This window comes from Morchella importuna (genome assembly GCF_003444635.1).
Source record: "Morchella importuna strain M04M26 chromosome Unknown Morimp01GS036, whole genome shotgun sequence".
Taxonomy (NCBI): Eukaryota; Fungi; Ascomycota; class Pezizomycetes; order Pezizales; family Morchellaceae; genus Morchella; species Morchella importuna.
Genome location: NW_025763433.1, coordinates 287,578 through 563,767, shown reverse-complemented (window position 1 = coordinate 563,767; position 276,190 = coordinate 287,578). Strand labels below are relative to the sequence as shown.

The following is a 276,190-nucleotide window of genomic DNA, read 5'->3' as shown; positions in this document are numbered from 1 at the left end:
CTAACCCTAACTAACCCTAACTAACCCTAACTAACCCTAACTAACCCTAACTAACCCTAACTAACCCTAACTAACCCTAACCCTAACTAACCCTAACTAACCCTAACTAACCCTAACTAACCCTAACTAACCCTAACTAACCCTAACTAACCCTAACCCTAACTAACCCTAACTAACCCTAACTAACCCTAACTAACCCTAACTAACCCTAACTAACTGTCGGCACTATCTTGCAGTTCTTCTTCGAGACCTCCCGTTCCACTCCTACCTAACTAACCCTAACTAACCCTAACTAACCCTAACTAACCCTAACTAACCCTAACTAACCCTAACTAACCCTAACTAATCCTAGGTGGCTGACCACTTTTGTTTAACTGCTCCTAAAGTGGTCTTTCTATTGTGCTGGCATTGATGTCTCCCTCCCCTCAATTTAGCTTTGTTTTGTTGCAGTTTTGTAAAAATTTACGTTTCCGGCTTGTTACTTGAGTTAGTGTACAATATGGTGCCTACTTGCTATTGATACAGGGTAATTTAGTACACAATCTGGCACCAAGTAGATGTCAATTAAATCTCCGTTGTACAGCTATTTGGGACTCGATCTAGCCATTGCTTTGGTTCCTACATCGGTTTTCGTAAAGTTATCTAAATCTAATAGTAGATGCAAGCAGAAGGTGGTAATCAAAGTAGCAGGTAAGGTACCAACAGCTGAGGTATGAATGGGGAATCCTCACAGTATATTCTGTAAAATTTGATATCATTCGCCACTGACCAAGGAATCAGAACTAGGTTACGGCATATATTGTATTTCAGATCACCCAAATAAGCAAAGCATGATTGGTCATCTCAGAGATTGGTTAACCATGGTAGGTGAAAACCACAGGGAGCATGGAGAGCCCAGATTAGTGGGATTAGTGCACCGTTGACAGCTTATTATATATGACTCCATTGTTTTTTACTGATCTGGATTTGTTGGCGGAGAGGTGGTGGTGCAAGCCCAGGCTATGAAGGTGTAGGCTGTGGAGGTGAGAGTTATACCTGAGAAAGTAGTGAAACCTTGCAAACCTGTATGTATTGCAGGTGCAAACTTGCTTTCGGTCAGGATGCAATGCATCCATAGAGGTAAAACAAAAGCTTCATGACGCTTGTTCTAGGAGGCAAAAGCAAATCAACCGTACGTCCCTATATATCAGAGGAGAAGTGGGTGAAGGGGACTGTACAGCACGTAGAACTGCATACTATAGGGGTCTCCGTGTTTTTGGGGACGGGGGGCTAACCTTAACCCTAAGTTCATCCCATCAGAAATGAGTATAATACAGATATAGGTAAATCTGTATCTATGTGCCGATGCAGGCAGGAGGTAGGCATCGATGCAGCGGTCAAGGTAGATGGCGAGGAAGGTGTGGGTGGATTGTGGAGTATCACTTGGCCTCTCCCGCCGGTCTCTGCTGCCAGAGGTAAATACCTGCAATTGCGGGCTGAGTCGGAGCTTGATTCCATGCAGCTGCCGGCAGTGCTACAGGCCATGTCGGCGGAAGGGGGGGTGTCTCCATTTGGTGGAAGGGGCTGGCAATCAGCTGCCGTGTGGTGCCCTATTTGCTGCAGAATAGCAGTCTATGTGGATTCCTATTCGCTGCAGGGTCACTGGAGAGCCGCTGACTGTCTGGAGCCCTATTCTCTGAAGCATTGCTGCCTATTAGGTGCATGCTCTGGTCCAGAATCGCTGCAAGATCACTACCTATTGGGAGCCCTATACGCTGCAGGTTCGCTGCCTATTTTGGGCATGCTTCGGTGCATGGTTTGGTCCAGAATCGCTGCAGGATCACTGCCTATTGGGAGCCCTATTCGCTGCAGAACAACTGCAGAATCGCTGCCTATTAGGAGCTTTATACGTTGCAGGATCGCTGCCTATTTGGAGCCCTATACGCTGCAGGATCGCGGCCTATTTTGGGCATGCTTCGGTGCATGGTTAGGTCCAGAATCGCTGCAGGATCACTGCCTATTGGGAGCCCTATTCGCTGCAGAATGACTGCAGAATCGCTGCCTATTTTGGGCATGCTTTGGTGCATGGTTTGGTCCAGAATCGCTGCAGGATCACTGCCTATTGGGAGCCCTATTCGCTGCAGAATAACTGCAGAATCGCTGCCTATTTAGAGCTTTATACGCTGCAGGATCGCTGCCTATTGGGAGCCCTACTCGCTACAGAATAACTGCAGAATCGCTGCCTATTTGGAGCTTTATACGCTGCAGGATCGATGCCTATTTGGAGCCCTATACGCTGCAGGATCGCTGCCTATTTTGGGCATGCTTTGGTGCATGGTTTGGTCCAGAATCGCTGCCAATTCGCTACCTATTTGGAGCCTATTTGGAACATGCTTTGGAGCATGCTTTGATCTAGAGTTGACGCAGAATCACTGACGATTCGCTGCCTATTTGGTATGAAGTGGTCAATAGCATGTCAAGTAGCTACCATACGGCAGGTCTGTCAGCGTCACTGTCAATCCAATACCTGCCGTACTGTAGGTGAGAGGCGTCAATAGCATGTCCAATACCCGCCGTACGACAGGTCTGTCAGCGTCACTGGCATGTCAAATACCTGCTGTACGGCAGGTCTCTCAGCGTCACTGGCATGTCAAATACCTGCCGTAAGGTAGGTCTGTCAGCGTCACTGGCATGTCAAATACCCGCTGTACAGGAGGTCTGTCAGCGTCACTGGCATGTCACATGCCCGCCGTACGGCAGGTCTGTCAGCGTCAGTGGCATGTCACATACCCGCCGCACGGCAGGTCTGTCAGCGTCACTGGCACGTCAAATACCCGCCGCACGGCAGGTCTGTCAGCGTCACTGGCATGTCATATACCTGCCGTATGGTAGGTCTGTCAGCATCAATAGAATGTCACATACCTGCCGTACCGCAGGTCTGTCAACGTCACTGGCATGTCAAATACCCGCTGTACAGGAGGTCTGTCAGCGTCACTGGCACGTCACATGCCCGCCGTACGGCAGATCTGTCAGCGTCAGTGGCATGTCATATACCTGCCGTATGGTAGGTCTGTCAGCATCAATAGAATGTCACATACCTGCCGTACCGCAGGTCTGTCAACGTCACTGGCATGTCAAATACCCGCCGCACGGCAGGTCTGTCAGCGTCACTGGCATGTCAAATACCTGCCGTATGGCAGGTCTGTCAGCGTCAATAGAATGTCACATACCCGCCGTACGGTAGGTCTGTCAGCGTCACTGGCACGTCACATGCCCGCCGTACGGCAGATCTGTCAGCGTCAGTGGCATGTCATATACCAGCCGTATGGTAGGTCTGTCAGCATCAATAGAATGTCACATACCTGCCGTACCGCAGGTCTGTCAACGTCACTGGCATGTCAAATACCCGCCACACGGCAGGTCTGTCAGCGTCACTGGCATGTCAAATACCCGCCGCACGGCAGGTCTGTCAGCGTCACTGGCATGTCAAATACCTGCCGTACGGTAGGTCTGTCAGCGTCACCGGCATGTCAAATACCTGCCGTACGGTAGGTCTGTCAGCGTCACCGGCATGTCAAATACCTGCCGTACGGTAGGTCTGTCAGCGTCAGTGTCAATACAATACCTGCCGTACGGTAGCTGAGAGGCGTCAATAGCTTGTCAAATAGCTGCTGTACAGCGCGACTGACAAGGTTTGCCCATACAACATTTGACCCTAACCTGGCCCTAACCCGAAGCTGACCCCACCAGAAAGAGGTATAATGAAGGGGGAATCCTCACAGTATATTCTGTAAAATTTGATATCATTCGCCACTGACCAAGGAATCAGAACTAGGTTACGGCATATATCGTATTTCAGATCACCAGAATAAACAAAGCATGATTGGTCATCTCAGAGATTGGTTAACCATGGTAGGTGGAAACGACAGGGAGCACGGAGAGCCCAGATTAGTGGGATTAGTGCACCGTTGACAGCTAATTATATATGACTCCATTGTTTTTTACTGATCTGGATTTGTTGGCGGAGAGGTGGTGGTGCAAGCCCAGGCTATGAATGTGTAGGCTGTGGAGGTGAGAGTTATACTTGAGAAAGTAGTGAAACCTTGCAAATTTGTATGTATTGCAGGTACAAACCTGCTTTCGGTCAGGACGCAATGCATCCATACAGGTAAAACAAACGCCTCACGACGCTTGTTCTAGGAGGCAAAAGCAAGTCAACAGTACGTTCCCTATATATCAAAGGAGAAGTGGGTGAAGGGGACTGTACAGCACGTAGAACTGCATACTATAGGGGTCTCCGTGTTTTTGGAGATGGGGGGGGCTAACCTTAACCCTAAGTTCACCCCATCAGAAATGAGTATAATCTTTGTTGGGTCATGATATCTGCAAGTAGGAGGTGGTCGAAGCAGTTAAAAGCTCCTTGTATGTTGTTTGTGAGAAGAGTTGGTCTGTCTGGGGTGGTTCCTGTAGTGCGTTTGATCAGGAAGTTGTGTTGGATGGGCGTGAAGGTGCGGAGTAAGGCATCGATCGCTGAGATTGTTAGTCTGCCTCCGAATTGGTCTTTACTGAGGGTTTCCAGGATAGTTCCGGCGGTGCATAGTCTTGTTGCCACTATCTTTTCCAGTCCTTTGCTAAAGCATTGTAATAGAGAGATTGGTCGGTAGGCTTTGGCCGAGGAATAGTCGGCTTTTCCTGGTTTCGGGATTGGTATGCATTTTGCCACTTTCCATCGATCCGGTTGGACCCCATGTCGGAGCATGGCTGAGAACATGGCTTGGAAGAGTTGGGTGTTTGCCTTGATTGTTGCTTGTATGAATGGATATGGGATATTGTCAGGGCCAGTGGCCGAGTGTGTTGGGCATGATCTGATTGCGGGTGTAATTTCTTCTGGGGTTACTTCCTGAAAGTCTTCACTAAGGTCAAAACAGGGGGGTCTGATTTGGGGTGGGGGGTTGTTGGGGGACGTCCTATCTGTGGGGAAGAGTTGGGCTCTTAGAGCTTGGCACTTCCCCGCAAACGTTTCTTCACGTTGTATAGTTGGGATTGTAATGTCCCTCCTTTCCCCCGTGTTGACTAGTTTCCAGATGGCACTTCCCTTGGCCTCCATGAATTCTTTCTCCCTTTGTTCCGTTTTGACTTTGCGGACCGCTGCGGCCCATTTCTGCTTATTTTCCTGAAGGATCCTCTGTCCTCATCCCTTTGGGTGTTTCTGGCTTTTCTTTCTAGTATGTTGAGTGTTGAATTAAGTTCCTTCAACTCTAGGGTCCACCACTTCTTGGATTTGGGGTGTCCCTGGCTCCATGGGGTGACTTGATTTATTATATTGTCTATGTGTTCAAGGATGAAGTCGACCGATTATTTTGTGTAGTTCTGGCTTTTCCATGATTTGGGGGGAAAGTGGAGGCCTCAGATATTTTCTTCTAGTTTTTCCCAGTTTGTTCGGCGCCATAGTCTCCTGGGGATTTGGGGGGGTTTCTCTATTTGTAGTTGCAGAATGGTTTTCCCGTGATCGGAACCTGCTCCATATCGGTCAATGTTACAACGGATATCGTGGTCCAATATTGGTCCTTTGACTAATGTCAGGTCAATAATGGTTGGTCTGTTTTTGTTCCTGAAGAAGTGTATGAATTCGCCTAGTTCGTTGAGTAGGGATAGCTTTTGTCGATCAATCCACTTTTACAGCTTCTTGAATCTGTGTTTATCTGTTCTGATGCTGTTGGTATAGTCGTGGGATCTGTGTCCGTACCAGAGTTGGTGGTGGCTGTTGAAGTCTCCCATGACAAGGCACTTTTGGATTGTAGTTATTTGTCGGGAGATTTCTGCAAAGGGTCCACTCCGTCCTGGTGAATATATGTTAAAAATTTGTGTTTTTTGGTTTTGGATTTCTACCGTGACGGAGACGATGAAGTTGTTGTGGGTGTAGTGATGTTTCGGTTTCAGGTTGGCGTATTTCCTGACGTATGTGGCGGCTTTGGTGCCTTTGTTCCTGGCTGTGAATAGGTAGAAAATAGGGGATTCCGGTGGGTAACCGTTTTTGTTATTCTATGGTTCTTGTAACAAAAGAAAGAGTATGTTATGGTCTTGTTCTGCTTCCTCCACTACTGACTTTGTTGTAAGCTCATTTTTCGAGCAGTTCAGTTGCTGTCCGATAGCCATGGTCCTTCTGTTGTAACTCATTGGGAGTTATCCATGCCTGCTTCTTCTTGTGGTGGGTTTTAGGCCGGGATAATTATGGGTATTGGTAGCGGGCTTGAGTTTGTGTCTGGTCCGAGCATGTTTGTGATTCGCACGTTGGTTCGTTCTGGGCAGTTGGCATCTGTTGCTTTATGGGGGGCCTTGCAATGGTAGCATCGGATGGGTGTGTGCGAGCATCTGAGGCCTCCGGCGCATTCTGTGCATGGGTGGTCCTTGGTTTGGTTTTCCTCAGCGCAGTGTCCGCATCTTCCGTTGGTGTGGGGGCATCGTTCTTGCCTGTGGCCGTATTCAAGACATTTGGCGCATTGGGTTTCTGAGTTTGCTGGGGTCCGAAGTTCTCTTTGGTGAATTGTCCGGGAAGGGCAATGATCATGAAGGAGTGGGATTTTCCGATTCTGGCTTCTGGTCTTGATAGCCATCTCGGGATTTGTGCCAATTCGAAGGTGTTACCGTAGTTGTTTCTTTAGCTTTCCCTCTTGGTTGTTGAGCGCGATTGGGGTTGTTGGCGGGTGTGGTGGGGCGGCGGTGGTGGTGACTGCGGCATCTCCTCCTTCGGCAGCTATTTAGTTGTTGGGCCTGTTGTTGGAGGGGTTGGTGAGCTGATGTTGGAGGCGGTGGAGTTTTTCGGATGTTTTGTGCTGATTCTTTGTCATTTCAAACATTTGTTTGGCCAGGGCGTCGACTGTGTGTTTGAGGGATTCGTTGTGGGTGGATAAAACTTCGTTGGTAGCTTTTAAGCCCTTGTTGATTTGCTCAGTTGTTTAGTTGATGGGTTCGAGTGCTACAGTGAGGGCATTTCTAACTACCCAGGAGATATAGTTCAGGTCCATTCTGGCATGGGTTTCTTGGGGAACGATGCTGGAGTGGATGTAGTCATATTTTCGAGCGTATGGTTCGTTGTATTGAGTATATTCGGCGAAGATGTAGAACGGTTCATTGCCGAGTTGTGTCTGTTCTACCGTGGTGGATTGCATTTGTTGGGTTGATTGGGTGTCAGGGAAGCGGGGGGATGCTGGTGTTCCTGGTGGGGGGGCTCCCGCAAACCAGGAGCTCAGGGAGGCTTGTTGGGATATCACTGGTGTTCCGTATCGAGTTGGGTTGGGAAAGACTTCTGATAGAGTTCTCTTCCTGCCCCCGATATTTGGTGGGTTGGGTAGGTTTGGTGAGGCTAGGTTGTTGTTTTCCGCTGTGGTCACAAGGCTTAAGCGAGGGTTGAGGGTAGAGAGTTCACAACTCAGGAACTAGAGCGTGAATAACTTCGCGTACGAACAGATGTGCGATAAGATACCAATAGATTACGCGGTATATTGACATACAGGATCGCGCTCGAGTAAAAGTTCTATCGAGAATGCAGGCCAAAGGTAATGTTTGATCGAAAGTTTTAGTGTTGCGTGGGTAAGATACAAAGTTTGCGTGAAGATATAAGGAAAGGAAGGAAAACATAAAAAGGCACGAGACAACGCCCCTTTATATATCCAACTCCTAGTCCGTTGATGACTAATACTCCGCATAATGGAAACCGAAAGAACATAACAGAAACCCTATTACAAATCCTAGTTCAACTGCGCAATACTTCTTCTTCACGATCCAATATATCGCCTTAGCCAAAATATAATATTGCCGTTACAGACTACGCCCCCCTCTAAGGCCTACCTCCTGGTAGGGTTAGGTTTCCGTGGATAACATTTGTGGAATCGTCGAAGTTTATGAGGCGTATGCTCAAGATCCGATAGCGGTTGCCAAGAGGCTTCATCATATCCTGTATATCGTACCAGATACTCAAATCTTCCCCTTCGTTTCCTAGAATCTAAAATATCTTCGACTTCCCATTCTTCCTCCCCTTCGATATCAACCGGAGGTGGTGGTGACTGCTGCTGTCAATTTAACAGATTACCTGCTTCAGGCGAGAATAACGAAACGTGGAATACTGGATGGACCTTCATGGAACGGAGAAGTTCTAATTTATAAGCATAGCGGTTGACGATTCGCTTAATGTTGTAAGGTACAATACATTTCCAATCAATTTCTTGGAGGGTTGCTTTGTCAGAATGTGGCGTATCGATAAGAAAATTTTATCTCTTATACTATAATGAGGGCCGGGAGAACGATTCAAGTTGGCCGATTCTTCTTGTATTCTTTGCGCTCGGAACATTTCACTTTTCAGAAACTCCACCATGTCCTTCATTTCCCTTGCAATCCTGTTGGCCTGATCTTCCACCATCGTTCTATCATTTTCCAAGGGGCCAAAAGTCATCGTTGGATTTCTTCCCGAATTGGCATAGAAGGGAGAGACCTTTGTTGTTTCCGAAGCATGATGGTTAGTTGCAAACTCGGCCATTGCCAATAGTCGGGCCCAATCGTCTTGTTGATAAGAGACATAACTTAGAAGATACTGTTCCATTACCGCATTGATCCTTTCAGTTTGTCCATCAGTTTGAGGGTGGAATGTGATGGAGAATCGAGGAGATATTTCCAGGCGTTTGCAAAGCGATTCCCAAAATTCCGCGACAAATTGTGTTCCTCTATGGGACACAACAGTATCAGGTAGTCCATGTAGCTTCCAAACATTATCAATATATAGTCTCGCTACTTCTTTCGAACCTACCTCTCTAGTCGTTGGTATTAAATGTCGCATTTTGGTTAGTCTATCAACAACAGCTAGGATCGCATTGTATCCATCACTCTCAGGGAGGTCAGTGACAAAATCCATCGAGACATCCGTCCATAGTCCATCGGGTATTGGCATTGGGCGAAGTACTCCGTAAGGTGCATTGCGTGGTGCCCTGCTACGGACACACACATTGCAATTCCTGACATATTGATCGATATCCTTTTGAATTTGTGGCCAATAATACTCCCGATTTAAGAGTTCCAAAATCTTTGCTCTACCCGGATGGCCTGCTGATGGTTTATCATGATGTTCTTTTAAGAGCCTCAGCCGGAGGTCATTGTCGTTGGGTACGTAGAGTGTGCCTCGATAAAGTAGCCGACTGTCGTTGTCTTCCGTACATTCGGTAAGTGAAATTTTATTTGAATAGCAAATGTCACTCCGAAGCATAACGAGGATTTCGTTTGGGAAACTATCGACTTGGTAAGCTTTTGAAAATAACTCCTCCACAGTAGTCATTCCTTCAGCGGATTTATTTGATAAAGAACCCACGAACAAACTTAGTTTTGTATCTACATTTTTTCGCTTCAGAACCACTTGGCTCTGATGCGTGAACCATTCATTCCCGTCTTTAGGTAGGTAACCTGACCTTCTAGTCAATGCATCTGGTTACGCTCCTTGTTTTCCCGGTCGAAATTGTATAACGAAATCGAAAAGTGAAAGGAATTCGGACCAACGAGCTTGTCGGCGATTTAACAATTTTATCGTCATGAAATATTTCAGGATCCGATGATCGCTGAAAACTTTAATGGGGAATTGTGCTCCCTCCAGATAAGGTCGAAATTCTTCAAAACATCGCACGATCGCCTGAAGTTCTTTGTCATAAATTTCATAGTTACATTTCGCAGACGAATGTTTCTTGGAAAAGAAAGCGACCGGATGTAAAACTCCTTCATAATCACATTGCGATAGAATTCCTGCTGACACGTAGTCGGATGCAATGGTTTCCACCACAATCTTTCGATCCGAATCGAAATGAACAAGGATAGATGCCGTTGTGAATATCTTTTTTAAAGTCTGAAACGCTTCCTCCCTCTCATCCGTCCATTCGAATTTAATATTTTTCTTCGTTATAGCTGTAAGTGGGGCAACAACTCTGGAATATCCTAAAATAAACCGTCGATAAAAATTTGCAAATCCAAAAAATACTTGAAAGTCATGGAGATTCGTCGGCGTAGACCATTCTAAAAGATCGATAAGTTTCTTTGGATCCATCTTATTGCCATTCGGGGTAATGATTAAGCCAAGGTATTTCGTTTCTTGAACCATAAATTCGCATTTTTCGGGTTTGAGATGAACATGATTTTCATCAAGTACCTTTAGAACCCTTTGAATCTGATCTTTGTGTTCTGTAAGGGACTCAGAGTAGATGAGAATATCATCTAAATAGGCCATTCCAAATTGATCGAGATAGGGATACAGGATGTCGTTGATTCAATGTTGGAATGTAACAGGAGCATTGGCTAATCCAAAGGGCATTACTGTATATTCAAAATGTCCATATCGAGTCCGGAATGCCGTTTTCCATTCGTCTCCCTCCGTTATCCTGATCTGGTTATATCCCCAGCGTAAATCCAACTTGGTATAACATTTTGCTTTCGACAATTTGGCCAAGGTTTTCATCAATAACCCAATGGATAATGATTCTTAATTGTAATTGCATTAAGGCCCCTATAGTCGACACATAAACGGAGAGTTCCATCGGCTTTCTTGACGAATAGTATGGGCGCTCCTGCTGGCAATTCGCTATGTCGGATAATCCCCTTGGGTGGATTTTCCTGAAGGTAATCCCAGAGTGCCTTCAACTCAATTTGGGTAGGGCATATATCGGTCCCCACGGTGGTTGCTTGCCTTCTTCTAGTACTATTTTCATATCATGGGACGGTCGATGTAGTGGAAGAGCTGAAGCATCATATTCTTCAAACATGTGGATATAGTGATGGAACTCTCTCGGTATCACTTGTTCACTATTGGTGGTAGATTTTTCAGTTGCTGAAACGATAACTGTATGGGTTTCCGGTAGGGGAATTGATATACCATGAACTGTAATTGCAGTTCCACTGAGCGAACAATGTTGACAGCAGCTTCAAGAGTCACAAATAAGGAAATTTTCCTTTGGTCGAATCGTAACGTCATGGCGCCGCATCCAATGTATCCCCATCACAATCGGATAATGTCCTAACTTTGTCACAAAACATGCCGCAGTCTCTCGTTGGCCATGAATGTCTAGTGAGACATCAATAGTATGGGTAATTTTTCGTGACTCGATAGGTCTGCCGTCTATAACATCTACGTGGCGGGGTATTTTGAGGGGTGTCATGGTGAGATTGTTGTGGCGTGCAAAAGATTCATCAATGAAAGCGTTTCCTGATGCTCCGGTATCAATAGGGGCGTAGGTGGGTACGAAAGTATTTTTATTCTGTGAAATAGAACGAGTTACTACAAGTTGATTCCCATCCATTTCCTCCTCCTCTGATACCGAAAAACCAGAAATATACATCCTAGAAAAATCCTTAAATGGCCCCTGTGCTAAGCAACTTAGTGGAGGGACAGATATTTTGCCGACTCATTATCGCTTCCATCATTTTCCTCCACTCTGAATGCCGCTCCACTCATCACCGGTCTCCTTGGTTGATTTCCAGTTGCCCTCGCTTGGGGACAATCTCTAACCATGTGTCCAACACTTCCGCAATAGAAACATCGGTCCTCAGCCAAGCGGACGTTTCTTTCGGTAGAGGTGGGGCGACGACGTCCCCCAGACAAATCCATCGGTACATCACCTCCCGGCGGAACGAGGGATGGTTCTCATTAATAGGTGCATTGACAACCGGGGCAGCAGCACGGGGAGCAGGAGCATTATTCACTGGTGGGGGACGAGGGGCCGCAGCAGCAACAGCATTCCAAGGCTTTTTACTTCCTCGCTTAGCTTCTGCCGCTCGTCGGCGATTATCCAACCGTTGCAAGAGCGTCGCACATGCATCTACCATCGCAGGAGTCTCATGATATATCATTGATTCGTCGAGTTCTCCATTAATACCTTCCATTAAAGCCTCAATCCGAGAGACTTCATCCATCCCTAACTCGGGAGCATACTGTTGAAATTCGGCGAAATAATCAGCAAAGGTTCAATTTCGTTGGCGGATGTTCCTAAGGTTCTTCCTAGCTGTGCGCATCTAAAATTTCATAAAACCATAACATGGAAGGCAAAGCAATGCCTTCTTCTCCGACGTATTGTAAAAACTGATTAGCGGCAACGCCCTTCAATCAACTGAATGCATAGGATAGTTTAGACTGTAGTTTGGCAAAGCGGTCGGCATATCCCAATAGCTTAATCCTCATCTGTTGCTTGAATAGGTGTAATCTTTCTCGATCTCGATCTCCCCTAAACACCTCAGGATCTGGGAGCTTTTCCGACCGTTGGGTAGTAGCCGTGACAAGTGGTACTGGAGGCACAGGTGAGGTATCATCGCCACCAATCGGTTCTTCATTAGGGGCAACCACTTCAACAGCAACCCGTTGAGTTCGAGCAGCAGCAAGATCTCGTTCGAACATCTCTCTTGCATTTCCAGCCTCTCTTTCCACCTCCTGTAAGTCCGTTGCATACTGAGCAATACCATGTTGGGCCCATTGAAGAAGTGCATAAGCTTCTATCCCGACATTATTATCGACCTGTTGGTGTTCTTGAAAGAAGTTTTGAAGGGCATCGCTTAGTTGCTGATAATCGACAGGGACGAGTTCCGACATTGTAGACTATAGTGTTGTATTGGTTGGCGATAGAGGACGCAATCTAGTGTAATGGGGGTCTATATGCATAGGGACTATAGTGCTAAGGAATCCAACCGAGGCGAAGACGTAGCAGTAGGTATTCAAGACTATGGACTATGGGGCGGCTCTTCCTGGTGTGATAAACCAGTTGAACCCTATCGCGAGACGTAGAACAAAAGTAGTATTTGTGGAGTAAGTACAAAATAGATAGATAGATAGATTTGGAAAGGAAGGAAAACATGAAAAGGCATGAGACAACGCCCCTTTATATATCCAACTCCTAGTCCATTGATGACTAATACTCTGCGTAATGGAAACCGAAAAAACATAACAGAAACCCCATTACAAATCCTAGTTCAACTGTGCAATACCTCCTCTTCACGATACAATATATCGCTTTAGCCAAAATATAATATTGCCGTTACAGCAGGGTATCTAGGGTGAGGGTAGGAGCTGACGAGGAAGGACTGCGATGAGAATCTGAGATAGGTTTTGGTTTGAGTGAGGGTCAAGGGGGTCAGCGAAGTAACATTGCCATAGTATTCTTTTAACGAAGAGAAAGGATAGTATTGAAGAGTAATGAATAGTGTATATATAGAAAATGTTGCGTGAAATAGAAAAAGGAAAAAAGTAACAAGATGCAAGGACGGCACCTCCTAATATACCCAAGGAACTCCAGTGATGATAAATCCAATATGACTAATACCCTTGTGATGGCAAGCAGCCCATAGAAACTCGTACAATGTTTCTGACTAATCCAACCCCTCGTAACCTAACTTATTGATCAATCGATCTATGAAAACCAGCACCACACTCCTAGGTTCCCTCTTCATTGACAGACCCGCCCTCTATGCACCCCCGAGGTGTACAGCTACTCACTCTTGCCGTCTGCCTTTGGAGAGGATATGCAGTTGATGGCAGACTACTGGCATAGTCATGAAAGTTGGGGTTGCAACATGCATGCTCTCTTTGGTTACTTTGTTCTTTTGTGTTATCTGGAACTTTTTTCCTTCTTTCTCAGCTGGGGGGTTCTCTAGTCATCAACCTTGTATGAGGAGTGTAATTGGTAGCATACCATAGTTCCTATAACGGGGGACCTGGCATTGTGGATGGGTCTTTACGCCATAGTCTATGACTGCATGCAGTAATTGTACCTAGAAACAATTTATATGATATAAAAATAAAAAAAAATAAAAAAATAGACTCAAAAAGTAAAAGGATAGTGGATAGGTAGTACATGATGATTAGGAATAACGGAGTGCGGAAAGAAAGACAGAACTAATCCTAGTAGCGTAATCGCACATGTGGCCTGTGTTATGAACCCCGAATCATTTCCCACCACTATCGCCTACAGAATTGGCGATTGGCCACTACCTCGTGCCTTAGTTATATTTTATATCGGAAACGTTATTTAATGAAATATAATATAGAGCGCATACAGACACGCGCACAGGCCGTGCAACGTAAAGCGTAAGGAATCGGCTTAATAACTAGTGGATATTCATCAACATCACCTTATTCGGCCTATAGGTCTGCTGTATATGGACACTATCGCCGGGAATACAGCCTTGTCAAAAAGATCGAGGCAATATCAAGAAAATAGTCGGTTTGGCAACAGGCCAAGATAGATATCGCTGGGATTTGCAGAGCGCATATATACTCATTGTCATATGCTCGACGGTGACAATTAGACGGCTCCAGACCGAAGTAATCCATCGCATCGTGCATCTTCCAGAGCTGCGATCGGCATGTGGTGAAGAGGGTAGCGGTGTCTATCAAAGCTATCATGGGATTACTGTACCTTCGGGTAGCCTTTTTGTTGGCTGCGTGCCAACGCGCTTTGTCTGGGTTTGTTGTCACGGAAATAAAAGGTGTTCTGGCTCTGCTACTCCAATTGGAGTGACATTCGACCATGGCTTTGAATTGTGAGGGATTGTTTGGCAGATACGGATTTCCGGAGTTAAACCCAGCCATCGTGTACTGACTCACAGAGGTCTCATCATAGACTCGATATAAGATTGGCGGCAGGTCCGTCACGCATGACACCGGTGGAGGGAGAAAGCTAGAAGATATCAGTTACTAGTAGCGCAGAATACGGGAACCGGGACACCTTTACCACGCAGGACTTTGCACCCAGGTTGCCTGTTCCTGTAACATCTGTCCCTGTGACATCTGTTCTTTGTATTCCAAATACATTCCTTCATGTGTCCATACGCTCTTTGTGTCCCACTTATATGACTCCTGTTGAAGTTCTCCTTGTGATAATAGATACTGAAGCATCCTCGCTCTGCGGTCCTCCTCAGTATATCCCCCAATCACCCCTTGCCACTGTATATTCGCGTTCGGTGCCGCCGATGTCAACACTAGCGGTGGTTCGGTAACACGCCCCTGTTCCCTAATAGGCTTCTCCTGCTGTTCGGTCCCTCTCTCCTTTTGGGCTTCCTCAACCTCATCTTGAGACTGCGATATTTCCAGTTTCTGCCGTTCGCCTTCTTTCCTTCTTTCCTTCTCCACTTCATCTTTACGCCTCTCTTCCTCTTCCCGCATATCCTGAATCCTTTTCGCTTCTGAGATTATTTGCTCCTCCTTCTGTCTCTGTTCTTCTTTCCGCCTCTCCTCCATTCTTCTCTCTTCTGTAATTCTTCTCACTTCCGCAATTTTTCTCTCCACCGCAATTATTTTCCCTTCCGCAATTCTTATCTCTTCCGCAATTCTTCTCTCTTCCGCAATTCTTCTCTCTTCCGCAATTCTTCTCTCTTCCGCAAATCTTATCACTTCCGCAATTCTTCTCTCCTCCGCAATTCTTCTCTCTTCCTCAATTCTTCTCTCTTCCTCAATTCTTCTCTCTTCCGCAATCCGTTGCTCCTCGATCTTTCTCTCTTGCTGCTTCAGCCTCTCCTCTTCCTCCAAGCGCATTTTCTCCTTCCACTCTTCCTCCTTAAACCGCCGCTCTTCTATATTCGCTTGCTCCCTTTGCCTCTCTTCATCTTTCCGCTGGTTCGCATTCTGACTGTGTAAACTGCTAGCGATGTGGTAGGTTTTGAGATGTGTCTTCAAAGTTATTTCGCATACATCGCATTCCCAAGGGGTAACATCCTTTACCGGTGGCTGATACTTCGGTGTAGCATGATTCTGTCCTATCTTTCGCGCGTTCTCCGTCCTGTGCTCGCTAACCTTTCTCTGTTCCTCCTCTTGTTTCTTTTGTTGTGTTTGCTCCTTGAATATCTTCTCTTCGAGTCTTTCTTTCTCAACTCTCCGCAATTCTTCCTCTTTCTCTTGGTTGAGAAGTCCTTCTAACCGTTGTTTCTCTTGCCTTTTCTCCTGTAGCTTCCTAAGCCTGTCCAGCTCCGCCAATTTCTTCTCCTTTCTATCCTCCTGCATCACTTTCTGCTCTATCCGCCTATCGTTCGAAGGGTGTATATTGCTCTCGGGGTGTGCGCCTTTCAGCGCGGCGTGCATTTTCCAGTTGCAAAGAAGACATTCACAAATGCCTGCCCTACCTCCACCTTGCGCGGGGACGGTCGTTGGGACCTCGAACACCTTCTCTTCGAGTCTTTTTTTCTCAACTCTCCGCCCTTCCTCTTCTTTCTCTTGGTTGACCAGAGCTTCTAACCGTTGTTTCTCTTGCCTTTTCTCCTGCAGCTCCCTGAGCCTGTCCAGCGCCGCCAATTTCTTCTCCTTTCTATCCTCCTGCATCGCTTCCTGCTCTATTCGCCCCTGCCCTCGCTCGAATCCTTGCTTCCTTGATATGTCGTTCTGAAGGTGTACATAACTCTCGAGGTGTGCCCCTTTCAGCGCGGCGTGCATTGTCCGATTGCAAAGAAGACATTCCCAAAGACCTGCGCTACCTCCACCTTGCGCGGGGACGGTCATTGGGACATTGAGGGGGTCGGGGAGAGGGCCTTCCCCTTGTGTTTTGGGGTGGGTCGAAGGTGTAGAGCGGCGAGGGCTGTAAAGAGGTTCTGAGCGGGCGTGGCGCGCATCACTGGCACCAGAGCGAGGTACCCCATATGTCGGGTAATTGAAGCAACTGTAGTCCATGAGTTGGGTATGGGAATTATGGGATGGGCGTTTGTTTTGTCCGTTCCTTGGAGGTTCTATAAACACTGTTGATGCGCATCCTGCCTATCAGTCTCGGCCGAAGGAGCTCCGCGAACGTAACGAACTACGAACCTTAGAGAAATAACCTTGCATGCTTGGTCGAAGAGACTTGTCACTAGAAAGATCCGCGCTTAAGGTGAGGACGAGGAGGAGGAGGAGGAGGAGGAGGCTCTGTAGCTTCGTCGGTTTTCCAAACGCCCGTAAACGCGGTACCCACTCTGAGAATCACCCGCGTATTCCAATGGTTCCATATGCTGGGACCTAAGACATCACAGCTTTGCTGGAACAACACACGAATTCTTGGAATGCTGGATGCCTTAAAGCTTAGTAAGCTTGCTACTCACCTAGAGTTACTAGACAGAAAGAGTCATCTCCACCCAACACCCTACTAGAAGAGTCTTTGTTAACTGAAATCTAATTGCAAGTAATACCGGGGGAGGTACCGCTAAAACCCGAAGAGCTCCGTCCAGGGGTTACTGGGCGAGTGATTGGTTGAATGGCATCGATCTGCATCTCTGGAAGCTAGCCAATCTTTCGAGTTATGGCGGTAGTCAGATATGATAGGTATTGTGGTTAAATTGGGGTTTGTTTGCGCCGGGGGGGTGGTCTTTTGAGCAAAAAAACAAAACGTGTTTTCAATTGAACAAACCAGGATTTTGAGTGTGTTCCTGGCACCCGCCATTAGACCCAACTCACTGAAATTCGTAAACCTATCAGAGCCTCAGAGTTTTGAAAAGCCAGAAATTAAAATGATCATTCTGTAGTGATTCTCTATCTTAAATTTCTGGGGGTGCGACGTTTGGGGTAAGGGCGGTTTTGGGACCGGATTGCGTAGGTTTATCACGACCGGCACCTAATTAGTTGAGAGAACATATTCTATCATATAGGACCTAATCACCGCCCTGGTATACTTGAAAATCAGAGTCATACCTTCACGCCCTATGCGCGCCGTATAACCGAGGGTATCCAAATAGTTTGTCTAACCTTGTGCTTTACCTTATAATAATTGTTTATTATTCATTTAGGGCCCGTTCGGACAACCCAATAATCTATGCTGTTCGTGCAATTGAATAATCCAACATTCAGAACTCCTGATTATCCCAATAACCCGCCAAGAAAACAATCACCTTCGGAGGTAATTATTCCTACACAACACAGATATCCTGAGAGCTAACGTTATCCGGACATGTAGGTTATCCACTTATTATGAATATTATGATTATCTTTTCCGCTACCTGATAATCCAGTCTATCCAATAATCCGAAGAAATAATCTAAGGTTGTCCGAACGGGCCCTTAATTAACGTCGTTTACCATGCCATACGACTCTGATGGTTCCTTACATGCTAAGACCGCAGGGCGTTTATGTATTCTCACGGGCTCGAAGACGACAGTTATGTTGATAACGATCAATGCTGGTACGTACACCTAGATAGAAGACTACTCGTCAGGCGTGCCTGCAGGCTATAAAATGTCTAGTTGACCTGTTAAGGAAAATGGCTAGTGCTAAGCGATAATTCTGTAGCGTTTAAACTGATGATATTGTAAACCGGATTCCCTTGACTTGATGGTTGATGATACCCTCAAGTCTTCGCAGAATCAAGCCCTATTTATACATGTTGGAACCTATGCCAAGGCCCGCTTTCTAATACTAACTGACACAACGATAATAGAATAAGATACTGCTCCCGAAGATAACCCAGATAGAAAAGCGCCCCCGCATAGTCCCGTCCTCCATTCTAATTCCGACACGTAACCATGAACCTTGCAATTGCCAGTCATCGGGCTGTACCATACTATTATCCTAGACCTACTTCTCTAAGTAGAACAGCCTACAGCCGTAAGCCCCGCTTCCTATTCTATTCCGGGTGAGACACCCAATAGTAAGCGTGCCGTCATAACAGTATAGTACTAGTGTGGTAACACCACATGCCCCCACACTACCCGATACCTTTCTATGCTTGTCCCTCCGTTACCCGACCGTCCTCGCATCACAACCAGTCACTCGTATTCCTCCCTGTTCTAAACCTTTTAGAACAGTGTTCCGTAGTTCCTGTAACACTACTCCCCCTTCCTAGACGTCGCCCTCGACCGTTAAAACCCTTCTATGATAAAAACCCTGTGGGAAAAGTCATAGAGTAGGGAAAGGTATCGAGCTTAGTCTCGCCTGTTCCGTTGTCGTTTATGAGCCCGGTCATTATCGATCGCTGGGCCTTGACTTCGCGTATGGGGTCGTATGTTCGAGGTTGGCTGGAAGTTCTCGTCTGCCAATGCCTCCTGTGGCTCGGGTGTTGCCAGTCGTTTTCGTGTATTCTGTTTTCTGGTGGGATCCGGGTCCTCGCGATAGGGTCGCAACAGCATCTCGTGAAAAACGTCGTGAACCTTCCATTCTACCGGAAGTTCGAGACGGTAAGCCCGATTGCCCACCACTGCTGAAACTGTAAATGGCCCTGTGAACTTGTCTGACCACTTGGAGTATCCTCCTAGGTTCCGAGTGTCCAGCAAGACTTTCTGACCGATAGTGAACCGCTGTACTGCCGGTCCTGGCTTTGACGCCATCCTGTCGAAGGTCTTCTGTAGCGTATCTCTCGCTAACTCATGAGCCGTAATGATCTCATCCAATTAGTTGTTCCCGTTGGCGTCTAATCGTTCGATCTCCGCATCCGTAGGCCAATCCGTTCGAGGGTGGAAGCCATAATTGCAGTAGAACGGCGATTGCCCCGTCGACGTATGCTTCGCATTGTTGTAGGCGTATTCACAGATAGGTAACAGGTCCTTCCATTTCTTGCCTGTTCCTGCCGTATATGCCCGAATATAACCTTCCATGTGTTGGTTGGTCCGCTCTGTTTGGCCGTCGGTTTGGGGGTGGAATGAGGTGGAGAGTCTTCTACGAATCCCCAGTCTGTCCGTAATTGCCGCCCAGAATGCTGACACGAACTGCGTTCCTCTATCGGAGACGATGCTCCTAGGAAGCCCGTGGAAACGCCAGATGTCTTTGACAAATGCGTTGGCGGTCTGCTCCGCGTTGATCCCCGTCATTGGGATGAAGTGAGCCATCTTCGTAAAACGGTCCACGACTACCAATACGTTACGGAATCCTGATTTCTCCTTAGGTAATTCTATTACGAAGTCCATCGAGATATGAGTCCAAGGTGTGGTGGCCAACTCTAGGGGTTGAGGGAGTGACAAGTGTCTCCGACGTTGCTTGGCTCTCTGGCATACATCGCAAGTCTTGACGAAGTTGGCTACATCCGTGGACATTCCTGGCCACCAGTAGTTCCTATCAATCAACTCAAGGGTTTCATCCCTTCCTAGATGCCCCGCTACGGGTCGATCATGATGTTCCTCCATGACCTGCTTGACCGCGTAGCCCGGTACTACCCATCGACCATCGTGGGTGGGGTCATTCGAATCGGGACTCCATTCAGCGGCAGGCTCTACTTTTACGATAGCAGCCTCCGGTGGTCCAAAGATCTCCAGGTTTGAGTCAGGGAGGTGTTCATCCGGAACCATCCTCCGAACCCAGCGTCTTTCCTGTTCATACCAACCCTGTAGTGGCTGAGGCAGCTCTACGCTCGGTATGTCGTACCACTGATCCAACTGATTCCATTTTTCTTCGGGGTTGCCAATCACTTCAGACCCAGTTTCTACGCTGGTCCGTGATTTCCTGACAAATTGCTCTGCGCTGAGTAGCTGTTTTACGGGCTGCTCACGCATTACTCCCCCTTCCATTGCGAACTCCGGACGCCTTGTAAGTGCATCTGGCTTGCCGTTTTTTTCGCCTGGTCGGTAATGGATCTTGAAGCGAAAAGGTGCTATCTTCTCGGCCCATCTGGCTTGTCTTCTCGACAACTTCTTGGTCGTTGTGAAATACTGCAGGTTTTGGTGATCCGAATGTATCTGGATAGGAATGTCCGTTCCTTCCAGCCAATGTCTCCAAGTCAAGAGGGCAGAAACTATTGCGAGCATCTCCTTGTCGTAGATCTCATAGTTGACCTCTGCCTCGTTGAACTTGCGAGAGTGGTAAGCTACCGGATGTAGAATACCGTCCTCGAACACCTGAGAAAGTACTGCGGCCTCGGCCCAATCACTCGCATCAGTCTCCACGATTGCTTCGCGGTGTTCGTCATAGTGTCGGAGTATTGGAGCAGACGTAAATCTCCTTCTGAGCTCGTCGAACGCATCTTGCTGTTCCCTGCCCCATTTCCATACGGAACCTTTCTTCAGGAGATCGGTCATAGGTCTGCAAACCTCAGAGTATCGGTGGATAAACCGTCTTAGGAAATTGGCGAAACCGAGGAAGCATTGAAGTTCCTTGACCTTGGTTGGGGCTAACCAACCTTCGATCGCCTGGACTTTCTTTGGTGATACTCGGTTCCCTTTTCCTGATAGTATAAATCCCAGGAATTCTACCTCCTGTTGATACCATTCCGTTTTCTCGAGGTTTCCGTATAGATGGTGTCGTCGCAGTCGCTCCAAAACTTCTCGTACAAGAGTCGTATGCTCTTCTCTAGTCTTTGAATACATTAAGATGTCATCCAGGTAGACTACTACGCCTTGATCTAGAAGATCCTTGAATATGGTATTGACCATGACCTGAAACGACGCAGGAGCATTGGTCAAGCCGAAAGGCATTACCCTATATTCGAAAAGGCCGTATTTCGTTCGGAAAGCGGTTTTCCATTCTTCGCCCTTAGCAATCCTAATCAGATTATAGCCATTTTTCAGGTCTATCTTCGTGAAGTAGAGTGCTCCTTTCGTTGCGTCGGCCAGCTCGTTCATGAGTGGCAGTGGATAACGGTTCTTGATTGTGATTCCATTCAAACCACGAAAGTCGACACATAGCCGAAGCTTACCATTCGCTTTCGGAACGAACAGGACGGGTGCCGCTGCTGGGCTAGTGGAGGGGACTACTTTGCCGGAGGGCAAGTTCTCGTCCAAATACTCCCGGAGTGCCTTATCTTCAGGTGGGGAGAGCGAGTAGATTGGTCCCCACGGAGGCTGCTTTCCTTCCATAAGAGGAATGGTATGATCCCATTCAGAGTGATCAGGTAGTCGAGCGGCTCCTTCCTTGGAGAACACGTCGGCGTATTCCTGAAACCCCACCGGTATAGCACTAACGAGAGCCTCGTTTACCGATGCTCTTGCCCAAAAGGGGTGTTGCTCGATCGTCGTCTGCTTCTTGGGTGACGCCCTCAACAGCCTGATGACCAGCTCTTCTGGGTCTTGATCGTATATGTCCTCGACTGATACGAAACATCCATTGACTATACAGTTGTTACTATGGAAGCTAACACTGTTGCGTCCCCAATGGATGGTTGGTTGATGCTCCTTGAGCCATCGATGTGGTATGACGAGGTCCTCTCCTGCAAACGAGCCAACCTCACAGGTAATAGCCCTATCTAGATGGTTGCCGATGCGGAGGGAGAGAGGTTGGGTGGTGTGAGTGCCGGAGTTGGGCATAGGGGTACCATCGGCCTGTCTGATGATGAGAGGCTTTGGTCGAGGTTGAGTGGGTATTTTCGCACGGTGGATACAGTCCCAGGACATGATCCAGTCCTCAGTGCCACTATCTAGGAGTGCGTGGACTGTTGCGACATGTTTGGTACTAGTTGCGGGGTGATCCCAAGAGATCTCGATCTCGAGGCGGGTTTCTTGTGTGTCGGAAGACATGTTTATGTGTTGGTTTGGTAAGAGGTTTGTATTGGTTCTGGATGTGTGTTTTTTCGATGGTTTTTTCTTCGTTGAGCGCGGGGTGAGGGGGTTTATATAAAGAGTTCGAGTGTTTGATGAAGATCATGGTACAACACTTACGTACCAGGCGTTTCGGGGTGTAACCCCATCCTCAGAGTGTGTGTAAAGAGAATTGAATTTCCGCGCGTATAACAAACAAATATAAAAAATCCCGTGGCCAACCCATAAAAATAACCGTAATACATAAAACCCTTGTTCCCATAACCCAAAGTAGGAAGAAACCCGTAACGCAACATGAGATACCGAAAAATAGAAATACCCAATCAATTTTGATCCTCCAAAGTTGTAATTCTTGCCCTAAATGCCTCATTCTGGGGGCCCAATTTCCGCTTCTTTTCACCCTCCCTTCCGTGGTCCTTTCCTCCGGAAGGATAACGTTTCCTCTTCAGGTCGGTTAACCTGACCTTACTCGTCGCCATGCAATCTTTCGCGAAGTGGTTATCTCTACCACAACGGAAACACTTTCCTTCCTTTTGCCACTTCTCTTTTTCGTCCTTGGTGACACCTAAGTCATCCGAGGCCTTGGAGTTGTGTGCTGGCGCGGAGAAAGTTTTCCGAGGTGCGGGGTTGCGCGATTTTCGCCGTTCCGACTTCTCCTCACGAGGTTTCACGACATCTTTGCCACGTAAGATTTCTTTCCGGGCCTTTACCTCGTGATCCTTTCGTCCGACCTTCCTAACCCAAGCTAGCCATTCCGCGAAATCTTCTGGTTCCTCGATCGCATTCGAGAGGCGTTGTTCCAGCGAGGAGTTTATTCCTGTTAGGATCATGGATTTCATTACGATGGGTCCGACTTTCGCGTCCCATTCCAGATTCTGCATCTCGTTGATGTAGTCATCAATCATGCCAGTTTGACGGAGCTTATCCATCTTCTGCTTGGCCTGTTCCTGACTGGTCCGATTGCCGTATTGAATCCGTAATTCGTTTTTGAAATTCTCCCATGTCCCGATGCTGGGGTCAACCGATAGTCGCTCCACGAAGTTTCGCCAGAATTTTGCCGCGCTTCCGGTAAGTTCCAGGGATGCCCATAGGATCTTGGTCTGGTCGTCCCACCTGACCTTCCTCTGAAGTTCAATTAAGACTTCCATTTGGTCGATCCAGTGTCGTACGTCTTCGTCGGCTTTCCCGGAGAAGGGGATCTTTGCCTGTTTTGGCGTATCACCCAGGGTGGCGCGAGGGGGGTGCATGAGCTCTACCTCTTGCTGCCTATTACGGCGCCTCCGCTCCTCCCGTCTTCTCTGCCTTCGTTCGCGTGCGCGACGATCGTCCTCTGAATCGGAGGAGCTGGATGAGTCTGAGGGGGATGGGTCTCGTGGTCTTGCGCGGGTTCCGCCGTTGCCGTTATTGCCATTGCCTCCCCTGCCTCCTTGTTCACTTTGCTGGCTTCTTGCCTCGGAGCGAGGGGGTACGGGGGGTTGGCTCCCTGATCCTTCCGGTCTCTCTCCGGAATTGCTAGGGGGGTTCTGAGGGGGTTGGGGGGGTACTACGCCTCCGCCTCCTGAGCCTTCGGGGGCCGCTGCCGTTCTATTGGCGGCTACCCGCATCTGCTCAATAATCTCCTCCAGGTTCTTCTTTGTACCTGCGAACTGGTCTTCCATCGCAGCTTGTCTATCCCGTTCCATCCTCTCGAGGGCAGCCATAACTTCCGCGGGTATCTGCACAGGGCCATCTTTCGGGAGTTGTTGAACGAAGCTGGTCAGCGCATTTATGTGCTGATCCTGTCGCTCCTGCCTTTCCTGATGCGCCCTAGTAGCTTCCACGATTTGCCCAAGGACTTGGCCGAGGTTGCTGGTAGCGGCGGAGGATTCCGCTCGTAGCTGAGCCATGACCTGGTTGAGCTGATTGTCGCGCTCGGCTCTGTCGCCAGCGAACTTGGTGTGGAGGTCCTCGACGATCTTGTTGGTGTACTCCTGCTGCTGACGGGTGAGTTCCCTGAGGATAGGAATATCCCGCACGTGCATGCTGAGTTCCTCGATCCCGCGGCTGAGCTGTTGTACCACGGGGGCCCCTTGTCGCTGGACTTCTTGCCCAATAAGGTCGCCGAAAGGGTTCTCCACCCGGCGTTCCTCTACGTCCATATTGGTGTCCTCGTCGTCGTCCATTACCCGAGGCACCGAGGGCCTCTGAGTAGAGGATCTCTCTCTGATGGGGGTGACGTATGGGGAGAACTCCCGATGGTCTGCCTGCCGCCTCCTCGCCTGCCCATATGATTCTTCCTGCCTTGTCGATGCGAAGAGGGAGCCTATCGGCACATCTCTCTCTTTCCTGTGGCGCCTCTTCGCCTGGGTTTCCAATATACCTCGATCTCTCAAGGCGATTGAGCTCTCCATGTTGTAGTCTTCCTCCGACCGTTGCTGATGAGCCCTTGACATTGCTAAGTTGCTCGATTTTGAGCTGTGGATGCCTTCTGCACCAGGGTTGAGCAATGAACCAGGGGGCTGGATGAGCAAGTCCGAAAGACCGTTGGGAGAGAGTGATCTTGATCGGGAAGAGTTCTGGGTAGTTGAGGATTTCGGGATCGTGTTCCTCGAAGGTAGCGGTGGTCCCTGCTTCTGCGAAGAAACCTGTATAGTAGAGGTATCCGCAGTATAGATGTTCGGCGCTTCCTCTTCGAACGATGAAGGAGGTAGCGCAAAGGTAGTTGTTGATGGCTGCTGTTGCCACTCGGGGGTGCATATAGTACCTTGGTCTTTTCTAATAGACTAAGCGCTTATTCTTCTACTGAGAGCACGGTGACTATCCGCCACTAAGCAAAATACTCAGAGTATTGGTTTAAGCGAGTAGTTGTCTTATCGAGACTTTGGTAGGGTATGCGATAGGTAAAGAGTAAAGTTAGGGATAAGGCACAATATAGTGTTAAGGAAAATGGCTAGTGCTAAGCGATAATTCTGTAGCGTTTAAACTGATGATATTGTAAACCGGATTCCCTTGACTTGATGGTTGATGATACCCTCAAGTCTTCGCAGAATCAAGCCCTATTTATACATGTTGGAACCTATGCCAAGGCCCGCTTCCTAATGCTAACTGACACAACGATAATAGAATAAGATACTGCTCCCGAAGATAACCCAGATAGAAAAGCGCCCCCGCATAGTCCCGTCCTCCATTCTAATTCCGACACGTAACCATGAACCTTGCAATTGCCAGTCATCGGGCTGTACCATACTATTATCCTAGACCTACTTCTCTAAGTAGAACAGCCTACAGCCGTAAGCCCCGCTTCCTATTCTATTCCGGGTGAGACACCCAATAGTAAGCGTGCCGTCATAACAGTATAGTACTAGTGTGGTAACACCACATGCCCCCACACTACCCGATACCTTTCTATGCTTGTCCTTCCGTTACCCGACCGTCCTCGCATCACAACCCGTCACTCGTATTCCTCCCTGTTCTAAACCTTTTAGAACAGTGTTCCGTAGTTCCTGTAACATGACCTGGCCCGTAGTATGGGGTATATATATCGGAGCTGTTGGCGTTTAATTGCAAATAGTTCAAGCGTTCATCGTTGTTTAGAAAGGTGCAACATATATCACCAGGCGCTCATGGTACTGAAACGTGACTTTTTTGGAGGCCAGGATTCATTATACACACTGCTAGGAAAGATCCACGGATATCCGCTAAGAACTTGGTACGCCTTTGCCAGCTATCAATATACTTCGCCGTGTTCCAGCATTACCCAACGTTACACAACTCATGCAGCGTTTGATATGGCCTGGAATAACTTATCCCTTCGTCTAGCGCAAAATGTTGCCAACCAAAAAAGAGAAAATATTCTATGTATAGCCTTATCAACAGATCCTGTTATCCCTCTTACCAAATAATACATCTCCCATAGAAATGTCGTTCTTGTATTACTAGGGGTGTGCCAACTCGCGTCGCGAGCTGTTAACGTTGGATTATGAGTATTAAATATATATGAATATTAAAAGTATTCGATGGAGGGAACTCCTTCCACCCCTACCCCCCTTCCAACTCAATACCTCCCCCTCTCACTCCACACCGCTGCCCTCCACCACATCTCCACATGCTACTCTTCCACCTATTCCACCTCGTCCACCTCATCTACCTCGTCCACCTCCTTCACTTCCTCCTCCCAACACTCCCAGACATATCATATCATATCATTAAATTGGTTATATTATAATTATGCATAGACCTTTTTAAATAAATAAAATTATACAGAGATCTTTTTAAATATCAGGGCGTGAACCGTAGAGCTTCGTTGCTCACTGGCAATGTCGGGTGGACTGGTTGCCATGCAGGAGTCAATGGCAACGGCTCTTGACCAATCAGATGGCAGAGAGTTTCGAAAAATCGTTAATCCAGTACATAATAGAAATAGATAGGGTGGGCAGCATCGCCAAACCAAGTGCAATCTAGCTTGTTTTTTCGTTTACTAGCCACTCAATTTCTTCTTTTAATCCTTTCTACTATTGTCCGTACTAGTTTTTGTACTATTCACTCTATTTTTTTGTCCTGTAGTATTTAAGTGGCCGAGTCCGGCTCCCAGAATAAATCAAGAAACTCTACGCCCAATCGTACAGCATAAGCTAGGGATACAATGTATATATCACTACGGAACTCCTGGGGTACGTTGACCATTGCAATATCGCCTATACTCTCCTCTCGAACGGTATGCGCAACTAGATACTTCAAGATTGTGGTAAAAGGGAAGGTTACTACCAATGAGATCCGGCTTATGAAGGAAAGCCGGAGGACATCATACTAACATCACAGCAGCGGAATTAATACAGCTCCCGGAAAGAAAGAAGGTGAAGATTCTAGCACAACTCATCTAGTGAACTTAGTTTAAAACCATACATATATGAGCATATATAGACATACGAAAAAAGCGATAAGCCAACCACCAGCTGAGACAACATCTAAGGTTCTGTCCGCATATGTACGTGCATTTGTTTGAGAGCAGGCTAAGCTAATTCATGCTGGCTAAAAAGAATCAGGCAACCCACTCGACGGCGTACTCCGAGACACAATTAAGCACCACGCTATACATATATGTCAAGTCCTCTTGAAGAGGCGGACCCAATCATGCATCCCATATATGTTGCCTAAATAAAACGGGCCGTCCCGTAGCCGCTATGTAAGCCGGTGGGCGGGTAGGTTTGAGTATGGAGACCAGCATAAGATTGGGTTTCTGAATTCGTTAAATCCTTATGAAATCTCTCAGGATATCCCCATTCTTCTCCAGCATTCCTTAATTCGCTATTTACACAAACTACGATCTCAATATTATACAACTCTGTATCTAAACTACTCACCCGCCGCTCTCGACAAAGCCAAATGGCCAAAGCAAAGACTTTCACACCACCCCATGAAAGAGAAGCCGATTGCTACAAAGTACACGATATTTTATGTACCCCTGATGCAAAGAAAGCATTCGGAAATGATCGCTGGTTCTCAGCATCTTCAACCGCAGACGTCTTTGATATGCGGGGGGCCTACGGAGGTAAAAAATGCTGAATTCAAAAATATTTGAAGTGTTTACATTAATAATATGGAAGTGATGCGGCACAACCTCGGTGATAGGCAGATTTTTGATATGCTAGAGGCTTGTTTACCCTATCCAACTACCACATAATGCTTAGAGTTTGTTAAACTTATACTCCATGTGATGGATAGGAGGCATACGCAGACACGGAAGCGACGCCAGAGGATATGGTGCATACTCGAATACTGTAACTACTCTTGTCCACCATAAATTTAATACTAGGATCTCACAGTATAATATAGATTTATCGATGAGGCCCAGGAAGACCTAGACCGTCTTCAGTGCACTTCCGAGCTTCTACAGGCCATATTTCAAACATACTGCATCTCATCTCGGGTAGCGAGGCTTTTGGAGCGGCAGCACATGCCTGGCCGCGTTGTGCAGTATGATTCCATCACCCAGAAACCCATCCACCACCGTGAGAGCCCCAGTCTTGTGGGCCATTGCCCGAGAGAATCTTGAAATACTAATCATCTTGAAACCTGTAGAGTTTTGGTACTCGGCTATCCTCCGTTCCGGTGAAAGCATCACGTGCTTGGACTCATCCAAATCAGTATTAGGCTGGAAGCGTCTCTGTGTCTGGGTGGGCCGCAACTTATCTGCTGGAACCACGATCATGCTGGTGCTGAGGTGTCCCAAAGATATGAAAACCGAGCTTATAGACGGTTTCAGTGATAAAGGAGAACTTGTGATGCGTCAGCCGATGTTGCTTAATGCATTCTTTGCGCAAAATTCCTTGCAGAAAGCAGATAAGTTCACAGAGACCTGGGCCGATCCTATATATGAGTGGGTAATGAGTCCTGTGATGCCCAGGCATATTTTCTATGCTGCCACCTAATGGATGACTCTAACCTTGCATTATTAAATAGGAGAGGAAAGTGGATGAAAATGGCACTACATCCGACTTCACAGCTCGGACTCGGGTTTTCCTAACACTCGCACGCCAGATCACCCAAGTAGCTACCGACTACGATATTCTCGGTCCTGCTCTCCATCACCTCAAGACTGAGCACGAATGGATCGCCGCTCAGTCTGACGATCGTCACTTGGAAACGGGAGACTCGACGGCTGATGTAGACAACACCGGCTTCAAAGATGTTTGGGACGTCTATCTCTCCGAGCTTCAGCTTCTCAAATCATATGCAGAGCTATACAAGACTAGAACACAACTCGCCATTAATGAGGTATATCTCCTATGTTGAATAGTCATGCATATATATATATATCCGTCCTTGCTGATATAACCACTGGTAGTGTTTTGCGTTGATCAACCAGCGAGACGCCGAGATAAATATTAAGATGGCCAAAGAGAGTACGAAGATTGCACGATCAAGCCATGAAGATGGACAGTCACTTCGTACAATACAGATCCTCACGATGATCTTCCTTCCGGCTTCATTATTTAGCGTAAGGCTTCTAGATTTATCAACAGCGGGTTCCTTGATATATACTAACTTTCACTCTCGTTTTTATATCAGGGCATCTTCGGTATGGGGTTTTTCAATACTGACACCGATGACAACGGAAATATCAGGTTCTCCGTTAGTAGCAACTGGTGGTGGTATCCGGCGCTGACTATACCGATGACGGCGGCGACAATGCTCACTGTGGTTGGACGGAAATTGGGCGAGAAATGGAAAAAAGATAAACTTGCACGTGGTCGTTTTGAGAACCCAGGGGTTGGCTGCTGATATTTGAAGCCATATCACCCTAGGCCTGGCGCTTCATTCAAATACACACATGCGGTGTCGGCAGCTTTAGAGCCACTATTACAATATCGTTCAGTAAGTATATAAACAGTAGAGACAACTAAATCATCGAGCGTAGCTTAGAGTGCCCATATTTAAAATAAGTACTTAAATAAACAAATTCTTTGAAACCATCAGATAAATCCTTGACAATCTCAGAGAATATATAAGTCTCAACTAACCCCCGGATCGTGATGACGCCGGTTAGAGCACATGACAGCACAAAGTAATTTGGAACTAACACTCGTTATATTTGGAAATAGTTGGGCTGAACCCCCCACCCCCCCCCCCCCCCAGTCAATCCAATCTCGACTAATACCCAACATGCATATTTATATCCCATGAATATATTAAATGTATATACCTGACCCCGGTCAACATCCCACGTCTAACTCTCTCTTCCCACATATAATATCTCCCTCATCATGCGCCATCAACAGGTTCACAAGTATTTGATTGGAGACCGAGTCCCTCTACGAAGTCGCTCCTGTTCTTTAGTATCGAAAGAAACGTCTTATGATTACGCACAACCTTACTCGCTACCAGCTCCGCTTCCGCCAAATGGTCCAAGTCAAACGTGCTTAAAACCTCCGCGCGAGCGGGATCCGAGCAAAGGAATTTGTCGATCGAAGGCAGCTGCTTGTTCATACTTGAGCTCGCTGGCACAGCATCTGGTCTCCAGTATTAAGTCTTGAAACTATTTGTATGAGGTTTCCGCTGCTTTGAGAGGAGAGCCAAAAACCATGCCTCTCGCATAGATATCTACGTTGTATTCCAGCAGACAACTCACCATCTCACACTCTCCTCGAAATGCTGCAGTGATGAGGGGAGATCCCAGCTAGCGCACCGCTGGTGGTGTTTGGGCCTACATTGTTTTTAAGAAGCGATACAAACCAGGTATCCCCAAAGCGTGCTGCGTTAGAGAGCACTGTATCGTCTTCTCGATCTTGAATAGGGTTTCGTAATTGCTCTTCAGGATCCCGGAGGCACCCCCCACCGAAATAGCTCAAATGCCGTTCCATCTCTGATTCGACCAACCCTAGCGTCAACATGTGCCCCCTTAAGGATCAGATGATTGATAACAGGTAACATCTGTTTCCTGACGATATGATAGAATTTTTTCGCCAAGATATAACGAGCAAGAGCCGTTTGGAGAGCCGTTCCATATTTACCGCCCTCGGAATTAACATCAACCTCCCCAGAAAACACCAAGACAAGCTCCAAATCCCCGGACGCTACCGGTGCCTGCAGGAGGGTATGAAAAAACTGACCGACACAATGAATACCAGCACCGATCGATATCAGCTTTTCTGTCAAATCCTTTCTCCCTAAAATACCACAAGCTGGAGAAGAGATGCAGCGTAGCCACCGCTGTACTGAATATCGATATTGTTTTTTATCCAAAATTTCTCAGTCATCTGACCTCCCCAGGGCGTATCTTTTCTTGGTTGAGTAGTTGCTGCAATGAGCTGTACCCGGGGGTGCCGGAAAGTGATGCAACGTTTGACCTAGCAATGCGGAAAGGCACTCAGAATTTCGATTTTTAACTCAACACAATACTTAAACAAGATAGATATTTTAGTCATATACATGATACATGAGTCTCTAGAATAGAGTCTGCATGTTTTTTCAAGTCATTGACTTGGGGTATTTAGCCTGCAAAATTAGAAGAACAACTTGTGACAAGAGACAGTAATAAAAGGAGAAGCAATGGCTATTCATATTTACTTTTACCATAACTAGTATCTCCAGCTTCTAAATTACCATGGGTTCGCTCTAGATTCTGTTAGCTAGTTTGGTTGTTGAGGAATATAGACTATTTGATCGTTGCATCACTTTCCGGCACCCCCGGGTACATCTTATACTCAACTGTAAATGGCAACAGCAGATTCCAAAATGCTTCCTCCTCTGCAATCTCGAGCGCAACCGCCATCTTCATCAACATTGTAGCTTTGTTCTCTTGATCGCTCCTGTAACTGTAGACTTCCGCGTCGACAACGGGCAGAATATCATTCTAGTGTGGTCCATGAGTGAGCCGGCATATAAGCTCGAGCTGGCTCGGCTCGTGAGAGGCAGAGGCTCGCAAGGCTCGAGCTTTGGTGACAGGCTCATAAATTGGCTCGAGCCGGTAGTCAATGATGAAAAAAACAGGTTATTCTTACACTAAGTGTAGTAAAATGGCAGATATAAGCTTCATTTCATGGAGTAATACCGCGAGAAAGGATTTATTATTTAACTCAGCATTCTAGTGAGCATAAATCCCCTCCTGGCTTCCTTGATGGCTTCTAGAGCCTAGTTCAGAGCGAGTAAACTGAGCTTGAGATCAAGCTCGAGCCTAAGCTCGAGCCTTAGGGAAAACGGCTCAAGCTGGCTCAGGCTCGCTGGAGGGTGGGGCTCGCTGAGCTCGAGCCGGGTCGGCTCATGGACCTCACTATATCATTCTGGTCTTGATCATGATATATTTACTTGTATACATCCAACATACTTACACCAATTCCCACGCAAATTACAAAAGGCACCTGTCCAGACTCTAAACCAGCAACACAACCCATCGATGGAGCATAACGGGTCTCCACCAGTGAATGTCGGATTCCAACAACGCCTTAATAAGAGGCACCTACGCTCAGCAGATATTGTTTGTCGCCCGTTCCTAATTTCCGTTTGTACCTCTCGACAGCCTCCTGAAAGATGAAGCTTGCATCCTTCGTTGGGTGTATGACTGTCGTCTTGGTGGGAACCCTAACCATGACTGTACCGTTGACGTTGGGATCGGGTACAATTGCTGCCGATAATATTGATGTCCAAGCACGTCGACGAGGGAAGGACGATCAGCGACCGAATCAAACATACATCTTCCCTTGTGAACACATGTACTAGGTGCAAGTATATATTTACCGGTAAACGTCTGTCGGGATGGGATGCGCGGTCACTGCGGAAGTACTGTTAACGTTAGCTATAGGCGGCTGGGAATGACTATACTAGTAGTACTGGCAGTCGCGGGAGAAACACTGCGCGCTTTTGATCCTCCTAGTGTTCTGAGGCCACCGAGCTTTCGTCTTAGCCCTTTCACAATCGAGTCGGTTCGCGATGACATTTTGTGATAAATTGAGTCTGCCGTTCTCTCGAGATTGATGATGATACGATGTACATATATACATATATAGACACCCCATATGTAGGTACATCCAAGTACCGAGTGATATCCCATGCAAATTAGTGATATCTGACATATATGGAGATCTGCAGATACATATATGAAACGATCTTGTTTATATAGCCCGACCTACTACAGAATCGTCACCAATAGTACATGTACATCTAGTATCCCTTACACCGTCAGGCTAATCTCAATTGCGTTATTCAACCAGATGTGGAAGCGTTGATATTAAATAGTGGGTTGATAAAAGTTCTCGTGGTTTTGCACAAGGATGGGGCATGAAGCGGAGGAGATAGTTATATGTTGAAAAAGCTGAAGATTGATATAAAATACTTATTAGACATAAATTTCAGTTATCCACTTTGTGGGTTAAAGTTTCTGGCATTTCACCTGGTTGCTATGCGAAAATCACGAGAAGCTTTCTCAACCCACAATACTAACAACTATAAGAACACCTGGCTCCTCACGATTTCACACTAGGCGCTGGTTCTGATCATTTCATCTAACTCTTGATAGATCCTGCCGTGGTACGGCATGTTAGTCCTCCTGCTGTAGTGTTCGTAATTTCGTACATGGTTCACGGTGAATCATCAGGAGCCTGTCATATACGCATATCCTGTGATGTTTCATGAGCCATAATGACTACAGAGGTTAGTGGCAAGTCACCGCTTTTCCTATGAAAAGAGAAAATGGAAATGCATTGTAACCCAATTCTCCCCCACTCGAGAGCACTCGCGCCTCCGACCATACATTTCCAGCACTGCAGACCACGTAACCTAAGATAGAGAAACGTTTATCCCTCACATAAGGGCTACATATGTTCCACCGGCCGAGTACATGGTAGTATCTTTCCATGAGTTCAGATTCCAAGTCATACCCTTCGAAGAAACATCTGTCCCCATCAACTCGAGTCTAAGACCCCCATCGCATCCCGCATCCAAGCTATTAATTCCTAGAACAACCCTTGGTGTGGTCGAAAACATATCCGCTGCGAATTCTACCGGGCCGGACGTATTTGGCCTTGGATTGTCCCATGAGCGTACATCCATTGTGCTGAAGCTGCCGCTGCAGATATCTGCCTTTTCCCTAGGATAGGCGATCCAGCTAGCCGCGGCGGCAAACAACTCGCTATCGCCCCATGTTTCGATGTGAATCGTGAATCCTGTGGTGGTGACATCTGATGCGAATGATTTGACACGCCAATTCTTTTCCGGATGCATATTGAAGGCGCTCAACCAGACAACCACCTCAGGTGGTTCATCGTATGGTCTCACAAACGAGATTCGACGCTCGTGGGTTGCCTCTGAAGTGCTCCAAGGATGGTCTTCAAGGGTGCTATACCGCCCGCATTGGAAGTCTTGATGATCTGGTTCAATTTCAAGCCAGATGCAACCGCCCGAGTTCACCGGATTGCCATCAATGTTGACATCGAAACTGTCGTTTTCAAGGTTGCTTATGAAGGCCGAGATCCGCGTGGTATCCCCGATGGCGACGTCGAGAGCGTACAGTCCGATCGCCATACTCGGGGGTGCTTTATATGACTTGGCAAACGTGACTTGCTTGGACGTTTTCTCAACTGGGACGGTGTCAGGCCTCACGTTCTTGGTATTGAAACTACTAATCACGGGGTTCTGTGTGGATCTTGGCCGAGAGGAAGTCGCTATCGCAGTATCAGTATCAGTATTACTACTAGCTGATCTCGTATCACAACGTGATGGAGTATATATGCATAGTGTCTTACGTCTGCTTTCCAAGGCGTCCGCAAGTTCATCGTTTGCCGCCTTCGCCTTCAACAACTCATTCTTCGTGTTTGAAAGATCCCTAGTAAGGATCACCAGTCCTTTCTTTGCTTCAGTTAAACTCTTGTAGGCTTCCAGCAGCCCCTTCTTGATTTTCGCGGTCTCATTCTTCAGTTGGTTGTTTGTTGAAATCAGAGATGCGTTCTGGCTCTGGAGCTTACTCACGGCAGTAGTAGAGGCTGATCTGGTGCCGTTCGGTGAGTTTGGTGGCCGTGGCGATAGGTTCGTGACGATTCGGCCTGGGCCGGTAAGTGGTCGCAAGAGATCGCTGGAGGTGAGAGGTTTCGACACCTGTGCCCCGGTAACTAGGGCTGCGATATTCTCAAGGCTCTTCACAGCGGATTCAAGGGCATCAGCCATGACGAAGAATTGTTCAATGCAGTAGATCAACTAACGAGACTGTGTTGACTAGAGTGATGATTGAACGAGTAGCTTTTTGGAGGGGGGAAGGTTGTCTGTAGCATGTATCTAGGTCCAATTTATCTGCGCCAACAGAGGGGAGAATAGAATGTCCTACAATTGCAATTGAACGGATTCACATGATACTCGGACTATGGTTCCGGCCCAAAGAAAGTCGGGTCGCCACTAAGAGTTACCTATTCGTAAACTTTACAGAAGATCCCTCTAGCATGAGTGTAATTATTGGCAGCACACCTCCGATCAATTTATACGCCACCCGTAGGGATTAATAATTTATAAAGTGGCGCGAATTACTAGGATACCCCATCCAGACAATGAATTACAAGAGCATTGTTCCCCGCATTTAACCATGTTCCCAACCACAGTACTCCGATTGCGTGCATGAGAAGACAAGGGCCCCCGACAAGATCTTTTGAAATCACGGGATTAGGTATCTCTTATCATAAGTCACGTGTAGAACCACCAGCCTGTAGGCCTGCATACATGGTAAGGAATCAAAATACCAGAAGGGGTACTTATATAATTATGTGTACAGAATTTAGCATACTCTACATTTTCCTTCGAAACGGCCACTACCAGCTTTCGGTAACATGGCTAAGCGCCTTTCAATGCCGTTGAAATTTCGCAACTGCAACAGCTACTTGTCAGTACTACTTCTATCTGCGCTACCGAAAAGAGTTGTGGGTGATTTCTAGGGAGTCATGATCAGCGACCAAGCCGGTGTACGTGTGGGTTAAGTTTTCCCGGAATTAATCGAACCTATCTTCAATGTAAAGCAATACCGGTTGCGAAGAGTTTACGAATTAAACCTTTTATCGGGTGCGTGTTGTAGTTCATAAATATTTGTTTTCTTAGGATATTACAAGTACATAATGGAGTACTTGGATCAGGGACAACGATTTCTGAGAGGTGCTTGCTCGTGTGGTCGACTAGGCGGCTTAAGTCAAAAACGAGGAAAAGCAAAGCTTAATTCGTTATAACAGCACTCAATTTAACCCGACTTCTTAATACTCCGGTGTAGCACAAGCTGCTTGAGCTTTAGGGGTTAACTAACCTATATTAGTCCTCGCATAAAGGCGGTCTTCTAGATCTCTTCATAGGAAGAAATACTACTTGGGTTAAGGTTTTTTTTTTACTTATAACAGCTTTAAACTAGAAAAATCTTGAGCTAATTTTTCAAGTCGGCCAGGCTACAGAAGATAAAGAAACAAAACTATATACCATAGAACTATTCTTATATATAAGTGATATACGAATGCGTAATTTTGGTTTTGTAACGGGGGCTTCCTTCCAATACCAACCGTAGACCCTGAACCCAAGAAATGTGAAAAAACAAATACGAACGCGAAGGAGGTTTAATTGTCCGGGAGTAGAATAGTATAGAGGAATGATAAAGCCAGAAGACTTGATGTAACGGCGTCTTGGCATTGTCGTCGGATATTGTTTTGTGGCGTGAAGAGGGGCACCTGCTATCATTGCGGTACTGTACTTGCTTTAATTAGTTATTTTAAATACGAAATAGGACCCTTATATATATGTAGAGAGAGACGGACACCACAGGCGGGCTTCGTGGCTGATGGTCTGTGACCGCAACTGTGAACTACATGTATTGCTGCAGTACTCACCCTAAGACCTGCCACAGTTTTGACTTTTTCTTTATATATTAAAACATGTCTGAATAGCCCTAACTAGTACTATGGGGGTAGTCATAGAGACCTTCGCCAAAAAGGTTTACAGAGTATTACCGCCTCTGAAGCTCAGGCAACAGCCACTATGTATCATTAATAACATCGAGATCTACATATGTATATATTTGCTTATTATTAAGCTCCCCGATGACTTATGCAGCAATTAAATTAAATCTTTCCCCCCCCCTCAACTCATGATCTCATAGCAACTGGACATGGCTGTGCACTCGGTGCTGTGATATACTCTCTTTCCGTGCTCAGTGAGATCACATACAAATATTTATCGGGTGTAGAGGCGCTATTACCGGTCAGTAGGGATTTTTACCTACAACTATCAAAAACTTGAAACCTCACCACCGAGGTAAAAACAAAAGAAAAGAGAAAAGATTGAACAGATATAATAAAGCTGAAAGTATATTATATTTCGTTATTATATGGCTTTAAATGACGGTCTTACAGGGTGTTGAAGTGTTTGGCGAAGTGGCCCGTAAATGCCCCCGTACCTAACCCTTAGTCTCGGCTGAGGATCGTATTCTCCAATCTTAGTAGCCCCCAGCACAAATACTGACCACGTCCATTATTAGCAGGCACTACTCTATATGTGCCTGCTGATCATGGAGACCTTAATTGTAAACTTAAGCTCAAACATACAGCCAAGTCCTAGAACCTCTACGTACCCCCACTGCCCAGGGATACATACATGTATGTAGAGTTGTACATACTTATACGGGATGATGCAATTCCAGGCACTAGGATATATATATAGAGTATACAAGTAGTTTCCGGCCTTCGGCCGGTACTATATGTATATCAATCAGTCTAATATACAGGCAAGCTGCTTTGCGGCTTATTTCTCTATTTACCTAGCAGGCAAAGTACATCATTATATCTAGATCTGCTCTGGTCAATATGTGCCTTTTCTGATATCCCCAACATATCAACGGATAGGTCAGACAATTTCTCCAGTTAAAACTACAGGTATATCCCTTTAACAGCCACCAATCCGCTAAAATAGAACTACTAATCGATTCCCAGAATCAGTAGAAACCTTATTAACACTCTAACAACACTCAGCACAATTAATACCCTATGTTAATATCCAACACAACATGTTTCAAGTGAAACAAAAATATCTCTCAATGAACCAATCAGAAGACTATAAAAGCACATTACATATAATTATATACTTATTAGATATGCTTGTCGGAAGCATGCAGTCGACTGTGGATGCTCAAATTGCTTACTACATACTTATCGATAACATGCAATAACTTCACGCAAGCTATGATGTAGGTCCATGTTGTAAGTAACACGGAAGAGTCAGATTTCTCGCGGTGTACTTGTATGTACAGCCGCCTCTCGTTATAGTGATGGGGTCGGGACCGAAAAACGGTATCCTTATATCGAGGTTATCACTATACAGAATGAGGGTTAGGTTTTTTTGGGATCGAGGCTGGAAAGAAAAATAGTCTAAATTGACAGCGATTCTTAGGGTATAGACATGTCACTGTTTAAGTACATGTACAGTCTCGTTTGTATTTTAGTCTTGTTTCCAGGCGTTTTGTCACGTAAAATGCCTGAAAATGCTGGCCCTCCCCCCTTTCTGGGTTGCTCGCCACACCCAAATTTACTCTTGTTATAAGGATACCCATACAAATCACTAAATACCTAGTGATATCCTTATATAAAAAAATCACTAAACCCCATACTAGAAAATTGGGACCGGCAGGTGTCATCCTTATAACGCGAATATCACTATATGCAGTATCACTATAACGAGAGGCGGCTGTACCTGCATCTACGGCTCATTACATCATTATAAAGTACGTACCCCGTCACCTCGTCTAACCCTTTAATTCTGGACTCAATATACCCCCAGGTGCAGCTGATCAGGTGCACTCTTTCATATAGCTAACATTTCTTCATACAACTACATACATATGTATGTACTTACATGTAATTATAATATGTGTTCATAGATACAAGTACTTACAAGTATATTCCACCGCCGATACGTCCATTCTCCACCAAATCAATGATAAACAAACCCAGAATACTCACAACGGCGTTTGGTATGTAATGCCAGCCCCAGGATGATGGCACACTTTCCACACTTTGTATGTATTCACTTATCCAGTTGAACTCATGAAGGCGACCCATCGCTTGTTCTCACAGGTACATATATACATGTTTTCTTGTGATGTGATGTATGTTACAGTACTTTAATTACACATACACCGATGCAGTACTCTGAATTACGGCTCCCAACGTGTTTCTGTGACTGGCCAGAATGTAACAGAGCACTACACTAGCGGGACCAAGTGACCTCGTAACATATATTTGTGGGAACCACGAGGCCCATACCATTCGGAGTACTAGCCAGGATAACCGAAACAACATTTATTTGCTATTTTTCTACGCTCTCTCAAACATCACCAAACACCCGGAAATCCTCTCTCTCTTTCTCCCTGACCACAACTACTCGTCTCTACCCATTACATCCTACAGTGCTGACTGGATATATTTAAAAGAATCCCGTCGGCTCAGCCATTCTTGGCATCAACGCCAAAGGCATCGTGGTTGTAACCGTCACCGTGCATTGGGCTGCACTGGTAGTAGTCGATGATGTTGTCGCCGAGATCTGGTAGTTCACATTGTTCCCAGGATCATAGTAACTTTACAATTACAGTGTTGTCAGCAAACATATTGTCTACAACTTCATGCAACAGGGGGTGAAAGAAGGACGCATTGGGAGAACTTACGAAGTACCACTAACGTCGTACTTGACGTAGAACTGGGTTGCGCCCACCGCAGTTCCAGAGAAGGTCCACACCTCATAGCCGTCAGATGCTGGGCCACTGCTGTAGGTGGCCGCGAAGGCCTGAGAGCTTGTCCACGTGCTACCGACGGCGTAGACAACAGTTACGACCTTGGTGTAGGCGAGGTTTTGGATCTGGTATCATATTGTCAATTTCTGCAAGAATGCATGCGTTGATTGACCAGGTGGTATACGCACCTTGATGGAACCAGCAAGGACATTGTTGGTGAAGGTGTAGCTAGTGACAGAGACCTGAGTTGCACGCTTCTCAAGATGCGCTGCTGGGGAGGAGGTTGCCGCGCATGTGTAGGAAAGAAGTAGCGCGCTGAGGAGCGTAAAGAGGGCGTGGAACTTCATGATGGCCGAAAATGAAAGTTGCAATCGATCTTAATCAGAGGGGGGGGAGATCAGGGAGAGAGGGCGGCAGTGTAGGTTGTAGCAAAAAGAGATCTCCAGAGGTCTTTATCTACCCACGCCTTTGGGGCGGGAAACATCGTGAGGATAAACCTTCATCATGTTCAGCCCCGGGCCCATCTCGCTTGGTTCTTTTGGAAATTCCCCATGCGCTTCTTTTACACGTGCGAATAACAATGCAATCTAAATTAGAGTAAACCAGGCTACCCCAGCTTACGCCTATGCAATGCCCCGCCTCTACCCCTAATTGCGCAAATACTCCACATTAAACTAGAGGACAAGACATGGACCGGCATCGGCACCCAGGAACAGGAACGCTGCCACCACCGTCCGGGATGCCGCTGAGTCTCCGGCGAGGGGAATGGTTTAAAGACGGCGGTATTTCCGGGAAGACTCCCGTTGGTGAGCAAGACTCGCCCAAGGACTCAGCAGGACGGCCGAGAGACTGCAGGGATGGGTGTCGGATGTCGGAGGGATATGGTTATTCTAATATTTGTACCACTCGACCCACGCCATTAGCTTTCTTCCCCGGAATGAGAGGGCGGGGGTGGGGTTTCTACTATTTGGGCCTTAATTTGGTGGTAGTGATACTGGTTTCAGGGATCATTGGCTAATATTCCTAGTTTATTCTAATTGTTCCAGGCGTGCTTACTACTACAACCTGGTCCCGATTAGGCCATTGGTGCAACCGGGACATGATTTACACCATTTGCTCCCCCATCAAAGGCACCACTTTCGACCGTTACCGAATGATGTTGGTTCTACAACCTGAACACTCTGATATTAGCCCCAAAAATTCTTCACGATTCACCACTAGCCACCCCCAGCAACGGAAGTCAAACGGCCGGCCGGTTAATTGTTGTTCCTTTTCACAAGTGTTCAGGGCAGACTCGCTATAGGCCGGCCGGAAATGAGGAAATACCTCGGTCAGTACTGCTGATGATGCATTACGGGATTGCGAGCTGGGGACTGGGCTGAAGAGATCAGGGTGCAATTAATTAATTGCACTCCCCCATGTTGCCCTGGGCAATCCACGTTGTGTGGGGTTAACCTTTGCAGGGAAAAAGAAAAAACTCCCCAAGTCCTCCCCCCTGTCGTTTCAGTGCTTGGATACCGAATTTGAAATGATCATTTCAGAGCCAAAAAGATGCAGATATATAAAGTCAATCATCTATACCTCTCATCGTATCTATTCCTCATCATCATCACGGTGAACATTCCTTAAGCCTCAGGTCGCATATCTCAGCAGATCAGTCAGTCCACTGTCAACATGGTTAACCTCCGCAACACCTTTGCGTGCCTTCTCGGCGCCCTTCTCGCTCCTTCAGTCGTTCTCGCAGCGGACAGTGAAGCATGGAAGACAAGATCCATCTACTTTGTTTGTTCCCCAATCGCCAACCAATAGCTACAGCTATGCGTCCACAGGGTCAATGACTAACCAGCATGATTTAGGTTCTTACGGACAGATTTGCCAAGACCTCCAGTTCCAGCACCACCGCCTGCAGCAGTCTGAGCTCTTACTGCGGCGGTACCTGGAAGGGGATGGAGCAGAGACTCGACTACATCAAGGGACTCGGATTTGATGCCATCTGGATCACTCCTATCGTTGCCAGTAATTCAAACCCCCTCCTCTCCGCACCCCCGGTAATAATAATATACAAATTAGATATGATTCTAACCACAATCCGCTGCACTTAGACACTGATGGCGGATACCACGGCTACTGGGCAAAGGACCTCTACTCGGTCAACACCAACTATGGTTCTGCCGCTGACCTGACCTCACTGATCACGGCTGCGCACAACAAGGGGATGTACATCATGGTTGACATTGTCGCCAACCACATGGGTGCTGGAGACGTCACCACATTCAACCCCTTCAACAACGATGGCTACTACCACACAAACTGTGACATCACCGATTACAGCAACCAAGCCAATGTCGAGTACTGCCGTATCGCCGGTCTCCCTGATATCAAGACTGAGGACTCCAATGTGCGCTCAATCTTCCAGTCATGGATCAAGAACTTGGTCTCGACCTACCAGATCGATGGGCTCCGTCTTGACACCGTCAAGCACGTCGAGAAGGACTTTTGGTCAGGATTCACCAGCGCTGCTGGTGTCTTCAGCATCGGGGAAGTCTACCAGGGTGACCCCGCATATGTAGGACCTTACCAGAACTACATGTCCTCGCTCGTCAACTTCCCCATGTACTATGTCATCACAGATGCCTACGCCCGCAAGGCCAGCTTCCAGCCCCTCGTCGACCAGCACAACAGCGTCAGTAACAACTTCGCCCGTCCCGAGCTTCTCGGAATGTTCATCGACAACCACGATGTGCAGCGCTTCCTGAGTATCAACTCTGACTGGACTCTCCTCAAGAACGCCCTTGCCTTCACCATGCTTTCCCGTGGTATCCCCATTCTCTATGGTGGTACCGAGCAGGCATACACTGGTGGAAACGACCCAGCGAACCGTGAGGATCTCTGGAGGAGTGGATACAGCACCACCCACGACTTGTACACCTTCACCGCGAAGCTCATGGCCGCGAAGAAGGCTGCTGGTGGTCTTGGAGCGAACGATCACGTCCATCTGTATGTTACTGCAAACGCATACGCTTTCAGCCGTGCCGGCGGGAAAGTCGTTGTTTTGACCACCAACAACGGAAGTGGCACCAGCGGCCAGCACTGTTTCAACACCGGCGTCGCCAGCGGAACTGTCTTCACCAGTGCTTTGGGAACTGCGACTTACACTGCTGGCTCCAGCGGAAACATTTGTGTCAACGTGTCGAATGGACAGCCGGAGGTTCTTGTCTCGTGAGTACCCTCGGTCCGAGTGAGAACAACAAGCACTAACAGTGTAGATAGGGGGGTTACTCTCACGACTACCACGACGGCGGCTTCGACACCGACAACGACGGCCGGTACCTGCGTTACTGTCACGGCAACCGTTTATCAGTAGTTTATAAAAAAAGAAAAATTCTGGCCAAAATGCGTTTGGGCAGATCGCAGAGATGGAATTGTTTATTGTTTGTGCTTGTTTTGTGTAATTAATATCATGGCAATTTATGTATCTCAATTACGAAACATAAGTCTCGAAATTTTTTCAATAGTTAGATAGGCTTATAATTAATGGAGTCTGATTAAGGGAGCACTGCTCTGGCGATAGAGAGTACCGCTGCCTGATCAATCCTTCCCCTTAGCCGCCCCAAATATTCTCTTTCTGTTCATCTCCGAGTCCTTAATGTATCCGTTTCTCTAGAAAGGCCAAGTCGAAATATTGGCAAGCTTCTAAATTAAGACTTATCAACTTAGTAAAAATGTTAAAGATATGAATATCGCTTTTTCTGGTTTACCGTGTCATTGCTTTATCTACCTCGAGTACAACAGCGCCAGACCTCGAGAACAGACAAGGATAGGGGTCAACGAGGGCGAGATGCCTCGAGAACACCCTCGAACCGAACCTCGAGCGTCCTCATGGACCACCCTAGTGCGCAAACCTTTTCTCCTGTTTGCTGTAGTGACAATTGCAACTGAGGTTCACAATCTCTTCTTGGCCTCTTGTCCCCCCAATTGCCTTCGGGATTGGGAATTAACATGGCCTCAAAACCGATTTCTCCGCTTAAAACTTTTTCCAAACGGGAACCACGGTTCCATCATTCTTGGGTGGGTTAGGGTTTCATTCGTGTGTAAGTAATTTTGTACATATCTAGTTTTTTCATCCAAGCCCAATGAAGGCTAAATGAACTTCACCCTCCTGAGCCTGACGTGTACTTCAGATCGTTGACCTTTAACTTAGGATATACTGCACTTAATGTCTCGCCTGAGCAATGGCGGGGGCTCTGTCCATTCAATGATTTGGCGTAGGCCAGTGGCATTATCTCGTTATTCAACCCTCCCCCCCCCCCCCCCGCGCCAAACCAACGATAAATCTTTTCGCTGAGCCATTGATAAACCCAGCCCGTTCATGAACGCTCACCATAACACAGTCTGTATGCTTCGCCACCCAGTTTCTTAAACCACCGCTAGTATTCCACGAAACCCTGATTGGGCAATCAATTCGTAATCTAAGGCAAGACGAGGATGAGAATGGCCCTTGGGCTTTGGGCTGGCTAGGCATGTCACTCAATGTCCGAATTGGGTCAGGCCTGTGGGTGTTTTGGGTTGAGTCGAAACATGAAACAGTAGGATCCGGGCCGGGCGGCACCTTTCGCTGGATGACGCCTCAAGTTTCAAGAGCCCAACCCGCCGGCCTATTTCCTCACTCTCCCTCGTCCGGCTGGGGCGGTCGAGTCCACCTGAAACATTGGCTGGTCTAATGAGAGGCATTCCGAACAACATTTTATCATTTATATCAAATATTTACCCCAACAAGAATGAAATTTCTCAATATTACACCGATATCAAAGGTCGACCTTCGTACTCTGAACTACGTTCACCGCTCTACACCGATGCCGGGCCACTTCTGCCGAATAATAACCCCGGCAGTGCTTTCCCTACATTCTTCGGCCATACCACTGCAAAGGGCCCATCTATGCTCGCTGACAAAACAAAAAGGTCGAGCACTCCGGCCACAATATCCATCACCCTTGCAGTCTTCAAACTTATCAATATCATGATTATTCCCACCCGTTATTCTTTCCTTGTTGATTGTATAATTGTACTACTCCGATCATTCATTACAGCCAGAATATGAACATAGTTCCTGATTCGTTTTAATTACGATGGGCCGACCGAGAATTTTCATCTCGCAAGGTCTTGATCCCCGACCTCCAAATACGGCCATACAGGCTAGACATTGTATTTGGAAACTGTCGACAGAATTAATACATATAGCACCTCGCGTTTAGATTCAATTAATGAATTAAAAAAAAAAAAAAAAAAAAAACCGCGTTTAGATTCGAATTTAGACATCAGTCACGTGGCCATATACTATTGAGGACAGATTGACTAAGCAGGTCTACATATTCCGGCGCCCACGATCATTGACAACAGGTAATGCTGATCGGCGCCTTGGCACGCCCAAACTCTTGGTGGTGGTAGATCACTAGATGCATATCTGTAAATTTTGGGGATTTTCAGGTGTGGTTCACATATTACTTCTTTGTGGGGGATAGTAGAATACGTGGACTATGAGGTAGCTTCTGATGGTCCTGATATAGTGGAAAGGGAGGATGCTAGGTGTAGAACAACGCCAAGAGTCAATAGTAAGCACATTTTAATCATTGACACTGAGTACAAATGGTGATGATGCGGTCGCCGTGTGCTTGAGTGTGTTTTAAGTGAATGTTCTGTTTACTTCTATTCCTCTCCAATTCACGGCGCTGTTCAATCTACGCTATTCAATCTCCCACTTTTACTTTTTTATTATATACAGGGCGCGCGGTAAAAGGTATGACGTATAAACAACGAGGCGAATGCCCACGCGAGGTTTCTACAATTTTGATTTGGCCCTGACCACAAACAAGAACAAAAAACTAAACGCGGACCAGTCAAGACAACCGAAATCAATGACCATTCCAGTCCATCCACTAGATACCAGAACCTGCGCATGATCAAACGACGTGTTGGTCTTGGAACTACTTTGTTGACCTAGGTATTGATAACACAGACATTGCTGACGTCGCAAATAAATTTTCATCTCGTTTGGGGGCCGGAGGGACACCGATATGTTAGAAAGTCTTGGGCTTTTGGCCTAGAATTCTAGGTGGCGGTGCCGGGACTGGTTTTCGTGGTGCCGACCCGGCTGTGGTTGGTCTCCAGGTTTCGTTTTTAGGGTGCATTGAGGCCGTCCCGCGGAGATTTTGTCTTTCGTGTCAAAATACACGTAGAAGCGAATGCGATATATCCCAGTCAAATTATTATTACATCCCATCTCTCAGCCCTTTCGCAATCCAAGCCGCCAGTTGCACGTTTACAGCGCACCGACGATCTTTTCCCATTCCCGAGTGACACCCCATGATCCAACCCCATACCCCAGTTCCAGGGCTCTCATATATAGTCCTCAGGAGTCCGTACCCGTCCCTAGCAGCACAAAGGCATCCTCGTAAGCTCTCCCCTGGGGCCAGCTTACTCCCCGCGGTCCACGTATCGGAGAGTTTCTTGCCGCCTCGTCCCCCGTGATTCGACCATGTATTCCATGAGTCGGCCATCACGTGTGCATTCTCGTTTCCGCACCCAAATATAGGGCCCGCATGTAATCTACCTTAAACTCAATCTCGCTGCAGGGGCAGCAGAGTCTCCAGATCCGCGTCCATTCGCGAGTCGAGCCATGTTTGTTCCCCCCAAGTCAGCTCAGTGCTGGGTCCGTTCTAAACCCGCGTGAACATGTACAAGGATATGTGCAATATTCGTGATACCTGTCTGCCCCGGGATCAGGCAAGGTGTGTGTTTCTGCGAGGGGCCCGTGGTTGGCCATAGCGTTGGGATCGATTTTAAACTTTGCCATGTCTCTCAAACATGTTTATGATTACATAAACACGTTGAAAATGGTAAGATGTCACATGACGGACTGATTTGTGGGTGTGAGAGAGGAACTGCAGATATGCTCGATATGCTCTATGGATGTTTGTCTCTCACCTCTATGTAGATCTGTCCCTTCCCCTACACCCCTACTACTCTACTCTCCACTCCCTCCACGCCCTCCCCGGTCGGTCGGCCGGCCGGTCTTTCGGTTGGGGCCAGTCCCCATTAAAATCAATATTATTATCACCCCAGGGCCCAGCTCGGAACCACAGCATCCGTGCATTTGCAAACGGGCTGCCTGGCTGCCTTCCCTGCGCGGGCCTTCTTCCTTGTGCCTTCGTCTCTACTCTATCCTACTGCATGACCATATCTATCCACATCCACCAATTCTCGAAGCCCGGTTGCCTTAACGCCGAAAAGGGCCATCAAGTCTCCATAATCATCACTCGACAAGGTCCTCTCGGACCAGCAACTGGTCATTGCAAAATAATACATACATCATCATCATCACCATATATACATCCCTATCCATATCTATCCCTCCATCTGCAGTCAAGATCCCACTCGTCCACTATGCGCTCAGCTCTGGTCTGGTCGCAATCGGAACGAAAAGTAAACGTTGCGAAGTGCATTTCATCATATCCCCCTAGCTATCGCTCTATTACTTTACTCTACTCTCCGTACCTACTGTACCCTGTGTTCTTAATTGCTGCCAGCTACCAAGCCCGGCATTATGAGGCTGATGTGTGTGTGTTATAATTATGCTGTACCCGCCGCGTTTCAAACTCGGCGCGGAAGCGTTCCCAATTGTTGAGTAGGCCTAGACAGCCAATGGGCATCGGGGTTTGGCTGTGGGGTAGGGTTGGCCAGGACAGCGCGTTTGTCAGGGTTAGGTGCAGTGGGGCCGAGGCATGGCAGGCAGGAGGGCATAGCTAGGCCAGCATGGCAAACAAACAAGTCTTTCTGCTCTACAGCCAACTAATTAACAGGGCTAGCATGCTGTAAACTAAGTAAATGACAGGATCACCCGGGCAGAAACGTGGTTGGCCGTTCTGGCAGTGGAAATAGAATTAGTTAGTAGGAATCGTTACTTGGATGGGCAGTTTGTTTGCGGGGCCTAGACTTGTTGTGGTAGGTGAGTACCTACTGTTGAGTGGAAAGGCCATCTGAGGTCCCTTCCCTCGGTGGTCTACTCGCTAGCCCTGTGTGGGGATGGATGTTCAAGACCTCGCTTGCTTCAACGCTCCACTCGCGCTTCAACGCTTGAATTCAGCCATCAAGCCTTTCCCGGTGCCAAGACGGACCTTTTTTTTTCTCGTGTGTATTTTCAATACCTGATTTGGCCCCTCCGTAGATACCATCACGGAGGGCAACAGACGGTGCTTGCTGTAGACTTACGGGTCCCGCATATTCTCACGGCATAACCTATGTACATCCTATATCTCGGAAAAAACAGCAACAATCGAATGATCTCTCAGCCCTGAATTCTCCACACAGTTTCTCCGAGGCATGACCGAGCATTCCCCGTATCAATCAGTCCCCACAAACGTTCCCCAGAGCCCCAAATCCCCAAATCCCCAAACCCCCAAATCCCCAAATCCCCAAACCCCACGCACCCCAGAATTAAGGAACGATAGAAACGATAGAAACAGACAGAAACCGGGTCACAGAAAAGCCCGAGGATTATCCGTACCGAGATCTCGGCCTATCCTCGGGTTATCCCCCCGAAAAGAGTTTAAGCACCTGGTCGGGGTTGTCGATTGGCAGCGGTCTGGGGAAATAGAGTATGCAGATCAATCAATCCCTCGTGCCTGAATGAGGTCCATGTCGTAGGTTTATGCATATTTTTCCCCGGCCGCGTCTAGTCGTTTGGCGCTGGTGGGGGGTCTTGGAACGGGATACTCACGGCTTCGCGGAGATCAATTGGCATCGACACTGTATGCCGCCGGTTCTCGTGAGTTTGTTCTGAGCGCCGTCGGTGTACTGAACTGGTACTGTATGTACATTGGTCTGATTGATGGTGGCTCTGTGGACATCATGCCTCCGTGTGATCAGGCCCTGCTGCTGCTGAACGGGAAGGTACACACGGGGCCATCGTGCTCTTCGAATTCCAAGTTATAACTGCACGCTCCCGCTCGACGAATATTTCCACACGACAGTAGCAGCCAGGACCCACAAGAGCTCCTAACACTATCGACGGCCTAGCTATCGTGCTCCAAAGTGAAGGTTTCTCTCTCGATCCAGCAATGAAGTACAGAATCTACACCCTCTCGCTGCTGTTTGCCGTTGCGGCAGGCACCACCGTCGTCCCCTCGCTGCACACACGCTCCCGGGACGTGGACGCCTGCCCTGGCTACAATGCAAAGAACATCAAGAAGACTGCAAACACCCTCACCGCCGACCTTCAGCTCGCGGGCAAGGGCTGCAACATCTACGGTGCAGATATTGCTGAGCTGCGTCTCGAGGTCACGTATGATGATGGTATGTTTATACCCACTTTAACTTAATTATTCCTGCCCTCCTTCTTCTTCCCCGGATTTCCACCCAGACTGATCGATCGTGACTGACGTTGTCGCGTTTCCCCCAGATTCGCGCATCCATGTCAAGATCCTTGACCCCCACAACCAACGCTACGAGGTGCCCGAGACCGCCTTCCCCCGCCCAACTAGCAAGTCCAACCAGCAGTCTTCCCGCTCGCACATCCGCTTCGACATCACACCCTCGCCCTTCTCCTTCGCCGTCGTGCGCAAGTCTAACGGCGAGACGCTCTTCGACACCAAGGATCACCCCCTCGTGTTCGAGAACCAGTACCTCCGTGTCAAGACGAGCCTCCCCGAAAAAGCAAACATCTATGGCCTGGGCGAGCACTCGGAGACGCTCCGATTGGACGAGCGCAACACGACGAGGACCATGTGGGCGCGCGACGCCTTTGGCATCCCCAAGGACTCGAACCTCTACGGCGTGCACCCCGTCTACATTGAGCACCGCACCACGGGTTCCCATGGTGTCTTCTTGCTCAACAGCAACGGCATGGACATCAAGCTGAGGGCGGACGAGGCTTCGGGCACAAGTCTCGAGTACAACGTCATCGGCGGTATCCTCGACTTTTACTTCTTTGCTGGCCCCTCGCCCGCTGATGTGTCGCGCCAGTATGCACAGGTGGCCGGGCTGCCGGCCATGACGCCGTACTGGAATCTCGGTGTAAGTGGTGGAATCTCTTTCCCTCTATGCCCTTCCCCCCTTTCCATGCATATTCCAGTTTCGTCATCTAGCGTGTATGTGTGTGGTCATTATGCTAACCAACGTTCGCACATGTAGTTCCATCAATGGTATGCTAGTGTGCTTCGATTTTGCTTTTTTTCAAATCCCCAATCCCCCCGACATTCCCCGTGCAGGCGGTCAATGTCTCAGATGGCGTCTTGATATAAAAATAGTAGCTGACCGTTGGTCTCAACCCTAACCCTAAAGTCGATGGGGGTACAGAGATGCCTTTGAGGTCGCCGAAGTGATTGCCAATTACAGCAAGGCCGAGATCCCGCTGGAGACCATGTGGACAGATATCGGTATGTGAAGCCTGCAGTGCTGTTAGATTCGGGGTGTTTGTGGTTGGTTGGTTAGTGCTTGTGGTGCTAATATTAATGATATCGTTTGTTGGCATGTAGACTACATGAGCAAAAGATGGATCTTTACGGTCGACGAGGGAAACTTCCCGCTCGAGAGCGTGAGGCAGATTGTGGACTACCTCCACGAGCATGATCAGCACTATATGATGATGGTGGACCCTGCCGTCGCGTACACGGACTATCCGACGTTCAATAGGGGCGTGGAGAGCGGCGTGTTCTTGAAGGAGGACAACGGGACCATCTACAAGGCGGTGGTCTGGCCTGGTGTCACTGCGTATCCGGACTTTGTGCGTCTCTCCCCCTCTCAATTCTCTATCTCTCTATCTTTGCACTGGGCCAGTTCTTAATATGAGGAAATGCACAGATGCACCCCAACGCTTCGGCTTGGTGGACAAACGAGTTCAAGCTGTTTTTCAACCCAGAGACTGGTATCGACATTGACGGTCTCTGGATTGACATGAACGAGCCTACCAACGTAAGCCAACAAGCTCCCTCCCCCCAACCCCGGCCAAAACACTTCCAGCAAAGCCTGCATCTCAACAATCAAGAACAAGAACAAAGAGCTAACACTGACAAATTCTCAATCAAGTTCTGCGACTATCCATGCGTTAGTCCTGAGCAGACGGCAATTGACCGGGGAATGCCCCCGGTAGCTCCTCCGGTCAGAGCTCCCCCGCGCGAGCTGCCAGGGTTCCCCTTCACTCAGCACAAAGAATCAAAGGTCAAGCGCCGGGACGTTGAGCAGGATCTGATTAATCCCCCGTACGCGATTGCAAATGACTGGCCAAACGGAATCTCAGACAGAACGGCAGATACTGACGTGAGTGCCTCTACTTGACTTGACTTACAAGCTCTTGATACAACTCAACTTCCAGTCCTGTTTGAAACCGCTGCTAATTGGTTTCCATTGTTCGGGGTACAATAGCTTGTTCACGCAAACGGAATAACAGAATATGACGCGCACAATCTCTATGGGAGCAGTAAGTCAATCCTCTGTCTCTCTTTTTTCTTCTTTCTTTTTATCACTCTTTCCCCAGACATGTCGAGAATTAAGACGAGACGAAACGGGAGAGTTATCCAATGAGTGAACCAGACTAACACCCCCTTTTTCGCTTTACTCAGTGATGAGTGTTGTTTCTCGCGAGGCCATGCTGGCTCGCCGCCCAGGGTTGAGGCCAGTGATCATCACTCGCAGCACCTTTGCTGGTGCTGGCGCCAAGGTTTGTAACACTCACAAATTCCGCAAATCCGCAAATCCGCAAATCCCCAAAAGACTCACAAAATGATTGTTCTCTTTTTTTTTTGTTCACTTGCGGTGACGCTAGTAATGATGGTGGTGGTGCGCCACGCCATGCCATGCCATGCAAAAAAAAAAATTTAATCTATTAATCTATTTTCGCCCCCTTCATTTACTAATTTGGGAATATTGACAGGTATTCAAATGGCTTGGTGACAACAATTCGTTCTGGGAAAACTAGTAAGTTTCAACACCCCGCCGTGCCAATCCCCTCTCCCCCACTCAACCCACCCCCCCAATCTACCCCCCGGCGAATCTGACATGGCGGAGGACGTCCGTGCCCACGAGAATATCAGAATTTTGAAAAGCTTCACATACTAAAATAAAGAAAAAATGAAACAGTCGTGATTCTATCGCCCATATGCTCGGGTTTGCCAGCATCTACCAAATGCCCATAGTTGGATCTGATGTACGTGAGATTCCATCCAGATCAGACAACCCTTTTTTTATTTTTATTTTTTTTAAATTCCTTTTTTTCTTCCTTTTCTTTTCCGCAGCAATTTCAATATGGGGTACATCCAATCTAACCCGGGAATGCACCCAACAGGTCTGTGGATTCGGCGGCAACACCACCGAGACGCTCTGCGCCCGCTGGGCCACCCTTGGCGCCTTCTACCCCTTCTACCGCAACCACAATGTCCAGGAGGCCACCGTCTCGCAGGAGTTCTACCGCTGGGAGTCGGTCGCCCAGGCCGCCCGCAAGGCCATTAGCATCCGCTACCGCCTGCTCGACTACATGTACACGGCGCTGCAGCTGCAGCACACCACGGGCACGCCAGCGCTGAACCCGCTCTTCTTTGCCTACCCCCAGGATGAAAAAACCTTTGGCGTGGACATGCAGTTCCTCTACGGCCCGTACATCCTCGTGTCGCCGGTCACGGCTGAGAACGCGACCTCCGTCGACATCTACCTGCCTAAGGACATCTTCTACGACTTCGAGACGCTCGCTCCCGTGCAGGGCGCCGGCCAGAACACCACTCTGGAGGACGTGGGCTTTGATTCGATCCCGCTGCACATCAGGGGTGGCGGCATCATCCCCCTGCGCTCCGAGAGCGCAATGACAACTACAGAGCTGCGCAAGAAGCACTTTGAGCTCGTCGTTGCGCCGGGGATGGACAACAGGGCCGAGGGATCGCTCTATCTCGACGACGGCGTCTCCATTGAGCAGGAGGCCACCGTCGATGTTTCGTTTACATACTTCCGAGGGGTGCTCAAGGCGACAGGGGACTTTGGCTTCGACAGCGGGATCAGCGTCAAGACGGTCAAGTTCCTGGGCATTGACAAGAAGCCGAGAAAGGTCACGGTCAATGATAGGGTGCTCGACGGGGGTGATGTCACGTACGACGCGGAGACAAAGGTCCTGGTGGTCGCTACAAGTTTACCCTTGACGGAGGGTTTCGTGATTAGGTTGTAAACTACATGGGGGCTGTAGGTACGCAAGTATGATAGATTGAATGATAGCTCATACTAGTAGAGGGTGGAAGGGGGGTGGTGGTTGTGGTGGGGTCGGAGAGAAAGGTTTGAGCGAGAAAGACTGTGAGGGTTGCAGTATCATTCATGTATGTAGTCTAGCAGCCAATGAGAGCCGTACACGAGAGTACATATAGTAAGGGAAACGGTCGTTCCGAATCTTTCCTGATTTTTTTCTTTTCTTTTCTTTTCCTTCCTTTCTCTCTGACCAACAAGCTTGGGGGATAAAAAAGACTTCAATTAGGAATTAGAATGGGAGTGGACCAATATATCTTTCTACTTTGGACCTGGTGCAGCGGCCGGGAATCTGATTTAAGAAAAGAAAATTTAGTTTCGCCGTGCAAGCGGTGAATAAAAAATAAAACCCAAAAAGCGACAAGACAGGATATGTTTATGTATGTATTACGCAGGGCACAGCTTGGTGGTTCGTTTGGTTCGTTGAATGTAGATCATGGTTGCATGGTGGTGGTAGGTGGATTAACGTTGGTAACTGGTTGGTTACATGTAGTCTCTGGGTTGATTGCCCAGCACAGCTCTCTTCCTGCAGCCCAGCCAGACCCTCCATTGAGAGAAGGACGTTCATCCAACACCGCCGCACCACCACCGAAACACAGAGCAGAGAGAGGGAAACTAGTTTTTTCCCATAGCACCATTCCTGATTGCCACTTTCCCAATCCAGATGTCATTGCATGGGCCGAGTGATATTTTGTGCATGAATATTACCAGTATCCCGACCCCGCACCAGTTGTTAGCTGTTGACTTTTGCTTACTAGTACCAGCTATCTCTATCTCTGCCCATCAGCAGCAGCACAACACATGAGCAAGCAAGCAAGCAACCAGCACAGCGCCGGCGCGGCGCCTGTTTGTGTATTCAACGAATATAATTATTCCGTAACCGCGACGCCGATATTATGTGCATTTCGTCTTGAAGACTAATCCGGGAACAACACCCGAATAATAGGGTAAGAAGATATGTAGCTATCTATTAATTCCATCACCCTCTCTATCTATCTATCTATACTACCTATCTATACCCCATCACATCACTGCGCGAAAGATATGTATATGGCCAGACTGGTATTTTACCTGAAGTATGTAGGTGGGGTAAGGGGAGGGAAACGTGCAATGCGATTGGGCCAACCAGATATAGGCACCGCACATGATGGCGCTTTTTCGTTTCTCGCTGGAGCAAGCAGAGAGGGATTTATGTATGCGCGCGCTGCATCAGGGCGGTGCAGTGCGGTGAAAGTGGCTCGAGGGAGGGAAGTGGAGGGGGGAGGGTACCGATACCGGTGGAGGGGTGCCTGGAGGTTAAGTAGAGTATGAGCGGTACCTAGGTTTGTAGAGTGTGAGTAGAGAAAGTAGGTGTAGTAGAGTGTTTTTTTCCATGTATGTAGCGCGAAAAGGTATGTAGATAGGGCACAGTGACTAAACCCGTTCTATCTATCACTACCTCTCAAAGCCAGGGCCCATGTCGTCGTCGTCGCGAAGGAGCCTCGACCCTTCAACACCCCACCCCCCCTTCACCTTGCTATGGCCCAAACTCAACGGACCAACCAACTAAACGTCAGCGCAGCGCATCCAATTTCGGGAAAATTTATAACTGGCTCCCTGCTGCTCCCCTCGCTACCAAAATAAAACCACGACCACCAGAAAAGTAAGGAATAAAAGTGAAAAAAGAAACTAGAAGTAAAGCCAGCCCAATTCTTTCATGTGATTCGATCACAGACGAGAGGTGTTGCCAGTTGCAGCGAGCGAGGGTCCTCTATCACACACACTCACTCACGTTCACGTCTCACACACACTTCACACACACCATACAAATCTCAGCACACACAGAACACAAGAAGAAAAGAAAAGAGCAGGAAGAGGAAAATATTTTCGCCGAGGTTACCGAAGTTTGTCCGAAATGCCGCATCCGCTCCGCTAAGCCGCGTCGGTTGCAGGTGATCGACCGGGGGTAAGAGCGAGAAGGAGGGGAGAAAGGGGGGGGGGGGGGTGGAGAGGGCAGCTTATTATTATCTAAGGTACCGCAATATTTGAGGGAAGAAAAGAAAAAAAGGCCATGTAGGTACCTACATACCTACCTCTCTTTGCACTCTCACGCCCAAATGGGGAATGGAGTGGTACGGTGCAATGTACAGCAGGTGCAGCTGTGGTATGGTACGCCATCAAGGTGCAATGGCGCAAGATAAAACGAAATCAGTGAAATGAAAGGCAAAAAAAAAAGAGAGAAAACCAGGCCCTGGGTGTAATTATAGATTATGTAGAAAGTGGGTTTGTTCAATGTTGGTTTAGTTTGTTCGTTTAAGATGTGGGAATCAGCCTATTGTTTCCCAGGGTCGCGGACGGGTGTGTGCTTTGCTGACTGATGAGCTGGTGTGGAGTACTGGTGGGCTTTGTGGAGGTTGTGGTGGAGGCGGAGGTGGAGAAGAGCTGCGCTGCTGGTTACTGATTGTGGTGTTGAGAGAGAAAGAGAAGAGTTGTGGTTAGCTAGGCAGTGTAGCTAGGTGGTGGTTGCGGTGGCCTAAGAGACGACGTACTCTACTACTCAACAGGACATGTATCTGTATCTATCAGCCCAATCAATTCTCTATCAAGATATATGGGCCAAACAGCGAGGGTTGGTCAGGGCGCGCCTACATACATTACATAGATAGACAGAGTAAACCTCTTTCAGTTCTTTCGGTTAATAATCCTAGTTTCCTTCTACAGCCCTCCCCTTCTCTTCCCTTCCGTTCCCTTGTCTTCCTTGTAGACTTTCCTAGCTTCTTCACTCTCACCCTCACTCACTCTCTCTCTCTCTCCGACTATCCCTCCCTCCCCCAGTTCCGAATTTCTTCTTCACCGTAGAGTACCTAGCTCATGGAGCAGCTAAGCAGAAACGAGGGCAACCGACGCACCGCACTCAGTGAACGAGTAACCAGGTGAGTTGAGTAAGTAAGTGAGTACACTCCCCCCCCCCCTTCCCTTCCACCTCCGCCCCCTCCCCCCCCCCCCCAGTTCATCCTTCCCTACATCATACCTTACCTGTATAGAATACTCACCGACAGCCGTCCCAACCAGTCTACGAACCGAATTCATCCCAATATATTCCAAAAGTCTTGGAGTATGTAAAGTCTCCCTCCTAAGGCCCAAGCAAGTGCGTTATGGAACCCAGAAGGCTTCCCCGAGTGGACTTATATATATCATCGACGCACGCAACACAACGCACATACATGCATAAGGTTGTGCTGTGAGCGTGTATGGGTTGTATATAGTGTATGTGTGTGTCTGTGTGAAACTAGGACTTGTTTAACATCCTCCGCCGTATGTATGTGTCTGAGTAGGGGGATCTGCCCACCGCTACCCCCCCGTCCCTTCATATTATCATATTAAAAATCTTAAGCCGCCAAATAAGAATTTAAGACCGGGCCCCTAGGATCAGCGCTATGCATCCCGCTTGCTTCTGCGTTTGCTTGATTGATGATATATGTGCTCGTTGCTCCTGAACCTATTTTTTTCTATACTATTCTTTTTTTTTTTTTTTTGCCTTCTCACGAGTAAGTTCCCCCCTTGGAGACAACACTCCAAAACGCAATATGCATCAAGAATTAGGAAGGGGTTAGCTCGAGCCAGATTTTCACTTTCAAAGTACGGACGGAGCAAAATACCATCAGGGAAGGGGGAGAAAAAAAAATCTGGTTCCAAGGATGATGATGAGCTGAGGGAATCATCTGTTCTTCCCCTACCTCTGTGGCCTTATTCTGTTTGGTCGTGGCGGGACGTATGTAGTGGTGGGGACCCAATAGCTGGGACTCACGTTGCGTAGAAAAATGGGTACGTTTTTTTCTTATTTCCTGCGAAAAAAATTGTACAAGCTATTGTTCCCGAATACTAGCTAGCTAGGTAGAGCTACAACAGCAGTAGAGACATTTTTGTATTTTATTTTTTTAGTATTTTTTCTTTTCTTTTCTTTGCTCTGCGAAAAAAAGCCACCGCCCCTTAAGCATTCTCTTCCTGGGGACTTCCATGCTCCCAATTTTCGTTCCTTTTTTCTTTTTCTAGCTGTATTCCGGTACCTGGGTGGGAACATGAGCGAGAATTCTGAAAGCCATCAAGCTGTGAGCCATACGTACATATGATAGAAAATAAAAAAAATAAAGAGCGACAAACTAGGCCTACAAAGGCTGCCCTCAGATTACTGCACTAACCGCTTTCTAAACCCACGGCCACCACCTTATCGAAGTGATACGAGACAGGCCATGGTCTCTCTGCACCTACATGCAGGAAGACATGGTGGGGCCCGTCGGCATCTCCCCTAGACGTATTGTGAACGCCAGACAGATTACGTACGGTTCGCAGAGAGAATGAGCGAGTGCTAGGCATTTTCTTGTCGAACCCAACCTTGCTTGCTTACCTACTTGTTAGCTACGTGCATGTTGTTCGATATATCATACCTCATTTAATTAATTACTAGCGCCTCGTCTAATGGATTCTTCGTGGATATATCTTGTGGACGACAGCCCGCCGAAACGAAAGAAAAAAGAATCATCAATCATCGATCCATCGTGTATTCTCAAGATCCACGCTACCACTACTATTGTCACTAGTACTATTGCTACTACTACTACTACTACTACTACTACTACTACTATCACTACTATCATTACCACTATCACTACTATCACTACCACCACTACTATCAACACTACTACCTGCCTATAACTCTCATCTAACTACATCATCATCATCAACGCCATCAAAGACTACATCATCAAAACTCCTACAACCATCATTACCACCGCAAATATGATTTCCCTCCACCACACCACAAGCTCAAGAATCGGCTCAAGGAAGTCCACAGCAACAAGACAGCGAGTCTCGCGCGCTTGCGACCGCTGCAACCAGTTGCGCACAAAATGCGACGGCCAGACACCCTGCGAACACTGTGTTGGTGAGTTGATTCGTAGCTTCAGGCCTAAAGAATACTTCAACTAACACAACCCAGTATTTGGCCTCGACTGTGAATACAAGCGCGAACAGAAGAAGAGAGGAAAGGCCTCAAACGCATTCCTCTCCCGCCAGAAGCAGCGCCCATCAATCAGCAGCAGCATCGACGGGCTCGAGACTCCCCTTCGCTCCCCTGCCATGATCAACACCTCCAGCTCCTCCTCCTCCGCCGATAGCAGTGTCGCGAGCTCACCAAACTCGCTCCCACCTTCACCACTCTTCAACATTGCCTCAGACGATGACAAGCTCGACCCCAGGCTACAATTCGTACGTTCTCCATGTTCATTAGACACCCCCGAAATTGTAATTAAGCTAACAGGCACCTTTTTGCAGATCAAGTCTGAAAACAGCGAAAGCTACTTCTCGTCAAACTTCTTCTACCACAAGTCGCCCGAAGCCCCCTCGGCGCATTTTGACGACACCCCCGACTCCTCGTTCATGCTACAGCCATGGGGGAACCGCTTCGCAGACACCTATGACCCACCCACACAGCACCCGTCGCCCACCACAACCGCGCCAACATCACCGTATGTGCCGCTGTGCGCAAGCTGCCATGTAAACCCCAGCTCGAGGCTATACCCGGCGTCGATGTTCTGGCTGCAAAATGGCGCATCAACCTGCTCATTCCCGTATCCGGCTGAGGATGAGGGTTTCGAGTTTGGTTCGTCTGAGGATGGGTCGAGGAAGGGGAGCCTATAGATTGGCGACCCAATCGATTCTCTTAAAACCTATTTTCTTTTATTTTTTTTACTTTTCCTATGTTACAACGGGTGGCTTATAAACATAATCTCTCTACACAGAGTACATTCCTTTACGAAAACTACATTTCTTTTGTCATTTTGATTTTTGAAAAAAGCAAAAACTACAGGAGTTTATTTGTTTACGGGATTGGGGCGATGGGGGGGATCCGGGAGAGATGGGGGGGGGGGGGTGGCGGCGCAATATACTCCACACACACAAAAAAAAACTCACAGCGACCACGGACGGCTCCTGCTGGCGGAAGTTGAAGGTTGGAAACGTTTCTTTTACAATGCTCTAGATGTACTACGGGATGGGATGGGATGAAAAAACGATTTTTGATGATCTGACGATGATGATAAAAAAAGGCTTTCTTTACTTATTTTTCTGATGTATATATTTTCCTTTCTTTTTTTCCCCTCCTTTTCTTCTTTATGAGATCTGGTTCTTGTTTTTCTTTTCTTTTTCTGTATCATATTTTCTTTTCTTTTTATCCGTTTCTGTTTCAATGTGTGTATCGGTAGCGCCTACTCTAGAGAATTCGAAAGAATAAAGAATACCACTTTTTTTTCGAAACCCACGGACTCAACTCTATTTCCAATCATCCCCATCGATTCCTAACCATCTACCTTACACAAACCAAACCTCTCGATAGATTGTCTCACAGATTGAGTGACTGATATTCCGCAGATCCCCTCGCACCATCAGATCAACCCCTCTGTTGATGCTTTGATATTCCTACAATAAGCTCAAGCTCATACTCAAAAAGGTTCGCCACTAGATCAGGTGGGTGAGACACAGATTGGCCTCCAAGGAATATTCCGTAAAGGAATGGAGGGGCTGTAGCTATGGTGGTGGAGATGGTGGAGTACCGTACCGGTACCGGTATACATACCGGTGGGGAAAAAACCGTACATACTCTTGGAACCCGTACCTACCTCATGCTCGAATCACCCCACGTCACTCGATTGCACATGTACAGAAACGAATGGAAACAAAAAAGAAAATTAAACAACGTGCATTATCGTCCGTCACCTCAGAAAAGAGCCGACTAGCTAGCTATCTAGATGGTAGGGCACCTACAGTTCAGTAGCCCTCTATTTTCCCCGGCTTGGAGCCACCACCAGAAATAAACCAAAAGGCATGTTTTTGCTCATGGTGGTTGAAAGCAAGTATAGTGCACGTGTGAGCAAAGTACATACATAAGCTGATCCACCACCAATCCAGATCCGAACACTGCTCAATTACCGCAAGGACCAATGATCTGAGCGAGGATGTACATACCCCCCCCCCTTTCCATCCTCATCCTCTTCCTCCAAGCTTCCCTCCACCAGCACCAGCACCCCCCGCCGGAGATAACTACAAAAATGCCCGAAAGAACCCGCCCCCAAAAGCTAGAAAATCTACCTATTCTACACACCCTCAGAAAAACCACCCGCCTCTTCCGTCCGAACCCATCATGTTAGCAGTAAGTATGCTGGAATTCAGGCCCACAGACGTAGGGCGGCCTTGCAAAATTACTATGCCAACAATGATATATCACCGAAACCACCCCCCCCCCTTCAAGTTCCTGCTTCTCCCGGATGTGGGACAGACCTGATGGAAGATAGTACATGTATCACGGAGTGTGAATCCACCACTAATGTACCATAAATCCCCCTCGAAACAATTGCCCTCGCATTGACCTCCCTGTTGTATGTATGATGATAATACGGTCCCTCCAAGGTCCATGTCGCCGTGCATATCAGCTCGACGCAAAAATATCCTCATGTAGATGTAGATGCAAAGTAAAGGCACGAAGGGGGTGACATTTCTTCCAGAGGATGAAAGCCGTTTCCCCGGCGTGGTGTTTGGATGAAGTCGATGAGCGCAGAGTGAAGAAGAAGCCCCACAAATGAAGATGAAGAACGAGAAGCTGATATTGCCCCAATAAGTCATGGTATCGCTTGAATTGGCACGTTTCCCTGGCCTAGTCACTCATCATCCTCCCCTAGGCGGTAACTCTAACCCTTTTTTGTCGCGCGCACGTTTCATTCGGGCTGGGTACATAATAAACTAAGATGTTTTTTTCCCGTCATGTTTATCTCTGCCTCATCCTTGACCCTTTTTTTCTCTGCCCCTCTCTCTACCCCTTCTCTTTTCGCGTTTATTGAAAATAATTTATACATACGGTACGCATAGGTAGGTAGCTGAGCCTGGCCACGCTGGCATGCAATTCTCTTTTCTCTATCCCATTCTTACCAACTCAAGCCCATTTTGCCGGAATTTGGTGTGATTCAATTAGTGATTTGCTGCAATTTTCCCCCCCCTGTTTCCTATTCCAGATGCTTACTTTACGGGCCTTCCATCTAATTTCATTCATCTCTTTTTTTTTTCATCCTCATGCGTTTTGTGACGAGACGAAATTAAGACGAGACGGCGGCCGTTTGGTTGCAATCAGGTATGGTACTACTCCTGCTAGATGCAACTGGGGAAAGGAGGAAGAAGGAGAAGGAGCAACGGGCCGCGGGCTTCTCCCGGGACTACTTTGGTCGCATACATAGCGGTAGAGCAGATAATCTCTTATCTCCCACCAACAAACCTCTTCCCTGGTTCGTCTGGTTCGCCTTTTCGTCTACCGACCTACATTATTTTTAGTCGTACACACGGACTTTCTATCCTGCAACCAGAAACCAAGCTTGTTCGAGGGACGTGAGTTATTCCAGCAATAGAGTACCTAAGGTACCCACTCCAAGAAAGGTATTGATGATGATGATGATGATGGGTTTGGTTGGTGATATCTGTAGGCCCTTTTTTTTATTATCTCTACTGCTGTCAATCAGTTCCACAATTTGTCAGTCAGGCTTTAATTTGATTTACTTGCTGCCCCCTTCTCTTCTCCATACGTACACCTGCGTACTCTTCTATCGGAAGAACATCAAGGTCCTCGCCAATCACACTGCGAGCTGATGTAAATGATTGTGCCTTGCACAAACGATTCGCCGCACAGACTTTGACTGCCTATGATCTTCAAAGAACAGATGCATGTGTAGTAAAGCACAGTTAATTGCTTGGCCTTAAGCAACCCATAGGTAGCATAGAGTGGTACACACCCACATAGAGAGGTAGGTACCTGAGCATGGTAGTGCACTGGGAGTGTGGGTGGATGGACAGATGGAATCCAGCGGTGAGTTTCAATTGCGACTAATGTCGTTTAAATTCGTATTCCTGGGGTTTGCATTGGCCTAGCAAGGTACGTGAAGCGAGAAATTTCGGAAGTTGAAGCTTCCTCTCGAGAAATAATGCCTGCTTACAATATTCTCTCAAACCCAAACCATAGATAAAAGTGAAGCCACTACTGCTTCTCGCTGTCCTGATAGCTGAATATTCGCGTTGATAAGCATTCCTTCAATCCTGCTGCTTGCTTGCTGCACATATTCTATCTGCCTCCTACCTTACCTAGCTGCTCTCTTCTCGCTCACCGCCCCGACATAAGTCTTCTCTTGGCCACGTCATGCACAGGAATCAGCCGTTGTATGCTGCCAAGGAAAGACCGCCGGGGGGTGGGGGATGCCAGGGAAAACAGCTGTCAGTCAGGGTTGGCCGAGTCCCTATCGACCCCGCAGCCCCGGGGCTGGCTTCAAGGATGAAGGAGGATTTGATGCATAGTCCCTCACTCGCTGTTTACCCCTCGGTGTGAATAGTAATTGACCTGTGATAGAGAAAGAGAGGCTCTGCGCCTCCTGTTCTATGGATGGATGTCAATCTTTCAATTGGTGAGGGGACAGGGATGGTGTGTAGAGGTGGCAGGGAATTTAGAGACAGAGGGGAGAGAGGATGTTGATTGGCGCTGCTATCGAGAGTGTCGTTAGCCACCTGTGTAACACACTCCTGTTAAACATCTGTACTCGTACTAGCCACTTTCAACCTCCAGTGTTTCGCGGGTGCCACAAAAGTACAGTACTGTATGCACAGCAGCAGCAGATTGAACGATTCAAGGTAGAGTAGAGTAAAATAGGGTGTATGCATGTATGTACCTTGGATATTTCGAGTACATCAAACGGAGAAACCCAGAGGGAGACCCCTAGCCTTGTACCTTGGATGTATTGATCCACCGGACTGCAAAAAAGGTTTCTGTGCAGCCAGGGATTGTAGAATGTACTGCTGTACGGGCTCGGACAACTGTAAGCAATGTCATCCATTCCAATTCAAAACTGAAAAAAATTCAATGATTCACAATGATGTACTTCGTACAGATAGCTGTCTCTCCTTGCTGTACGTGCAAATCCTCAGACTGCATGTACATATTACACTCAGATCAAAGGCAAAACGTCAGTAAAGATTATAAGGTAGAGCATGTAAGTAATGTAGCTTCTACATGTACATACATCATGTAGAGTACACATCCCTTTGCAAGTTTGAAGGACCCACGATCCTTCAATCCACGTCCAGATCGTACACCCACAGTCATCAGCATCCACCAAATGTACATCCAGCCGCCCGTAACCGCGAACCCGGTAACACTCCCCAGATGAGATAGATGTTGGCATGTAGGAGGAGTATCACTATGGAGGGAGGACAAGAAAAGTCCCCTTCTTCCTAGGCCTCCGGCTTCTTCCTCCCTCCGGATACCACCCTTTCCCTAGTCGCCACCCAAACCCAAGCCTGCCAACCCACCTAGACCACTTTTCGATCGTGAAACGGTCCCGTACCACCATCGCTTCGCTCGGTGTGGTGGGCATAATGCGATACGCCGGTGTATTTGAAATGTTAAATCGCCCCCTGCTCTGCTCTTCTCTAAAGCACGTATGTACGCCCTGTTATGTGCCTACGTCCTAGCTTGCCCTGCGAGCAGATCGCCGCCGAAAAAACAATAATTCACAGCCGTGTATCTAAGTAAAGTAAAGACTGTATGTAGGCACTCTAGAGTAGAGCAACTAGAGTGTTAGCACTCTACGGCAATTCCCAAGCGAGAATTTTTCATTCCCGTTTTTCACTTATTTTTTTTTTTCTCTTCCGTTCTTTAAACAGGAACTTTGGCCCTGGTTACATGATAGCCTCAGAACGAATTGTTCCGGCGTCTGTCTCGCTGCCCTCCCCGGGAACAAGAATCAACGTCTACCTGCTTTTTTGCGAGATATGAACACGTTACCTGCTAGCCATGCACATGGCATGTTGAATAGCCTAAGCTCAGTACAGTGCTCTAGAGTGCTCTGGCCACATCCACCATCTCCCGCAAGCACCGACGATAATTATAACATCTGCTTGATTTTAATCTGGGTTGTTTTTTTTTTTTTTTTTTTTTTTTTTTTAAATCATGTAGTTTTATTGATTCTAGGTACAAAACTCTGCATGCAGTCATAGACTATGGCATCAAAGCACCTCCCCCCGACTTGAAAAAGAACAGCGAAGCACAACCCCAGATGAACATAGGAGATAATAATCTGGGTTGTTTAAACCTGGGTTCTGTATAACAGGGTTAGGTGTAGGGCTAGGGTTCTGTCACTCGGTGGTGCGATCAAGGTGAGACATATCGATCGTGGGCGGTGAGATCCGGATTATTTGCACAATTGAGAGATTTCAATCTTGTATCGTTAACCTTTAGAGAGAAGAGTATGTGATTAGTATACTACCCTAGATCCTTTGATCGCATGATTCCAAAACATGTTTGATAGGGTATAGGATAGAACACCATATATTATTGTACCTACATTGTATGAGAAATTTAAGACTTGCTCGTAATGGGCATGGAAACCCAGTGGTGTACTGTATCTACGTTTATGTGTGTCTTAGTATCATGTGTGTGGTTCGCAAAGGTAATCAATCAAGCTTTGCAAACTGGCCGGAGCGATACAAGGATGGCAAAATCGCGAGAATCACACATGCACTCAGGAAGTGTCAAAGAAATGCAGGGTGCCGGTCAGAGATGCACTCTCGGACCATGACAGCATATATCGAGGAGTTGCTACATACTTGACTGCACCCTCATGATAATACATGTATAGCAAGTACAAGTATCATATCATAGCATAGCAATAGAGTACATGGCTGTACACTATTAATCAAGTTGTATTATCATAACCTGTATATACGTTATCTCACAGTTCACGGTATGATTCCTCAACAGCTTGTTTGCTGTACATTTAAATCATGCCGGCGATGCATTCGATTCGATGACAAGTAAGCGGACCGGAGAGCCAAGACGGTTCGGGAGGGATCTCGTTGCGAGCCAGCGTAAGAAACGGGTTTGAGGATCGAGGCCACAAGTAATTACACCATGTTCAGAAATCGTTGTTTTGATAAGTTGGCCAGAGAGCGATGGTAGCGATAATATCATACATGTACGTAGTATACATGATTACACATACAGCAACGATGCATAATATTGGTTTAATTCCACGATGGTGGTTTGGGACAGTGGGTTGTAATTTGGCCTGCCTCGGTGAGGCGGTCATATAGCGGGGTATGCTGTGGACCGAAATTAATTCCGGGGATTTTTTTCGGATCAGGGCGCTGGGTGTGTGCCAATGGATGAGGTCGGAAGTGAGGAGGGAAAAAACGGGTAGGAAAAAGAAATTTCTTATTGAAAGTTACGCAAATCACATGTATTGTACGTGTCTTATTGAGCAGATGGAAGAGCGATTATCAGTCAAATGCACATGTCTCAGCGATCTTCAGTTAACGAAATAAGAACTACTGGGCCCGAGACATATGTATTTATCGGCCTTGTCGTGTTACCGTACCGCGGTGAAACCTCGGCATCCCGGGGGCCACTGATGATGAAGGTCTAAGACAGTGTGAGCCGTCACTACGGACAACATCGCGGTGGTACAGGAAAAGTGGTGATCAATGATTCAACTAGCGAGAAATCGATCGAGGCAGAGGAGGGACGGAAACACAAGCTCTGTGCACTTCAAAAGGGGATTCCGCGACGGATGTCCAAAGAGAGACAGTTGGGCGATCAATATCTCGTTCTATCATCTTATTGCGTCAATCGCATATATATATTTGCGCACAACAAGCACGAGACACAGAAAGTGCACATCTCAATCTTATTGACCCGGAGAAGGTGGAACACGAGAGCTGAACGGGCGGATTTGAGAGGTGCAAGATCTTCGTTAAGTCCCGTTTTTCATTCGGTGGGTTTACACGTGTGACCATGACACGACCGAACGAGCGCTGTACAGATCAGGAGCCAAGGCAATATTTAAGACTGCATGTGAAGCAAAGATATAGTATTAAGGTATAGTTGGCCGTACGTGGTAAAGTATTATGCTTTGATAATTTTGGCCTATGAAGGATTTTTGTTTTTGTTTTCATGAGTAGAATAGGTTGGCGAGCCCTTAATACATGACATATAGGTATAGTAAACATGATCACATTCACCTCGCTCCACCGAGTCGTAGCCTTCATAGCCGAAAGTTACGGGCACTATTACTTTAACCTTTCTAATCGAAAGGCAGGCGCCTGTTGATCCTTTTCAGGTGCGCTTAAACTATAGCAATTCGACGACATTTATATATCTCGAGAACAAGACATCACCATTTCCACTGCACTCCACGCAGGCTTTATGTCCGATGGTCAAGAATCTAGCCGTGGACTACAATCGGCGTATACGTGCTTTTTCTCCTTGGTGGTTAAATCGATCAACCAATCAATTTCTACAGCATTCACAAATTATCACTCGGCTTTTGCTTTTTACTAGCGCGGTTAAGTTCGATTGATTGCTTGCTTGCTTAATTTCTTACTTGATTCGCACGGTAGAGCTCTCCGCTGTTGGTCCAATATGCATCCGATACTTGCCGTCAATGATCGTCTACTGCGCAGCAATTCTTGAATTCGCTCTTTTCAAACGGTATTTGTTCAGCTAGGTCATGATCATCAGGCCGATGTTACTGTGAATCCAATGCTGCAAGTTTTCCTGGGGTGCATTATTCCGCCAGGAGGGATACTGTGGGGAATGTAATATTAAGAGAGTGTTATGCGTGTATACAGTTATATATACATAACCTTGATTTTTTGACGGTATATATCGTTGGTTATTGCATATGAATTAAACAAAATCCTTTTTTTTTTGATTATTGCATAATTTCCAGCTAAACCTAAAACTCGTATAGATCAGAGTCAATCGCTAAAAATTCAGCACTCTTAAGATGTACTTAAGTATGATATAATAGTAGTTGCAATAAGCCCCCCCTCCAAGTGGTTCGAAATGATATATTTACTAGTTTACAGTTCATGCAGATGTAATGTACCGTATTTCTACCCCAGTCTTGTTGGTAGCATGCAGTGTAGATTATCTGATTAGATCCCGATGATCAACCCAGTCACGTGAAAGTGCCTAGCATGGACACAAAGAGCAATCAGAGCGAACAGCAAATAAAACAAATAAATAAATGCAAAATCCGAAAAATAAATTTCAGCAAAAAACGATTTAAAGCAGTTGCTTGACCAGTTATTCCGTTGCGGGGAATTGAACCCCGATCTAGTCGGTGAGAGCGACTGATGCTAACCATTACACCACAACGGATTGGCTGTGTTCAGGGTTTAGCCGATTTTATTCAAAGTGTAGTCCTCATCAGTATCAATGATATGTACCCAGGGTGTCGGAAAATGATGCACATTGGGTGATATCTCAACCACGAGAGAATTAATCTATACACAAGTCTATCTTATAGTTAATTTAAGTATATAGATTCCTTTCATAAGAAAAAATAAATAAAAAAGGTCTGTCATCGATACTTTTTGGTTTTTTTTAACACTGATTTTCGCTACTGGATAGTGACTTCTTGCTTGAAGAATGGCTATTTTGTATTCAATTAGCGCCAGATGAATTCTTAGCATTGTAGAGATGCCCTACACTCGAAATTAGAATTAGGGAGCATGTTGCGTTGCGCCAAAATATAGGTATTTGGGGTAATTAGCCTTTGTCAAACCAAAATGTACATCACTTTCCAACACCCTGGGTACATACAAGAATATTTTATTTCAAAAGATAATCGGGGGTTTAGGATCACCCTAGGTCCTTGCATAAATCATTGTTTAAATGATACAAGAGGAATATTCTAATGCCAAGAAAAGATGACATGGAAAGCTTGCCACAGATGGTGGGACAGGGGGCAATCGCGTTGCAAATCGAATGTATCTCCCCTGACCTGCGCATGTTCATGAGCACTAAACTCACATCACACCCCCTGTAAATTTATCTTTCACGCCTGAATGTCTTTATTGTGATCACTACGCTCTTAGGCTTTGTATGTATCTCGGAAGCGGGGATGTGTCGAGTTCAAGAGGGGCCCGGGATCTTTTTTTCTTTTGAGGGAAGTTTATTCACCGCTTACTTGTCATGATGGAGCACAGTTTAGTCATCGTTCAACTCTCTTCCAATCATGAATATAGCTATGGTTTGGTAGGTAATGTCGGCGGTTGGTCTCCAGACCTCGAACAAGCTCCTTACGGTATTATACCCCAAACTGGTTCATGGACAAAATTCATTTCGGGGTGTTCTATTTTGAGAGATGATAGAATCAGATATAAGTGATGAGCCGAAGTAGGTTCGTCCCACAATATTTATTATCACAAAGCTCCAAGTTAGGATCACAAAGTCTGTCAAATACTAACCCTGTCGAATACTAGGTCCAGTGGAGCCTAAACTTATATTAAACATGATAGGTCTATTTCGAACATATATACTGTCTTTGTTTTGAGTTTAGTTCTACTGATTCCTAGCTATTTGGGCTGGTTCGAACATTAATGATGAATTCTAGAGCAATTGTGACGTGAAGTAATAGGTATAATGTATTAGAAGGATAGGATTGGAAATAAGTCCCCACAATCATTCCCTGCAGAATTTCAAAGCTATGTCCCCTATATAGGCGCTCAAGTTTCGGAGGTGATTTTCTATACTTCACTTCATACATAGTAGCTGTAGGTAGTCATATTTATTTAGATTCAATTATACAAGTCCTCTGACCCAATTAACAACCAGCGCCGCTGACTACCCATAGACAGGGCGTCCCATCTATATGTTATATGTGAACGAAGTGATGTGTAGGATTAAAAGGTGTCTTTGAAATTTCGTGTTTCAAGGACGACGTTCTATATATAGATGTTTTGCAGATAGATCTACAAGCCTTTCAATTAGTTTAAATTCCATTACATGGCCACCGATGATGAAGCACGTTTCCGATCCTCGAACATTCATATTTGTGCATGTGAGAGGATCGTGGATGGAAGGGTTTGTGGTTCGATCAAAGCACCCCATTCGTTAGTAAGACCTTATATTTCCTGGAGGTGGGTGTCAATGATGAACGGTATAAGATGTAGTGTTTCTGTGCACCACGGGCAAGTCCCCCAATATTCCCACGGGACTTAAGAAAGTGGACTGTGGACAATAAGATTCATTCTCGCGCAAATGGCCACGCACCTCCCCCTTCATATCTGAGTAGGACTACAACTCCCATGAACCCTGGACATGTGAAAAAAAAACAATAAATTAACAGTACAGAGAATCTCTGATTTACTATTTGAGTACTTGTCACAGGATGGGCGTTTGTGGGTCGAAGATTTATGGCTAACTTAATCCACTCGAGGGTGCTTTTATATGGAATTTTAGTTCATGAATGGCCATATTGGGCTTGCTATCTATGAGCATTCGTGGTTGGGTACGGCGGCCGGACCAGAACCAATGTCTCGGTACTATGTCGCTAAGAGCGAAATTTCACTACTCCAAGAGTCATTCCAATGCTCTTTCACAACATATACAATAGCCGTAGGAAGTATTCGGACATACTTTAGAGTTGTAATGGTGGGAATATCACACTGGTGTATTCTTCGTTTAGAGTTATTTAGAACCCTAATTAGACTAATATTAATCCCAACTCTGACGTATACGAAATAGGCTAAAAATCATGACAGTTATTTAACATCGTGTAATGGAGAGACTGTCTCGTACCCAGCCAAACTCCTTGGCACCAATGTTCGTACCTCACGCAGCTTCTTCATAGTTAGTCTGGAACTAAACTACCCCCATATGACAATGCCAACAGTAAATTATTCAACTCCTCTCCGGCCGATGTCTTAAAAAATGTAGGCATTTCAGTGATCAGAAAGTGGGTATCAAAATATGTTTCCGGAATACCATGCCTTTTCTTACTTCTCATGTCGGAGTTGAAATTGCCTGCCCGGGTGCCTTTTGGTGCCTTTTCCGGAATTCAGATCTCAATTCCATATTTGCCAAAAATATAAAATAATTCACCGGGAAAAGACAGAAAACTCCATCTAAATACTCTCTTACTACTAATTGTAACCCGGAAAATACTATCTTATTCCAAACTATGTGTTTTTAAATCGGAGTTCTTAAAGAACCCCCAGAATTACATATATGTATTCACGGGTTGACACAGCGGAACCGCAACAAAAAAACCGAATCATCCAAATCCCCACCCAAATCTCACTCACACAATTAGGATCCCTTATAAACCAGACTACCTATGATGGAAGTGCACACCCGATTATTGACCAATCAGAATCATAGAAAGTCTGGGCACGAGACAGATGGAGAGAGGCTTGAAGTTACACTGGCAATGAAGTGAAATTTGGGAATATATGTTTGTAGATATCGGTGGGCACTGGCATGCACAATGTTACTCCCATGGTCGATAAGGACTGAAGATTTTAATCTTGGATTATGTATTCTCTCCCTATATATACTTTAATAGTCGTTTCTAATCGTATATCAATGTTTTGAAGGGGTAAAGCTTCTTGATAACTGCTTGATTCTTCAGGATCATGTAATATCACTCGATCTTATTACCCGCTCGAAAGGCTTCTTGCCTTATCTAAATTAACTCACAGATCAGTCAAACCTAGTCCACTGTCTACACACTCCGATGCGCTCTTGGTATCAATCTAAGACACCAATAACAAACAATTATGCTTATAATTGGATCGGGGCAAAGGAACCTATCTCCACATACATATCCGTTAATCCTAAGCATAATGCGTAAGCCTTGGCGACAACTTGGTGCGCCACAAACCCTAACCCTCATGTATGTACGAGTGATCAGATGTGAATCAGGCTCTATCAATGCACTAGAAATGATCAGCCCCGTTATCTCCGCGCCGAGTCCTTTGGAGGATTACAGAGATCTCAATAATATTCTTTCGCTCTATCCGAAGGCTGACAGGTAGCACATGAGGTTAAGCGACATTTGTCAGATACATGTATTCTAGCTAGACTAAGCACCTGGGGAACCACGGTGAAAGAAATGTAAACACAGGTGAGATCTAGGAAGTTCTAGAGTAGAGAAAATGTAGGAGCTCTGAACCAGAATTATGAGATAGCCGCCGTTATGATCTCGAGACCACACATCGTGATTTGCGCCCGTGCGCGCCGGAGCAGCTAGTGGCGGGCAAATCATTGACACGCGCCTGACGCAGGCACGATCGATGAAACACAAGCCTTCGGAATGGTGGACACGTCCGGAGAAAATCGAAAGATAGAACATCACGATTATTTATTCTGCTTCTGATTGTCCTACATGGTCCTTTCTTTTCTTTCACTAAAGTACAACCATACAACCAAATCAAACAAAGGCGCCGAAGGAGAAGTATCCCTCGAGCCTCGCCAAAGTAAAAACAGAACCCAATCAAATCAACATCCTCTCCAACCTGGAGCTGTACAACCTATGAAGCGCACCTAACGCCAGCCCGCAAACATAAAAAGATCCTCGCCAGAGCCTCCGAAATAAAAAAAGGCCCAATCAATTAATAAAATAAAAAAACTAAAGAAACCCCCATTCTTGATATGCGACTCTGACGTATTAACGTGAACTACGTGTTCTCCTGTGGCTGCCCTTTCCATCTGTGCCCCTCATCTTCTTCGTTCCCGCCGCCTCCCCATTCCACGAGTCAGCATCATCCTAGATCATTCCATGCATCTGTTTCCCTTGGACACACTAAACAACATACCTTGACTCCCGGTCTTCCAGTAATAGTGCCCTCAACCTTCATGGCCGCACCAATTAGCTTGTCACCAATACTTGGCTTTCTCTTGTGGTGAGTCGCAGGAGTTGGAGTCTTCTTCTTTGTCGGTGAAGATTTGGTGATCCTGCCAGTGGCAGTGACAGGCTTCTTGGGAGTCTTTGGAGGGGCGCGCGGGGCTTTGCGACCGGTGTTGGTAGGGGTGGTAGTCGCGCGGGTTGTGGAACGTGTGTTGTAGGCCATGGTAGCTGTGAATTATGTTTTGTTAAATATATGAGAGATTCTGTGAGACTTATAAGCTAACTGATCAAATGGAACGGTGAGGGAAGAGGAGTAAGAAGGGAGGAAAGCAAGACGGAGGGAGAGGGGTAGTGATACACTTTATATACACGGCCATAGGGGAAAAAACAAAGGAATAGTTCGTACATGATAGAATAGCAGGTCATAAACTGGGCACGACGAGAGAAAGAGATAGAATGATCCTAGGAGAGAGGTCAACGTCATCGAGAAAAAGTCACGCATGGTTATGGAGGGGAATCATCATGTGGGTTGTCATAAATGGATGGTTTCAAACGCTCCGTGTGTGACATGAGGTTAGAAATGCAGGGATAACATTATAACTGTGTGGGGAGCTAAGTGATACTAGCTGGTACCGGTAATTGCATGTCAGTAGATAAGTGCTTTTTCTATCATCTAGATCACTATCTCTACCGCCGTGAATGATACCTGGTAGGCAGGGAGGTATCTGGCACATACATGTATATCCCAATCTACTTAATCTGGGGCTCTATACATTTCGTGTTGCAGTTACAGCTTTTTGCGGCGCGCGAAACAGATAAATTTAGTTATTGTTATTTGACTGGATCCGGACCCTGAGCCAATGTGAACATTTAAGCGCCCGATCTTAGGTCATACATCAATACTTCACTTACTCAGTGATAATTACTTACATATGTATTCATACTCAATCACTCGTAATCATACAAGCTTGCCAACGCATTCAAATTTGTTGGGCTTGGCATGTATGAATTTCATTACTACCGATTTGCCAACTGTACGAAGCATGGAGTATTAACCTAATCCATCTGTATTTATCCCCGCTGGGCATGGTTCCCGATAAAATTACATATCTCTAGGAACATACATGAGGATGGTTTCCCTTCCTCTTGTCCTTTCTTAGTTCAAGAATCCACTATACTTCCTCATCATATATCCCATCACAAAGCCGTCTAGACCTACGTATATGGTGGATTTTTAGATTTCAAACTGTAGATTATATCCTCAGATGCCGTAATGTGCCTAAAAAAAAATCCGAGTGTCAATGACTTTCGAGTAGCATTAGTGAGGCAGGTAGATAGGTCGGTACTCACCCAACTTGAGTCGCTTCCAACTTCAACATAGCCAGATTTGCAGTTAGGATACCAAATACATCGAAGTTCATCTATCAGTCTATTCCATCCAGACTGTTCACCCAAAGTTAATCTCACTATCAGAGCTAGTATGGGATGCGTGCCCTATCACTTACACCTCTCGTGCCCACAAAATTGTCACACTCTAGAGCCATTGTTAACTGCAGAAACCATTTTATTGTCATTTCGGTCCTATTTCCAAACTTCTCCAACTGCGTTACAGGCCCGCCGTTGAATCCTATCAAATCAGTAAAAAAGAGATGAACTGGGAAAAGAAGTTTCATACTAGGTATATCCGACCAATACCATTCCCAACCCTTACTTGTTGACATTGGAAGTAGGCTTGAGATATTTCGTGCATCATAGAGCACGCTTGGATCTTCAGTTGATATGAAAGCGATTCTGCGTGAGCTTTGCGGGTTTCTGATAATATGTTCCTCCGCGGCCATGATATATTTCTTAAGCTCAACGAGACTCATTTCGATACTATGATCCATAGCTCTTAGTCAATATCCTATCTTACCCGAGTGCTCTGCTCGGAATCATACCCTTTATCCCCGTGCCTAACGTGCATACTCCAGGACCCAACCGGTAATGGCCACGGCATCCCCAATTTTATTCCGGTCATGGGGTGTTTCCCCTTCTGCAAAGTTACCCCTTTGTTCAACCCATCATCAACCCTCAATTCCTTGAGTCTTTCCATCGCAATTCTATTCGGCCGCATCGCAAACGCAGCGACCTGTCCTCGCCACCAGTACCGTACCGCATCATAGTTCATATCTGCAAATTGAGTTTTGAATACCTGCGCCAGGACGGGCGGGAGGCTGGCCGGGTGTGTGCGGTAATAAATTGCGGTGGCTTCGGGCTCCCACGGGAAATAGACTTTGTCAGTTGATGCGGCAACATCGGAAGGGGTGCAGCTGCTGAGGGGGTGAAAGATGTTGTCCAGCGTGCGTCCCGCCCCTGGAAGGGGGGAGAGGAAGTGTGCACCAGGCGGATCATGAGCGTCATAGACGAGGATTCGATTAGTACGGATTGCGAGGGCGAGGTTGTGAGCAATGGATTGGGCCAGGGCGCCGAGGCCAAAGGATTCATCGTTGGGAAATTTGCGGAAAACGAGGAAGGCCTTGCCCGTGCAATTCTCCGGGTGCTGGTGACGATGAATGTATCTTTGTGTGAATTTCGTGAGTGGTGCTAGACCCTGAAGTTACCTGATGGTTAGTGAATGATTGAGAAGACTAGATCATATTTGTGACTTTGTGTCCGAGCAATGAAGATATTTTCACACAGCATGTCTCCAGTTCGACTTCCTCAGCTATAGTTGACCGACTCAAAGAATACACGAATCTTTGGCTGATTAGATTACCATCCAGAAACTATGTAAACCAGCTTGCAGAGAAGAAAACGTCTGGGCACATATAATTTTGTGTGATCGTAATAGACACCGGCCCTGGCCGCTTTCACCTGGTTACTCAAAAAAATGGTACTCCATAATTGAATATTTATGTTGGGTATAAGTGTAAACGAGCTTTTGGCATCCATCCTTATCGAATAGAGAAGTTAAGTTGAATATTGAATCGGGGAAATGCACTAGCTTAATCCGATGCCGAGAGTACATATGTCCTTACCATGTGGTGTCCTTAATTCCTAGACGCCTGAATTTGTACTTTGATCCACTTTAAGACCCTCTCGGTTGGAGTTCTTATAGGGGAAAGAAAACTCCTGCATTTTGTGCAGGATATAGATATCGGGAAGAAAAAAACAAAAAACTAACCTCATCACTGTGTCCCTCAATATAACGACTCCAATCATCACTCGTCTTCAAGGTGTAGAAATTCTCCACCCTCGCTCTTTTATCTCTCTGTAAGTCGTCCGAGTACTTATAGAGCTCCTCCCGCATCATTGTTTTATCTTCTTCGCTCATCAATGTCTCATAGTCTTCCTTTGAGGGTACATTTGACCACATTCCTTCGTAGGGATCGTCTTTCCATCCTGTTCCGAAGACATGTTCTTTCGGATGATTTTCGTATGCCCATGGGTCACCGAGGAGCTTGTCGACCAGACAAGCGGGGGTCTTCTTTGCAGAGAATGGCAGGAAGTTATAGGTGCTTGAGAATGGTGATGAAGAGGAGAAGATGGTGAGTTGCACGGTGAGAGAGATGATGAAACAGAGACTCGCGAGAATTATAAGAGCCCAGAGGCTACGTGCCCTAATAGAGAGGTATGTCAGACAAACTTAAGGGCACAGGGGTGGGGCAACTAACGTTAGATAAGGTTTAAAGAGCATCTGGGTGACGTCTATTTCGCTACATAAAATATCATTAAAGAAGTTGAGGAGGTTCGAACTTGGAGGAGTGGATTAATCATGATTATGAGCGTATATAACGGAACAGTCATAGGTGTTCATATTCTCAGCTCCAAGTTCGGACCGTGATGCCATAGGGAAGTCACACAGGTTCACGGAGCGGGACAAAAAATGAGGTGAGGATTGGGTTTGTGGAACACCACATATGGAGCCAAGCTTAGACATAATGCGAGGCTTGAATTCGGATATCAGTATAGAATACATCCAACGGCTGATATATGGCTTCGTTCGGTATCGTGTTGATATTGCCGATCGGCTATGTTCAACTGATAATGAACCCTCCTGAAGCTATTTTATCCCAGTATAGACCCACTATCAAGACACACGCGAATCGACCCCAGGGGCGAAGAAGCAACTCAATCTCATCGATCCCTATCTAGCCCTGCGTTTATCATCTGACCATACCTTCGGCTCCGAGTGTAGTACAATCCATAAGGAAACTCAAGAGGGATATTAACCTACTTTTGCCTGAGTCTCTTGACAACCTAATCAAGAGGGAGTGCCTGCTTAGGAAGGAGTTAACGACGTTACCAATCGATCTTTAGTGAGATTCACACCAATTCTCCACAATCCGTATTTCGGCACGTCGTCGCTGTGAATGTTAAACCTTAGCGATGTTTCGTCTGACTGTGTTGCGCTCAAGAAGATGTTTACTCTACCAGACTGGAACATAGCTCTGGAGCGCATAAGGAGCGGGGAATTCCGCACAAAAACAACCACCATTTCCCTTTCGGTGCTAGGCCAGGGACACCAATGCATCGGCCGTTACACAGCAACCACAGTGAAAGAACAAGAAGCATTAGAATAGTCCTGTGGACAGGTTGCTCTGGTAGCTCAGGGGTTAGAGCATGCGATTGCAGATCGCAGGGTCGATCGTTCAAATCGGTCTCAGAGCTTCTTTTTTGCAAGAATACCACCTAGTAGAAACCGTGAAAACAATACATAAACTTTGGTTTTTATTTTTATTCTAAGCAGTGGTCGCGCAACCGCACACCAGAATAAGCGAGGGCATACATAGTAGAATTGCGTGTTTTGGTATACATACTTATCCCTAAAACTTGTAGCAAAGCGGAAGGAATCATCACCAAAATGAACAGAATGCATTGTTAAAACAGCAGCCATCGGGCATGGAATAGGGAAAACTTGTTAGACTTACTCTTATTGGACTCTTCCCCCGGGAGCGATATATAACGCAAGGACTTTATCGGAATGCAAACGCTCCTCGAATGAAAGCACTTGTATGTACCGAGGTCCTACAAAGCTTAAAGGCATCAAAATATGCCAATGGTCAAACCGCTAGATAGAATCTCATACTTGTACGTAGAAAGCTGGGGTTATATAGGACTTGCTTCTAGAGAAAGGTTCCATAACCTTGAATAGGGATCTATATAAGCATTGTTAAGCTTTTTTTGCGGTGATATAAGTACATGTACGGACAGTGAAGTCTGAGCCCGCGATCATAGTACTAAGATAATGTATACTCCGGAACGTCGCCCAGTGTGCTACTGCCGAGAGTATACTTCTACCGAACGTTTAAGTGACTAAAGTTACAATTTCCCGCGCGAGTTTCCTCGGGACTGGCCAACGATTAGCACGCATTCTACGGTGGTAGTAGTACTATCGGGACCCCGCTTTACATACTTTCTAGCGAGAAAACAAATTAGAGTTCCGGTCGATCTCTCCCTCGATTCATAAGCTCGGTCCTTCTTCAGAAACGCAAAGTCACCGGTCTAATGCTTTTGGAGGGAAGCGATTCAATAATGCGCCAGCGCTACCACGGTCGAGTACTTTTATTAGTAACCGTTGCACATCTGAAGTGATATTATAATAAAACCAACATTTCGATCATTACCGATGTGTTCAGTCATAGAATGCATAAACAACACATCGCCTAGTTAGTACTGCAGTGGGTGACCATGTGGGAATCCTAGGTACTGAACTCAGTTCCTTTCCTTTTAAATTTTGAACCGCCTGAACGTGGCGGCTTTAGATGATCTAGCACGGGCGTATCATTAGATTTCGTTAGGCTGCGACCGGTGAATAGAGAGTTTTGACTGCGCCAGCTGGATAGAAAGTCGACCACTCGGACGGAAGGTACTGCGCCTCTCATTGGCTCTCATTGGCTACGTTTTTGTAAGTCTTTCCTAAAATTTCTGGGCTTTCTGTCCAACCTGTCTGGCTCTCTGTTTAACTGGCGTCGAAGCTAAAACTCTCGGGCGAAGGGCATATCAGCTTATTCGGGCAATGATATGTCGTAGGAACTTAGAATTTGATAGAGCTGTATTATGCATGGCTTGTAGTCCTAATGATGTTTCATAAGAGGAACCCACGTTGGAAAGTTGTGGTTAAGGTTATCTAGGCGGTTGTCCCAATCCCTCAGGCCCACCCAGTCCATTCAGGAATATTGCCAAGGATTCTGGAGCTACATGTAGAGTAGTGGAGGTGGCTTTCACCAATCATGAACCTCTCTATGAGGGGGGAGTTTCGCAAATATCCTACAGACGCAGTCAACCGATTATAATACTTTGTTGCAAGCGCACAGAAGGATATAGCTATAGTACATGACGCGCATTTCTTGTGTTCCATTTCAACGATAATCTAACTCAGCTAGTTTGGTGTTTACGAACCATGGCCATTATAAAACTCGACTCTAGATAAGATTTTAAGTCTGAGGAGATGGAAGATTTCCGCGGATGGCTCAAGTATCCTCATGAATCATGCTTTCGACTCGCGAACTGGAGTAAGATATTACAAAGTGGACCGAGGAGGGCAAGATGTTTCTTATTCGATATTGTTGGTAGAGGCACTGCGGAGGCAACACCGGGGGTGATGTCGGTCCTATAACTTTCTCGAGTTACCACAAGTGAAGTTTAATTGTTTATTTGAGAACCTAACCCCCATTTATCACCATACTTTTTCCACTTGTACAGTACCGTAAAGATAGGCCTGGTTGAGATGATTGGCGTAGATATATCTATATGCATAATTCTCCCTTGTGGGTCGGAAAACGTCAACTCGGTGAGGCTAGCCCTCGAGGTTGATTACTTTTGAGACATCAAATTTCGTGAGAGAATGGAGGCAAGGGAAAAAGAAACTTTAACTCCTAAGTACTGACTCCATAGATGTACTTCAGGAATCAGCTGTCTATATATAATACCTTAATATATAAACATATTAGTAGACCCCAGAAAAGGTGATTAATATACCAGAGTAGACAGCACGAGGACTATAACTTGAGTCAATTTCAACATAGCGACTGATTCATATTCGTAGTAATTGATCTTTCTACTGCGCTTTATTTATAGGTTTACTACCAGAACTTAGCTCCCTTCTCTCGGCCAATAACGTGGCTCTTATGGAACGACTGAGGTTTTGAGTTGTTAATGATCTATCCACGGCGGCAGCTGCAGAGAATATTTGACATAACCCCCACAGCCTGGTATCAAACGGGGCTGAAAACAACACTTCGGTATCTCTACCGTTCCCCATGTGAGCATGATCAACAGAATATTTGCACACGAGGACTCCAAGACACAAGACAGGAATTCTTATTGGGTTTGGTTCATCTGGGGAGGTTTTCAATTAAATACTAAACCGGACTGGATATGGCGAGCTCTGTCATCAAATGGCGAAATCTACATAGCAACGGGGTCCCTTGCACGTGGTAATACGCCATCAGTACCTTGCGTCGCACCACCTGGAACAGACAGGGGTAGCTTGAGAAGCTTGATAACAGCTATCCATATGTGTTTAACGTTGCAACCCAGCTACATGTATTTGGTTTCACCTGTTCAAACTCCCGACTGCCGATATCATCAACCCCCTCAATCATGGGGTTACAAAAGTCCTCTGGTTCCCGACTATCCTGAGGACAGGTTCTGCCCAAGTTCTCAAGGGTCCGTACTGATAGCTAGCCAGCCATGAAGGAATTCCGCCCCGTTGAGAACCAAGAGTCCAAGCGACCTGCTTCCGCTTCCTCCTCCTCGTCTGCACCCCTTCTATCCAACGAACAGAAAGGCTCGTACGATACCCTAGAAAGCAGCACTTCCGATTCAGGGGTCCAACAGTCAGTATTCGATGATCCAGTACTAGCGCATTTCTATCAACCTCACTATCTCTACGAGGGCCTTCACCGGTTCGATCCAAGGGCAGATTGGACAAAAGCGGAAGAGGAGAAAGTAGTATCCAAGATCGATAAATGGATTATGAGCTGGTGTTGTGTTATGTTTATTGCGTTGCAGTTGGATAGAGGAAATATAAGTATGCTTTTCGATGTGACGAGGGCGTGATATAGTGGGCTGGACTGATGGTATATTAGAACAGGCGATGACAGATAATTTTTTGGAGGACCTGGGAATGAATACAAATGGTAAATTCTTTGCTGAAGTTTCCCGCTACCATATACTTTTTCTAAATGCCTGTACAGATTACAACATTGGTCAGGCGATATTCTATTCTTCGTTTCTGCTTGCAGAGCTTCCATCACAGATGCTCAGCAAAAGAATCGGCCCGCACAGATGGATTCCCGTACAGATGATATTATGGAGCGTGGTTGCTGCAGCGCAGGTAGATACGATCATATATTCCACGATGCCAAAACATATATCTAATGTATGTTATAGTGCGGATTGACCGGCAGGACTTCCTTTTTCATTACTAGAGGACTTGTGGGAATGATCGAGGGAGGATGTCAGTATATCTCTTGCAACGCCTAAAAAAAAAGCAGGTATACTAACAGCGCCAATAGTTATCCCTACCGCAATTTTGTACCTGTCTTACTTGTAAGTATTTCCCCGAAGTATTTGATTTTTTTTTTTTTTTTTTTTGTTTAATTCATTGATTGCATGCAACCTGAAGTATTTGATTTCTTTATTACAGCTGGCTAACTATTCTTGCCCCACTAGTTACACATCAAAGGTTATATCAAGGCACATTATTTGTAGTGAGAAATCAACTGACAATAGAAATAGGAACTTCCTGTCCGACTTTCTTGGTTTTGGACTGGAACCGCTCTTACAGGGATTTTTGCCTCATTTCTTGCCTGTGGAATTCTTTCTTTGCGGGGATCATATGGTTGGGAAGGCTGGAGATACCTGTAATAACCCACTCCCTTGCTCTATCATTTCATAAGCTAACAAACTTGTTTCCTAAAAGATTTGTAATAGAAGGAAGTGCCACAGGAGTAAGGACCCACTTGGTACCAATTCCCAAAACTTAACTAACCAGTTGGTAGATTGTTGGGATAATCAGCTGGTTCTATATGCCACCTTCTCCCACACAAACAAAAAGCCGTTTTCGGGGCGAGGATGGATGGTTAGCACCCTGTTATCTTTTTCTGTGTTCTTAAAATATTGACAAATCTAGGTTCACCCCGAGGGAGGAAGTGATTATGGTCAATAGAATCCTGCGAGATGATCCGACAAAGGGCGACATGCATAACCGACAAGCTATTGGAGCAAGCGGGTTTTTCAAAAGTCTGATGGATTATGACATGTGGCCGCTCTATGTGGTACGTTTCGTGGTGAGAACTAAAGGTGGTTGAGAGTTCTAACAAAGTCCAGGTGGGAGTTATGGCATATATACCAATGAATCCGCCAATGAGTTATTTGACTCTGACATTGAGGGACTTGGGGTTCGACGTGATGCAGAGCAATCTTTTGACTATTGTGAGTTGATTTACTTACTCCGCCTGAGAATCTTGAGGGGCGTACTGATCCGTTCTCAAACCTTTAGCCATCCACAATGCTATTAATCTTCATGGTGAGGATCTTACCCTTCTTTAAGCTTGTTAGGTATTGAGCTAAATTCCGCCCAGCTTCTGAAAATTACAAAGCTCTCTGGCCGCTATTCTGAAAAGACGTTCATTGCTTCCTTTGGAGTTCTTTGGACCCTCCCGTTCCTCGTTCTTCTCCGGTTTCTCCCATCACACGCAAACCCTTGGTTTAAGTATCTGATCACCACGTTGATTTGTGGCCATCCCTACCGTAAGCTCGTTCTACCTCGCCTTAACGCTCCCCCACTAATTTTCAATCTTAGCGCATGCAATCCTTGTGGCCTGGGTCTCTTCAAACTCTGGCTCGGTCCGTACCCGTAGCGTCTCCGCTGCAATTTACAACATGGCCGTTCAGTCCTCATCGATATTTGCAGCGACAATATATCGCGAAGATGACCGCCCTGACTGTCAGTACTCTCCTTTCCTTTCCCTTTTTCGTTCAACAAGCTGATTGTGAGAAACACAGATCGTCGCGGAAACACGGCACTGATATGCATCGCATTATTCGACATACTCTTATTTGTGGGAGTTAAGAAGTATTATGTGTGGAGGAATGCGCAGAAGGAGAAGGTATGGGGGAAGATGGACACCACGCAGAAAGCGAACTACCTAGCGACGACAGAAGACGAGGGGAATAAGAGGTTAGACTTTAGATTTATGCATTAAGAGTAGGTAAAGATACGGAGTTTTGGGGTTTGGGGTTTGGGGTTTGGGGGGCCTACAGGCCTGGCGGTGTTACGTAGCGGTGCTATTTTTTGAGTTGAAATGATATGTTTATGCAATTTAGAAATTCGGATTTTAGCTTTAACTAATTTGCTTTGCGGGAACAAAATTACATCAATCTATAGTAGAATCAGGTAAGCTATTGTACAGCGACAGGTAATAAGTGATGGAATGCCCTGAGAGTACAAACACCAAATATTAGTGGCGTTTTACCAAAACAGGTTTGCTCCGTTCCATCACATATTACCTACCACTGTACTTTCCTCTCTTGGGTAGGGACAGAGATATAGCTCACTCAGGCTGATATAACTTTTATTCGAGGGTTAAAAGAAGTGAGCCGTAGATTGGCCCTTTGATCATCCAATATTAACCCCAAGATATAAAGTTGAGACTTAACCTCTCATCCGCTCAAAGGCAGAATAAGTAGTGAAAGAAGAGAGGCTGGGTCGTGATGGTAGTTAGAGATGTATGGGCCACGGGAAGTGCTTATACAGATCAACTCACTTTGAACCGCTGTGTGATTTTGTAGTACGTTAGCTAGCTGTGTATAGTTCTAGGTGTGAAGGTCTGGAGAGACTCCAGGACAACCAACCCGTAGGCGCGCCAAGAGAAACCGGGCGGACATTAAGGTTTATCTACATACTAGCGCTGCCTGTCGGCGATCTAGCCTTGGCATCAAAGTTGCCATAGCAATGCTGTAAACAGCTGTATCACTCTCTGCCCTTCTAGCTCTGGATACAGCTCTGTAGCTCGTCTACATTCCAGAGGAACCCTGTATGCTGCTTACTAGGAGAATAGCAGCTCTAGACCTTGGGTAGAGTTCAGCCTCGTCGGAGGTATAAGAGGTGGGTGTAGCCTTCCGGATCATACCACGGCGTCTTCCTTCAATGCTACTTGGAGACAATACTACATGGATCATCGGTTATCACTCGACGCGGTAGAAAGGGTGACGAGTGATGATTTGTGATTCGGGAGGAATTACTAGCCCTTAAGTACCTTATCGGAACTGCGGGGTGCAGGCGGAGAATTAAGAGTATGCTTTAAAATGGGGAATTGGGGCATGGAGAAGAACTGCTGAATGTGTCCAGGTTCAATGATTGCGAAACACGAATTTACGGCAAAAGGTAGAAACCACGTGGAGAGTAGAGAAAATATATATACTCCGAGAAAGAAAATACCATAGCTAAGGTCTCGTTTTCTAACGCTCCTGCTCTGCAGTATATATATAAAAAACCACACATACACATAAAAACCACACATACAATGTACCAAACACACCAAATAAACACAGGATATACGCAGTACCTAAGTACATAAACACTCCCTCAGCCACCCACCCCCCACCCTTCCCTCCCCCGCCCCGCCAAATCATTAAAACCCAGCCGCAGCCATCCAGCACATGTGCAGCATGCAACATCCATGAAATATAAACCCCACCCATCAAAATACCCAGTTCAAACAAACAAAAAAGTAAGGACTCAACAAAACATCGAGATAGAAAATAAAATCCCTCCAAAACAGACAGAACTCCAATTTTGTTTTTTTGTTTTTCACCATCCCTTCCCTCTCTCCGTCTCTCCTTCCTTCAAGAGCAGGGGGAAAGGGGAAAGGGACCAACTACCCACTAAACCCCATCGCATACCCCCCATGCGCGCCCAACCCCCCCTGCCCATGCCCGCCCTCCTCCCCACCAAACTCGTGGTCCCCAAGCCCCATGTCCATCCCGAGCGGCGGTAGTATGCTATTGAGATAGGTAAAATCGCTCTCCAGCATGAACTCGCCGAGCTGCGCGCGGAACGGCGACGTGTTGTACCCGCCGACGGGCGCGCCGGGGTCGAGCGGCTGGCCGCTGCTGGTGTGCGCGAGCGTAGCGGTGGAGGTGGGCGTGGGCGTGGCGGCGGCGGTGGAGGTATGGTCGGGGGGTGCGTGCGTGGAGGAGGAGGAGGCGGCGGCGGCGGCGGCGGGGTTGTAGGTTATTGAGAGAGGGTTGGATTGCAGTGTGCGTGGGGAGGAGGTGACTAGTGGCGCGACATACTGCATCAGGTTCTTTAAGAACAGCTGGCACCGGTTTGCGATGCGGTTCCCGGCTGCGAGGACCTCGATCGTCTCCATGGCCATCTCGAGATGCTTCAATAACGACCCTGTCTCGGGCACGAAGTCTGTCCGCATTGCTAGCTGCCGCACTTGCGAGAGTATCAACACCTTTGACACGAGCACAAGTGACGCATTGAATGCTACCACAGAGTCAGCCACCACATATCACTCGTTACTACTCGACGAGAAGAAGAAGGAAGGGGGGGGGGACTCACTGTAATACAACGTAAACCACCAGAAGCCCAGCAGATCACTGCGGTACTTGACCTTATGCACAATCTCCACCGTCTCGATCGCGCTCTCCGCACACACCTTGATACTCGCCCACCCAAAGTTCCAAAAGAAGTCTCCCTCGAACCTATTACAGCTCGGGCCCCCACCCCAGATCTCACTCAGCCCCTTGACCACAAACTGCCTATGCAGCAGCGCCCTCGTATTATAGTACCTCAGCGACAAAATGATACTCTGCCGCCAAAACTTACTCGGCGGGCCCCCGCCGACCGGGATGTCGGCGGCAGACACGATCGTGAGCGCACTGGGCAGCTGCTGCCGCCAGATGGACAGCTTCTCCTCAATCTCTGCGACGCGCGCAACATCGGCAAACGTGGGCTCCGGCTGGTCGCCGCCGCCGAGATTGCCGCCGTAGAGCGTGTCGATGATGCTGCCGAGGAGCGAGTACAGCTTGATGCTGAGGATGAAGAATGTTGTCGACGTGGGGCCCGACGGTGGGATGGGCGACATGTTGGGCTTGAACACGTCGTCCTCGACGTCGAGGGGCAGGTCGAGCTTCTCGGCGTAGGCCGTGATGGCGGAGGGCCGCCCGAACGTCATGCATAGTGTGCGGTCGAGGAGCACGCACCCGTACCAGGCGCGCTTGCGCAGTTCGCGTTCGAGCGGCGGGAACCGCTGCAGAGCTTGGTTGGAGTGGAGGCCGAGCTGGAGGGCGATGCGGACGGCGAGGCCGTGCGTGGTCCAGCATTGGTTGGGCTTGCGGGTGGATTGGAGGTAGTGCGACATTAGGAGGAGGAGATGCACTACGCAATACGTATCGGTAACCTGAATCATTGACCCACTAGGGGGGGGGGGGTTAGACAGAAAACTCACCTGAATCCAGACTTGCCAGCCGCAGAAAGTGCCCATCGCACAGGCCCCATCCGCGCTGGTAGAAGACCTCCGCGGCCTTGTACTTCTCCTCCGCGCTAACCTCGCGCTCCGTGCTCGCCCTGCTACCCATAGCCATCACCAGATTCAGCAGCGCAAGCCATGTCCTGCGCACCTTTGTGAACCCCTCTTTCTGCGCCTCCTCGTACGTCTCCAGGAAGCTCGGCTGGTGCAGGTAGGGAAAGAGTATGTTTGTGTTCTGGAAATACAGCGTCACGTAGTGCAGCACCCGCTTGCGCGGGGGTATCACGTAGATGTTGACGTTGCCGGTGCGGGCCTCGAACTCGCTGCCCGAGTCGAGGGGCGCGGGGGAGGCGCGCGCGGACATGAATCGGGTCGAGGTGGCCGATGATTGCTCGAGCGCGCTCTCGGTGCGGCGGAAGTCTTTGGGGAAGGCGGCGGTCACGGAGACGGAGGTTGCGAGCGCGCGGGTGACGTGTCCAATGAACGCAATATTCGAGGACGGGCCTGCAGTCCATCATCATCATCATCATCAGTATCTCCACAGACCAATATTCCGCAGTTTGAAAAAGCACGTACCAAAGTAGCCATAGTCCTCCTCGTCGCCGAGGTTGAGCGCCCCCATCCCGTCAAGAACAGTGTCCGGCGCGCTTGACTCATCCTCCAATTGCCCCTGCCGCAGGTTCACAAACGTCTCTCCGCCGTTCGTGTCCACCGGCCCATCGACCCTGAGGCGTTTCTGCGGCTGCTGGAGCTCTTCGGGGCTGTGGCTGGTCTCGTCGTAGTCATGGCTGACGGTGCTGTGGTCCGTGGGGGTTTGGGGCAGGTTATTTCGGAGTGAGAGCGACGCTTGTGCGGCGAGCAAGTTTTCGACGGCGAGTAGACGGGTTTCGAGACGGCCAATGTAGCTGTAAAGATAGTGGTCATGTCAGTATGGAATCGCGAGGAGGGGAGAGGAGATGGTGAAGAGAAGATGTAGTTACTCTTTCCCGACTATCGTGTTTGAGGAAGAGGCAGACTGCTGGTAGACACAATCGAAATCGAGATCTATGGCGTCACCGTCGAGTCAGTCAGTCAGTCAGTCAGTCAGTCAACTCCAACACCAAGCCAGACCCAAAACCAAAACAGAAACAGAAACAAAAACAGAAGCTCCAAAACAGAAACAGAAACAAAAACAGAAGCTCCAAAACAATCGTTCTAGATCTCACCTCGACACATTGAGCACTTTGGTCTCACCCCATCGCACTGTAGTAGCCCCACACACACGCCATATCAGCCTCCTTTCAATCCACAAACATCATATGATGATCCAGCGTGAACAAAAAAAAACCACCTTTGACTTTCTCGTCCTGCACGCATTGCACGCCAGCGACACCCGCTTCCTCTTGCTCCCCCCTCCTCCTCCTCCCGCGCTGCTGCTGCTCCCTCCGCCGTTCGAGACGCCGTCGTTCGTGGTAGGCGGCGGCGAGAACTGCACCTTCCTCAGGCTGGGGTCGTCACGGTCCTGCGAGTTGCTGTCGCGGTCGACGTGGTCATGGTTCATCTCGGGAGGTAGGTGAGGTAGGTGAGGTGGGTATTTACGGGGGGGGGGTCCGCTCTCTCTCTCTTTTTTTTTTTTTTTTTTTTTTTTTTTTTGCCTTTCTTGCTATCGCTTGGTGGATGAACGGATACGTCGGGGAAAGATCGGGGGGTGGGTGGGTATGTGGCCGGGACTTTTTTCTTGCTGGCTGGCTGGCTGGTGGGTATGGTATTATTTAGGATGGATGGATATGGATAGAGAGAGGCAGACAGGTAGATAGACAGGCAGGTAGGCAGGCAGGTATCAGGCAGGTATCAGTCAGGTATCAGTCAGTCAGTCAGAGGTGGGAATAATGGATGCGAAAAGCTACTACTAATGGACGGGGAATTCTTTTTGGGTTACTATTCTACAACTGGAATTAACTGGGTTGTTGAGGTGAGGGTGGAGGGTGTGAGGGTTTGGGTTTTGGAGGAAGAGGAGGAGGAGGAGGAGGAGGAGGAGGAGGAGGAGGAGGAGGTACTCTGGACCCAGGGATGGGAGAGGTGCTGGGATAGCCGTGGAGACAATTGGGACGGGGGATGGAGAGAGAGAGACTGTCTGTCTGTCTGTCTGTCTGTATCTGTATCTCTTCTCTTTGGTATGGAGAGTAGACTCTTCTCTTCTGTAGACTCTAGACTCTAGACTCTAGATGGTGTCTTCTGCACACTCCCTCCATCCATCTCTCTCTCACCCTCTGCTCCTGACTAAGCCCCACGCCCGCCCAATAGGAGCAATTACGACGCCGATGCCCAGTGCCGGCGCTTCCGAGATCCCTGCCGGTGCCCCCGAGAAGGACCCTAACCTAAGCCTTGGCAGCTAGTCCCACCCAACGTTGCAACTCCACACGCCCAGCCTTAAGCTTGACCGGGCAGCCAAAAGCTTGACTCTTCTCCAGCAACACTGATCGCCGGCCAGCGTATGTACTTTACTCTAGACTCTGATCCATCCCCACACCTAAGCAAAGCGGGCAAAAGACCGACGGTTAGCCGAGGGTGAGGGTGAGCGAGGGGGGAAGGGGGGGGGGGGATGCTCGCCGCGCCGTGGGGAAGAAATTAAAAATCTGGGGTTTTGGCGTGGAAACGGCTGGTACTGCAGGTGGGAGGCAAAGCGCAGCGATACAGGTTGGATCGCCGGTGAGGATTGCCGAGTCTGGGGTGAGTAGGTAGGGAAGGTAGGTAGGGAGAGTAGGTCGGTTATTCCGAACTGGGCTCGGGGGGGTTTTAACCTTAGATTTGGCGAGAAGAGGAGGGCATACGGCCCTATTTCCACACCCGCGGGAAGTAAGTGCAGGCTGGAGCTTATCTTTGGAGAGAGGGAGGGAGCCACAGATGGTGTAGTGTGGCTGGAGTGCGGCGGCCGGATTGATTGATTGATAATTCGAACCTGACCTGGTTATATGAGGAATAGATATAGATTATCACCTGAGGGTGATTAGATGATCACTAGATATTGAGGATCGGACCCTTGATTGAAATTGCAGTACATGTACTCTAGATACTGTCCTGCCTCTTGGGGCACATGGTGCCTGGTTACATGTATTCTCGACGCCGGAGGAGGTCCCAGGAGTGAAATGCAATATGCAGGTTCATATCAATGCTTCTACGTTCTTGTGGTGGAACTGGCGCACCTGATTGGTATATATATAGGGTATAAATGTGGTATTATCAACCCCCCTTGGAGTATATTACCGTACGGAACCCGGAACTTGCACTATCCAGGACCAGGTCAATGAAGGGGGTTTGAATCCGCTTCAAATTAAAGTCACGATGTGAGGTGCATAGACATCTGTCGTAGCTATGCAGACGCCCCGTACCCCCTCACTAGACTATACATAGTTATAGTGGAAATGCGACTATTTCAGTGAGCGGGTTATCCGAGTACTGGCTAGGGAAATTAAGATACTGGCCAAGTACTCCGAGTGATATCTCGTAGCCGTAAAACTCACGTCACCACAGATGATGAACCACAGCTTTGGGCGAGCAAAGGCCGAGTGGCCGGCATCTATGCAATCAACGGGAATGTATAACGTTGTAATTAACCTACCTACTTAGCTTTGTAGACGTTCCGTCATTATATGCATTCCCTCTTATAAAGGGCACCTTCCTAGCTCTCTGCCTCAATAATGCAAATAGCGGTCTCGAGTCAATGATCCACAACCTAGCTTCTTTCCTAGCTCTATCTCTTGATCCGACTCGGGTAAACGCACCCACAACTTCATGCTGATACTATATGCCATGCCAGGTAAAGATCTGGTACGTGAGTTTTTGTATAGCATCAGATATCACTCGTGGTCGGAAACGTCATGCACCTAGCTATGGGTACCTATAATCATCCGGCAAAGCTCCTGAACACCATCGAGGGCGTCTTATTCAGCTCAGCTATTGTAGCCAATTCCGACACAATGATCATTGGCCCCCAGTAGATCATCGGGTGTCTCTGCGCATGCAGCTTGGGGATTGGCTTGTAATACTCAGTAACTAGCCCTAGTTAGGTCTTTGACGCTGAGGGATATATATATGATGTAGACCGCCCGAATACGGTACCTACATAGCTCTCACTGGAGCAGCTGGTGGTGGTTGGCGAAATAAAGATAGAAGCTGGGCTGGTACGTTATAACTGTTCTTTTTCCCCTTCCCGTCCAATGTCCGAGTAATGTGGGATGTTGTTCGAGTAGCCAGGCTGGCTAGCTGGGCAAATGTACTTTAATTTTTGGTATATATACTGAGGACATAATTATAAAGCAATTTTGCCGTGCGTTCAAGTCCTGCTGCTGTGGTATATATGTGCAGACTCCAGTACCGAAAAATGTAATATGTACTGTGCCAGTACGGGGTTGTGCAAAAACCACCGAATTAAATCGGAATCCTACATACTTATTATACCGTAGCAATACCGTATACGTAGTATTGTAGTATTCTACTAGATAGGTGTCTGGATCCACCCGCTTTTTGGTAACTGTGTTGTGACACGATTCAGCGGAGACGTGGCCAGCTGGAGCTAGCGGGTCGATCAAGCGAAGCTGTCCCGTTTCCAGACCTGTATAAAAGACACTACATGTAGACTTCGTAACCTGCATAGACCAACCCATACATCGTCAGTTATCATCATCATCATCATCATCACCACCACCACCACCATCCTCATCTTATCCATCATCGAACTTGAGCACCATCGAACTTGAGCATCACTCATATATATATAGTGAGACCCTGGTCACAAACAGCCTGAACGAAACCGTGTGTAATATCTTGCCCTCGTTGCATGCATTACATACATAATGGTCGTTTCGGCCTTGTCTAGTGGGTTTGGTTAGTTTCTTGTTCTTGCCCCAAAAAGTTGATAATCATGGAATATCACTCGGGACACTACATACATGTAGCTACATGCAGTATTCTGTGCAGCTAACATACCTACCAACCGCAAGCTGTTCCCGCAAATCAGGCAGAAAAACGCAGATCAGAGTCCAGAAACGTACAATCAAGATTCCGCTGTGCATACACACCCCGGGTAACCAGGACTCCCAGCCTCTAGATATAAACTATGCGTCACAGCTGCTTCAAAACACTCCAACCCACTTGTTTATTTATTTACCTCGCGCTCAGAAGCTAGCTATAGTCCCCACCACCACCACCACCACCACCACCTCCTCTCCCCCAAAAAGCAAGATGGCCTTCTTAGAGCTGCTCCCAACAGAGCTTTTATATCTCGTAGCCACTCGCCTGGACACCCGGTCTGTCTCCCAGCTCATTCTAACCTCTCAACACTTCAATGTCCTCCTCACACCCCACCTCCACAAGCTCGCCATCCAACCGGTACACAAACACCTCACACAGCTCCAATGGGCTGCCTGGAAATGCTACCTCCCCCTCGTCAAGCTCGTCCTCAAGCTCACCAGCAATGCCGGCATCAACGAGTACTCCACAACTGACGGTGAGACTGCCCTCTCCTATGCCATCACCACCTACCAACGAAACACGGGACCGCTCGTCGACGTCATCAAGGCTCTCCTCGATCCCGGCGCCGACGTCAAGGCCAGGCTCCGAGGCGGTCTCTCCCCGCTGCAGCTAGCTGTATCCATAGGCCATAAGGACGAGGAGCTCTTCAAGGTCCTCCTCGATGCTGGCTCTGAGATCGACGCGGAAGACGACCTCCGGGTCACCCTGCTGCAGCTAACCGCTGAACTGAACAGAGTCGACCTGCTGTCACTCTTCTTGCGAGGAAGCCCCCTGGCTATGTGAAAGGGCGAGGAAGAGTGTACACTGCGCGCTGCAGGTCGGCGTTAGGTTGGGCCATATTAAGGTTGTGAAGCTGCTACTAGACAAGGGTGCGGATATCTATTCACGGGGAGGGGAGTAATCGGTCGCTGGCGTATACTGCGGTGAAGGATGATCAGCCGGAGGTGTTGAAGCTGTTTATTGAGCGTGGGGTGCTGCTGGATCCGCCGGGCGAGCGTGGGTACACGGCGTTTGAGTATGCGGCGCTGGCCGGGAAGTTGGAGATAGTGGAGATATTGCTAGCCGCAGGGGAGGGCAAGGAGTGGATGGTTGGTAAGCGGGATAATGCGCTCTGGCTTGCTGCGAGGAATTCGCACCTGTTTGTTACGAGGGTGCTGTTGGAGAACGGGGCGGATTATATGATGTTTAAGGGGAGGAATGGCCGGACGGTGATGGAGGATGCGCTCTCGAAGCAGAATGTCGAGGTTGTGCGGATCTTGCTAGAATTTAGCGCCGATGTGAATGGGAGGTCTAATAACGGGAAGTCGCCGTTAATGCTAGCGCTAGTGATGGATGTGCCAGGTGAACGGGAGAAGGAGAATTCGTCTGCGATTGCGTGCGCAGCAGAAGTAAATGCTCCGGGGTACCAGTTCCATAGTAAACACCGGTTTTATCGCAGCTGGAGCGAATGTGATGACATCCGATGGTTATTGTTGGAGAATGGAGCGGATGCAAATGCGCAGGATAGCGATGGGCTTACCGTGCTCCATAAGGTGCTGGCATTGGGCGCTGCAGACAGCCATGATACGCTTGAGATGCTACTGGAAAGCGGGGCGGACGTGACAAGTCCGGGCTCACGGCGCTGCATCTTGCGGCGTGGTCGAGGAGGGAGTATGACGTGCAAAAGATGCTCGACCATAGCGCAGACATAGAGGCAACAAACAACGGGCAGACAGCGCTGCATATGGCGATGTGCAATGGGGGGACCTGGCTGCGATGATGCTGTGGCATCGAGGGGCGGACGTGAACGTGATGGATGTGGAGGAGCGGTCGCCCTTGATACTTGCGGCGATGCATTCTGCAGCGACGGGGATCATCAGGTTGTTGAGTGGGGTGTGTGCTGATAATGAGACCATTGAGGTGGGCGTGGGCTTGCCCCGGCTAGATTCTGCGCGGCGGCGGTTACGGGGTGAGCATAATGACTGGCGCATACAGAGCTCCTAGAGGCGTGGCAGAGAAGCGGACTCGAGTCTTTTTTTTCTTCTTTTTTTCTTTCTTATTTTTATTTTCTTTTCTGTTCATTTCCTGACTTGTGAGAATACCTGCGGTATGGGCTAGCGATATTATTTTCCTAGCTATATTATTTTTATCGATCGATCCTCTGATGTCTCGCAATATCTATCTATGCTCTTAGCACTGTGGTTCATCCACCCGTTGTAACATCGTTGTCGTATGGTGGAGAAACAAATAAAATCAAGCAACAATAATCGATTTGCAGGTGATGGGGTAGCTCCTGGGCTAGAAGTGATCCTGATAGGGCTTCTGGAGATGTGATGAGGACTGAACTCGAGCGCAGCTACTGATATAGCTCCTGGGCATGTGAAACAGCTCCTGGGGCGCCGTGGGAGAGTACTGGATACGAGCAGGCGATCTAGATACTAATATATGCCTATAGTACAGCTACTAAAGCTCGTGCAGCTACCTGTTGATATAGCTGCTCGAGGGTTGCCGTGCATCACGATATATCACTCGGTTCTTACAAAAACAAATAAAACTCAATACACTCGTCGGAATCTTCCCAGACATGTATTTTATGTGTTTCTCGATCATCTGCAGCTTGGGTTCTGAAATCTGTCCCCGTTGCTACAAGTACCTATTACTCCGCTATTTCTTTTTTTTTTTCTTCACTACTGTTACTGTTCGAGGAGTTAGAAACTTCGCCCTAGCTCAGAAGTTTGCCGTCGGGCATCATGTCGGCGCTGCGGGTGTATATGTATCCATCTGGCCGCTCTGATGCTGTATGGGGGGGGGGGGACTTTCTCGATTCCGCTTTCTGCGGCGTTGCGGGATCGGATGTGTGGACAGCCTTTCTGGGTTGGTTGATTGGTTGTTGGTGATTATATTAACGTTAATGGACACGGCTGAATGGCCAGAGTAAAAATATATACGCAACAAATCAATATGTATCCTCTGCTCATGGTATATACAAATGAAAGCTGACAGTAAGCTGTATGCGGGAACCTAGGAGACCCCGTGATGTGGGGGGGGGGGGGGGGGGGAGGGGAGCTGCCAGTCGAAAGCTTTGTAGTAATATATCAATCACACACAAAACCTAGCTTGATTGAGACTCACAGGCCTAGCTAGCTATAGGAAGGGAAATGGGAATCGGTCCATATATCGGTCAGCTCAGATCCAACCTACCAATGCTACAGCTAGGGAGAATACCAGGGGTTTTTCAGGTTTTTCAGACCGGTGGGTAGACTGGCGGCAGGTTTGAAAACCTTTTTTTTTTGCGTGGAGGAGCCTCTCAAGCTGGCTCAGTTGGCAGGGGGCTCGCTGGGAAGGGAAACGGAGTATTTACTTGTAGTTATGGTGCGCCCACTAGTACTCTTAAAGGTGACAAATCAGGTCCGACGACGCCCAACGACGCCGCAACGACAACCAAATGTACCAGCGGCGGTGCTGGAACAAAACAACCAATTTTCAAGATAAAGGCTCACGGTTTTAGGAGAGGATAATTGATTAGTCTAGAAATATATAAAAAAATCTCAAAATAATTATTTCTTGAACCGAAGGGACAAGATTTGCATTTCAAATGTTTCAAGTGATAGATGACATTAATACAATTAAAATAAAAATGGTTTGGGGGGTATATATTATTCCTACGCATCTATAGTATTGGGGTTCCGAAGGGCAGAGTAATATCTTATGTGGTTGCTGCGCTAGAAATTTCTTAGTGGGGGGTGGTTGCTATGGGGGGGGGGGGGGGATGATTGAGATGCAACATTATTTCCCCTTACTTTATGCACCATAACTCCACCAGTTTTCGAGCAATTAACAAGCACTCTTCAGAGAATCTAGGGGACAGATATAGCTTGGACCCTGCCTCTCAGCGATTGTGTAGCTATAGTGCGTGCTCACTCTCCTCTTCGACGCTCCGTCACTGCTTGGGCGAATCCCGACTAAGTAGCTATCACCAACACAAGTGGTACATCTAGGTCCGTGTAGTGAGTAAAACCCCCAAATATTACTCACTTCAAGAAAAATGTGGTAACCCTAACCCACCGATCCTCTCACACCCACCCCCGCATCATTCACCCTAAAATATCATACCGTTTATACTAGTAATCTGCCGGCATGTAAGCCATATTGTATCTCAAGGTTTCACATGAAGACTACCTATACCTCAGGACTACTACAGGCTAGAGAAATGAGGGTGAGCTTAATTTTGACCCCCGGACGGTTGAAGAAATAATGCTAATTAATTACAAACCGAGCAAGGAAACAAGCATGTGAAAACTCAGGTAACTGATCACAGCTCGAGCACCCTAACTTCAATCTGTTAAGGTAACTCCCAAATGATCTGCTATCTGCCTCCTCCGTGACGCAACCGTCGGGTTCCCTAGTAGTGGGAGCCCAAGCACCGTGGAGGTTAGCTGACACCGTTCGCCTGCCCATCAATTCAAACACCCTTGGTTAGCAATTGCAACCTGATCTAACACTTGGGGTGGCGGGAGAGAGAAAGTAAGCCTATAGTTGACTCTCTTTATAGTGATACTTCATACAGTGATACTCTCGTTATAATGATAGCAATCGGTGGTCCCGAAATACCCTTTTACCAGTATCTCCTTACTTCTTATAGTGATACTCGCCTTATAAGAATCCTTATATCGAGAGGCGACTGTACTACTCAGCGTTAATACATCGCGCCGCGTGATTGGCATACCGTGTGTAGCGCAGGGGTGCCCCGTCGCTCACCGTGGCATTGTGAAGGCGCATCGGTAGCAGGATTTGGCTGTTTTGCTCTGTCAGTAATGGGAAGAGCAGGGCGGGATATACTTCGTGGTCAAAGAGTACGAAGGATTATAGGGGGCTGGGGCGAAAGGGCTTTGATATAATGTAGAACGCGACGTACCTTTCACGAAACTCGCGGCCATGAAGGTGCCCAATATCTGTTGCACCTCCTGTCGGAACGTGTCCGCAGTGAGGGGGACGATGTTTGGAATAAGCGCGACCTCATCTTTTATCGCATCGAGGTGCTCGGCAATGATGACGAAGTTGGGGTGATTGGCCATTTTGTTATAATATGCAGTGAAGGCCTAGCTAGTGGTATGATCGGAAGAGTGTGTGAAGTTGTAACTTAATTGTATTGATGATGATATATGTCAAGGAAGAGCGATGGCTCTCTGCTCTCAAGTAGTCCTCCGCCAGTTGCCACCGTATCCTGGTTCTTCGTGTCCTAATTCACGTATCCTTGACCAGCGTCAACTCACTAGCTACTACGCATACATATTCTGCTCGTTCTGTCACCGCATATCTGTACAGCGCAGAAGTGGTATAAAGTATATAGTGCAGGTACTACTAGTCGTGATATGCAGTAAAAGTACTCTGTTTCCCTAGCTGCTCAGCAAGCCTTCACATACAAATATTACTTGGCTGCCGTGGAATACTTGATTATTGCATGTAGAGAGTGTATATGTATATGGTGGATATTCGAAAGGGCAGTCGACCTTGCAATGGATTTTATATTATTTCTTTTAATTTCTCCTGTACCTACACCTCCGAATCTATCACACTGCCTATGTACGTGCAGTTGATTTGTGGCATTCTTGCAACTGGGATATACAATTAATTACGCTGCTTGCAATTGTACTTATATACAGAAACAAGTATTTTCCATCCAGGTTTCTCATAATTAACTATTCCCCACCAGCTCTCTGTATAGACGTAGATAGATAGATATCAACATTCCAATATAATTTTAAAGCCGGAAGCGGGTTGCGGTGTGGTGTTTACTGAACTGCATGTCCGGATCCGTTATTAATTAAGACTACCTAATACAAGAATGCCAAACTACTTGTATTCTCTCAATCTTATCAACCTGTAGTTGCAGCACATAGACACACATTACTTCCAAGTCCCAGGACATAACTACATACATGTGTGTAGTTAATTGTACCATCACTCATGATCACCCAACCTACATAATGTCATATCATCCGTATATACCCCGGCGTGCGATGCAATTAATGAATTAAACAAAAAAAAAAAAAATACCCCGGCGTGCGACTTGGCGCACAGACGCTCACTCGGTCGATCGAATTAGAAGAAGAGCAAACTTAAGGGGGCGCTGCATGAATTTCCTGATAATAACAAGAATGGAGACAGTTCTGCAAAATTAATGGAGTGATCACTATGGGATATAAAAATCATCTTTGAAATACACAAGAACTTTCCCCCCACCTCCCCGCTTCAATGGCCATATATGGGGCACACTACATATCATGCATTGCGCAGAAACAACAAAAACAGCTGAAGAGTCAGATATAATATCGCCAGTACACCGTAACTACCTCTCCCAAATAACAAGACAACAATAAAAAAACACAAGCCCCCCCCCCCCCCCCTCGCAAAAGCACAGACAGCCCACTCACTGCCCCATCTCCTCCATCGCCTCCTTCCAATGCCGATACGGATCCGCCACTCCCGCCTCCATCAGCGCCCTCCTCGCCCACCCCTCCTCACCCGCCGCATCCCACACCGTGCACCCCTCGCAGTCCGACTGATCCGGGTTCGCGCCCCACCCCATCAAGCACCTCACCACCTCCCCCCCGCCCCCCTCCTCCCCCTCCCGCACCACACGATGCAGCGCCGTCTGCCCCCACTCATCCCCACAATTCACGTCCGCCCCGCCCTCCAGCAGCGCCCTCACAATCGCCACACGCTCCGCCCCCACCATGGCCAGCCCCAGCTCGCCGCACGCGTCGCAGCCGCCGGCGTCGTGCGCGTCGTCGACGTGCGCCTCCGCCGCAAGCAGTAAGCGCACGGTGGCCTCGTTGCCGCTGGCCACGGTGCACAGCAGCGGCGAGAGGCACGGGTCGCCGGCAGGGGCGTTGACGTCTGCGCCTGCGGCAATGAGGATGCGCGCGCTGTCGGTGAGGCCCGCGGAGCAGGCGGCGTGCAGTGCGTCGGTGAGGTAGTGGGTTGCGGGGACGGCGTGGGCGTCGAGCAGCTGCACGCTCGCCTTGACGATGATGTGGAATGCGTCTGGGTCGCGGAGCTGCTCGGGGCGGTGAGGTACTGCAGTGGGCGGAAGGGCGTGTGGTTGAGCATTGCCTTGACAAGGTCGTGTTTTTTGTGCGTGTGGGCGAGGGAGACGGCGGTCTGGCCGGTGGCGGTGGTGTCGGTGGGCTGCACGCCGCGGTCGAGGAGGAGCTGTATGAGCGGGAGACCGCCGTCGCCGAGGATGGCGGTGTGAAGGAGGTTATACCCGTCGTGCTCGAGGTGCTCGTCGATGTCGGCGCCGGCGTCGAGGAGGAGCGCCACGATCGACTCGTGCCCCATGTAGGCCGCGGCGTGCAGCGGCGAGCGGGTGTGGTTCTTGATGGTGAGGTCTGCGCCGTGCTCGAGCAGCAGCGCCACCATCCGCTGGAACCCGCGCTGTGCGGCGATGTTGAGCGGCGTGTCGTGGTCGACGTTGTGCGCATTCACATTTGCACCATGCTTGAGCAGGATGCGTGCCAGCCCCTTATGATTCTCCCTTGCAGCTTCAATCAGCGGCGTCTGCGCATCAGACCCCAAGTCCTCCACCGGCGCGCCATACTCCAGCAGCGCCGCGGCAACCCCCTCATGCCCCGCCCACGACGCCCAGTGCAGCGCCGTCTCATTCCACATCGTCGTCGCCCTCACATCGGCGCCCCTCTGCAGCAGCACCCTCACAACGCTCTCATGGTCATTGATCGCCGCCAGGATCAACGGCGTATACCGCACCATGCCGCCCTTCTGCTCAATCTGCGCTCCGCGGTCGAGCAGCAGCTCCACGGCCGCCACGTTCCCGCACGCCGTGGCCCAGTGCAGCGGCGCATGGAACACGTGCACCGGGCGGCCGCGGAACCACGGTCGCGCGCCAATGTCCGCGCCGCGGTCGAGCAGGATCTTGGCGGGTGTTGCGTACTCGTCGTCGCGGGGGACGGTGTGCAGGGGCGACTTGACGACGGCGTGGATCTCCTGCCCGTGCTCGAGGCGGGTGATGAGGTGGGCGTCGTGCGCGTAGGTGGTGGCCCAGTGGAGGGCGGTGCGCTCGTCGCTGTCGGGCGCGTCGATGGATGCGCCCATGTCGAGGACGAGGGTGAGGAGGGTGCTGCGGCCGTTGCGGGCGGCCCACCGCAGGACGGCGTTCTTGTCCATGGCGGTGTAGAGGAGTTTGGTGGTGATGTGGTGGAGGACACGGCTGGTGCGTGTGAGGTTGTTGAGCTCGGAGAGGGTGTCGAGGCTCTCGGCGATCAGCATGATGAGCTCGGGGGGGAGGTCGAGGAGGTTCATGATGGCGCTGGGTAGCTGGGTAGCTGGCTGGCTGGCTGGCTAGGTGGGGTTTGGGTATATGGCTGAATTCTGTTTGTATAGTGGGGATATTAGTTGGGGCCGGATTTGTTTCTTGGTTCTGTCTGTCTGTCTGTCTGTCTATTCGAGGGATTGGGGATTGGGGATTGGGGGTTGGGGGTTGGGGATTGAGGACTGGGGATTGAGGACTGGGGATTGGGGAGATGGGAGATGGCATACATGATTTGATTCGACCTGATGTCTGGAGCTGTGCTGATATCTGGCAAACAGCTCTCCAGTTCGGTGGTGAAGCCCATCTCCCAAAAAGCTCGGTGAGTACGTTCATCACTTGAGGTTGGCGGGGCCCTTGGCATGGGCTAGGGTTGAGAGCCCATTGGTTGCCTAACTGTCTGTAGCTGTCCAGTCAGGGGAGGAGGAGGCACCGCTGCAGTGTTCGTATATATCTATCATATGGGTTGAGTGTGATCCCCAGACCATGATCCCGCAATGAGGTACATACATACCTGAGTACATGGGTAGAACTACTCTGGCTAGAGCATCATTCCCCGAGGATCTCGCGCGGGGATTCGCTGCGGCTGGTGGAATGGACGCTTAATCATAGAGTCTGCAAAGTGCTGTTTCAGCACAATGCGCTGAGTGGTGCTCGTGGCGATAGGTTCAATTGTGGAGGTGCAGAGTAGATAGAGTACAAGATGTAGTCATCATATCAGCTATATATATACAAGTAATCGCCCTGTGCTAGGATATAGATAGGTTATATAGAGTATATGCTTAGCCACCCATGGCCACTGGCCTAGCTAGCTAGCTAGTATCAGCCACTTTAATTCCTTATTACAATCGATCACCTTTACTCGTAGGCGCTGACGAGTAAAGTCCAAAGATCTACACAGAGTAGAGAGATGTCACTTGACAGTTGAAATAGACTCTGATACAGCTGACAGCCAGCCAGCCAGCTACCTAGCAAGCTGTGTGGTGTGGCTTTGCTGGCCGGGGGCTAGAGCATGAAAGTACTAGTATGTAGTAATCTCAGATACGATATCTCCCAAAGATCGGCCACTACCTAATCTCACTCATCCTTAGTTCAGCGGCGGAGTGAGGACTATCACTCGTCTTAGGCGTTGGTACTTGACACATGCGTACTAACTAGAATAAGCAGGGTTAGGTGTAGGTGTAGTAACGATTGAGGGTTAGGGTTCAACTACTCCACTTACTTTACTCAAAGAATCAACTCTCCCCCTCTCGTCGAAATCACAACATCTCACTCACTCACCGCCCCTCGCACACTATGCCCCAAAATCGCACCGTGCATGGCTGTGCACCCCCAACACTTTCCAGCTTGCTTGCTGCTTTCCCCTCTCCTCGAGCTCATCCCTCCTGCCCCGCAACTCAACTGTGAAAGTTCAACCCCGCTCTTGATCAAGAAGCTAAGAAAAAAAATTATTTTCGTCGCCCTGGCTAGCCGGGGATGCACCGACAGTCACAAGCAAAGCATCTAGAGAGCTGGGATTGCTCATGCCATTTCTACATGTGAAGGGAGGTATGTAGAACGAACGTACGGTGTCCTTCTCGACGTTTCTCGGCCGCCCCTTCCATCCATACACACTCCACGCCCAAGCCGGCGATTGGATACCGACCGGCATACATAATCTACATGTTCGAATCTGCAGGCTAACCACGGCCTGGTTTCAAACTTTGCGGGGCCCGGGGGGTGGGTGGGAGACGATGATGATGCCACTCTGGATAACGTCACAGGCGCGCGGGTGAGGAACTACAAATAAAAAATAAAAAAAATAAAAAATAAAAAAGGGAACTTTTTTTCCTGCTCTCTAGATGTCTAGATGAGCGTTGGTGATACTAGATATAGATCAGCCATCTTATCGATCGGCTAGAACCAGAGTTAAACCAGATTATGACTTTGGGCCTGCACCCCGTGACTATGGTACTTGCGGTGCATAGGTACAGCGGGACGTTTGGATTGTCTTGTCTTGTCTCGGGATGGAGGGAGTCGTTGTTATTTGCAATGATTGCCTGTTCCAGATGCACTCTGGCCGGCCGGGCGGTAGGTGGTGAGCACTGAGCATGAGGTGGTGATGTGCATACAATACCATGTCGGAATATAACTCAGCTGCCCTACCTACATATGTTTCTTTTGAAATTTGCCTGTTTCTTTGCCCCCGGGCGGAACAGAGTGCAAGTAAGCAAGCCGCAGAAGGCAAAAACAAGACAAGGATTAAATTAAATCCCTCCAGAATGCTTTCTACGCGGGGGTCGAGGGAATTGGGATGCGGTAGGTAGGTAGGTACTACAAATACGCACTTGGTACGTACATACTCTATCTTATCGAGATGCCCGCGCGCCGCGGCCGGGTTTGGGTTGGGGGATACGATGGAGTGGATGAGCTTGAGCGCTATCGATAGGGAAGAAGAGTCGATAATGTCAAGCTTAAACACAGGACTTACCAATACCAGTACCAGCCAGCATCTAGCTAGAATAGGTACATCTACATCTACCCCCACCACGAGTAGACCCCATACCGAGTAGATGAACCCAAGGTCGGTCGGTAGATGAAGGTACCCTCTCGCAAAAGATACATATTCCTTATTTCCTCACGACCCCCCCCCCCCCCCCCCATCCGCAAGGCAGGCGAATCTCAATCATTTCCATACCTGTGGTGGTAGGACAGGGTATCACACACACACACACACACTTCTCTTCCACACCTTCCACCACACCACTCACTACTCCCCAGTGCACTCCACCAACCTGCAGTGCCATGTCAACGCACCACACACCACAACCACAACCACAGGGTTACAAAATGGAAAGAAAGAAAAAAAAAAAAAAAAAGAGGGAGAAAGTCTGCCAACGTGTCTGTTGCAATGGCGGCCCCCTGCTGCTGCTCGTGCGGCGGATCAGACCGTGTGTCTGACTGGCTGGCTCAGGGGGGGGGGGGGGGGGAAGCATAATGTAGAGTATCACCAAAATATACTTTTGGGACTTTGGGGGAAATAGAATGGTGATGGAAAGAAGGAGCTATGAGTGTGGAAGGAAGGTAGTATGGAAGAAGGGAGAGGCGGAGAAAAGGCACCGAGGATCGTGGATTCGCCGCCGCAGCTAGCTATATCACGAGTAGAGTAAGTACCGTACCTACCTACCCTAAAATACCCCTGCTTCTATGTACCACTTTAAAGTACTACATATCATCCCTGTGCAGGAAGCGAGGGTTCGAGTGAAGTAAAGTGAAGTAAGTCAAGTGAAGGAAAGAAGAAGGAGGAGCGGAAGGGGAAAAAGGCATCTCTTGCTCTCCTGGTTGTATCATAGCCCCTTCCCAACAGGCAGCGCAGGGCAGGGCAGCGTAATCAATCTCATAGGTTGAGAGGAACCTCAACACATGATTCATTCAGCCTCTGACAGCTCCCCGATCCACGATATCTATCACCTTAGTCCCCTAGCTCTACTAGTAGTTCTGGTTCTGGTTCTGGCCGCTCGCTGTTTGATTTGGGACGCTGGAATTGTTTTTCTCGTCATCCGTCTTTCGAGAGTTGCTCCCCATTGCAGCGACAGATCAGTCAGTGAACGTGAGAGAGATCCCAGAGAGGCAGAATCTCAGAGTGTGTCTCCCCACATATCATCATCACCGTCAATCAATCAAATCAATCACATCACATCATAATATCACAATATCCTATCCCCATCCAAAGGATTCCTCTCACTCTTTTTTTTCTCCTGCTCGCCCGTCAGTCAGTCTTGCCAGTCTTTGCCAGTCTGTGAAAAATTCCCATACCTACCATTAAAAACAGAAACAGAGGCAGCCCGCCCAGAGGTACCAGGTTAGAAACTCCTCACTCAACCACCCTATCTTCGGCTGTGGTTCGCGATTCCCGATTTCCATTCCGCCTGCTGCTTGTTGCTTGGATACTTGTTCTCCTCTCACTCGCACCCGCGCTGACTCCTGGAAGTTACAGCTCGAAGCTCCATTGAGCCGTTACTTCCGCACCTACATACACCACGTCTATTTGCCCTCACCCACTCCACTGCACTCCTCCTTCCCCCCCTCTGCCTCCAACCCAACCCAACCCAAGCAAACAATCCATACAGCACACGCAACAAACTAGGAAAGGAAAGAGAGAAAAAAAAAATTAAATTAAAAGGAAAAAGAAGCGAGTAATAGCGACGGAATATGGCCGATTTATCACCCCCTTCGTCGTCACTGGAAGAGACGCATGGGCGACAGCAGCGCCAACACTCCTCCCCGCTGCTGCTACTGCGCTCGATTTCTTCCGAAGAACAGCTTGTGGGTGGTGGTGGTGTTTGTGGACTTGCTGCTGCTGCTGCTGCTGGTGCTCCTGCCTCTGGAGAAACCCCTCCCACACCGCCTGCTACAACTCGTGCATCTACTGCAATCTCTGGTGCCGCAGAGACCGATAACGAAGAGGAGGAGGACTTTGACGAGCAGGAAACCACCGTAGGAAGAGCTGCTCCGGTAGTGGACGAGCGACAACACCCAGAGCCTGTGTTTGTGGTGCCTGAACCGCAGAGAGCTCCGCCGTCTCCGCCGACCCTCTCTCTTCCTGCTGTTGCTGCTGCTGCTGCTGCTGCTGCTGCTGTTGTCGACATCACAACTACTCCAGCAACACCGCAGGCACAAGAGGAAGAAGAGGAGTTGTCCATGCCTTCGATCAAGACAGTCCCCAAGCGGGACGGCCCCAAACAGAGCTCAAGCAGTAGTAGTAAACCGCGGCCAGCCCCGGTGTCCCTTCCCCTCCCCCCCCTTCGGCAGGTCTCCGATACCCACAGCTCCACAACAACAACAACCTCCACAACAATAACCTCAACAACCACACCACTATCTCCATCCTCACTCTCGCGGGTACTGAGAGAAGAAGGAATCCGCTCCCCCAGCCACCCAAGCATCACCGCCCTCCCGCCCTCCCCCCCACTCACCAGACGGGGCACCAACAACACCCGCACCACCTCGTCCTCCCGCTACGGCCCGCAGGCCATCGCCGTCCGCGGCGGCTCCCCCGACAAGCTTGGCGCCCTCCGCCCGGGCACATCGTCGTCAAACGCATCGCTGAAGGATGTCTCCCGCATGGGCAAGAAGCTGGGCCGCCAGCCCATCGACTACCTCCTCCCGAACGGCTCCCTCCCCAACCCCGTGTCGACAAACTTCCACCCCTGGCAGGAGCCAGACTCGCTCGACGACAGCCCGGACACGGACCAGCCCGTGTCGGCGGTGTTTGCAAACCTGAACATCCTGCTGGAGAACTACCACAGCATCCTCTCGAACGGCGGCAGCATTGCGGTCGCAAACGGGTACCACAGCGTCGCTAGAAAGCTCCTGGAGCAGGTGGGCGGCGTGTTCACAAGGGACTTGGGCGTGGACGGCGTGGGCTGGCACGATATATTAGAGTATATCCGCGGAGGACGCACTCGGCCATGCCTGTGCGTGCTGCCGGTTAAGGGTCTGATGTCGCGGCGCAACATTGAAGCCTCGATCCTGAGCGGGGCCACCGGGGATGACGATGTCGCATCGCACCTGCACCCGCCAAGTATGTACATCACCAAGGAGCTCGCGCAGTCGGTCGTGGCGGGCGTGAAGCAGAAGACGGGCAAAGTCGAGGATTGGCTCGAGGAGGTAGAGAAGGTGCTAAAACGGTCACAGCCACCGCCGTCCCCCACCACCGCATCGGCGCTCAGCGACGACGGCGAGTTCGACGAGCACAGCGAGATCGTCGTGCAGATCATTGAGGGCATCCTCAACCAGACGCAGATCCTCATCTTCCGCGCATACCTGTCCGACCCGCACATCCTGGCCGCCACAAAGCTCGCCCTGGTCCGCCTATACCCGCAGCACACCCCCGCAGCCATCACCGCCCCCATCATCGCGCTATATCTCCTCCTCCACGACGAGCTGCACCCACTGCTGACCGCCGTCTCCCGCCTCACCGACGCAGAGATGGAACTAATCAACTCTGGCCGCTTCGACGGCTTCCTCGACGGGTCCAGCAACGCCGTCCCCCGCGACGAGGAGGAGGAGCTGCGCACAATCACCAGCCTCGACCGCAGCCTCCTCCGCGTGCTCGAGGGCCTCGACGATGAGATTGAGGAGCTCCACAACCGCGCCCTCATTGTCCGCCGCGCGCTCAAGGAGCGCCAGAATGGGATCGCAAAGAAGATGAAGAAGCGCAGCATGCAGCAGCTGGCCGAGGGCGAGGTGTCGTCGTCGACGCCGACGCCGCTGCCGGACGAGCTGGAGGACGAGAATGAGCTGCTGCTGCCGCCGGTGGAGGAGTGGGAGGGCGGGAAGAGTATATTGCTGGGCCCGGACGACAGCGCGAGTAATGTGACGTTCAATCGCCGGCGGCGGGCCGAACGGAGGATCGAGAAGGAGAAGGAGGAGGCGGAGCGGAAGAAGGCGGAGAAGAAGGCGCGGCGTATCGAGGAGCGGGATGAGGCGAGTGGGAAGCGGGAGCGGAAGAAGAGGACTGACGAAGAGGATGCCATAGCTGAGGATGATGATGACGCAACAGTTGATGGCCGCAGTGTGCACAGGAAGGAACGTAAGGAGAAGAAGGAGCGCCGGGAGAAGCACCATTGCGACGGTAAGGATTCGTGCGACGACTGTAGCAGCTCCGCAGCAGCAAAGCGGTCACGGAGCGGTGGACGTAGAGAAGAGCCAGAGACAATCAAGGAGGAGACCAAGGAGGAACTGAAGGAGCTAAAAGAGAAGACCTCAAAGAGCAGCAGCACAAAGGAGACCAAGGACAAACATCGGCACAAAACACCAAAGGAGGAGAAGGAGAAGGACGCAAAGAAGGGCGGGCTGTTTGGTGCTGCACGGCGGCTCTTCGACGGGGGAGTGACGGCCGATAAACCATCAAAGTCTGATAAGGAGAAGGATAAGGACCGACCAGCAACAGGGTCTTCGGGGAAGTCGTCGGAGAGGGAAAGGCCGCCAACGTCACAGAGTCATAGGGGGGGCGGGCACAGTCATCGCGAAGGCGACCACCACAGGGATATACATCGGGAGATCAAGATATGATGTGCTGCGTGAGAATTAGTGGGGGAATGTGAACATGCGTGGGCGGGCGGGGGAATTGGAATTGGAATTGTGAATATGCGACTGATACGATTACAGGCCGGCGTTTTATTTTTATTTTTTTTATTTTTTTACCATCATCTCATAATGTTCTTTTCTTTCCTAGAGTTTACTTTTCTTTTTTTTTTTACTTTTATTTGGTTTGGAAACTTTTTACTTGGGAGGGGCGCATAGGGTGGGGGACAAAAAAGGGGGCTACACTACACAGCAGGAACACTTGACTTATTAATCCGTTTTTTTCCTTTGTCTTTTTTTTTTTCTCTTCTCTTTTTACTTTAGGAGGCCTGTAATTCTGATCTTTTTTTATTTTTCAAGAGCTTTTTTTTTTATCTCTTTGGATACCTTGCCTGCTGCAGCCGCTATCGTTTTTTGCACGAAGGAATGGAATTGGGATGTATGTAGTTAGCTGGGATATTTGGAAAAGTACTTACTTCACTGCTGTCTATTTTTACGATATTTATATATATATATATACACTTACCGCTCTTCTATTAGGGCGTTGAATTTTTTTACTCTACTACTAGACAGTATTTGGTTCTGGCCATTCACGTTCCCGGCAGTTAATTGTGGTTGTGAGCTGAGTTGAGGTTTGAAGATTTGGGTGCACGAGAGTAGTAGTAGTCAGTCCGAGGTGGGGTTGTAAGTGCGCAGTAGTGATAGTGATAGTGGTGGTGGTGGTGGTGGTGGGGTGGGGTGGGTAAGTGCATAACCTCTCACTCGCCTCTCTCTCCCCCAATCCATGACATCAACCAGCCAGCACTCAATCCCCATGCACTCACTCCCTCCACGATCCATAGAACTAGAACCGTCCCACACAACACAACCCGCGCACTCGCTGTCCACTTCCACATATATATTCCTCTCCCCACCCTCCCCCTCCCCTCCCCCCGTTTCCACGGCCTAAACACCCAGCAAATCGAAACACCTGTTCCGCCGCGCGCGTCGTAGTTGACATGACAAAAACCAGCTGAACCCCGGCCCAGTTTCTGATCTACCAGGATCAGGATCCCCCCCGACGACTATCTCCCGCGTCCCAGTACAGCGCTGCAGTGATTTGCTCCAGGCATTTTGGTGTTCTACCCCTTCTCCGTCCACACACCGGCATGTATGTACTCTACACACACCGACCACACACCATAGCTACGCTACTTAATTACTATTTACCAGCCAGTCGCAGCCAGCAGCGCCCTCCAACCGCCGTACCCATCCTGCCTGTATGCTGTGCAACCCCCGATCTGCTCCAGCCTGTGTGGTCACGCCAGATCTCTGCGCGTGGCATTTAGAGTTTGCTGTCTAGACTCTTCTCCCTCACACTCTCTCTTTGTTGTGAGCCAGCAATATACAAGGATTGCGCGCGCCCCCCGCCCCCCGCCCTGCCATTGGCTACCGTGTGCAAGCGCGGTTTCGCGCGCTGCACCTGCTGCCGATCAGGGGGGGTTGCAGCGAGGGTTGTGTGAGGTGCGAGTGATAGTGTGTGATGCTTGTTTGCCGTGGGTTTGGACAGTGCAGTGCGGTACTGTGCGGTACTGTGTATGATAGCCTAAAGGTAGCTACATGTATGGGCTTTGTATGAGCTGCCGGAGTGTATACAAATACAAACTTGCGCGCGGATTGCCCTGCATACATACATACGGACATACATACATACATACATACAGACAGACATACATGTATTGAGCCGTACGTACCGTACCTCTTGTCATGGTATGGTAAATACATGTACGTATACGTATACGGTGCAGTACGGTAGCTCACATCATGGTGGTGGGAGCTAGATGTAGTTAGTTGGCAGTAAGTATGCTACATACGTACGTCGTGGCATCTCATGTCACATCATATCACAATATCCATCCCTGGTGGTTTCTCATACATACATAGCACATATCACACTTCATCATCATCATCATTCATACTGCCTCACTCGTCTTGTATCAACCCCTACATACATCCTCGACTCCATACCGCTTCGGCGTATCCAAGCCGTATACGAGAATGTATTCAAACGCACTGAGCATGTTCAGTCCCTACCACCTCGTCGTCACATGGCCCGCCGTCTTCCTCTGTGCGCTGATGCTGGTTGCGTGCGGGGGCGGCAGCAGCCAGGAGGAGCAGGAGGTGGCGTCTGAAGACCAGCAGCTGCTGTTGTACATGGAGAGTGAGCGGAGACGACTGCGTGCTGACAGAGCGGCAGCAGAGTCTAGAACTGTGGTGAGTGGGAGGGTTAACAAGCGGAGGAGGAGGAGGACGAGTGGGGTGAAGATAAAGTTGGAGAAGGGTGGGGGTGGGACAGAAGAGCGGGGACAGGTACAGAAAGAGAGACAGAGACAGAGGCAGAGACAGGTTGACGCTGGTGATAAAAGTTATGAAGAGATGGTGATGGCGGAGATGGAGGTAGAGAGGCTCTCTGATGTTGCTGCTGATATCCTTGATAAGGGTATTTTAGACAAAGCACAACCTACCATCAATCAGGACCAGATCGAAAAGCCAGAGAAATTCGTCTCATTGGCCTTCAGCTTCCAGAGCAGGCACAGCCCACTCGGCTCACCTCCCCACAGCCCTACCCAAACCTCCATCCAGGCCGTCCCCACCCCACCTCCTGCCGCCATTATCAAGACCGAGTGCCCCTCACCCCACACCCTGGGCCCAATCACAGAGAACTACTCCCTCCGCTCCAGCTCCCCTCCAACAATCGTCCCACCCACACCCTCACCCCCCACACCCCAGCGCACGCCCCCCACACAACCCGCACCACCCGCCAAGTCCCCACCACCACCACCCCCAGGAAGCTACATCCTCCGCCGCCGCCCGCCCTCCTCCCATCTCCCCAACAGCATCGACACCACCGACCTCTACGACGGCCCCTTCTTCGTCATCCCGAGCCTCCCCGCACAAAGGGGGTTCGTGACCATCTCGCTGCCCGCCGGCTCACTGACGCCCTCGCAAATCGCCGTCGACGAGGTCGTTGTGACGGCAGCGCCGGAGAGGAGGCTGTGTGGGAAGGATACGAGGAGCAAGGAGGACGAGGGGCTGTATCTAATTGACCGAATACGCGGCGAGAGGGTGGTGGAGGCGAGGAGCGGGGTTGGGTGGGCGAGGGAGATGCTGGTGCATTGGGAGGGGTGGGGGTGTGAGGATGATAGTTGGGAGCCTGAGGAGGGGCTGCCGGCGGAGGTGGTGGATGCGTTTGATGAGAGGGTGGTGGAGTGGAGGGTTGGGTTGAAGGGGTATTAATTGAGGATGGGTATAGATGGGGAGTGGTTTGTGATGTGTGGGGTGATGGTGGGCATTGGGTGGTAGTGGACTTGGATTGGATTTGGGCGGGATTTAGCTGCTTTTTGCTTTTATATGGATTTGGGATGGTTTCAGATGGCCTTTTCTTACTCTTTTTTTTTCCTCTCATGGGCGGTTTGCCAGACGATACGATTGACTTGTTAATTAGTGGCTCTGATTAGACACATGGACTCGATAATATTGATAGCCATATAATATAGTAGACAGCACTGCTTAATCCATCCAGTAGGATATAGTTCAGTCCGGTATGTAATTATCTCATAGCTCGTAACCAACTAACAAACTCAATTAGCTAATATTCCTCATTCACAGCTGCAGCTTTTACAAATTAGATTTCCTCTACAATTCACATGCACGCAGCGCACTAGTCTCTCTTCGTATCTGCCAGAAGTTTTATTACTACCAGAGCGCCTTTCTGCATTGAGACGCACTACATGCAACTAGCACGCGCTAGTATTCTACTCTACAAATTAGAATTGGAATTGGAATACCGAATCGATATTGCTTCCCCCTATATAGTCAATTGCAAAATCATGGCCAATGAGGCTATATTTACTTGATACTGACAATGATTGTATCAACTAGTTTGTCCGAACCAATATAGCCCCGGCCCTGACAACCAGGGGAGGGACAGCATCACCACAATCACAACCCATCACTCGTCCACAACCACCACAACCACCACTCCAATACCCCCCCCCCCCCCCCCGGGGCCCCTTTTCCTTTGTCCCCCACCACGCATCAACCCCCTCACGCCCTACTCAACCAACCACCCAGCCCCTCCAGCCCCTCCAGCTACCACTCCTCCAGCCACGCCTCGACACCGCACCCAAGCCAAGCCCAGTCACAGCTAGCGCCCGAATATATACTAAAACCACCCAATGACCAGGCGCGCAGCCCTTATCCGTCATGCCAATCGCTCCTGCCGATTACGGAGCGACGTCCGGAGGGAGTTGTTGGGCGGCTGCCCCTGTACTCCATGTGGGCGGGTATGTGTTGTTTTTGGCGCGGGCGGTGTAGTTGCTTGTCTAAGGTGGGTTCTTGGGGGCATGTTATTATATTTATACTTACTCCTGCAGAGTTTCTGAAGGGAATTCTTTAATGGTGCGTGGGGGACGCCATAGTCCGGTTTTCTACATGATTGGTGGGGTGGGGCTGTATGACCTGAACGATGTCTCGCTGGATAATCTAAAGATGGTACGCGGAGAGATACTACCATTTGTATATATTGATGTTTAACTGACCAGAGAAGTGAGGTTACAGATCTGGGTAGGATTTTGTTGCTTCTAAACTCGAGGATATCACAAGTGCCATATCAGCTAGATCAGGCTTACTCTCACAGGTCATGAACATTTCGGAGAAAGAGGAAGAGTTACCTTGAACTGCTAGCGCTATATATTGTTTGTTAACCACTAGCTATGCCACAAAGCAACTTTTTCATTTATCCAACCTTACCCACCACCACCGCCAAACACATCCTCCCCCTCCACCTTGCCTTCTCCTTGACCTATGAAATATGAAGAAAAGAACCCCCAAAATTACAAAACCCCGCAATTAAAACTCCTCGCCACACAAATAAACCCCAGCACATACATAGAGAAGAAACTATCACACAATAAAAAAAAAAAACGGAATACTTGCCCATACACCAACTAAAACGTCTTTACAGTCTTCACCCTCCTTGGCTTCACCGGCGTAAAATCGGTGCTTGCCACCTTCCTCAAAGTCACCTTTGTGATCCTCCTTGTGACTGCCGTGGCTGGTCGCCCGACTTCCTCATACACGACATAGTCGTCCCCGAAACCTATTATTGGGATCTCGGCGGTGATGGCGCCGGGAATGCGGAGAACTTGTAGGGAAGCTTCGGAAGTGGCTTTTGCAGCTGGTAAGGTTAGTTCATACGGCAGTATTGGGTAGAATGCGGTTCTACTTACTTCTTGAGCAGCGGGAGGAACGGCTAAGGTGGAAGAGGTATCTCCAGTTCCACTCCTGCTGCGTCCAGCCAGTGTTTCGCCATCGAGTTCCTTGAACATCTCTGTGATTTGGGCTTTATCGAGTGCGAGGCTTTTGTATTGGGCGTTTGTTCCCAATTCGAGACTTGGTCGTCGGGGTGGCACCGGCGGAGATATGATTGACAGCTTGCTGCTATTACGTGTGGAAGTAAATGACTTTGATCGAGGACGGAACTTTATGGATGCTGTTGGAGTGGGAAGTGGCGATGATGTGGTGGCCTTAGTAGATGAGAAGGAAGGTAGTTTTAAGTGTGATAGAGATTTTGAGCGTCGGACTTCAGCACGGCTGCGAGTTGGGGTAGTAGTTGAAGGAGTGGCGACCGGCGCGAGTGACGGTATGCCGCGGCGACGTGATATCGATGCTGTACGCCGTTCAGAGGGGATATGGTAGGCACGAGTGGTGAATTGGCTCTTGGGGGGCTGCTTCTCAATGGCATCCATGGTGATTGTGCGCCTGGGTTTGTCTGACGGTGTAGGCGCCCGTTTCCTTTTGTCTGAGGATTTGGAGTGTGGGGAATCCTTTGAGTATGTGAGGACACACAGCACTGCCCGTGCAAAGCGAGATATGCTCGACTTGAAAGACTTCGCCTTGGGAGCATTTTCCTGCCGTACCGGTTTCTCTGTGGATGTGGTCTGCTCCTTCTCTGAGGGTTTTGAAGAATGCCCTGAGCTCAACCCAGAAAACATCTCAACGGACGCATCCCTCTTCTCCTCCTCGCCCACCCTCTTAGACCACTCATTAATCATGTCTCTTGATGTCCGTCGGCCATGAACATTAGGTGTCCCAACGGGGGTGGGAGGCATTGGCACAGCCTGTCCTATGATAACACCCAGTTGACCCCTATACATACTAGCAGAGTCGTAAAGACAGCTATCCTCCGATACCCTGCTTGTAAAGGCTGGTGAAGCTGGCGGCGAGCTGTGGCTGAAAGCGGGTAGTGGCTCGAACTTGAAGGTCACTGGGGAGTTTTCTGCCTGTAGGGAACAAGTGTCGACAATTATTGTCATATCCGGTTCGAGCAAATCTTTCCAAACCGGGGGTAGAATTGAGTTTCCGTCCTGGTCGGTTATGCGTATTGAAGAGTTATTGAAGATATCGAGGCCAAAAAGGGTTTTCAGAGCTTCGTATAGGAGCTATATTTGTTTATATATTTGATCAGCATATGTATATAGACACCTAGCTATAGATAGAGAAATTTATTCCAATCGAGATTTATGCACGTACATCCCACGTTTCGACCTTGTGTAGTGGTACAATGAAAGGAGACATATAGGGTGCAAGCAGTATCCGGATCCTTGGAGCCGAAAGACTTTGCGGTTTAAATGTAGACTGCAGCGATGTCGTGGATTTGTTTGCCACCTCTGTTATTTTTGTCCCGAGAGGGGGAATAATTGCTGATGACGGTGATGTTGCTATTTGTTGGGCCATACTGAAAGAATTGAACTAGCCTAGCTAGCGCTTGTACTGAATTAAAGTAAGATCTTAAGAGTGAAATGACCGTAAGGCGATTGTAAAATGCTGATCCCCCAATAATTGTAATATCCAAACTGTTTGCATATATAGATGCACTAGTAGGTCCTTCGATATATCCTTACTTCGAAACCTAATCCTTCCAGCAGCCTAAAGAGCGAATGACGATAATAAAGAGAGGAACACTGTAGATCACTGGAGCCGGTCCTTTTCGAATATAATTTGAATGAATGTAAATGGACGTTAGACCAAACTCTCAAAGTTACTGTCCAACCGACCTTAACAATCCGACCAAGAAAAGGAAAAAAAGTTGTCAAAGAACGACGTCGTCACCGAAATGGATGAACGGGGAAGGAAAGAAAGAAAGAAAGAAGAGGAGGTGGGATATAGATATGTAGATTATAGATCTTTTTGACCCTTTACCATACCAATAATTATTGGTCTGCCATCTTTCAGCGGAAATGTCCAGCATCTCCAATACTTTTTCTGAAACCTCTTGTGCAAGGGTGCCAGGTTCCAGGGATAGGCCACTGGGAGCGGGTTCTGAGGTTATCAATATTTGGTCCATCCTCCCTGCCACAGTAGGGATGGCTAGTCCGTTTCAGGTTTCATAGGCCCAGATGGATAGCCTGGCCAACGATAATCGAAGCGAAAAGAGTTTCGGCGCGTCAGAGGATGAGTGCAACGGTTCATGCAGTCGTTATAGGTGAAGGTTAAAATTTCTCAATGCCTGAAAATCGCCTTCAAGATCAATAATCAGTGATAGGGCAGTGGATACTTATTAAGGGCCCCATGTAGGATGCAGTTGTAATTGCATGTATAACCACTCAAACGGCCCAAACGGAGAGAAAACGGCTGAGATGCGGATGCGTACAACACGTTCCTTACATACGGCAACCTAGCAAGGTGTTCCTTACATCGAATATTCCTCGCATCTAGCCCGGCAGGAACCCTCGACCAGCCTGCGTCCTGGGAGTAGCTGGTAACCAGCGAAAAACGAACACTTACTCTTTCGGCTCCTTCTCCGGGGTAATTCTGTGCAGGATGAATGACAAGTAAATTGAAGGAGTCATTCAGAGATGCCTTTGTACATACATACATGTACATTCGAGTATGCGGCCGTCTACATCTACTTAGGTGACTTTCTAGCGCGCAATCTAGGCTAGCCTTCGTGGATCTCGGGGATTAAACTATAATTGCACGCAATCGGAACCATGGGAAGGGAAAAAGAGACCTTCTTCAACTGCCGTGAAACATCAGCTGCAGCCTCCATTAACCCTAACCCAGATATGTGGTCCGTGACTGGCGTACGCACCAACCGCTAGCAGGGCTGGTTTGACAATGTATGGTACTGGTATCGTATATCTCAATTCTGCTTCTGACTTCCTATCGGATATGCTTTCTGTCCTTGGGTCAGAAACGTTTGAAGATGTCTGGAGAGAGAACCAGAGAGCTAGATAGGAAGGTTAGCCGAAACCATTACACCAATGAAAGTCGAAAAGGATATGGCCAGGGAGTAACCTTCCCCAAGCAACAGGCCTATGTGCGCACAATATCACGCCTTGATCGATCTTGTTCCAGACTTGATCTAAGGGATCGACATGAGAAAACCTTTGGTTTCGGGGGCCATTAGCTATTTAACGACATATAACTTTGTATGATGGAATCTATAACTGTTCTAATTTAAGTTTTATCAATATAATATATCGGTCGACTATCAAATAATACAATTTTCCTCGCTCTATAATAGTAAGCTTAAGACTTAAGTCTTGCTTTTACTGAGACTTTTAATTTCTCTACTATTTCTTTGCCCTGTGATATAGACTTTTCAAACTGCTGGCCTTCGTGGAAAACTACAATTTCAATGCCAATTCTGGACTTATTTGGAGGTTATCTGTAGTACACTGATACCTATATAAGGGTCAATTATATGGAAGACATGCTGACATGTAGTGCATTTAGTGACGTGGGTGGAGACATGTGCTCTCTCCCGATTTTTGTGTAATTTTTACATTTATACTTTTGAAAAAGTGCTCTGCCATGTGCCTTTTTCTTTCCCATGGTTATGGAGTACATGTAGCACGTACACAGAAACTGCCACATGCCAAATAATACAAATTTCATTTTTTAAAGTGATTGTACACAGCGCTTCTGTTGAGATGTGTACATTTCATTTCCAAAGAACTTTAAGAAACCTTACTTTTCGGTCGTGTACTACCAGCGAGAGTATTACACTCCGAGTGCTGAATTGAAATAGATAGACAATCTATACCCCCATTTGTATCTTCGTGAGATAGATTGTCTAGGCCCGGGTTAAAAGGTGCCATATTAAGCCAAGAACCACTTAAAAACGACATTACGGGTAGAAGGGCCTTATTGCGCCTTTTCTCAGAATCCAAATTACTCTATTCTACTATAAAGCCCTGCATGAATAGATGAATCGCGCAAGCGAACTAATTCTACCTATATACATTTACATATAGCCACCATGTTTTCTGGTCCCTAAGAATTCATCATGATCAACAAGATCTAACAAGTCAACTGACCCGAGCTGTGCCGATATGATACCTACAGATAGGTTCAAGTAATGATTTTCGCGACTCGACGTTCAATAGCCGACATGAAGCTTGGATCAGGCTAGCCATCTAATTAACTTCCTGTTATCAGCCTATCCATGTAAATTAAATTATTCTATATACGCTATATATGAAACGTACTCCCGGGAAACGCGAGGAGGGCTTGGAGTTCTTGATAAGATATAACTCGCCTGTTTACCGATGTTATATTCAATTCCAAGGGGAATTATCAACGACGTGAATGAAAGCCCACCAATACCTTTTACAAGCGCCGCCACCTTCCTTGCCGATGATCAGTTTGGATGGGGTGGGTTTGAAGAACTTTGTCTGGTATCGACCTGATCCATGAAATAAGGTTGTGGTATCCAGGGTGCGTTTACCTTGGCCAACCCTGGGAACTGGAGGAGGTTTTTAAATTAAGAGGGAGTCGGGGACAGTATTCTTCATCGCTTCTCACTCGCACAAAACCGGTCTGGGGATATGCGATGAGCTAGATCTATAGAGTAGTGAGACACAGAAAAGCTTGATTTGGCCGATCAAATAATCCGGGGTAAGACTGATCCGCGATGAGTACTAGTAGCATCTCCTATTAGCCATCTCGGATGCTAAAAGAAAACATAACATCCAAAGTTAGCCGATTACCACACAAAGACCTTTGAGGTTATGATCGATACACAATCCCTCCAAAGTCGGTGCGGAATAGCCCGGTCACCGACCTCTGTCAATGATATGTTATTCATGAGGCAATGTTTATAAAGGAGCATATGTTAGAGGTTGGCGTGTTACCACAGTAAGAGAGAGAGGCATCGCAATTCTTTCTTTTCTGCACGTGCAATTCGCAAATATGTTGATACCATACGCGGCATTGCTACTCGCGTCTGCGACCCTCTGCCATGCCCTCGGAGAGCAGCGTTTCATCTCATTCGCCCCACCCGGAGTCAGTCTTCTCTCTGCTCCAATCCTCGTAGATGAAGGAGACTTCAAAGGAGTACAGATAGCCGCCCAATCGCTCTCCGATGATTTTCGCAAGGTCACCGGCAAGCCTGCCGGGGTGCAGAATTATACTAGTAATGTTAACGCTTCGATGGCGATCATTGTAGGTAGCTTAGGGCAATCTGCCCTTGTGGATGGGATGGTGAAGGAGGGAAGGGTCAACGTAACAGGGCTGGAAGGTCAATGGGAGTCATTTGTGACGGCGATAGTGCAGAAGCCTGTGAAAGGCGTGGACAAAGCCCTGGTAATTGTGGGGAGCGATAAAAGAGGGACCATATTTGGGGTCTATACGCTTTCCGAGCAGATTGGCGTTTCACCGTTAGCACCCTGATCTTTCCCTCTCTCCTTTTCCTTCTAAGGATAACATTAATAACTGGGAGTACGTATCATACAGATGGTATTGGTGGGCAGACGTGGTTCCGCAGAAACGAAAAGAGATATATGCGCTCCCCGTGAGAACTCATCATGGAGAACCCAGTATTCGTTACCGGGGGATCTTTATTAATGATGAATCTCCCTCTCTCACATCCTTCGTGTTGGATAAATTTGGCCCGGTTTATAATACTGAGTTCTACAAGCATGTTTTCGAGCTCCTTCTCCGGATGAAGGTTGTCCCCCAGCTAGCTAGGATTGGTCTCTTGAGCAATTTAGGACTAACATGTGCTGTACCACCAGGCGAACTATCTTTGGCCCGCCATGTGGCCAAGCTACCCTGAACCTGGGAATAGCTTCTTCGTCGACGATCCACTGAATCAGGCCACTGCAGATGAATATGGAATTGTCGTCTCTACCTCCCACCACGAACCCATGCAGAGGGCAACAAATGAATGGCTTACCTCAGGCCAGGGCGCATGGGATTGGAATAGTAACAAGGCTAAGATTACCGAATTTTTCCGAGTTGGAGCTGAGAGAGCAAAGGGTTTTGAAAGTTACTTCACCATGGGAATGAGAGGCGCGGGGGATTCTGGGATTAGTGGGTCAAATCCATTAGCAATTCTAGAGGAAGTTATTGCGACCCAGCGTGATATTCTGAAGGAAAATGGAGAGGAGGATGTCAAACGTATGTACCCCTTGGGAAGTTGGTAATTGAGCGGGGCTGATTGTCTCTTATAGAGGTTTGGGCGCTGTATAAGGAAGTCCAGGCGTACTATGAACAGGGCCTAGAGGTACCAGACGATGTCACTTTGCTGTTTGCAGATGACAATTTTGGAACCATTCGAAGACTTCCAACCGAAGCCGAGAATGAACGTTCCGGTGGGATCGGGGTAAGTGATCATTACCTAAAGCGGTTACAAGAGGACTGGCTATTAACAAGTTCTACTTTCAGGTTTATTACCACCTCGAATTTGTTGGCTCTCCCAGAAGTTATAAGTGGATGAACACAAACTCTTTAGGAAAAGTGTGGCAACAATTGAACACCGCCTGGCTTCGAGGGGCGGACCAAATATGGGTGATAAATGTTGCCGATATTAAGCCTATGGAATTACCACTTTCTCTCATCATGACAATGGCTTGGAACGGCAACTATGTCACTAAAGATTCGATTCCAGATTTCTTGGAGACTTATGCAAGTCGTGAATTTGGTACAGAATACGCAAAGCCCATAGCAAATCTACTTCTGGGACACAGCCATTTGGTGGGTTTGAGAAGACACGAGAGTATCGAAGCCGAAACTTTTTCGATTCTCAACTACAACGAAGCGGACAGAGTTCTTGGAGAATGGAAGAATCTTTCGGACACAGCCTCAGCGTTGTACTCGAAAATTCCAGATAGTAGTAAACCGGCGTTTTTTCAGCTTGTGCTTCACCCGATCAAGGCTTCTTACACTTTTCTTGATGTTAAAGTATCGCAGGCCAAGAATAGCGTTTATGCCAGACAAAGGCGTAATTCTGCCAATAAATTCGCCGAGAACGCTATCGAGAGGTTCAACGATGATTTTGACTTGACGGAGGAGTACCACTCATTGCTCGGCGGTAAGTGGAATCACATTATGGGCCAAGCACATTATGGCTATACCTCAGTTTTCCACCCGCCATCAAGAGATATGATCTCCGGTCTATCTTATGTGCAAGTCAGGCAGGACACCGTACCTGCACTTGGACAAATGGGAGTTGGGGTGGAAGGATTAGTCGGCGTTCGCCCTGGTCTTTTTAACGAAGGGAGTGATCTCGCAAAGCCTTCAAGAGATGACCTAGCGCCAGGCTTCCTACTACCTCCCATTGACCCGTATGGAGCCAACAGATATATTGAAGTTTATGCTCGAGGGACACCAAAAATCCAATGGTCTGTAAAGGCGCAGTACAGCTGGATAATCCTCACACCTTCATCCGGCACCCTCACCTCCGACAGACCAGACCAAAGAATTGAAATTAGTGTAAATTGGGCAGATGTACCCATCGACTTTATCGGCAAAAACGCATTGATTTACGTTAATTCGACACTCGGAGATTATGAGGAAGTCCGCCTCCCAGTTAACAACAGAAATGTCCCTGGCGGATTCAATGGGTTTGTAGAGACAGATGGCCACGTCTCAATGGAAGCTGCGCATTTCACCGCATCTACACAGTCCCCTTTGAACAGCTCTTCTCCCCACTACGAAATCCTGCCATATCTTGGTACCCGCACAAACTCCGGGGGTATTGCCCTCTACCCAGTCACTGCACCTAGCCAAAGTCCTCCAGCATCACCATATCTAGATTATTCCGTCTACTTTTTTTCGCAAAAGACGACTGTGAATGTAACGCTTTACTTCACAACCACCCTTGACACTGATCCAGTACGGCCGCTCATGTACGCTGTTTCTTTTGATCAAGATGCGCCTGCGAATACAACGAGGCTTTTGGCTCAACCAGCAACGGCGGGGGACCTGCCGTCGGGATGGACTGATGCTGCTAGAGATGGTGTTTGGAGGAGGAGCCACACGTTTACGAGTTCGGGGGCGGGTCCGCACAGAATCAGATACTGGGCCTTGGAACCAGGCATTATACTAGAAAAGGTGCTAGTGGACCTTGGTGGTGTAAGAGGAGGATATTTGGGGCCGCCGGAGAGTATGAAAATCTGATAAGTGTAGCACGCTTGTGCGTATGTGCGAGTATTTCTGTATTTGGGTATGTCGGCGTATGTACATATTCATGTAGGTGTGTGTGTGCGTGCGCGGATGATGGTGTGCATGTGTGTGGAACGGGAACAAAGAAGAATCTATGCACCCTCTTGTGCCCTGGTCTACCGCATTCAGTTCTCGACGGAGATAATACACGGAGTAAAGTTTTTTCACCGATGTGTAAAATTTATCCGCCAGCAGGAGTTGCATGTAATTAATGAATTAAACAAAAAACAAAAAAAAATCCGCCAGCAGGAGTGAGAATTGATGCGAGTGATATCTTATGAGTGAAACACATTCTGACCCCTATCTCAGCAATCCAGGATGGATATGATGTTTTATTAAGCAGCCATAGCTCGAGTATAGAGAGCTCCGATATATAAAGTGAGGGAGTGAAATTGACACAGATATATCGAAGTGCACGTACCTTAGGAGTATGGGCACCAGTGACCACGACATCGTCACTTCCAAGTAGAAAGATACATGTAAGTAGAAGAAAGGGGCAATTAATACTGTATGTATATAAAAATTAGCCCCTTTCGAAATTTCTTGTTAGAAGGTTTGGGGTGGTCACGTTGGGAGTATCGAACTTCTATTGCAGGCGAGTCTCAAAGGGAAAAGAAACCCTATTCCAAACCCTTAATCTCTTGGCGGCCACCAACCACCACCACATCACATCCCACTTCAACCCCTCATTTGTTCCCCTCTTAGAACCAACACCACCAACCACCACACGAATACCCTCAACCACCCGCGAAGTACTATTTCTCGCCGCTCGACAGACGCCCGATTCCTTGAAGCTCAAGATGGCCGGTAGGTTTCCCCTTATCCATGTATTCTTGATTCGGAGAGGGTGGGCACGGGAGTGAGATTGTGCTAGGTCTAGATATGAAGTAGGCGAGGGAGAGGTCGATTTTAGCTACGACAGAACTCGTGGTTCTTCTATAAAGCTGTGTGGAGGTTACTTTCATACCCTTTGCGATTTACTAACACTCATGTCAACTTTCTAGATTTTGTTACAGTTGCGAGTATGTGTCTCTTCACATTTCACGTTATGCAGCTACGCGCGACGTGGACAGATTCTGATACGAGTGGATAGATGAGTTCGCTAAATATTACTACAACACCTTCGACTCTGATCGCACTAGACTGGCTCCTCTCTACGTTCGACCGCCACCCCACCCCGAATGTCTCGATCGAGTATATGAAAGGCTAACACCAGGTCCTAACACCAGAGGGAGAACTCAATGATGACTTTTGAGACGAACCAACACCAGGGCGTTTCCCCTATCATTGAAAAGCTTACAGTCAGCGCCACTTCCGCTCTCCGGGGCTAGTTATGTGATGCTAACTTAAGTATGAGTTGTAGTCATTACCTTTTGGGAAGGTCGCCCACAGGATTACCACTCTTGATGCCCAGCCTGCTGGACCAAATGGTAACATCATGGTCCAGGTAACCGGCGAGCTCGTGGTTCGTTTCTTTATTTATTATATCCCTTTCCTGCCTTGTGCCTGCTGCTGATACATGCCCTCGCTTCAGATCGATGACAGCGAACATCCCCAGCGATATTCTCAATGTTTCCACCTCGTCCCAGAGGGGGAGAGCTACTATGTACTCAACGATATCTTCAGGCTCGTTTACTGCTGATTGCTGCACTTAATGTTTCTACGGTGGAAATGTAAAGATCAAGTAGTTTCGGTGTTCTCCATGTGCGTGTTTGTGTTGTGGACGCCCAGGCGCGCGGGGTGGGGGTAGAGATGCAAAAGTTGGAGGCAGTCGGGTCAGAGGTATAGATGCAGCAGTTACAGGCAGTCAAGGCACTCTATAAGCTCTTGGATGTTGGCAAAATCCATCTTTTGTTTTTTGTTTCTCCACCTATCTGTGCTTCTACTTTCACAAGTAATCATTCTTTCACTATTTTCCCCACTTTCTGGGTAGTTTCACGCGTGTGTTTTGAGTAGGAGGGCAATTGATAGAAGTATTCTTTATTCTATTTCTGGCCAATGAGACCAATTTTGCGGGTATCCAAAGGTTTTATATGAAAAGGCTGGTTTCAAGGAGTTGGATGAAGGAGCCATGGTGATCCTTGGCGGAAGTCACAGGTAAAAACGTAGGACATGTACATGTAGTTTACCGCATCGATTCGGATAAGTGAACATAGGATGGTGATTACATGTACTGGAGCTGTTAGTAGAAGCTAAAACAGTGGGTAGTATGTACGGCGCCCGTATGGCCGATGATGACGAACAAAGAAGTGTTCATCGGTCCTCAGCCCTGCGGCCCTGAAGGCGACGGGAGGCTGAACGCGCGTCTGCGGGAGAGTGGCCGAGTAGCCACTGCGCACCGGGATAGTCTCTAAGAAAGATACAGATGTCTCTCCGGTGGATGCTGAGGGAGGGGGATATATGTAACATTACAATAGAGTTGAGCCAGTAGAGCAGAGGAATAGCAATCTATATAGAACCGATGTAAGACTTCTGACAGGATTCACGGGGGAGGAACATGTAATTTCTATTCCTGGCGCCAAGGACCGTTTGTTGCCGCAACGGTGCCCCATTCTACTTTTGGCGAGAGGAATGTGTGGCCACAAAGGAACGAGAAGGGCCGATGACGGGAGCTCTTTTTTCCACCTGATCCCTTCTCTATCACTCCCAACCACCACCACTACCACAACCACAACCACTGCAGCTATCACATCAACACCATCGCAAGACGAAGGAAGGGATATACACATAGACAAGCAAGCTTGTCACGAGGGAACGAATAACAACGGCCACACCATATCTACACACATCACACGACTGCAGTTACGACGACGACGACGACGACTCCCACGCTTCCCCGGTTAATATATACACACTTCGCGCTTCATTCAATCACTGCTATCACCGAGAAGCCCCTGTGGTTGTAGTTTATAAACGCACCTAAGCCAAAGAAACAACACATATACATAATTCAAATGGGTATCATGGAGAGCATCGGTTCGGAATTTAAGACGAGGAATTTCAGTGAGTCTTACCTGGGATAAGGGCGGGGTTGGTGGTTTACAAGATGAGGCTGACTGAGTTTGTCATTGATAGGTATATATGGCCAATGGTATGCCTCATCTCATCTACGTCTAATAGGAAGGGGTGGTTTGAACGTTTATAGATCTTTATCGCTGACTGGAGAATTTCAGGACGGGTATCCTTGCGATCATTCTTTGTGTCGCATTAGGTATTGCGAACATCTTCAGCTTTTCGCTTCTCATCATCTTCTCGATAATCTGCCTGTTTGTTTGCTCCTTTGTCCCCTTCCTTGCGGAGAGCTGTAATCTGACGCGTAATTAGCGTTTGCGGACTTCTTCTGGTCTTTATTGAAATTCCCCTGCTCCTCCGCATCTGCCCGACGTCAAAGGTATTCGACGACTTTGTGCGCAAGTTCCACTCCAACTATGGTCGCGCGGGTATCTACCTCGCCATGGCAGCTGTACAGTGGATTTCGATCGCTGTAAAGGCTTCATCTCTCATTGCTGCAGCATTCATCCTGACCCTCGCGGGGTCCTTCTACGGATTGGCGGGGTTGAAGGGTCAGGAATTCATGGGTAGCAAGACTCTGGGCGGTGCAGGTGTTGCTCAGATGATCGTGTAATAAACACAGATACTGACAGTTCTGGTCATGGGGGGAAGCATTGCAAGATCGTTTGAGGATGGCTAGATGAGGAAGAGAAAATATGGGTCTCGGAAGCGGCTTTTATAGGTTTGGGGATGCGAAGGAGTTCTTTTCTTGTAGCTTTTGTAGTTTGGGTTTCCCTTGGTTTTGTCAATTTCGGGTGATCCGGCTCCTATTTTTATTCCCTTTCTTTTTTCTTTTTATTCATTCATCTATTCTTCCTGTGGTGAATTCAGTGTAGTAATGAAAGCTTTATGCCCCGAATGATTTCCTTATTCTTGTAGGCTCATTCTATTCAGGTTGGGGAATTTATGAGCTCGAGATGAATGGTTACTTGTGAGCTGAGATATTGTACTACAGAAGAAAGTGACGGGAGGCAAAAGGCACCCTACAAGATACAGGTACCTATATGTAGGTTTACCCCACAACCCCCTTTTCGTGTGATGAAACGATATCGCTGAGAATCGTTCCAGTACCCGCTCAGAATAGCCAAGGTAGCCCTAACCCTGTTCTAATGTTTCATGAGGCTACCTATGGATTTAAGCAGTTCTATTAATGATGAGTTATTTCTAGGGTTAAATATATTCTCAGAGTAAATCATCTCAGTCTGTCACGAAAGCGCAGTTACATATATACATGATGTATGCGGGACATGTAGGTACAGCAAGGTGTAGGCCCATAGGAAGGAGCTCTTCCCCGCAAAAGTTATGGTTGGAGGGGTAGAGTTAAGCCAATCAGAAGGGGCTCTCTGCAACCTGCAAGTCGAACCGGGGGGGTACAAAGCGATTGTTGCGGCCGGATGTGTCAGAGAAATCACCAATTTGATATTCGTACTTGTGCTGTGCATGTTGGGGGGGCGTAATGAGGGGTTGTTTTGTGATGTTGGGATGGCCAAAACGTCATGATATCGATGAGCTGTTTTGAGGTGGAGGAAAGAGAAGGCTCCGGTTTTCTGATGGGGAAACAATCATTGTCTGCCTGGTAGGTGGTACATAGGTAGGTAGGCATGCAGTTAGAATAGAGCTCCCCTCGTACAACAGGCTACAGCATCTCCAGTCCTCCTTCAACGCCCCTCCTCATGCAAGCAGCTGCAAGGTTTGTTCCCATGACTTGAGACTTGAGCACGTCGTATGTTTTTGCTGGGATGAGTTGGGGATGGATGTATGATGGGTGGATGGACTCCGGATTCATAAGGATAGCGGACCCGCGGGTTTTCTTAACCTACCTAGCTCTGAATTTCCTTGCTTGTGTGAACGGATGATAAAAGGCGGTTTGAGCTTCAAGAACGAGCTTCTATTTATCTAGTACCCTTTCCCACCTCTTTTACATTCTCCCACCTTCACCTCATCTCATCTCACCTCAAATAAACTTTAAAAACAAACGTAACAATGGCCTCAACAGCACCAGCACCCTTGGTCCCGCCGCGTCCCTCGAGGGCATCAAATAATGACGCTGCCTCCGCATCTGCCCCCGTGCCCGCCATCCCGCCGCGGCCTTCCACGAAGCCACGTTCCACCCCTGAGGAGGGAGAGGCGGAGGGGGAGCAGCAGCAGCAAGAGCCAGAGCTCCACACCATCTCACCATCTACGGAATTGCATCAACCTGTGGCCAGAGTTCCGTACAGAACTCCAGTGAGGAAGAATACTGGGATCCCGCAGATTGGGAAAAGAGTCCCAATGTATCCGAATGCGGGAGATGTGCAGGCCCCAACTCCAGCAGCTACGCCTGGGGGTGGGAGAAAGGCGCATGTGTATAAGGAGGAATGGGAGATGGATGAGGGGGCATACGGGAGCCATGGAACGCCGAGGGTGAATCCGCATGGTAAGTTTAAGTTTCTCTCCCCGCAATTGTTTGGTGGGGTTTGGGGGGCAGGGATAATTGTTTTCCTTTTTTCTTCTCCTCTCTTTGGGCTCTCCAATATTTCCTGTGTTCATCCAATTATTATTGCAAAACTGGCTGGGTCTTTGTTTCTTTTCTTTTCGCTTTCTTTGCTTTTTTGTTTCCTTGTTTCCATGTTCCGTTGTTTGTGAGGAGTCAAGGTGCAGAGGTACGGACAAACAAAAAAAAACTGACTTGGTGTTGCTTGCTTTAGCCCGAAGTGTGAGCGATCTCAACCAATCGGTTGCACAGGGATTGTCAGCACCAGAAACCTCCACTCCGGTTCCTGACGAAGAAATCGGTTATCTAGCCAGCGAACACTATGCACGCGTTATCTCTCCGCCCGAATCTGGGACCCCCGTGGTCGGTTTCTCCGACCAAGATACTGCTTCGCTAGCTCGAGCAATTGGAGGGGATGCTTCTGAAGATAAGGATTCGGAGCTTGCGATACATCTGGATCCCCCGACTTATCACCACCATCTGCATAACCACCACCCCCACCGTATCCCAAGCTCGAGACCGGGAACCAGGCCTAGTACTAGGCCTGCTTCTCCGACTAAGCACTATCACGATGATGAAGAAGATGCAAATGATACGGAAACTGAGATTGAGAGGGAGCAAGAGTACCCCATCTTGGCCGCTGATGAAGTATTGAAGAGAGCTGGTGGAGGCTATATGGCGCCAGCTATTTCGCCGCCTCTTGCTGCATGGAGACCCGAGTCTGCCGTTAATTCAAGGCCGCACTCAAGGCCTCAATCAACTCATCCGGGTATGGATGATGATGATGATGATGACGAGGATGCAGATGTCGAGCCAGTCAGGTTGTCCGGCCATGGCTTCGAGTCGAAAGAATCACTCGTTCGGGAGTCTTTAGAATCCGGAGAACGTCCTGAACCATTGTTCCCCGAGTCCGATGACGAAGCCGAAGGAAAGGAAACACCAGGGGAGATGAAAGTTCACGAAAAGCCAAAGCGACCTGGAATGCCGGAGTCTATAGGATCTTCAGGTGGACACAGGTTCCCGAGTAAGGATGTTTGGGAAGAGGCGCCAGAGTTCTCGCAGTTGGAAGCAACTGTCTCATCTACCCCGCCTCCGAAAGATACGGAGATGACAGATGAGGAAAGAGAAGCCGACAGGACTATCCCAAAGAGGACCGATGGAAAGCCGGAAACTGGTGTTAAATTTATTCACGGCCAGCCGAACGAGCATTATGTACCCGGTGATGAGGTTGAGTTCGAGAGAAAACAGAAAGATGCATTAAAGAAGACAGTGGAATACAGACATCATGTCAACCGCGAAGGACGAGACGATGGCCTCGAGAAGCTCCTTAAGCGCGGATCTAGCACTGATGATCCCGATAAGCTAGGCGCCAGTTCCAACCGCGAGAAGGTCAAAAGGTTCCCTAGTAATGATATCTGGGAGGATGTGCCACCCAGCTTGGAGCTCAGTGCCGAACTCACATACCTCCCTGAAGAAGAGTACTCTGCAACGGAGCCCAAAGATCGCGCAACCACTAGCGGCACCACAAAGTTCGAAGACCCTAACACTTTAGAGGTTGAAAAACGTCCTACGACCGGTGCTCCTATCGAGGCCAGCTCAAGACCAGAAATTCCTGCCCGCCCAGCAGTTCCATCCGCAAGACCGGCACCTAAGGTGCGAGGCGCTCCCCCCACACTTCCGGATCGCCCACAAGCCTCGGACCAGCCTGTAACGGAGAAGAGGCTGCCGCCAGGTCTTCCTGATCGCCCAAAACCAAAGGTCCCATTGAACCGCCCGGTGCGTCCTGTTGGAAGCTTGGTCGCAAAATCCCCATCCGCGGATGCAGTCCCCACACTCCCGAAATCAAAACCATCAGTACCTCCCCGTACAGGCGGCAAGATTGCAGCCTTGAAGGCAGGTTTCCTTAGCGATCTCGACAATCGGTTGAAACTCGGCCCTATGGCTCCGAAGAAAACGGAGGAAGAAGCCCCCGCGAGCCCAGAGAAAGAGAAGGAGAAAGAGGTTCTTGCAGATGTGAGGAAGGGCCGTGCAAAAGGTCCAAGAGGGCGGAAGTTGCCCACTGCAACTACAACTGAGGCTGCTGCACCTAAGGAAGAGCAGAAGCCAGAAATAATGAGCGTGGGCGTCTGGAGCATCTGGAGTGTGGGTGATCAAGGAGACGTTGAGGTCCTCACAGACTCACCGCCCCCTGAGAAAAAGAAGGCGCAGGAAGACAAGAAGGAAAAGAAGGAGGACTCCTCTGTTCCCGCCGTGACAACAAGCACGCTTCCTGGTGTAACTGGTACCGGTGCTCAAACCGTCCCGTCAGTCTCGGACACGCAGGAGAAGGATCTTGAAGTGCCAGCTACCACCGCAGCAGAAGAGAAAGAAGAAAAGGGTGCTCTACCAACCGTTATTCCGGCTGAGGAACATCCCGGAGATGCGGCTCCGGCTACTGCTGACAAAAAGAGCGATACTGATGCGGTCGGGGAAGCCGAAAAGGGCAGAGTAGATGAAGCGGCCGAGGTTGCGGTTGCGGGCGGGGATGTGAGTAATACGGAAGGAGACGCTAGGGTTGAGGTTTAAACGTCGGCAAGTCTGGCTTTGTTTTGGGGGCGACTGCTTTCTTTTCCATAGCAATCTTTTGAATTCATTTCGTTCACTCTCTTTTTTTCTCGTTTTATTTGCTCTTTTTTATATCCGCTGGATTTGTTTCACTCGTTTGGGAGTAAGAAAGTGGGGAATTGAGTATGGATAAGAGGCACATAAAAAATACCTTAGATATCCCTCTGGAATAAATCAATTATTGGATCATGAGATATCACTCGATATGGTTTGACCGTTACGGCGAGTGAACCACATTCAAACTCAATTTTGGGCTTGATGGATATGACTATCCATAAATCCAATTTATCAAACTGTATATGACCATCATTCGCGGTAATGGGTATGTAGAGCATTTCGGATCATAAATTGGTTTCCTGCGTAGCGCTAGCGTGCAGCATACAGCCACTGACATCATGATTCATGAACCAAGTAGAGTACTGCATAAAAAAACACTCCCACGCATACAACCAAAACCAAGGAAATTCGTAGCCACACCTACATCCCCGCCCTCTACAACCTCATCAACCCTGAATAAAGGATCCCCATCACCGCCGCTGTATCATTGCGATCAAAAGTGACCATCTTTCCCGCCTTTATCACCTCCCCCAACCCCCTACGTACACGCACAGCGCGGCCACTAGCTCCTCCAGCTGCTTGTGGGTACACTGCGCAAAGTAGTCCTTCGGCAGATGCGGGCATCGCTTGGCGTCGAGCAGGAAGCCGGGCAGCTCTGGATACCGCGTCGGTACGGTGGCCACATCAAAGCTGGGGTCTACAAGGGCGCGAGATTGCAGTATCGCGGCAAAGTCGAGCTTGATGGTGGTTTTAGGGACGCCAAGGGCGGGGAAGGTAGGGTCCGAGGTGGAGGTGGAGGTGGAGGTCTTCTTCGTGGATTTCATGACACGAGAGACACCCAGGCGTTGGGAGGTGGGAGCGAGGACCTTGGGCCTGGAGATAGAAGATGAGGGGGCATTGGTGGTGAATGTGGTGTCTTGGGGAGGCATTATGTCTGGGTGGTACGGTAAGAAGTATGATAGTTGAGATTATGAAGTGGAGAGCTGATATACTCTAGAGAAGTATAATAGTGGGAATCGTGATGTGAAGAAGTGATGGAGAGAAACAAGATAAGAGGGGGACGGGAGGGGGTTTATATACCTTAGTTTTGCACCGCCGACAGTCGTTTCCAGCTAGGCAGTGGATTTTTGTTTGGTGAGCCACGAATTGCCACAAGTCCTGAAAACAGACGAATGGATGTTGATAGTCAAATTACTGCATGATATATCACTCGGGTAGCTTGGTGGTCCAGCTTGATCCACGTAGCAAGCTGGATTGCTTCGGTTATGTAATCGGCGATGTTGCCCCCGAACTATTGGAGTGCGAAGAGATTGAAACATGACACTTGGAAAAGTTGACAGCTTTAACAGCATAATTATGGGGGGTAATGTCATAGGGTTGCGGGTGGGGGGCCGGTTTTATCTCCACTCGTCACGCAGAAATCCTCAATCGAGTAGTGCTTTAAACAATCCTCGTTATGATTACGGCGCCGCTTCGAAGCTAAGAGGCCGCGAAGACCGGGGACAGACGAAGGGATGTTGATAGTCGAATTGCTGCATGATATATCACTCGGGTAGCTTGGTGGTCCACTCCAGGTCCATGGACTGGGGTGGACCACTTCGATTATGTACTCGCGCGGCCGGTTTGAAGCCCAAAGAACTGTAGCGAGTAATCTGGCAGTCGATGAGAGTTCGCGTTTTTGCAGTATTCGGATCAATTATCTCTTTTGTCTGGGCGGCTTCAATCCGGCTGCGAGAGTAATCGATGAGATTACTATGTAGGGCGATTGGACTGTAGTGTAGCTTTGATGTGGTCCAACTAGCTCGATAAGATTATTGAGTTGGACCATGCGCAATCTGAATTAGAGGGTGCCTGTACTACGGGGGTAGGGGTAAGTCTGTTGACAGTGGCCGTGGTTGCAACAGTTCTCACTGTCAACAGACTTACCCCGACACCCGTAGTACATACTATGTATCCCTTCATTCGTATATTTCGTCTTGCCTTTGTGCACTAAAGCACTTGGGAAATGGTAGTGGTATTCGGAGAGGATGTTTACGGATTGGTGCTGGCAGCACGCATGCGAATAAGAATGATGTTGGGGATGGAACGGAGAGGTGGGGTAAAGGTTTATTCTAGTGAGTGGCCCTGATGGCTCATATGAGCCATCAGGACCAACGTAGGAGTACAGGGGGTGACTTTACAGCAAAAGGTTCGCGGGGTGAAAACACACGCAGGGATATATTAACTCTGGGCTACCTGTATCCTGGGATTCAGGTAGCCCATATGATGTACATACCACAGCTTACTATCAGCTTGCTAATCGGCTTACTAATCGATTATATGTGTACCGTTAATTCTCAAATACCTATCCACTAGAGTAACTGTGGGGTGGTGGGAGGAGCTGTATATATATCCAGTTTGTGCAGGGTTAGGGTTATTGTAACGCGTTACATGCTTTGTGGTTGGTGTCACGCCTGCATGCAGCGGGGTTGATTGTGTGACCAGGGGATCTGCGGACTGGTTTGCCTGGAACTTGTGTCACGATGTCTGTCTGTGACCACATATGTAGAGTACATATAGCTACAAGGGCAATCAATTTATAACTCTACCGACTCTACATACATATCTAAGCGGGAGGTATGATTATTGTAAAAACAAGGGTTTCTATGGCTGAGCAAGCCAACAGGACTCCTCCCATATTTCTACAATAGCTCATGTATATAGACCTCTTCTTACCCGGGTCCACAACTACATGTATCCGTTCTCGCGGCATTAATTAATTGGCCCCGAACGAGAGAGCCGTATATATCTATGTCTCTCCGATACCGACAACACTGGGAAATCCAATCACCGTTCAGCATCGGCCGAGAAAAATACGCTGGCAGGGGCCCATAGGTAGTTATAGGGGGATGTGAGAGTCTTATTTTCTGCGAGTATATCATGTAGTCCCGCTTATCGGAGAACAGGGCTTGTTTTCGTATTGAAAAGGCCGGGGGTCTATTCTAGCTGTATTGCACTTTGATATGTAGATGTGTATGTAGAGTCGGTAGAGTTATGAATTGATTTCCCTATATCCCTCCTTTAGTTATAGAACCCTAACCCTGGACCAGACCTTGACCCCCTTCCATATCCGCGCGTCTAATAAGAAAACGAAGGGGGATATATATCCTGTTCGTCAGAGAGATATATTAGGCCCACGACGGCGTGGTGATACTCAAAAAGTCTAGCTACCTACAGACACCAGAAAAGGTTTCGGAGGGGTCACAACAGGTGACTTCACATCAAAAGAGGTTCACGGGGTGAGGGTTAGGTGTACTACCGAGTAAAAGTTGCCTACTACATGTATGTAGCTCCCGGTGGTGAAAACACACGAAGGGATGTAGGTACTTATGCTACTCTATTCTACATATCGAATGCCGGCACATATCTCCACCCCCCCGCACCCACACACAACACTCACCACACACCACTTCGCCGCTCCCCCCGCGCCCGCAATCGCGATTGCAACCAGGGCGCTAATCCCCTTACCTTCGGGAATTTTTTTTGTGGGGGGGGGGGGGGGGGGGTGTGTGAGGAGAACATTTTCCAACCAAGTTTTGCTTATTTAATTCTGGCATTGTGACATAGCTATGGCCATGGTAGTAGACCTGTCAAATTTATAAATTAGATTTTACCCCGCCAAACCATCAATATATATCACGAGCCTATCCACAAATCAATAAACAATCAAATGGATAAAATACTCCCCGATCGGATCGAACAACATCCCTTCCGATCCCCATCCATGCATCTCCAAACATCCAGCCAACATAAATTGTCTTGGCACACCCACGCCCTCGAGTCCCCTCCAGCGCTGCCTCGTCGATGACGACCCCAAAAAGATGGCCAATCGGTCATTTCCCTTTCTACCACGCCTACCCGTCACTTGGCATCACTCGTTTCGTTTGGCACACCGTTTCGCCACTATCCAGCGAGCGAGCGCTTATGATGCGAGGTTAGGCTTGCTGGCTGTGTGTCCTAGTAAGAACAGTTAGATCTAGAGTACCAAGACTCGTAAAACATAGCCATCTCCCCTGTCCATACATTCCTATATCTAGTCCCGCCACCACACCACCGATGCTAGGAGAAATTGTCCGACCACCCCCCCCTACTCTCACCCCTGTGTACCCGAACCTCAACAAAAAAAGTCCTTCTGGAACACGAGTAGAACATCTCACTCACCAGTGGCTTTGACGTAATCAAACCAGTTTTAGTCACCCCACCGTGGTATGGTGAGATCTAGTACGCTGATTGGTTGATTGGCTATCTCACGGACGCCCGGGCGGCGGATGCACTTTTCGCCGTAGAGTAGAGTAAGAGTAGAAAGTTTGCCCAGCCAGGCGGGGCAGGGTAGAAGAAGAATAGACCGTAGGCCAAGGATGGAAGGACCCTGAGTTGGATATCGATGTATCATCATGCAGCGTAGAGTTGCGTCGAGCGCAAGCAATCAAGGCAGGCAAAAACCCTGAACCCAACCAACTGCTGTCAACCCAGGCAAGTGTGTAGGTATGAAGTGTATATTGCACATGTGAAACAAGACATGGCGGTGGTGGTGCACGCACGGCCATAAATAATTTGATACGATATGTAGTAGTGTAAGTGAATTTATTCTTCGCCTTTGTAAGAGTCCTATCCTGCGCGTGTTTGGAAACAAACAAAAACAGATTTCACACACTCCTGTAGAAAAAACCCTGTAGAAAAAAAGATGAAAAAATAATAATCCTGAGGAAAGCCAACAAATGAAAGAAACGGAACCAGCGAAAGATAGTATATATAGGAAAAAGTAACCAATAATTCAATCAAAAAGCTCAACAGTTGTATATCCCCAACGCTGTGAATAAGAATAAAGAAAAGGGAAAGAGAAAAAAAAAGACTCAATAATCAAACTCCGTATTGTCCGCCAGCCCAGCCCGACAGTCTCCGCTGTCATGTAGAAGATAAAAGGAAAAATTAGAATCCCATCCCACCACCAAAGCTAGGTAAAAAAAAAAAAAAAAGAATAACCCAAACCCTTCCCAGTCGAAATTTAATAAAAAAAAAGGATAAAAATGAAAAATCACATGTTTATGATGCACCGTCTAAGATCTCAAGTACTCAACAACATCCTTACCCAGAAACAACGCTTCTTGTACTTTCCAACCTCTTCTCCCATACCCTCGACACCTCTGGCGAGCTCCTCTCCGAGGCCTTCGGCCTTGACTTCTGCAAGCGTGTACATGTAAGTCTTGACCGTCAGAACCGCTGCGTGGGATCCTGGCAGCTTCCACAGGACTTGGCGCTCCACTCGCAGCATGCAGTTCCTGGGATCGACAGTTTCATCCTCGGGCTCATCATCCTCGTCATCGGAGTACATGTGGTTTCCAGAGAGCGCAAACAAGCGGTCGTCAGTGGTGATGCTCCAGTTGAAGCGCCTGACGGCGTTCTCAAGGCCGGGGCGCAGACGGGTGAAGAGGCGGTTCATAGACGCCGAGAGCCTATCGCCGGGGGCGGGCGCATGGTGGATCTCATCAAGAGTCAGACCAGTCCTCTTCTCCGGGGCTGCGCCAGATGGGAAACAGCAGGCAAAAGCAGCGAGACTGTAGAGGCCTTTTGAGTCGGGGAGAAGAACCATGAGATCTTCCTCAATAGTGGTGGCGAGAATCTTGAGCGCTGGGGCGGGATCTGAGGGATTTGTGTGTGGCGGGGGAGCGATCGGGTGGGTGTCGTGGGTGATTGTGTTTGTGAATAGCGTTCCGGAGGGAGAAAGCATGAAGTGGGTTGGGAACCTAACCGGAAGATATTTCTGTAGCACGAAGGTGTAAAGTTCGGCGACAGCTGGGATGGACGCCGGAGATGAGTGAAGAATCATTTCCGTGGGCTGCGTCTGAATGATACGTTTCCGTAGGGAGATTCTTGACGGGTAGAGGCGATCGAGCAAGATGAGATCGTTGGGTGAGCAAGATTCGATGCCTGTTTCACGAAATTGTTAGCACCAACATCCAGTGAATTCAGATGAAAGAGAAAAAAAATGTACGCACCAAGAGCATCTGGGGGAGAAGCTCCCATGGAAAGCGAATAAGTGGGCTTGAACGGCCTAAACTTTGCTGGAGACATTTCCCTGTAATTGAATCCCGCGAGGGAAGTGATATTCACCACGGGAAGTGGGCATTTGTATGCCTGGATTAATTTCTCTGCCTCAGCTGGTACCGCTGGTGTCGCTGTCGACGTTGAGGTTGAGAACAAAGATCTACGACGTCGAAGATATCCAAGAACAAGAAATATCGCCCCCAAAGAGACAACACCATAGGCCGCGGAAGCAGGCCCAGTGGGTAGCTGTGAACCAGGACCGAAACGGAGCATATCTGATTCGAACAGTTGGGTTCCTTTGTGAATTAAGGAAGAAGGTAGAGAATAAGATTGAGGTGTTGACTCAGATAACACGGAAGAAGGTAAGGAAGCAATGATGACGGTAATGATGTAGTGAGGTATTGATTGCTTTATGGGGGTGGAGGAACAGGAGGAGAGAATCAAGTAAAGGGGAGGGGGGAACCAAAGTTTATATTAAATTTGTTTAATATAAGATGGTGAGTATATTTGGGTTGTTGCGTCTGTGCGGAGAAGACTGTTCTTGATCGAGTGTGGGTTATAGTCTGAGTGTGTGAGTGTTGTGTGTGGGTGTGGGTGAGTGTGTGTGAAGGGGGAGGAGGAGGATGAGGAAACACGCAGTCTTAATAAAGTAGAGAGGTACATGTATGTACATGATCTCTTGGCTCATTAGCTCACTATTCGATACATACATTTTTTATAATAGTCATAGTGCACATCCATCCATCATTCCTTGAAAGCCGTCCTCCCCGTGAATCCTCGATTTGAAAGCCAAGAAAGTGCCCTGCCTACCAACTTGCCGATGCCTGTGGGCTATCCTACATGTCGATATCTACTCTAGCTACTCACCTGCCAGTCTGTTAATCTACTTGTAGACTATGGCCTGCTTACATGCCTGCCTGTTGCCTGCCTGCCTGCCTGTTGCCTTCCTGCCTGCTCCTCTACCTGCCTACACTGTACTCTTCCTAACTCTCTTACAACTTACCTATTTCTTCACTGCGCGCGCCTTCTCACTCTAGAATCACTTTTCTCTAAACACTGTGTCAGAGTCTGACGCCCGCTAAGCCTCGCGTATCTTATCTCTGCGCTAGATAAGACCCCCCTCTCGTTCCCCCTTTGACTAGAGAAAAAAAACTTGATCCATCCTGTCATTACAGGGACACACTAAACCACTTGCCATCTAGATAACCTTAATTCTATTTGTAATTTCCCTTTCAACACAGTTCAACAACAAGACACAACCCCAAAAAGTAGTAGGTAAGTAGACACAACGTAACAAACTTGAAGACACATATGCAGCATGACAATCCCCTTCTCTTTTCTCCGCTGATGAGCAAATCCCAGACCGCGGAACCACAGAACCACAAAAAACCACACTCTCGCGCAGATTTCCGTCGTAGCCGCTTGAGTAACCCTAGCCCTTCCTGATTTTTCTGACCAATCCCAGCACCACGTGTCGGTCCGTCTTGCTAGACCTGCTTATTGATTGCTCGATTTCCTGCGTGAAGTTGCCTGTCCAGATCAAAATTGTAATCATAGCAATCAATTAATAGCCGTGATATGACTATGTCGGTTCTGATCTCTCTTCCCCCTTCTCACACTCTCTATCATGCCTAACGTTCCGCTGGTTCCCTTGCTGCTGCTTGCTTGCTGCTTGCTGCTGTTGCTTGCTTCTTGTTGTTGCTTGTTGCTGCTGCCTCGGCCCAATTTGACATGCCGCGCTGAATGTAACGGTCCCTAGTCCGAATCGATATCTTGGTGCTTTCTTTTCCGATGTCGGTTTGCCTGCCTTCCTGTCTCTTGCGTCTTGTCCCTGTGTCCCTGGGTCTCTGTCCCTGTGTAGCCGCTGTTTTTAGTATCCTATTCCATCATCTTACTCGCCGCCAAAGTACAGTTTTAGTTTGTCTGTCCCCAACACCCTTTCCCCCCCCGGTCTGTAATCTGTATGCGTGTCTCGGTCGGATTCAAGATAGCGCAAGGTAACGCTTTTGGTCTCAAGCATCCCCAGTCCCCCCAGCGTCCTACCATCAGCCAGCCCCGCTTTCACCACCCCACTCATCCCCCCCTTCAACCACACCGAAGCGTAAGACCGATACCATCTCGGGGGAGATTATGTTGATCCCGTAGTCCGCACCTCAAGCCTAAGCGTGACGCGCATGGCGCGGGACGTGTGGCCGGTAAACACGGACATGAGCGACCAGGACTACTCGGTGCCGTTTGCTAGCGCGCCTGATGTGATTGATTGCTTATTGCTTCGGCTTCGCTAACATTGGATATTTGCACTACCTACCCCAACCACTACAACCATCACGGTTCACCATCTCCACAGGCCCGAAACCTCTTCGCGCAGAAAAAGTGATGGATGTAGAGTAGATGCGGGGTGAAAAAGGCGATCGCGGGGGTCATGATGCGGCCCTGTTTGATTTCTTTTTCGTTTCGCTAGGAAATCCGTCCAGTCAAGCCCACCACTCTCACGCCCTCTCTCTTCGGGTCCTTCCCACAACCACCCCTAGTTAGTTTCCCTCCCCTATCTTGCCTTCCATCAAACAATTACATCCACAAAGGCGAAAAAGTTAAAGATTTGGGGCCCTTCGTAACACATGCGAGGTACGGGTCTTGTACCCGTTTCATGAGGCTTACGAGCCTCAACCTGTGGGGGAACCGGGAGACGCAGGGTACAGGACCCGGGAATCATCACGAGAGGACCCTGGAAATCTATACCCACATCTACTAAACGCCTAGCATCCAACCTGGTTCTAGAAACAAACTTGAATCCAGAGCACGGTTTTGTTTTCATCGACAAATCCAATTTTCAAAACATACCTCTTATCACTTGCTCTCTGACCTCTGGCACCAACTAGACTTAGCGCCTCGCTTGCGTATTCGACCTCTGTAGCGCAGTTATCCCTGAACACTCAAACTGAACCAACGGCCCCTCCTCCTACTCCTCCTCCTGCTCCTCCATGTTCATCCCTTTCCTGTTCCCCTATGCTCACCAAGAATAATAATCGTCATCATGTCATGTTCACTAACCAATTCCAACTCATCATCCCCCCCGTTCAAAAAAAAATTTCCCGAAACATCTCAATGAATAGCACTGCAGACCTCCTCCTCATATTCCTCCTCTTCCCACTGGCGATCATCCTCTCACATTATCATGATACCTGCCCACCACTACCTCTCCCCGCGTGATCATCGGATTGTTGCCTCTCAGCTTCAATGTAACGTTCATTCCATTACTCTGTACAGCATTTTTAGAACCCGAATAATCTCCCTCGTTGTAGAGTAGAGCAGTCGCAGAGCCAGTGAACGTGAATTTCCGAATCTCCGGTGCGACGCTATTATCTGTCTGTGCGTGCACGATCCCGAAGGTGTGGGTAGACTGACTTAACTGCGAGACACTTGCCCCTCCTTCCTCCTTCCGCATCATTAGACTTTCCACGGGTTCGGATGGCTGCAGATTAGGACTCAAAGAACGGCCATGCACGAGACCGCCCACAGGATAAGTCTCGCAGCTCGCAGCTCGCAGCTTTCCCCGCTAATAATCCACCATGCCATGCATTCCATTTTCGGGAAGAAGGGAGGGGAAGACTAACACTTAATTGAACTGCCTTCCCTTCGATCTCACTACCTGTCCTTAACTATCACCATATCTCCCGTCACCAGGGCAGCACCCGATACACCGACCAAAAATAAAATATTCATTCCCGCTGCCGACAACACAGTGTCATCGCCAAACAGCCATATCCCAGATATTCCAAAACAATGCCCACGCCACTGTCACCTATATTGCTCAAGCCTCGCCATGACATACCACTCCTGCTACGACGTCGTTGTATAATCACACTCCGCCGGATGATGGAAGAACGTTTTTCCTATACACATGTCATCGAGCGGTAAGTAAGATCTGACGCACATCTCATATGCGAATAAGAAAAGACGCGATTAAAAAAGCGGTAGGAGTTGTGACGTCTACGTCGCGGCTGAAGCGCGGTGGGCTGTTGTCAGGTTGTCAAGGGAGATGTCAGTGCGCTCCTAGTGGTAGCATTGTAGCTAACCACCACAGTAGTCTAGCATCTTGCTAGAATACATGTGAGGATGTGATGATGCTGGAAATAGGCGGAACATCGTAGCTGTCGGAAGCTAAAGGGATTTCTACTGACGAGCTAGTTGACGTTAACAGTTTGGTTCGTTACTGATCAACGCAAGGATAGGCACGTGATGCCTGATCAGGAAACATCACGACAGAAAGCACCAGAGACAATAGCATAAAGGAATAAAAAGGTAAAAAGAGAAGGGGTAAGAGCATAAGGAACAGGACCAAGTCAGTGTTAGGAGTATTAAGTAAAAATTTTAACACAAGAAACACGGATGACTTCGGGGTTGGAGAAACGAAACAAAAAGAAATAAAGGGTACTTAAGTAAAGTATGAGGGAAATAAGATAAGAAATAGATTATCACTCACTTGTAATCCAACTCCTCAGTCCTGTCTACCCTTCCTGCCCTGTAGTAGATGTCGGTATATAGCTTCAACCTTCATCAAAAAAAGTTATTCCACCCTTTCCTTCTTATCGTTTGCTGTTTGGTAGTAGGTAGCAGACAGCTGGTGTTTGGTTGGTTGGATGTAACCTTTCTGCAGCCTGGTTGTTGAAGATAAGTATCAAGTACCTCCGGATTATATTCGTCAGTAACCGATAAGAGTCCTCCCTTTCCACCGTAGGTGTGGTGCGTGCCTGCAAATAAAGTACTTTAAGTTGGATAGATTGGGCACCTAATTTTCCGGGGGTCCGGGGAAACGACGGTTCGCACGTGTGGGGTGCCAGTAGTGGTTCGCGCGAACGGGAACTCTAGAAAATTCGCGCAGGGGGAGAGAAAATGGTACCTGAATTTGCCAGAGTAGTACTACTGGTTGGTAACAGGTACTTTAGAGTTTCTGTTGATAAACGGAAAGAATAATCAAAACTAGTTTTTAAGATCCGGGGGAAACAGATCATCATAAACGATGCGTTGCAGTCACCTCTCAAGCCAGGCAAGCAATCGACTAGGATGATGAAAGGATAGAAGGACCCGCACGATGCCGAGCTGGGCCGAGGATATCGAGTTATCAGATCATAACTACCTGGCTACAACTGCAGCATAAGCAGTGCAGCACGGTGCAGTGCAGTAAATAAAGCAAAGGAAGAAGAAAAATGAGAAAACATCGTCTTACAGCGGGGAGATGTTGTATTTATCTTTGGGCAAGTTGCATTGTTACTGAGCTGATAGGATTGGCTCGTTAATTTGTAGAGTAGCTGTGCCGAGAGACTTGGCTAGCTGAAGCGAGCCACGAGGTGTGTTCAGAGAGGAATCAACCCGTATATAACCATTTCACAACCACAAAGGGGCATTGGCTGCCGTGACTATATCCTTTAGGAGACATGCACGATACCGGTGATAATTGGAGCAGGTCTTGACTCGTGGACCTTGGTTGTCGGAGAGGAGCATGTAGGCCAAGAAGATATGTAGGCCAAGAGATGTGGTGGTATGTGTGATGAGAAGCTGAGATGAGGTTATTGTATTTTTGATTCACTTATTCGAGGGTATTGAGAATAGATGGATTTTTGAAGAAACAAGTTCCTCCAGAACTTTGAAAACTGCTGGCACAGTACTCGTTATGTACCTAACTGTCCATTTGAATTAAGGTGTCAGCCAGTAGAGTACACTGTAACAAAACTGACGAATGTATGTATGTACAGGGATATCATACGTCGGTAGAGCAAAGTAGACTGAATAAAGAGATCCTTGTCAAAACCCACACGCATATTAGAAAGAATCAAAAGAAGCATATGCATCATAATATCAGGATTGCGTATTCAATTTTCAAGGGGAGGTAGAGGGAGGGGGTGAAAGAGTTTACATATAGTGTTCCCAGGTGACGGCTATATATATTTATACTGGGTAGCGCTGCCGGCGCAGCTAAGTAGACGTGGCCATATATGCGGGAGTGAGCACGACATATCAAACTTTCAAGGGGGATCAAGAAGCATTCAGATTCTGAGGAAACGTCAGCTATTCTACGACATGCATGTATGTTAGTGACATGTAGTTTGAGACTTCATATTGCCCATAGACATCTCAAACAAAACCCCTCAAGACATTGCTTACCTTAGAACCATGGAGCCCTTCCCCCCCACGGCAGTAAAGCCCGGAGAACTAATCGACTATCAAAAGGTTATTCCTCCACATAAGCCACAGATGATTGGTACCGTTGGTACCAATATGCATAAATCAAGCTTTCCCTGCAGGTAGATCGACGGGCATGTTCCGAATCAGGCTTAAATTCCGGGAAATTGAAATCTCAACCTATCATTCGATAGGTTGAAATGTTGTGTGATGATCCTCGGAAGTCGGCAATTTCTTTCAAATTGTGGTTTTGTAGATACCATTTGAGGGGAAGAGCTCCTTCATTCTGCTAGGGCAGGTAAAAAAGAGCGAATCGGGTCAAACAACTCTCATTTTCTTTACCTCTATTTTCCTGCAATTCACAGCGTTGATTTGAGATGTCCTTTTAAAGGCTGTCATGTATTCCATTTAGGACGTGTAGATGTAAATATCAATCTACTAATTGTTAGAGCTTTTTGAGATGCGGTGATATAGTTATTTTGATAGTAGGCTTGAGCTCAACGTAGTAGCAAAACCGTCTGTCTTAGACATGTTTCAGATTGCGAATTGCGAACAATCGTGCAGAGTAAGCATATCGCCGGACGTCTAGAAAATCCTTTCCTTCTAAGGTCTGGAGGACATCGGCAATAGCTGGATATGGACTGTCAGATGTCAGCAGAACCTCCGTAGAATGGACCATACAAGAGGCATCACTAGAAGCCTCCTCATTGTAATCGGAAATAACGGGCCTCAATGCCGGCTGGGGTTTGCTTGAACTAATCTTTAATCCGTCACATAGATCTTGAGGATATTGAGGTGTTTCACGACATTTTACTATACGACCAAGTAGATATCGTGCTCTTAGATAGGAATCTAAGTTCTCTATATGCATTATTCCTGGGATTAAGGGGATGTTGCACGACCTAATACTCTTTGCGGCTAGGTAACTAACCCTTCTACTTACGAGCACTATTCTTGTGTTCGCTTGACAACAGAACCTCTAGTAATACTATTGCCCAAGACATAATATTAAGTGCGACTTTTGGAGAGTATTAAGTGCCTTTTCGCCATATATGATCCATCGTGGATGAGTCTTATGGATGTCGCCCGATATAATCAACTTGTTAATTGACTATCTCCGAGGTCTTAAAATCTAACACTTCGGAGGAACAAAGCGCTGTTAACTAATAGAAAAATGAGAGAGACCATTACCGGATTATTAGTGGCTCATATCCAAACACTGTATGCGGTCCGCGGGCCCGAGATGACGTTGGGGTAGTCCACGATGTGATCAGCATGTATTACTGGACAGAGTTACACCGATGTGCTTCCCTCTACTCACCTGAGACAGCCTTCTAGATCGCCCATCGTACTGACAGTTACATACAATCAGCGAGTGGACAATAGTCGCTGTATTGACGGACGAACCTGGTTATATTCATTCCATTATAGTTCTAGTCAGGTCCCATTGGGTGGGCCGCCCGGTATATTCGGACTTTCTGCATGGAGCACCTTGGTGTAGTGCAGAATAGAGGATAGCCCATAGTACATGTATGTAGTACATACATCCGGACGACTGCCCAAGCCCCCGAAGTATCGGTCCGTGAAGCCGCCACTCTTTATGCTTTGGGACGATGAACCACTTGCTGTATGTTGATTGAGTCATGGATTATCACTCATGTCGCACATTTCCGGATCGCCAGTAAACGGGTTCTTCTTCGCTGGGATGGGTGTGAGACTAGCCCTACTGAGAATATTTTCCTTCCTAGCTTTGATTATCCTTCTGGGGGCATTCCAGTGGTAGAGAAATGTGTCTCATCAACACGCTCTTCATCTAACAAAAGAGATAACTTGTGACTCACTATATTCAACAATGTACTATCCAATACTGGGATTACTGGGCTTATAACCCTTCCAGCGCCATCTAACCATATCGTGTATCTGTCCACGAGTTCTAGCTTCAAGTGTAGAGCCTGTATCCGTGTGGCCGGTAACGGGACCGGAGGACCTAGACATGTGCACGTGTAATCAGTGAGACTCTCCTCAAAGTAGTTCAAGAAGAGTGCGTAGCAATCCCAGTATGTAGTGGTGAGGATGGGAAATCATCGATGAGGCCATGGGTGGTTTACAGATGAAGTTGATGGGTGGATTTTAGGGCTTGGCCTCTAGAGCACACATCCAGGGTAACTCAAAAGTAAAGAAACACTAGTGAACAAATAGAATGCTATATGTAGCTCCAAACGGGATGTGCCAAGATAAAGTGGTTGCAGTATGTACTTGTGTAAGTTTACATCGAATTAACATTCCGGGGGTCCAAAAAAAGCCCTTGTGGTAGACTTCTTCACGGTGGTATGGTCAACATGCGCGGAGTATGGTCAATCCCAAGGTTTTGAATGGAAACGAAAAGGGTATTTGACTATACATAATAGCTAGCTCCCTGCGTATCATACATCACTCCGGCGTATATACGTATGCTTGAGATTGACCATACCTCCGTATTGACCATACCACAATGAAGGAGTCTAGGCCTTATTGTGAGCGTGAGATATGGACAGATACCATGATCATGATACTGTAAGGGTGTTAGCACATCTTTGAGAAGGTGACGAGACTGTTTGGTTATTCATTAGACAGCAGTAGGTAAATAATAAGAATTCGATTCCCCTCTCTTCCTGCAGATATAAGATAACTAACAACTGAACCCTTTAGTTACCATGCAGCTACGCTCACTTCAGGCCTATTCCGCAACCAGGCACAGTCAAACTGCAGCTCTACGAAAGCTCAGTTGAAAGCAATGGGTTACAAGTACTTTATCTCTCTGGTCTGCCCCATGTCGTTTATGGGTGTTGTTTTTGCTGTTTACAATTGAGTGGAGATGAATTAAGTAAACAAAAGAAAAAAGAAAAAAAAAAGTGTAGATTAAGCAGCGCGAGTGATCCCCCGTGAAGGAATTTCGGTATTTGACACTTGACTGATCAACACCACTGTAGGCAGGCCTATATATACATAGATTTACAACAGCAGACTACACCCACGTGCACATGTGCATATTTCTACCGTATTTAACAGAGAAATCACAATCCAATCAATTCCGGCGGCACTCACTGACACTCTATACTACAACGCTAAATTTACCAGAAGTTTTTGAATTGAGATCTACTCTACCAAAGAAAAGCCCACACCCATATACGCCTTTTTGAAAACTAGACCACTAAAAGAAAGACCTCCTAGGAAGCAACAGGCGTCGACGAAACATCTAGGTCACCAGTGGCTGCCACCCTCACAACCACATCACCTCTCCCCTCTGTCGCCGCCAGCTCCGTGCTCGCCGCCTCAGCACCCTACTTTGCCTCCCCCACAAGCTCATACGGCGCCCCATAATGCTTCAAGAACTCCAATATCTTATCATACCCCTCATACTTCAGATCCACCTGCGCAATCCCAAACAACCCGCCCTCGCCCTCAACCTCCAGCATCTCCGCCGACCACTTCATAAACAGCTCCAAAATCTCCAGCGTCAGCTCCCCCCTCTTAAACGCATCCATCAGCGCATTCGAGTTCGCCACACTCTGCCCCGGATCACTCTTCCACCCGCTCTGCGTGTCGAGCAGCAGCGCCACCATGGCCGCGTTGCGGCGCACGAGCGCCGACACAATCGGCGGGTGCGCCTCGCGCTTCAGGTAGACGAGTGCGCCGCGTTCGAGGAGGTGGCGCGCCATAGCGATGTTGCCGTCGTCGACGACGTGGCACAGCGGGCGCTTGATGAGGTAGTAGGTCCACTCGGTCTGGGGGTACTCGAGTGTTGTGTTTGGGTTCTCGAGGAGGGCATCGACGATGGGGGTGTAGTTGTTGCGGGCTGCGATGCAGAGCGGGGTGGCGCTGGCGGCGGAGAGGACGTTCGGGTCCGCGTTGTGTTTTAGCGCGAGGCGGGCGGCGGGGAGGTCGTTGTAGTGGGCGGCCCAGATGAGGATGGAGTCGGCGGCTGCGGGGATGGTGGCGTGGAGGGAGGGGAGGAGGAGGGTGTTGAGGTGGTGGTTGGCGCGCATGAGGCGGGCGATGTCGCGGCCGGGGAGGTAGGAGGCGATGTCGAGGATGAGCTCATTGGGGAGGGAGGTGAGGCTGGAGACGGTGGGGGTGGTGGTGGCCGCGGGGGCGGGGGCGGGAGTAGGAGAGGTGAGTATTTCCATTGTGGTGTTTGATGTGTATTGCAATGTGTTTGACCCAAGTATGTAGCGTAGGAGGAGGAGTGGTGGGAAGATGAGGAGGGGGTCGAGGAGGGGTTGAAGTGTGAGAATATATGGGAGAGAGAGAGCTGCCGTTGAGTGATCTGCCTGCTAAATAAGTACTGTGGACAGACGGAGCAGGTAGTGTGTCCTTTCTACGGTGAGCGACTGCAGCCAGTGCAGATATAGTAGAGTAGAAGAGTAGTGTAGTTGCAGTGTAGTGATGCGGCGTTGTTTATGATGCGTTTGATATATCAGTCACGGTGCGCCGTCTGCTATTATTAGCTAGCTAGCCCTCATCTTCGCCGCAAGGAACAAGATGCAACTGTGCGGCGGTAGCACAGGGATGGAGTGTTTTGTGCCCCGGCAACGCTGCGCTTGGCGGCGAAAGTCGAATCTAAAGGCTGCACTCTCTCCCAGATGTAGACAACTTTAATTCCGGCACCTGGCAAAATTACATGTAATTATAAAGAGCCCCTCCGGAACCCATTGACGTGACCGTGACTTGGGAACAGAAAACACTATTCTTTGGGCTGTATGTATGTATTGAATTGTAGTTTGTGTGAGAGAAGGATGAAATCGAGTCTATCAAGTCGACTTCCGTTTAATCAATTGATCCACGGCATGGCATGCGAGGGTGTGCGTGTGTGTTCAGTTGATACAGAGCCGCTGGATGCATGGCCGAGTGATCTGCTGTGCGTATGACAACCCTAACCCATGCAATAGCACGCTCGACGGAATATTGTTCTGGTTGTGGATCTGATTCAGGGGTTCATACGTGTGTCTTGGAGGGGCTTTGAGACATCCACCATCAGATATCGTAGGGGGCAGAGGTACTGCCGGTGGCGTTTGCAGGCGTTTTTGTCGATTGAATTGAGTGCGGAACTTCGAACGTAACGGCAGATTATTTTGGAGTCGTTCAGTATCGAATTGAAATTGATGGGTGTTTTTTTCTTGTAGGATTGTTTAATTGGAGTATCTGGGTAGTAGCATCTCAGGATCATGGAGGTGAGGTGAGGTGGTCTTGTACTCCTTAGAGTTTTAATTTCGTATATCTGCACCTGTGTAGACACATTTGGGAGGATCAACTCAGGCTGTCGTGGATCGACTGTGCATGTGTATGTGGCTCTTAAGTTGGCTTGAATACACCGGCGCAATTGTCAACATATATACTCCATCATATCGTTAGGACCTCAGGCACAGCACCTTGATATTTGAAGGATCGCCATTTCTTCACGACCTCATATCGCACCATCATCCACCCAGTCCCCCTTTTTGATACCGGACTAAGATATGCTCACCCACCCGGCAAAGTCCAAACATCCAAGTCACTACTAGCTGTTCCTATCCCCCATAGACACTAGTTGATCCGGAGTTCTCCGCTGACTTTGTAGCCAAGCGCAATTAGCTTTGTGGCCCAGTAAACTAGTAACGCCCCCCCCCCCCCCCCCCAAAGCTAGGATATGGTTTAGATCCCTATATTTGTGAGGAATAGCTAGAGAGAGTTACCCTTGTGGGGAAAGCTTGTGTTGGAGATTTCCTGGGAATGAGGTTTGCTAAATTAACGTTCTATATATCGATATTATCAAGAGCGATGTTTCACTACCATTGACAGCAATATCGAAATGTTAGAGAGGCTCGTGATAGCGCTCAAATAGGATAAAACTTCCTTCCCAAGCTTATTTGCGAGATTTTCTCTCCCACGGGGTGGGCACACACACACACGCCTACGAGCCCAGACAAACGGCAAAAGTGTAAGGATCGAATTAAGAGCAAGCCACATTATCTTAACATAAGCTCACCAGGCCTGGTGATTTTCCAGCGATATCCCCCAACTGGGCCGTGTTGGACGTATGTACGAATTACCGGTACCATGTACGACTCTTCTCGGTTATAACAACTCTAAATCAGCGCGGAAAAAAAACCAAAACACTACTTGGTTCATGTTGTGGCTGTCTCATCGTGCTGGATTTGGTCTAGGGAGGCATGATTGTGGTCTCTATAAAGACGAAGGGGCTTCCCTCCCCTCCGTAGGGGAATTGATACGGTGCATCGCTGCTTGAGTGTTGAATATTGAAGATGGTGGTTTTTGGTTTCTCGGGAGCCTTTAAGGCTTGCGTGCTTCTTGCATCCTTGCATTCGGCTGTTGCTGCTGCTGCGAATGATAGACCGCTCTATGTCAGGGCGGATAAGAACTGTTAGCATATCCCCATGTCCTGCTCTGCATACCCTCACACCTTAAACATAAAACTCACATTTAAATTCCGCAGGGGGACACAACAGCAAGGCCGACACAGCCCACATCATCCGCGAAAACCATCTCGAGAAATGGTGTTCAACCTGGCTCGGACACCCGTCGAAGCTGGCACCAGTAACGGTCTTGGTGACCTCTACGAAGACACAGAAGGTCCACACTACGGAGATTGTGACGAAGACTTTCACCATCACGAAGGGGACTACTACTGTGACGACGGATGTTACGGTGACGAATGATGCTACGGATAGGGTCGTGGGGACGGACTATGTGACGGAGACGGACCTAGGGTATGCTACGGATGTTGCAACGACGACTGTTACTAGTGTAGTGGGGACGTCGACTGTTACGAGTGTGGCAGCGATGGAGACGGTTGTGACTGTTACTGGGGAGTCGACTGGTAGGGGATCTCAAGACTTGAGTGCTGAATTCGAGTGATACTAACTGGGTTTATGTAGTTGTGGTTACTGCTACCGTGACCGACTCTACCACGGTGTAAGTGATATTGAATATCCATATTCTTTTATTAATCCATGTTCCAGGGCTAACAATATCCAGGACATCAACATCCACATTCTTCGTCACCCCGACCCTCGGCCTCCGCGCTGTACCAGCAAAGCAGCGCCGAAACCACCGCCGCCGGGTCCCTGACTGCCTCGAACACTCTAGCGACGACCGCATCAGCGAAGGCTGCTTCTCCGTCATCGGCGGACCCAAAGCAGGGCACACAATCACCAAGGTCATCGCAACCACCAATATCACAAGCACGCACTCCAAGACCCACACCAGCTTCGGCGGCCATGTCGTCATCCCTAAGGAAACCGTGACTGTGACATCCACCATCACACAGCAGGCCACAAACAACATCACCGCAACGCTCACCACCATCCTCACCACCACCGCCACACTCTCTTCCACAACCTCCACCACCGCCCCCTCCACCGTCCTCACCACCGAGCTCACCACCTCCACCACCCTCCTCCCCACCATCACCACCACCACCACAACCACCACCACCACCTCCACCCCAACCACCACAGTAACCGTAACATCCACCCGCTGCCCCGCGCCCCCCGAATCCCGCATCGTCGGCACCGACGGCGTCCAAGTCCCCGACAACAATGCCCCGGGAATGCTGCAGTTCCCCGACGTCAAGGGCAGCGAGGAGTGCTGTCTTGCCTGCTGGGGGCCGAACAGAGTCGAGGGGTGCTCGGCATGGGCGTCGGGGACGAATTATTGCTTCTTGATTGCGGCGGTGGCGGGGCCGGGACCGACGGATGTGTGTCCGGCGGGATTGGGGGGCGGGGTGTTGTATTTCTCGCCGGGGAGGACGGATGCGGTGGGCGGGCCGGGGCCGTGTGCGGGGGCGAGCTTTAGGACGTTGGAATAGGGTGAGAGTTGGTGATAGAGGCGTGAGGGACGTTAATGGATTGGGGAGATTTGTAGGGTTTGGGTTGTAATATGCGTTATGTAGGGAAGTATATTAGTTATCTTTAGTTAATTATTTCGTCCATGAAAGATACGTACTAGTTGTTTTAAAGACCGCTATCAGTACCGGCTTATTATTATCAGTCGTGCATCATGCCTATCGGAAATTTAAAGCAAGATGATCATATCAATTCATCTAGCAAGCATTGCAGCCATATTACACTACCATCCGGTCAAGGAATCACCCTTTGTCATGCCCTGAGTCAGAACCCACATATTCTTCCTTGCACCCCATGAACATGTCACTTCGGTAACCTCTGAAACTGATACCAAGGGTCTGTGCACAGCGAGTGATAAGTCATGACTGGCGCCAAGATACTCCAGGTGTGGGCACGTTGGGAGATGGGTTTTTGTGGTGACATATATCCCCCTCCAACGTAAGAAAGAGGATGTAAAATGCTCCAGAAACGCCAAGAATAGACAAAAAAAATTCGAAAAAAAAAAGAACAAAAGTCTCGCTGCGTGCGTATGGCCTTTTTCGACATATAGTAATTGAATGCCGAGTCATTATACCATCCCTATCAGGTACCCCCCCACCCCAGGATCGAACCCATGACCTAACGATGGCCACGGGAACAACCGTCACGGTGTAGTGTTTCCCCCGAACGAGGTGTCTACCCTTAGACCACACCCCGCTCACACGTAACTTAATACGTCGGAAGTCATATTTAAGGGAAGCGAGAGTAAGGCGAGTAAACCCTAACCTTTCGCTTCCCCTTGAGGGATTGGAGTTTGATCATAAGGTATCACTCGGGGGAGAAACAAAGGTTGATAAAGGCCTTTTTTTTTTTTTTTTTTTGTTTAATTCATTAATTGCATGCAACCTTACAGTTATGGCAATACCCCTGAACTACCCGATCTCTTCCGCCTCCTCTCGCGTTTAGCTGACATAGGAAATATATGAAACTACATCGTGTTAACCTATGACAAAGGCCCATGGTGTAGTACGTTTAGCAATTATTGAATGGCGGGTCAGAGTAGTCACAGGCGAGGTTGGTGGTTCTTTTTATCGTATATCTGATGTATCATGCACGTACTTTGTGGATCCTTTGTTGACGTATCTAGGTCGATTATATAATATGAGGAGATGCAGAAAACATATGTACGGAGTCAAATCCCAACAAACCAAGCATGCTTTGAATGAAATACTATATCTTTTCTGATTTATGAGGTGGAGTAGAATACTCGCATTTTCTGTAAAAGAAAATGTGATGGAAAAGTCTCGGGAGAGGTGGTACAAGTACACAGACCAACTTGGTAAACCGGTACGGCCCAGTAGTGCGGGAGAAGGCTGGCAGGGTACTTTAGTGAAAGGTTTATAGTAAAACAAATTGAGATATTACTAGTGCTGTTTCGGCTGTTTGGGTAACACTGGAGCTAGTGCCTGAGAAATAAGGTTGTCGAGGAGGGAGTACTACTCTCTCCCCCGGTAACTTAACCTTTTTCTTCAGCCACCTCTCGTCAAACTTACGCGGACTTCCTCTTCTTGATCTTTGATCATTGATAAGCTCTGAACCATCTCGACTTTTTATCATTGATATCCCTTGATATTGTCGACAGTGATAGGATCCAGCTATCTGCTGCCGTATCATGGAAAATTTGTCAAAAATGGCTGCTGCTACGATGAAGGCATCAAAATCATCGAGGGGTAACAAGAAGTCCGGTCATTTGAACTCCATCCACTCCTTCCAATCCCTTTCTATTACTCCTACTCCACGCCCTCCTCCTTTGCCTGCCCCTACCTTGTCTGCACCCTCTTTCCCTGCCACCCCCTTGCCCGCTCTTTCTCCGCTTGCTCCTCAAGATATCGGTATTCACAGTGTGGTGATGAACCCAATATTTCGTCCAGATCCTTTCGGCGTACAGGCTGTTGTTCCCACTGGTGGTGCTGCAAGGGAGCTTGTTCGCAAAGCGCCGTGGCACCATAAGGTGAAGAATTATATCAGGTCCGAAGTAAGTGATCTCAAGGACCGTACTATTCACGCCTTCTCCGCACCTCATCGGAGGATGGAAGAGCTTCGAGCCAATGCGGCACACCATGAAGAACCTGGAGAATCGGACGAAGACATTGGTACAAGAAAGGCAAGAGCAGTCTCGAGGAATTGGAAAAGAACTGATTTGATGGCATGTTATATTTGGTGAGCTGCTAATATTTCCCTTCACTCATTTCTGATGATCAATTACTAACAGTCTATTTTCCATCTCAGTCTCGTCATTCCTGCCAGCTACTTCAGCTTTGGATCGACCAATTCGGTCTTGATCATTAATGAAGCACTCCATGATTTTGCAATGAGAGGAGAAGTAAGATTCTACCAATATGAGTTGGCGTTATCAATGTTGGATGTATCCAAAATCATTGGGATCATTATCTGTGAGTTTTTTTCTTCCGACTCCTCTATTATCAATTGACTCAAGTAGTATGCCGATAATTAAAAAAAAATGTAGTTGCTAAGCTCACGAATACCCAATCTCGCCCTCTCGCCCTCTTAGTTGCTTCACTAGTTGCTTGCGGAGGAATGGGACTGGCTGCATTTGCTGTGACTTGGGAGTCCTTCAGCGCGGGTACTGCATTGTTCCACCTAGGGAGATCAGGAATTTTACTGGTATCCCAAGTTATTGTTGCTGATACTAGCGACCTGAGCTGGAGAGGCATATATCTTTGGGGTCTGGAGATGAGTTCAATTCTCTGGGTTTGGTCAGCACCGACTGTGGCAAAATATATTGTTGGAAAGGTTGAATGGTAAGACTGGTTTCTCCTACACTTGAACTGACCTACTATTTAAAAAATATTTAAGTTACTAAGGTGTGTTACTCATATAGGAATGTTCCCATCTGGATTTTCTTCAGTTTTTCAATACCGGTCATGATTCCGCCCATTGTTACTACATATATCTTTTACCGCCGGGCAAAACATGGTGGTTTTTTCCCAGCATCAAACCATGTTTATAACCATATCTGGTGGAGTCCGAAAGGATTATGGAGAAGGCTTAGCTTGCTAAGTTGCGAGCTGGATCTTTTAGGGATGTTCCTATGGTCCTTAGGTATGGGCCCTTTAGCTACGACATTATCAATGTCTGAGAAGATGCAAATCGGCATCGGAATGCGGGTGGTTGCGCTGGTCATTGCTGGGTGTTCATTTATCATGTTACTCGCCCTTTGGGAACTATGGCTTAACAAGGGTTTGAAGACAACACATAAAGCACGGAGACAGGCAAGACGTGCTCCTAGAGTTACATGGGGCGCTCTTCCAGGGGAACGTGTAATGATGATGGGGCCCGCTGCACCTGTCGGATACAATTCAATCTCAATGGAACAAGCCGCGGCAGAGTTATCTGTGAGGGTTGCCGAATCGCAGGATCAAGGGAAGCTCAAAACCTGGAGAAAGTTTTACAATAGTTATAGAGAGAAATGTCACCCTCTCTTCCGGGAAAGGCTGTTAACAACGTTTACACTTCCCTTGGGTTGTATGGTTGGGTTTTTGACGAGCTTTGCCATGAAGATCGGGTCTTGGTCCCTCTGGGATCGACTGGAGACTTTACCTATTTCATATAGAATGATTATTGAATCGTTACAAGGAGGTTACGCCCTTATGAATGCATGTTTTCCCTTGTATTCAAAAATATGTCAGTGGGTTTCTAACAATTTTATAGGTCCAGTTTACCTCCTTCATGGTAGGCGGTTTCTTTGTGGGGTTACTCATTCGTTTGAGCCGTACTTACAAGGGTTTTGTGGTCGGTGGGTTGTTTCTTATGATTTGTGGTCTTTTGGTAGGTACACCTTTCCCCTGTTTTTGTTTTCTTTCAAATCGATCTAATTAAAATCTTCGCAGATCTTTCAATCCACCGATGTCTATGAGATTCAAACCTTTCAAATTTTCATGTCCCAAGCCATTACCGGGTTTGGGGCTGGTATTGTATGGACCAGCCTCTTGGTTGGTGTGCAAGCCTCTTGCAAGACGCATAGTGATGTTGGTATGTCTATAGCATTACTTACAACCTCAAATGCACTTGGAGAACTGGCTGCAGGGGCTGTGAAACGGTCTATGCAGGCATATATGATGAACGTACTACCCCCAGAGACTTCGCCAGAATACTTCTTGCGGGCGTTGGGTGGTCATTGGAGTGTTATGCTCATGGTAGCAATAATTGCGGCAGCATTAGCTTTAGTGACGACAGGTGTTGGATTAACAGGAGTATGTTGAACCACTCATAACCAGTCTACATAAAATCGTTTTGTGGTTTATATGAACTATACTGACTATATCGAATGATAGTACAACCTGGACAATGTCAAGCAACATGTATCTGGGGTCGTGTTTGGAAGGGATGATGCCGACCGCCACAACTTACTTGATGAACATGCTAGTTCTCAGACTCTCTCTCCGTTCGTTTCTACCCCCGAGTTGCAAGATTCGCCTCTAAATGCACCAACGTCCTCGCCATCTACGACTCATTTGGACGGAGTAAGGACTACTGAGAACTATAACGCAATTCTTCTACAAAATCGCGCAAGGTTTCGAGGCATTAGCCCGCCTCCACGCCCGAGAAGTTTTTCTGAAGAGGAAGAGGAATCGCTCCCTAAAACTGAGAAGTCTATGGATAAGCAGGAGCGTGAAAATACAGAATGGGAGACCGCACCTTCTGAATCAGCGAAAGCTATATTCCGCCCAATCAGTGATTCATGCACGGCCCTGTCACCACCATCACAGATTCCTGAGAGCTATGGATGTGTATTTACAATGGACTCAGACTTGGAACCGACTTCTCAAGCTACTACCTCTAAGGAGGTTGAGTCTTCAAAGAAACTAGGAATTGATCCTTCACCGCCCCAACAGGCTAATACGGTTGAATGTAGAGGACCAGCTAAGATGAAGACGTTAATCAGCAAAGCCCGGGCTTCCAACGTATCTGAAGTTGCTGAAAGTTCGAGCAGCTGTAATACGCAGTTCTCGTTCAAAAAAAGACCAATTGTTTCAGTACCTTTCGGCCAGAAGGGGCATCTTAGCCCGGAGAATAATATTGGCCTGAGTAATATTACTAGTCTGAGGAATACTATCATTCAGGGAAAAAGTGCGGAAAGTGAGGCACAAGACAAGCCAACCAGGAGTAATTCAACCTCGACTAGCAATAAAGAAAGCTCTGAATCCAGCAGCGCTTTTGAAGAATCTATCGTGGTTAACGGATCTTTTGATGCTCAGACTCCAATTGACTGGGACATTCTCGATGGCATTAGTGCAAATGGCAGCGTTCGCACACCGGAATCTAACTCCTTGCCCGAATTTGGAGATTCTGGGAGCGGGCAAGCTTCACCGTACTCACATGCTGTACTTGGTCTGTCTTCGGATGGGGAACAGGAAATTTTACAGAGATGGCAGTCTTGGGTAGAAGATGGTGACATTTCGGATGTCCCCTCTGAGGCGCGCGAGGCATCTGATGAAGAACCTTCTCTCCCATCTGGTCAGGGACACCATGGGGTATCGCAGATCACTTCTGAGGTTAATGCTCTAACTGTTAAGAACTCATACTCACCTGAGCAATACTTGTCTACAATTGAGGAACTTAGTTCTAAGGCACCGTCCACAACTAATTCCGTCGACATGTCTTTCATTGGAGGCGCGGGTAGTCAGTTCCAAGCACGTCCTCCTTTGGTCATCGGCGTCTTGTCGCCATATCATTCTCAGCCACACGGAAGAGCTGAGGGAGACATGGCCGGCGCAGGCCAAAGTGCAGCTGCTGGTTCTGGACCCAATGGAAAGAGGAACAAAAACAAAAAGAGAGGCATGGGAAAGAAGGAGGGAGTGGCTAATAGCGACTGATCAAAAGTTAGGAGTAGTGGGTGGTGGGGGGGGAGGATAAAAGTTCTGCTTTGAGTGTTCTATTCCTTCGTATAGAAGATGTGGTTTCATTTCCTGGAGAGTCGTTGCTTAGAGTTAGATGGTGTGGGGATCACCGGCCATCACTCGAATAAAAGTGCTTTATGTTTTGCTGTAAACAAAGTCTTTAATTCACGTGAGATTGGAAACTGTGTGAATTCTACACGGGCTTTACTATGAAATCGTTGATGTGTTTTTCCATGTTATATAACATGTACCAAAAAAAGAAAAGAGGTGTTATACAAATCAGAGATGTGTCACTATGGAAATACGACAGTTCTCAGATCGGTGGGTTGAAAGTTACAAGTAGAGGAAATGATCCAAGATATTACTCACGAGTGATATTCTATGCATTACTAGTTTACTTAGACAGGCCAGTATTAGCCTTGTACGTACGATATCCATCCAAGCACTAGCTAGACGAAAAGAATATATTCTCGCATCCAATTCAGCATTCAACACCCGCAAACGCAACAACAAAAAAAGAGCTCCATTATTTGACAAGCATAAATACATAAAATACATACAGAATGAAACAACTCAGTGGGTATACGCATACATGTAGGTGTATGTAGTGATTAATAAAGAGAAGTAGAAGTGTAGAAGAGAAATGGGTGGATATCAAAGGGGTCAGCCCCAAGAAATTAGGGAAGAAAGAGAAAGGAAGAAAGGCACTACTCTGCTCCGGCTCCTACTAAGCAAAAAAGAAAAAAAAGAAAGGAAGAAGAAAACACCAAACGCCCATTACGCAAGGCAAGGCAAAACTAAGCCACACCTCAGCACCTCAAAAAAGTAAAAAAGAAAAGGCTGGTTAGCTATATGTATATAGCCCCGTTCCAGCCCACTCCCCATAACTCCCCAATCCCCAACTCCCCAACCGGCACACTACCACCCCTCCACCCCCCCTCAACCTCCACCTCACTCCCCCACACCCCCTCACAATACCTCGCAAAGATCTTCTTCCACGCGCCCCGCTTCCACCACTCCAGCCGCCGTGGCTTCGCGCAGCTCACGCTCTCACACGTCTCCATATACTCCTCTACGGCAGCGGCGGCCTCCGCATCGCACACACACGCCTTTGTGGCGCAGCCGATGCGCGCGCCGAAGCTGTGGGCGCTGAGGTGGGAGCCGCCCGTGAAGCAGAGCTGGATGCAGGTGTCGAGGGAGGCGAAGCCGGGGGTTGTGGTTGGGTCGATGGCGGGTGCGGAGGCGTGGGCGGGGTGGGGGGAGAGGAGGAGGAGGGAGAGGAGGAGGAGTGGTATGGTGAGAGGACGGCGGTGGTGGTGGAGGTGGTGGAGGAGGTTCATTGTGGTTGTGGTTGTGGTGTGGCACAGCGGCGCAGTTCAGGGCGCGGGGAGGAAGCTGATAAGAGGCACGGCTCGACGTAAGTAGGTGGATAAGCTGGGATCCGGGTAGATCCTGGGATCTTTTTTGGCAGCCTTCTGTTCGAGTTCGTGGGTTATGGCGCTCAGGGCTTTGACTGCGAGTATGGGGGGAGGTCGTGAGAGAGAGAAGGTGTGGTGTTGTCTGTTATGTCTCGCACGCTTCCCCTAGATTGCGAGGACCTATCGTGAGTTGGTGTGGTGGGTGGGTGGAGCTCAACCCTAACCCCGCGCCGTTTCATGCAGAGAATTTTCGGATGTCGGGTGCGTCGGCGCGCAATCCTTCTCGGGTGTGCGTGCAGAGAGTAATAGTTGTGCGAGTTATGCAATGTGCGCCTGGGGATAACCTGGGAGATTTGGTTTGGTTGACGGATGATAGGCTGGGTACCGCGGATGGTGCTTGTTCGGGTCTACGATTTCCGGGCAGGGTCCACTTCCACTGGGTTGTGGTGGGCCCTGGATTGCCATGGAGTGCGGACTCAGCTTGTTTTATGGGCACGATTAGATGAAGGTAATGGGACTCATCAGGAGTGATTACAGCGGGCAGGAGAAGAAGCACTGTTGATGGAGTTTAGTTGAGGGCACCTTCCTTTCGGTTAGCGGTAGCAATTCGCAAAGGTCCGATTTTCTAAGCTCAAGTCTTCATCACATTAAGTCACGTTCTTGGATCATATATTTTGAATTTCTTTTTATTATTTCTATGGATATCGGTAGGCATTGACGGCTAGTCCAATCAATGCCGTACCCCGGTGAACAGGAACCTATACGTATCCTTCAAGAAAATTAGCTTTCATCCAAAATAGACTGGCAGCTTCGAATTAAACAATTGATGGGTATGTTGTGAAGATCAGTTCGAGGAATTCATATTTCACATCAATGAGGACGACATTTTGTACATTGTCATCATCTAAGGTAATACATGCTATTAAACGTTCATCATTTCGACAACGTGGGAGGGGAAAGAAAATGCGTAGGGTAAAAAAATTCTGTTAAGCTTACCTGTTGTTTGAGGGGAAGGACTGCCTCCCGGAAGAGCAGTCCTCTTCCGATGATCAAAAGTGTAGAGCTACATCCTATACTGATAACTGATTGAAATGTTAGCCCCATGCATTTTAATTGTGTTGGGATATGAGGGAAGAGAAAATTTGGGTATGAAGGCGTAATGTCAGACTGTTGAGCTTGATATGTCGTTTGTTCACCATCCCTTTAAAAAGTCTGAAAGTGAAGAAGTAAAAGATCATCATTGTACGCAAGGAAGGAAAGCATTGAAGAGTGTATGATGTGAGAGGAAAAAAAAGGGAGAAGAAGAAACATACCATAAAGGGACAACAGCCAGAATCCGGTTTCTACCAATGGCAGAAAAAGAAAGCTCGCAAATGAAAGAATGTAGTACACGTATAACCACCGGCACCGCTATAGAGAAGCGGGACAGTTTTCTCAACAGAGCACACCACGCCCCATGCCCACGACAACACGATTTACGAATGATTGACTTGTGAGTCGCACACATGGAGGGTAATCTTCCTCTCTTCCAGGAACCCTAAAGCCTGATGACAACAGTAGGGGCAGATATGGAGAGGTTCTTTTTTTCTTCGGGACAGGCCAACTGGGGGAAGGGGAAGGAAAGGGGTATGAGCGAAGGTGTTCGGACGACACCCCGATACAGTCCAGACTTCGTACACCGACCAAGATGTGAAGTACCGATGATGCGTCCGAAGCGTGCACCTTCGCTCAATGTGGTGGGCACATACCTAGATCTTCAATGAGGTAATATTAGTAACGATTATTGACGCATTGAACACGAGGAAACAAGTGTGAAGGGTATCATTTGGAGTCAGAGGCTGCAATGATGTCTTCAAATAATTTCAGACAATGTAGATAAGATTAAATTTTATGTTCATCACACAAATGTGAGCAAGCGGAATGAGGCAATGAATGGAAGTGGGGTTGACGATATGGAGTGTACTCACAATTTATTTCATAGCGGGGGGTAGGGATCTTGTCGTGCGTTCTTGATAGAGAAAGCAGCGAGATTCTAAAGGAAAGACCGTTAGCCATGATCTTCTCGTCACATTAATGTCATTGGTGTTTCAAAGACATAAGAAAGCGGTAGTTCAGGAACCATAACGCATAAAATTTTAGACTTCATCGAGTAACTCAGAAGTAGAAATTGTTTTATGTCTTCATCATCCTACCGTACGGGACAGGGCAGGCGGGATGATGAACAAAGGAGAATGGATGAAGCTTACCTTTCTCGAGGAGAATTGAGGATGGAGGCGGTCCAATTGATGAACATTGATGCATGATGTTGGTGTGGGTGACAGATCTGTGGGGGAAAAGTGTTTGCGATGGGTGTTGTGCAAAAAATCTTTTAAAGCAGGCGGGGTTGTGCGTACCCTAAGCCCTAGGCTTGAACAGATTTTTTGGCCGCTTTGACCTTGGCCACGCTAAAATCGGGATCTTATCGTTATCTGCAAAACCAACCCATTTAGTTTCTCTCAAGAGATCACTCGCTTTAATATACTGTGGCCTAGAGTCGCGAACAGCAAGATATCGGCTCCGCACTGTGTGTGATCATGGAGAAGAGGGGGAAATGAGCCGTAATATTACAATAAATCACTTATCGTGTGGTGACTGAGAAGACCTTGTTTTGGCTAAGGTAAGCCTTGTTTTTTGTGCTGTTCTCGGCATGCTACATTAGAATGGGCATATTAAGGCAACATCCTCTAGCTCTTCGCGCTTTTCAAACTCATCCCTTGATTCTCGGCCCCATCCCAACAGTCTTTAATATTCTTCATAAGACTATCTCACAAAGCAATGTCAGCTACAGGAATATTTCTCACCGGCCGGGTGTCTTTATGTATAGTGTTTGTGCAAACATGCCTTAATCTAGGAATCAAACTCGTAAATATGGCAGAATCCACTAGGCTCTTCAAACAATCTATCTCCGGCGTTCCTGGACTCGAAATCCCCACTGCACCTCGCCAGCGGGCCTCCATCACTTCCGTATTATTATAGGTACCGATTGGCACTGCACCTTTCATAACTCCATAAGCAAACCACAGAAATATCTAGCCTGCTATTGAAAAAGGCCCGGGGGGTTGGGAAGGTTCGCCGCAGATTCATGGTTCTTGAGGATCAGAAGCCTCTAGACCCTCTCAACTTTTATCAAGCCCTCGGCCCCGACGCGAACATACATACCAAAATGATATAGCTTTTGATATATTTTGAACTATAATGGGGGACAAATGATTTTGGAACGTCAAAATCAAGTTTAAGCGTGGGAATGATCTGAGAGTGCGATAAATAATCCTTCTATAGTGGATATTCGGGAAAAGCAGGGATCGAAGATGTCTAGATGTGATGACGACGCTCTGGCTTGATACTACATGTAAGAGATAGGTCATTATTTTCTAAAGCGTATAACATGGGATATATATGTATGTAGGAGTAGTGCATATTATATAGTCCTTTTAGAAGCTGTAAATAAAGCGTTTCGAAGGAGAATTTATTGACCAGCTCGGGTGGAGATAGGCTTAATTAGATATGTGGTCATAAGCAAGCCAAAAATGATCATAAAACAGAGAATACACCCCGAAGGGTGAAAATCCGTACATGTACGTATTGGTATAGGGGAGACCTCACAGCGTGTGTAACAAGTCTTTGTGCATAAAAGAATTAGCTAATCCGATGGCTACACTAAGACCGCCCTTCCCGAATTTGAATATTCCGTCTCTCGATGCCGAGGACCTATCATCCATTGCATGCGCACACTTACGATCTATCAAATCCTGTTTTAAATTTGTCATCGTCGACAATCATTCCTCGTCTTTAGGAATGCCTCCCAGCCTTTCAATTCCTCGTCTGAAGGAGCACGACTATTCTCCATCTAGAAAAGGGACTATTAGGATCTAGGACAAGCGAGCAATTGTCCCCTGTATGGTCTCGGTGCGGAATTGAGATTTCCGCTCATATGCAATATCAAATAAGAGAGACATGACGTTGCCTTGAGTATTGAGGTAACTTTCTGGGTTTTCTGACTTATCTCTTATGGGTTTAACTAACGTAACTCCTGACTCATAGTTATATTAGTTGATAAATAGTCCCAGAGCGTCGGAGAGAGACTGAAATCTTTGGCTCTCCCGCCTTGAGTATTATAATACTCGTGAGACATGCCCACCCACTATGATGATGATCCAATACTGACGTTCAACGGGCACAGCTGTTTTCAATTCCCTCTATTCGCCCAAAAGGGAATTGAGGGTGGGTTGCTTAGTTGAGATTCTCTGACGCGGGGATAGAAGATTCGAAGGTTTGCAGAGTAAGTTGAAATCAATCTTTTGACACTAATTGTCTTAGCTGTCGCTGATACCCTTCATCTAGGACATAACCTTAAGTTTTATCCGTGGGGCCGAACATCGCCAGGGAGGCGTAGATGTCCCTGCGATTCCTCTACCAATCTTCATCCGAAATTTAGGCGGCGATTTAGAGTTGAATCTATTACACCAACGTTATGAGATTGCTTAAAATCGACACATACAGATTATCGGTCTTGGCCATGGTGTGATATGTACATCATTACCGTCAATTGACTTCCTCATAATAAGAGAGACGTGGGTTGTCTCCTAGCACTTCGAGAGCAAGAGCCAGAACCCAAGAACACCTGGGTGTCGTCAACAACTCTCGGCACCAGATTCATCAGAGCGGCCGCAGGAACACTAGACCTAACAGACCTGCTTAAAGCTAGTCGGTTGGGTTTCTTTCGACTACGAGAACTGGAAGGTATATATATTGAATACAATCTTATATTCTATAATTCTGTAGATCGATCCGTGCTAATAACTAATATTACTGAGCACAGGCGAGGATAGTAAGTTGGAGGGTTGGCGTTGGCGGTGCTTCTATGGCCTTTGATGGCAGGGAACTCAGTTAAGAGAGATCCATGTTGTCTTCATTTCTTCGATTTAGGTTTCTGTCAACTAAATATCAGGAGGTATTCCAAGTGGACGTTTGGGGGAGGGGGCACATACATGAGACGACAATTTATTCTGGTGTTTGTGTCTCTGTTTGGAGGAATATCAATTCTATTAGAAATACCTGTTATTTGTAGTTATTGGATTCTTACACGCCGACGTTAACAAAAATAATGATTGACGAAGAAGCTAGAAATATCTATTATCAGAGTAAGGGAGAAATTTACTCGTTGGATATAATTTCCAAGTTTTGCCATACCACTCCAGGAAACCACACCCATTCCTTGGACAATGCTCGGGATTGATCAATATGGTATCTTAAGCAATCCATGATTCGTTCCCATCTCCATTTGGTGAGTAAAGCTCTGTATTCGACCTCTTCAAAGAAGTGGAGAAATATCGGTGGTCGCAAGAGATTCAGCTGCCAATCTCGTCCAGGAACGCAATTTATCATTCGTCATGATTATTATGGTAAGTAATTACTTCTGCTGCCGAATTGCCAATTGTAACCATAGAAATGTCTCTTTTTCAAAACTTCCTTGCCGTAGCCTTCAACCGGTTGGATGAGCCCAGGACATAATACATGGCCATGATGAAGCACCTGAAAATTAGAACGATGATGTATCGTGCCTGCCGCAAAGAGCTTGACACGAAACTCTGTAGCCCAGTAAAAATGATATTTTCGTTTGATGCTGCTTTTGGTTTCATTATAGTGGCTAATGGGTAGAGCGAAGCCCGGTAGACTAAACTCGGACTGGGGTTGGGATGATATAATGGAATATTGAGAGCACCACTATCGGAAGATAGTTTTTACGGTAGGAATATGACAGATACCATAAGGTTTCGGGGCTCGAGCCTCGGCTGATGGATATTGAGGATGAGTACAGCCGCATTCGAAAAGTACTGGCACCCTACTATATTGAGTCGTTCATGAATTGTGGCCCACCAAAAACCATGGCACTCGCGCATACTCAACTTATTGATAGGTATGACCGCAATAGAGACATTGCAGCTCTCTCTGGCAATTGTCTCGAATATGAGAATTGAAAAGCAGAAAGGACTGCCTCGTGAGTTTGGCTCGGAGGTGCCAATACTTTTCAAATGCGGCTGTACATATATGTACTATGCACCTTATCCGAGAGCAACAATATGCGTTCTGGCCCCTTCTCTGTCTGTTATGTAGGGATTTAGTTAGTTAGATTTTTAATTGATGTTATTGATAAGCTAAATCAGATAAGATACTAGGATGGTGTAGGCATTATTTACTTCTATAGTAGGTATAGCGTCTTTGTTGGGCAAACACTAAGAATTAGTACCCAAAGCAACTCCGGTACTGTCCCTACACAACTCAATCACATACCTATGATAACTACACTCAAAGACCGTAAGAGATGTTATATATAATATCTATTAATCCACGTTTTGCTTTCTTTAGATCCGTCTCCTCACATAGAAGCCCACATAGATCATCCTCAATTCTATATGGAACACAGGTATTCAGCTTCCAATGTCAGAAGGGTAAAGAAAAAGCTGATGTTGCACTAGTTTTGGTGTGTTCATAATGCCTTGCGAGTGGTGCAGTTGACTACGATCTAAGTTTTACTTCCCCTAGCAGGCACCAATAGAAATATTAACAAACACACCCTCAAAAGTTTTAAACTGGGGGATATGAGAAGCATGGATTACTAAATACGTACTCTACGCCGGTGGACACTGGGTCCGATGCAACCAGCAAAAGCATGAGCCGCAAATGGGAACGAGAAGTTTATGTCCAACCAGCCTGCACAAACCAACCAGAATGTAGGTACATTACCATAATAGGATTGGGAATTCTTCATCATCCCCGGCGGTAGGAGCAGGTACTTATACTTAGCTAAACATTCGGGCCTCCAATTATTCATTGATGCTAGTATGTACTCGGGCGTTCATTAAATGGTCGGATATCGTTGCAACCAAATCCCTACTAAGAATTCCGACCATTTAATGAACGCATGAGTATGAGTCTTTAGGCACACCATACGCATAGGTATTGGGTGCTTAGGTGATCCTTCAAAAATGTTAACTCATAGGATGATCCTCATAGAATAAATAGTAAGAGTATTAGGGTTCTAGATACCGTGTTTCTGTTTCTCTCTCCAAGGCTAGCTTTGAGCGCAAACTTTGGCCCACCCGAGTCCTAAACCTGTTCGTGGTGGGTACTCCCGCGCAGAGCCTCGTTGAACATAGGCGGGGATTACACAAAGTAGAGGTACCGGCAGGTAGCCAGGGTAGCTACATACCGTATGAAGGAGCTATCGCTAGAATGTGACTGTAGCTTCTAACGGTCGGTCAAAGCAAGCTTCCACTACACTCGATTTCATATTCTGTTTTGTTTCTATGTATTTATTTACCTTAAGCGTTCCATTTTCTTCAACTTTCCAGCATTGAAAGCGGGTTGATCCCCCTTCCCTGATAGGTAAACATGGCACTAGTATCATCCAACCAGAGCGAGTGTGCTTCTAGAGTACGAACCGCAAACGCCGCAAGGCGTCCACCACAGGATGTCAGGCCTGCACAAGATCAGTGATGTGATGGATGACTCTCTCCCCACCATAACTCTCGTGCCCTTTCGCACTCAGCCCATATGTATAAAGGCTTCCCTCCATTTTCCCGCCTAACAAATTCCACCCTTACCTTACTGTTAAGCTGTTTTCAGCTCCCCCTCCCGTTAAGCTCGTTCAAGTTGCTCAATGATCAACATCGCTGTATCGAAACCAGAGCTAAAGCCAACAAACCAAGGAGGATACCTCTACGCCCAGGCTGACTGAAAAATGCCTCCATCTACTCCCGTTAACGAAGAAACCGACCGGACTATCCAACGGAATTCGAACTTACACTCCCTGTACATCTCGAAGAAAGCACGCATCCACTCATCTTCTGCTCCCCACTCATCTTCCGCTCCCCAACCACCTCAAAGGCTCAGACTACCCCTCCTCAATCTCCAATCACCCGAGAATGATACCTTGATCTATGTGCAATCAAACTCGCAGTCTCCTCCACTTCGATGCAGCTCCCAGAGGCTTCTTGCGACCGGTTCACCGGTATTTGAAAGGGTCCTCGGTCCAACCTACCAGTTTCGAATTCTGCGTCGGAAAAACCTCCACAAGCTTGGCCTACCCATAGGAATTAACTTTGTTGTGGACTTATCCCCGCCTATTGAGGGCGAAGAAGCAGTGGATGCGGTGGAGCGCTTTTGGTGCCCGGATGAAATTCTGGGGTGGGAAAGCAATCTCGACGGCAATTACATCGAGGATGAGTCCCCGCTTGGTTCTCCACTGTTCAACCTCAAGAAATCGGGTGCGTTGGACAACTTACCACTTTCTCTCACAGACAAGATGGAGAGTGATCTTGAGGCGCTTCGTGACGACATTCTCAAGAAAACCAAGGGGAAAACGGCTCAGCCTGAAGAAAAGGTTATAACGCAGCCGGAGGAGGTTAAGACGAAGATGCCAGCATATTCATTATTTAGGCACACAGGTGCTATTGAGAGGGTGCTGCATATTCTCCATGGTCTCGATCCACAGATTTCCACCACGCCCATGTGGTACACAGTTCACAAAGTTGCTTTGCAGATGGAATGTACAGCAGCAGTGCAGGATCATATCCTGGCGTGGATTTACCAGAATGAATGTTTCATCGAACAATACCCAGGATTCGTACTGCGGACTGCTGCAGAGATGAAGAACGCGGGTCTATTTCGTGACGCGTTTGCAATACTGGTGGGGAAGCAGTTGATGGGTGGAAAGGTGGAGAAGGCGGGAGTGTTCAATTCTGACGAGAGTATACCCCCCGAAGCGGAACCGTGGGGCGAGAGTATCATTGCAGCGAAAAGGTCCCTACAGGGGAGGCTAGAGAGGTTGTATACGTATATCAATAGCACGGCGTGGTTAGATAACGCTAAGGTTATTCCAGAGTACAACAAGATTACCGTTAATCTTAAAGCGAAGGGCCCAAAGCTTCGCAGAGCCACATCAGAGTTAGATGAAGCTATCAGAGCTGTGATTCAAGCTCAGCTCAAAACTCTATTCGCGTACTCGGAAGATCCTGGGGACCCAAATTGGATGAATCCATGGGAAAAAGCGATGTTTGATATGATGCCAGAGCCCAAGCAAATATTCAGCAGAATGTATTGGAAGCAACTATTCAATTTTCCAACAGATGGGATAGGATCTCTAGATGTGGCAAGAGCTGTAGCTCACTGGAAGGTTGCATTACATAGGGTGGAGACAGATTTGCCCGATGAGGACACCCAGGGGACGAACTTCGGGCCGGCCACGAACTCTGAGGTGGAGACAGCAATCTGCTTGCTATCTTTGGGCCGAGAAGCGGAGGAGCCCGTAGAAACTAATCCCGAACGTGCAGAAGCCAGAGTAATGAGTTCAATGCAGAATAATTTGACAAGAACCCGGTGGCAGAATTTCAAGAGGCGGAGCACACAAAATACCGTCTGGGCTTCTTCTCGAACCCCGATCTCTGGTCCCACGGAGGGCAGTGGCACAACCACAGGGTTTTCATATCCTTCTGCCTTGAACAGCGTATCACCGGAACAAAACTATGGGCATGAGCTTTCAACTACCAATCTTCCCGACGGGCCACCGCCGTACACACTCCACGCACCAGATACGGATAAGGTCGGCGAGAAGCGCAAAATGAGACTATCCGACTTGGATGGGTCATATACAGATATGAAGGAGATTGAGTCACACCGTAAAGAAACAGAGTTCATTGACTCCTCCACTATCCTCCCTGATATCAGGCCAGGGCGAGTTGAAGTTGAGAATCCAATGAGAAAGCGCCGTTGTTCTGTTGAAAGAGATCCTGGCGACGACGAAGACGAAAACATCACCGAAGCCAGTTTCTTTAGGCAGGGTGATACTGAAGCCGGTGAACCAGAAATGTTCAACATCTCTGGTGTCTATTTCGATCCTCGACTTTCCTCCTCCCCACCCTCAACATTTCTAGGCAAAGGCAAGAAAACAGCGATTGAGGATGAACCAGAAAACCCTCAATCCGAAAAGTATCATTTAGGGGATTATGATATCTTGGATGCTACCGACGACGAATACCAGTACTATTTTAAGGCTGCTCGTTCTGCTCCCCCCCCTTTTGACGAACCAATGACCCTCGACCCCACCTCCGACTCAAGGCCCTTTCAATCTCACCAAAACTTACCCTCCGATGCTTCAACCACAAATTGGATTGATCCTGAATATGCACCTTGGAAACCTAAACCCATTGCTTGGGTCGATCCTAAAACAGGCTCGGTAGTTGCCCGCGTTGTTAATGATCATAATGCTCAAAGACCATCCCATACGACCCATACGACCCATACAACGGGAGTAACTAAAACAACTGAAGAGAGTCGGACGCCCGGTTGTTGGAGATTTCCACTTTCAGCTTTGAGGGTTCCAGACACGAGGGTTCCTAACACGGAGATTCCTAACACGAGCCATCATTTACACGACCCCAGTCTTACATTCAGCATAGAACAGCTGAGAAGGGAGGTTAAAGCTTATCTAATGAAAGTGAGTTCGACGCAGCTGAAGATCCCTATCAGCTTTGATCCGTTCTGGGCCGGCGATGGACAATTGATCGTGAGCCTGAGAGAAGAAGAGTGGGCTTTTTGTCCAGCCTGGGCAGGGGGTTTGGATATCTCTGGAGTTCCTGCGGACACAGTCGATAATAACATTAGAACTGAGGGCAGAATGGTGGAACTCGAAATCAGGGGGGGATTGTCCTCGGGTTTACCTAAAAGAGACCAGAGCGAAGAGGACGAGAAGGAAGAGGAATATGACGACTGTGCAACCGAAACTGGAAGCATAGGATCATTCAGCACGTCTGGATTCTCGAGCTTTGGTGTAATCTCTGAGGGAGATGGAGAGAGCGACAACGGAACGGTGGCTGGAGACGATGTCCAGTTTGACGTGGAGACGGAGAGCTTATTGGGCAGCGATGCAGAAGTAGGAGACCAAAGTGCAACAGAGGCAGGTGATAGTAGTGATAGTGATGATGGATTTGAGGAAGTGGTTTGGGATGAGGGATTTTGAAGGATTTTCCGGGTCCGTTTTTCGAATTTTGAGACTGAAGGGTTGGGGAGGGCGAAAAATTGTGATGTCTTTTCGGGACTTTTATCATTGTTTATTTCTATTTTTTATTACCTTTTATTTCGACTTTATCTTTGGATAAGTATAGTCATATACGTACTATCTTTTTTCCCCTTTTATTCTCTGCTTTGAGATGCGGTTGGTACGCTTAGGTGCAACAAATGAAGTGATGGCTTCCCTCTTCATATCGACGCGAATGTATGAAAACAAAAAAAAAATAAAGATTACTCACTCTGGAATGAATATTCACTTTGCTGGAATTAAGAATGTATTCAAAACTCTTCAAATGCCCTTAAATTTACCCATAAAGGCGTCAATGGATTATTGATGAATTCAAAGGCCGATTTAGAGGCTGTTTTTTGCAACGAAGAACCGTGGCTGATATATGAGATTTGACAAGAGATAGAGTGGACCGATTGTTGGTGGATAGAGTAGGAACGGAGGTAGAGGGGATGGATGGGTACAAGACTGAGTAGAGGAAAAACGAGAGTGAAGGGAAGACAAGAGTGGAGGGAAGACAATTAAGAGATATGTTAAGGGAATATAGAACCTTCTAGGGGTGCAGCAGGGGTTGGATGAGAATAAGGTTCAAGTGGGTGTCTACTCTAAGCTGATGCCCCTAAAGGTGATGTCATTATGAGTGTGTGTCTTGTTGATCAGGGGGTTTCAAGCAGCTTGTCATATTCAAATTCGTTATAGCAAAAGGATAGATGCAGCCACTCAATCAAAAAGATTTACCTTGCACTTTTATTTGCTTTAGTGGGGCAACCAAACATATGTATAAGTACATGTGGGAGATATAAAAATTTACCAACCAGCCTCCTTCATGTATAATCACTCGCCCTAGATATCTCAGTCTCGGACCGGCTGTATTTCGGATTTGGATACTTCTGGTTTAGAGCTTTCCGCCGGCAAAGCTGTCACACTCATCTCGTCTCTTTTCGCCCCGCTTAGATTAACCCCCTCCGCTACACCTCTTGCATTATGCCCTCCGCGACCGACAGCTGCTCCACCCGCGTTAATGTCTGCTTCAGCTGACCCGTTCTCCTTCCCTTTATTCTTCCCTTCCGTTCTTGCCTCCTCTAATCTCTCTTCAATGCTAGTAAACTGTGTAGGGTCTCCAAACGCGGACACTACCAGCCCTAATTCCGTCTCATCGGGCTTACCCTCATGTGTGTCGACTTTTGGCTGGTTTCTCTTTTTCTGGCGGCGGCGCCAAACAAAACCCAGAGAGCAGAGAGCGACGATTACAAGAACTCCTACCACAACTCCACCTGCGATAGCCGCTGTTGGCAGCTCGGCGTCAGAGGGGGGTACCGGGTCTATCGGAATTCCAGAAGGAGTGGATTCTTCGCTGGCGGCGGCGCGCCGGTGGTGAAGATCGGAGCGTGTTTGAATTGAGAGTTCCTGGGTTTTGGTGCCGGGTGTCCTAGTTCCATCACCGCCGATCAGGATTTCCTGGTCACCGAGGATATATATATCTTCTTTCCTACTAATTTTGTTGTTTGGGTGGTGGATCGTTGTGCTGTATTCTTCATTCGCATGGAGGAATAACATCTCGCCATCCCCAGTATGTGAAGATTTCTTTGGTATACACACCCCTTTCTGCGTATTTGTAGCAATGTCGATAATGTGAAGGCAGTAGGTCGTCTTAGGGTCGGTGGTGCAGAGACCATCATCGCCACCGAAGAGGGTATATCGAATATTGGCCCAGATGGAGTTTACGCAGTTCACCTCCTGCTGGGAAGCGGGGGTATGCGTGTGCTTTAATACCGGCATTTCGACGATCAAAAGTCAATAATAATAGGGTACACTGGGATCATCCAGAACTTATGGGACTCAGCGAAGAAGACCCTCTGTTCGAGTAGCCGTGCTTTGTGGCGTTTGGGGAACAAAGAACTTACCACCCATCTTCACCAATGTTGCCAAGGAACACAAAAAATTACTATATCAGCCCTGTAATATTTAATCTGTGACAGCGCGTCGAACAAAGCCCTGGCTTCATGAACTATCAATCTGATGTCGAGTGATAGTGTATGATGGATATGATCTTCGCGTTCCTTATCCTAGACTTAGTTAAGTTTTAGAGCATGCTAAAAGCATTGACAGTTTCGGGATAGTCACGGTGGAATTTTGCTTTTTTTTCAAAAGCCTAAGGCTATAGGCTACACACCTGTGATTCTAGGAACACAATTTCCTATTGGATGTTCGTGCATCCAGAGAAGCTTTACAATTAGTAGGAATGGTTCAACATCTATATGTAGCAAAAGAGTAGTCTATTTAAAAGTATAACTTGCGTACTATATGTGGAATTATGCCAGTTATAACGTCGTCGTGATCGGTTGACTGTGATTAGACGACGATAGTCATGGGCAATTTTCTGCCATTCAAAGCTGCTGGTTAACAAAGCGAGCTGCTAGTATGTACAGATTTCACAAATCATTTAGTTACATGTAAATGTTGCTCCATGTATGATGCCATGTATGAAAGCCAAATTCACAAAGAATGTAATATATAATAGACACTAGGCCGAGCTAGTTTCCCTTTAGCTTAACTTTTCTCATTCTTATTCTTTTTTTTTTTTACGAGTACAAAAGCAAGGCTTACTTTTTACTGGTGGTATACGTATCCCCATTAACATTCTTTAAATCCGCGCGCGCGTGGTTGTACGTATTGACTTCTTATCCGTCCATTGAATTATCCGCTTCACTATATCCACTGCGGTCCCTGTCTGCTCTCTCACATGCAAATTTCTCGTCCTGCTTTTAACCTATCCAACTACAATTCAGACCGGCGTTTCGAATCTGCAACCTGCTGTTCCTGTTCAGTGCTAATGTGCAAATATTTGAAGTAGGGTGGATCTCCGCAGGACCATCTGATCTGGATCCGATCGAGAGCTTCAGCTACTTCAACTTTACTGGACATGGTAGACGTCTGAGTGTAGGAAAATGTATCTAGGTCTACCTCCCAAGCCCCTCCCCCCCTAATCCATTCATCGTTCTAAATACTGAAAATATTGGGTCTGGGTCTATAGCACGCGGCGGTGGTAGCATTAACCTACCGCCCTCACCGGGGCTAGGAAAATGCCATAAAATCCACCTCGTCCATTATCAACCTTTCCTTCGCTACTAAGCCTTGACATCAGAAGATACTATAGTGGAGACCGGTCTGATGAGCGGTAATCTAGTAGAAATCTCTTCATGAGGGAAGTGGCAGTGGGTAACTTGTTGATGTAGGTTATCATGATTTCTATGGTAATTTCTCAACGAAATAGATAAATTACGTTGACACCTTTCACAAGAGGACCCCAAGAGCTGTACAGGAGGCTAACTGATTAGAATAATTAGTCACACCAATTTGAGTATGGTATCATACAGCCTTTACTTCCCGTATCGGAACAGTTCAGCTTCGCCAGCACTGAAAAGATATACATAACACTTTCAATCTCGCCCACAAAGGGGGCAGTCAAGAAGCGGACTAGGAACCTAGAGATTACCTATTCGATGTTATATTTAGGACCGAAGTATTGATATGTTCAGTTCACACTGAGATGTTCTCAAAGGGCCTAAGAACTTACCTTCGACACTTCTACCTGGGGTACCTCGGACTCAAAGCCATCTGGCTTAGATTATTGATGTCTATTGTTGAAATTTTCAATCCAGTGTTTTTAGGTCTGTTGGGGAATCTGAGCCTTAAACACCATCGCGCCTTGAGATAGCTTCGGGATTAGTTGTGTCGTGCCGGTGGCTTAATTTCTCCATTTTATCCTGAATGTTCAATTTTCCGTGCATAGGACTGCTGCCTGGGACTGCTAGAAGGCGAGGTTCCGAACTGCACCACGGAGTAATACCGGCACCTCTTGGCATTTATACTGCGCTTCGGCATTGTTCGAAACTTGACTTATAGGACTGTAGCATGGGGTTCAGGGGCACAACTTAATACTGAGCATTTGGCTAAGGGAATTGTTCGTGTCTTAGGACATTTTGTGTTTATACACTATGATAAGCCAATAAATATTCGTCCCCGCCCCCGATTGTGTCTTTGGTAGTGATTGGATTAATGAATAGCAACGTGTTGAATCATTCGTTTCGCGTCGTCGCCGACGCGAATGATGTTGCAACACCCCGCAAAAATCACTGCGAACACTGAGGAACTTATAATTGATCAAGAGACTCCCAACCTCAGGTTTAAGAGGCACTACGTGGTAATCACCGCAATAACAGAAGGATTTACCCGTTCTTGACCCGGAAGACTTTGCGGATCTTGGAGAGTCCAGTCAACGAAGCAGGGTACCGCCGATCCCGAACTCTAGGTGAAACCATAGCTCACCTGCTAGTCATATCCCAACAGTGTTGTTTTTGGTGCCGACAAGGAAGTCGGGCTGGGTAGCCGCTAGTCTAACAAATATGCCCACTTTTCTGTCGCTGCTTACAGCTTTCTGCCTCTCCCAATAATGCCTTCCGCCAAGGATCACCAAACAGCACTCGTGTGAGATTAACAGTGTCACGTGCAGAGTTTTCGCTTCAATGATAAGTCGGAGGAGCACTTAGCGCCTAGGGTTTGAAAATTTCAGCCTTGAGTTTGAGAACACTGATAAGTTGAAAATTCATAGTAGGGCATTTTTCGCGCCTTGCTGAATTGTGGTTACAGTTACGAACACGCCTGCATACACATGCGTACAGACCTGAACCAATGAGTAGATCATTTGTTTGATATGCATATGCATCTCACATTCTAATCGGATTATGCCGCCTATATCGGTAGACAGGGATCTACTGTTTAATATGAATTTTTATAAATTCCAAGCAATGTCCAAAATAAAGGATTCAAACAACCTACCTATATATCATCACCACTATCATCAATACTTAATACCACAATCTACTATAAATTCCACCTATAAATCCTTCTTTGAACACTTAGCCTCGAAATACACGATGGGTTTCGGATTCTTTAGCCGCATAAAACGAACAGCCCGTGCAATGAGAATTGCCTGGTCTTCCAAGTCGAGCAACGATGAGAAAATCCCCACCTACGAAGAAACATCCTTAAGGTTGCACAGCACCATCGTCTATCTACCAATCGAGTCCAAGGTCTTCTCGCTAACACTTAGTACGGAATAGCCGCTTCTCTGATGAGAAAATCCCACAAGGGAACAATTTCAGAGAGTCTACAGCAATAGATATAGTTGCACCCCCCGCATACGCACATCGAAGCACTCCAGCACCTCAAAAAGGCACCGTCGCTCTCCACCACGCAGCATTCACAGGTAACGTATTACTCACGTCTGCGCACCTATGTACACCCGGCATCAATGTCAATACTACCGACAAACACGGCTACACCCCACTCCTTTATGCGGCCCAAAAGGGACGAGTCGGTGTCGTCAAGCGTCTACTCAAGACTCCAGAAATCGAAGTGAACCCATGTGACTCCTTTGGAATATCGGCACTCTCTTGGGCCGCGAGACGCGGCCATTTAGAGGTTGTGGAACTTCTCTGCAAGACTCCGGGTGTTACTGTGGATCATAAATGTAATAAGGGTCGTACACCGCTGTTGAGAGCGGCTATGAAGGGACATGTGGCGGTTGTAGATGCGCTGATTAAAACCGGTCAGGTGGAAATCGACGTGAAAGACAGTATAGGAAGCACGCCATTGATGCTTGCGAGTCAGGGTGGGCATGAAGATGTAGTTGCGCTACTTTTGAAAGTCTCCGGAGACAGGGCTAGAAGCACTGGTTTAAGGTAGGGGGAATGGATTAGGAATTGGAAATATTGAGGGTATCGTTGTCATATTGCAAACGAGCAAATTTTTTATTATCTTTTCACACAATTGGGTTTTCCAGGCTCCATCACAAGGATTTGTTTTTGAATAAATCAGCAAGGGCAGTAGGACCACATGAAGGCTACAAAGTGCCTCTTTTCTACATGGGAGGCAGTGAAAAGAAAAGAAAGGTGCTTCCGGAAACCATTAGGCACATGTAAGAGAGTCCCGAACACTAAACCCCGAAAATCACTCTTTCAGCTTCGTACATAACACATGACCAATGGCACAGTAGCAGTACCATACCAGTAGAGCGGTTATCCAATCTTATGGGACGTGCGATGCCTTTGGGTCCTCGTACATATATTGAAACTCAAGGCTACACTAAACCTCCCCCATGCGTGGGGATCCGCCCTTTCTACCAATAGGCGCAGTAGAGGCTAGCACGTACTAGGGCACAACAGCACTAGTATGTACCAGCATCATCAAATAGTAGACCCAATACCCCCACTACTAAGACCGTTGCATGTGCTGCTTGTAAGACAGTGAATAGGACGAGAGTAAAGCGAAAAAACGACGTATATAATATATAAGGGTAGTTTCATCTTCTCCCCACGATCATGGATGCTGGTTACATGAGCTTTATGTAGTAGCTAGCTAGCTGGGTTTAGTTACACATCTCGCACCTCGCTATTCCGGACGGTAGCGATTCACCGAAACCTCGTACGCAAAATATTCCCAAGCTAGGAAGCCGAGACAGCAAACCGATTTTGCAGGACGGAAAAAAAATAGAATTCCCTGAGCAAGGGATCTGGCATATTGAGTTCTGCTCATATATGGCGAGGTCGTGGTACATATGCGCATGGAGTATACCGTTCTTTGACCGGGCGCCATAGAAGGTTCGAAACAGCATCTGAACTACATACACAACACAATCAACTGCATGCAATGGAGAGCTCTCCGTTGTCAGCACGCCATGTATTACTTCAGTACCGCCAACGCGATACTTCGCACGCAAGCCACAGAATTGAGATGCGATACTTGGCAGGGCGGCCCTAACAGTGTAAGGGACACCAAGCTGACAACCACCCCAAACCGTCGCGATACCAACGTACCTAAACCTCGAAGGCAAGGGGGGTTCACTTACTCCGTGAACTTTCCTGAACTTAGTCTTGAGCGCTCATTCGAGTTCATGCATAATTAAACACATTGCATCTCCGATTACTCCATCGGGCCGTACCGGTCAGCCTTATGCCTGAGAAACGAGGTACAGGCAACAAGGCTACATCATGATCAGGTCATGATCAAGTAAGGGGTACCTAGTCTCTGCATGTACTATACTGGCGCTAAGAGACGACGTCGAGTTGTGTTGAGACTTCGTGGGGGCGGTGTTTTCACGGGCTAATTCTGTGTTGATACTGAGGCGGGTGCGGCGGACGAGGTTGTGGATTTGGGGGCTTTGGGTAGGTTTTTGAAGGCGGTGAGAGTTACAATAGTGGGGGGGGGGGGGGTTGACTTAGCAGCGCAAGAGGAGGGGGCAGGCGTGATATTTCGTAAGGTCGGGTAGGAGTCGAGAGGTGTTAATTGTCAAGATGTGTGTACGTGTATATCTATTAATGGACTGTACACGTACAAGTCAATTCGTTTCCCACGAACGAGGATGATAGCTTCGATCTTGTCCGTCACGCTCAAGTCTTTCGCTATGTCCACGCAACCTATACGCAGGGATATTCATGTCTACGATTATGAAATTCAGCCAACAGAACACATTTTTGCTGCTAAAGATCAAAGTAAAAAGAGATCGGATTTAAACTCAATAGATCAGACAGCTACATAAATAGTCTACCGATAACTTCACATTCACATTCACATTCACATTCACATTCACATTCACATTCACATTGATAACGACTAAAACGCACACATATCTGGCCGGAAATGAACTTGTATTCCATCTTAACCAACAAAAAACGGAACCTCGTTAAAAAACCCCGCTGGTCAATGCGTGGGAAAAGAGCGAACCGACAAACAGAAATACAAGCTCATAAGAGGATAATTTTAGAAACCCCATCTCTTATAGACGGGTGATCCACAAAAACATGATAATGGTATGCGGGGGGAAATAGAAAATATAAAAGAAATTTAAAACAGAAGGGAAAAAAAAAGGAACCCCATCTATCATAGATGGGAGATCCACAAAAACGTGATAATGGTATGAGGGGGGAAATAGAAATATAAAAGAAATGAGAAACAAAAGAAAAAAGGAACCTCATCTATAATAAATGAGCGATCCATAAAAACGTGATAATGGTATGAGGGGGGAAATAGAAATATAACAGAAATGTTGTTGTGTAAGGAAAATAAGAAAATAAGAATGACAGAAATGACAGATGACGAACAGGAACCTCATTAAAAAACCCTGTGGGAAAAAGAGTGTTCCTTACATGAAAAGTAAATCAGAGAAATCAGAGATAATAGAAATGAAAGAGATAGGAAATAGGAAAAAATCAATAAGAGATGACGAAGAACAGGTTCTTCGGTGAAAAGAAAGGAAATTGAAACATGTCAAGAAAATGATATATAAGAGAAATAGATGGGACGAAAACAAGGATTCCTAGAATTCGCGAAAGGGATGGATCAGAAGATATCAAGAAAAGAAGAGGAAGACTTTCCGATATGAAGAATCGGGAACGACACCTGAGATGCCTAGAATATATAAGACAGATCAGAAGGATAAAGAAAGAAGAGGAGAAGGAAAACTTTCCAATATATTCATTGAGAAATCGTGGATCCCTGTGTATAATTTACAAGGGAAATCAGAAAGAACAAAGGAAACAATATCAAGAATAGGAAGACTTCTCGATATAAAAATTCGGAAAGGACACATATCCCTATAATAGAAAAGATAAATCAGAGAGAACAGAAAATGAGAAGTAAAATGGGAAGACTTCCAATATATCTGAAAACTCGGGAGAAACACATCCCTACGACGGACTAGAAAAGTGACAGTATAATACAAACCAAAAAGAAAGGAAGGAATACTTGCCCATATGAATACTCGGGAAATCCAAGTCCCTAAAATACACAAGACACATCAGCAGAAGATACCAAAAATGATAAGTAGAGAAAGAAGGAAGACTTTCCAAAATAGATAAACACTCGGGAAAAACTCAACTACTTGTACATTAGGGGCCTCGATCACCACCGCCGCCGCCCCCAAGGAAAGAAGAAAAGAGAAGAAGTGGTTTAGGCGGAAAAAATGCCTCTTAAGCGAACTCGAAGAAATCGAGAGGGTAACAAGGGCGGCGAAATTCAAAGGCCACATTGGAACACCTAGACGACATAAGGCCAGATATCGTGGAAAATGTTTCCGAAACGAGTACGCGGCTTTCCTCGAGACGGAGTGGCCACATTGTGTGTATGTGGCCAGAACTGGGGGAAACGTCTCGACGGAGGAGACGATGTATTGGGATTGCGAATTGTAAATGTAGGAGTAACAAGTAAGACTTTAATTATATTATTGGATGTTTTTAAATTCATGAATGTATTTGAGATTTATATACATATATGTACATGTATATCTAGCTAGCCACTCTAACGCCTCCGTGGTCGCAACACGCACATCCGCGCGCATAAATCTTGGGAAAGTTCTATCTTATCGCGCTTTAAGAGATGTATTCTTCTGGCACATCCACAAAAACCTCTTTCACGAATTAATCACTCCACTACCATACACCGCATCATCAGATGTCACTCGTAAACACATCCCCAAGAAATCAAGCTAGCCGACTGAGGGGTGAAACCTCTCATCAAAAAAAGATTGTATAATACTTCATCCTCGTCCAGGCGCTCCAGGGTTTGTTGTGGCGTAAACATGTAGAGGCCACCAAATTACTAAATACCGCCCCGGGAAACGCCTCGATCAACTCGTACACAGATTATTTTGCACTGACACATAGACTTGTGTAAACTGTCGCTTTTCTTTCCTAATATTAGGAGAAGCCAAAGAAATTGTAACTTGGCTGCTGGAGAATCATCAGTAATCACTCGGATCATAGATCATCACTCGTAAAGTACATCGAGGGGAGAAACATCCGCAATCAGGCCTGTGAAACAGGTCTAATGCAATATTACGAAAAACCACACAGCAGCGCAGGTTCTGTATACGTGGAAGATAGCGAGTTTTAGGAAAATGGTAAGCGGGTTGTATTGCATGTTTATTACATTCCAGTTAAGGTTACTTTGAGGACACATACATGTAGTTGGGCAACTCAGCCCGAGGCGAAGCGTGTTTAGATCAATTCAAAGTTTTGTGTAGTAGAGTGTCAACCAACAACGCCCTCCCAGGATAGAAGACGGTATTTGCAGAATCTCTTACCTCGTCTGCTACCCCGCTACCAGCACCAGCTCTGCCAGCCCCGGCATCTGCCTTCTTCACCGGCGGCTACGTCGGTAGTGGGGGAAACAGATCTTTCATCCTTATAATTTCAAGATATATTTTTGTCCGCCCTATACCGCGCGCGGCTTAGATACATAATTCTTGTTCTCTCTCTATCCTCGTACTTGTTCTCGAACAATTTGATACATGTAGTTACATTCGTGCTTTTCAGGACAGACAGTTAGATTTCCGCCCCCACCACTCTACAGCCGACAAGATGTTCACGAGAGTCCGACCGCGCCTCATGTCCGCCGACTCGTCCCAAAAGTCGACACGCCTCTAGCCAACACCATCACCCTCTCACGCGCGTAGATATACGCCCACCTCCCCGTGTGAGGAGGAAAGGTAAAGGTGACTCTGGGCCCGGCCTTATTGATCGTTCTCTAGCTCTCTAGACTCTCATTCTCGTACCATCTATCTTTGAATCTCACCTCATAGTACATGATCCTACTCTATGCCGCTCGCCGTAGTGCCTTTTATGCCCCCGGTGCCGCTCACTCCCACTCGTTGATGCATAGGTTCTCGTCCACCGTTATTCACCATTCTGCCTTACTCTGACGACCTCGAAGAGCCGCCGCTTTGCCCATGCGTTTATTCTTCCGTCGCCGTCTTCATATCCACTCGATCCTACGCCACAGCGCACCTTTTCCCGCCCGCTTATATAATTATCATTGAGGTTGGAAGCGCCATGTATATGTATGAATATGCGGAATATGGGAGCAGTACCCATCGATATTAAGAACGGGGGTGAACATGGATGAGATTAGAACCAGCATGCGCAGTGATTGGGAATCTCTGTAAAGAGCTACTTGCAGTAGTATTATCATAAATGCACGTAAAGTCCATGTAATCATGAATAGATGTGTATATAATTCATAATCCATCCTCTAAAAACCACGGAGAAAAAAATTAATCTCCTTGAATCCGAATCATGATGTGCCCGGGGAACTCCCGTCCGATGCAAACGCATCCAGGTCTCTATTACCAACGCAGCCCCCACAATCCCATCATTTCTGTCACTCATAAAAATCCTACCCCAAGCCACGGGCGGCATGGGACCAACTGGATACCCCCCTGGCCGGCCCCCCACTCGCTGCTGCATATTGCACAATCCACACCCCCGCCGGCGCCGACTCAAGTTTCGCCACAACCCGGCCACCAACCACACAATTATGCTTATCTGGGCATCTAGTACCAGCTAGCCACATACATATACATATTCCGCCAACTAGGCCCTCATCAGCGCTGCGACAAACAAGCCGCAGGGGCTAATCACTTGGCGGAAATAGGATATGTATGCATGGCATGGGCTCCGGTGAAGATGGGGCTTACAGCTGTCCTGCAGCGTGATCCGCAACGACCGACCCACTGCACTCCCACTCCCCATTTCCGGCGGCAAACCGAATTTAAAGCCCCCCTATCGCCGTTCGTGAAGAATTTTGAAAGGGTTAATTACTGGTAGACGTTTGGCCGGTCTGAGGTTGTATGGCCGGAGATGTGCAGTAGTATATGCAACTGAGTATACTCTACTGGCGGCCAGAGGATATTAGATGGGGCTTGGACATGGTATTCTAAACCAGGAGATGGCATCCAGCAGCATGTCGTGTGTGCTCATAGAAGTTCATACTCGGCGGCCCCTCACATGTTTAAACAAGAGTTAAGGCGGCCTATTCCCGATCAATTTGGGACATGAGCAGTTAGACGGGAACCTACCGCGCTCAGAGACGGAGTTACCTTTAGTAATACATAGCAGGGCATTGCCACTGCGTGCTTGGAGTAGGTCGGCTGTTGTATATGTAGTCCGCCTTCGCGCTTAACGAGCGCCGAGACGTAGATGTCCTGGGAGATTGTTCGAGGAGGATTGCGGTTGTGTTTCGGAAGTCAGGGGTTTTTTTTTGCTGCGCCGAAGGACTCCAAACTTGCCGCGTTCTCTGGAGCGTTTAAGCTATTCCCCCTTCTTAATCTGTCTGTTTGAATTCTTCGATACATATTTGGTCCCTAAAATTAAAAGAGCTTACGGAAAGATGTAGTGACTTCCATACCATGGGCAGTCCGATACAATTATGGAGGTTTCCCAGGTAATTAGGCACCCCTGTAATTGAGAGTATTCTCCTTCTACCGGCAAAGGATCGGTCCTGAATTACCGATATTCTGGCAGGGTAGGACGGCAGCCGATACGGGAATCCCCCAACAATTTAGGAGTCGAAACAGCCACTAAATTATAAAGCCACAGTTTATACCTCGACCTACCGAAATGGGATCATATAGAGCCCGACGGGTAACGAGCCAATCCGACAAGGTGCTTTAGAGCTCCACTTTTAGACCCAGTAAGCAGCCTATCATTATGTAAAATCACACATCAAAGATCCTTACTCAGAATCCTTAGCTAATGGATGCCCTTTTGTCACGTAGATCAAGGTCTGTGCTGGAGTTGGCACCGCTGTCAGGTATCTGTTTTTTGTTTTGTTTAATTCATTAATTGCATTTGTCAGGTATCTGTATAAACCCCACAGATTTTAGAAATCACGGATCATACTCCCAGAAGCAAAGCGAGTACTACCACGTCCTCTTTTTCTTGTCTGATATAGTGACCGATACTGATTGTGTGTTTCTTCGGGATACGATTCTGCTAGAGCCGGAATCCTCTCCTGACTAAGTTGTATTACATGTCTCCGAATGGTAGAATCTGCATAAGTTGCATGCGCAGCTAACTAGCCAATTAGGCTCTTGACTCTAGATCTCGTGAATGAAAACAGTTTCTATGACATTAGTTATACCTCGAGATAGATCCAGACATAAGCTACCAAGTTTCAAATAAAAGGAGTTTGAAATCGGAGCTATCCTATGTCAGGTAACAGATATCAAATTGCTATCTACCACGACTAACCGCGGTAGTGTCCAGTAGTCGATAGTCTCCTTCCGGTTTGTGACAAGCAGCAGGGTACCGGGGTTCTAGAAAGAACAGTTGAAATGATTTGCAGAAACACAAAGAGGGTAGGACGAAATCTGTCGGGCAAAGCTTCGAAAACGGAATTTACAGTCACCTCACATGTATTTGTCTATGTATCTACCCCTCCTGGTACTTGTTCAACATATTGGACCTGATATCCGCCCCCACTATAGTCTCTTTAGGTCTTGAGAATTAAGACAGACCTCCGGGGAGGTCACAGGTGACCATACATCTTGAAAAGAAAAATTATTTCTATGGTGCGTTGGCAGGGGAAGGTCGTATATGTAGGAGATTCGCCCGTATTCGACTCTTTGCATTGTAAAAGCCGATCATTAACATAACCATAGCACCCCTCTTCTACCATAGCCCCGTCCCTTCCTAACTAAACCGTATACCTTGCATATATGATTTGTTTCTTAGGATCGACCCCGTTTTTTTTCCCTCGGGGCTGTCTCGCTCCCCGTAATGGCACCCCTCCCCGCTTCTTTCTACAGTAATTCAATTGGCAAATTGAGTCTAAAGATTTTGACACTAATATAATGCCTGCAGAGGATCGAGAGGAGAATTCTCCCAGTGCAAAATCAAGAGGCTTTTCTCCTGTCCAGGCAATGTTTTGAAACACATTTAGTTCTAATGATTGAGTGTGGTCCATGTGTACCAAGCTGCATAGATCTAGACCTTGCCCAGCAGTTCTGCTATCCAATCCTGTTGACTGGGAGTATCTTTACAGTGATTATCTGCGCATATTTCCTACACGGAGGTAGAGTGAGAACATTTCACAAGAAAATTCCGCCTCAGATGGAGCAATCAGCAGCAATTTCTAGGTAACTATTCAAGATCTCATGACTTCAGTACGCGTTTGTGTGCTGGCATTGCCTGAGCCGATGTGCCTGACTGTGTGCCTCGAGGTAAAGGAATGTTATTCAGAACGAGCACCGGATTTTATTTGAATTTCCGGCCAAAGCTCTGCTTGAATTGATAAAGAGGAACTTTTGATGTAAATATGTGCAGCAGTATTACTCCTCTTCGACCTCTCGTATTCTGAGTCGATGGGTCCATAGCCAACGAACGGATCAAGGCGGATAGCCACATGAGCTTTGCACATACCTCTCACCTTGAATCCACCGCTTATGTGGCCCAACTGATCTGTGATCTGCGAAAGGCTTGATAGTACCAGACTATGTCCAATGTATAATGGCCAAAGCTCAAAACTTTGTTTACATCGTATACGTATGTATAAATACCGACACCGGGTTAAAAAGCCATAGCCTCGTGGGCACGGTCCAACTCATGAGGCTCCAGGGTTAGGGTCAACCATCCTTGTTACTATTCTTAGACAGCTATTTGATTTCGGCACATTAGCCCTAACATTCTTAGTTAGACGATGACATAATTAGCTGCCAAGAATTACCAAAAGTAGAAGTTTAGCTTTATGCCACCATGCATGCGCCTTCCCCCAAGCCACGTTACATGTATATCCTTTGCTCGCGCATGGAAATTTAAGCTCATAGACCTATGTTGGAGGCTCCTTCGGATCCAACGGTTTTTCTGGAACAGTGTTTTGCTATGCCTCAGGTCTGTTTACCAATTCCGGGCGTCCCATATACATATGAAGAGTAAAAGTATGTCAACTTATGTATGCATCAGCTACAACTATGCCACGGTGGTACCGGCTGATATGTGGTGAGATAAGAGAGTGGTGAGCGAAAACCCTCTGAGAGCCTGTGTAAAATATGTTAGTTCATAATCTGCATGGGAATTAAAGTTTCCCAATTCAATTACTCAACCTTGCATATCTGGTAATCTGTACAATATACATGTGGAAAGAACGATCAAAGGTGGGGGCAGCTAGCACATAGAGTCCTCTATGTGAGGTCAAAGGTCTCTTCACCCTTTCAAACAACATGTAAAACAGTCCCTGCCGGTAGTTAGTTCTTTATTGGAATTTCGAACTTTCATCGATCGGAGTAGAGGTTGCTCTATTTACCCCGATATTATTCCGACATTTCAAGACCAAAAGTGTATTTCGGTCTCTTTGGCCATATCTGGGAATATATATGGATGATTTGAGTGATGTCAAGACAAGGGACGTCGATAGTTGTATGTTTGTGGGGTGCCAGTGCCTTCAATTACTTCTAGAACACCGGGTCGCTCCCGATAGGAGTGCTTGTAGTGTAGTGCTGACAAGCGCACGGGCCCTGACTGTTTTCCCGGTACGAAGTTTGGAGTTCACTTGGCTACATTAGCTCAGTATACCAAGATCTAGGGCATACATTGTAGAGCATAGCTCAATAGCGCCCAATTTATACCCCTTATGCATGCAAAGGAACATAGCTGTAGCCGCATATTGCATAAAGAGAATCTGAGAAAAGAAATCCGGCTATGCATACTGCTTGGGTCCTGTTAGCACTCTGTTGACCGATGCGAATCATGCGACTATCGATATATCACGGTGGACAGGTAGGCACTGGAAATTCAGATCCGTATGCAAGAGCTAGAGGTGAACGAAGAAAAAACAAACAGAACTCCTTACCATAGGGATAGATCTAATTCAGCCACTTCTTCTCTCTGCCGCTGTTATTGCCGCACACATTGCCGCTTTCTTTGCCGCCTCCGTTGCCGCTGCCGCTGCTCGAATTATGAAGCCTGATGAAGTAAATATTTATCAATAACGTCTCACGGGAAAAAGAAAGTTAAACCCCTGGATAATTTCTGTAGGGCAACAGGCTCAAAGTGTCTAAACTGTAGACACGTAGAGTTTAGCTTGGTTCCCTATGGTGCAGAACGTATGTACCATGCCGTAGTGGTTTGGAATTTTGTATGGATCCAAGCTCTTGGCAAGTGCCAGTCGGAACGACCACGCCCCCATCCTGCAGCTGGTGCGACAGCCAAGTTATTCCACCCATACAACCAAACAGGTCCTATGTATGTACCTGCTATACCCTTCAAATTTGTAAACATTGGCCGGTTCGATTCTTAGTAGAGATGATAGATTACTTACCGAAGAAAGGAAGGGGTAATCGTGTTGCAATTAATTCTGGTTTGATACTCTAGGATCGCCCACTCCGCCCCGGTTGTGCCAAATCCTAAGCCTCACCCTATTGCCGGCAACCTAAAGGTCAAGTATACAAGCTATCCCTGGTAGATGGGGTCACCACAAGGGAGTGAGATACATGCATATCCTTTTTGTGGAGTTGACGGGTGGGGGCTACTCAAGGTAATGGTTCGTTAGATGAAATATAATGACCCCTAATCCGCAAGAAACGTCGAGGTACTCAAAACCGAACTATCAGTCCACGGCCACGGCAATAAACCCAACACACCCCAACCACTCTCACTACTTAACTCAAGTCGACATATATATATAATGTTTTTAAACCTAGGAAAGAAAAAGACGACAGATCAATTCATTTACGGAGAGGGGATGACACCACGATGGTTTGAAGCGAACTTTGCAAAATATGTTGGGCCTGACGTTGAATGGAAATTCTGCGTCCACATGGATGATGTAGGTGTACTCCATTTTATAAATTTAGGATATCTGTCTTATGAGAAATTTCTAATGGTTCCGTTAGGGTAAAGAAGGCTTTCTATGTAGAGTTCATCAACAGATTGCCCCAGTATGTTTTAAACTTCTTTCACCGGCCAAGTACTAGCATGGGCTGATGGTTATATCTTAATTAGGAAGTTATCATGACTATGAGAATGGATTGCTATGAATCAAGGCAGAAGTCGAAAGATAGTGCAAGGCGTGCTTACTTTGGTAAGTATTCGCGGCCTATATTGATTTATTAGCGTTTGTTAACGTAAAATCTTTCACAGAAAGGCTTGAACTTACTTGGAGAGAGGGGAATCGTGACTCTCCTGAGATGAGGCGAGAAGAAAGCTGGCGGTATAACGGAGGAGGTACTGGATCAGAGATCCCCACCCTCCAGGTTCCACCACCATATACCCTTACTCCGGATAATATAAATTATGGAGATCGACCTCAGTCAATTTCAGAGACAGTATGGAACCCTGAGACCGGATACTGGGAGAGTCGTAACTCCCGGTTCACACGATCAACGCCAGCAACACCGACTACTCCATCTGCAGGATTTTGGAGAAGCAGACCAGACAGTGGAGTAGGATTGTCTCCAATATCGAGCCATTCATCTGATCCCACCTTCCTCGGAATAGAATGCTCAAATCGCTCATCGGGTGTTGTTTCACTTCACGATAAATCTATGGGCATCCGAAGGCCGCGTTCTGCTGCAGATATGCGGACCTCATCCACCGGCCAGATGTTGATCAATATGTCCCGAGGCTCATACGGCTGGATATAATCGTCTATTCCGTCATGGCTGTATTATTTTATTTTTGCTTTGTTTATAAGTTATTTTCTTTCTTCTTGATCAGTGATAGAGCATCGGGATTCGGCGTTTAGGGTTTATTTAGATTGGACGCGGGTTTGATTTCATTTTTCTTTCCCATTCTTGTAACTATGCACACATTTCTTTCTGTCTATATACTGCGTGTCTGCAGATCTATCAGCACTTGATTCTTATCAGTCATCTCTTCATTTTCTATATTTGGATATTTCATAATACTTCCCTTGAGTACTTCATAGCTATAGTTCACCCTCACTCAACCTATACATTTCTTTGTGCGTTGGCATCAATAAAAGATATGAGATTGTCCAAGAGAGATAATACGTTTTATATAGCTCTGTTCGGACGGACGTGGTATTCCATAATGTGGTAAATTCGGTTGCATGGTATTATCCTTTGAGATAAAGCCAAGTATTCGCTAAAGATAAAAGTGTTCGGATGGAGCTGAGGTATTGTTGGGTATAGGCATGAAGATACGAGACATACAACGGGAAATAAACACCTCTAGAGGTATTTGTTAAAACCATGGTATTTTGTGGCGTAGTCATGGTATCAAAACCAATAATTTAGGCCATCCGAACACTCAAATACTACGTTGACTTACACACCTTCCTACTCGGGGTGAATACCATGGTATTGACGTCCGTCCGAACAGAGCCTTAATCTCTAGTCATTGCAATTTTCTTAATAGATAGAAACCCACGACTAATTATCTTATGGGATGGGTAGTATAAATCGGGTTTGATTAGCTTATGGGTATCATTTCACAGGAAAGTGGAAGTTAAGGATGCTGTTACTCTCCAGGCGTTCTAATACGTCGAAATGATCTCGATGAACTGACAAACGCGAACAGCTTGAGCCACAAACCTAGTCCAAGGTATTTACATAGGTCATTCGATTGATTGATTGGTGGTTCGTTCGATGATGATGATGGTGATGATGACGATAATGATGATTATGATGATGATGATGATGATGGCAAAATAGAGCGATAATTCACACCGCGGTTTGTCTCTTTCGGCCACGACGACGTACTCCCGCCGGCCTTGAGCTACGCTTCCTCCGATCATCCCGCTCGTCCCATTTAGTCATACCACCATGTCCAGACGGCATGCGCCACAATGCCGAGCTATGAATCTTGGCGCACAGTTGCTCACTCGATCTAGTGTACTAATTGATATTGATTAGTATTTTTCTTCCAATTCCTACCATTGCCCTGTCGATCCCATACACCCCAATCTCAGCGAAATCTCTTGGTAAATTCCGCGCCATACAGCTATAACTAGTATTATCTGAAGGTTTTTTGAGGGGCATGCTATAATTAATACTTGATTACCTAGAGTGAGATTTGGTTTAATTCGATATTTCGACCCTCAAGCTCGCCTAACTAGACTGATATTAAATGCAATCACATGATATTTGTCAAACAGACTGGATGTGATTAGAAGTCATCCTTTGTCAGGCTTGGCCCAGTTGGTCAAGAGTCTATTACCCATGAGGCCTTAGGTTTCACTATGAGACTTACAACTAACGTTATCGCTGTCTTATGTCCAGGCTTTATAACCTCGGTACGAATTGGTACGCCACGCGTGCACGACGTTAATTCGTTTCCTATGTAACTAGAAATCCGGCACTAATCAAGCCCCCCCCCCCCCTCTATAGCTACCAGTACACGTATATACGCGCGCATGACATGAATTTGAACAGAAGAAATCCCAGAATTGAAAATGGAATTCTTAAAGCGTTTTTCTGGAATATATAAAACTTTCGAGAGGAGTCGATTTCCCGGCCAAGGCTTGTCCGGAGTTTTGATGTTACGTTCATATAGCTTCGAATTTCTAAAAGGAGGTGTAAATTCACCGGAAAATCTAAAAAAAAAAAGAAAAGAAAGAAAAATGTATTCTGATATCAGTACCCTTTGTTTGAACTAGCACTAAAATATATTGACGGTTTTCCAGTCTAGGCACTAGAAGACGCCCGCAAAACATGCACTGACCATGCAGCGGAGCCGGGAATTTCCTGCACCACCAAAATCTTACCTCACCCGCACATCTACAGCTACATGTAGGTATTAAACCAAGTTGTACTTATGATGAAAGCTATATATGATGAAAGCACACACCCGACCAATATGTTCTCGCATTTGGGCACGAGACAGACATCGTCGGCGAGGAACGTGGCTATATATAGTCCCGCGGCCCGGCCCGGAGCCAAGTACTAGTATTTCGCTGACGTTTTTGAACTGGGCCATTATTGCATACACCCAAAACCATGAGCTTGGCGTATTTTTGTATGGCATGCAATATCAGTCGCGTCCACAAACGTCAGAGAAATACGAGTACATACATGTACTTTACTTCGAACCTTAATTCAACGACACGCATGTCACCCCCGAAATCCTTGATCATGATACTTGTCCACCAAAAGCTCACGATCTGTTCTCACATCTTTTTCCTTTTATCTTTTGGCAGTGAAGGCCTCTTAGGAAAACTAAAGAAGACCCCTTGACAGGAGGCCTGCCATCTCGATCAATTATGGTGGAATATGTACACGAAGCTGTACGTGCTTATAACCGACCGCTTCGAATTTTGAGCTGCTAGTCCCCACCTTTTAGTTTTGCCCATTAACCCCTAGACTTAATTATAACCAGACCCCACGGACAACCTCCAGCTTAAAAGACACGGCTTGCATCCACTGGTTCAACAAATTTCTTTTTCAACACGACTTATGTGTTTTGAACTTCGAGTACAAATAAAGAGATCTCTTCCGCCACTATATATCGGCAAGAGAGAAAGCGTACATGTGGCATCGCCCTCACCCCCTGGGGTCTGAATTTCCATTCACAACATAACAGAAAGTGCAGTAGAACATAATTTTCAATCGCGAGTATTGAGGCTATATAAGAAACATTCCCTTTCTGTCTCCCACCCTTTTTTTTATATGATCGATACAGTAATCTCGATTGCGCTTTGCTGACTACATGTATTTCCCAGAAAAACTAAACCTGGGACGGGGAATTAGCGCTCTATGTGGGTTATATACTGGTAATTTCACAGCGTTTGTGAACACGGCCGCTATTGAATACACACAAAAAACAGTCAAGACAGCTTTTTTTATATGGCATGCAATAGCGGCCGCGCCCACAAACGCTGTGAAATTACAAGTATCTTAGTAATTATGAACCTATAGTTCACTGAAACATAGGTACGTAAGTGCGTATCATAGGTGTGGGCATGGCCTGGTAGAAATTTCAGCGAGTGGCAAAGTCACTGCTCCACGCACTATTAACACTAATCCACACTTTACCAGTGTGGAGCAGTGTGGAGCAGTGACTTTGCCACTGGAAGGGCCTGCTGGAATAGGAAGTCCCGGAATTTTAAATTTCTACCAGGCCATGGGATAACCAGTCACTTATGATCAATTAAGCATGTACTGGTCATTTCAAATTAGACCGCGTCAACATTTGCAAACCTGCTAATTTTACAAGAAATATTATATATATTGCACCACGAAGCTCATCGCACATCCTAGAACCACTCAGTCATCCTAACTGCACTTCATTCTCTGGCGAATATACCTATCTATCGACCTCGGCAATTGTGGACTTTGCCCTGAGGGTAAAATGGATGTGGATGATGGATAAGTCCCGAGTAATCGAAGAGATGGATGTTTTAATGGAAGCTATCAATAATCATTACGGTAATAACTACTCTTCCGCGGGTTATATTTGCTTAAGATTAATGCATGTAGCTTGGCTCGGCTCGGATGAACGCCAGAATCTGTTAAACGTAGGAGGGAGATGCAAAATTTCATCAAACTTCCAGAGGGGGCAGAATGCAGCAACAATTGTCCAGGACAAATATCAGTGTTATTAGGAGCCTGTAAGACTCCGTTATTTGTATAAATATCATATATTAACTCGTATCATATATTAACATATATATATATCAAGTTTTCGAATATAACGCTCCGGTGGACCCGGACCTTTGGAGCAAGGGCCTAGTTGAAAGGACTCATTTCACACCTGAGGGGACAGTCACCGCCACTCCTTTGCATCATCTATATCATATCGATCATCTTACCGATAGTAGTAACCATATTACCGATGAGAATGACGATGATACTCTTTCAATGAGCGAACTGAAGGGATTCCGTAGGCGAGTAACCGAGTCAGAGAGATTCCGTACACAAATGTCTGATAGAGAGTACTGCAAGATGACATTATGCTCCATGTATTTCCTTCCTAACCTGAATTCTCGAACCCTACTTAGGTCTCTTGCGCCATTATTGGCACAATGATACGGTTTACTTTGCTAACTATATAATTGAATGATTACATAGTGAATTTCCAACTTTCCGTTATACCGCAGTAAGTTAAAGAATTTATGAAAGGATTAACATGATTATATTAGTATCCACATTAAAATCTTTTAGGATTTTGTCCGAATGGCCTGTCCCGATACATCACTCGAAGAAATATTCAGACTTTCCGAGAAAAAAATAATCAAAGCAGGCCAGAATTCAAACTTCCTTGAAAGTGCGTTCTATTGGGACGTTACCTCGGATCCGGCGCTACTGTTTATGACAATTCCATATCTCGGCTGGGAACCCTTAGACTATACAAGCCAGAAAACCGATTTGCGCGACCTAAATTTCTCTATTCCGAGGTCCGGGGACAAGTCCCGCAATAAAGAGAGGGGGTCGTTCGAATACCGGTCCCGAAGGCCTTCCCAGGAGCCTTCCGGAGGCCCATCTACTATACTCAGCCCTCTAGAGAAAGAGTGTGAAAGATTGACTTCATACGATTTAACGAGCGGTGAAGAAACTCCTTGGAAATCAACTTTGAGCTTATTTGAATACCGCTTTCCATTTAGACAAGGTCTTGATACAAATGCCATTTTCACCGCAAGGGGGATTTTGGATTCCCTGGATATGCATCATAAGGAAGTGTCTGTTCACAGCATCACTTTTATACTTCTTGATGAGAGTTTGTTTTCCTTCTATCTCTCGTTTTCTATGATTCGCTTCCTAAGCTCATTATATTTACCAACAGTTCTCATCATCTTTAGAGCTGGGGACCAACATTCCGGTCTTAATATTGTTAACCCGAACGGTCCTTACCCTGAGTTCAGCAGTAATATCGAAAGAATTATGCAATCGGAAAAATGCGAGCTTATTCAGAGCTTTCAAGACAGGATATCTTACATTGTTCGTCTAAACACTACATTCTACTAGATAACTAATCGGTCATAATTTGTTAACCTGATGCAGAATCCAATTGTCCACAGCAAATTTGCTGAACATCAAAAAAAAACTGTTTGATCTCCATGCCTCTATAAAGATAGAGCTTATAAGTATCACGAGAGTTATCGAAACCCAGATACAAGCATTAAATAGGCTCCAAATGTGTTTCGGCCGTAACGATAGCTCCCGTGACCAGCTACTAGAGGAGCGGAAAAAATTCAAAAGGTGTTTTGAGGAATTTTTGATGGAAATACAGGACTCTCAAAAGTTTGTAGGTTTTTCTGGCTTCTTGTCTTTTGCCGGTTTCTTTAAACCCAATTGCAATTAACTGGTGCATAGATAGTGGAGCTTGCAAAGATCGAGACGATGCGCCGACAGAAAATCGCAGCAGAGAGTTCTATACGGATGACAGCGGAGAGAATTACTCAGGAAGCCGCGTCTACAGAGAGATTTCGAGTGAGCAGGAAGAGATGCACGAGAGAAACATGGAATACACTAGGCGGGCACAGGAGTCCCGTGAAGAGACTACGCTGGTGTTCACGATTGTCACGACCATCTTTCTACCACTAAACTTTTTCACATCGGTATATAATATACTTCAGCTACTACCTGTCGATTTGAGCTTTAAATGATCGTGATCGCTGATTGGATGCGCCTTTAGTACTACGGTATTATATTAAGCCTGCTATATATATGAAGGCATGGGATGAATTAATACTAACAGACACTTATACTATTAGGAATGAACACGACTGACCTACGTTCGACCAATCGACCCAGAACGACTTCTGGAGAGTTTGCGGGCCTATTTCGATTATTATTATCATAATAGCGCTCGCAATCGGATGCCGCAAGCAAATGTCCCGTAGTAGGCTCTACTACTGGGCAAAGGCCAAGGTCGCCCAGGCTCTATACTGGGTGAAGGGTCGCCCAGGCACTATGGTGGAGCGCTGGGGTTGATAGGGTAATACACATATACATTCTTATATAACTCCCGATCCCAGGATCCCTCTACTCTACTCCCTTGTTTTACTAGCTCAACTGGCTGGAAAGAAAAAGGAAAAAAGAGAAAAGGAACTAGAACCTGGCTAACTCGTTTTATCAATCTATACCTTTATAGAATGAGTTCTTCGGGCGCAATTATCGGTGAACTCGCTTTGCTGGATGTAAACTATCGCGTCGCCGCGCGCAGTCGGTGGTGGTGGGGAGCTGGAGAGGAATGGGTGCGTGTGTGTGTTAACCTGCGTCTTGATCTTCCTTATGCACTGTTTCCAGATGTTTCTTTCTCTTTGATATGTACTGTATTTGACACTTATGATATTAGGTACTTCCAATTTAAGATTTTTTTTACACTCCCTTATCGATATGCACTCCCAAATGACAACATCCAAGTGGCAATCCCCAACCTAACGTTGACTCTAATCACCAATGTAGACATTGCGCCAATAGAAATCCTCGGAGGATCGATGGATGGCTCTTCTTTCTCCGGTCTACTTAATAACACTCGATCATAACTGCTAGTTAGCTTAATGCAATCAGTGCATGCAGCCGGCTGGTTGTCTTCATACGGTATCACTCGATGTGGCCTTACCAGTACAGTACAGCGCACTGCTCCTATCCTCTCTACAGCTGCAGCAGTACATGTACCAGCTAGGCCTACATGTATATATAGTTCCAGGCCGTAGCAACGGGCTTCGGCCCTCACGATCCACCCCACCACGACGCGACTATCCTCACAGCAACCACAATTACTCCTTTGGAGAGCTGGTTTTTTTTGTAGAGTTGTTAATTAGTAGCTAAATAAAAAGTTATTTGACATTTAATATCTTGTGTACCCAACCCCTTGCCCTCCATTCTCCTAGCTAGGCATGCTCTCAACGTACCACCCTACCAAATAAATCATCAGGTATCAGCTCCCAACAATGAATTACTATAGAGCTTCCTCCGTGAGGGCCGGGGCTGTAATACTTGCAATTGAGGTGATCTAGTATCATATACTAAATGGGGGCCGGGTAGTGTTGATGGTAGAGCTTATATTCTTGAGGTGTACCCAAACATGTTCAACGGGCCCGGGGTCTAAGTCAGGGGAACAGTCCTCCAGAACATCTACATACTCTATTCTCCTCCAACCACTGAGTTGTAAGGCCCCAATTTCTTGCCATAGCAGGGAGGCTGGCCACTCCCCCCTAGCTGTCTGGCGCCATCGGTGGTTGTGAAATTTTTTTTTGTATGTTCGGGCGTTGCGGCGTTGCGCGACCTCGCCTCTACCACGGGTAAATGCATCAGGAAATGCATCCTGCCATAGTAGTGTTTTGGGAAAGTCATCACCTTGATGCCTTTCCAGCAAGCGTCTCTTGGAAAAGCATCAAGTGATGCCTTTTCTGATGCCTTTCGGGGATGCCTTTTGGGGATGCCTTTTTTGGTACCTTTCTGACGACTTTGTGATGACTTTCCGATGTCAAAATAACCAAAATTATAGATTTTCAAGACTTAATAATATGTTATCTATCATAAAAACCAAAGCTTAGTGGTTACTAGGTGGTTAGAACCATTCAAGACCTGAGTTCAATCCCAACTCGAGTAGATTTTTTTCGAAAAATAAATTTTTTTTTTAGCCTAGTTTGGGCCCAGATCCATTGCCTGATCGGGCATTTCCTGATTCATTTCCCGACGAGTTAATTTACTGCATTTCCCAACGACTTTATCGATGCCTTTCAAACGACTTTCTCCATAGAAGATCTCGACGAGTTACCACATACTGTCGACTTGATGCATTTCCTTGATGCATTTCCATGATGCATTAACTTTGGTGGTAGAGCGCGCGCGCCTTCTTACGGCTCCGCCCCTCTCTAGCCAGCTTGCAATTGCATTGTCCGCATGCGCAGCGAGTGATGCCCCATGAACCCCCCCCCCCCCGGCCCCGCGCCGCACCGCGGTCTACTATTTTTTTGTTTGTTTAATTTAGTGACGGCCGCGGGCTACTAATTATATCACCCGCGTGAATGGAATTGCCTGTCTGGGGCCTTGTCTACATACAGAATGGATGCTTGTGTGTGTGTGTGATGTATATTGCAAGCGCGCGGCAGTCTGGCGGCAGGTTGATCACGAGAAGCGCTAGCTGCAAGAGGAGGAACATGATGGTTGGCGTAACTAACCTCAGTTATGTAGACCAGGATACTGTGTGTTAATTATAACTATATACAAGGAGGACTGTAGTTGGCAGCGGGTGGAGATGGTACAACATCACCGTTGATATACCTACGAGACGGCGCTGCTCATGCAGGTACTTGGGTTTACTGTAGCTGTGCTCTACTCTACCCCGGACTATATACACTGGATGGATGGGTAGATAGATATGCACCACAACCGGTAAAACTGGGCTTTCTTCATCAGGGCAGATTAATTTCCATAGGGGCTGTAACCTGGGATGCGGCCATCGCTGGTTATATATGGTGGCCTAGCTGGGTGTTTGATCGGATGTGAGCGCGTGGTCGACGTCGATAGTATGTTTGCTGTTGAGAGAAGATACGTGACTTGACATTCCTTTTGAAAACGGGTTACGTATCGTAGAGTACCTACTGTCGGTCACGCAGCTAGCCACTAGAGGACACAAAAAGAAAAGACATGTCGCTACAGTACCCGAAACGTGACAGCTCAGAGAACAGCCAACATGGCAGATGGACATCAGTATTTATAGTTATAGTTAGAGAATAGGCGGTCACTTGTAATTGAATAGACCTCCTCCCGCTACATACAGAATCACCTAAGCTAGATAGAGTAGAGTACACATGCTCCAGAACCACAACCTCGTATCTTCGGAAGACGAACGCTTCTCGGTGCCCGGTGCTCCTCGATACCAGCCGAATCCGCTGGTGGTCTTCACTGATCTTCGTTATACGCCGGAGAGCTGAGCGATATCCATCCAAGCTCGCTTTGTAATTCCTCCAAACGCATCTCTCCCACTTCAGGCTGAACACGTACCCTGGCTCCCCACGCAACCCCGCTGACGTCAACCCGGACCCCCTGGGCCCTCCCGCAGCTATACCGCATCGGGGGTAGTTCTGGAAGGACTCAGTTTTACCGACGGGTTTAACCGGTTACCCCTCTGCTGCAGGAGGGAGAGAGAGAGAGATGGAGGGTGGGAAGGGGAGAGAGAGAGGAGAGCTCATCTGGATCTTGGCCGGCCGGGCGTGAGGGCTGAGGGTTTGTGTTGTGTGCGTGGAGAGGGAGAGGGGGAGGGAGAGGACAGGTGTATTTATACCCCCCCCCCCCCCCCGCTGCTTGCTTTCTCTGTCCATATCCATCAATTGTGCTGCTCAACTCCGTAGACTGAACTGCTCATTCTGCTCCTCCTAGCTGTCTAAAGACCCAATTCCTATCCATACCTCCAAGAACCCATCAAGAAACCTACATACAACCACACTACAATCATGACTGAGTGGACCAAGTAAGAAGCTCCCCTCCCCCCCTCCCCCCACTGCAATTGCACCAAAACTCAAGAAGCAAACACCCCACTGACACCCCACACCTCAGGAAAACTGCCACCCTCAACACCGGTGCCAAAATCCCCCTCGTCGGCCTCGGCACCTGGCAGTCCGGCCCCAACGAAGTCAAGCACGCCGTCGAGGCCGCCCTCCGCGCCGGCTACCGCCACATCGACACGTAAAGCCCCCCCCCCCCACCCCCTCCAAACCAGCCAGCCCGCTAATTGACCCCACAGCGCACTCGCCTACGGCAACGAGTCTGAAGTCGGCGAGGGCATCAAGGCCTCCGGCGTCCCGCGCGAGGAGATCTGGATCACCACGAAGCTCGACAACCCATGGCACAAGCGCGTCGAGGAGGGCATCGAGTCGTCGCTCAAGTCCCTCGGCGTTGACTATGTCGACCTGTACCTCATGCACTGGCCGTCCTCTACGGACCCCACGGACCTCAAGAAGCACTACCCCGACTGGGACTTTGTCAAGACCTGGTTCGTCCACCCCCCCCCCCCTCCCCCTCCCCCACTCCCCAGCATAAACTAACCACCCCGCGCCGTCCGTACAGGGCCGAAATGCAAAAGATCCCCGCCACCGGCCGCGCCAAAAACATTGGCGTGTCAAACTTCGGCATCAAGAACCTGGAGATCCTGCTCAACGCCCCCACCACCACCATCGTCCCCGCCGTCAACCAGATCGAGCTGCACCCCAACAACCCCTCGCCCAAGCTCGTCGCCTACAACACCAGCAAGGGCATCCACAGCACCGGCTACTCCTGCCTCGGCTCCACGGGCTCCCCACTACACAAGGACCCCGTCCTGCAGGAGATTGTCCAGAAGACCGGCCGCACGTCGTCGCAGGTGCTGCTCAACTGGGGGCTGCAGAACGGGTGGTCTGTTATCCCAAAGTCGGTCACGCCGGCGAGGATTGTTGCAAACTTTGACCTGGATGGCTTTGATCTGGAGAAGGGGGATGTGGAGAGGCTGAGTGGTCTGAAGGATAGGTTTAAGGTGTGTGGCGACTCGTGGTTGCCGGTTAAGGTGTTTTTCGGCGATGATGAGTAGGTGGGCGTTTGTATCGGAGGGGGGGGGGGGGGGGGGAAAGGGGAGAGGTGCGTGTGCAGGGTGCGTGTACCTACTTGTACTTTAAAAAAAAATATCAGAGCCTTTGCATGGCTTGTTTCGTAGTCGCGATGAGCTATGCGCTACCCCGTGACGGCCCCGTGACAGCCCCGTGACAGTCTGCATGTATCGACCCAGGATAGCAAGACCACTACACAAGACACAAATTCCCACCCCTACCCTCGGGACCTCTCAGAAACAAAAATAAAAAATAAAAATAAAAATAAAAAAAACCGCCAAGCCAACCAAAGCCGAGTGCTAGCCCATGACCGACCGCCCAACCGATGTCAGCCCCGTTCCACGCTGGCAGCGCGTCGCGTGGCGGTGCGCTGCACTGCGCTATCGGAATCGTTAACGTTATACGTTAGGAGCGTTAGGAGCGTTAGATAACACCGTCTCCCAGTTGCTTTGGCATATTTTAATTTTCTGTAGAATTATATTTGTATGTACATACACACCTAATTGGGGGGGGGGGGGGATGCGGCCGGCTAGCTGGGGGGATTGATTGATGCTCAACCGGTTTGGAGCGAAGGGCGCGCGTGGTATCCCTTATATAACTTGTAATATAATAAGCTGTCGATAATATTGCTGATCGATGACCCCTACCTAGCCTACTCTAGTATAACAGAGGAATTAAAATTCAGGTATGAGAAATCTATTATTAATTTGATAAGAGAGATAATTAACGGGATCTGTTATTTAGTATAAAAGCCACACCGAATTTGCTTTTTTTTTTTTTTTTTTTTTTTTTTTTTTTTTATTTGGGGAAGAGACCCGGGGGGGGGGGGGGGGGGGGGGGCAGCGTTTTTTCGCGACAGCTTAAAGGATTTTCGTCAATATTCTCGATTTCGAAAATTAAACTACACATCTGTTATAAAATGTAGCACGGCCACTCTGCAAGTGTTTGTATTCATCCCGATTTCGGAGTGAGACATTTCTCCACCATACTCGCGCACGTCAGTTATGTATTTGCCCAGCCAGCAAAACACACCAAAAATCGAGGTTTTCAACAACTCATAAAAGTCCCACACCTAAACCAAAATATCAACGACCAAGTATAGTATAATTTTGATAAAGGAGGTCCATGCTTCAAATTCTTGGCCCAATTGAGATACTGGTAAAGGTTGCCATAAAAGGACCCTTTTAGACACATTTCACCTTCAGTGCTTGTTCTTTGTAGATGTGGCCTAAAAGTGGCCTGTAGAGCCTTTCAGGTGTCTGGATAGAAGACACATAATTTCAGGGGAGATGGGAAAGCTCTCTGGATTCTGTGTGTGTTTTGCTGGTTGCGCAAATACATACTTGTTATGCGAGTATGTAACCGTGGCGGACCATCGAGAACCCAGTGACCAATATATGGCGCCCAAATTAATGGAGAATAAGATCAATGACCTATCTTCGTTTTTCTATATAGTCACAAACTATATTGTATATTTTTCGTTGTTTTGAATCTCAACTTTAATATTTGTAACATCAGTATTACTGGTGAGCCACACTGCGCACTGACATTAAAACTATATCACGAACACTTTTGCTGAGTGGCTGTAAGTCGATATATATATCATAGTGATCATTGATATCTGCCACGAGTTTGTTTTAAGGCTTAATTCTGCATTATATCTCTAGATAGTACTAGTGTTCCTCTCTACTATACCACCAGTGATTAATAGTGATACGCAATGACATCTGCTTCCCCCTCCAATATCAATATCAATATTAGCCCGTCCCTCTTCTGTCTATGCCCTTCCCGCTCCCCCTCGATCCTCCATTCTCTGTGTATGTACATACACCCATAAAAAAAAGCTAAATACAAAAGAAATTATCACTGCTCGCTGCAGCTAGCTAGCGCAAACCACATTTAAAACACACAAACTCCAGAATATGGCTCCAAATATACATAATATCCCACGTTGAAATGCGATGCGATGCCCGGTAAAAAGAAAAAGAAGAAGGGGGAAAGGGGGAAAAAGGGGAAACAAATATTATTTAGCCACCCACCGGCTTCTTGGTAGTGGGGGACAGCTTTGGCCCCTCCACGAAGCGCTCTACACCATCCACAGTCTCCGTTCGTGGTGATGGTAGCTCGGCGTCTAGTTCATTGAGCGCAGAGTATTCACCAGCACCACCTGCCTGCCTGGAATAGTAGTCTCCTCCTAGTTCGTAGACCGCGGCATTTTCCGGATCAAGCTCATGGAGTGCGGTCTGATCTGCATTAAGTTCTTGTGCGTTTTGATTGGGATTTATCTTGGGTTCATCGTCCTGGCTGTGGTGGATAGGACCCCGACGGCGGCGGCGGCGCAGGAAAAACAGACCAAACGCTATGGCAGCCAGTGCTGCCACTCCACCGACTACACCCCCTACGATTGCACCTGTTGGAGTAGAGCTCTCTTCAGGGGTTGTATCATCTGGTATTGCAGTGCTTGATGCTGTTGTCTGTGGTACATCACTGCCGAAGAAGATATCCTGAACAGCTGTATTTGTCCAGGTATCGGGTTTGTTCTGACTCGCGACCGCGTTCCCAAATTCGTCGCCCCCAATCACGTCCGTGATATTCTTCGGCAGCTCATACGCAACCTCATTGGGGTCAAATTCATTTCTCCATACCAGCCTAGTCAGGTCGAATACAAATACCGACTTTGTATTGCACTGCTTATGCGCCGCCGCACTGCGCGCGCCTCCAATAACCACCATCTGTCGTTTCCCAATGAGATGGCAGGTGTGGGATGTTCGCGCTAATGGAATGTAGGCGCTATCACTCGCCTTGTTTCTAATCTTGATCCACTTGAAAGAGGGGAGCGATAGGACCCACATGTCGTTGAAGGATCCACTTATGTTGTCGTTGCTGGACCCCCAAACATGTAGATATTGTAAGAACTGTTGTCCGCAGCGGGAACAACCACCGTGCAGGCCTGCACCCGGGCATTAGGTATGCCATCCGTTGGCGATGCTGCCTTAGTAGCCTGGTAATACCAGGTTGACGATGCAATGTCGAAGACTCGGATTTCGGAAAAGCCTGACTAAAGCACATTCTCTCACTATATTAGCGCCAGAATCCGAGGGCATAGATGGAAGAACGCCAAACTGGATACATGAGATGGAAGTAAACATACCAACTGAGAAAATCCGTCTTCTGCGTTTGACCTCCTTCCACTGATAGCCACCAGAATACCCTGACTCCCCACAGGAACATACGCTACCCCATTATCCAGCGTTCCCGCAGGATCATTCGACTGATCTGTATAAGTTACATTCCGCGCGGTCTTTGTATCCCAGTCAAACTCAATCAAATTTGAACTTCCATATCCCGCCCATACGGATATCAACCACGGATCGCTTGTTGTCTGCGAGTTCTGAAATCCACCATACGCATACGACTTCTTGATCAAAGGCGCATCAGTACAAGCGCCTGAAGCTAGGCGGTTTACAGTCCCAGGAGAGACAGGTGACCATTCAGATCCATCATAGTCCCATACTCTGAAACTCTCCTGATCTGAGCTGGCTCGCCAGCCTCCGTATTGGTAGAAATCGACCCCATCACTCCAGGCACAGGCCTCTTGAACAGTTACTACGGAAGTCGGTTTGGTTTCGCTCGTGAGGTCTGGACTGCTAATAGTCCACCTTGTGGATAGGTCGATGTATTGGATATAGTTAACTATTTTGACCTATTAATTATTGTTGATCATGAGTGTCGGGTGGATATGATGGCATACAATTGGTGAAGTCCTCTGTACTCGCCGTTCTGTTTATAATATTCTGGCCGGCGTTTATCCAGAGCTTTTCGCCTACAACTGCACCTACACACGGGTGTCAGTAGGTATGCTGTTTTCCAGTGTTGAGAGGGATATCTCTGTGTGAGGGTTTTCACTTACTAGAATGGTACCTTCTGTCACAGATATCAGTGGCAACCTGTTTCTTAGCCGGCTCGGACTGCCGTTTACTAATCAAGGCACCTCCCCAGGAGAAACCAAACAGCGTCGAGAGCATCATCACAAGCAAAATAGCGGATTTCATATCTGCTATATTCTCATCCGAGTCGTAGAGTGGAAAAACTTCACAATGTAAATCAGTGTGGTAGTTCACCACTCGGGCCTACGCGAGTATATGTACTGCATGAGGGGAGTGCACCATCCAAAGCCTCCTTGGTTTGGAAGAAGAGGGGTACATGTATCAGTTTATGTGCCTTTTGAGGAAATATGTAGGAAATTTGCTCATTTTGCGGATTCGACAACTCATTCAAGCTTTCTGTGGGACGAATCCGTGAATTAATTGCTGTGCATACCCTTTATTTAGAGTCTGTCGGGGGCGCGGGCTTCCGTTGGGCAATCTATACTCATATCGGCCCCCGGCTCAGCCCTAATCGATGGCTACTGGACCGTTGATACCAGAATGGCGAAATGAACAAGGGTCAAGGTTAGAGTACCGGTGAGGTGAGTTTCTTCTCACGTTAAATGCTGTGGCTGAGAGTGCTCGTATTCAATTCTTCGGATAAATGTGATACATGGACGAGGTTAAAAGGAAAGGCAAGGGGTCCAAAGGACTGAGAGGCTATTTGGGATGTTTATTAAATCGCCTGGGTATCGAGTGGACACGTTCAACTCATGATCGGGCAAGCCAGACAGAGTACATGTTGGCAGACACGGTACTCTACACCTCTTAGACATCCTTTTAACCTCGAACACGTGAAATATTACGTTGATTTAAACACTGCCCGATAAACTTAAAGATAAACTTTATTGCACATAAGTATTTTCTCCGTCCGTTCTCATCTTGATCTCCAGCACATGCGCCACTACTACTATGAAATCTCAGTTAGTTTTGTTAGTACAGCGATTCACAGTCATTTGGCGAATACACCCATTTGGCGAACAGGGATTAAGGCCAATAAGAATCAAGATATCTTAGTCAAACTCGAGGTTTTACTGGTTGCTGGCTGGTTGCTACATACAAATTCGCCAAATGGGTGTATTCGCCAAATGCCTGTGAATCGCTGTACTACTGGCACGGTTCCACGACATAGGAATGAGACACCCTAAAGCAGAGATGAAACGACCGCGGGAGCATGTTTACCGGGGGATGCAATCCCAACTGTTGCCAAGACATGTTAACCGCTCATTTGTTGGAATGTGACGGTGCGCCTTGATCCTAATGTCCCGCGATGCCTTTTACCCTCTTCTGGTGTGTAAAGCCCACTTCTCTAGAAGCACAACGCCAGTGAACACTTCCATGGTTTTATTAAACTCCCAGAGAAAGTAGTGATGATCTTCACATGATGGTGCCACAACCCAACTTGGCAGGTAAGCTGCTCCTGCAAATACCAACCAATTCGGATTTTAGCTGACAACGGTATCTAATCCCCCGGTGAGTCGATGCAGGTACTATGTAAAAGCCGACATGTCTCCGAGAAGAATCTATCCCCAGTCATCAGATTCTAACTACATAATATCAGCATTTTTCTCTTTTTGTCAACTCTAACTGGAAAATCCCAAGGTCGTCGTGCATGGAGCGAGGTTAAACTCATATATCTTTTCTCAGTATTGGGAGTAGGAATAGATAAATGGAATCCCAGTGATTATTAAGACATTCTATCCAAGTGTTTATCAGAATATACAAGCCACGCTGCATGTAGTTAGGACTAACAAAAAGACTTTATTAAGGAGAGTTAGGTTGTACAGATGCACGTGACTTGGCGTCGCAGGACGCGAGATGAGGAAGGGGATTGCAAGGTACAGTCGTTTCTGGGTCAACGACGGACCCGGCTCGATGACGAGTGGCTACTTTTTGGGCTGATAGGCAGTCAAAGCAAAGGGGGTCGGGGAGCTTTTATTGGCTTTTATTGGCTTCGATTGGCCTATTCGCCATCGAACTGGTTTCGTCGTTGACCCAGAGACGACTGTAGAGTACTTTTGAAAAACTGAACATCGTGATTGCTGTTGTCATTAGTGGATGGGCTTAGGTGGCGCAAGTGGGATGAGTCAATTCGGCTGTGAGGCTTTTGTGGTCCGTTACTCGCAGTGTCCTCTACAATGATGCCCGCTTGGCGCATACATGTATCCTTGCAGAAAACCTGCACTATTCGCCAGTATTAAAAGTTGAACAGGCCCCATCCGCCCATATTGTGTAAAATTTTCTTCGCATTCGATCTCTGGGTGCTCCTAGGCCTATCCATTAATAAGCGCAATCACAAATACATGCGAGATTCGAGTGGAAATCTTAGGGTTTCCTTTATTATATACCGAGATGTAGTGAAGAACCATGTCCTGGCCATACGCGGGTACCGTATTGATCATTTTTTGATGAATAGTAGATTCATTCTCGCACAGTGGCACTCGCACCGTTGGAAGCAGTGTTCCACTACTATGTAGCTTGTAGAGCCTCCAGCTCCTGATTGGCCTCTCGGTCACCGCATACACCCTACCATACCGTGTACAATAGCACATCAAACCTGGATATTCCTAGCCAAAGCACTTTCTGTATTTTCTCACACACGCATCCCAGTGCTCATAAAGGTTTAAGAGAAATTTCGAAAGCGAGATACGCGCTTGCCCATAATCCTTTTCGAGTAGTGAAGTCTAGTGATCAAAAAAAGAATTTTAATCAAGAGCGATCACTCGGCCGCCAAGACATCGATCCTAGAGGCAGAGTGTGATTTCCGCTTCCTTCCCTTCCCGAATTACATCGGCCTAAAATTTACTCTAGAGTATAATCTATCGCTGGCTCCAGTACTGAAGGCCACTAAAGCTATTTTTGCGAAGAAGTGCGGCGACGTACATACACCAGCAGTATGTCGCCACTACATGTAGTACTTGCGAGGCGGTTTCCCATCAAAATCGTAATGACCCTACCCAAGATAAATCGTTAGGACCCCGGTCGTTACCAACGCTGGGTAGAGTAGCCTTGTGATGTGGTAACCCCACCGCATATTGCCGTGTGTCTCACAAGAGACGTGTCTTTGCGATCTATATCGGTCTCTATGAATCTCCGGTAATCCAGATGGAAGCAGGGTTGGAGCCTAATCCAGATCATACATATTGCCAGTACAACGTCGTTATCAGCCACTTTTGGTAAAGTTCGACTCTCCTCGTGTATCTTCTTATCTCTCCCCCGATATGGCCTGTGTTGTGAGGCTCGAAATTCACAGCTGTACAGGCAACCTCCGAGCTTATTCCTCTTTCTTTCTTGCTTTTTTTCGTTTCTTTTCTCTTTTTCTTTTTCTTTTTTAGAAAAATGATCATTTCATCACCAACGAGCTAAATGGACCCACACCGTTATGTTACATACATGTAGGGATAAACACGATGTTCTGGAGAGTCCGTGTTGCAAAGGTATCTCCAAACCTTTCATAACCTCTCCCTTTTATACATGCTAGAGAAGAAGAGACTGATGATGATGGCCTCATGTACCATGATCCGGTTATTCTCAACACTATATCATTATGGCCAAATACGGATGTGGGCCTGCCCAATCTCAACCTGGCGTGACCCAAAATCTGAATAGAGGGTTACCTCTGTTTTCAATCTTAGTAGATGAAATGGTAGCTTACTAATATTCGTATGATGAATTTTCTCCTAACCATCTCTTCAACGTTATAATGTCATCTAATCACTTTGGCAATTGGTGGGCAGGGTGAAAATACAACTAATCATTTATTCAATACAATATGTATTATGACATATCTACAACTATAAGAAAACTTTTTGTCGTCATGACTCGTCGTCATCATACTCCTCACTATCTACCCTGATTACAGTCCCGTGTCTCACTACTCCAGATAACTGTGGGACATCCTGTGGTGCTGTCCACTCGTACAGGTCCCAACTGTCGCTATAGATATACCTCGACTCCTTGTACCTGTCTCCAAATATCCGATACCGTCCATCTGCCAACCTCACAACCGTAGGTCCTTCCATCTCTCCCCATCCAGCAAAGTCACCTACAATACCACTCTTATCAGCACCAACGTCAATTCGGAACATGTGGGTGGAAGGTACATACCAGTCTGCACAAGTGTATAAGGCCCCTCGACGTTATCCGCCACCGCATGCTCTGTATTCGGCACCCCCTTCGTGAATGCATGGTACACGCCGTCTTTGTACACCAACACTGTGTCGATATAATTACTCGGGATACCCTCCATCACCACAGGGCCCTCCCACTCCGTCAGTGCATCGTTGGTCGCCGTGTACAGATTCGTCGTGAAATCCGGATTATTAGTCCCCAGCGAGACAATTATATGCACCTTCTTCGTCTTTGGATCCTTCCAGATCTCGGGCGCCCATGTGCGTTGAATTGTGGTGTTGGTGATCTCGATGGTAGCGAAGGGAGTCCATGACAAGAGGTCGGTGGAGGTGATGAGGGCAAAGGTCCTACCTGTCCAGCCAGTAGTGTGCGCAACATAGTACGTGCCGTCTTTGAGCATTATACTAGGGTCTCGCAGGAGTCCTGTTGCGGGAGTCTAGAGGCTGTTAGTCCCGAGAAAAAAGAAATACTACGGGATGGAGCAAGGGGTAGACGAACATAAGCAGGGCCTTTGATGAGGTCCCATGAGGTTGCATTGGAGGAGCCCCAGATGTACATGTCGCGCTCACTCGTCTCTGTGAAAGAGGTGAAGACATACTCTGCTGGTGACACTGCCGGTAGCATAAAGAGACTTGAGAGGAACGGGAGAGCTTTGAGGAACTTCATAGCCGTTGCTCTGATATCCGTCTGGTCGAGGAAGACTTGGGCTGCTGCTGAGAACAACATGATGGGCGATTCGGCTTTGGTCTTATATATCTAAACTTTCTCTGAATCAATGAGAGTTCGGTCGTGTGTTCGCGATGATGATGTGGGAATGAAGCTGCTGAGGCAAGGAATGTTGACATCTCATCCCGCGTGGCTTGTAGATCTCAGGCTGGATAGACCAATGCGGATATTATGGGGATGCTCCTTGCCCTTTGCGGGGAATGGTCCCTGAGTTGCGCCATGGAATAACCCAGGCACAGGTGACAACTGTTGATGTCTACCCCTGTGACTTTAAAGTACAACACCTCCAAATATGAAGAGGGGTTAATTGAACCTGGCGAGGCAGTCAGAAGACAGAAAATCTTCATGTGGTATTTTGGCATTCTTTGGCACTGATAGGAAACAGCACACGACGGGAGAATAGCGCCGTCCCATTAGTACTGGTGACAGACGTGGAGGCAGGTACAACTCAGGTACCTAATCTTTCTTGACCTTGTTGCTGTTGGAATGCATGCCGTGCAAAAAAAGTGGATGCAATAGCAGTCCATTTTAAAAACACTTTAAATTTCAGCTCTTGGATTCCGTCTGAACTTTCTGCACTTCTAGTCGTGGAGGACAGGAAAAATGAGAGCCCCACCCAATCAAAGTACCCGCCGTTGCGGTTCGGTAACATCCGGAACACCTCGCGATCTCTTATTTGCTGAATTATGTACCTTACTACGCTATTGACATGCCAAAGTTACAGTAAGATAGGTATCTATATTCATACGGAAACATAACCAACCACAGAGTTTAGTCCGAGACCTGTGATCAATAAAAATTTGCACCGTTCTCTGAAGAAGCGCGGGCAATAAAAGAACACTTCTCCGCCGGTCTCGAGGGCGGGACACATGACCAATCATAATTAACTAACTAGTACTACCTCACGTCTTGGCGCCCGCACCCCCGCTGAGAATATGGCACAAGGTCACACCACAGTACAATATCAATATATCTCTAGACATCTTGTGATGCGAAGAATTAAAACTTCGGGAGAATAACAATCCGGACGAGAGATGGAGAGAATGAAAAAACGTATTTTGGTCTGAAAAACAGTACTGAGTTCCCGGTGTAGTTCATGCCGGTGTTTAATTCTTGATAAGAGGGTAGTTTTAGAAGGCTCATGGGGATAGTTTGGAGTGATATGGATAATAGGATGAGCGGAGGATACGATAAGTTGTATATTACCGGACCTTTTCAGCGCTTGGGTATATACGTATATAAGATTCGGGAAACGGAAATATCTCTCTAGTTTGTACCATAATTATCAAAGAAGCCGGGAGAGAGTGGTTATAGAACTACACTCTTTATTAGGATTTTGCTTGGATATAAACATATCTGCTTGCCATTGTCGTCATTCTATCTCATATATCCGCACAGTCGCACACGCCGCTCAAATCCGCTCCATCACAATTCCAAATTCCGTGTGAGAACTCCTTCAAGGGGAACCGTACCAATATCTGTAACTCTAACCAACTTAAGCTTAAGGCCTAAAGAAACCATTATGATGTAATGATGAGTATATATTTCAATTGAACTTACTGCTAGGACTGATTCCTAAACGCGGAAGAAATTTCAGTTCTCCGATTCCTTACTAGTGCGGTATCCATCCTTAGAAATATATAAAGGGTATTCGACGTGATAAATGAAGACTGTGAGTGATATTCGTTGATCGGGATTAACGTTACTCTACATCTGAACCCTCCCTCACTTCATCCTAAATCTAATATACCTCTAATATAATAGACCAATTCGCGCGCATGACCACAACACTCTAGGCCCTGTGAGCGTTATACAAGTTCATTATGAGCCCATTTTATCCGGGGAAATAAGAAATCGGGAGCGCTGGATATTCAGATGTCTAAGGTACTAGAATATATAATACGGGAGGATGATGCCATCACAGAATATCACTCGACTTTCTCCGTACCTGTCCTGTAATTAAGCAGACACCGCTGTCATTTTCAAAGCAAGAGAGGCTAAGCGCCTGTTACTATCTCGGGAATTAACGGACTTCTAGATGGTAACGACCTTCTGTAAAAAAAAAAGTGGTCGTGCAAGATAGATAGGTGCATGGATTATCACTCGGTTCGAAATGTTCATGTGAATACGGGTGATACCGGAGAGAAAACAAAAATAAAATTATTATCTATGGTAGCATTTTTTTTTTCTTTTGTCGGCCTACATGTATCTCTGAGCAACCGCGCGGAAATGGCTCACTCTGGGGCTTCGAATTTAGGCAGATTCAGTCGCTACGCGTATTGCTAACACTCAGGCAAGTATCTTGATGGACGTAACAGAAAGCCTATCGAACACAGGCACCGAAACCTCGAGCAAGACAAGATGAAACAAGGAGGAAGAAAATACGACACTTTTTCACCACCGTTTTTTGAGGCCCCAAGTTAGTTTCAAAGTCTCGTTGGGAACCTCCCAGCCAGCCCCAGAACCTAGACAAACAGATGTCACTGGAATGAAACATGGGTACTTTTCAGCAGAGTTTCATATCAGGTCTTGCAGATCTAAAGTGCCAAGACATACGTAGCGACAATACTCAGTCATGAGTAATCACTCATTTATCGAATAATATGCTCGCTTTCCACTGTTATCAAAATCGATAAAACATAAGGAAAAAAGAAAAGAAAGAAAGAAAAACTGCGATACATAATTCTTACCAAAGCATCATGGGCTTCGTACTGTTATTCCCTACCTCGCAAAAGTCTATTCCGCCGCCTGTCCCACCTCCCTGTTCCACCATTCATCCCAGTCCACAACCTTCCTCCCGAGCCGAGCCTCCTCCGCAGCAAACACCGCAGCATGGCTCCTGAGCACATCATCAACCGTCACACCTACAACCTTGTTCTGCACCTCCTCCACTGTCCACCCGTCACCAACCTTTACAATCGCACGCACAAAGGCACCCACCAGCCCGCCATCTCCACCGCCATGTCCACTAACCATATCTACCCACGGTCTATAGGTCTTACTCTGTCCTGTTTTGAAGTCGTGGACTATGATAGTATTACTGTCCGCCTCCACCTCACCCAAAGTACCGTATACTCTCGTAAACCTCTCACAGATGCGCTTCGAAAATGCTATCATGGTCAATGTAGCTGTCTTTGCGCCTCGGCCCGCTGGTCCATCGTCGTCCCAGGTCATGGTGACAACCTGGTTGTCCACGACGTCGTTACCTGCCTCATACACGCACCTCCCGTAGTAGCTTTTATCGTCCTGCTCTTTATCGGTGATATAGTCCGCCTCCAGCGCTATTTTGAGCATCCTCTGTGCATCTGCGATTGATGGTGCTTCTTCGATCTCTGGGACTACGATCTTAACTGGCCAGCCTTTGTTGCCCTGTGCAAGGTTAAGTTCGTCGTAGATCTTCTTTGCCGAAAAGATGCAGTCAGTGTCGGCTGCGGGGCATGAGTAACAGTTGGTTGCAGCACCGGCTGTGGCGGGCTTCTGGCTTGGTTTGAAGTGTACCAGTGAGCCAGAGGATGATATAGAGCTTGGAAGGTGTGGACGAGTATCGGTAGACGGCGAACAAAGAAGCCATAAGAGGAGGTCTATGTCATGGCAACATTTCGTCAGGAGCGAGGGAGCGGACGTCGAAGTTTTGCGCCAGTTGCCGCTGTACGTGTCAGGTGCTTGCATGCGCAGAAATGGAGGTCAGGGTGGTTAATTACCGGACGTAGCTATGTGAAAAATGCCACCACCCGACAGGTTCGGTGTGGTTTATATTGACGATATCACCAATCACTTTGTCGTCGCAAAGGAGCTTGCGGAGGAGCATGTTGTGGGGGGAGTATCGTAAGACATGTCCGATTGCAAATATGATGGGGTTGTGCTCTTTTGAGTTGAGAGCTCTACACATCTGCACGCAGGAATCCAGAGTTGTGCTGAGTGGCTTCTCGCAAAGAATGTGAATGTTGAGAGGACGAAGAGCTAGTACGATCTTTGGAATGTTTAGTGACACAACGCGAGGGTATACTCTCGTGTCCAGACCAGACCCGGAAGCTAGTCAACATAAATACTCACTTCACAATGAGTGTCGTCAAGTGTGCAAACGCAAATCCCATCCACTTCCCTCTTCAACTTTTCTCTAGCCTCCTCTGTTGCGATCATCTGTTTCCAGTCTTCGAACACCAACCCCGCACTAACGTCAAGAGCGTGTTTCGACACGAACAAGTCCCGCTTGAATTCCGCAGGCTCGGCGACACCGACTATGGTGCCGGGAGTACCTATTTTGATTGCCCATGCGTATGCGGAACCTCGAGAACCTGCGCCAATGATGAGAATACGGGGTGCTGCGGTGGAGCTAGACATTCTGGAGACTGTTGTGGACGAGGAGTCTGATAAGGCTGTGCTGTGGTTATTGGTAGCTAGGCTTGTTGACAGCTAACGGGAGGCAGACAGGGTTACACGAAACTATTGTCGAATCAGCAGGAGTTGATTACGAAATCTACTAAAGAGGGAATAAACGAACAGGGGTTTTTGATAAGGAACTGCGCATGTTTGGTGTCCGTTTCCGCGATATGATTATTGATCCGCCCTTGCATAGACCTGAAGTATCTACTCTATAGGTAAAGACCCAGGTAAATGTTAAAGATATGGGTTAAACAGCAGCCAGTCTAGTCGCCGGTGTGTGACAGGTGCGCATGATATCACTGTCTGGTCCAATCTTAACGCTAGGTTGTCGTGGCAAGGGCGCCAAGACACCTTCAACTGCACCACCACAATAGATATTTGGTCCGGTAAAGCCAAAATCTTCTTCATTATGACACCCAGCCTTTGTCTTTACGGACATTTTCAATCTGATGTGGTTGGAAAGATATAGAGGGCTTCGCGTTCTTGGTGTTTTTGAGATTGGGCGTAAAGTGCCTAGGATTCAGAGGTAGGACAAAAAAGCTTTCAATTAGTAAATGTAACATACAACCATCATCAATTGGAGAGATGAGAGCTAGCAAGGGAGAAAATACTAGATAAGACATACTAAGATATCGCCCGCTTGCTACGTAGCGGTCACGTTATAACGTGTCCTTGATAGTTCTTTATGACTTTAAAATCAGAGATCTTTAATCCGTTCGGGAATGCAGTCAATTCAGGACAAGAGGGTTTGTACTTAGCGATGCGAGTTGTATGCGAAGATAGAACCAGGCGTAGATATTCTTTCGTTGATATTTACCATTCCCCTTAAGAAGTTAACCGGGAGTGATACGTGAAGAAGAAACTGTTGAAACATGTCTCGTTCGGCGTGTGTGTGTGTTAGTCTACGTCAGGTAGACATGAAATCCCCCATGTTGCCACCATTGCCCTAAAAACCGATATCATAAGGACAGATCTATCGCGTATGTTTATTCACGTGCGCGCGATTCGTTTTTAACACCGAGGCATCTGACCTTACTTTAGTGTTCTTATCACCTCATATTTCGCATGTTTCCAGTATGGACGGCGTCAGGATATTCTACAGTCAATATTGAATGTTCGAGGAATAGACGCTTGAGCAACCCAAATTTAGATGGCTCTCCTCCTAGGGTACACGATTGATTCGGGGGTGATCTGCTCACAACTATCTGGGCTCATCTGCATTCAATGAAGGATAGACCGTTTTGTATTTCTTGGATGCAGTTTTCGATAGATTCATAATTCCTAGGACGAGCGAGCAACACCTAACAAATATCCGATATTCTATTATTATTACATGCCTTGAATTCCTCCGATCCGCAAGGTATGTATCTTCTGTACCTGGTAGACAAGATAAACCATGTCCCCAACAGAGACAAGTCAATACAGCGGCCTATATCCATATTGAGTGACCTTACAGAGCAAACCCTCCATCAAACCCTGATAATTATTAATACCCTACGTACAAGTTAGCTAATTGGCCTCTGAAGCCTGAGTATCTCAAGATGCTCAATACCTATCGAAGAAACAAATATGTTTTGTTTAATAATGCGGATTCATTTATACTCTCAAAGTAGGTATATACTCTCTATCCCAAGATATGAACACTACTGCCGGATTCTACCTGATCAAAGCCGCCCTATAGAAAATTTTATACTTTCCTTCATCCCGCAAATTAGTGCCTTGCCTTACTACCAGGGCTGCCTCACTCACTTGGAAATCTTTGATCGGTAGAATCATCATCAGATTCGCTCTGATCAGATTCACTCCCATCATCAGAAAAGTTGCACTGAGCTACTCGATCGAGACGTGCCTTCAATTCAAGATCACATCCAACACCCGTCCTTTTCTGTGTGTAAACAGAAAACTCTTTCCAGTCAAGCTCGTCAAGCTCATTAACATCGTTGATTTGATCCGTCAAAATTGGATTCACCTCTTTATCTATGACAACACCCTCCATCGAAGAGCATTGCGATCCGTCCGACGACTCCCCCAGGCTCGAGTTCTCGTCGAACACAAAATCCTGCATCTTAACATGCTCCTTCTCCACCGCAATCTGTTCCACCAGCCACTGTTTAAGCTCTCCCCAATTCGGGCCGGAGCTAGCATTTGTAACCCAATCAAACTCGACGATTCCCGGCTCAACGCCGTCCTTCTTTGCCTCCCACAGCCAATGAAGAATCCCCTTCTCCTGGTCGATCGGTCTCGTGCGGATCCACCTTAGCAGCATTTCATATGCAGTTAACCGCATGCGCGGATCCCAGGTTGCTGTATGGACCGTTGGGACATGGCCGCGGCGCCAGTAGCGGGGCATGGGTGGGTTTCGCACCACGGCCGGAAGTCGAAAGTCAATGAGCCTGTTGCAGCCGCGGAACATATGGCTGTACGCGAAACGGGGCGGACAAGCCCTGTAGGTGGAGTACTTTGGATACTTGTGGACGGGGTAATTGGCCGGTGGAGTTACATTGTGGCCGGTGTTCTCGCGGAAGGGGGAGGTGGTGGGCGAGCCATAATCGGTGGAGTTTCGGAACATTTTAATAATATGTCCCCAGGTTTCGAAGATAGAGGTAATTGTGACGGATAATTTGGAGAGGGTTGAAGTGGATAAGCTATTTGTGAGGGAAGGGGATGGGATGACGGTGGGGTTATGGCACTACTTTGGCGCACTGGTAATAGAATGTGGGGGGGCTTCTGTGATAGTTTGTTTAGCTCAAATTCGGGCCTCCTGGCGGATACAGAGCCTATTTTCCTGTAACCGCTATTTTAGTGCGAAAGACAGCGTTTTCTTTCTAGAAACAGCACAATTCGTCTTTATATCAAACTCTTGAAGTGTCCCCGAATTAACTTGGTATCATCACGTGAAGCTTTTTAAGGACTAAGGAGATTAAATGGGCCACTCAATCCCGGGCTCCCACGGTAGATAAGCTTAACGAGCTGGAAAGCTGCTGCCTTCCCATGGGGGGGTTCAGTGTTTGTTCAGATCCGCTTTTGAACCTACCATCGCTCAACTCTTCGAACATGCCATAGCTAGGTTCTATAATTGTTTTATTATCCGTTAGAATCGATGAATACTCCCGCGGATTTTGAAAGAAAGTTAAATAGGGAGAGAGTTATATTTACTCTTTGCACTCTGCTGGTGTCAGCCCCTGACCAATACCTAGTCTCTCCGTAGTACGCTTGCATCTGGCCAATCAGGATGATTACAAATAGATTTAGTACGCCCAACTGAGAAAGAATGAGAATTACTCTCCCGAGTGCTTTTGATAGCTAGTAGCTCATCACATCATGTGATAGTGCTGAAGTATTAAACTCACTGATAATTGCCAGCAATTGATACTTCAATAAGGCTCGGAGACAGATCTATAGAGAGCCTGGGAGTTAACGAGATAGATACTAACTAAGAATTAACCTCAATATTAGTATGTAGTAGAATCGATACTGCTTATTATGCGGGTCTAGATCAATTATTGAAGATTGTTTATGATAAATGTCGAAAAACGTACCCGCAAGATATCACGCGCAGCCCAAAAACATCCCCTGCTCTTGTATGAAGTAATATTTCTCTTCTCCACAGTCCCAATTCCCCATTCACACCTCGCCAATAAGTCCACTTGTTCTGTTGAGTTTCTTCTAAAAATTCAGGAACGTCTCGTTTGCCCACTGCGCCCCGCCCGAGCCACCCGCCGCCAAACTGCCGCCCGCACTGTAGAATTTCACCTCTTTTGCATATCTCTGCTGTCTAAAGACATCATTGGAATAAATACCTATGTCTTAACGTCTCTTCCCCTTAACCTACACCTTGTTGTAAATTCTTCCGAAGTCACCAGCTGCTGAACGCCACATGTGCGCACTCATGCGGTGCGCAGCCCAACCTCCTTGACTACCAACAAAGACGCAACCCCACGGTTCCGCACTCCACATTGGAGGTCAGGACTCTAGATTTTAGCAGTAGACGCGCTGGATGTGTCTTTATACCTCTCATGAAGGATAGCCTCGGGAACGACAGTTTGCGGTGGTAATCCTCGAGTGTACTTTTTGCCGGCCGCCGTTAGGGCTTGGGGCTTTGGGCGTGCCCTCACCTGATATAAGGTCTGGGTAACTGCGAGATCCTAATTAACAGACCGGAAGGGCTTACAGTTTATGAACTCAAGGAAATATCTGTTGTTAACCTCCGTAATTAATCTAAGTATATTTTCCAGCAAAGTTGCGGATATGGCGGACTCGTTAATACGAATACCTAGGCTCTAGCTGATCTACGGACTACTCTTACTCGGGGATAATTACAAATAGGAGGATCAATTGGAGATCAAATAGCCGTGTTCACGAACAAAAAAAATAACCGTAGCGGTCAAGAATAACCTGGAACATAATAGACGCCCCGGTGGAAGGGAAAAAACTGCAGAAGAGCAAGAAAACAGAAGATATGAGAGGAATCTAACGCTTTAAGAAAGAAAGAAGGGAAAAAGCGAATTGCATGAACAGAACCAACTATATCAATAACTTCGATCATGCCCTTAAGCTTCGATCTTCATTTTACTCATTAGAAAAAGCAAGTCATGCAGAGGTATAGCAACAAAAAAAACATACAAATGAAAACAGCATTTATTTGACGGTTCCTGACGGAGTTTGCCTAATAATTAAGATTTACGATGCCAAAATGATATCACTATGCTCTCTCAGCAGTCAACCTACCATTATTGCGGTCATTCACCATCTCAACCTCTTCTTCCTCCGCATCTTCTTCTTCGCGTCGGCAGCGGCAATAGCGGCGGCGGCTTCAAGCTCGGCAGGGGAAGGGTCCGAGACTGGCTCTGGTTCCATTTTGGCCCAGGGAATCAAGCGTTTCAAAAACTCTCGAGCCATGCTATAGCCTTCGACCCGCGTCTCTGCGAGCATAGAATCCATCGTGGGGAAATGATCAATTGTAGAGAAAGGAACTGGACCCGAGCCCGCATCCATTGTATCGGAGACAGATGAAGAGGATGTTGTAACTGTCGGTGTGACACTCTCGCCGTTCTGCCCCTTATCCTGGGTGGCATTGTCAAGCTCTTCCACAGCTTTGTTCTTTTGAGAGAGACACCAGGCCTTCTCATTGGCAATCTTCGAGGCTTTATCTACAAGACGCACAGTTTGGCGTGTATAGTCTTCCCGAAGGCTATCTCTCTTCCTTATGAGCTCGCGATATTCTTCCCAATTGGCTTGGCCTCCACTATGTATGACTTTGAATAAGGCATCAATTCTGCGCTGGCAGCAGAGCTCTTCAGATTTAGCCGATGCGTTGAGAGTATCAAGTTCAGCTTTGACATCACTTTCCGCTTTGTTGAGACGGAGGATCCTGGGAAAATATTCATCGTCTTTTTCTTGACGTTTCCTGAGGAGGAGAGATGCCTGGTGTGACTGTAGTTCTTTATCAGATCTTGATTCACTTAAAAGGTCCTCAACGGTGAAAGGTTGGAATATCTTCCTTTTACGCTTGTGTGAGACGAAAGGCTTGGTCACAGTTGTGGCGGAACCCTGCAAGGTAGTGGCCGAAGCAGCATTCTCTTCTTGAATCTGATTACTCGGACTTGAGGGCTCTGTGACCACCTCTGGAGTCTCCACGACTAGACTTAGCGAACCTCTTTCCTCAAGTTCTACAACCGCCTCTGGATTCTCCACAGTTGGAATTCCTAACCCCTCTTCGTCTTGTTCTGCGACTACTGGATCATCCGTGATTTGGTTTGTCAATTCTTCTTCCTCCTGTTCTGCAATCACCTCTGGATTCTCCACGGTTGGACTTGCTAACTCCTCCTGCTCTTGTTCTGCAACCATCGGATTCTCCGCGTTTTGATTTGGTAACCCCTCCTCCTCCTGTTCTGCAACCACCTCTGAAGTCTCTGCGATTGGACCTGGTAACCCTTCCTCCTCTCGCGGATGATCACTAGTTACTAGAGACTGTTCAACGATGTACTCAGTTGAAAATATGGCCTCTGTAGGCCCCTCAGATAGTACTGATTCCTGTAAATTCAGAGGTGAGCTGAGAGACCCAACTAGCTGTACAACATCACTGGCGATGGAGCCCTCGGTTCCCCGTTGTTTTCGGCCTACCAATTGTTCAAGTGCATTTCCCGTTTCTGGGACATTAGGAACATAATAATGGCTGCCACAGCTATCCGAAGTAATCGAGGTTCTCCTAGAAATCCCAGGCGATCTTGAGGTTGACGATGTTTCTGAGGCTGAGATGATTTCTGGAATATGAGATTTGGGTATCTCAGTAGCCAACGCCTTACCCGGTGCTTCTTCTCTCACTGCCGAAGGTTCGATGATTTCAGGTGGTACATCTTCAGATCTCCGTGGATAAGACCTCTGTGTATGTTCTGCATCTTCAGGTAGTATGAATTGACCTTTAAACTTCGGTTTATCCTCCTTCCAGCATTCGAAGGTAACAATTAAGCCTTCATCTGTTACTACGCATAGACGTCTTAAAAGTACCGCAAGGTTCTCTAATGTAGGGTGCGCTCGATTTTCGGACCATGTAATGGGATGTCGTAAAAATTTGCTCTGGTCTTTTTGAATCTCTAACCTTTGGATGATGTCTTCAATACCTATACATAGGCGCTTGCGCTCGTCTAAAGAGATTTTGATCATGGTCAGTTTACGAAGGTTTGCTAGCTTAATTTTCCAAGGTGTTCGTACCTGGAGGCGTAAGAGACGAAACACACTTCGTAAATAAAACATCCGTCACACTCAATGCGCCTGTTAATCCTAAATGAGTTTGGTTAGCCGGATTTATCAGAAACGTCTATTGCTGCGAACTGCGCTCGGTAAAGATTTCTGCGCCTCGATACCCTTTACCCAACAGGAGTTACGCTTCTTACTGCTCTACAAGGATACTTCGTAGGTTACATTATTCCCATCAATCAATGGGTAGCGAACATTATTAAAGGCGTAACAGAAAGGGCTCACTTCATTACCAAAAATGAGGAAGGACAAAAGAAAGCTGAAAGCACCCACCAGCATGACTTGGGGTATTCGACGATTGTTTTTTCTGCGTGCGTCGCGTATCCTCTCCAGGTTGTGGGGAGGTTAAGTTTATTGTAATATCATCGCTATCTGAGGGAATATTGTAAACGGGGGCCTTTTCTATCCCTCTTCGTTTCTCATTTTGTAGATTAAATCGGTTATCCTTGTTTTTCTCCACAGAGGATGGAGAAGAGTCTATCAAGATAGCCTCGGTTACACTATTCCCTTGCGCTTTATAAGGAGCGCGAGAGGAAGACGAGCGGTTTGGTGTTTTTGAGTTGGTTTTAGGCGGAGCGCGCGGTATGGCAGCTTGAGGGTTGGCATTAAACTCAAAGATCATGTGTTCATGGGCGTTTGAAGAAGGGATTGAGGTGTTAGCTGTTTCCTGCTGTACGTTAGAGACCGGTTGCCTTTGCAGATAGCGGCCCCTAGGGACCTCATAACGAGGCGGCAAGGTGGGAACGACGGGACCTCGAGGCTTGGAGCGAGGGAGGTGCGCGATGGGTTGAGGCTTGGCGGCAACGTTTATTGTCGTGCCTGTGATGGGCTCAATTGTATCCCTCAGGCTAAACTTCCCAGAGCCCTTGATAGCTTTAGCTCTCCTACGCTCTCTTGCCTTTTCTTTCTCAGACATAACTCCTGGAGGTCTTCTCTTCTTTACCGCAGTGCCATCCGCATTCATAAAGGGCTCTTTCGCAAGAGCAGCAGCCTTTGCAGTTGCGACCTTTTGCCGCTTCGGTTTCGTTGAAGAAATTGTTTCGGATAGTGCGAGTTGTAGCCTTTTCATCTTACTCGATTTGGGGGGTTCTGCTGCCGCCGATGGTGCTGCTGCCGCCTCGGAGGCAGGTACAGCAGATGAGGCTGCCGCAGGCATCGTGGAGCCACTATCTTCGTTGTTGGTGGGTGCTTGTGGTGTTTGCTGGATTTGTTGTGGTTTAGGGGGCAGAGGGAATTTTTTTGGAGTGTGCTGCAGGGTGTGGTTAGCGGGATGGATTCAACCAAGACAAACTTTACCAACATGCAATTACCTTATGATTTTCGAGTGAATTCTTTCCTTGGATTCGAATCGGCGAACCACTGGATACTTCACTCGTCGACAAAGAGTTGCTTTCTTTCTTGTCCCCCTCAGAACCCGAACCAGAAATACACTTCCGACCGCTGCTGCTAGTAGGTGATGTGCTATACCCACCGTCTCCTCGGGACGAAGGACTCACATGAAACGCTGACTTTCTTGCCGTCCTTGCTTGGGCATTGGTTTTGGGTAGATGTGCCAGAAGCGATTGAGGACTGGTAAGAAGCGAATTAATTGGTATTTTGCCGTTAGCACGTGCCGACGCTACCCTTTCAAAGTGACCAGGTGGCACTCGAGCATCGCTCGTGAGGACCGCGGGCTGGAACCCGTTCGTTGGCGAAATATTCTTGTCGTTCATCGGTGGGATCCTGGGAACACCCGCGGCTTGTACTGCCTGCGGAAAAAAATGCGATGAAGACATTATGGGCGCGTGTGTATAGTGAGCGTTGCTCAATGACGAACTTTATATATAAATATTGATAGACAATTCACAACACTCTCGGCTATGACTAGGTTAAAAAGTGAACTTCACTAAGTCATCCCGTCTGTGGATGCGCCAGGGGACACTCCTCGCTCTTGCAGGTAGCAAACTTGAGCCTCTGGGATTTTGAAAAGTCAACTTGAAAACGAAGGGTGCTAGAGCACTCGATCGTTATGATGAAGAAAGGGAGTGGTGGCAAGAAGGATAGGATGGGCAGGACTGAGGTGGTAAATAGCAAATCTCTGGGATTTTACCCCTCAGTTTTAGCACTCCCGAAGAGGAAAATGCCCTCGGTTTTAGCCCTAGAACAACTTACCTAGACGGAAGTGTGTCAGTGAAAATTAATAAGTCTGGATCACATAAGTAATTACTCAACTACATGTATCCATTTCCATAGATCACCTCTAAGAGTAGTAGGAGCACAACACTCAACAGCCAAAGTTCACACTCCTTCATACCTCTGCGATATGATCACAGGATACTGAGATATTTCGGGTCTACTTCGAGTGACACTTCTGCTCAGTAGAAACAGAATTCTAGAAACGCCCAATCTTTTGACAAAAGTGGTTAGCGTGCGGAGCATTACTTTGTCGGCCAAGACATATAGCAACAACACGTTGAAAAAGTCGATCTCTGCACCTCCTCTTTAAATGTGTGGACTCCTTCGGCCCACACACTTGGAGCTGTGCGATCTCATATATCAAAACGGTTGGAAGACACTCCAGAGAACTCATATCGTTGGAAGATCCAAGACTTGGAAGCACATCGATTGCATTTCTACTGGGACTGATTGGCCATCCTCCGGGGAAGACTCTGATCAGCCTCTCTACCCCGCCGCTAAATTCTCAAATCATGAGGGCATTTCAACCGATCAGTCGGAGCAGACATATTAGTCAAAGAAACTTCTATGGCCTCCAGCAGTCTCCTCGCCCTAAATTCAACCTATTACTAACCTTCGATGCTTTTGGGACACTCTTTGAGCCGAGGGATTCGATCGCCGCCCAGTATGCTCATGTGGCACAGGAACACGGCATAGAGGGTGTGGAAGAATCTGACATTCGAGTGACATTCAAGAAAGGTAATAAAACTCCCTCCACTTGAGAATTTCTTCTTTTGGGAACATAATTCTTGTTACCCACTTTTCCATACGTTGTGATGCATATATGTCATTACGTCAAATGCCCGGCTATGACTTACCCGGTTCATAAACAACTGTCCTGGCTTTTTTCCCGTTGAACCTTTGAATGGTCAATCATGACTTGATAAATCAAAAGATCATAAATATCAATACACTTCTAAGAAATAGGAGTCAATGTATAGCATTAATGTCTCTATCTTCATATTGAGCAACACCGGATGCGGGTATCGGACCCATCTAATGTGACTTGAAGCGATGAAACCAGTGCCAGATATAGATATGTTGAGGACCGACTGCATTCCTATCAAGTGCTTTTTAACCACCGCGGGCTCCTATTGCTGCTAACCACGTGTTCCGTTTGGTTTTCCACCTGCTAACGGAACCTAGCCTTCAAGCAACAGGCCTCAGAGAATCCTAACTACGGAAAGAAGTCTGGAATGACACCTGAGCAATGGTGGACCGGCGTGTGTCTCCCTACGCGCAACCTTTTTGTGCCAAAGACTAACAATGCGCCTAATCTCTAACGCAGGTAATTACCAATACATTCACCCCTTTAACTAAATCACCTCCCCTTCCTTCCTTAGCGCACGCACTTCTCCATCGCTTTGCCAGCAAAGAAGCCTATAGACTCTTTCCAGATGTCCTCCCGCTTTTGAATCGCCTCAAGCAAGACACGCTGTACGACACGGTCACGCTGGGCGTCATCACCAATTCCGACCACCGCGTAACATCAATCCTGAACGATCTAGGAGTAGGAGTACGCGAGTACAGACCTACTGTTCCAGGCCAACCGCATCCCGAGCAAGGTGTGGGCGACAGCGCGCTAATTGATTTCGTGGCCTTTTCATACGATATTGGCTGTGAGAAGCCTCATCGTAAAATATTTGACGCTGCGCGAAGAATCTGGCAGGACTTGCACTCTGAAGATCGCGGCGTGCTGGTGCCAGTGCACGTTGGTGATGATTATCGTAAGGATTTCTGGGGTGCTCAGAACGCACTCTGGAATGCTATCTTGGTCCATGAGAGAGTAATGGAGCGCGCCGTTGCCAACGATTGGGAAAAGGGAAGGTCGGGTTATTTCGTGGAAAGCCTTGAGCAAGTCTATGACATTGTCGAAGAGATTGCCAGCGACGTCATGTGCCCTTTGTGATAACTTCATGGCTAGAAGACTTGTATGTCAAGCGCGTACCTTGGTCATGGGCATTTTATCCCAACTAGCAAGTGGATTAGGTAGTCGAACTAGGCTATTTTATTTACTTAAACATCTTAAGCAGTGATTCGTGTCGAACGTGATTAGAAGTCTCTATATTGTTTTGATCCTAATTGTGTAAGGAACCGCCTGAAGGCGAAGTTATTCGTAAAGAGCTTCTACGTAACCTGGAAGCGAACTACCCTTTCTAAAATTGCAGTATTTAGCACAGTAACTCACCGTCACTAGTGCCGTACCTTCGACTTTTCTTTAATTAATGTCTGCAATGTCCATATATTAATGAAAGTAGCCTGGGTTTTGTTATCTTGCGTGATGCCGAAGCATGTAATCATTACCTCTAGTAGTTTAAAAGGTCTTTTTTGTTCACAAACCCTACTGTTGCAAATGGCGGTCCAAGATAGGGGTATGGGCTTGTTGCTTTGTCATCTTTCATGGCGCTAGATGTTGGATAACGATCGTGGCTGTCATGTCAGGATGTTGCGATTAATTACTCGGTCCCATCGACTATGGATTTGGAAGGAAGATAGAACTGTAGATTTGGTATAGCGAAAGAATCTGTATAATTATCCTATCACAAGACGTCGTGATCGAATATACCCCGTAAACATGTCTTTCAGACATATCGACATTATGCGCGTAGGAATCATATATTACTTACATGCGGGGTAATCCAAGTAAGCACATGTAAGTGACTCTACTTCAATAAGACACATCCCAAGTGCGATCGTCGGTCTGCTCTCCCGGTAAGGTTGGGACACCTCAAGACCTTTTTTTGATGATTTGTTGACGTTAAAGCAGTTTCTTACGGAAAAGTGCTAACGATTTGTGTCGTTCAATTCTCGGTAGACCAGTTATCCAAAATCATTGTAGCCATATCCACGGCGATTTTAAATGTAGAGACAACTGATGAGTAGGTTTATATCCTTCTTTATACACTCTAGAACTGAGCTTTTGTTAGTTCGGTTGGCATTATCATATTATTACATAATTATTATATGTAATATTCTGCGTGTAGACACTCCAGAATGTTTCAGTGGTTTAACTTACCTAACCCTGTGTCTTGTTGTCGCAGTCACCTGCATGCGCCCCTCTTTTACACAGTGGAACAGGTCTAATTACAACGAAGAAATACATAACCGATTACAATTATGTCGGCACGGGCATATCCGCACGGCAAAATCGACGGCCCGCATGATCTATATCTCGTTTATGAGTAGAGAATGCGCTTTTGTGATCTATTGATCCCCAGCTGAGCGGTCACCTTTCAAGTTACCCTGTTTCCGGGTGTTCTCGGCCTAATTATCGTCATGTCTTTCATCTCACACCCTGTTGACGCTGGATCTTGAAATTTCTCGATCTCTAGTTCAGGTCTCAGTCCTCCTCGAGACGCCCAAGAGGTGACTCGGCCGCTGACTGAACCGAGCTCCCGTCCACTGTTGATGCTATGCTCATCCACGAAGTTTAATTCTAGCAACTTGTCCAGGCCCAGAGTTAGTGGGGGTGAGTAGATTATCTTCGATAGACTCACTAGTTGAATTAACCATAATAAAGGTGGAACTTTATTTGAATATCAGGTATCTTCTAGGCTCGAGCTCCAAATGGGACGTTTGCACTGGGGGTTTTGGGGCTCCATAGATCCCTTGAGCTCCAAATATGTGTTCTCCTGAACCTAGTACACACCACTTACTTGTAGGGTGTTCATTTTTGCTAACGTGACAAATCACATCGACACAGAACTCGTCCTCGGCATCTAGAACTACACGGCTATCTTGATCATGAGGTATAACGAACTAGAAAAAGTTTAATACTACCTCGCATTTCCATCCCAGCATCCGCTTGCGCCTCATATAAACCACAAGTGACCTAGTATGATAAACCTCGCCTCTTTCTTTTGTGACGCTCAGGAAGGAAACTGACTTTGGTTAAAAGAGACCCATCATAACAAAGGCTTCTAGTAAACAGCAAGACTCACTGCAGTGTGATGCCTACGACGGCATAACACATATCCAGTGATTACTGCTGCTTACTAAAATATAGGTGATGGACGACTGGCATGTCATCGTTACTCTTCGTCGAATTACAACTTTGGGAAACTGAAATTTCACTCACCTTCACGTCAGCCTATCAATATTAGTTCTTGAATTGAAAGGTGGGGTTTTCCGAACTAAGCGTCGCTAACCTCCAAAGTAGATTGAGGACTCGTAATGATTGTCATCACCTTTTTGATAGGTGTGACGGATTTTACTTCTGACCTAGCAAATTTATCTTTAGTTTGGCATTCCCGAAATACAGAGGTAGGACTCCAACCAGATATTGATATATCGGACCCCTTTGAGCCAGAACATAGCATCAGCATAGGGTATACCGGCTCACAGGGAGAGGACTTGTATTCTTTACCTTTTCGGATTTCTTCCCAAAGAAGGACAAGTAGAAGGTCTCACGGGGCCGATATACATCAGGCTATGAACTGTCTTGTTCCCAATTCAATGAGACCCGAAATTCCAACGGACTGGATGAGGCAGACAGAAATGTATTCTACCTGAAATGCTCGCTGGAAGAAAGCGGCTCCTCTGTCATCTGACTATATTGGAGCTATTGAGATATATATGGCACCTATATAATTTTCAAGCACCCATCGCTTATACATCACCCACCTTGGGGAGTTCTCTAATTACCGCGATCTCTCTTTCCCGGGCATGAATTACCTTCGTCGCGAGTTCACGAACTTTCATGAGTCAGATAGTATACTACGGCGATCATACCGGCATTTCTACCTTACACAGGAACATTAGGTCCACATATCGTTATTTAAACCAACTCTTGTATCGGACAACAATTAAATTTTTTAGATCGCGTCCTAATACCTATGTGAGGATTCTATAACAGAAATGAGGAGCACTGTGCCATCTACCGGATCGTTTTTTAGTAGGTGGGCCCTATTTTCGCTTGTGATAGTGAGGTGATTGGTAAGTCCAGTATACCGAGAAGCGGGTAGCCATGACGCTTCCAAAAAAGAAAAAAGGAGAGAAGGAAAGGTAGAAAATATATTATCATAGGATTACTAGCTTTTCTTCTATTCTTGCGGTCAATATTCTCAGCTCAATTCCTGTTCGTATGGTATATGAGGACACTCGGATGCTCAAACCCCCCGGCCTACCCAGTCTCGGGCATTTCGAGGGGTTGGCCCTGTATCATGTTGAGGCTTCTGGAGCCTGTCAGCAACTTTTTTCCTCGTCTAAATCAACGGATTCACACTCAAATTAAGGTATTACCATTCTCCACTTGGCTGAGCTCCGTTGATAGCATCTGCATGAATCCGCGTGGTCACCAACTTCATGAGTCATGCTATTCTTATCATCAGATGCCGCAGAGAATTGGGTTCGACAGACCAGCCTTGATATCATGTCGATAAATCAGGCACCCAGTAAACATAACCCCTTTACTGGCGTGCATGTGGCAAGTACTCCATGGAGCATTCCCGATTGGGCGCCGGACCACATGTGTTCAGTATGCGTGCATTACATATTTAGTACTCACCTGTACTGATATTTAGATATTTTATATCAACTGGTTTAAACTTGCGGATTCAATACATACTGTATTACTGTTCCTTGACAAAGGACACACCGAGTGTGGGTGTGGCTAGTGTCGCGATAGGGCTTGGTGCGGGTACCCATGTCGCTTGAGCCTTGTGGCGGCGCGTCACATAAAGGGGAAGTTTAACGACACAATTAGCTACCCTCACATGCTTCAAATAGCCCGTTCAGAATGGTTCTCCCAGTAAACCCCCGTCACAGATAAACCTGTGGTTTAAAGTTGGGCAACTACCTTTCTCCGCTGTCGAAACTGCGCATGTATGCGTGCGAGTACGACAGTCCTTGGCCCCACCTAGAAAACCCTAGCTAGCTCGAGAGCACTTTGAATTCGGCTCTTCTTAGTCTAGCAGACTGGGTTATACTGCTTGGGCAGTATCCCGGTATACGGTGCAGATCAAACTGAACCTCCTTCACGCAGGCCAACCACCAATAGCTAAATATAATCAAAGTATCCAGTTCACCTCTTTTTTTTGTTGTTGTTTAATTCATTCATCCACTTCACCCTCCTTATAAGGAGTACCAAAAAACCCCGGCACTAGCTAGGATCTAACAATTAGTCAAACCGCAGATAACAGCAGTGGCTCCAGGCCACTTTAGCTCTGGCTGTAGCACTAGTTCGGGGGTTCTTTACTTCCGGAAAATATAACAAGACCACCCCATACTTTCCAAGATCCGTTGTGGCCTATGGGATGTCTTTCCTTCCAACAGGTCTTGTCGATAGATTGTTATTTCAAAAATTGGTATTACACCGGAGTTCCCTGGTTCACTCAGTTCATCCAGGACATTACCATAGAGGTATCCTCTGGGTTGGTGAGTGTTGCATATTGCAGACCTCCGGTCCAGGGAATGCCAAGCCATATTTCTTAAAATAATCCAGCGCGGCTAGTGGTTGACCTTCAGGCCTAGTTATTTCGCCATTGGAAAGCACTATCAAGATAACTAGAAAGTTCTGGACCTACTTGTCTCACCAACTCAAGGGATATCATACTGTGCAAATTTCTAGTCATTCGATGCACTATAAAATTTAAATCTAACTTGTACTTAGAGTTTCAAATGGTGAACCACCCAGTTCCAGGGTTTCCGGTGGTTACCGGTTATCTGGTTTAACCCCGTTTAGTAGAGTTCTTACCCCCTTAAATAAAAGGTTAAACGGTTCATAAATCTTCAAAACCGATTAAACTGAAGGTTTAAACACTTTGTACGAACTCTGTTCCTGACCTCGAACACCGCACTTAGTCAGCTGGAAGACCCAGTTCCTGAGCTTGAACACCCGATTCCCGATCTCGAACACCCATCATACGCATGGCTACCTACCAAGACATAGAACCACGGTTTATCGGTTAAACCGGTTTAAACTGTCAACATAAACAGTTGGTTCAGGTTTGACAGTAGAAATTTAGCAGTTGGTGCGGTTTCGTCTTCATTTTGAACCGGTTTGTACCGTTGGAAATCCTGCCCAGTTCCTGCGGCGAGAGGCTCCCGTTGACAAGAAGGTTTACAGAAAACCTTTCTCTGGTAGAAAGTCTTACCAGACCTCTCTTTATCTATTAAAAGGACTCTTGTTCTGCGAATAGACTTCTGAACTCAACGCCAGTCTGATCTGATTATAGAAATGCTACGTACCGCTACCGCAGATCTCGGGTTTCCTATAAGGGCCCGTTTGGTTGCAACGAGTCAATCTATGGATCGCGAAAAAAAAAATACTGTATATATTAAACATTACCATTCCACGGATTGCGAGCAAAACTGGTGGTGTTTGGTTGGGCACATTTTCTCTGCATTATTCCTCATTATGATCCACTTTTTAACTCTTTCAATATCAGTCCAATTTTTATTTTTCATGAGACATGACATCTTGCGATAAGAAATATCATGGCTATGCAAAAACTGAGATTTCAAAAACTGCCGCGTTGGTGGCTTCGAGTGCGGCATTTCTTAACTCATGCGAAACCATCTCAACTTTACCTTTGGAGGTGAAGTTCAGATTATGGCCTTTTCTGTGGTTTCGCGTGGTTTCAGACGGTAAGTACAGCTACTGTTGCCAAACACTTCAAATACCTACTCCATGGATTGGGCTCAATCCGTGGACCGAACCCCAAAAATCGGGCCCTAAAGAGGATTAGATCACGTAGCGTCTGTATATGCTTTGCGTTTCCGCTTCACTTTTAATCTTAGGCGTGCAAACCTGACTTAACATCCTATAGCATAGCCATGTCAGAGACAAACCTTTTATCGTAGAACGAAGAAAATACTAACTCGGGGCACGTGGCTGTACTGAAAGCTAGATATATTATAAAATATTCCTAACCCAATATGATTAGAAATCCGATGAGTTGGACTACCATAAACGTTGCGTTTGCATCGGCTCAACGGCGGAAGTAAAAATCCTTGGCGGCGATCACTTACTCTCCGAGTGATAGTGTGTGGATCTGTGGATCTGTCACGCAAGTGATAAATGAAAATCAGCGACGGTGACAGATATTTCTAGCACGTGTACAAATTCTGCATCTTCGGGTGAATTTGGCATTTGCTTTTCATCGTCATACATACATGTACCTTATGTATGCAACGTCTGCATAATTCATATCTACGAAATGGATGTTTAAAGCGCGACATATACGTAAGGTCATGATGGCTTAAACTACCTCAAAGTACAAGAGGTAGAAATAATCGGGTTTGGCCGATACGGGAATGATGATCATGGCTACCCAAACGCGTTTTTCCAAAGGACCGTCTGATGGGAAATACCCCTATATTTTCTCTGTTACGAGACAGAGTTACGACTGGGTGCATCGATCGCTGGTTATTCCAAATTTCCTCTATCGACTAGAACACGTTGTTAGTAGGTTCGACATAACGCACATGACGTAATGTTCTTACTAGACACGTATCCGTGACGTACATAACCCTTAGACCTCTCTATATAAGCTCAACCAACCAACCCAACACTTCCCCAACTCATATTTGTTCAATGTCTAATTAACAAACAATCCAATAGTAAATGGGAAACAAAACCCCACACCCAGAACAAATGTTTGCCTTCTAGGATTGGATGAGCAAGCTTAAGCAACAGCATCTAGCAGTTTGAAGTTGGACGGGCGACTTTTATCGAAGTTTACAATTGACCGTCATCAGTCATGAGATACTATTGTACCTCTTCGGGTATGGGACTTACTACGGCTTTGAGGCCTTGTAAAATAAGCATGGGTTCTTGTGGCCGCCTTGAATTTCTATGATAGCTTATGATATGATAGGACTTTCAAGAAAGAACGCGAGTTAAGTCCCATTCTCAACATAACAAAATGGTGATTTTAAATGAGAAGGTCTTCATGGATAACGATTGGACATTGCCTTTAGCTATAGACTTCAAGGAGCTTAATGTTCTCTACTCCTTGATTAGCCCTAGGGGTTCAATTATCACCACGTTATAAACAACTTAACTCCATTGAAATCAATCCAGTCCTAGATTTTCTACGGCGCTTTCGTGTGATAACGCTTGCTTATTACAGGCCATTGTAAGGTTAGCCGTCCAGCTATTCAGTCTCAGATTATAACTGCAATTCCTTTATTCGCAAAATGTATGCTGCGCGTATGCTTAAAGGGCCGTTATAACAGCTCAGACAGCACCTGTTTATCTTAAACACTCACTACTTGTGTTATGTCAAGGAGTGAACGCTATTTATCGTCAGCTAGCTATTCCATGTACTGAATGGAGACTTTGATTCGCCAAAGTTACTTGGCATTTGACGATGCGCAGACTTCTCTTGTTCGCTGAATTTCACCTCCTTCATTCAATTCAAGTCGAACATCTGCTTTCATTCTTTACTTTTATAGAAGACTAATCTAATCGATATAAAGCCTTGCAATTTAAATGTGTTCTCAACTCGTATCACCTCTGCGCACGACGCTTAATAAAGCAAACACTCCTACCAGCAAGTAGGTCCACCAGCTTTAAAGAATACGCCAGCTTTGTATAATACCAACTTCGCACTCTATTAAGCCATACAGCAGACTTTTTGAACAACATAATTCTCAAGTTCCCGGCTAGACCAAAACGTGCGCAATGCGCAATCATCGGGGCGCGGCACTGCAAGGTAACGCAACCCCAGCTCTAAAGCTATATAACTAATCACAAGAGGTACCGATCCCTGAATCTACCAGGCATTTTCATTTCTACACCTCTAGACACAGACAAAGCTCGAATACCTCCGAACCTCGACCGATGCGGCTCTGTCGATGCTAACCGCGCATCGATTACCCTGCCTTAGGCCTAGAAACCGAGTGATATCCTCTGAAGCTCACCTTCCCCGTCAGCACCAATTATCGATATCACCAATTGATATACCCTAATTATAACCAACAAGATAAGATTACGGGCCTCTCTGAATCTAGAGCAGCTCGGCCTTCGGATGTTTCACCACCGCCCGGCGCCAAAATAATACACAGTCTAGAACCCTCACCGCAATCTCCGGCTAGAAACATTTCCAACAGCTCCCGTGTATGAAAAAAAAAGTGGGGCGCACTGTACCCAGTATAATCGCTACCTAACGGCGAGACGCTCCGGCCCGGGCCTGTGTACATACATGTATGTATGTAATTCTCGTCATCGTCCAGCGACAATGTACGGCACTCCCACATGACTCAAAAGGAAAAAAAAATGCAGCAGACTCATAGACGGGAACGGGAGTTGTGGCCACCCGCCTCATCTTTTGGACTCATGGCGGCTGCTGCCACCAATGGAGACGAAATGCCGCATTTAGCTTAGCTCGAGTTCGACACGCGGAAAAACCATTAATTCTGAAAGAGAGAGAAAAAATAAATCTCGGGTTATTTTTTTTTGTTTTCTTTACATGGCTTTTCTTTATGACAATTCAAGAGAGAAAAAAAAGGCTGCCAGCAGACCTCGTGCGCAAAGTGGGAATGGTCGTTAATATCGCGATTTTCGGAAGTGACCCTGTGCCTCAAGGTTTTGTTGGGGAAACAAGCTTTTTAGAGTACGCTGCTAGAATATTGTAGATGACATACACATGTTTTCCACCCGAAACATTGCATCAAGAATGTCCCACAAACCTTGGAAACGTTGGTCGAACAATGAGGTAACCCTAACCCACGCTGTAGGTACAGTCCAATCAATACATAACAACCCTAACCCACATTGCATTATTATTGCATTTATTGTATTTTTGAGAACGCGGTTTCGGTGCAGTGTAGGATGTTCAAAACGAGTTTTACCATGTATACAAAGTTATGGAATAGATGCAGATATCCGTGAAACACCCGAAAATCACCTGCGCATCCTTATCGTATCAAACTACCGCACTAAAATTTATTCTTAATATATTTGCTAAAAGACTACATGTAAGTATGATGACGCAGGTGTGGCTAGCTAGCAAAGCAATTCCGGCTTCCAAAATATCAAATTAAAAAGAGAGTAAAGTACACCTTTTGCCTTCCTCAAATCCTGCTCTTGCTTGCTATAATCCAACACTAGTATTCAAAGTCGAAAACCGTGGTATAGTACCCGAAACTCCACCCGAAACGACGAAGACACTATAATGAGTGGATGGATATAATGATATGAAAAGTTTGGAAGGGGCGAAAGGAAATACTTCAGACATAAGTATAAGGAAACAGTAAAAAGAATGTGGTTAATGATGATACAGGAATCATGTGAAAAAGAAAATAAAAAAATACGTGTGTCGATCTCCGGAAAATCTATGCCTTTCCCCATGTCTTGACTTTCACGTCCACCAAAACTATCTCAAGCCTAAACCCCCGAATTCTTTACAACCAACATACTACAAACCGCACTTCGCGCCCTAGGACCCCATATAGGAGAAAACTTGCAATGATTGTCAAGTTCCTTCTCCAGGTATCTCACGGGTTAACTCGGCGCAGCATCCCCTTTGTGCAAATAGACACAAACTTAACGTACTCAACAAATAGAAAGAAAAAAAAATTCAACCAAGAATAGCACCTAGAAAGGCCCAGAAATACCTGAAATGGTGTCAAGAATCCCACCACTCCTCTACCATTGCCCCCATCCATTCCTGTGAGTCCTTCATAGGATCTCTTCCTCCATCTCCATGCCGCTCGATAGTAGCCCCCCAAATTCCATTTTCCCACCCCCATAACCCGCTGTCATCGAAGTGATAGGAGGGGTATTGTGCCCAAATCCCACTCCCCTTCCCATAGCAGCAGCATTGTTTGCAGCAAGATTGGGGCTCTTTACGTCAATATCACCACTTCCACGGCGCTTTTTAAGTGGAGTTTCTGCCTCTGTATTAGCCGCTTCGGGTGCCAGGTGATTGTTTCCTGGGGTGGTGGCGAAATTATTCGAATTCCCGTCCCCAACTACCGGGGGTGGGGTGGCATCCTTGGACTTTGATCCATCACCCTGGAGTGAAGATGTAGAATGGGAACGCTTGAGCTAAAAACCAAAATACAGATCAGTATTCCGATCCACGTCATTTGGGGTTCATTGAGAAAAGAAAGTAAAAAAAAAAAAAAGAAGCGTGTTGGAAATGAGCATGATCAGACCTTAATTCGTCCGACTCTTCCGACAAGTTCCTCCTCAAGCCTAACTTCCTCCTCGGTCTTCATCCGTTCTCTGATAGCGTCCCTGGCGTCTCTGCTCAAGTCATCTCCCATGAGGAGTTCACCATCATCCCTGTCATGGATGCCTGGGATGAATTTGCCGCTTCCATTCGAGTGGCCGTTCTGGTGCCATTCGGCGTCACCTTCGCGGAAGTCTGTAAATCCTTTCTTTTTCCCATTCAGTAACCCGTCACTCTTGGGGATGAGCGAAGAGAGGGCAGAGGAGAGAGATGCGAAATCTTGCTTCTTCCACTTGGTCTCAGCGGCAGATGTTACAATAGTTTCGGCACGCGTGAGAACGGGGAGCGGAGGGGGCGGTTTGATCAAGCCCATCTTTTTAAGTTGACCTAGATATATAAACCTAGTTAGCCTTGCTCCCAATTGATAGAGGAATTGCAAAAGTAGACATGAACACATACGCTCTCCGCGGTAAAAGAACACGAAACTGGCGTAGACTACGCCCTCGGGATCCAAATGACTGACACTCTGTGTCGAGACGGTTTCTCTGTCAAGTGGTTTCGGTTCCGATAATCTGTTCGCGCGGAAAAGAAAAATGAATAAGCTCTCTATAAGAATTGATACTCACTGCCGGAAACTTTGTTCCGTGTGCCCACCCGGCCAATTCATCCCACCAAACCGGGTTTAAGACAGTTAACGTACCCCGCAGTGTGGCTCACATCCACTCCGCCTCCAAAATCTTCATTGTCAGTTCTGTTATTGTTGTCCTTGAACATCCCGCCCCAAACACCTCTTCTGACAGGGCCTTCGCATCGAACTCTGAACAAATCTACCCTGATTTGCCCTGCTGATTCCTTAGTTCCTTCCTCCTCCTCTTCTTCTCCTTCGATCATTTTTGCCGGCATACTGTGCCTCCTGTTGACTGCCTTCCGACCATTGGACTTGGAATTGGCTTGCTTCTCGGATTTGGAGATATCCAACCCGTTGAGGAAGTTCTCCAGCCCAACCTCTTTGAACACAAACTCCCGCTCTGCGAGTTCCCCCTCCTTAACCTCAACCCACCTGCTGCTAATCCACGTTTCGACGCCCCGACGCAGCAGGGTGGCGGTTTCTTCCTTCTCTCTCCCGTCGAAGTAGACATACGCCGCCAAACTCTCCCGGTCATCACCCTCGTTCTTCGGAACATAGCTGTCAAGAATCGTGATAGAGATAGCGAAGGGCGAGTTGGTCGAGGAGGGGATATAACTGGTGATTTTGGGGGTATTGCGGAGACGGTGCACCCCATACTCTGACAAGGAAGAATGGGCAGTGTTGGCCCAAGAGAAGTTTTCGGTAGACACCGGGGGATCCTTCGGTGTGTGAATGTTGAGGGTGACGTGCTTAAAGGTTGGCATTTTTGGCTAGTTTATAGCGACGTGCAATGTTGGTTGTATTTAGGTGAAATCTGTGCGAAGGCGACTTTTTGTAAGCCTTCAAGTTTCAATGGACCACAAAAAACGCACTACCAAGATAACGTAACTCAAGAAGCTTGGTAACAAGTGTAGGGATTTGGGAACAGAGTGGGCAAAGTAGGAATGGAATATGCTCAAGCCTGTAGAGCACGTTGGTGCTGTCCTTTCGGAAAACTATTTATTGGGTGGGTTTCGGGGAAGTAGGGTACTAGATAGAGGGTGTGATGCAGGGGGGTATAGCAAGGAGCAGAAGTGCAGAAGATTGAATCAAAGAGAGTCAGAGAAATATCACAGGCTGGCAATTACCTAACAGAGACTTTGGACGTGGGCAAAGCAAGTTGGCCTCCTGGACGGTTTTGAATACGAGTTCCTAGCCGAGCAGGTCTGCAATGGAAAACTGTAAACCGTTGTTGGGGCAGGAACGCAATCGATGGAACTGTAGAGCAGGAAGCGATGAGACGAAGGGGTGTCGAGATGATGATAGTACTCTTGGAGTGAAGTCAGAAAGAGAGTGGAGCTGGGGGTTGTTGAGGAAGGTGGTGGGTGGGAGGAGACGAGAACAGGTGAGGAGATCCGACCGAGATGGAGAGATGGGTAGTGTAAGTAGAGCGAGAGAGTAAAGTGGCTGAGGAACAACAACAACAATAACAACAACAACGGAGAGGAGATACTTCGCAAGAGTGGAAGAGAGAAAAAGTCCTACTCTAGTTCGCTACCCCCGTGGTAGTGAAGTCACACTTTGTGGTGTTTCGCCGCTTCTTGAGTGCCCACTGCCAACGCTCCAAATCTCCACCCCCCAGCTCCCCTAGCGCCATCTGACTGACTAAACTTGCCCCATCCCCCGCCTTGCTCCATACGGCGTTCTTCCACGCTGTCCCCTAACCCTGCAGGACTCAAATGTTAAACGCGAGACCCATACTCTAGAAAACGAAATCGGAAAGCGTGCACGAACCCAGGCGCCAATTGCCAAACCAGGAGCATCAAAAGCAATAACCGAAAATTTCCTATCACGAGCACTCTACATACGTACGCTACATGAGGGAGGTGGAAGTGGCAGGAGATCCCCCATACTAGACCCCTCTCTCCCTCAACGGATCTCATCCCCACTTTGGAGAAGAATGAACTTAGGAAAACAAAGAAACATTTTCTTTTTCTCAGCACGAGGAAAATGTCCCTGTTGTAAAAAAAAATTCCCGGGACGTCCAGCTTTCTTGTGTGTCGAGAATACTGGTACTCCTCATTGCACCCCGATTGTTGTACCTGCTTCTTTTCCTTTCCCCTTCCACAACCTCTCGTCACCTGCAGATTCCACACATGTCGGCATCCCATTGGCTCTCCATCAAACAGCGCGGGAAAGATAATCTATGTACCATTTTTTTCTCATGTACCCTTACAACCCTTACATGCTTCAAGACATCCCAGTCATCTCACAATAGGTGTGTAGGTCTCTCCGCTTTGGTGGAAACGGTGGTTTCCGAGGCTTTGGCATCAGTTGCTATCGATAAGTTCCCCGAACCCGGGAAAACAAAAACGGGAAATGGGAAATCATATCGTGAAGACGAAATAACAAATCATCACCGGGTATCCCACGTTTTTTATGTTTCCTACTGCGAATCAGCACCGTCTGTCTAGAGTACGCGCGTGGGAGTAGATGGTTCACTCATACCACCGCATCCGCAAGCGCCTTTTGAGGCTCTCGACAGGCGTGTGGAGCATGCAAGGTGTCGGTTGAACAAAAGCAATTGCTCAGCGTCTTGCAAGTCAACCAACGGATGAAAAGATTATCCGTTACCCTAGAATTTGGAGTTTCTCAGTGGCAAGACCAGGAGAATCTGCCCTACTGGTACATCAGGGAGGTATCTAAAACAAAAGGATCTAAGAGCTGCATATGCCCTCAAACCAATAGGTAGAGCCTTTGTGCTGCAATTGACGGTGAAACCGATCTCACCCTCTCCATACCATGCGCAACTTTTGAACGAGAAACATTACTTCCTTCTTTCCACAGGAAGCATCATGTACTGTATGCAAACGCAACGACCTGTCTACCCTACCGATTCCTGCTCTGCTAGTTAACAAGATATTTAAGTTGCGGAAGACTGGCACAACTTCCGGTAGAAAAGCCGAAATACCGGCAGAGCCCTTCGTGTGTCCACTGTACTACTCATTGGAGGAGTAACCGTTCCGTAATTATGGATGTACGCTGCCAATGATATTTTTTGTTTCTCGACACAACCGGAACAACCTTATGCCTGGAACGTTGGGATTCAATGTCGTATCAGCGATGCAGAAGCTGAATCGCCGCTCAAAGAGCCTGGGCGACCAATAGCTTTCGACGTTTCGAAATGCGTAGAAAATGTGAAGAAAAATCCTTTCAGAAGTTTCGAGACTTTAAACAATGAAAAAGAACTAACTAGACTCTTTTTGAAAATTATCGAACAGGTGTGAAAAGGGCCTCGCGTGGAGACAACCTTCGCTACACGTACGCATCGGTCGATTTCCTCGATTCGAGGGATTCCAAGGATCCTCCCGCATTGAGGCCCGATAGAGAACCCCGCGCCTCGGAACCCCATCGCGGCAATACCAAAAAGCTATCATGCCTTCAGCGAGTGATGTCTCATGATCAGTACTACTTATCCGAGTGGTGCATGGAATCGCGAGACGGATAATTCCTTTCTCTTTGAGCTAGTGTCCATCTAGATAGGCAATAATCACGGGCCGAGTTTATCAATCGCGGTGAGAATATTACCCTGATATAAATTCGGCAGATCTGGCTTTTACATGCTCGCTTATGGAAAGTTGAGTTGCTACTAATAATCATGTGCGATGCTAATTTAGGTACGCAATCACAGGGATGTGGTGGGCACATCACCAAAGCCAAAAAAACCAAACAGAAGTATATATACTTTACTTAATAATCAATAAGAGAATAAGGTCGCTGCAGTAAGGGCCTTTGTTTTTGATGAAAAATTCAAGCTTATCAAGCGGCCTAGTTGCATTTTAAAATATTGGTATTTCCATCAGACCTAGCCCGTTACAAAAGTGGGGGCGATAGCGCTTTCAACTCGCGTGACAAATCGGAGTGACGCCCCATGACCTATCAAGTCAACTGTTCTTTATTCTGGCGGCCAATAGAAGTATCATAGATCAGATACTAAATATCCTTGCTAATAAGGCTACGAATAAAAGCACCTAATCTGCATTTTTATTCTTAGTTGAATGGGCCGGTTTTAGCTATTGGCCATGGAGGGGCGCTCCCTGTGAAACTATTTGTCGATAATGGACCACTCGACATGTGATGACTTTTACGAAGTTGGAGACTCCCCAGCCGAGAAACAAATAAATAAAAAAACCTGATCAGATCATCTGTTTCATTTGTTTGACTCAGGGAGGACGCTCATATTAATTATCTTTGTCATCACTCCCGTGATAAAACAAAGCTAGCAGCACAAACGGTGACTTCAACCGACCAAAAGTCAAGGAGTTATATATGTGCATCATTGTATGCAGATGTGTGATTATGGCGAATAGGTTGACTCTGTATGTTAATTCTCCTGCCGATAAGTGGATGTATCTCCGAGTCATCACATCATTCCAATCATTTAAACATATCAGCATCGAAAACACTAATCCTCCAAGTTTTTAATTTACACAGCTCTAATATACATGAATTCACTACTCGTCGGCCATTTCAATAAGATAAATACACCGATCTGCTCACTAAAATAGAGACTTTACTCAAACATCCTCTCCTTCTCATGACCTTAGCGGAGCATCACGTACCTCTGCCAAAACTCGGCATCGATAACTCTCTAATACACCAACTTGGCATCAACTCACTTAATACTCGTCTGTAGCTGGCTCCTATCTCTCTATGCGATTATCATTGAACCATAATACACTCGGGGGTGGATTTATCAGACCTGAAGCTAACAGGATGGACTGCGTACTCGCAGCAGATATATTCCGCAGATCTGTGCTCATTTCAAGGAACCTGGTACAACCATATGGAGAATCTCCTTCGGTGCCGTCGTATGCGTGTGGCACACGTAACTATCAGTTACGTATACTTGAACTGTAGATTTGTAGCGAGGAACAGGTAGCGTGACAACCTGCCCTTAATCATTTAGGGATTCTAGTAATCCTAGCAATACATTATCACCTCTCCTATCATCCAATAGTTTTGGTCTTCTCGCAACCATTGGAACACACAAAGTCTTACAACACTCAAACCCATAGAAACATGGGTCCACAATCGTTTCAACTCGGTAAAGGAGATCACCTTTGCCGCCTCCCTCCCCCATTCCACAACACTTATATATATCTAGAAGAGACCATCTATCGTGCGTTTTTCACCAATTGTACTCAACTAAGGGGTGCGTTTACGGATAAAAAAAAATTCTGTTTGGCCTATCTAACGACGAAATTTAGTTGGGACTAACCTTGGTTTTCAAAAATAGCTACCTAAGTCAGTTTACTGACTGGTAGACTTTAGAAACCTGGTGGCAACGCGATTGGTGCAGGTGTAGTTACGAAGACCCTTGTTATCGAGAATATTCAGTTATATTCAAGTTGCTTATATTACGGTTACAGCTAGTTGGAACATGGAAATCAATAAGGTTGAAGTACAGATACGTCTCCCTATACTCTCCTTCGAGCCACTAATTTAGGGTGTGTGCTAGGCGAAATAATACAGATTTCTCAGAGTTCTGCATCTAAATACATGTAGCTTATTGGAGCTCTGTGGTCTCATGCCCAGCCTAGAAACAAGACATACATACACAACCTTTCACTGAGACAGGAAATATGACTGCATCCGGTTTTACCAACGACTAACTCTTAGTCTTCTTGATTCTAATGCGGGAGGGTTGGGGAGTAACGTAACAGTAAATGCATGTAATGATTCATCTTAGTCGAGTGATATCCTGTGATTTCATTGCTTATCTTCTAGTCGGTTGAACTAAATATATATAGAAAACTAGGGAATTTGTTCGTCAAGGTTCATTCTCTCATAAATAAATTGCTATATAACTCTATTTCGCAGCTAATTATCTCGAAAACTTACCAACACTACATATGTACGCCCAATCCTGATAAAGACCAGCCTTATCTTTGGACTACCGTAGGTACAACAGGGACCCTCAAGGCTGCCCGCGGCCGTGGGAAGTACTCACCCTCACTATTCACCTCCCGGCGCCTAGTCTTAATCATCGACGGAATCTTCGCGTACGGACTAGGGCTGAAGGAAAAAAGAATAATATAAGCATCTGATTAACCCACTACGACAGCACCGCGAAATTGGCTGACATACCGCACAAACCCATCAGTCTCGTCCACCGCCTGGTCAAGTATCCTCTCAAGCTCGGCATGGGCCTTTTCAATTGCCCGCAGACTTTTTTGCAGGTTATCTCGCAGTGCGAACAACGCGCCAGCCTTCAAGAGCGCCTTAAAGCCATAGCGTATGGAATATACATCGGCCGCAATTGATGCTATCTTCTTATCTATATCGTACGCAAGGTTAAATATGAGGTACATCCTGGGATTTGGGTTTTCGCCCTCAACCCGCGACCACATGAAGGTCTTGGCGCCCCCCATCTCCTTGCGCAGTCGAGCAGCTACTCCGGGGTCTGGCGCGGTAGGGGAACGAGAGCCGTTGTTGTGTTTGGAAGAGTCATCATTTGGAAGGAGTGTTTCGGCAGTGTCTCGGAGCCTCCGCCGCCGCTCGACCGGCTCTAGCGGTACCTCTACCCCAATGGCTGTGTTCAGGGCCCTACCAGAGGATCCAGTGCCATTGAATCGTGTACGGTTGATGAAATTATACGGAAATACCGTTCCGGCGTAGTAGTCACTCAGGCCCATATCCCAAACGGCAGGCTCCAGATCTTGTGGAACTCCCCAACTCGCCGCGTATTCGCTGGTCCAAGGGTGTGGTGGTGGTGGTTGCTGTGGTGGTGGGTTTTGATCAAATCCCGGGCCCGGACCTAGCATAGTCGGGTCGTAGAGAGTACTACACTCACTGCTACTCGCACTGTTACCGCCCTCATTGTTGTTGTACAGGTTGGTCTCGTACATTGATCAATTTCAATTGAGGGATGCTTCCCGGATGTTATAAGTGAGATTTAGTATGCGTAGGATGACGATTGAGCGGGGTTTTTATATACTTGTTCATGGCATATTTCATGACGAAAAATAGTAGAAACGCGACGTTTGGAACTGTCATTACCAGGACGGATTACGCCCGGCCCGGGGGTAAGATGAAGGGGAATTATCTGTACTGCAGGCCTGACGGTGAATGGAACGGTGTGGTGATAGTTACGCAACGAGTTATTTAGGCAATTTAATGGTGCGTGCTAACCCGATTTATGATCGCGATATGGGGTGCTCATGATGAGGCAACTAGTCTGTGAATGACGCAACAGAGTAGCTATATATGTAGCTATAGCTGGTTCTCCTGTTAGGGTTTGCACGCAACTCGTTCTCTTTGGATTTCATAAGGCTGAAAGGACATACAGAGATATATACGCTTCGGAGTCACTCTCGATCATGCATATAAGCCATATATATGCATGATCGTTCGCAACCTCGTCACCGGTATTTCTTCTTAATTATATAATTAAGATAAAAAATTATGGCTAGCGGTTAATTATCAAAACATCAACTTTCCAGCGGCGTTGACCGCAGTGTCGTCGCCATTGCAACATACAACCGGCCATATTGCTCGTTAGGGTAATGACCGCCCCAGCACGGGTCCACATGCGATCGAAGGTTACGCACATGCAGGTACCGACCGATCGACTTGCTTCTTACGACTAAAACGAACGCGGCGGGTTTCTGGGTGATACCGGGGAGTGACTGGCGGCCGAGCTGACAATTATTTAAGCAGTGTAGGAGTTCCTTGGATTATTTGTATTCAAGATTCAGACAAGCTAGCTAGTTTATGACAACAACGTGCGGTCACCTATCTATGACTACGGATACCTATTCTAATTACATGTCGCCACAATCTCTTGCGACTGCCTAACGCCAACCAGTCCCAAGTTAGCTGTCCGTCATACAATCTTAAATTGCGCAAAGGACTCCAAGTCTCGCTGGGCCAACCACATTATAATGTTCAACTATTTATAAGCAGCAATGCGGTAAAGACATCCGCGACGGATTGGTACATATATTAACAAGATCTCACAAGGCAAGCAAGAACGAAACATCGGCAACTGCCCCGATTAATAACTACATTGACCCCATATCTGGGTAGTCTATTCTCAACTATTTTTCAGGCCGCTCGCCCTTTCGCGGCCATGAGCCCGAATGAAAGATACTTCTCGATCGAGCCGCCGGTGGTCAATGATCAGAATAGCGACATATCTTAACTCTGCCAGGAGATATAGCCGTGACTGGAGCGAGAGATGTGTGTTAATAACAATCTCATAAAATACTCGAGCTCCTCCTAAGCTTGAGCCTTTTAGCTATGGGCATGAGGCATAAGGATGGCCGGTGAAAGTGCAGATACAGGTGCGTAGAAGTACTGGCCTGGGCCATGCTACTTCTGTTTGACAGGTCTTTTCCTTACTCTATCTGGCAGTTACAGTATGGCCGTGAGGGGCTCCAACTTGAAAATGGAATTATAGAGGCATGGCCTTAGAGTCAAGCAATAAAATTGGAAGTTGAAAAAATCGAATAGGTTACATCAATTGACTGGTCACGACATTCGGTCACGTGAGTAGAGGACACATTGCAAGATTCGAGAGAGCTTCTCGAGTATTGATGAGCCCGAGTCTCCACGAGCCGGGCGGGGTTGAGTGTTGCGGGGTTGAGTCTGTTGCGGGATTCAGCTAGCCAGAGATAGCTCGTTTAGCAAGAGCTAGCTCGTCAGCTTGAGCCAGGGCCAACTCGTCCTGAGCCAGCTCCTCTTCAACCAGCCCGTCCTGCTAGTAACAGAGGAACCTTAAACACGATACCGGCAGTGGTGGTCAGCTGGAAATGATTAAACTTTCGTTTTCTTCGAGCCGGGTGTGGGGAATAGCGTACCGCTTGCCCTTTGGGTAGACTCAAGTCGGGCTCGAGAGGTTTGAGCTTTGGGGGGCGAGTCGAGCTTTAGTAGGCGGATAGATACTTAGTAGGCGGGTAGATATTTGATGAGCAAGTCGATCCTTGACGAGGGATTCGAGCCTAAGTCAGTATATATCATGGGTGAGTTTGAGACAGCACTCTCAACTTGAGCCGGCTCATGGATTGCAGTTACAAGAAGCCCGAGAAAAAGGACAGTATGGTAGAAGAAGACTGATGTATATGTAGCAGTGGTTATGTGGTCATTGCAATACCACCACCGTCTGGTCTTTCTCTCATCTTCTATTGAGTTCATTTCAAAAAGCAGACATGGTCAATAATAAGAGTATAAAGAAACATGAATCCATTATAATTAGTGGTAATAGTACTAATACAATGGACCCATGGCCATGTGCTAGAGAAAAAAAGAAGAAAACTCCAGTCTAATTTATGTAGACTACCCTTACTCTTAGGATAATAATAGTAATAACAATAGTAATAATGATGCATGCAGATGATAATACCGACGAACCACCCCCCCCCCCGTATTGAAAAGCGGAACTAATATTGTAAGAAATGGATAGCCCATAAGGTGGCTATAAATAATAGCAAGAAGAAAAAGAAGAAAAAAGAAAAAAAAGTAGATCGACAGTATAATAAGCTTAGCAGCCATGAGAGAAACCACCACACTCAGCCATATTAATAAACGCATAAAACCCGAACGAGAACAGACCTAAACCGTTAGTCAACAAATGCCCAACATCTAAACCTACGATACTAGAAGCGGGCCACGCAAATACAGACACTGACCACGTATGGAGCTAGTAGCCAAGTCTTCTCACATCACTACTGCCGGACCTTATCCTCCAGTTCGCGGAAAACCACAGCCTCCGATTCATGGTACCAAGCAACCTCTGATCGACGCAGAGTATAATGATCTACACGCGTCCATGTCAACAAGGTCTCCAATTGGAGTATACGTGCACACAGCAGTGAGGGAAATTTAAACAGTGCAACGATCTGGGGGTGAAGCATTACCATCCCGCACTCCGGACAATGTAGCGGCTCGGACTCGGGTACGGAATGGTGCCTCAGCGCTGTTGGAGATAGTCCTACTAGTAGGCCTCACGACAGCTGCAGCCGGTAACTGCAGGCTGACAGCGGGGTGGCCGTGATGGAAGCTGTAGTAGTTGTTCACCACCTGCGTGGTGTGGCTATTGGCCATGCTGATGCTGAGCTCGATGGGAGCGCCGGCTTCGTCTTCGATGTCTTTGGCTTCTTCTGCTTCTTCCTGGTCGGGAGTCTATGAGGTGTTAGTTGAGAGTACGTTCATGTCTCGCATCCATGGCAGGGAGGAATCTTATAATACCTTTCCTCGAATTGACCGCCACCACCGCTTCACCGCGAGCTTCTTCTTCGCTGCCCAATCGCGCACATTCTCTACAAAAAAGACAATATTTTGTTGCTGCCAGAATGCGGTGAGAATTGTGCACAGAGCACCCGCAATGGCTAGCCATGATTCCCAGGAAATCCCTAAAAAGATTCCCCCGGTGCTACCAGCAGTATTACTAGCTATATCACTAGTAGTACTGTTTGTGAAAATGGGCATGGAGGAGTTCATAGTTAGTGTGTCTATGTGCGTTGGAGACTGTTTCTGTACGTCTGCTGATATGAAAACTTAGAGTGGCTACTTTTTCGTATTGACCGATCGTTTTCCTGAGACAGGTAGGGTGGAGAGAGTAAGCGAAGCGAGTCGACTGAAACTAGCAAGCAGAGAGGAAGTGCGGCTGCTGGGGTGATCAGTGAGCTGCGGTGCAAATAGGCTCTGGCTAGGCTGCAGCTGTACCACTGTCATCAGCTGATATTGGGGGTCGAGCGGTGTGCGTCTTGGGGTTACGGTTAGGATTCTCGAGACTTTCAGTACGTACGTGGGGGTTCTAGCTGTACTTCTTTATTTGCAATTGATGGCGAGGACTTGTAGGATATTGCTTGGCAGCTAACTATGTAGTATAGTGGGGAGAGGTTTCTAATTAATGCTAATTAGTTTATAGGTTCATTAATCAATTGAGCATTTCTTCATACCTGCTTGTCTGAAACTCGTTGGCCGAAGATGCGTTCTCGCAAGGCAAAGACCAGTCGTAGGATCAAACCATCAGTAGTGATCCAGGGATCTTTAACTTCGATCTTATTTGCACTTTGACGTTATAGTATCAATTGGGCGATTTGCAGCACTCGTAAAGCAGGACATCCCGAATCAGCACAAGCCTTATATACACCTCCGCTCTATGCAAAGGCTCGTGCAGTCTGGCAAAAGCCAGCGTTCTGTTGGTCATTCCCCTCTTCACCCCGTCGAGCGGTGCGGATCCCCCTCTAGCTCCCGAAAATAAGATTTGTATCTAAGCCTGGTTCAATTGTATTGGGCGGCCCATAAGGCTACGATATTTCGACAATGGTCTCAACGGCAATTGCGTAATTGCTGCGAGCCGTTAATTACGCATTCTCAGCAGTGTTGGCAATGACCGGCCACGACCCGACCGGGTGGGACATGCGATCATTGACAGCTCAGGACCATGGGTCGCGTCGTGAAATGCCGCGACTTTAATTAGGGTCGTATAGCCCACACATCTCAGAGCCGCAGTTCGGGGCCCCCCGTTGGAAAATACCCCTTCTTGGCACCGCATCTCGCAATAGGACCTACATATGTAGGATAAGTTACAACCCCGCAGTCGAGGACTTGCGCCATCTGTCTCAGTAAAATCGCCGACCCCACACCTCCCCAGGAACCAACGTCTCAGCGCCCGTCTATCGATCTACGGCCATACCTTCCCACTTCGCCTCGCATTCCAGGCACATGTGTACTGTATCCATTATTTAATATGCGGTGCACATTCCGAGAAATAGTAGTACCATATCTGATCATGATCCGCCCTGCCAAACTACGGTTAATTAAAATTTAAGCTCAACGACATGCAACTCAACGACATGCAACTCAACGACATGCAACTCAACGGCATGCAACTCAAGGAATGTGTAGGGGGTAACATAACTGCAGATCCGTCTAGGTAGCTATAGCTAGGTAGGCGTCTCAGGGTCTTCATGTTCGAGATCTCTCTATCGGCGGTTGTAATTGCGGAATGTAACCCGCACCACAGCGTCCTGACTTTGGACCCTGAACTGGCCTCTTGGGTAGCTTGATCAGGCTACGTAGGCGGTAGTTATCCGAAACACTCTATCTTTACAACAGGAATACGTATAGATTTAGTCTTTTCCTCTGCAGAAGCCACATTCCTACCCAAGTAAGTCCTCAAGTTCACAAGTTCGCAAGGTGAAATTTTTGCAAATCTAGGGCGCAGCGGGCACTTCTGTAGCTATAGTAGTACTTACAACCTGCCGCCGCAGTCAACTGATAGCGCCACAAAGTATAAGTCATTCATGGGCTACGTTTTACGTTACGGGCCAACAACCGCATGTCACCACAAGGCTGCGATCCTGACCATTGTTCTCTAAGATTTTTGTTCCAGATACTCCCGGAACCCCGCATGAAGTCAATCGCGTCTGCTCAGTTCAGTGTGAGCTGAACGACGCGTAGGATTCGTTTCACGAAACCTCACACCACAGGTAAGTACTGACGTTGTAACATCCCTAACCCTGGCTTGGCACCAGGCTATGGGGACAATGACTTTTTTGGAACTTTTTTTTGGAACAGTTCGAAGAATGGTTCAAAGTGGCAAGATTTTTTCCTATGGGCATGTAACATCGTGATAGAACATTAAATATACATGTAACAGTACCAGGCCAGTATAGACAGCAAGCCCTGAGAGTTGATGGTCAATGATCGGTATTGCAAGATATTTCCCAACCCCGAGAATATGCGCCCGGCGTCAACTGAATCAAAAGAAGGCAATGGGAGTAGGCTTTCTTGCGAGATTTGCGTTAAGTGAATAATTGATGGGTCTCTTGGGTGCGGTGTGAGTCAATTAGCCTCGTAAGGTACTTTGATTGGGCAGTTAGTTCGGAGATCGATGGGGTCTTCTTGCATAGCTTCGCCATTGCTAGACACCCCGGTATCCCCCCCCCCCCCCCCCGAGAACGAGCTCCCAAATGGCCTACGTGTTTAATTTGCATGTGAAGTACCGTCTCCCAGCCTACCCTCCGCCATAAATAGTATTACGTGTACCTGGATTCACCGCTGAAATATAATAGAGCGTTTTGGCAACCGCACTTTTCCAAATTTCTAGGCCAAAATTTGAGTTCTTGGCTCTGCGCTGCTACAAGCATTTACAGGTTGATCTTCTAGGACCTGCTTCTAGCGGCGCAGAGCCAAGAACTCAAATTTTGACCTAGAGATTTGGAAAAGGGCGGTTGCCAAAACGCTCTAATCAGTAATATTTACATAGACAGCGTTAGCTAGTATGTAGATCAAGAACTCACCGCTCTACCATAACCATTACAGATCCATCCGCTACCGAATTATCAAAACGTGAGCGTCCCGTCAGCGTGCACCGTATCGTGACACATACTCTACGTATACTTAGAGTACCTTACGCGCCCGTGGGAGACAGAAGCTTTATATAGTGGCGGGCAACAACACGCCAAGCCACTCATGTATAAGTGACAGCTGTGTGGAGTATAGAAGACAAAATGTGGATAGAGTAGATACTACTCGAGAAGGCCGGTGATTTAAGGTTTTTGCATGCAGGCGGGTATATATGGTGATTACTGACGGGATGGTGCGCATAACCAGGGGAGCAATTGAAATGATCGTCAATACTGCGAACTTTGGCCCCATTCCGGCGCAGCAGGTCAACGCGAAGATCGTCGAGACGGAAGAATCACAGAGGCGGGAGTGTCACAAAGACGGGAGTGTCACAGAGCCGGAATTAAGCGGCTTTTTCGAGCTGTGCCTTGAGGTTTTTACTGTATACTTGTCAGTGAGTCAATTGGGATTCCGGCGACGCATAATATTATGCTACCTATTGTAATTGTAGCTAAACGTCTTGGTAGACAGCTGTGTAGAGAGCATGTGCCTAAGGCTAGCTAGGATTGAGCTTCCTGCTGAGATTAGTAGGCCTCAAGGCGCTCGCGGTAAGTCTCCGTGGTCGTGGTATATCATATGCTCGATCGAGACATACTCTACATCTCGTACCCCGAGTAACCTACGGCAATAAACAGGTATACCAGCGCACCTGCTCTCGGCTTGTCCAACACATGCATCACTCGGTCAAAATTTCATGTATGCTCCCGTAATCTGGATCGCCTGATCGGATTGAGGGGGGCTTGGTCACGTCATATGAACTCCCCCTATAAGAACTGTGAGGAATGTCAGGATAATTGTGTACATCGTTGCTAGATAATAGTCGATACTTCCCAAGCCTCAATTCTCTCGCCTGGCAGCGCTGGTCAGGTACTTCGCGTTCTTTGGAGAGATAGTTCGAACACTAGGCCCCCCAGCCGTACGCTTATATTATACGTCTCAACCAGTCGACATAGCTTGCCGGCAGATGAGCTATAGCCCGCTCCTAGGGCGGTGAGTAGCCCCTATGGGTCATGATTGGGAAAACTTACCTACACATTAGAGGAAGTATGGCCCTTAGTATTAGGTACCTGGGCGTTGTCCGAGGGGCCTAAAAAGAGTCCTGCTCCTTTTACTAGTCGGAACACCACTGCAATTTCTCTCATCATGTCTCTAGATTGTTCTTTTAAAGTTGTTCGAATATTAGCTGCTAGTAGCTTTGGGGGGTAGGGAGGGGGCTCGGCCGTCTATATCGTCTTGTTAGCTATAATTTTGACTCTTGATCTATCGAATTAAAAGCACCGCCCACCCTATGTTAATTGCTAAGAGTGTATACTTTTACTCACAGATATTAGATCGATTTTTTCTTTCTTATCAATAAATCAATCTCTCATCAAAATTCCTACCTTCTGCCATAAGATGGGCAGTATCGACAGACGAGCGCATAGTGTGGGTACAATGGATGTCTTTTCATTGCAGGTCTCGGTCGATCCCGCTCGCGATTTATAGACGGTTGTTAAATCTAGCAATGTGTCTCTTCATGTCCACTCTCAGCTAGCTGGCTTTACACGCTGTCTTCATCTATCGCTAATGACACACTACATGTATTTAGTTACACCTACTCTACACAATAATAATGTAGCAAGTGAAGACAAAGCACAGATACAACATCCAGTCTGTTCTCCCCGTTCAACCTTCCAACAGCCACCTCGATCGCGCACTCACAACCGTATCTCTCTCCAGCTCTTGTGAGCACCAATTGCAATCAACATATCACTACTAGCCCGATTTACAACACCGACCCAAATTGGAACGCAATTATTACACATTGCCCGATCGGGATATGATTAACTAACCATCCCCTGTCGCTCTCAGCCACCAACCCAATCGGCCAAAAGGATAGACAAGCAATTAGTTAACGGCGCCACTGGAACAACGAACGTCATGACAAGTAGATTTTAAAGATGCTTATTCTGCCTCCTCCCCCGCAAATCGCAAGTTATACCGGTCGGGCCTGCATGTGGGATGTGTCTGAGTGGACGGTAGGATGTATGTACCGAGGTATCTAGATCTAGGACTAGTAGAGTATCTAGGTACACATGCTCCAAATATCCAGCTCCATCGGTATAAACCCTAATACCCCCCGGGGCCCAATTCGTTGGGTCGGCGTCTTCACTTCAAGCCTTCAAGCCACAAAGCTACACCTATGTAGCTGACTTTTCAACTCACCACGCACAAAGTAGTCTCCCCCACTTGAAATCCTCCAAACAAACACCCCGTACCTGCAGAATAAAACAAGCTTTATCCATCTCTATCCCGTTTATTCCCTCCGTGGCCCCGATAAGGAAACCCCCATCTGCAGAAAACACAAATCCCGGAACCCAGGGTTAGGGTTCTCACGTTGCAATCCGGAACCGGACAAGGCACCGGTCAATGAACAACGTGCAACCCGGCACCGATTAACAATTGCAACGGGGCCAAAAAAGGTATCCCCGGACGGAAGGTGGTGCCTAGAAACAGAAACATAACGGTCGGAGGCTCGGAGTCATGCCTGCCATGCGGAGAAGAGCGGACATTTCCGCGGAGTAGCGCGGGGAGGAACCTCTTTTGAGAGCATTTTTAATTCCCATTTCTATTGTGGTTTGGAGATATGGCATATGGGGATCAGGATATGACGTAGAGTAGTATTTGAACATCGACCTCACTCGACCAGAAACCAGATTCTTTCTTCGCTCGTGACCAACCGGGCCAGCTGGGTGACAAATAATTGCCAACAGCTATGAAAACGCCAATAACCGATCACAGCGCAACTAGCCCTACCCGACCAATCGTGCAGGCCAAGCCGATACGCCAGTGGTATCAAAATTTGGCATACATACCATATGTACCTACAGATACCAAGAACCAGATGTGCTGTCTCGGCCAAGCTTTTGCCCAGAGCTCGTGGAAGAAAGCTTATCGGCACACCTACCATCGACCCCGCACATAATTGGTGATGGGAGCTTAAATTTAGGGGTTTCATTGTTCCCGACAAATTATGGGACCCACGGTGGCGGGACTTGATGTTTGCGGACGGGCCTTGGCGGGGAGGGAGTGTTTTTCTTCTTATTGAACTCCATAATCGATACGGGATAGGTTTCCTTGATGAGGTTCCTTGATGAGTCGGTATTTGTGTTGCCGAAGGGGGACAATGAAAGGGCATGACATGACGTGGGGATCATGAATGAATAGGTACAGTACGATGCCAGTCGTACTGTAGATATAACTTGACAAGCAGGAATCATGTCTGCTTGGATGTCTATAAAACTAGAGGTATTCTTCACCATTAATCTCATCAATCCAATCATTCCAGCAACATCACCACAATCACACAATAGTACAAACACAAACGCAGCAATCCAACCAATAAAACATACCCACAGCCAAAATCAGAAACATGCAATTCACTGCCTCAAAGAGTCTCATCTTCGCCCTCTGCCTCTTTCTCTCTCTCCTCTCGGTCTCTGATGCATTCCCCATCCTGCCACTCCCCAGCATAGTCCCCCAGGACTTGAAAGATCTCTATATCATCTTGTCCGCGTCGACTGCAAACTTTGTCGCTCAAGCCATCACCTGTATGATATCCCACCCAGCCCCTCCCCGTTTTTTCCCCTCTTAAACAAAAGCACCCACTAAAACCTTTTTTTTTTTTTACACCATAGATAGTTGCACGACCACCCTCTTCAAATGCCTCAAAAAGGCAAAACTGACCCCCGATCAGTGCGAACTTAACTATGACTATTGTCTTAATACTGCCGAATACATTAACCAGATCTTCTCAGCGTCCTAGTGGCGCCAATTGGAAACATGGCAGTCTTGGGGTTCGACCATAGGGGAGCGGTGGCAAGTTGGTTCTTTTCCTGATATTGGTCGGGACTGGAGGGATTTGAGGGATTTGTCGGATGAGTTACATGTATCAGGTCTTTGGACGGAGGCAGTATTGAGAGTCTAGCTATTTATGTAAGCCCAATGAAGTGGGATGGGGGAGGAGGTACAGGTGCAGGGGATAACCAAACATGTATTCTTTCTTTAAGAAAATCGAAGGTAACAGTCACCCATTACTATTAATTCTGTCTCTTTCCAACTCTCTCGAGCTAGAAAAACCGCCTCGCAATCCCATTCCGTGCCGATTAATCTGCCCTTCCTGCGCACAAGCACCATCAAGCATCGACCGTAAAATACCGGGTTCCGATTGTGCGTCCATAGACAGATTCCTGGTCCTCAAACACCGCACCGTTCGTTACTGTTTGCCAGGTTAGAGTGTGCATGTAGCCAGTTTTGATATTCGCGCCGTTCATAACTAACACCACTGTTTCATGCTTGGCTTGGCTTGGCTTGGCAATGGGCTTGTTTCATGATATGCGGTTTGATGTATATAGACATATCGTTACGCGTCACCTCCGTGGGGCTCGACACCGTTCTGCGCCTAGCTAGGCTGTGGTGTAGGTGGTGGTGCCATTGGTTGTTGGTGCGGCTCTGGGGAGAGGAGCTGTGGATGGTGGTGGTTGGGTGGTTTTCTGGTAAGTTGGATTCCATCGAAAGTACGTAGGTAAGCAGTTTAAATATGGCCCTGTATGAGACGATGGAGAGCTAAAGGGCCGATCCTAGATGGAGTGGCATGGAGGTGTAGTTGGCTATGGAGTAGACTTGCTGTGGTGGTTGGAGTATGTGGTTGTTGAAGCGTGGTGGTTATGAGGCTGAGCGGAAAGCACTTTGGTCTTGGCTTGTAATGTGGTCTCTTACTGCTCGCCTATTGTACGTCAATCTAGTTAGGGACACGTTTACTTGTGTAGTGCGATCTCATCTATGTCCAGTATAGTTCTTTTCTCGAGAACTGTTTATAATTAGGATTTAGGGCTTATCCAGAAGATCGATCGAAGTTTTCCTGGCTTTCTGTTTCGTAGTACTGGAAAGTGGACCATGGGCGGATAGATTTCTTTGAACGCCTGCTCCATACGACTCAGATACTGCTTCATCTTATCCTAGAGGAAATATGAAGCTAACGTAAATTAGACAATTTGAAATGCGGGTTACTAGCGCGATGCCCGCGGGAAGACTCGATCATGGGATCTCACTCGTGTGATAGCCTGGGCTTCGTGGTTATGGGCTCGGTGTATAAGCTTCGGTCCGGCGGACCAGAGAAAACAACCACCCTGGACACACCTGCATAGATTTATTGCAACCGTAATTCTAGCGGTCGGAGGGGTTTCTGATCGATTGGTTGAGTGATTCATCAAGGCGTTTTTCTGACCATCTGGTCAATAGCTTTAGACACCCCTCGAGGCCACATTTATCTAAACCCAAGTAATACCTGTAGTAGTTTGGGGTGCTGCCACATATTCCCTGTTTTTCTGTAAAGCCGATCTTTCAATGGCCAATTCTACATCCAACTAATACATCCAGATCCATTCAACACACTGGCTTATTGCTTGACTTCAGAGTATACGATGTCTACATGTAGGTATTCTCACCGCCGTGCCACTATCTACCTCGTTAGTCTTTATCTGAATATACGCGCACCCCTGAGTATGCCGCTGCGATCTTAACTTCTTCTATGCGATTCCAAAACATCGTCGGTCGGGTTGGTCCAGGTGTGGCTCCCTTCGAACATTCGAAAACATCTGTGATATTCGGTTATACTAGAACGCATGCGCGCAGCTTATAACAAAATATTGATTGTATCTATACTCAACTTCCAGGAGGCCTCTGCCATGGAAGCTTAAAAGGCCGAGGACGGCATGGCATCCCGGACCTCACCTCATTCTACTTTACACTTCGTTGTCGATCATCACGCACAACCCCTGGTACCGCGTTCCATCTATATTACGTCGGTGCATTGCACCACCCCACAAAAAAAAGTGACATAGCAAGAGAATCTTCTTTCGCAATTTACCCAGTGAGCACGGAGAAGAGCTAACTAACAAAGAGACATTGAGTTATTACTCGCCTTCGGTTGGTACTCCGTTCCATCGGGTAACTATAGTTGATTCACATATGCAGATCGTCAATCTGGTATTGGTTTGCAAGGATGCGGTTCGGCGCTTTGAACAGATCAGGACCGAGCTGGTTGCTGCGAAAAAATTTAGAGACCTGGAGGCAGCAGATGAGGAGGTGGATGAGCGGGGATATGTGCGGGTGTGGCGTTGTATCGCAACGGAGGCTGAAAACATCCAGAATTCCTCTGCAGAGCCTCTTTTTCGTAATTCTTTCGCACAGCTTTAGGTATCCATTCCCATCGGTAACTGCGTCTCACTCAGAACACCGAGAGAGAAAAAAATGGCGCTCGGGCCTGCGGACCAATGCCGCAAGACAATCAATCGCTATTAGACCTTCCTGTCGCGGTTGCGATCAGCCACATGTGTTTCTACGAGTGATTCTCCGTGACATTTGCATGCTGGACAGCTAGTTAGATAGCTAGTAGCATTTGCCAACGGTTATTCCGTGTCTCACCCAACCAACTGTCCAGAAAATGAATGGTGGAATGTGAGATTGCTAGAAGAAATCACACCTGCCTGTTACCTGACGACTCGGAGTAGCGTTCATCACCGACTGGCTGGATGGGCTGGACCGTGACGTTTTTGATATGATCCGCAGTGGACATATACTTCTTACTCGGGTTATCTCAAAACAGGTATCAAGCCCACCAATTCAAACCGGCCAGCGTGAGATATGTATGTATATTAAAACGTTTTATTGCCCCTCACGGTCGATGTGATGCAGTAATACGAATGTTGTGTTTGGATTTTCTGCCCTCGTTGACGTTTTTATGATTACAACAGTAATGTGTCGTTTTCACATGTTCCTTAGTGCGATCTCATATGTTGCCAGATGGCAAAGCTCACCAGTAATCCGCGAGTGATCCTTCATGACCGATGAGTATCTCACCTAACCCTATTCTTAATTTAGAGTATACTACTAGGTTGATTTGGCGAAGCTGTAATTGTGAAGTGACGTCGGGCTGACTTGCTAGCAAGGTGTAGGTGATGGATACACGGCACCTGTACATAAGTCTGCGGAAATGTCCGGTTATGCTTATGGAACTTCTGGTTCGGAGATAGGGCCGTGAGCAGACGGGATTGGTGTTCCGTGAGAGTGGATGGGGGGATAATCGGGTTTTGTATGGCCCAGAGTGTGGGGAGAGTGAGGGTTATGGCAACAGCGGTAAGTAACCTACCTACCCCCATGGATTGTGGGGAGAATTGGTTCTTGATTGGACGATATCCATAGAGAGTCCAAATGCTGTCGTTATCAAAAGAACCGTCAAGCACAGTAAGTTAGTAGCTTTGGGAGATCAAGAGATCCAAAAGTATCATCCATCCAGAATTAAGGAAAAGAAAATTGCCGTTCGTGGTGCGTGCCTGCATCATACCCTGTCAAACCGGGGAACCAAACAGGGCAGGCGGCAACGCATGATCTCTTGGGGGTTTAAAAACCAAGTTTCCTCCATAACGAAGCCAGGCAGAGAGGGAGAGAGGGAAAGAACAGTTAACAACCAATGGCTGAAACAATGCAATTCTCGATGGCAAGCTGCCCAGCCAGACATCTTTTTTCGTGGGGGCTGTGTTCAAGGGAAGGGTTATTCCTTCTTCTATTTTAGCGGCAGAGACAGTTTCGGCAGGGGACAAGGATGGCGCTACGGCCCGAAAAGGAAATGGCCACCGCTGGACAGGAGGCTGCCAAAGGTAACAGAGGTGATGAGGTGAGAGAGTGTGAGAGGGTGAGAGTGAAGGGTTGAGCCGAAGGATGATGATGATGATGATACATAGCGACAGGTGAGAGTCGAAGAAGCATGTTCTTTTTTTTACTTTCTTTTGAGAGGGAGGGAGGGAGGGGGGGGGTATGTTTCCCACCTTGTTTACTTTCTCCTCGACCTTCTTCTTCCCCTTGACTGGACTTTCGGATCTTTACCCTGGCTGGCGACTAGGATGATACGTCTAGTGTATCTTTTTGCTGCTGTTGTGCCATTCGCTGGGGCGGGAAGTGTGCAGGAGCTCGAGAGAGAGTTCAGTTAGCATGCAGTGTAGCGGGTGGAGCGGAGCCAATAGCGAGCGAGAATACCAATTTATGGGGGGGTGTCCCTAACCCTCTTAAAATTCTGTAAAGGCAAGCCCTGGGGCTTCTCGTATGCTCTCTGCGCCAGTGCCCAATGTGCCCACTGCCCACTACCACTACAACCACCCCCCATCGCCTAGCCAACTTCTCACCTCGCAAGGTGTGTGTGTGTGTGTGTGTGTGTGTGTTCAACAGTGTGGGAGTGTTCTTTACTAAATCTAATTCATTTCACACAAAGGGAAAAAAAAATAATAATCAGCCGGGATTATATTAATATTTTCTCGAATTCATTCCTGTTCCTCACACATCTGTCGAATAGGTAACATACCTATTCTCACCGGTCGCTTACTCCGTTCCATTCAGTACCAGCTCGTTTGATACAGACAACAACACCATCACCCACTGTCACCCATTATCGCCGCCCACACCACCTCTATCCCCCCTCGAGGTAAGGGGATATTCTTGCTCCCTTTCCATCATCACCGGGCCCTACAACCATCAACCCTCGCCTAGAGCGTTCTCACCGTCAACCCCCCTTCGACTCTCGCCCTTAAGGGCTGACCGTAATGGAGAACCGCTTCTCTCGCGCCTCCTCTCAACGGTCGGCTACTGCCAGTGACCTCGACGATGCTCTCTATCCTGTTTATACACAGTATCGACCAGGTCAATCACTAGGAGTATCAACATCTGGTCGTCGTCCAGCTCCCTCACCATCACGCGATTACCAACAGGCCCGTCCAAGCAGCCCCGAAAATGTGTTCGCCGATCCAGCAGACTCGCCTCCCCCCTCACCAAGCGGGTCTGCATTCTACTCAAGTTCCATTGTTACACCAACTCCCTCGGTTCGCCGTCCGTCATTGTCGTTATCGTCACGACGCTCCCCGAGTCCGTTGCCAGGTGGTGGTGGTACCGGGTATTACCAGCACCACAGAATATCACAGTCGTTGACACCTTCCGTTAGGTCTTCGTCTTCGTCAACATATGGGCATGGAGCCCCTCTTAATAGATCTAACACTACAGGAACTACTGGAACTGGTTACTCGACACTATCATCGATACCCTCTAACCTATCCGACTCGACAGCAGCAGGAGTAGCACCGCGATGGAATTATGGGGGACATCAGCAGAATATATACCCCGAGTCGATAAATACCCAGGGGTCGGTTGTGCCCGAGGAGGAAGATGGCGGGATGGATGATCCTTTTGCGGATGATTTTGGGATACCTGTGAATGATGGTTTTGCGCCACATAGGCCGCCGCCGGCGGTGGTGTTCCCCTCTGGTGCTAGTAGTTTGAGGAGCGTGGAGCCGCCGCCATATACAAAGTATCCCGACCAGCCAAAGCCGGAGGTTGTGGGGGTACCACTGAGGCTACAGGTGTCGAATGGGGATTCGGGGATTGATGTGGGTCGGGATGAGGACGAGGAGGGACGGAGGAGGAGAGCAGGGGCATTGGCTGCAACTGGGGCGGTTGGATTATTGGCTGCAAATAGGGACCTGGGAGGAGATGGAGGAGAGCCGGATGATGGAGGTGGGGGGCATCTCAAGGAATGGGATGAAAAGAGGTGGATGGGATTCAGGACAAAGACGGTCTTGATGGGAGTAGCGATTGCGATCGTGATACTCCTAGCTGTAGGGCTGGGAGTGGGCTTAGGTGTAGGGTTACACCACGCACAAGCGTAAGAATGGCTTTTTTATAGATTTTTATCTATGCCTTTTCGGGAACAGAGCGAGCTCCAGTTTTCAGCAACCTGGACGGTGCCGATGCCTTATTGGCCATGCAGATAACGGAGAACTGGAGCTGGCTCTGTTTGCGCAAAGGCTCATTTTAGGCTCTTTCATATCTTTCATTGGCACTGTAGCTAACACACCCCAGTCCAACAGCAACGGCAACCGTTTACCCAGAGCCTACGACTGAGGTTCCACCAACCTCTGAGGAGACTGGCCCACCGCTATCAAGTCCTAATGACACCTTCCCCGTAATTCCCACCGGCACTGCTCTGATCAACCCCATTCTCCTCTCCGAAAAATCCACCTCTTGTGATATTTCAGCCCAAGATGCGTCCTCGCCTGGCTGGTTTGGCATGGGTGCTAGTCTCCTCTGGTCCTGTGCCTACGATCAAGATGACACCAACGAAGCTCTAACGTGGCGTTTTGAGCGGGGTCCAGTCAACCTTACCAACATGGAGCTCTTTCCCAGTGAACCGGATTTTCTCCGCGGCGCAGAATACGGCGAGGGGGCCTGGGGAGGCTACGTAGTCAGCTCTGTAGAGGGAATTACAAAGTGGGAGATTGGCGACGATATGATGGACGTTACTGTTAATGGAGACGTAGTGGAGTACTCGGGCAAGTCGTCGTGGAGGGATGGAACACAAAATCAGGTGTTTTGGAAGATCCCATTTGCGTTTTATAATACGACGGAGGACAGCTATAATAACGGCAAGAGAAAACAGTTTGCAGAGAGGAGTTCTACGAGGGATGAGTTGGGTACAAGGTCTACTGGGAATGGGTTGTGGGCCAGAGGAGGAGGAGGAGGAGATCACCCATTAGATGACAGCTATAAATTTGGGATCCTGTTCAACAAGACAGTCATCATCAAGCAGTCAACCATTGACGAGAATATTGCCCGAGACGACAACATCATCAAATCTGGAAATGGTACCGCCCTATACCCGGGTGAAATAGTATGGAAATGTGTGTGGGAAAAGACCCTCCTCGAAATTGAAGTGATCCCCGATGTTCCCTCTACGGCAGTCACAAAGGAGAAGGAAACACATGACGAAGACGATGAAGACAATCATGGATATGATAGTGATGATGATGATGAAGATCATACCACAAGCTCCACGTCAACCACAGCAACCCCAACAATGTCTGCGAACACATCATTCACCAAAACCAATGAACACCGCCCACCACCAACCGGATGCCATTTCGAACCCGATTGCCCCCACTTTGACGGCGACGACAACCACAGCTTCCCCAGCATCCCACCACCACCACCCCCAAGCCATCAGCACAACACGGATGACTTCTTTGGCCTTAAAGCCCCGAAACCCACCGAAACCCCCACTACCAACGGTAATCTCACTCATAAACTCCGCTTGAAACGCCATGTCGAACGCTCAACACCCACTTCGTATCCACTGAAGGTCAACATCAAGGAGTCTCGCCCCAGCAGCTCGCGAATCCGACGACTGTTGGGAATGGATTTGACTGATCCGGACCCGAAGGGACGCGCAAACCTGGGTGAGGTGAGGTGTACGCAATATGTGGTTACTTTAAAGGGAGGGTTGACACCGCTTGTGGATAAGGAAACGGGGGAAGGATATGTAATACTCGACGAGAAGCTAAATTCGAAAGGAAGGCTGAGGGAAAGGGACGATAGTACCTGCTATTGTAAGTGGGAATCGTGAAGCGTTGCAAGTGGGGAGGGTATCTTGGTTGGTTCGGTTGTTCGATTGCTTTTTATATATATATTGGTTTAAGGTGTCTTGGTGTAATTGGGACGGAGTTTTGGGTGATATACTATTCTCTATGGAAGAGCAGGACTTATTTTTGTAGTGGCGAGTGATGTTTGGAGGACCTGGATACATGAGATGGATAAGATAAAAGATAAGATAAGGGATAGTAGTATGAAAGATCGAGATCATGATTATGATAAGGATAAGACGCTTGGGCTCGCGCAGGGCTTAAGGTTAGTACCCACCTCCTGTCATTACTCCTGTGTATTTATGCTTAACTTTATCATAGTTGTTATATCACTACCGAGTGCATTGAAGGAAGGAAGGTCATACAAAAACTCTAGTTAGCCAACTAGCTAGCTAGACAATCTCGTCTCCGGGCTGGTTCCCGCTTCGCGATAACTTTTTTTTACTCCTAATGGTTACATTCCTTTCACTCAATCATTCATTTTGGGGGGGGCTTGTGGACTTCTTTTTTTTTTTCCTGGTGAGCTGGCGGTTACCCTCGTTTTAGTATCTTTTTTTCTTTTCTATACTACCTTTTTATATACGTTATTTCCTTGCGGAGTACTTTTTCTTTCGGTGTTTAGCATATCGGATACCTATGTTTCCCTTTTTCTTTTTGAGTTTTGGGTGGTCTTTTGTTTCGATTGGGTTTCTTCTTTTTACCATTTTCTTTTTTGGGAATATCTTTTTTTTAGTTGGTGTTTGAAGCATGCATGGTGGATGGGTGCGGGGGGGGGGGGGGGCGCGATGATGTGAACCTGGAGATCGGAAGAGAACGCACGCGTACATAGAAAAATCGACTGAGATGAATATTGTTGGAAGTTGGTTGGGACTAGGATGTGGGGACTGAGAGCAGCTGGTTTGGCGCGAATAGACTGGTTTGGTTGAGAAAATCAAAAGATTGAATTGCATTTGCACGACACTGTGGGTATCGTTTTGGTTACACCCAACCGCAAAATCCTTTTTCGCCTTGCGTCAACTTTTTCTTTTTCTTTTTTTAACTATCATGCCCCTGAAGGTTATAACGTTAGTTTAAGCCAAATATTTCATATTTAAGAGGTAATTGAAATAATAGATAGCTATAGTGTATAGTGTATAAAAAGATTAGATCACTTTAAACCACAATACCTCCGGATCCGATTTGGCACGTTGTCAAATTAAGTGAAAGTTGAATATTTCGCACGGTCTTGACATTACATGGACGAAGATATGTAATCTCGCCCCAGAACGTAGAGGTACACCCGTGTCTAGAAAATTACCGGATTCCGCCCCATAGCAATCAGACCACGACCAATTACCCCCACGAATCCTATGGGGTTTACTTAAGTCTAGGTTGAGGGAAGAATGGCACAAGAGGGAAAGAAGGCCTCATAGTGTAGATGAGTTATGGAGAGCTGCCGTTAAGGAGTGGGAATTCGAAGATATTCCCCAAGAGACCTTTGATGCCTGGGTTGATAGTATGCCAAGAATGGTGAACCAGTGTTATGAGGCAAATGGGGTTCACACAAAATGATAGTTGTTTTATAATTATATTTCATTTCTTTATTATCTAATTATGCTATATTTTTTATTTCATGTCTATTCGATCTGTGGTTGTTGAGGTATTCGCATTTTTATACTAGGTCGTGGTCTGGTTGCATCCGGGAATTTTCTAGACACGGGTGTACTTACATGTAGGTTTGGAGTCGGCGGGTGGGAGTTGAGAGCTGCAGCCTGCGGGCTTAGAGGGGAGGTCCTAATTTAATTGGGCATTTAACTTGAAGTAGTAGCTGAACGGACTACCCGGGGATTGATCAAGTAAATAATGGGGGACCTGCTCGGCGTTTGAATTTATCGAGACTACGTTTTGGCTACTGCCACGATTATGTTGTCGCGGTATGTTGGTTATTTTTATCTTTGTGGTTGTGCGTAGCTACATACAATTGAAACATAAGTACTTGCACTACCGAATTGAAGCCGCTCAGACAAAAGAGGTAATTAATCTGTATATATACTGCAAAAACGTACGTGAGCTCTCATGATCATTGGCTGCCAGATCACTCGCGATCGCCACAGTTCTTTGAGCGGCTTAAAACCGGCCGCGCGAGTATTCACTAGCTCTCCAAAGCGGCATCCATAAGTGTCAATTTTAGATGGTGTTGCTGGCCGGGCTGTGAAATATACACGAGAAAATTCCCCTACTAAGCTTAAGGTGCACAGTCCAGGTACTGATGTGATTGATAACAAATGTATCAATTAGATAAGGTGAAAGATTAAAGAGGTAAAGATTAAAGAGGTAAAGATTAAAGAGGTAAAGATTAAAGAAAGAGGTAAATACTTAAAGAGGTAATACTTAAAGAGGTATTAATACTTAAAGAAGGCGCGCCAATCATCACGCTGTGCAATTGCAAGGATCCTTCTGCTTACACGATTTATCACTCGATGTAGGTACTAAACCCTTGCTTTTTCCACTCTTTCTGCTGAATTGATGTCTACTATTCAGCAACCAGGTCAACGCCCTCAGACACGAACACTCTTAACTAACCCCGCTACAAGTACTCGCTTTCAATTTTTATTACTATTCGAAATCGGACCTCGCTTTACTATATATACAACCACCATAAACCGGAGATCCCAATCAATGAGCGAATACAGCCTCCATCCTCGCGCTGAAGGCAGCAAAAGCCTTGATAACGGTGACATTATTGCTATCGTGGGAATCTTTGCGTCTGTTATCGCGACAGTTTTTGGCGTGTGGCTTCTAGATAAACTTCGGAAGAGATTCAGAGGCTCAGCAGCAGCAGACGTAAGGCCTTTGAACTTTCTCCACACCTAAATGTGTATACGTATATACAGTGAGGGCTAAACCTAAATTCTACATTCTGCTATTATAGTGCCACGAAGAATTAACTGCAGCTGAAGGTGAAGCAAATGGTAACCAGGCCCCATCATCTTGCGAGCCTCTTTCAGCCTCCGTTCTCCCCCACCAAGACGTGGGACCTTCGACTACTCAATCTGTACAAATACCACGGGCAATAACGATGGCCATATTATCGGCACCCGAGGTGAACGTATCCCCATCGCGCCTACGAGCAGACCCGGTCCGCCGGCTTGAGGTTGGAATAAACAGGCCGAAACGAGTCTATACTTAGACTGCAAACAAAACGAATTTGTATTGAGAGCTATCATGTCAACGGTCACGCATATATATGGTGGAGAAGCCTTGCAGTGTCACGGAGTTATTTGGACACCCCGTGGCCCAACTTTCGTTTACGTATTTTTTTTTATTTTATTATATCGAACAACTCAGTTTTTTCTGCTCTATTATCCCATCTACTTAGAGCTCTAGAATTGTTGCTTATTGTCGAGTTAAAATCATTGCTTGCATCATGTTGCGATAAGATCTAGCTACAACCCTTTAGGGAAAGATACAGTACGATGCCAGTCGTGAGCGTCAGGCGCAACCAGATTTCCACAACCTTTTCACGGCGGGTTGGTACACAAGATATTAAATGTCAAATTATTGTTATTTATCTACTATTTAACAACTATACAAAAATTCAGCTCTCCAAAGGATCAATTGTGGTTGCTGTGCTGGTACCCGTGATGGTTCGGGGGGCGTTGCGACGCCGCGCCTGACGCTCACAACTGGCATCGTACTGTACATGGATTACCGTAATAGAAACGGTTGCGACGGCATTGCAACTGGAAGCGACTTAAGCTTGTCCTCAGTTATTACCTCTGGCCTTTATGATGCACCAGTTATTGCTTCACCTATATCACCAACGAAAATTTATGACATGCAACCTGCATGCTAGCATTGAGTCTGGTTGGCTGAGGTGGTTTTGCACATGCAGCATGCACTACATGTATCGTGCACATTTGGAGTATGTCGTCAAGTATGAGAAGAGTCCTATTAGCTTGCTCAGCCATAGAAACAGGGCCGGCTGGGCATGCTTCTACCTAGGCCTCACGCTGTAACATACCTACAGTCACTATCTTTATCCATATGCAGCTCTTGCCCATATTATTATTTTATGGATACCACGAGTCTCTTTGCTTTTTCCGTAATATGTCCCAGCCGAAAGCGCCGTCCCTCAAGCCCGCAGCCTTGTTTTTGCGGCTTCGAATCCCTGTACTGCAGTACTGTCCGCAGATAGTTTATGGGCGGTACAGGTATTTCTGTAAGTCTGTCCTAAAAAGCTCTTAGCGTAAATCGATAGGTACAGTACTGTATATCATCCATGGCTGACATAATATATCTACACTGTTTAATACTTGACTGTGGCAACAGGTAAAAAAATAAGCCTCCAATCACGATTTACTAGCGAAAAAGGCATATATAAGCGTTTTTTTGGTGATTTTAGCATTATTTTAGTATGAGGCTCTATTTTTTCTAAGACTCTCTCCAGAATAAGGCACATATATGCCTTTAGCTATACATATACATTATATACAGATAATTCTTAAATAAGTCTTTATACCAGATCTGTCTTTTTCATCAATCAAGACTCTCTGGTAGATAAGACTTATTTAAGGCTTATTTAAGGCTTATAAATTCGAATTTTATCGATTATCTTAGCTATATAATAGTTCTAATATCAAAATCTTAATTCTCCCATAGCCTAATGGGTAGATTGAGAGCTTGGGGTATAGTATACTTGCAATGCTCTGGGTTCAATCTCTTCCCTTTGCGTTTTGTCTTTAATTTAGAATAAGTTTTAAGATTGAATCAGCCTAAAATCGAACAAGGCTTACATAAGCCTTAAATCAAATAAGTCTTAAATAAGTCTGAAAAATCAATAATGTTTAATCGCTGGAGTTCGCTGTTAGAGACTTAAAATTAGAATAAGGAATATACTCCCAAAACGGTGATATTTGCCTTATGTGAGCCTACCTTAACGATTTTTTTTTACTGCTTTCCGCAGTCAAGTAGGTTAGGGTTAGGCACTTGGCAAATATCAAGTGATGTATAGCTATATATAGTACTAGGACAGAAGTTTTGATAATATACCCTTTTTACAGCCAAAGTAGCCATGTTTAGCTACCCGAAGCAACCACCCAACCTCATCCAAAAAGTTTCAAAGTTTTGAGGACAGTTGGGAATTATCTCAAGATAGGGTGCAGAGAATTCTAGAATTTTAAGTCAATTCTTCAGGTGTGTGCGATCTAGTTTTTAAAGTCATGATTTGAGTGTTTCTGATTTTGTATGGTGTTCCCATGCAACGGCAACCAAAATTTACCAAAGCTTCTGTACCCCGACTGTACTTGTACCGCTCCTCGACACCTCTAGATGCACCCTAGCTCTACTACCTCACAGCCCCCGCTTGCTTTACCATATCCTCCCCTATTCATCAAAGTCGATCAAAATATGGGCTGATCACTAAATTAGCCAGCGAATATTACAAGGAATTTCGAGTAGCGAATGCTGGGAATTGAGCAGCAAATTGCTTTGAGCCAAGCAGTAAGCTCTCTGTGGTTCATATTCCGCATCCACCAGGGTGTTTACGTTAAACCATCTTTTGGGTGTTTGTGGTTTAAACAAATTTATAAACCACTTTCATAAGTATATTAATGTTTAAGTAAACACCCTTCAAAAACCGTTTGGTTTAATTAAACCACACCTACTTCCGGTCCTGGTACTTGTGGTTCAATTAAACACCAAGCTGTGGTTTAACTAAACACCGAGCTGTGCAGCTGTGGTTTAATTAATTAAACACTAGGGGCCCGTTTGGACAACCCAATAATCTAGATTATTGGCGATAATCTGACGAATTATCGACTTTTGGATTATCACAATAATCTATGCTGTTCGTGCAATTGAATAATCCAACATTCGGAAATCCTGATTATCCCATTAATAATCCGCCAAGAATACCATCACCTTCGGAGGTAATTATTCCCACACAACACAGATATCCTGAGAGCCTAATGCTATTTAAATATTTCAACGTTATCCGGACATGTAGATTAATTATCCACTTATTATGAGTATTATGATAATCCAGTCTGTCCAATAATCCGAAGAAATAATCCAAGGTTGTCCGAACGGGCCCTAAGCCATGGTTTAATTAATTAACTAACCACCTCTAGTAGCCGTGGGAATGCATCAATTTTGACGTTTCCCATACAAAAAGTTGCGAGATACACATATGCATTATTTGATGCAATAACCGACCTACTCTGTGTTAAAGGCATTCCTGTCCCATTACCGACACTTAACCAACACCTTTACTGACGACTTTACATGTTAGAGGCAATAAAATACGACTTTACTGACGACATTCCCCGTTAGAGGCATGTTAAAGGCATTAAAATACGACTTTACTGACTGTTTCCGGGTTTCCTGTTTTTCACCGGAAAATCAATGTTTTCCAATGAAGCCTCTCCTCTAGATCTCGAGATAGTTGAGTCCCAAAATAGAATATTTCGATGGGGTCATCGGGTGGCATCTGGCATCAATGGGCTTGTCACAGCTGGGGAATACAATTTCATTTTGGTGGATCCATTGTTTGGTATATACATGTAGGATATTCTGAATTGATGCTTCAGGTATAATTGTAGGACGCTCTGTGATGACTCGTTTCATTGGCGATGGCTTTGGTCAATCATGTGAAGCATCACCGGTAGCCAAAACTTATCCCCCCTTGGCAATACGCCCAAAATGGGTGACAGAAGCGTGACAGGTAAAGGCATCAGTAAAGTCGTCTGTAAAGTCGTCTGCAAAGTCGTCCGATTTCCCTTAAAACGACTTTCCCTCTGCTAAAATATTGACATTACCTACGTAAATCTAAGCTCGAAAACGACTTTACCGACGACTTTACTGAATATTCTAGGTACACATTTCCACTTCGTCTAGAGATACAAGGCTCTGGCATTAAGTGAGTGAACTAGATGGGGTGTTGACTGATACGTGAGGATCCGTTCACTCACTTAATCCCAGAGCCTTGTATACATCTTTAGTGCGTCACATGCACACGAGTGATGATCATAGATCCGAATTTGTGTAGATCTGTAGATCATTTCCCGGGACAGTCGGTTCGAGAGATCAATTAATGAATTAAACAAACAAAAAAAACAAAAAAAACATTCAGAGATCACCGAGCATCACTCGGTGGCCATGGGGATCGAAGTTTTGATTTTGACGTGCATGACGATATGTTTACAATCTGTAAGTAGCTGGCACCAACGAGCACAGCAGAGAGACTACCAGCTTCTTCAGTCTATTTTTTTTTTTGGTTTAATTCATTAATTGCATGCAACTTTACGCTTCTTCAGTCTAGAACATCAAGAGAAAAATTCAAAAGTCACCAATGCATCGATGGGTTTATGGGATAATATTAACAGTGACGAAGCCCCGATCGCCCCGTTTCATAGACCCCCGACACACACGACCCAAGTTGTGATATTAAGAGACTGAATTAATTGGAATATTTTTCTGTATATATGTAATTACGTAAAACGTACTAAGAGTGGGTCTCATAATATAAGGTGGAGGAAGATTGTAGGATCTTCTGATACCCAACCGGCCCGAGAAGTAAACCGAGTGATTTCTCATGAATTAAAACCAGTGGTTTTTTATTTTTTTTATTTCATGGTTGATTTGATTGTCTGATTCATTAATTGTATGCAACCCAGACGTTATTTGGTTTTTGATGGTGGTGGCGCGCCGTTGTATGCGGAGTGGCGATCGCGAGTGGGCAGTTAATGTACAGAGTACTAGTACTTCAGATATACCAGGCGCCCCAATTTGTCTCATCGTTGAACGGTGCTGACTGTTCTCTGCACTTACTAGAGTCTAGTCTGGAACGATCATAAACAACGATCGATCAAAACTGGTGTAGACTAGAGCAGAGGCAGAACATGATCCACGAGTTGCAAAATATTCATTAATCTAAGCGTGCTTCCTTCTTACATCGCCTCTAGCCTCTACTGACGTCTTTAAGTCGCGCTTATTCGCCTAGATGCTAAGCCTTACCTAGCGCGACGCGCCACAGTGGGCTCACTATTTCCATACCCGCGCGCTACATCAATTCTGCTTAGTCAACACGTGACCGCGCTTGGTCATCCAGGCACCACTACATGTATCTACCTCCGCGCCCACCTCCGCACCCACCTCCACGCCCTGCTGCCTGCCCGCCTGCCTGCCTGCCCGACTGCCTACGTATACCTACCCTTGGTCAATTTAGTCGTCGATTTGGTTTCGAGTTGGGTGTTAATTTGGGCGTCGATTAGAAGTCTATAAAGGTGTGAGTAGGTGTCAGAGTATGGAGATATGTAGATACATAGGTAGGTAGGTAGGTCGAAGGTGGGATCCTGACGTCATTTCCCACTGCCTTATCCAATCGGGACTAGTTTCCTAATATATCACATATTTGTGGGGTCTCTGCAGGTGCTGCAGGGACTCTGTGGCGTCGCAGGGTCGTTGCAGGTATCGCAGGTTCCTTATGGGTATAGCAGAGTCTCTTTAGGTGTTGCGGACCCCCTAATAGTAGGTAGGGTGCCCTGATACAATATAGCAGGTCATCGGTAGGCAGCGGACAGTGATGGGGGAACTGTAGGGAAAGTAGAAGTTAGTAACATCCTTTACTAGACAGCGTACTGAAGGGGAAACCTGATCATGATAGTTCGTGATAGATGTTGACATCATTGGAAGTGATCAGCGATTAGTCACATCCAGCACAAAGCCTGCAAGCGAGGAGGCGGAGCTTATTTTTGTGTTGGGGTGGCGTCATGTAAAATAGAGATGGGACAATAGGCGCCATCCCGCAAGCTTAGATACTACTCGCTGGTTGTTTTGATCTACAGTCTTTTACCGTCTCTTGACGAATACTGCCAGTTGACGAACAGGGGACTTTGGGCCAATAGAAATTAAAAGGACCGGAGATCTCGTAGCTTGGCTGTTGCTTGACTGTTTCTTTCCATACTTGGAATCCCTGTTCGTCAAGTGGCAGTATTCGTCAAGAGACGGTAAAAGACTGTACTTTGGATCCATATGGAGCCAGCCCTGTGTTTTGATTATCTGATTGGGTGTGATCGGCTGGTGTGTATATAGGGAAAGAACCAGAAAGCAAATGCCCATTTTGTATAGCCACTCCATACAAATAATCACGAGTATATCCCGGCCCTTCATCTGTTCCCGGTAATCACAACACAACGGCATCATGAAAATGTGTACGAAGGGATGCTCATGCATAGCTCTAGATCTTGTTGTCGCATGGCGCCGTTGGGAATGTTCCCTGGACCCACGTGTATCTGGACGGGCCCCCCCAGCGGCCATCCCTTCCTACTTGAGGCAATCGGTAGCGCTAAAAAATTGTCGGGACAGCTTAGCTACATGTATTTAGAAATTTTGAGTGTTTGGATACACCATTTCAAACCTCATCAATTATATATCTAGAGCCCGGAAATCAATATGATCCTGGCAATCCAAAGTCGTTTAAATAACCAAAATATAATTTGACCAAATTACAATTCCCATCCTCAAAATTCCTATCCTCCAAATCACAATTGGCGTTGAAACGAGGGCATGCTGCATAGTGGGCAGAATAGCGAGCAGCTAGCACCCGCTGATCAAGCTGGGCATTAACATTCACTACGTGGTCACTACCTGACTCCTTCCCACATATATGTAGCTGCACCCAAGGACCCGCCATTCCAACAACCCCCCTCCATCACTCGGACGGTTAACGTGGGGAGAGTTGACGAGCGTTTAAAACACGTGCACCCCCTCACGGTATTCACTCGCAGTAGTGATTTCTAGTGGTAAAATTACAAAGCCTGATACCTATAAATCAGTGCACTGCCACGCTCTACGTACTCTATCATTCGAGGAAACAAGACTTACAATTAGCTTTGTTTTAATAGGAAGTGCTGGATTCTGCATACATGTCTCACTGGCCCAAGGGATAGCATGGGATAGCTACATGTAGCCGCCTCTTCAAATCCAAATACACAATATACACACATGTGTGTTTATATATTCTCTCCAACTCCCGGCCCGGCCTATAGCTAGCTAAAATCACTAGACAGACAAAGACCCGACCAGCGTCCTCAGCAGAAAAGAAAATCTCCTCTAACTCGTGACCGATCCTTTCCAGCACCGCTAGCGCTAGCTAAAACAAGCACTATATCTACGGCTATTCTTTGCAATTAAGCGTACAACCTTAAACACCATACATATACACTACAAGCCGCTTTATGTATACGACGATCCATTAACGCGACGAAGGCGGCGATGGTGGTGACGGTAAAGGCAGTCTCAGCAGCGGTGATATTATAGCGATCGTCGGAATCTTTACCACCATTATTGCTTCAATCTTTGGGGTGTGGCTTCTAGGTAAACTTCAGAAAGGGTTCAGAGGGGTAGCAGCGGTAAGAACAATCTTTCTGTTTACCCCAGTGTGTAAATTTAAATCTATGGAAGCTAAAATCTACATTCCAACTTATAGCATAAAGGATCAGCTGGGGGTCTCGAAGCAAATATTACTCAGAGCTCATCATTCCATGAGCCTGGTTTAGCCCCCGTCCCCCCCCGAGTACACGTCCTGAACACTTCGACTACACAACCTTCACGTGGACAAATATCACGGACAGTGACAAATGACATACCGGCGACGTATGAGCTAAGCGGATCCATGGTGCACCCGCGAGAAGAACCGGTTCCCCATACCGCACACCTCGAGAGTGGAGGTGTAGCCAAGCCAGAACCAGCCTATAACGGCCGCGGGGCTGCAGACAGAACCAGTTTACATCGAGAGCTATCATTTCAACGGACAACCCTCTATGGGGAGGCCTTGCAACAACAGGAGTAATTTAAATGGACACCCACCCCATTAACTAGATTTCGCTGTATATTTTTTGTTATGATGTATTCGGTGACCAAAATTTCTCAGGAATCAGCACTTAATTAACGTGGGAGTATATTAATGATTTTCTTATAATTATATGGGCCGGCGCGGGTTAACTGTTCTTTTGGGGTCGTTGCGCGCATGCGCCTTCGATGAAGATATTCTACCTGGTCATGTTACTCTGGCTAGGTCTATAGCTAGCCTGTATGTTTTTCTTTTAATCGGTATTGTAGTCACTCGTTTCGAATTCTTCCTCTCCTTTCTACTATTGTCCGTACGTACGTCTAGTCGCTATACTATACTTTATAATATACATGTATTCTCGCAATTATATTGTACAAAATGGATAGAAGGCGTGATTGAATGCTGGCCTTGTCGACTTGTGTGGATATATGTCTCTGTTGCCAGTACCACGTACGCGTAGTATGGGTTGGACTATTGGCCGATAAAATCAGGCACACCAAGGACTAGGCCGTTGATCAATCGAACGACGCGACGATTAGTACATATTTATGGTCTTTAAAAACGAAACAGTGGCACTCAGCGCTAACAGAATTCACCCGATTGGTTAAAACCTGTATTGATCCTTCACGTACGGACAGCATAATCTTTAGTGATACTTCCTAGTTTGGTAATAACTTGTTTCGACTCATAGTTCAGCGTACATACCATCATAAGGTGTCACTCGTTAATTGGGTTTGGGTCTAGGTCTGGGTAATGATCAATAGAAAACAAAATTAATTAACTTTCATTCCTCTCCGGCCAGCAGCGTTTAGTTTCCACGATTATTCTTTAGACACGGGTCCCAAGCCATGAACGATCGCGAACACAGTCTCCGTTCCTGTGATAAAGGTGGCAATAGCGCGATAGCATTCCTACTAAGATGCAAGACGCGACGCCAAGACTTGCCCGGAACGGCGGAAAGTTTCGGAACTAAAATAGCGCTATATGAGTATGCGCATGGTTGTTAGTGGGCTATAATTTAAGAACGACTCAATATTGTAGGGTGCGCATGCTAGTACTTTGCGGCTGTACAGGTCGCATCACAGACACCTCTAGGCTCTAGCTATCTCTCTTATCTTGTCTTGTTACTACTATCAACACATGCTCCTTTGTCAGTCGAAGTTGATCCATCTCGTATTCGTACCGTTCGACGAATTAAGAGACTTAATCCTGCTTAGTCAATATTTATGTAAGAGACTTAATCCTGCTTAGTCAATATTTATGTAATGCGCCTACATACAAGTGTTCTGAAAATGTGAAAGGCTTCCCAACAATTGGGACAGGTGTCCAATGGGGGCGAAGGAATCGTTTTAATTCGTCATATAGATTCGCCACGTCTGGGGTACGTTCATCCGGCATCATATGGCCGGTTCTACGAAAGTTCTGCATCAGACTCTAGAGAATACAACTAACTGGTTTTGTTCGACTAAATCAAATAGCTTGCGGACATCGCAAAAAGACCGTCAAGTCTCGCTTCGCCAGAATTAAATACGCTTCCAAATATTCAAGGTCTTTCTTTGTAATATTGATTAATTGAGGGCGTATTATTAAGTACTGTACTATAACGTGATAGCACCTACTGTAAATGTTTAGTCTATTAATTAATACTTCTTTAGGCTATAGAGTACTCACGCGTTCGGAATTCTTAGTAGGGATTTGGTTGCAACGATATATCCGAACGCCCGAGTACATGCAACTAATATTCCCATAGCTTCACTAGGGAATATTCCGGCGGAAGGTTTAAATTCAGGTACGTGAACGGGTATCTCCGCTTTCCTAATGAAGTCATCATTCTCAACTTTGCAAGATCTAGAAGTTTGCTAGCTGGGCCTACTTGTAATAAAAGTGGCGTGTTCTTTAAACACTGTATGGTTTAACCTACCACCCACACGTGCACCACATACTGGTTTAAACACTCCAGTTATATGCTCGTAGCTTTTTGGCGCTCCCGGACTGGACTGGGCCTGCATACCACCAAAATATGGTTGTCAAGCACGATTTACGCCCATATGCAGACCCAGTCCAGTCCGGAAACGCCAAAAAACTACGAGTATACGTATATACCACAGGGCCCTTAGAGTACTTCAACGAACGAAGGGCACTATTATTGCACCCTTGTGCAGGCGGGGCTGGCTCCGGGTTCTCCCCGGTTTTCTTTACCTGGAGTCTTTCAATTGCGCAAAGGGCCTGTTGCATTGCAGCGCCAGTGCACTGTCACATGCCACATATATGCATATATGATGCCAGATACCAACTTGAGCTCGGCTGGATCATGATATCATTTTGTTCTCTTTCTCTTAACTATCCATCTCTCCCCCTCCCCGCTTCGATGACTACTACCACGCCTCGTGAGATTTGTGGCCTATACAGCGCTGATATTTCTACTAAAAGCCGCACATGGATTACCTCTCATCGCCCACAAGATCTACATTCAAGCAGATTTTGCCAGGAGCATGTACGGCAATTCGATACCAGGCATCGCTCATCGTGGTGCCAGGTCTTTCTTCGTTCTGGCACTAAATTTAGCACTTAATTAACTTTAATCATCTAGTTAATTTAGTTGGTGGGTAGGTATTTAGGTAGGTGGGCGAGTATGTGGGCGCATATCGTGGGCGCACATCCGGGCCAAATTGCGGGCGGGCGAGTAGGCAGGCATGTGGGCATGTGGGGGGAAGACAGCTACATGGAGCCCAATATCGGACCTATACAAGCCTATGAGCGGCCCCAGAGGACAACTATAGCTATATAGATGACTTCGTCATTTAAGTCTATAAAGTCACCACCATGCATGAGTGCCCGCTTCTTTTTCATCATTTCATCATCGCCACTATCACTACCACCATCACAACTGTTACCAGTATGTACCAAGGTAGGTCAGATCCATCATGCTGATTGACATATCCATCACTAATAGTGGCAGCGATGGCAGTAGCAACAGCGGTAGCGACAACAGCGGCGATGGTAGCAGCAGCAGCGGCGGTGGTAGCAACAACAGCGGCGGTGATAGCAGTAGCGGAGTCATGTTCGAAACCAGGCAAATAGAAAACCCTCCTTGGACGGTAATTTAGAGAAAATTATTCACACGCGCACTCCATAGAAGAAAAAACGTAAATACATGTAATATATGGGGGGAGAGAGAGTATTGCTAGGTGACGTGCTTTTACACCCCAGGTACCACCATAACTCGAAAATTGGCTAGCTTCCAAAGACCAAATTAATCGTTTGGGAAATTTAATACAGATCGACGCCACTCAACCAATCACTCAAGCCAAACTTTTGGAAATGTTGAACGATGCGGGCGCCGATCAGGGCTAAAACCTGTATGTTCGTACGGACAGCATGATCTTTAGTAATACTTCCTAATTTGGTAATAAGTTGTTGCTACTCATATATATTGCGACGTGTTTTGGCGTGTACGTGTGACTTCGATCTAGATAAAGCAATTTGAAAAAGACTCGGAATTAAGGTCAGCAGCCGTAAGAAGTGGTTTGTTCATGAGTGAGCTAAACCCTACATTCTACTCATAGTATCAAAGGCCAACTGAAGGCCTCGGCGCGAGGCAGATGTTAACCAGAGTTCATCAGCTTATGAGCCCTACAGCTGTTCAGCCGCTACGGGGTCGGGACCTGGAACCTTCGACTGCACAACAAATAGCCCAGGCAATGATGATGGCTATCGGCACTGAGTCGTGTCAGCAATCATGTTGGAAGATGTCTCAATATCTTACCTTGTGCTCGTTATGGTGTGCTCAAGCGGGTGGTCCAGGGCTGCTCGTGCGATGGGATACGTTCACCTCGCCCGACATCACCTATTGGCTGGAAAAGCTGACAGCTCACATCAGTATGTAAGGCCTTCGATGCGTAACTACAAGCCACACTTAGGACGTTTCAAGCCACCTCCCAATGTTCCAAGCCACGATTTGCTGAGGTACATACGCCCAGTCTCAAGTCTCGACATTGACAAGGCCAAGGCGTAACTGGAGCCAATAATTTGAAATAGATAGTTCTGTCGATATCGCGATCTCTTATCTGTTGTGGCATTTTGTCTCGAGATCTCGCGAAGGTGGCTACCACGGTTCATGGGATATTAATAGAGATGAAGTTTATAGAACTTGAATATTTATCTAGGTTAAGAGGTTATAAGAGACTGAACTAATTGACTATCTTATATGTAAATTAAAAAGGTGCTAAGAGTGAATAAGGTGGACTAAGATTGTATCCATTTATACCCCGGCCGAAAAGTAACCCAAGCGAGTGATTGCTCATGAATTTAGAAAAAACCACTGGCCTTTTTATTTCCTTTGATGGTACCGGTGCCGGTGTAGAACCACACATTTCCATTTCTTTCCGGCCCGGTCCTAACGTACTGACACGAAACCACATGTAGCTATCTATACTGTGGTTCAATCATGGGATGTCACTCGATATCAATTTTTCATGCCCAACCCTCACTTTACTCTCACTTTGAAAATATATACAGAGCTACAAGTGGTTTCTGGCCTTCGGTTACTATATGTATTTCAATCACTGCAATATAAAGGTAAGCCGCTTTGCGGCTTAGTCCCCCTACTTGCCTGCTAGGAGGCAAAGTCCATCACTATATCTGCTCTGGTTGATATGTACCTCCTCTGATATCCCCCATATATTAGTGGGTAGATCAGGCAGTTTCTCCCTTTAGCGGCCACCGGGCTGCTGGGGTCGAACTGCTAGTTGGTTTACAGATTTTGTTTCACTTGAAAGATGTTATTTGGATATGAACATATGGTATTATACTGAGTAGTATCAGATTATTAATAGGTTTTCTATTGGTACTCCATCAATGAGCCAATCAGAAGCTTTTAAATGCACATGCATATGTAGGTTACAATTACACACTTATTAGACGCACGCATATTAACTCAGGAGTGTACTCGTAATTTCATAGCGTTTATAAACACAACTGGGCGCGCATACCCGCATAATCCTGCATGATGCTCCGGATTTTGGTTTATGTAAACCCAGCTGTGTTCACAAACGCTATGAAATTACGAGTATGTCGGGACTTGAATCTAAAAGGGAAACTCTGAGAAGAAGGCCGCCTAGATCTTTTCCGTACGAGGTTATGATCTATAATATTTACGCTTGCGGTTACTGTTGTACCTCTTTAATTGATCTACTTACATATATATTCGCGGATGCAGCCGCCGTTGGATTTGGACATGTTTGAGTGAAACGGGTGGCGATATCCACAGTAAACTAGTGAAGCCTGTGGTTGGTAGGGGGTTGTCTACGGCCGAATTATTCTCGAATTTCAGTAAGATACTGACCCCTATGGTACAAAATTTGGATGGAAAAGTTTAACCCAAACTTCGAATCGTTTTGAATAAACATCAAACAAGCACGTCAATGTTTACTATAAGCTTGGACGAGTTCAACAAAAACATTCCGGAGCTTATGTTTCTTGATTTCTATGTTTGTGACAGAAGCTATCAATGTTTACCATAAATTGTCACTTTATCACGGTGTAAATTAAAACGCCTACTTTTGTGCCATAGGGTGACCCTCAGAGAGAAGAAGATTAATGTGGCTGATCTACGTACTAACAGGTTCTGTTATCTCTCTTATCGAATATCTCTCATGCGAATCCAATTGCTCTATTATGGGGAGAGGGGGTCGGCAATGACGATGTAAGAGACGAACTTTGTTTGTGCAGTCAACAGCTTTCCTATCCAAGGCGTATATATGTTGCACCGCCACCTGTCTACAGACTTACCCAGACATGCACGCTTAGCATACAAAAGTGGCTGATTTTAGTCCTGATGCCGCCCAATCAACCAAAAGCACGTTCAAATATATACTTGATACAGTTAAGATTGGCACATTCATCAGATCTTCTCTAGAGTAATAATATGTGGTTCGATCGTATGAGCCAATGACCACCAAATTTGAAACTCAACTAGGGTGGACAAGCAAAAAAGTAACGGAAGGTCAATGATCACTTGGGCAAAAAAAAATAAATAGGGGTGGGAGGGTACCATAACCGTTGAACTTTGACAAGTCTAATTGCAAGCCGTGTCTGGAGCCAATAAGATGGTTTACACCTATTCGATCTTGGCGCCGTGGAGTCTTTTCGCATTTACAAAACTAATCACCTTCGATCGCGACGATTTAAGTTATGGGATATTAATAGCGACGAAGTTTAGTTTTATAATTATCTTATAGATCTTTGATTAGTATATATCTAAGTTCTCTATGTAAACTAAGGCATTAATTAATTGAAGAGTTGTGAGTAGGGTGGAGGAGAGGAAGATTGTATTCATTTATACTCCCGGGGGTGGGCCGAGTGATTTTTCATGAATTAAACCAGTGGTTTTTGTTTGTTTATTTTGATGGTCGATATATTGATTGATTGATTACTTCATTACATGTAATTGTATACAACCCGGATTGGAGGGTATATACGTCATTTATTTTGACGGTGGTGCCGGTGGTGGCGCGCCGTTATATACGGAATGACAGGTGGACAGTTAATTTGGCTTAGACCAAAGAGTAGGGGACACGTTTCGTCCATGCGGGTTTCAAAGTAGAGTAATTGATATTCGCTTTATTTTGAAATCTAGCTCTATAGAGGGGTTCGGGAGAGCACTGGATCCATATGGAACGCCATGCAGGCAAAAAAGAAACAACGCATAATTCCCATGGCATAAAAAATTACAAGCAATCTTAGTTGGATCATCTACAACATTACCATGATTGATGATCAGAGACGCATTCTCCAAGCACGCTATAGAGTGCCAAGAGCGAAATGAAAGTCAGCCTATACTCCTGAAGAAGAAAAGAAAGCCCAGATAAAAAAGAAAAACAGAGGCGGAGATAGAAACGTTAAGGAAACCCTTCCTTCAACTCTCCTCTCCCTCTCCCTGACCAGCATCATCAGCAGGAGCAGCCGGAGAGTCCGCCAACTCCCCCATAAACCCCTCGAGCCACCTATCGCCCACCTTCTCCCTCCGCCTCCTCTTCACCTCCTCTCTCTTCTTCTCCACCGCCTCCTTCCTCTTCTTCCTCCTCTCCTCCACTTTCCTCCTCTCCTCCGCCGTCTTCACCCTCTCCCTCTCCAGCTCCTCCATCTCCGCCATCCTCTCCCCCTCATCCTTACTGAACTGGTAAAACCCCACACCCTTCGTCCGCACCTCCTTACTCGCATCATAATGTAGCTTCTTCTCCTCCTCCTCCTTCGGCATCGCCCCAGCCAACATCGCACTCGACGGCACCGCCGAAAACGTCGCCGTCGTAAACGCCGCCGTCTGGATCGTATTCCCCACAATCAGCCCCTCAGGCGCCCTATTCATCGCCGCCGCCTCCTCCGCCGCCCTCTTCGCCGCCGCAACACGCCTCTTCTCCCGCTCCACAGCCCCCCGCTTCCCTTTCCTCGTACGCCCAAACTCGTCCTCATACTCGATGATCTCGTCGTCCTCATCGCTCCCGCCACCGGCCTTCTCCTCCGCCTCCTCCTCCGACTCGTCAGAAGGGTGCTCAGCCCACTTGCGATCAAAATCCACCAGCCCCTCCCCGCCCTCATCCGCAAAGTCCCCGCGCTTCATGGCAGCGTACAGACGGCTCTTCTCCTTCATCTTCTTCCTGCTGCGCTCCAGCTCCCGCTCCGACACGGCGTCGCCGAGCTGCGCGCTCGTCTTGCCGCCGTAGCTGTCATCTGGGGCCTCGTCGCGCGCGGCACGTTTACTGACACCTTTGTTGGCGGGGGCGAAGAGCGATGCGGTCTTGGAGGGACGGGGGCGGCCCGGCGCGGTTTTGGTGGTGCTGGTGGAGGAGAGGCGTGCGCGCGCGAGGGTGAGTTCGTTGGCGAGGGCGTGGATGGACGTGGAGGAGAGGGGGATGGGGTTGGCTTTGGACTTTGGGCGCGGGGCGCCGTAGAGGTTTTGAGAGCCCATTTGCGGATTTTGGAGTGGTGGTTTGTGGGTTTGTGGGGTTTTGAGTTGGGGTGACGTTGGGTTTGAGGTGGTTGAGGTGATGACAAAGCAGGGATATGCAGATGCAAGCATGGCAGGGGTGCGATGTGTGAGATTACTAATGCAGAGGTCAGTGATTGTACAACTAGCGTGTAACGTGGGGTATAAGTTGGGCACATATAGGCTAGACAGATCCACATGAGACCGAAGCTGAAAGTTACAGACTAAACTGTATAGTATTATTTATAGAACAATAACCAATACAAACTATGTACGTACAGAAGGATGGTTTTTTTGGTAAAGCAAAACCCAGCACCGCGTAAAGGCAGAACGGGACAACCTTATAGCTGTGGTAGGTGTGGAATCCAAGGAGAGATCGAGAACGGGTAGCCACAATAACATATCGATAACGCAGGAAGCACAGGGATTTTAGGTGATGACCATGAGGAGCTGTACGTTAGCTGTAAATTCGAGAATTGGGTAGCTAGTGTACAGCGGTGGGTAATAAGTGATCAGACAGAACGCCACCAAAATACGCATTTGCAGGCAAAATTGTGGCTAGGCCGTCCGATGACTTAATACCCACCGCTGTACCGAAGGGAAGAGCGGGTAGCGATAGCAAAATGTAGACTCTCAGACCCGGCAATCAAGTATAGAGCCTAAGGAGAGAGCGGGTAGCGATAATGGAACGCGGGTGGCGGACTAACGGACGTTTGGGTGATGAAGATTATGAAGATAAGTATGATAGACCGGTCACGAGGAAGGGGAGGGTACGCTCGTTGGTGGGAAGAACCAATATAAGTCCCTCACGATATGAAAGATATTTAGGTATAGTACTGAAGGACGGGCCGGGGCAATGAACGTGATGGCCCCCGTAAAGAGGAAAGATCGAGGTAGTCCTTCTGAAAGCCTCCGCAAAGTCAGAACGAAGATCAGCTATTAATTTGATTTTCTTAAGATCGGTTGTGAGTGGTGTGAATTGATAAGATGAGAACGTACATTGGATTCTTGAGGTTAATCTTGATAAAAAAACATGGCTCTTGTGGACGTGCCTTACGCGTTGTGGGCTGACGCGTGATGTAGAGAGCTGTTAAAAGTGAGAGACCTAGACAGGGACGCTTGGAAGCGGAATGAGTAAAACACCAAGTAGAAAATCGAAAGAATTAAAGGTACGCAGAAGATCATAGAGAGATCACAGTACCTAAAATTAAAACGGCGGAGCTCTTACTCCGGCTCCGACGGCCGGGATCCCGAGAATGAGTATGGATAGAGAAATTGGACATAACACGATCGTGAGACTAGTAGCTGGGTTAGGGGAATCGATACGAAACATCTGAACACATATATCATTAGTCACGAGCACGAACCAAGCCCGACAGCTGGCTTTTAGAATTTGGCCGCCTTGTTACCCTCTCTCGAATTCACGTTCGCTTAAAACCCTTTTTTTCGCTGTAACTCTTTCTCTTCTTCTTCTTCTTCTCTCCTCGTGGGCGGCGGTGGCTTCGAGGCCCTCATTCAGTTAAGTCTTTCCTTCAATTCCTCAACTTACTGTCTTACTTTTCTTCAACATCTTTGATAGACATCGTACATGTAGGTACATGTCTTGTGTACTTTTAGGAATATATCTATTTTTCCACTCGAAGGATTTATCTGTCGATTGTGTCCTTTCATTCGAATTCTCGAATGGGAAGTTTTCTTCCTCCCCTTTTTTCCCTTGATATTTCTGATTTCTAACCTTCTTTCTTTATATCGAAAATCTTCCTCTCTTCTTAATCTATTCTTTCATGTGTCGACTTTTCTTTCTATTCTTTTAGGTTGCCATTTCTTCTCTTGTTTTCTGATTTCTTTTTTCATGTAAGGAACGCTCTTTTTCCCACTGGGTTTTTTTTAGTGAGGTTCCTGTTTTCTGTCATATTTCTTTTATTTTTCCTTTTTCTTATTTTCCTTACGTCATGACACCATTTCTTTTATATTTCTATTCCCCCCCCTCATACCATTATCACCTCTTGTGGATCGCCCATCTATGATAGATGGGGTTCCTTTTTCATATTTCTCATATTCTTTATTTCCCCCCTCATACCATTATCATGTCTTGTGGATCACCCATCTATGATAGATGGGGTTCCTAAAATGTACTTGTTATGACTGTATCACTATCGGTTCGCTCTTTTCCCAAGCATTGACCAGCTGGGTTTTTAATGAGGTTCCGCGTTGTCTGTCAAATAGAATACAAGTCATTTTCCGGTCAAATATATGTGCATGTACTAGTGATTATCGTAAATGCTTTCATTCGCCATTTATCTCTTTCATACTCTGTGAGGGTATGAGCATGTGAGGCGAAACTCTCATGTTGTGTATCCCTTAAGGGGTCGGTGATACGGTATAATACACAAAGCTTCTACATTGGTGAAATATCGTAATATATGCCATCAATGGTTGTAATTGGAGGAATCACATACACGGGGAAGCGTGAGATTTACTTAGACATTCCGAATCCATCTAACGTCCAGCTACAGTTATTTATCGGGTTTATCTTGTGTAACAGCTATGCAGACCCGCCTTCAAGCTTTCGCCCCATCACTAAAAGCTTTCCAAAACCTTATCTTATCACACCTGTAGATACAAGGCCACGTGTAAAATGGACCCGAAGCCGTCATGGACGTCCCGCCAACGCGATCGACACCCTGTAGGGTGGTACTAGCGACCGTGTCCAGTCACAGCCTGGCTGTCGACACATGTCACCTTCATACCAAGCTGAAGTAGATACTTGGCTCTTTTCCTCCTACGACGTGATGGAATCTTCCATCCCATTCATTATCTATTCACTCTTTTAACATATCCCTCCCCGACGACCGGCCGCCACATGTACAGCTGCCAGGCACGAATCCGAGTCATGATTGGAATCTATGTCCACTGTGCACGTCTGTTGCACGTCCTCGTGTGACATGGCAAGCTGCACGCGTCCAGTTTATGTACGTGCGGGGTCATATTTCATCTCTGGCCATCTGGACGCGGCACGTATACAAGTGAGTGCACAGTATCCTATCGAGCTTCTAGTAGACTAGAGCGGGGAGTAATTGGGCTAACATTTTACGTTTTCGAGGTGTAATAGTTACCTCCACGATTTTACTTGTCAATTGCAAATTTCTTGTTTCGCGGGAGATATGTTGCCCTGTGTTTCGAACGGCCTGGCTATACCGCGTCTCGGAACACGATATTAGAGACTTTGCGTTGGGAGAGCCAGCTCCATTTTAGTAGCAATTGGCATTGTGACCAAATTATTCAGCAGAGCCAGCTCTTGTTTTGAAGCCAGAGCAATAACCAAATCCCCAAATTAGACCTCCGCTCCGTATTTTCCTCACAGCTCAACCAATACTTGTCTAATTTAAAAGATTTTTGATTCTCAAGATAGCCTGGAAGCATATCTATCACTGACATGTTTTAAAAGTATTTAAACAAATGTTGTGATTTGCAAGACTTGTCTTGAGTAGGAGGGAATGCTTGGCGAGGAACAATTCCAGGCTGCGCAACCAGTGGCAACAGCTGCATTCACAGCGCAAAGTGAAATGGAGATCCGGCTC

The 276,190-nt window shown here is 47.0% G+C and overlaps 53 protein-coding genes across 53 annotated transcripts; 24 read left to right on the top strand and 29 right to left on the bottom strand.

Moving 5' to 3' along the window:
• Positions 1 to 14,155: 14,155 nt before the first annotated feature.
• On the bottom strand, positions 14,156 to 16,648 carry LAJ45_09517 (uncharacterized protein; the record flags this gene model as incomplete). The annotated part of the gene is made up of 2 exons (XM_046119058.1): positions 14,156 to 14,669; positions 14,724 to 16,648. 2 exons carry the CDS (start codon positions 16,646 to 16,648, stop codon positions 14,156 to 14,158), a joined length of 2,439 nt encoding a protein of 812 aa, XP_045967873.1.
• A 56-nt stretch (positions 16,649 to 16,704) lies between these two features.
• Positions 16,705 to 17,390, bottom strand: LAJ45_09516 (uncharacterized protein; the record flags this gene model as incomplete). Its single annotated transcript, XM_046119057.1, has 5 exons — positions 16,705 to 16,713; positions 16,781 to 16,926; positions 17,053 to 17,093; positions 17,152 to 17,153; positions 17,358 to 17,390. 5 exons carry the CDS (start codon positions 17,388 to 17,390, stop codon positions 16,705 to 16,707), a joined length of 231 nt encoding a protein of 76 aa, XP_045967872.1.
• A 10,372-nt stretch (positions 17,391 to 27,762) lies between these two features.
• LAJ45_09515 (uncharacterized protein) lies at positions 27,763 to 29,661 on the top strand (the record flags this gene model as incomplete). Its single annotated transcript, XM_046119056.1, has 8 exons — positions 27,763 to 27,928; positions 27,984 to 28,030; positions 28,102 to 28,157; positions 28,213 to 28,388; positions 28,459 to 28,760; positions 28,840 to 29,154; positions 29,225 to 29,377; positions 29,449 to 29,661. 8 exons carry the CDS (start codon positions 27,763 to 27,765, stop codon positions 29,659 to 29,661), a joined length of 1,428 nt encoding a protein of 475 aa, XP_045967871.1.
• Positions 29,662 to 33,675: 4,014 nt separating this feature from the next.
• LAJ45_09514 (uncharacterized protein) lies at positions 33,676 to 35,034 on the bottom strand (the record flags this gene model as incomplete). The annotated part of the gene is made up of 3 exons (XM_046119055.1): positions 33,676 to 34,535; positions 34,617 to 34,776; positions 34,840 to 35,034. The coding sequence occupies 3 exons, from the start codon at positions 35,032 to 35,034 to the stop codon at positions 33,676 to 33,678; spliced, it is 1,215 nt and encodes a 404-aa protein (XP_045967870.1).
• A 4,272-nt stretch (positions 35,035 to 39,306) lies between these two features.
• On the bottom strand, positions 39,307 to 39,957 carry LAJ45_09513 (uncharacterized protein; the record flags this gene model as incomplete). Its single annotated transcript, XM_046119054.1, has 3 exons — positions 39,307 to 39,457; positions 39,545 to 39,735; positions 39,799 to 39,957. The coding sequence occupies 3 exons, from the start codon at positions 39,955 to 39,957 to the stop codon at positions 39,307 to 39,309; spliced, it is 501 nt and encodes a 166-aa protein (XP_045967869.1).
• Positions 39,958 to 41,284: 1,327 nt separating this feature from the next.
• On the top strand, positions 41,285 to 42,974 carry LAJ45_09512 (uncharacterized protein; the record flags this gene model as incomplete). The annotated part of the gene is made up of 4 exons (XM_046119053.1): positions 41,285 to 41,392; positions 41,467 to 41,626; positions 41,713 to 42,829; positions 42,881 to 42,974. 4 exons carry the CDS (start codon positions 41,285 to 41,287, stop codon positions 42,972 to 42,974), a joined length of 1,479 nt encoding a protein of 492 aa, XP_045967868.1.
• Positions 42,975 to 57,658: 14,684 nt separating this feature from the next.
• LAJ45_09510 (uncharacterized protein) lies at positions 57,659 to 58,558 on the top strand (the record flags this gene model as incomplete). The annotated part of the gene is made up of 3 exons (XM_046119052.1): positions 57,659 to 57,803; positions 57,858 to 58,126; positions 58,193 to 58,558. 3 exons carry the CDS (start codon positions 57,659 to 57,661, stop codon positions 58,556 to 58,558), a joined length of 780 nt encoding a protein of 259 aa, XP_045967867.1.
• Positions 58,559 to 71,400: 12,842 nt separating this feature from the next.
• LAJ45_09509 (uncharacterized protein) lies at positions 71,401 to 71,803 on the bottom strand (the record flags this gene model as incomplete). The annotated part of the gene is made up of 2 exons (XM_046119051.1): positions 71,401 to 71,472; positions 71,549 to 71,803. The coding sequence occupies 2 exons, from the start codon at positions 71,801 to 71,803 to the stop codon at positions 71,401 to 71,403; spliced, it is 327 nt and encodes a 108-aa protein (XP_045967866.1).
• Positions 71,804 to 72,841: 1,038 nt separating this feature from the next.
• On the bottom strand, positions 72,842 to 76,134 carry LAJ45_09508 (uncharacterized protein; the record flags this gene model as incomplete). The annotated part of the gene is made up of 11 exons (XM_046119050.1): positions 72,842 to 72,859; positions 72,931 to 73,023; positions 73,086 to 73,207; positions 73,256 to 73,455; positions 73,518 to 74,170; positions 74,744 to 75,179; positions 75,234 to 75,275; positions 75,661 to 75,706; positions 75,797 to 75,840; positions 75,892 to 75,926; positions 75,994 to 76,134. The coding sequence occupies 11 exons, from the start codon at positions 76,132 to 76,134 to the stop codon at positions 72,842 to 72,844; spliced, it is 1,830 nt and encodes a 609-aa protein (XP_045967865.1).
• Positions 76,135 to 79,254: 3,120 nt separating this feature from the next.
• On the top strand, positions 79,255 to 81,773 carry LAJ45_09507 (uncharacterized protein; the record flags this gene model as incomplete). Its single annotated transcript, XM_046119049.1, has 15 exons — positions 79,255 to 79,594; positions 79,653 to 79,703; positions 79,761 to 79,900; positions 79,957 to 80,023; positions 80,082 to 80,115; positions 80,239 to 80,251; positions 80,305 to 80,429; positions 80,489 to 80,516; positions 80,568 to 80,647; positions 80,699 to 80,843; positions 80,896 to 81,000; positions 81,068 to 81,094; positions 81,150 to 81,318; positions 81,371 to 81,514; positions 81,574 to 81,773. The coding sequence occupies 15 exons, from the start codon at positions 79,255 to 79,257 to the stop codon at positions 81,771 to 81,773; spliced, it is 1,668 nt and encodes a 555-aa protein (XP_045967864.1).
• A 1,674-nt stretch (positions 81,774 to 83,447) lies between these two features.
• On the bottom strand, positions 83,448 to 86,589 carry LAJ45_09506 (uncharacterized protein; the record flags this gene model as incomplete). Its single annotated transcript, XM_046119048.1, has 7 exons — positions 83,448 to 84,064; positions 84,140 to 84,958; positions 85,029 to 85,553; positions 85,626 to 85,954; positions 86,030 to 86,093; positions 86,255 to 86,291; positions 86,380 to 86,589. 7 exons carry the CDS (start codon positions 86,587 to 86,589, stop codon positions 83,448 to 83,450), a joined length of 2,601 nt encoding a protein of 866 aa, XP_045967863.1.
• A 3,680-nt stretch (positions 86,590 to 90,269) lies between these two features.
• LAJ45_09504 (uncharacterized protein) lies at positions 90,270 to 92,042 on the top strand (the record flags this gene model as incomplete). Its single annotated transcript, XM_046119047.1, has 3 exons — positions 90,270 to 90,794; positions 90,923 to 91,709; positions 91,771 to 92,042. 3 exons carry the CDS (start codon positions 90,270 to 90,272, stop codon positions 92,040 to 92,042), a joined length of 1,584 nt encoding a protein of 527 aa, XP_045967862.1.
• Positions 92,043 to 94,137: 2,095 nt separating this feature from the next.
• Positions 94,138 to 95,113, bottom strand: LAJ45_09503 (uncharacterized protein; the record flags this gene model as incomplete). The annotated part of the gene is made up of 6 exons (XM_046119046.1): positions 94,138 to 94,167; positions 94,224 to 94,233; positions 94,312 to 94,488; positions 94,650 to 94,724; positions 94,797 to 94,833; positions 94,954 to 95,113. 6 exons carry the CDS (start codon positions 95,111 to 95,113, stop codon positions 94,138 to 94,140), a joined length of 489 nt encoding a protein of 162 aa, XP_045967861.1.
• A 1,355-nt stretch (positions 95,114 to 96,468) lies between these two features.
• LAJ45_09502 (uncharacterized protein) lies at positions 96,469 to 98,360 on the bottom strand (the record flags this gene model as incomplete). Its single annotated transcript, XM_046119045.1, has 2 exons — positions 96,469 to 97,098; positions 97,161 to 98,360. 2 exons carry the CDS (start codon positions 98,358 to 98,360, stop codon positions 96,469 to 96,471), a joined length of 1,830 nt encoding a protein of 609 aa, XP_045967860.1.
• Positions 98,361 to 102,558: 4,198 nt separating this feature from the next.
• Positions 102,559 to 105,423, top strand: LAJ45_09501 (uncharacterized protein; the record flags this gene model as incomplete). The annotated part of the gene is made up of 1 exon (XM_046119044.1): positions 102,559 to 105,423. The coding sequence occupies one exon, from the start codon at positions 102,559 to 102,561 to the stop codon at positions 105,421 to 105,423; it is 2,865 nt and encodes a 954-aa protein (XP_045967859.1).
• A 2,049-nt stretch (positions 105,424 to 107,472) lies between these two features.
• LAJ45_09500 (uncharacterized protein) lies at positions 107,473 to 108,711 on the top strand (the record flags this gene model as incomplete). The annotated part of the gene is made up of 1 exon (XM_046119043.1): positions 107,473 to 108,711. One exon carries the CDS (start codon positions 107,473 to 107,475, stop codon positions 108,709 to 108,711), a length of 1,239 nt encoding a protein of 412 aa, XP_045967858.1.
• Positions 108,712 to 109,652: 941 nt separating this feature from the next.
• On the top strand, positions 109,653 to 110,026 carry LAJ45_09499 (uncharacterized protein; the record flags this gene model as incomplete). Its single annotated transcript, XM_046119042.1, has 3 exons — positions 109,653 to 109,804; positions 109,851 to 109,968; positions 110,024 to 110,026. 3 exons carry the CDS (start codon positions 109,653 to 109,655, stop codon positions 110,024 to 110,026), a joined length of 273 nt encoding a protein of 90 aa, XP_045967857.1.
• A 552-nt stretch (positions 110,027 to 110,578) lies between these two features.
• LAJ45_09498 (uncharacterized protein) lies at positions 110,579 to 112,212 on the bottom strand (the record flags this gene model as incomplete). Its single annotated transcript, XM_046119041.1, has 3 exons — positions 110,579 to 110,653; positions 110,706 to 111,917; positions 112,009 to 112,212. 3 exons carry the CDS (start codon positions 112,210 to 112,212, stop codon positions 110,579 to 110,581), a joined length of 1,491 nt encoding a protein of 496 aa, XP_045967856.1.
• A 2,515-nt stretch (positions 112,213 to 114,727) lies between these two features.
• Positions 114,728 to 115,637, bottom strand: LAJ45_09497 (uncharacterized protein; the record flags this gene model as incomplete). Its single annotated transcript, XM_046119040.1, has 8 exons — positions 114,728 to 114,756; positions 114,827 to 114,899; positions 114,972 to 115,021; positions 115,090 to 115,112; positions 115,388 to 115,403; positions 115,473 to 115,483; positions 115,547 to 115,548; positions 115,617 to 115,637. The coding sequence occupies 8 exons, from the start codon at positions 115,635 to 115,637 to the stop codon at positions 114,728 to 114,730; spliced, it is 225 nt and encodes a 74-aa protein (XP_045967855.1).
• A 37-nt stretch (positions 115,638 to 115,674) lies between these two features.
• On the top strand, positions 115,675 to 118,884 carry LAJ45_09496 (uncharacterized protein; the record flags this gene model as incomplete). Its single annotated transcript, XM_046119039.1, has 6 exons — positions 115,675 to 116,141; positions 116,218 to 116,431; positions 116,499 to 116,883; positions 116,937 to 117,088; positions 117,151 to 117,595; positions 117,668 to 118,884. The coding sequence occupies 6 exons, from the start codon at positions 115,675 to 115,677 to the stop codon at positions 118,882 to 118,884; spliced, it is 2,880 nt and encodes a 959-aa protein (XP_045967854.1).
• Positions 118,885 to 119,729: 845 nt separating this feature from the next.
• Positions 119,730 to 120,571, top strand: LAJ45_09495 (uncharacterized protein; the record flags this gene model as incomplete). The annotated part of the gene is made up of 7 exons (XM_046119038.1): positions 119,730 to 119,736; positions 119,934 to 119,951; positions 120,023 to 120,087; positions 120,159 to 120,230; positions 120,293 to 120,310; positions 120,377 to 120,394; positions 120,464 to 120,571. 7 exons carry the CDS (start codon positions 119,730 to 119,732, stop codon positions 120,569 to 120,571), a joined length of 306 nt encoding a protein of 101 aa, XP_045967853.1.
• Positions 120,572 to 121,883: 1,312 nt separating this feature from the next.
• On the top strand, positions 121,884 to 122,554 carry LAJ45_09494 (uncharacterized protein; the record flags this gene model as incomplete). Its single annotated transcript, XM_046119037.1, has 4 exons — positions 121,884 to 121,932; positions 122,005 to 122,020; positions 122,103 to 122,195; positions 122,254 to 122,554. The coding sequence occupies 4 exons, from the start codon at positions 121,884 to 121,886 to the stop codon at positions 122,552 to 122,554; spliced, it is 459 nt and encodes a 152-aa protein (XP_045967852.1).
• A 1,409-nt stretch (positions 122,555 to 123,963) lies between these two features.
• On the top strand, positions 123,964 to 127,018 carry LAJ45_09493 (uncharacterized protein; the record flags this gene model as incomplete). Its single annotated transcript, XM_046119036.1, has 2 exons — positions 123,964 to 124,396; positions 124,668 to 127,018. 2 exons carry the CDS (start codon positions 123,964 to 123,966, stop codon positions 127,016 to 127,018), a joined length of 2,784 nt encoding a protein of 927 aa, XP_045967851.1.
• Positions 127,019 to 127,635: 617 nt separating this feature from the next.
• LAJ45_09492 (uncharacterized protein) lies at positions 127,636 to 128,043 on the bottom strand (the record flags this gene model as incomplete). Its single annotated transcript, XM_046119035.1, has 1 exon — positions 127,636 to 128,043. One exon carries the CDS (start codon positions 128,041 to 128,043, stop codon positions 127,636 to 127,638), a length of 408 nt encoding a protein of 135 aa, XP_045967850.1.
• Positions 128,044 to 132,218: 4,175 nt separating this feature from the next.
• LAJ45_09491 (uncharacterized protein) lies at positions 132,219 to 133,471 on the bottom strand (the record flags this gene model as incomplete). The annotated part of the gene is made up of 2 exons (XM_046119034.1): positions 132,219 to 133,081; positions 133,150 to 133,471. 2 exons carry the CDS (start codon positions 133,469 to 133,471, stop codon positions 132,219 to 132,221), a joined length of 1,185 nt encoding a protein of 394 aa, XP_045967849.1.
• Positions 133,472 to 136,981: 3,510 nt separating this feature from the next.
• Positions 136,982 to 137,255, top strand: LAJ45_09490 (uncharacterized protein; the record flags this gene model as incomplete). The annotated part of the gene is made up of 2 exons (XM_046119033.1): positions 136,982 to 137,112; positions 137,177 to 137,255. 2 exons carry the CDS (start codon positions 136,982 to 136,984, stop codon positions 137,253 to 137,255), a joined length of 210 nt encoding a protein of 69 aa, XP_045967848.1.
• Positions 137,256 to 142,698: 5,443 nt separating this feature from the next.
• LAJ45_09489 (uncharacterized protein) lies at positions 142,699 to 143,544 on the bottom strand (the record flags this gene model as incomplete). The annotated part of the gene is made up of 1 exon (XM_046119032.1): positions 142,699 to 143,544. One exon carries the CDS (start codon positions 143,542 to 143,544, stop codon positions 142,699 to 142,701), a length of 846 nt encoding a protein of 281 aa, XP_045967847.1.
• A 2,115-nt stretch (positions 143,545 to 145,659) lies between these two features.
• Positions 145,660 to 147,224, top strand: LAJ45_09488 (uncharacterized protein; the record flags this gene model as incomplete). Its single annotated transcript, XM_046119031.1, has 4 exons — positions 145,660 to 145,777; positions 145,851 to 146,234; positions 146,293 to 146,329; positions 146,393 to 147,224. 4 exons carry the CDS (start codon positions 145,660 to 145,662, stop codon positions 147,222 to 147,224), a joined length of 1,371 nt encoding a protein of 456 aa, XP_045967846.1.
• A 1,706-nt stretch (positions 147,225 to 148,930) lies between these two features.
• LAJ45_09487 (uncharacterized protein) lies at positions 148,931 to 153,137 on the top strand (the record flags this gene model as incomplete). Its single annotated transcript, XM_046119030.1, has 7 exons — positions 148,931 to 149,460; positions 149,530 to 149,693; positions 149,768 to 150,062; positions 150,143 to 150,656; positions 150,973 to 150,993; positions 151,152 to 151,514; positions 151,596 to 153,137. The coding sequence occupies 7 exons, from the start codon at positions 148,931 to 148,933 to the stop codon at positions 153,135 to 153,137; spliced, it is 3,429 nt and encodes a 1,142-aa protein (XP_045967845.1).
• Positions 153,138 to 155,309: 2,172 nt separating this feature from the next.
• Positions 155,310 to 156,872, bottom strand: LAJ45_09486 (uncharacterized protein; the record flags this gene model as incomplete). The annotated part of the gene is made up of 6 exons (XM_046119029.1): positions 155,310 to 155,348; positions 155,576 to 155,661; positions 155,893 to 155,922; positions 156,328 to 156,333; positions 156,547 to 156,611; positions 156,826 to 156,872. 6 exons carry the CDS (start codon positions 156,870 to 156,872, stop codon positions 155,310 to 155,312), a joined length of 273 nt encoding a protein of 90 aa, XP_045967844.1.
• A 1,876-nt stretch (positions 156,873 to 158,748) lies between these two features.
• LAJ45_09485 (uncharacterized protein) lies at positions 158,749 to 159,490 on the top strand (the record flags this gene model as incomplete). The annotated part of the gene is made up of 5 exons (XM_046119028.1): positions 158,749 to 158,839; positions 158,889 to 158,897; positions 158,960 to 159,013; positions 159,206 to 159,358; positions 159,438 to 159,490. The coding sequence occupies 5 exons, from the start codon at positions 158,749 to 158,751 to the stop codon at positions 159,488 to 159,490; spliced, it is 360 nt and encodes a 119-aa protein (XP_045967843.1).
• A 2,869-nt stretch (positions 159,491 to 162,359) lies between these two features.
• LAJ45_09484 (uncharacterized protein) lies at positions 162,360 to 165,635 on the top strand (the record flags this gene model as incomplete). The annotated part of the gene is made up of 1 exon (XM_046119027.1): positions 162,360 to 165,635. One exon carries the CDS (start codon positions 162,360 to 162,362, stop codon positions 165,633 to 165,635), a length of 3,276 nt encoding a protein of 1,091 aa, XP_045967842.1.
• A 909-nt stretch (positions 165,636 to 166,544) lies between these two features.
• LAJ45_09483 (uncharacterized protein) lies at positions 166,545 to 167,471 on the bottom strand (the record flags this gene model as incomplete). The annotated part of the gene is made up of 1 exon (XM_046119026.1): positions 166,545 to 167,471. One exon carries the CDS (start codon positions 167,469 to 167,471, stop codon positions 166,545 to 166,547), a length of 927 nt encoding a protein of 308 aa, XP_045967841.1.
• A 3,158-nt stretch (positions 167,472 to 170,629) lies between these two features.
• Positions 170,630 to 171,376, top strand: LAJ45_09482 (uncharacterized protein; the record flags this gene model as incomplete). Its single annotated transcript, XM_046119025.1, has 3 exons — positions 170,630 to 170,745; positions 170,816 to 171,225; positions 171,309 to 171,376. 3 exons carry the CDS (start codon positions 170,630 to 170,632, stop codon positions 171,374 to 171,376), a joined length of 594 nt encoding a protein of 197 aa, XP_045967840.1.
• An 8,755-nt stretch (positions 171,377 to 180,131) lies between these two features.
• Positions 180,132 to 180,637, bottom strand: LAJ45_09481 (uncharacterized protein; the record flags this gene model as incomplete). Its single annotated transcript, XM_046119024.1, has 4 exons — positions 180,132 to 180,183; positions 180,255 to 180,407; positions 180,514 to 180,565; positions 180,631 to 180,637. The coding sequence occupies 4 exons, from the start codon at positions 180,635 to 180,637 to the stop codon at positions 180,132 to 180,134; spliced, it is 264 nt and encodes an 87-aa protein (XP_045967839.1).
• Positions 180,638 to 182,210: 1,573 nt separating this feature from the next.
• LAJ45_09480 (uncharacterized protein) lies at positions 182,211 to 183,168 on the top strand (the record flags this gene model as incomplete). The annotated part of the gene is made up of 4 exons (XM_046119023.1): positions 182,211 to 182,351; positions 182,419 to 182,463; positions 182,528 to 182,606; positions 182,666 to 183,168. 4 exons carry the CDS (start codon positions 182,211 to 182,213, stop codon positions 183,166 to 183,168), a joined length of 768 nt encoding a protein of 255 aa, XP_045967838.1.
• Positions 183,169 to 192,887: 9,719 nt separating this feature from the next.
• Positions 192,888 to 193,996, top strand: LAJ45_09479 (uncharacterized protein; the record flags this gene model as incomplete). The annotated part of the gene is made up of 4 exons (XM_046119022.1): positions 192,888 to 192,904; positions 192,991 to 193,119; positions 193,178 to 193,426; positions 193,501 to 193,996. 4 exons carry the CDS (start codon positions 192,888 to 192,890, stop codon positions 193,994 to 193,996), a joined length of 891 nt encoding a protein of 296 aa, XP_045967837.1.
• A 2,043-nt stretch (positions 193,997 to 196,039) lies between these two features.
• On the bottom strand, positions 196,040 to 196,864 carry LAJ45_09478 (uncharacterized protein; the record flags this gene model as incomplete). Its single annotated transcript, XM_046119021.1, has 1 exon — positions 196,040 to 196,864. The coding sequence occupies one exon, from the start codon at positions 196,862 to 196,864 to the stop codon at positions 196,040 to 196,042; it is 825 nt and encodes a 274-aa protein (XP_045967836.1).
• A 17-nt stretch (positions 196,865 to 196,881) lies between these two features.
• LAJ45_09477 (uncharacterized protein) lies at positions 196,882 to 198,064 on the bottom strand (the record flags this gene model as incomplete). The annotated part of the gene is made up of 4 exons (XM_046119020.1): positions 196,882 to 197,070; positions 197,164 to 197,705; positions 197,764 to 197,847; positions 197,923 to 198,064. The coding sequence occupies 4 exons, from the start codon at positions 198,062 to 198,064 to the stop codon at positions 196,882 to 196,884; spliced, it is 957 nt and encodes a 318-aa protein (XP_045967835.1).
• A 3,689-nt stretch (positions 198,065 to 201,753) lies between these two features.
• On the bottom strand, positions 201,754 to 202,795 carry LAJ45_09476 (uncharacterized protein; the record flags this gene model as incomplete). The annotated part of the gene is made up of 3 exons (XM_046119019.1): positions 201,754 to 201,983; positions 202,046 to 202,505; positions 202,568 to 202,795. The coding sequence occupies 3 exons, from the start codon at positions 202,793 to 202,795 to the stop codon at positions 201,754 to 201,756; spliced, it is 918 nt and encodes a 305-aa protein (XP_045967834.1).
• A 2,736-nt stretch (positions 202,796 to 205,531) lies between these two features.
• Positions 205,532 to 207,369, bottom strand: LAJ45_09475 (uncharacterized protein; the record flags this gene model as incomplete). The annotated part of the gene is made up of 5 exons (XM_046119018.1): positions 205,532 to 206,441; positions 206,497 to 206,765; positions 206,849 to 207,171; positions 207,233 to 207,238; positions 207,297 to 207,369. 5 exons carry the CDS (start codon positions 207,367 to 207,369, stop codon positions 205,532 to 205,534), a joined length of 1,581 nt encoding a protein of 526 aa, XP_045967833.1.
• A 1,550-nt stretch (positions 207,370 to 208,919) lies between these two features.
• Positions 208,920 to 209,747, bottom strand: LAJ45_09474 (uncharacterized protein; the record flags this gene model as incomplete). The annotated part of the gene is made up of 1 exon (XM_046119017.1): positions 208,920 to 209,747. One exon carries the CDS (start codon positions 209,745 to 209,747, stop codon positions 208,920 to 208,922), a length of 828 nt encoding a protein of 275 aa, XP_045967832.1.
• A 2,174-nt stretch (positions 209,748 to 211,921) lies between these two features.
• On the bottom strand, positions 211,922 to 215,588 carry LAJ45_09473 (uncharacterized protein; the record flags this gene model as incomplete). The annotated part of the gene is made up of 6 exons (XM_046119016.1): positions 211,922 to 213,211; positions 213,302 to 213,822; positions 213,890 to 213,949; positions 214,208 to 215,183; positions 215,245 to 215,503; positions 215,557 to 215,588. The coding sequence occupies 6 exons, from the start codon at positions 215,586 to 215,588 to the stop codon at positions 211,922 to 211,924; spliced, it is 3,138 nt and encodes a 1,045-aa protein (XP_045967831.1).
• Positions 215,589 to 216,621: 1,033 nt separating this feature from the next.
• LAJ45_09472 (uncharacterized protein) lies at positions 216,622 to 218,057 on the top strand (the record flags this gene model as incomplete). Its single annotated transcript, XM_046119015.1, has 3 exons — positions 216,622 to 216,847; positions 217,295 to 217,371; positions 217,437 to 218,057. 3 exons carry the CDS (start codon positions 216,622 to 216,624, stop codon positions 218,055 to 218,057), a joined length of 924 nt encoding a protein of 307 aa, XP_045967830.1.
• Positions 218,058 to 227,774: 9,717 nt separating this feature from the next.
• Positions 227,775 to 229,662, bottom strand: LAJ45_09471 (uncharacterized protein; the record flags this gene model as incomplete). Its single annotated transcript, XM_046119014.1, has 4 exons — positions 227,775 to 228,143; positions 228,254 to 228,657; positions 228,730 to 228,842; positions 228,971 to 229,662. 4 exons carry the CDS (start codon positions 229,660 to 229,662, stop codon positions 227,775 to 227,777), a joined length of 1,578 nt encoding a protein of 525 aa, XP_045967829.1.
• Positions 229,663 to 229,701: 39 nt separating this feature from the next.
• LAJ45_09470 (uncharacterized protein) lies at positions 229,702 to 231,092 on the bottom strand (the record flags this gene model as incomplete). Its single annotated transcript, XM_046119013.1, has 5 exons — positions 229,702 to 229,712; positions 230,026 to 230,089; positions 230,436 to 230,597; positions 230,980 to 231,018; positions 231,090 to 231,092. The coding sequence occupies 5 exons, from the start codon at positions 231,090 to 231,092 to the stop codon at positions 229,702 to 229,704; spliced, it is 279 nt and encodes a 92-aa protein (XP_045967828.1).
• Positions 231,093 to 234,822: 3,730 nt separating this feature from the next.
• On the bottom strand, positions 234,823 to 235,788 carry LAJ45_09469 (uncharacterized protein; the record flags this gene model as incomplete). The annotated part of the gene is made up of 2 exons (XM_046119012.1): positions 234,823 to 234,955; positions 235,028 to 235,788. The coding sequence occupies 2 exons, from the start codon at positions 235,786 to 235,788 to the stop codon at positions 234,823 to 234,825; spliced, it is 894 nt and encodes a 297-aa protein (XP_045967827.1).
• A 2,974-nt stretch (positions 235,789 to 238,762) lies between these two features.
• Positions 238,763 to 239,380, bottom strand: LAJ45_09468 (uncharacterized protein; the record flags this gene model as incomplete). Its single annotated transcript, XM_046119011.1, has 2 exons — positions 238,763 to 239,062; positions 239,129 to 239,380. The coding sequence occupies 2 exons, from the start codon at positions 239,378 to 239,380 to the stop codon at positions 238,763 to 238,765; spliced, it is 552 nt and encodes a 183-aa protein (XP_045967826.1).
• A 6,328-nt stretch (positions 239,381 to 245,708) lies between these two features.
• LAJ45_09467 (uncharacterized protein) lies at positions 245,709 to 246,101 on the top strand (the record flags this gene model as incomplete). The annotated part of the gene is made up of 2 exons (XM_046119010.1): positions 245,709 to 245,886; positions 245,974 to 246,101. The coding sequence occupies 2 exons, from the start codon at positions 245,709 to 245,711 to the stop codon at positions 246,099 to 246,101; spliced, it is 306 nt and encodes a 101-aa protein (XP_045967825.1).
• A 1,187-nt stretch (positions 246,102 to 247,288) lies between these two features.
• On the bottom strand, positions 247,289 to 247,922 carry LAJ45_09466 (uncharacterized protein; the record flags this gene model as incomplete). Its single annotated transcript, XM_046119009.1, has 6 exons — positions 247,289 to 247,310; positions 247,387 to 247,398; positions 247,475 to 247,565; positions 247,623 to 247,654; positions 247,783 to 247,792; positions 247,859 to 247,922. 6 exons carry the CDS (start codon positions 247,920 to 247,922, stop codon positions 247,289 to 247,291), a joined length of 231 nt encoding a protein of 76 aa, XP_045967824.1.
• A 3,007-nt stretch (positions 247,923 to 250,929) lies between these two features.
• LAJ45_09465 (uncharacterized protein) lies at positions 250,930 to 254,170 on the top strand (the record flags this gene model as incomplete). Its single annotated transcript, XM_046119008.1, has 4 exons — positions 250,930 to 252,041; positions 252,239 to 253,761; positions 253,927 to 254,059; positions 254,116 to 254,170. The coding sequence occupies 4 exons, from the start codon at positions 250,930 to 250,932 to the stop codon at positions 254,168 to 254,170; spliced, it is 2,823 nt and encodes a 940-aa protein (XP_045967823.1).
• Positions 254,171 to 267,448: 13,278 nt separating this feature from the next.
• Positions 267,449 to 267,706, top strand: LAJ45_09464 (uncharacterized protein; the record flags this gene model as incomplete). Its single annotated transcript, XM_046119007.1, has 2 exons — positions 267,449 to 267,533; positions 267,585 to 267,706. The coding sequence occupies 2 exons, from the start codon at positions 267,449 to 267,451 to the stop codon at positions 267,704 to 267,706; spliced, it is 207 nt and encodes a 68-aa protein (XP_045967822.1).
• A 3,835-nt stretch (positions 267,707 to 271,541) lies between these two features.
• On the bottom strand, positions 271,542 to 272,702 carry LAJ45_09463 (uncharacterized protein; the record flags this gene model as incomplete). Its single annotated transcript, XM_046119006.1, has 1 exon — positions 271,542 to 272,702. The coding sequence occupies one exon, from the start codon at positions 272,700 to 272,702 to the stop codon at positions 271,542 to 271,544; it is 1,161 nt and encodes a 386-aa protein (XP_045967821.1).
• Positions 272,703 to 276,190: the final 3,488 nt, after the last annotated feature.